This window comes from Tetrahymena thermophila, assembly GCF_000189635.1.
Source record: "Tetrahymena thermophila SB210 genomic scaffold scf_8254435, whole genome shotgun sequence".
Taxonomy (NCBI): Eukaryota; Ciliophora; class Oligohymenophorea; order Hymenostomatida; family Tetrahymenidae; genus Tetrahymena; species Tetrahymena thermophila.
In genome coordinates this window covers 6,530-250,765 of record NW_002476216.1, presented here as the reverse complement: position 1 = coordinate 250,765, position 244,236 = coordinate 6,530, and the positions used below count along the sequence as shown (strand labels likewise).

At 22.3% G+C, this 244,236-nt stretch overlaps 60 protein-coding genes across 60 annotated transcripts in view; 31 read left to right on the top strand and 29 right to left on the bottom strand. All coding sequences in view use genetic code 6, as the record gives it.

Moving 5' to 3' along the window:
• Positions 1–3,672: 3,672 nt before the first annotated feature.
• TTHERM_00655950 (hypothetical protein) lies at positions 3,673–5,949 on the top strand (the record flags this gene model as incomplete). Its single annotated transcript, XM_001032226.1, has 3 exons — positions 3,673–3,726; positions 3,884–4,022; positions 4,214–5,949. The coding sequence occupies 3 exons, from the start codon at positions 3,673–3,675 to the stop codon at positions 5,947–5,949; spliced, it is 1,929 nt and encodes a 642-aa protein (XP_001032226.1).
• Positions 5,950–6,359: 410 nt separating this feature from the next.
• On the bottom strand, positions 6,360–13,479 carry TTHERM_00655940 (tetratricopeptide repeat protein; the record flags this gene model as incomplete). Its single annotated transcript, XM_001032225.2, has 8 exons — positions 12,495–13,479; positions 10,028–12,324; positions 8,723–9,954; positions 8,526–8,669; positions 8,053–8,460; positions 6,936–7,658; positions 6,501–6,780; positions 6,360–6,440 (listed from the first exon to the last, which is right to left on the bottom strand). The coding sequence occupies exons 1-8, from the start codon at positions 13,363–13,365 to the stop codon at positions 6,360–6,362; spliced, it is 6,036 nt and encodes a 2,011-aa protein (XP_001032225.2). The 5' UTR covers positions 13,366–13,479.
• Positions 13,480–15,671: 2,192 nt separating this feature from the next.
• TTHERM_00655930 (kelch motif protein) lies at positions 15,672–19,802 on the top strand (the record flags this gene model as incomplete). The annotated part of the gene is made up of 10 exons (XM_001032224.3): positions 15,672–15,882; positions 16,052–16,181; positions 16,455–16,691; positions 16,886–17,002; positions 17,064–17,418; positions 17,541–17,717; positions 17,807–18,217; positions 18,279–18,602; positions 18,662–18,783; positions 18,950–19,802. The coding sequence occupies 10 exons, from the start codon at positions 15,672–15,674 to the stop codon at positions 19,800–19,802; spliced, it is 2,937 nt and encodes a 978-aa protein (XP_001032224.3).
• Positions 19,803–20,491: 689 nt separating this feature from the next.
• TTHERM_00655920 (hypothetical protein) lies at positions 20,492–23,128 on the bottom strand (the record flags this gene model as incomplete). The annotated part of the gene is made up of 4 exons (XM_001032223.1): positions 20,492–21,515; positions 21,644–21,981; positions 22,101–22,464; positions 22,638–23,128. 4 exons carry the CDS (start codon positions 23,126–23,128, stop codon positions 20,492–20,494), a joined length of 2,217 nt encoding a protein of 738 aa, XP_001032223.1.
• Positions 23,129–24,331: 1,203 nt separating this feature from the next.
• On the bottom strand, positions 24,332–26,670 carry TTHERM_00655910 (hypothetical protein; the record flags this gene model as incomplete). The annotated part of the gene is made up of 2 exons (XM_001032222.2): positions 24,332–24,837; positions 25,095–26,670. 2 exons carry the CDS (start codon positions 26,668–26,670, stop codon positions 24,332–24,334), a joined length of 2,082 nt encoding a protein of 693 aa, XP_001032222.2.
• A 2,100-nt stretch (positions 26,671–28,770) lies between these two features.
• Positions 28,771–29,039, bottom strand: TTHERM_000655909 (hypothetical protein; the record flags this gene model as incomplete). Its single annotated transcript, XM_012799698.1, has 2 exons — positions 28,771–28,860; positions 28,923–29,039. 2 exons carry the CDS (start codon positions 29,037–29,039, stop codon positions 28,771–28,773), a joined length of 207 nt encoding a protein of 68 aa, XP_012655152.1.
• Positions 29,040–31,136: 2,097 nt separating this feature from the next.
• TTHERM_00655890 (transmembrane protein, putative) lies at positions 31,137–32,051 on the bottom strand (the record flags this gene model as incomplete). Its single annotated transcript, XM_001032220.2, has 1 exon — positions 31,137–32,051. The coding sequence occupies one exon, from the start codon at positions 32,049–32,051 to the stop codon at positions 31,137–31,139; it is 915 nt and encodes a 304-aa protein (XP_001032220.2).
• A 6,277-nt stretch (positions 32,052–38,328) lies between these two features.
• TTHERM_00655870 (polypyrimidine tract-binding protein) lies at positions 38,329–40,818 on the top strand (the record flags this gene model as incomplete). Its single annotated transcript, XM_001032218.1, has 1 exon — positions 38,329–40,818. One exon carries the CDS (start codon positions 38,329–38,331, stop codon positions 40,816–40,818), a length of 2,490 nt encoding a protein of 829 aa, XP_001032218.1.
• A 2,003-nt stretch (positions 40,819–42,821) lies between these two features.
• TTHERM_00655860 (bardet-biedl syndrome 7 protein, putative) lies at positions 42,822–45,881 on the top strand (the record flags this gene model as incomplete). The annotated part of the gene is made up of 8 exons (XM_001032217.3): positions 42,822–42,930; positions 43,018–43,292; positions 43,344–43,487; positions 43,612–44,187; positions 44,302–44,785; positions 45,139–45,533; positions 45,585–45,709; positions 45,764–45,881. The coding sequence occupies 8 exons, from the start codon at positions 42,822–42,824 to the stop codon at positions 45,879–45,881; spliced, it is 2,226 nt and encodes a 741-aa protein (XP_001032217.2).
• A 969-nt stretch (positions 45,882–46,850) lies between these two features.
• Positions 46,851–49,007, top strand: TTHERM_000655859 (Ibr domain protein; the record flags this gene model as incomplete). Its single annotated transcript, XM_012799697.1, has 1 exon — positions 46,851–49,007. One exon carries the CDS (start codon positions 46,851–46,853, stop codon positions 49,005–49,007), a length of 2,157 nt encoding a protein of 718 aa, XP_012655151.1.
• Positions 49,008–49,745: 738 nt separating this feature from the next.
• On the bottom strand, positions 49,746–50,950 carry TTHERM_000655858 (transmembrane protein, putative; the record flags this gene model as incomplete). Its single annotated transcript, XM_012799696.1, has 4 exons — positions 49,746–49,751; positions 49,810–50,556; positions 50,749–50,799; positions 50,897–50,950. 4 exons carry the CDS (start codon positions 50,948–50,950, stop codon positions 49,746–49,748), a joined length of 858 nt encoding a protein of 285 aa, XP_012655150.1.
• Positions 50,951–51,732: 782 nt separating this feature from the next.
• Positions 51,733–52,791, top strand: TTHERM_00655840 (cation diffusion facilitator family transporter; the record flags this gene model as incomplete). The annotated part of the gene is made up of 1 exon (XM_001032215.3): positions 51,733–52,791. The coding sequence occupies one exon, from the start codon at positions 51,733–51,735 to the stop codon at positions 52,789–52,791; it is 1,059 nt and encodes a 352-aa protein (XP_001032215.1).
• Positions 52,792–53,361: 570 nt separating this feature from the next.
• On the bottom strand, positions 53,362–53,760 carry TTHERM_000655839 (hypothetical protein; the record flags this gene model as incomplete). The annotated part of the gene is made up of 1 exon (XM_012799695.1): positions 53,362–53,760. The coding sequence occupies one exon, from the start codon at positions 53,758–53,760 to the stop codon at positions 53,362–53,364; it is 399 nt and encodes a 132-aa protein (XP_012655149.1).
• A 4,869-nt stretch (positions 53,761–58,629) lies between these two features.
• Positions 58,630–59,937, top strand: TTHERM_00655820 (translation elongation factor EF-1alpha; the record flags this gene model as incomplete). The annotated part of the gene is made up of 1 exon (XM_001032213.3): positions 58,630–59,937. One exon carries the CDS (start codon positions 58,630–58,632, stop codon positions 59,935–59,937), a length of 1,308 nt encoding a protein of 435 aa, XP_001032213.1.
• A 2,305-nt stretch (positions 59,938–62,242) lies between these two features.
• On the bottom strand, positions 62,243–69,803 carry TTHERM_000655761 (hypothetical protein; the record flags this gene model as incomplete). The annotated part of the gene is made up of 21 exons (XM_012799694.1): positions 62,243–62,339; positions 62,440–62,529; positions 62,788–62,877; positions 63,184–63,273; positions 63,524–63,613; positions 63,907–63,996; positions 64,261–64,350; positions 64,570–64,659; positions 64,944–65,030; positions 65,287–65,403; positions 65,657–65,746; positions 66,025–66,114; positions 66,356–66,445; positions 66,711–66,800; positions 67,041–67,130; positions 67,424–67,513; positions 67,819–67,911; positions 68,208–68,297; positions 69,029–69,118; positions 69,660–69,709; positions 69,765–69,803. 21 exons carry the CDS (start codon positions 69,801–69,803, stop codon positions 62,243–62,245), a joined length of 1,833 nt encoding a protein of 610 aa, XP_012655148.1.
• A 1,094-nt stretch (positions 69,804–70,897) lies between these two features.
• TTHERM_00655760 (hypothetical protein) lies at positions 70,898–75,010 on the top strand (the record flags this gene model as incomplete). Its single annotated transcript, XM_001032211.2, has 6 exons — positions 70,898–72,097; positions 72,396–72,763; positions 72,814–73,041; positions 73,094–73,957; positions 74,007–74,271; positions 74,327–75,010. 6 exons carry the CDS (start codon positions 70,898–70,900, stop codon positions 75,008–75,010), a joined length of 3,609 nt encoding a protein of 1,202 aa, XP_001032211.2.
• A 505-nt stretch (positions 75,011–75,515) lies between these two features.
• Positions 75,516–77,009, top strand: TTHERM_000655759 (hypothetical protein; the record flags this gene model as incomplete). The annotated part of the gene is made up of 6 exons (XM_012799693.1): positions 75,516–75,740; positions 75,807–76,029; positions 76,107–76,220; positions 76,276–76,339; positions 76,397–76,602; positions 76,741–77,009. The coding sequence occupies exons 1-6, from the start codon at positions 75,633–75,635 to the stop codon at positions 77,007–77,009; spliced, it is 984 nt and encodes a 327-aa protein (XP_012655147.1). The 5' UTR covers positions 75,516–75,632.
• Positions 77,010–77,885: 876 nt separating this feature from the next.
• Positions 77,886–79,184, top strand: TTHERM_00655750 (translation elongation factor Tu protein; the record flags this gene model as incomplete). Its single annotated transcript, XM_001032210.1, has 1 exon — positions 77,886–79,184. The coding sequence occupies one exon, from the start codon at positions 77,886–77,888 to the stop codon at positions 79,182–79,184; it is 1,299 nt and encodes a 432-aa protein (XP_001032210.1).
• Positions 79,185–79,387: 203 nt separating this feature from the next.
• Positions 79,388–80,468, bottom strand: TTHERM_00655740 (rRNA-processing protein Fcf1- and Utp23-like PIN domain protein; the record flags this gene model as incomplete). The annotated part of the gene is made up of 4 exons (XM_001032209.1): positions 79,388–79,488; positions 79,595–79,802; positions 79,859–80,118; positions 80,252–80,468. 4 exons carry the CDS (start codon positions 80,466–80,468, stop codon positions 79,388–79,390), a joined length of 786 nt encoding a protein of 261 aa, XP_001032209.1.
• Positions 80,469–81,630: 1,162 nt separating this feature from the next.
• TTHERM_00655730 (hypothetical protein) lies at positions 81,631–84,515 on the top strand (the record flags this gene model as incomplete). Its single annotated transcript, XM_001032208.3, has 3 exons — positions 81,631–82,411; positions 82,498–84,036; positions 84,106–84,515. 3 exons carry the CDS (start codon positions 81,631–81,633, stop codon positions 84,513–84,515), a joined length of 2,730 nt encoding a protein of 909 aa, XP_001032208.3.
• Positions 84,516–85,127: 612 nt separating this feature from the next.
• TTHERM_00655720 (transmembrane protein, putative) lies at positions 85,128–86,253 on the bottom strand (the record flags this gene model as incomplete). The annotated part of the gene is made up of 4 exons (XM_001032207.3): positions 85,128–85,151; positions 85,214–85,324; positions 85,637–85,807; positions 86,086–86,253. The coding sequence occupies 4 exons, from the start codon at positions 86,251–86,253 to the stop codon at positions 85,128–85,130; spliced, it is 474 nt and encodes a 157-aa protein (XP_001032207.1).
• Positions 86,254–86,874: 621 nt separating this feature from the next.
• Positions 86,875–90,647, bottom strand: TTHERM_00655710 (CRAL/TRIO, amine-terminus family protein; the record flags this gene model as incomplete). Its single annotated transcript, XM_001032206.3, has 15 exons — positions 86,875–86,991; positions 87,312–87,528; positions 87,588–87,647; positions 87,710–87,792; positions 88,071–88,182; positions 88,237–88,559; positions 88,627–88,782; positions 88,836–89,099; positions 89,148–89,285; positions 89,359–89,595; positions 89,736–89,792; positions 89,880–90,008; positions 90,089–90,256; positions 90,393–90,443; positions 90,537–90,647. The coding sequence occupies 15 exons, from the start codon at positions 90,645–90,647 to the stop codon at positions 86,875–86,877; spliced, it is 2,223 nt and encodes a 740-aa protein (XP_001032206.3).
• Positions 90,648–91,026: 379 nt separating this feature from the next.
• TTHERM_00655700 (zinc finger, C3HC4 type (RING finger) protein) lies at positions 91,027–91,578 on the bottom strand (the record flags this gene model as incomplete). Its single annotated transcript, XM_001032205.3, has 2 exons — positions 91,027–91,421; positions 91,539–91,578. 2 exons carry the CDS (start codon positions 91,576–91,578, stop codon positions 91,027–91,029), a joined length of 435 nt encoding a protein of 144 aa, XP_001032205.1.
• Positions 91,579–94,941: 3,363 nt separating this feature from the next.
• On the bottom strand, positions 94,942–95,541 carry TTHERM_000655661 (transmembrane protein, putative; the record flags this gene model as incomplete). Its single annotated transcript, XM_012799692.1, has 1 exon — positions 94,942–95,541. The coding sequence occupies one exon, from the start codon at positions 95,539–95,541 to the stop codon at positions 94,942–94,944; it is 600 nt and encodes a 199-aa protein (XP_012655146.1).
• A 161-nt stretch (positions 95,542–95,702) lies between these two features.
• Positions 95,703–98,827, top strand: TTHERM_00655660 (NLI interacting factor-like phosphatase; the record flags this gene model as incomplete). The annotated part of the gene is made up of 6 exons (XM_001032201.3): positions 95,703–95,895; positions 96,040–96,197; positions 96,406–96,559; positions 97,749–97,868; positions 97,922–98,037; positions 98,372–98,827. The coding sequence occupies 6 exons, from the start codon at positions 95,703–95,705 to the stop codon at positions 98,825–98,827; spliced, it is 1,197 nt and encodes a 398-aa protein (XP_001032201.3).
• Positions 98,828–99,924: 1,097 nt separating this feature from the next.
• TTHERM_00655650 (transmembrane protein, putative) lies at positions 99,925–104,402 on the top strand (the record flags this gene model as incomplete). The annotated part of the gene is made up of 4 exons (XM_001032200.2): positions 99,925–101,974; positions 102,031–102,387; positions 102,449–102,692; positions 102,950–104,402. 4 exons carry the CDS (start codon positions 99,925–99,927, stop codon positions 104,400–104,402), a joined length of 4,104 nt encoding a protein of 1,367 aa, XP_001032200.2.
• A 772-nt stretch (positions 104,403–105,174) lies between these two features.
• TTHERM_00655630 (transmembrane protein, putative) lies at positions 105,175–111,582 on the top strand (the record flags this gene model as incomplete). The annotated part of the gene is made up of 10 exons (XM_001032198.2): positions 105,175–106,288; positions 106,608–107,060; positions 107,111–107,360; positions 107,410–108,251; positions 108,310–108,731; positions 108,965–109,805; positions 109,876–110,244; positions 110,294–110,498; positions 110,553–111,123; positions 111,187–111,582. The coding sequence occupies 10 exons, from the start codon at positions 105,175–105,177 to the stop codon at positions 111,580–111,582; spliced, it is 5,463 nt and encodes a 1,820-aa protein (XP_001032198.2).
• A 3,709-nt stretch (positions 111,583–115,291) lies between these two features.
• On the top strand, positions 115,292–116,142 carry TTHERM_00655620 (hypothetical protein; the record flags this gene model as incomplete). The annotated part of the gene is made up of 2 exons (XM_001032197.2): positions 115,292–116,040; positions 116,127–116,142. 2 exons carry the CDS (start codon positions 115,292–115,294, stop codon positions 116,140–116,142), a joined length of 765 nt encoding a protein of 254 aa, XP_001032197.2.
• Positions 116,143–117,097: 955 nt separating this feature from the next.
• Positions 117,098–117,430, top strand: TTHERM_000655619 (hypothetical protein; the record flags this gene model as incomplete). The annotated part of the gene is made up of 1 exon (XM_012799691.1): positions 117,098–117,430. One exon carries the CDS (start codon positions 117,098–117,100, stop codon positions 117,428–117,430), a length of 333 nt encoding a protein of 110 aa, XP_012655145.1.
• A 703-nt stretch (positions 117,431–118,133) lies between these two features.
• TTHERM_00655610 (peroxisomal (Per) like protein) lies at positions 118,134–120,265 on the bottom strand (the record flags this gene model as incomplete). Its single annotated transcript, XM_001032196.3, has 2 exons — positions 118,134–118,753; positions 119,362–120,265. 2 exons carry the CDS (start codon positions 120,263–120,265, stop codon positions 118,134–118,136), a joined length of 1,524 nt encoding a protein of 507 aa, XP_001032196.1.
• Positions 120,266–120,940: 675 nt separating this feature from the next.
• Positions 120,941–122,931, bottom strand: TTHERM_00655600 (hypothetical protein; the record flags this gene model as incomplete). The annotated part of the gene is made up of 7 exons (XM_001032195.2): positions 120,941–121,030; positions 121,108–121,178; positions 121,307–121,610; positions 121,665–121,830; positions 122,020–122,300; positions 122,361–122,496; positions 122,615–122,931. The coding sequence occupies 7 exons, from the start codon at positions 122,929–122,931 to the stop codon at positions 120,941–120,943; spliced, it is 1,365 nt and encodes a 454-aa protein (XP_001032195.2).
• A 2,311-nt stretch (positions 122,932–125,242) lies between these two features.
• TTHERM_00655570 (Serine/Threonine kinase domain protein) lies at positions 125,243–128,325 on the top strand (the record flags this gene model as incomplete). The annotated part of the gene is made up of 11 exons (XM_001032192.3): positions 125,243–125,288; positions 125,499–125,557; positions 125,704–125,768; positions 126,078–126,146; positions 126,293–126,420; positions 127,166–127,267; positions 127,432–127,518; positions 127,576–127,787; positions 127,845–127,976; positions 128,031–128,130; positions 128,180–128,325. The coding sequence occupies 11 exons, from the start codon at positions 125,243–125,245 to the stop codon at positions 128,323–128,325; spliced, it is 1,146 nt and encodes a 381-aa protein (XP_001032192.3).
• Positions 128,326–128,479: 154 nt separating this feature from the next.
• TTHERM_000655569 (hypothetical protein) lies at positions 128,480–129,037 on the top strand (the record flags this gene model as incomplete). The annotated part of the gene is made up of 1 exon (XM_012799690.1): positions 128,480–129,037. One exon carries the CDS (start codon positions 128,480–128,482, stop codon positions 129,035–129,037), a length of 558 nt encoding a protein of 185 aa, XP_012655144.1.
• A 699-nt stretch (positions 129,038–129,736) lies between these two features.
• On the bottom strand, positions 129,737–130,805 carry TTHERM_00655560 (NAD-binding domain of 6-phosphogluconate dehydrogenase family protein; the record flags this gene model as incomplete). Its single annotated transcript, XM_001032191.3, has 2 exons — positions 129,737–129,943; positions 130,107–130,805. The coding sequence occupies 2 exons, from the start codon at positions 130,803–130,805 to the stop codon at positions 129,737–129,739; spliced, it is 906 nt and encodes a 301-aa protein (XP_001032191.1).
• A 1,608-nt stretch (positions 130,806–132,413) lies between these two features.
• Positions 132,414–134,934, bottom strand: TTHERM_00655550 (kelch motif protein; the record flags this gene model as incomplete). Its single annotated transcript, XM_001032190.1, has 4 exons — positions 132,414–133,023; positions 133,074–133,619; positions 133,667–134,025; positions 134,449–134,934. The coding sequence occupies 4 exons, from the start codon at positions 134,932–134,934 to the stop codon at positions 132,414–132,416; spliced, it is 2,001 nt and encodes a 666-aa protein (XP_001032190.1).
• Positions 134,935–135,057: 123 nt separating this feature from the next.
• TTHERM_00655540 (hypothetical protein) lies at positions 135,058–135,540 on the bottom strand (the record flags this gene model as incomplete). Its single annotated transcript, XM_001032189.1, has 1 exon — positions 135,058–135,540. One exon carries the CDS (start codon positions 135,538–135,540, stop codon positions 135,058–135,060), a length of 483 nt encoding a protein of 160 aa, XP_001032189.1.
• A 994-nt stretch (positions 135,541–136,534) lies between these two features.
• On the bottom strand, positions 136,535–137,695 carry TTHERM_00655530 (zinc finger, C2H2 type family protein; the record flags this gene model as incomplete). The annotated part of the gene is made up of 1 exon (XM_001032188.1): positions 136,535–137,695. The coding sequence occupies one exon, from the start codon at positions 137,693–137,695 to the stop codon at positions 136,535–136,537; it is 1,161 nt and encodes a 386-aa protein (XP_001032188.1).
• Positions 137,696–139,214: 1,519 nt separating this feature from the next.
• TTHERM_00655520 (superoxide dismutase [Cu-Zn] protein) lies at positions 139,215–140,043 on the bottom strand (the record flags this gene model as incomplete). The annotated part of the gene is made up of 2 exons (XM_001032187.3): positions 139,215–139,510; positions 139,839–140,043. The coding sequence occupies 2 exons, from the start codon at positions 140,041–140,043 to the stop codon at positions 139,215–139,217; spliced, it is 501 nt and encodes a 166-aa protein (XP_001032187.1).
• A 2,392-nt stretch (positions 140,044–142,435) lies between these two features.
• On the top strand, positions 142,436–144,337 carry TTHERM_00655500 (hypothetical protein; the record flags this gene model as incomplete). Its single annotated transcript, XM_001032185.2, has 6 exons — positions 142,436–142,471; positions 142,527–142,569; positions 142,620–142,932; positions 142,992–143,167; positions 143,346–143,540; positions 143,595–144,337. The coding sequence occupies 6 exons, from the start codon at positions 142,436–142,438 to the stop codon at positions 144,335–144,337; spliced, it is 1,506 nt and encodes a 501-aa protein (XP_001032185.2).
• Positions 144,338–145,433: 1,096 nt separating this feature from the next.
• Positions 145,434–149,680, top strand: TTHERM_00655490 (rab-GTPase-TBC domain protein; the record flags this gene model as incomplete). The annotated part of the gene is made up of 4 exons (XM_001032184.1): positions 145,434–149,073; positions 149,137–149,216; positions 149,274–149,357; positions 149,414–149,680. 4 exons carry the CDS (start codon positions 145,434–145,436, stop codon positions 149,678–149,680), a joined length of 4,071 nt encoding a protein of 1,356 aa, XP_001032184.1.
• A 1,227-nt stretch (positions 149,681–150,907) lies between these two features.
• On the bottom strand, positions 150,908–151,789 carry TTHERM_00655480 (ankyrin repeat protein; the record flags this gene model as incomplete). The annotated part of the gene is made up of 5 exons (XM_001032183.2): positions 150,908–151,023; positions 151,074–151,278; positions 151,331–151,438; positions 151,499–151,618; positions 151,691–151,789. 5 exons carry the CDS (start codon positions 151,787–151,789, stop codon positions 150,908–150,910), a joined length of 648 nt encoding a protein of 215 aa, XP_001032183.2.
• A 777-nt stretch (positions 151,790–152,566) lies between these two features.
• TTHERM_00655470 (hypothetical protein) lies at positions 152,567–154,956 on the top strand (the record flags this gene model as incomplete). The annotated part of the gene is made up of 3 exons (XM_001032182.1): positions 152,567–152,759; positions 153,142–153,790; positions 154,479–154,956. The coding sequence occupies 3 exons, from the start codon at positions 152,567–152,569 to the stop codon at positions 154,954–154,956; spliced, it is 1,320 nt and encodes a 439-aa protein (XP_001032182.1).
• Positions 154,957–156,143: 1,187 nt separating this feature from the next.
• TTHERM_00655460 (hypothetical protein) lies at positions 156,144–159,698 on the top strand (the record flags this gene model as incomplete). Its single annotated transcript, XM_001032181.3, has 7 exons — positions 156,144–156,548; positions 156,663–156,848; positions 157,165–157,296; positions 157,354–157,423; positions 158,151–158,866; positions 158,955–159,211; positions 159,335–159,698. 7 exons carry the CDS (start codon positions 156,144–156,146, stop codon positions 159,696–159,698), a joined length of 2,130 nt encoding a protein of 709 aa, XP_001032181.1.
• A 2,135-nt stretch (positions 159,699–161,833) lies between these two features.
• TTHERM_00655450 (zinc carboxypeptidase family protein) lies at positions 161,834–166,286 on the top strand (the record flags this gene model as incomplete). The annotated part of the gene is made up of 4 exons (XM_001032180.1): positions 161,834–163,583; positions 163,745–164,094; positions 164,157–164,899; positions 165,113–166,286. The coding sequence occupies 4 exons, from the start codon at positions 161,834–161,836 to the stop codon at positions 166,284–166,286; spliced, it is 4,017 nt and encodes a 1,338-aa protein (XP_001032180.1).
• A 1,527-nt stretch (positions 166,287–167,813) lies between these two features.
• On the top strand, positions 167,814–169,135 carry TTHERM_00655440 (starch-binding domain protein; the record flags this gene model as incomplete). Its single annotated transcript, XM_001032179.4, has 5 exons — positions 167,814–168,032; positions 168,124–168,280; positions 168,354–168,479; positions 168,568–168,825; positions 168,978–169,135. The coding sequence occupies exons 1-5, from the start codon at positions 167,889–167,891 to the stop codon at positions 169,133–169,135; spliced, it is 843 nt and encodes a 280-aa protein (XP_001032179.3). The 5' UTR covers positions 167,814–167,888.
• Positions 169,136–169,793: 658 nt separating this feature from the next.
• On the bottom strand, positions 169,794–172,321 carry TTHERM_00655430 (transmembrane protein, putative; the record flags this gene model as incomplete). The annotated part of the gene is made up of 3 exons (XM_001032178.2): positions 169,794–170,511; positions 170,917–171,116; positions 171,365–172,321. The coding sequence occupies 3 exons, from the start codon at positions 172,319–172,321 to the stop codon at positions 169,794–169,796; spliced, it is 1,875 nt and encodes a 624-aa protein (XP_001032178.2).
• A 922-nt stretch (positions 172,322–173,243) lies between these two features.
• On the bottom strand, positions 173,244–174,128 carry TTHERM_00655420 (hypothetical protein; the record flags this gene model as incomplete). The annotated part of the gene is made up of 1 exon (XM_001032177.2): positions 173,244–174,128. One exon carries the CDS (start codon positions 174,126–174,128, stop codon positions 173,244–173,246), a length of 885 nt encoding a protein of 294 aa, XP_001032177.2.
• A 3,381-nt stretch (positions 174,129–177,509) lies between these two features.
• On the top strand, positions 177,510–181,005 carry TTHERM_00655410 (kelch motif protein; the record flags this gene model as incomplete). The annotated part of the gene is made up of 5 exons (XM_001032176.3): positions 177,510–177,652; positions 177,768–178,662; positions 179,359–179,905; positions 179,956–180,439; positions 180,492–181,005. The coding sequence occupies 5 exons, from the start codon at positions 177,510–177,512 to the stop codon at positions 181,003–181,005; spliced, it is 2,583 nt and encodes an 860-aa protein (XP_001032176.3).
• A 1,243-nt stretch (positions 181,006–182,248) lies between these two features.
• Positions 182,249–189,285, bottom strand: TTHERM_00655390 (transmembrane protein, putative; the record flags this gene model as incomplete). Its single annotated transcript, XM_001032174.3, has 9 exons — positions 182,249–182,369; positions 182,424–183,169; positions 184,241–184,344; positions 184,400–184,503; positions 184,557–185,064; positions 185,121–185,154; positions 185,243–186,183; positions 187,279–187,397; positions 187,451–189,285. The coding sequence occupies 9 exons, from the start codon at positions 189,283–189,285 to the stop codon at positions 182,249–182,251; spliced, it is 4,512 nt and encodes a 1,503-aa protein (XP_001032174.3).
• A 2,793-nt stretch (positions 189,286–192,078) lies between these two features.
• TTHERM_00655380 (transmembrane protein, putative) lies at positions 192,079–194,460 on the bottom strand (the record flags this gene model as incomplete). The annotated part of the gene is made up of 3 exons (XM_001032173.2): positions 192,079–192,242; positions 192,298–192,572; positions 192,626–194,460. The coding sequence occupies 3 exons, from the start codon at positions 194,458–194,460 to the stop codon at positions 192,079–192,081; spliced, it is 2,274 nt and encodes a 757-aa protein (XP_001032173.2).
• A 2,865-nt stretch (positions 194,461–197,325) lies between these two features.
• On the bottom strand, positions 197,326–198,182 carry TTHERM_00655370 (hypothetical protein; the record flags this gene model as incomplete). Its single annotated transcript, XM_001032172.2, has 2 exons — positions 197,326–198,035; positions 198,107–198,182. 2 exons carry the CDS (start codon positions 198,180–198,182, stop codon positions 197,326–197,328), a joined length of 786 nt encoding a protein of 261 aa, XP_001032172.2.
• A 2,090-nt stretch (positions 198,183–200,272) lies between these two features.
• On the bottom strand, positions 200,273–203,692 carry TTHERM_00655350 (hypothetical protein; the record flags this gene model as incomplete). The annotated part of the gene is made up of 11 exons (XM_001032170.2): positions 200,273–200,528; positions 200,593–200,766; positions 200,971–201,143; positions 201,202–201,465; positions 201,833–202,153; positions 202,255–202,374; positions 202,425–202,607; positions 202,669–202,725; positions 202,838–203,360; positions 203,440–203,486; positions 203,558–203,692. 11 exons carry the CDS (start codon positions 203,690–203,692, stop codon positions 200,273–200,275), a joined length of 2,253 nt encoding a protein of 750 aa, XP_001032170.2.
• A 1,373-nt stretch (positions 203,693–205,065) lies between these two features.
• Positions 205,066–207,855, top strand: TTHERM_00655340 (hypothetical protein; the record flags this gene model as incomplete). Its single annotated transcript, XM_001032169.2, has 4 exons — positions 205,066–205,446; positions 206,200–206,584; positions 206,850–207,571; positions 207,631–207,855. The coding sequence occupies 4 exons, from the start codon at positions 205,066–205,068 to the stop codon at positions 207,853–207,855; spliced, it is 1,713 nt and encodes a 570-aa protein (XP_001032169.2).
• A 1,267-nt stretch (positions 207,856–209,122) lies between these two features.
• On the top strand, positions 209,123–216,690 carry TTHERM_000655322 (hypothetical protein). The gene is made up of 19 exons (XM_012799689.1): positions 209,123–209,218; positions 209,276–209,325; positions 209,872–209,955; positions 210,025–210,132; positions 210,417–210,506; positions 210,772–210,861; positions 211,175–211,264; positions 211,530–211,619; positions 211,795–211,884; positions 212,181–212,267; positions 212,540–212,632; positions 212,908–212,997; positions 213,270–213,359; positions 213,639–213,728; positions 214,371–214,460; positions 214,728–214,750; positions 215,786–215,852; positions 216,091–216,180; positions 216,414–216,690. Exons 1-19 carry the CDS (start codon positions 209,180–209,182, stop codon positions 216,502–216,504), a joined length of 1,542 nt encoding a protein of 513 aa, XP_012655143.1. The 5' UTR covers positions 209,123–209,179; the 3' UTR covers positions 216,505–216,690.
• Positions 216,691–218,341: 1,651 nt separating this feature from the next.
• On the top strand, positions 218,342–219,709 carry TTHERM_00655320 (kinase domain protein; the record flags this gene model as incomplete). The annotated part of the gene is made up of 3 exons (XM_001032167.2): positions 218,342–218,474; positions 218,662–219,080; positions 219,179–219,709. 3 exons carry the CDS (start codon positions 218,342–218,344, stop codon positions 219,707–219,709), a joined length of 1,083 nt encoding a protein of 360 aa, XP_001032167.2.
• Positions 219,710–221,245: 1,536 nt separating this feature from the next.
• Positions 221,246–223,694, top strand: TTHERM_00655300 (transmembrane protein, putative; the record flags this gene model as incomplete). Its single annotated transcript, XM_001032165.2, has 3 exons — positions 221,246–223,179; positions 223,273–223,499; positions 223,546–223,694. 3 exons carry the CDS (start codon positions 221,246–221,248, stop codon positions 223,692–223,694), a joined length of 2,310 nt encoding a protein of 769 aa, XP_001032165.2.
• Positions 223,695–224,288: 594 nt separating this feature from the next.
• On the bottom strand, positions 224,289–224,619 carry TTHERM_000655292 (hypothetical protein; the record flags this gene model as incomplete). The annotated part of the gene is made up of 2 exons (XM_012799688.1): positions 224,289–224,466; positions 224,519–224,619. The coding sequence occupies 2 exons, from the start codon at positions 224,617–224,619 to the stop codon at positions 224,289–224,291; spliced, it is 279 nt and encodes a 92-aa protein (XP_012655142.1).
• An 823-nt stretch (positions 224,620–225,442) lies between these two features.
• On the bottom strand, positions 225,443–240,634 carry TTHERM_00655290 (EF hand protein; the record flags this gene model as incomplete). Its single annotated transcript, XM_001032164.2, has 27 exons — positions 225,443–225,581; positions 225,668–225,883; positions 225,956–226,245; positions 226,304–226,598; positions 227,004–227,422; positions 227,522–227,861; positions 227,929–228,401; positions 228,586–230,253; positions 230,308–230,725; positions 231,274–231,499; positions 231,560–232,210; positions 232,284–232,509; positions 232,644–232,994; positions 233,061–233,182; positions 233,453–234,503; positions 234,565–234,733; positions 234,789–235,177; positions 235,234–235,360; positions 235,592–235,884; positions 236,019–236,454; positions 236,526–236,709; positions 237,011–237,319; positions 237,509–237,706; positions 237,818–238,225; positions 238,287–238,524; positions 238,861–239,222; positions 239,701–240,634. The coding sequence occupies 27 exons, from the start codon at positions 240,632–240,634 to the stop codon at positions 225,443–225,445; spliced, it is 10,932 nt and encodes a 3,643-aa protein (XP_001032164.2).
• A 1,310-nt stretch (positions 240,635–241,944) lies between these two features.
• TTHERM_00655280 (hypothetical protein) lies at positions 241,945–243,372 on the top strand (the record flags this gene model as incomplete). Its single annotated transcript, XM_001032163.3, has 3 exons — positions 241,945–242,116; positions 242,173–242,673; positions 243,113–243,372. The coding sequence occupies 3 exons, from the start codon at positions 241,945–241,947 to the stop codon at positions 243,370–243,372; spliced, it is 933 nt and encodes a 310-aa protein (XP_001032163.2).
• Positions 243,373–243,915: 543 nt separating this feature from the next.
• Positions 243,916–244,236, top strand: part of TTHERM_00655270 (phosphatidylinositol 3- and 4-kinase) — a gene marked incomplete at both ends in the record, with an annotated part of 6,373 nt that continues 6,052 nt past the window's right edge. Inside the window, one exon of the mRNA XM_001032162.2 lies at positions 243,916–244,236. This exon is cut by the window's right edge and continues 506 nt beyond it. Coding sequence (XP_001032162.2) covers positions 243,916–244,236 — 321 coding nt within the window.

Here is a 244,236-nt window from a genome sequence, read left to right as displayed (position 1 = left end):
GATCTAATGTATTTTAAGTATCGCCTTATTCTAGTTTTAAATCTCCATTAAGTTTCTTAGATTGGTGGAACTTGCTCTTTTAGTAGTTTTTTCCAGCTCCATCAGCAAACTTAGCTAACGGAGTGCTATTCTCACTGTTAGAACGGAAATCATTTTCACTTATAGACAAATTTTCATCTGTAATCGAAAAAGAAGAAGAAAGATTTAAGATTCCAAATTTTTTTACATCTGATTCACTATATTGATTGCCTCTCTTATTGTTATGAGACAAGCCACTGTGTCTTTGTCTGTGTACTCTAGACTAAATCTGTAATAAATTATAATTAAATTAAATCATTTTTGATAAATTATCTTAATTTTTACTAGTTTTTCAATAACCTCAAATCTGTCATAAATATGTTTAAATTACTCACTGAGAACTCGTATGGGAGGGAGTTCTAAGAAATCTATTATGAGATTTATTAACTCAAGGATATAGACTCTCTAAATAATTAAAATATATTAATTATATTGCATTTTTTTGATGTAAAAAAGTTATAAATTAAATATTTTCACAAAATATTTCTTGTTGATGAAATGATTAATTAATTAATTACAATTTATTATTGAAATAACTGTTCTCTTGAAAACATCTTAAGTTGGCCTAGAAGAGAGATCAGCCTCGAATTTGACTTTATTGATAAAAAAGAAATATAAACAGTTAAATTAAACGAAAACGCTCGCTTTACTTGTAGTTTAATTTGAGAGACTCTTCGGATATGCTTTTTGTCTTCTGTTAATGAATAGTCTAAATCCCTCATGCTCTGAAACTTAAAGAATGTTTGTTTGTGATTTTTATTATCTTTCAAACATTTTCTTTTTTCTTTTATGAAATTGTTGATAAAAACTCTCAAAGTTTGTTTGCTTTAAAATAATCCTTTTGAAGTGACACTTCTTTATATTTCATACGAGTTGCTGCGATTAAACTTTTTATTGTTTTTTACTTACTGCTGGCTTTTGTCTGTAAAAGAAAGACTCCTCAGTATTTAGTGAGTCTTACTCATTAGTTGAGGTGGTTTATTCTATAATTGCATGTTAAATTGCTGCCAATCTTCTAAAATTAATTTATTTGATGGTATGTTGAAATTACTTTTATTCTATTAATCACCTTCCACATTGTTAATTGTGTAGCAATCAAGTATGACAGAAGTATTTTTATCAATTTCATCGAGTCTCTCTGAATTGCTTGTCTTCTTTTTTATTTCAGGAGTATTATTTTGACATGCTAGCATTTAATAAGTCCCTCCATTTAGTTGATTTTAATTAAAACCTGTAAATAAATTGCTGGTATTATTATCTAATAGTAGAAGAAACTAACAAAGTCGCAGAGATTTCTCTTCCTGCAACACATCGTCATTAGAATCTGATAAATAACCATACTCATTTACATACTATTTTAAAACTTTCTAATTGATTTAAGGCTATTTGCCAAAATTAAGCAAATTCTCATAGCGTTTCCTCACTTTACTCTCTTTTTAACTACTAATTTCCTCTTCGTTGCTACCATCATCTTCTACTTCTGACTCAGCTTGTCGAGTTTGACGACTTATATTATTTGCTATTTGATTCAAAGGACTTTTAGCATCATTTTGATCATCTTCATTTCCTCCGCCTGCTTCACCAAATTTTACTTCTTTAATTTTTTATAAGTTGCCCATCTTGATCGATGAAAGCATGCTATCTTCTAAATAACTATTCATATTTATTAGTTTTTTATATATAAATACAATAAATAAAAATATATTTATTTCTCCTCCTTTTTAATAGAAAATTTACTGAATGTTAATTTTCTCATCTAAAGACAGTAAAAACCAAAACTTTTGACTATTGTCCTTATACATCTTATAAAGAGTTAAAGTATATTTATTTTTTATAAACACAGCACATCTATGATCAATCAATCAATCCATCTTCAAAAATAACTAAATGCTTTCAGTTAATAGCAAGAACAACTATTACCAAAATATATATAAAAATTAAACTATAAAATCCATCTTGCTAGTAGTACTTATAAAAGCTCTATAAAATTTTAAATCATAAATAAAATACTGAATTTTTTAATTATCAAATCAAAAATATTATCAATCACCTTTTGTACTTTTTTAAATATCTCAACTTATTTTTAAAGTTTTAATAACAAAAAACCATTTTTTTTTGTTTCAATTATACTTAATATATTAATTACCTCATTAAAATTTTCAAATCCTAATTAAAAATTATTAATTTATCTACCAGTTAACATATTTATTTAGCTGTATATTCATTTCTAAAAAAATAAGTTTCAAGTGTTAATTAATTAATTAATTACCATAATCTTTTGAAAGAATCATCTTATTATTGATTTTTTATTTTTTATTCATATGTAAAATAGCATATATATTTTTAAAAATTCACTCCTAAAAAGAAATTAACATATCACAACTAGTTTTTAAAACTAATAATAAGAAGCAAAATTTATTGAATTTATTTAAAAATAAATTTTTTTAGTGCTGGACAGTAATATTTACAATTTATTCTTATTTCTCTTTCTTCTAATATATTTCTATTTTATCTAAATAACTAACAATCATAAATTAAAAATTATTTTATTTCTCAAAAAATAAATTTAACTTTTTTATTTGAACATCTTTTAAATTAATTATCATACTTTTTATTATTCAGCTCATAAAAACAATTAATAAATTAGTTCATTATTCTTTTTGATATTATATGAATATTTTTGAAATAATTATAATGAATTAAAATGAATTTATTCATATTATTAAATGAAATTAAAGCAATCAAAATATTATCTAAATAAAAAAGGAAGAATCAAGAAAATTAATGTCAAAAATATCGAAATTGCATAATTAGGTCATGAAAAACTATCAAAAATAAAAGAGCAAGTGTATTAGTGTATTCATGTATAAAGTATCATTTTATGGATTTCTTGTTGATTAAATAATAATAAAAATTTTAACCCTTAGTTATCTTCTATATATATAATTATAATTCAATTAATTTATAATAGCAGTTTATTTTATTTATATTTATATCCTAAATAGTAAGTAATTTATACAATATCTACTAATATATCTATTGTATAATTCAATGTATGTCTAAATATTTTATATTATTTATTTATTTTTATTTATCTATATTTTTTGTCTTAATTTTTGATAAAAATTTAAGATTTTATCGATTAAATATTTGGCATAAGAGTTCTTTGATATTTTTCTAATAATACCATTAAAATTTATATTTAGAGATATTTAACATGAATATAATCGAGGGTTATATTATTTTATATAGAAATCTATCTAATAAATTCCATAAATATAAAACTTTCACAATAAGTTAGGATTAATCAATGGTTATAAGAGATAGTTAACAGATAAATAGGAAATCACAGAAAAAATCAGAAATATTACTTAACATCTATTTATTTATTTAATTAATTAATTAACAAATAAATATTTATCAAGGTACATTAATAGTTATTAAGAAAACTTGATTCAATAATACTATTAAAAATATTATTTAGTTTAGCTAAATTATTCATCATCAAAATATTTTTTCTCAAAATCCTTTTAAAAAGGATTTAAAACATATATAGGTTGATAATTAAAGCATTAAGCGACTCTTGATTGTAGAATGAATTACAAATCTAATCCTTATGAACTCAATAGCAGTTAATCTTAAAGCGAAGTAAGTAATTATTACTAACAATAAATTCTTTTATTTTTGATAAGTTATCATGATAAAATGCTAAGTTTTGCTTCTAAATTAAGTTTTTTTAATGCATTTGACTATTTCAACAATTTCACTATGCTAAAACGCTTATTCATTATTATTTGATTAACAGGTATTGGTTTTTGGTTAAAATTAAGTTTCTTCAACTAAAAAAGTACTGCATGACATGTAAAACGAGAAAAATTGGAACTACAGCAATAGAGGATTTGCCCCTTCTGCAAATCTTCTTAAATCAACAAAAAATGAACAAGGTAATATTTATCATACGCATAAAAACTGCATTTTAAGAATTAATAATATATAATTTAGCTCTTCAAAATGATTTGAAAGTATGATTTTAAAATTATTTCTGCCAAATTCATTTGACTCAACTTATTAAAATTTTACATTTTTTTGATCTTTAGAAATGAAATAAAGACAATTTAAATTATAAATTATGTAGATAAAGACAAAAAAATGAAGCAAACAAACTAGTTTCACCAGAATTAGAAGAATATTTTAAATAATGGGGTGCTTTTATTCAAAAAACAAATGGATGAAGTCAGTCAATAACAATAATAGCAAACACAAAATAGAGGGAGGAATTTACTCAATTAGAAATAGAATTTGCCTTATTTTAGCAAGAAGTTTTTGTCTTAAAGCATAGATTAAGAAGCGAGTTAAATAAATTCTGCATTAGGGAGCCAAATTCGAAGAATTTATTAAAAAAATAGATGCATAAGCTAACTTTCTTAATACGAATTTGATACAAACAATAGGTTTGTTTTGGGATCTTCAATAGATAGAAATAACTAAAAGCAACTACAAATTTAATAATAGCAGTTAAAAAATGAATTATTTGTCTCTAATAGAGCTTTCAATCCTTAAAGTACTTCATCTCATTATAATAAAAGTTAGAGTCCTAAATTCTAGCAAGCTTATAGAACGAGCAAAGGACTATCTCTCTATTAAAACGAAGAAATGTAGGGGGAGGAAAATAATTTTTTTGGAGATATAAGTGTTGAAATCCCTTCTAAATATTAATAATTAACTTCTAAATCTAATATAAATAATGCAAACAATACAAAATACAGATTTTTAGTACAGTAAAATTAGACACCTTCATAAAATAAATAGCTCACTAAGTTGACTGAACAAGACTCTTCTCAATTTACCCTTGTCTCCATTGAATAATTCTAAAACTCAAATCAAAAAGTTATATAAGATACATCCAATCCATTGAAATTTCATGCTTCTAATCCGTTTGTTTAAAAAAATTCTAAAAATAGTAAAAGATATGATGCAAATATAAATATTAACGAAGGGTTGACTGTTAAATCTTCTCATTCTCAGCATGCTAAAAGCAAGTCCCCTAATTCTTTTTTACATCTTCAAAAGGATCAAAGCTTTTCTCAATCAAAAAATTAAAAGCAAGATTAAGCTTTTACAAAAATGTATGAAAATAGTTAAAATAATCTGATAAAAAGCGAAATTCCAATAGATGATGGGCTTCACTCATTAAAGAACCACCTTCATAACACTTAATTAAAAAATATTAATAATGATTTATACTTACACAAGAGTAAATAAAATAGCCAAATACATGGTTCTATAGAAATTATCGACCTAAAATAAATAACGAACTAAAAAGAAATCAGCAATATTATTAGCAAGTAGCAATTAAATAAACAAAATACGATTTCATTGTATAATAGCTCGAACAAAGCTCTAAGATCTAACTAGTAAGAAAATAATTAAGCCGAGTAATCCACAATCATTTATAGCACTGAAAACCCTCAAAGATAAAAAAACGACTAAAGTCTTTCTGAAAAAAAATATTAAACTTTAGTTTGTAAAATGAAAGAATGTTTTGAAAAATTTTAAACAAATTATAGGCAAATTAATAAGCAGGCAGACAAAAAAGCTTTGAATAAAAAAGAAATCAGCTCATAAAATTTATAAAATTGCAATGAAATAACATCGCTTAGTGAGTATTTAGAAAACTAAGATATGAAACATCTTGGATTGCAGGATTCTAAAGACAAAAAGAAGCCCATTAACAAAAAATTATGCAACATAGGTTTAAATATGATACACCGACTATTCATAAAAAAATACGGATAAAATCTACTTACATAAATGAAAATTTAAAAGTAGATTGATAATTATTCTACCAAACATGTAAAAAACGGATTTTGACAAATAATTTAATTAATAAATTATTTAATTACTATTTATATAAAATTTTAAACAAACAAAAAATTAATTAACAGAAAGAATTTGGGTAATAATCAATTTTTCTAATATAATAATAAATTAACGTATTTATTTTTCGGCCTTTAAGACATATTAATTAACTAGCCAATTAATAAAATAATTCCCATTTACATCTACATTTAATAAATAAAACAAACACAATTTTATTTATTGAAGAAATATAAAAACAATTTATTGTTCAAATATTCAATAAAATTAATTTATTCATTGAGTTATAATTTAATAAGTATTCTTAGTATCTATCTATAATAATTAAATAATACTATCTATAATTATTTAACTAGTTAATGTAATTAATAATCAATCATTGTATTTAATTATTATAAATATATTCATTTTTTCTTACATTGTCTTATTAGCTATCTCAATTCCTCTTTTTCGTTGGCAAAACCTTCTTTTGTACTTATAATGTTCTGTAAAATAAAATAAAATAAATTTTATATTCATATTTTTGAAAAATTAAATAAATTTACTAAAGCTTCTTGATAGTGCTTTTGAGCTTCAAAGTATTTATTTATTGCTTTAAACGATTAAGCTAAAAAGTTATGAATCTTAAACTCATATTCTTGAGACTAATGCAATGTTTAACTTATGCTTAGCGCATCAAAATATGCCATAATTGATTTCTCATGTTATTATAGAATTGAATAAGTACTAGCTAAATTCATATAAACTAAAAATAAATTCTATTGAATCTACTAATCGTCTACTTGTTTTGTACCATTATTTATCTTCAATTACTTCAATATATTACTACATTTTTATTGTAAAATATTATTAATTAAAATCAATAAAATTCTTCCCTCTATTTAATATGCTAAAAAACAAAATATAAAAATAATTATAAAAGCTTTATTTTCCAAGGGAGGTTTTATAATTTTTAAGAAGATAATAGAATGAATGAATACCTTGCAATTAAATATCCTTCTAAAGACTATTGTATGAAATTATGCTATCTTAGAATATTACTCATTTCATTCAGAACTTAAACGCTGTCTAAGCTAAGCTTATTTTCAGTATTTTTTACAATATCAGAAAATACAACTTAAACTTGAGTAGTTGATTGAGTAAAGTTACATGTGAGATAAATTATATTCAGCAAGATACATAAACAATTAAAATGGTCTGATCCAAATATTCCTGAAAACCTTTCAAAAGCTAATTTGTAATTCTTGATTGCTTCATCAATTTTTTAGTCTTTCTTAGCAATTTCTGCAATGGTTAAATAAGAATTAGCACTATATAAATTGAATAAAGAGAGATGCTTATCCAGAATAGATATGCAAGTGCCTAGTCTTTAAATAGCTTTTACACTATTATTTTGCTTATGGTGACTTTTCCCACAAAGAAAATATCCAACTCCTGTTATTTAATGGTATTATCCAAATAAATGAGTTTTTATCTAAAGACTCTATTCAAACCAATCAGACGATTAATCATACTCTTATTTTTCAAAGTATAGGTTAGCTAAATTATCTATGCACTACAATAATAATTCTTCTTTCACTGTTACTGAATTGGTTTCTACTGTTCTTAAAAATTTTATTATTTTTTTTGACTCTTCAATTGCTTCATTTTTCAATTAACTGAGTATTAGCATATCTATTAAAGACATTGATAAATCTATATCTCTATTTAGTATTAAGTATTATAAATATTGTCATTCATTCATTCAAAAAAATTAATTTAAATAATTAATTAAATTAATAATTTTTTGATAAAGATTAAATAAATCTATCTGTATTATCTTCAATTATTTAAATTTTACTCATAACATTTTAATTGTTTTTTTGAATTCAAGCCAAATAATGAATTAAATTATCATACTTAAAAAAAAGCTATTTATTTGGAGAAAAAAAAACTTTTTAAACATTTAATATTTTTTAGAATTTTTCAAGTTGAAGTTAATGAATACTTTAATTGTAATAATGTTTAATTAAAATCTGAAAAATATGTAAATATTTATTAAAATTTTATTTATGGCTTGAAATAAATTTAGATTAAAAAATAAAAGAATCTTCTTACATGGAATTCATTTTTGATTGTATTATTTTGATATACTTACAAGCATTTTAATACTCTTTCAGTTCTTGGCAAACTTTAGCAAGTTCTCTGTAGATATGAAGTCCAAATTTATTGTTTAAATCAGAATAAATTCTAGCTATTTCAATATTTAAATTTGAGAATTCTTTTTCACAAATGTTTAATTATTCTTCCATTTAAGTTAGATAGTATTTTTACTACTAAAATTATTTTATTTTTTTACATTCACATTATGCCAACTACCTAAGAGTAAAAGAATATTTAAATAAATATGAGTCATTGAATAATTCTTCTCTTAAAATTTCTTTTAATCCTCTTTCACAGTATTTAACAGCGGTATTAGATTATTGTAAACCTTATTAAACTCTAGCATTTAAGTAATTTATGTAACTATAATTAAAATTTTCAAGATAAACAAGTACATTTTATTTTTTTTAAAATCTAAGTAATTTTACATTCTTTAAGGATGATTCAGTTCAAATGTTTGATAAATGTAAGATTCTATTTAAGTTAATAAAGATTATGCAAGCTCATATTCCTAATTTTAAATATGCTAAACGCATTACTTTTCAATTTCTTCCAAGTTAAACTAATGAACACTATTTCAAATAAATAAAATAAAATAAAATGAAAGAAAAATATTAAATTTTACTCGCTTTTTGAAGTAACGTTTAAGTTCATTGATTAGGATTTATTATGGCCTGAATGCTTTTTGGGTATATTTCTATAATCATATCCATTGAACTTGTAAGGGTCATAAATAAATCCTTTGCTTTTAGCATAATTTTCAGTAGATTTGTCGAAGGGGGAATTTAAGTGAGAACCAAATTTTATTGGGGAATTTCCAAGAGAATCTAGCTTAATTGGTGATTTTGTAATGCTTTTGATTTAACTTATTGGTGATGTAACATCGCTCATTTACAAATTTACTAGCTAATTATGTTGATATTAGTCTTAGTTAAAGTTAAAGAATGTAGGTTATGCTGGATGAGCAATTTTATATTTACTTTATTAACTATTGCTGTTTTAAAAGCTCATTGAATTTGGCAGATGTTGCTAGCAGGTGTGACATTAATTACATGCATCGTTAGAAGTTTGTTCATATTTATTTGGAGATAAATTCTTTTTAACATTATTATTATCATGGTAAGTTTGTTTATTATTTTTATTTATTTAGCTTTTGATCTAACGATAACTTGAATTAGCATTAGGTTTTTCATTAGATGAAGAGTTTAGGTTATCTATTTCACTCGAAGGAGAGTAGTTTAAATTATTCATTATCATTTCATTTCTTATTTTAGCATCGTTTCTCTAAGAATTACTATTTAAGTAGTTTTTCTATGGAGAATACATGGAATAATTACTGTTATTTTAAACCTGCCTCATGCTGGTATTAGCATTGGAAAAGTCATGAGACTTTTTCATTTATTTGTTATTGTTACTTAGACTTTTTTTAACTTAGTTTTTCATTTATTAGTTGATTTTTCTCAGGTTTATCCCTTTCATAAGTGCATTTGATGGCATGTAAGTATTTTCCTTGGGTTATCGTAGCACAGGGGACTTTTATTTAATATAATTTTATAAAATATTTTATTCTTCAATTTCTAATTCTTCATAATCTCTTTTCTTTTTATCAGACATTTATTAGTATTCCTGAAGTTTTTCAATGAAATCAGGCTTATAATTTGCTATTTTCCTTTAATATTTAGCAATATTGTATTCATTATAAGTATGGTGATCCATTTAGTGTATTTGATCTTACCCTTAATTTTATTTTTCATTTAAGATATTATTCAGCTCAAATTAATCGTTTTCATTCCCTTGCTATCTCCTTAAGTATCTATTTAGTATTGCTTAAGACACTGGCTCTAGTTAAGGGGTTTTCTAATCAAGTTAATTTAAATAATTAATTAATTTTAAAATAGATTTTTTATAATAAATTTTTTTAAAAAATTACATAAGATAATTCACCTGAATTTTCATTATAATTTTGCTCTGATTTTGTCTAATCATTTTCAATGGTTTGCCCTAATTCCTACTCATTTTGTAATTTCTGTTTTCTTTCTATAAAATTATACCTGTATTCATTTTTTTAGGATGGTAAATCTTGGGTTTTTTAAATTTAGCAATTATCTTGGTAGTTATTTTAATTTCTATCCTAATTTTGGTAAGAGTATTCATCGTTGTATTTTTATTTATTTATATGATTTTTATTTTAATTAGTTGGAGTTCTGTGAGATTAATCGTCATCTAAACATTCTTTATAGTTAGAAATACTCTAAAAATTAAAATTATTTTAAAAAGTTATTTAATTTGTATTGTTATCATTATTTATTATAGGAGATCCTTGTTATTACCTTTTTAAAATTTCCTCATAATCACTATTGTTATTGTTGTTATAGTTATTAATCGTTAAATATTATGGTTTATATCTTGGACCTTTATCTATTGGAGATATTTCTGAATAAAAATACTTATTTTACTCATTTGTATTCTGCTTCCATTCCTTTGCTGTTTTAAAAATGTCTTCATCTTTTTCCTTTTTAGTAAAGTCATACTTATTTATTTCTTTTTATGTATTCAGTGGTTGCTATTATTAGGAAACATAACTAAGTGACTTTTGATTTAACTAATCGTATTATTAGTTACCTTATTAGTTAATTTATTATCCGTTTAGAATGTAGTTTTTTTCAAAATTATCTGAAGCATAATGCTGATTATTTTTAATTTCATTGTTATCTTATTACAATGACTAATTCTATTAGATTCCTACCATAGTTGGATCTGTTAACTTCTTGAATAGATCAACTTTCAACCTATTTTTAATAGTTGAATCATAGCAATCCTTAGCTCCTCTGGGCTATGAATCAAACAAATTATTTGTTTAGTTATTTTTATTTGAGCTGTTTGAATACTCAAATAGCTCTTTTGTATTATTTCCGGTAATTGAACTTAGCTACTTTTACCTATTTTCAGGAGTTTATTATGACTGAGTGCTTAATTACTTATTAAATTGCAAATTGTCCTCTAATTTCAAGTTACTTTTTTCGTTTTACTGGTAGTGTGAGCTAGAAGGGTTTTTACTCATAATTAATTGCTTTAATTATCTGTAATCTTCGCTGTTTACCCTTACATCAGTTCTGTGTGATGATGCCATATCTTCTTGTTCTATAATTTCTTCATCCTAAACTAGCATGTTGTACCTTTCAGAGTTAAGCTATTCTTTTTATTCTAAAAGATTAAGCATATATAATTACTTCTAAGCTACTTGAGTTGCACTAGCATTTGATAAAGTGCTTCTTTTAGTCAAATCTAAACTTTCTTTACTCCTATATGTATAATTTTCATCTAAATTACTTGGATTTCTCACTTAAAAGGTCTCATTCGAAACATGATCATCTCTTTTTGACATAGATTAAATCGGTGTTATTTATTAATTATTTTGCAATTCTTTGCTCTTATTTTAAATCTGATTTTAAGCATTATAAATCTAATAAACTTACTATTTTGCTTAATGATTTTCTTTTATAAAGTTATCTTTGTTTTATTCTTATACTTCATCTAAAGGTTATATTTGCTCTTATAACTGCTATTATTGTTATTATTACTGAGAATGATGAGAATATCTTATAGAATTTTAATTTTCATTTTATGAGGATCTGAATGATTCCTTCGAGTTAAGCGAATCACTGTATTAAATTTAATTATTTGAGTATTGCCTTTCTTAATTTGAAATCATAGAATTAGCTTAAGAATTATAAACATTCTCAGAATCTCTGTAGCTGTTTGATTGATTATCATTTTACGGAGATTATTTAATTCTTTCAATCACAATTTAATTCTAAGCCTATTTAGAAGATGCTTAAGATTAATTACTCTAATAAGTTTCTTTTATTTTTTAGCTTTCATCTTGCTTTTATTGCAGAATTATATTAGATTATTGTTTTTTTATACTAGTTGAAAATAATTATTGGCTCATTTAGACTGGTAATTGATACTGCATATCTAAGTTTTTGCTCTACTTCTATTCATTCTACTTTTCTTATTTAAGTGAATTGTAATTCTCAGATCTTTATGAATTAGTAGGTGTTTAGTTTTTACTTTGATTGTTAGATAGACTATCTTTATATAGCAAAACCTGCTACTCTTGATGCATTTCGCTTTATTATTATTAATGTTGTTATTTTTTATCTTCAAGTTCCTTCTATTGTTTTTCTATAATATCATGCCCATCCTCATCCCCATCCTATTTTTCTATCAAAATAATCATTAAAATAATTTCTACATTGAAAATTTGAAAATTAAAATGAAATTTTAGTTTCAAATTCAAACAAAAAACACACAAAACTAAATTAAAATTAAAATTTATTCTTGATTTAAAAATATTCTAGATTTTTTAGAAGTTTAAGCATTAAATAGTGTACCTGTTACTAATGATTCAATGTATTAATTTTATTCATCCTCTTATATATTTTCTTCATCATAGAATTATTCTTCTTATTAGTTTTATTTGCTAGCCATTAACTTATTTGATTCTCTTTGTAAATACTAATTAAGAACATTTCTTCCTAAAGTGTTATTTCCATTTTCATCTAAATCATCCATTTCATATTCCTTTTCATAGTCAACTTCATTTTGATGATAATTCTAATTATATTTCTGATCGTAATGCTCTTAATTTTCATTTTGATCATTTTATGTATGATCTTGATCATAATATTAATCTTCCTGTTCCTCTTCATCTTCTTATTCTTAATAGTCCTTATTCTAATCAAAATTTTCATGCTATTATTCTGCTGAATCTAATTAATTTTATTCTTATTCTTCCCCCACATCTTCTTTATTTTCGCCCATTTAATGTCTTACATAATTCTAAATATTCTAATTTTATTAGTTTTAGACAAATAGCCTTCTTCTTGGGTCGATCTGATTAAATTGATGAATATTTTATTAATTTTAACCTAAGCAATTCTATAAAAATTATTCTAAATGCTACTGCTAATCAAACTACTATAAACCCTAATTCGGATGATTAAATTAATGCTCTTGCTACATTTATTGTTAATTTTTTCTTTAGTATATTTCATATTCATATTTGTAAAATCGTGAGTCACCTCCTGACACAATTTCATTCTAATTTAATGTACTACTACTGTTTTGGGTGTTCTTTAAACTTTGCTTGCTTATTGATTTATTCCCATAAGAATCTTCTTCTAAAGAATCACGATATTTAAGACCAGGCATTCTCTCTACTGAATCCATTTAAGATCCAGAAGATTAACTATTTACTTACATATTAAAAATATAATTTATTAGTATTTCTAAATTAAAGGATATCAAAAAATAAATCTTATTTTAATTATCAAAAGCTGCTGATGATGTTTTTTGAATCAACTTTGATCTAAACTGAATGATAGTAATTGATTTATAATTTTAAAATAATAAATAAATAATCTATATAATTTAGCATTTAATTAACACAGAAAGATAACTCTTTAAACAAATGTTAGTTAATTATTTTAAAATTATGTAAATCAAAAATTATAAATGAAAGCGAAAACTAAAATATCTATTTCATTTCTAATTAATATTTAATTAATAGTCTTTTGTTCCATTAATATCTATTTAATAAGCTTTGAATTTAACTTATTGAAAAAATAAAAGAGGTTTAAATTTTTTTGGATGCTGAAAAGCTAGAATTTTTGCAATTAGATTAATTTAATTTATTATTTTATTTTAATTTTGATAATAAAATCCTTATAATAAATTTTTAGATTTGAATACATAATTTTAAATATTAAATTTAATATTAATAGTAGATTTTTATTTTATAATAAAATGCTTTATATTATAAAATATAAAATAAATTATTAAAAAAACAAATAATTTCCAAATTTTTTTATAAATTATGTAAATTTTACTATTTTTATTTGATTTCAAGTTCAATAAAAATAAATTAAAAATTTTTTTATAATTAATAAAGTTATTATAAAAACTAAATAATGTAATTTAAATTATAAATTTTAATCTCAAAATAAAAAAGCAGGCTTTTATATTTATTTCATTAATATAATTTATAGCTTATCTAGGAATTAAATGCTTGCATCTCAGTGTCTGCAAGAATTTAATTCTTGGAAGTGCTATATTTATATAAAATTTATATTTTTGAATTTTAAAAATATATTTGGATGATAAACTTGGTTTTTAAATTCAATTTAAAATATATTTATTGTAATATAATTCTTATTTATATAAAATATTGTTGAAGATATCTTTTATTTGAAAATTTTGATAAAAAAAATTAAATTAAAATAATATTAATATAGTCTTTTTGAATTATAAAAATTAATTATAAAATATAATAGATTAATTTATCTATGATTATAATTTAAGATTAATAGTAAAAAAATATTGAAGAGAAATATCATAATCATTTAAATAAACATCTTAATCAATAAATATACTTTTACTTAAAATCGAAATATAAGTGTAATAAATAGATAAATATTATTTTCAAAATGAATATTTAGAGTATTTGGCATTTATTTTTCATTCTTATTTTAATTTATGGTTTTTTTAAGAAACAGAAATAAAAAAATTTAAATTGTGAGTAATTAAAAAGTATATACAAAACTTTTAAATTTTGATATATTTTAAATGATAAAAATTAACTTTGAAAAATTTTCAATTAATTAAATATTGAATAGGTAGTTACAATTTAAATAAAACTATTATTTTCAAATTGTTTGTTTGTTAGTTTATTTTTTTTTGGTTTAAATAACAATTTATTAATAATTTTATTAAATGATTAATTCGGATTGATTTTTATACTAGAAAAATATTTTATTGAAGAACTGATTCACTAAGTTATTTAATTCCCTAATTTAAAATTACTTATTACTTGTTAAGCGAAAATACTTAATTTAGTGATTTAAGCAAATAGTAAACTGCAAAATAAATTTAATAAAAAATCTTTAGAGTAGAGGGTTTGCGCTATATAAAACTTCTTAATCAAACAAATGAATATTATTTCAATTTAAATGAAAATTAGTTAAGTTAGACTGGAATTTATTCGTTTTATTATTTATGTATATACGTAGCGAAGAAATTCCAAATAATATTCTAAAAATTAAGCGAATATTTAATAATATATATGTATATATATGAATGTGTATGTGTATGTGTGAGTGTGTTGGTTGATTTTGGTATTTGTATGATCAAATAGTTATTAGGGTTTTTGTTTGCAGCAAGAGCTTATTTTCTAATGTGAGATTCGATATTTAAGAGAAATATTTAATTGATTATGGATTTATCTATCATCTATTTATTTGAGTTCTTATTAGTTTTTTCAATCCATCATTACTACAAAAGTGATTTTTTTTGATAGAGATGTTAATTTTTTGATAAAATACAAACAAAATACAATAAAAAAGTAATAAATTAATAATAAGAAAATCAAATATTAAAAAAATATTAGAAAGATAGATAGAGATTGATCAGTCAAGTTTAATTTGAAAAATTGATAATAATAAACAAAGCAAAGTAGAAAGCAACAAGCTGATTATTTAATAGTTTTAAAGTAGTGATTAAATTAGCAAAATATGTCTTATTAATAAGTGTAATAATTGACATCTTCATCCATCAGTAGTAAAGAGACTTCAAGTGATTCAACTCCCATAAAATCCAGTAACGTTAGCATTTGGAAGGAGGCTTAGTTAAGCCATAAAAACAAAGAAATTCCTTCTGCAAGATGGGGCCATTCATTTGTCAAAGCAAATAATGATTTACTTTACTTATTTGGAGGATATGCAGGTAAATTTAAGTTCCATAAAACTATAATTTAATTTTTAGCAGCACATTATATAGTAACCATTAATTTGCATTAAAAGGCATTGTTTGAATAAATAGATACTAATTTTCCATTATAATCAACATTTAATTATAAAGCTGTTTGAATTTAAAACTTTTTTCTATTTAAAAGAATCAAATTATATGAATGATTAGTGGGTTTTTGATTTGAATAGTTTTTAGTGGATTGCTCTTCCTAATTACGGTAATATACCAGAAAAGAGGTCTAACCATTCAGGATGCTACCTAGAGTAGAAAAATAAGTAATACTCAATTTATTAGTTTCAAACAAAATATTTATACTTCTTAAAATATAAAAAGTAGTGTCATTCATTATTTTTTAAAAAATAAGCTTTTAAAGATTTTTTTTCAATAGCTATTTAAACTTCTACACTTATTGTTTGAGATTAATACATACATACTATATTTAAAAATAGTATGAGACTGATTAAAAAAAACATTTTTTGAATAGCGATTATCTTCAATTAAGATTTACATTTTATAATTAAATATCTTTTAATAATGACATTTTAAAGGATTCTTATATTTGGTGGCGGTGGGAAGGAAAAGAAGCGATTCAACGATGTCCATTTATATGATATAGATAATAGTAATTGGGAATATCTAAAAGTTTAAAATAGTGATTTAATAACTCCTCGTACTTATCACTCCGCAAATCTGTTCTTCGATAAATACCTAGTCGTTTTTGGAGGTGAAGGCGTAGGAGATTTAAATGATCTTTGCGTTCTAAATCTAGAGCAAGAACCATCTTGGTAATTATAATCTATTACTTTTTAATAAAAGAATTTTCATATTTAAATAAAGAAACTTAGAATTAAATTTTAGGTAAAAAATATTGCAAAAAATATTTTACTAACACATATTTAAAGCATTGAAAGAGACTTAATTTTAAAAAGAGAAAGTGAAAAAAAAAGTAAATACTAAGATCAATATTTATAAAATATAGGATATTATTGTAACCATTAGGCAAAGTCCCTCCAAAGAGGAGATTTCATTCCAGTGCGACTGTTTAAAATAAACTATATATTTTAGGAGGTTGCTTTTCAAACTATAGATGTCATGAGTAATCTACAAATTCAAAGCTATTACATAAAAAATAACACTTTCATTCATTTACTTAAAAGCGACATTTGGGAGTTAAATATCGGTGAATATTTATAAGATCCACACAATACATAGTTAGAATGGAGATAAATTATTCATTATAATCACGTATTTTAACCAAGATGGGGCTAATGCTCTCAAGTATATGATGATAAAATTTACATATTTGGAGGAAGGAATTTAAAGGATTTGAATGAAACGATAATATTTGATCCATCAAAATAAGCAGATTGCTTAGTAAAAATAGATTAAACCTCTCCAAACCCAAGAAGAAGAGGAGCTGCTGTTGTTGTTGGATCCACAATCGTAGTGTTTGGCGGATTTGATGGAGTCTACTATAATGACATTCATTATCTCAACATTTCGTAAACTGAGGTACATTTTCTACATTTATATTCTTTATTTTTAAAATTAAAATCAAATAATATTGAGTAGAACTTTTTTTTGATTAAATTCAAACTCTTTAGTGATGACTTTATTTAATAATAATTGAATAGAATGAGCATAATTCCAAAATTGATACAGAATCTCATTTTAAATTCCTTTAAAATATTATGTACAGCTAACAAGGCTACGATTTAGAAATATAAATGAGTTCGTTTAAAGTAGGAATACACAAAGTAATTGTATTAGAGAGAATGAATGACCCTAAAAACAAAGCATTTTTAAACAGAGTAAAATTTTCTTCTCAACAATAAATTAATAGATAATAGTATCAAATAAATTAAACATAAAAATGATTTATTTTTACTAAATTCTGTAGATTGAAATTGCGGATGTATTAAATTTGAGTCATAGAGATTTTGAATAGAGGTTTTTCATAACCACTGTTGTTTAATATTTGTATTCTGGAGTATTTGATTATAGGCAAATAAGAAACCAAAAAGATTTAAATTAATTACAAGAATTCGCTCATGAAATTAAACTCATCACTCTTTTAGAAGCATTGAACCAAAATGAGTAGTGGATTAGGTAAGAAATACAATCCACTCTTGTATAAAGATTTAATAGCTACTATTTTTAAAGGTATTTCCGCTATAAATAACATTATAAAAAATTTCTTAGCTTTGCAAATTCTGATAAAAAACTAAAGTCAGAGCATAATTTAGATAGCAAAGACAAATCTAACAACACTCATTAGTAAATTAAAAACTATGATCCTACTTTTGTTATTGTAATATAATTCTGAATAAATTTACAAAGTTTTCAATTAATAAATTTGCATTTAAAAAAAGGTTAATGATTCAATATGGTTTGAAGACAATGAAGTATTTTATTAATATTCAGATATCACTTTATAATGTGAATTCAAATAAATTCGTGCTAATAAACTCCTTCTAAGTTCCTAATCTTTATATTTTAAAACACTCTTTGAATAAGCCTTTATAGAAAAATCAGAATCTATTCTTTACATAGAAATAGTCTCCTACAGCACTTTAAAAATACTAATGAACTTTTTCTACTACCATAAAATTATCCTTCCTTCATGCTTCGAAATTAGCGACTGGCTAAACTTAATTGAGGCATCTAAGTACTTTTAAATTCCTTAAATCTAAGAAGTAGATTAAAAATATTCTTTAAATAACTTTTATATTAAAATATTTATTTAAATAATTAGATTTGTGAAATAGAACTAATTAAAATGATCAATATTGATAACTTATTTAACTTATACTACTCTTCTATACTTTTTAATTGCCCCAAGCTCCGTAAAAATTGCTCATACCAATATGCTCAAAAGTAATTTATTTATTAAAAAAAACTATCAGGCGGTTTAATAAAAATATTTTTGGAACTTCTAATAGTATTTATTTCTTCAAATTTTTTGCAAATTATTTTTTAATCATATAAATTCAAAAAATTAATTTTAAGAACCCTGCTTATAAATTTTGATATAAACTATTAGGTTGTATTCATAAAGTATATTTATGGAATAAAATCCAAACGAATAAGATGACGATATTTTAATATAAATGGGAATAGAGGCTCAATATATCTACAAAATTTTAAGATTTTAAATCAGCTAAGATAAAGTAATTGAGTAAAATGCAATAAACGAAGCAGAACAGATAGATATAGAATATGATAATCATGGAGATTTAAAAAAAGTTTAAGAATTTCTTTCTAATAATATTAACTGGGAAAGGTAAGAAGATATAATAAATAGATTAAAGCGCTGTAATACAAAACAAAAAAGTTTCAGCCATTATTTTAATAATAACATGATCTAAAACAATACATAAGTGAGTAATGCCTACTAAAGTTGCTATTGTTCTAATAATTGTGAATAAGCCTTTTCATAAAACTTTGACTCAAATACAAATGTACATATTTATGACTCAGGAGACAGCTCTTGCAAACAAATAAATAATTACCATAGTGCTGAAATAGAAAAGTTTAATCATTCGACTTAATCTTCTTCTAAGTGTTTATCCTAGCTCTTTTAATCTTAAGATTTAACTGTATTTTCTAAAAAAAACTACACTACTTCAAATTTATAAAATAATCAAAAAACAAGTAAAAACACCAAATATAAAAACTCTTCTAATTCCACAAATGAATACAGTTTTTGTCTGTCAGGTAGATCACAAGACTCAATTTAATATGGAACAATCTAAAATGGGAATAAGACAAGTTCTGAAAACTGTAATTCTGATTTTAATGCTGATTCTGAAGAATATGATATTTAAAACACTGCCATGATTGAAGAAACACAGACATTCGTTCAGTACTAATCTAATATGGAATACTCTCTTTGAAATAAAATTCTTTATAACTTAAAACCACAGTTTAATTATATAGTCACATAATTACATAAGAAGAATGAATTATCTATCAGTCCAAGAAAATTAAATAAATTATTTATAAAATTTCACTGACATAAATTCTGAAATAATATTTTGAATTTTGAAGTTGGATTTAAATATGACAACAGTTAGAATTTACTAAACAAACTAACAAAATTAAAAAGATTCATCTTTTATACCTATTTATCTACATCATTTTAACTTTATAAATATAATTTAATGTATATTTAACTACTCTAAACTCAAAATCTCATTTTATTTTTAGTACTTCATGTTAAACTAGCTACTTTTAAAAACAATTCTATTTCAATATTATTATTTTTGATAAACTTAATTTATAAATTTATTTATCAAACTTAATATAATGAGAAACTTTTATTATCTATGATGTATTTTCTGCTTAAAAATTAAATAAATTTTTATATCTCTTTTAAAGCTTAATAAACTAATAAAGATAAACATTTGATAGAATATTAAAAATAAAATTGCAATTATTAAGTTATTAAATTATTAGAAAATGCATTATTTGTACTCTAATTTAATGTAATATTTTGCTTATTAGACAAAAAAAATTTATTATTAGTAATATATGAGATTATAATTATTTAATATTAAAATAATTAAATAAATAATAAATAAATTCAGTCTTCTTCTTCCGAAAAGAGACGTTCTCCTTATTAAGGTAAAAAAGAACTTTTATTTTTAAGCAATTTGTATTATGGAACTGGTAAAATAGGACTGATAAGGGAAGCCTTTAGATTTTTAGTATCTATTTTGATGTTCTTTTTTGAAAGAGTGTTTTTAATTTTATTAATTTCGTCTATCTAATCGCTTGTAATTTAATTATCTGTTATAGATTACTTGCTTTTAGTATTAATTTGTCTTCTATTTTCTTAGTACTGTTTAATTTTAGTACTATATTACATTATGGTGTTTTATAAGCGCTCTTTAACAACTTATTCTGTTAGTTCGTTTTAAATATTTTAGCTACTATAGTTATTAGTTATGTTTGTTTAACTTATTTATGGTAACTACTTTTGAGTTAAGTTAATTATTTTTCCTTTAGTCTATATTAGTTAGTTTATTTTATTTCTTTTAATTTCTTGGGTAATCTAATTTTAAGTATTCAAAAAGTTATTTCCTTATTTTGGATTATATAAACTAGAATTCTTTTATTCTAGTATTCCAAACAGATCTATAGTAACAGCTTGCTTTTATGGACTGCTTGCTACTTTTTGAGGAGATTGAAGAGATGTATATTCTTATTTAGACTTTTATTTTGAGTAGAATGTGTCAGATTGTAAATAATTTCTTGTTTTATGCTAACTAGTAGAAATTCTGCTATTAATTTAATTAAATGTCTCCATAGTTGGCATTTAATTATTATTAGGAAAAAATGAAGAGGCTGTTTTAAAATACTAGCTATTTTAATTAGAAAGCAACTATTGATTATAACCCTCTATTTGAGATCTGTTTTTTTGTAATTGAGGAGTTAAGGCTGAAATTTATGGATTAATGCATTCTTAAGAAAGATTATCTTCATTTTCATTATCAAAAACTTCTCTACCTATTGATTTTTGCATTAAAAATGATGGATTCTTTGTTTAATCTTCTTACCCAGTTTAAGCATAACTGTCAAAACTTTCATTCTTGTTGTATTTATAGCTAAAATAATTATTATTTAAAAAGAATTTTAAGAGGAAGTTTTTATTAAATTTCAAAAGTTATTTTTTCAAAATTTTAAATTGAAAAAATCAATCAATTATTTAAAAATATAAAATTATTTTTTTTACCCTGCTATCATAGATTTATCATCTAACAAATCATATTATGATAATATTGAATCTTAGAGATTTTCCTATAATTCTTTTTTTTAGTATTTAAGATCTTCAAATTAATTGCACTAGAACGTTAGTTCATTGCAGGAATTTTTGAATTAAATTAACTGCCTTCTTTCTTTTGCTTACTTTTAAATGAAATTTTTAAGTTATTCTTATTCTTTCTTTTCCTATTCTTTATTTAGCTTCTATTTTAGAACTTAGAGTTTGAATTAAGTTTTTTCATCTAATGTTTTTGATATAAATCTAACCTGCTATTAAAGAGGTATGTGACCATAAGAATGTGCCCTGCTCTATTTAATTATTTAATTAACTAATTAGTTAGGTTTTGAAATATTAAAATACTAATTAATAAATAAATTAGGTTGTTATTATTAAATAAAGAAATTATTTTTTATTTATTATTTATTACACATGGGATGCAGGTTTAGATTTTTCTTTCATATTCTATCACATTTATAGGTTTCAAGTTATTTTAATTATTCACACTTTGAGGGTGATGATGGTCATTATTAGATTACTTTTACTCTACTTGAGTGGATTCATTTGGTTAATTAGAATCATTTTTTGGGCGAGAGTCTTACTAGGACGAAATTTATTGAGGCAATTTTTAAACTTATTATGAAAATGGATTACTTTCTACAGTTTATGGACGTGGTAAAAATTTTTTGAAATAGTCCATCGATTTGATAGTAGGAGTTTTAACATCAACAACTTATTTCTTCTTTCTTTAGAGGATTTCATTGATTTTTTCATTGTTATTTATTTTAGATGCTCTATTAATAAAAAAGACATTTTTAAAAGTTATATAATAATTTATAATGAAAAAGTGATTTTACTCACAAAATCACAGAATTCATTAATTAAAAAAAGTTTATTTAAAGAAATTAATAGTAAAAGCCTTTATTTAATTTGAATAAAATTGAGTGGCCTGTTGTAAAAACCTTACATAGCTAATTCGATGCGGTCCAAAATATCTTAAAAATTTTCAGCTCCTTGTTTTTTCTTCTAACTAGCATGGAATTCTTCACAGAAGATAGCATATATCTCTTCAAACCACTTCTTAACACTATTTAAGTAAGATAGTTGAATATCTCGATGAAACGTTTAACAAATTTCTCTTAGGTGAATACCCAGCTCAATAAAGATTGTATTGAGGGCATTTTAGCATTTAAAGAACTATTTATCTTTGCGATAAGTATCGACTCTGTTGTTCCATTATCTAAGATAACCCACAAGCTCTATAAAAGTTTAGTTGTTTTGCAAAAACTAAGAATTAATTGGATCTAAATCAATTTTGCTCAAGCGATTTGGAGTATTCATCTTGAGAACTCTCTTCAAATCTAACTCACATGATTCCAGTACTTTCTCAATCGTTCTCTCAGGATTTACTTTTAACTTTATTTTTTAATTGAGTTTAGCTAATTTATCTGCATGCATTTTTGAAATAGGAGTAAATATTCAAATTTTTATATCCTTTAAAAGTCTTCTTAAAGAGTGAGTTATTATGTTTACTTCTTAATTTTATGTTTATATTGGCTTTTTGATATAAATTTTATGTAATAAATATATAATAAAAATATATCTATGTGTCTGTGCATGTATGCATGTCTTTTATTAAAATTTAATTAAAAATTCAGTGAATGAATAAATATGCAAAACCTTTTATTAATTAATTCATTGATAATTAGCTCATATCCATTAATTTATATGCTAACTCTAAATATCTAATAAAACTCAATAAAAAGTAATATTTCCAGCTCTATAATCAACTTTAATAAGCTTCAATACATAAATAATTCATTCATTTTTCTATTTATTATTATTTTTTTTTGACTGATTCATTGATTGAGAAAAACTTTACTTGTTTTTAATTTTTTACATAAAAATTAATTATGATTATCTATCTCACTAGCTCGAAAAATAATAAACTACTCTGTGATAATATACTAATCTAGTTAATTATGACTAAAAATTGATTTTTACATAAACCAAAATACTTATATTTCTATATTCATTTTCAAATGTAATTTTGCAATTTACTATTCAAAAATAGTAATCTTTTTATATTTTATTTCATACAAAAGTAAATATTTTTTGGATGGTTTAAAAGTATTATTTATAAATAAGTGTAACAAAATCAAATAGACTTTATAATGTAGGTAGAAAATAGCACAAATAAATTCTAAAGAGAAAATATATTTTTGCTATTTCTTAATATACTAAAATATATTCTATTTCCTCTAAATTCCTTATGAAACAAAAATAGCTTGATAAATTTATATATTAAAAAAATATAGTTTTTATCCAAAAAAGATGGCTTTAAGGGAATCTGAGGCTTTGATTGAAGTTTTAGAGTAATAATACATTTTTAAAATATTTCTTTGTCTTTATTAGCAAGTTAGCAGCAAATAATATAAAATTTTAAAAGTTATTCTGATTGATATTTTCAAAATTTTTGTTAAAAATTTTAATAAAATAAAACATGTTTATAATTGAAGACACTAAAATGATTTTTATAATTTAATTAAAAAGTTTGTTGCTTTATAAAACAATAATTTGTGCTTATTAAAATTTTTATAATTTTAATAAAAGAATGAATATTTAATTTAAACTTAAATTTTTTTTAGCTTTAATAGAATTTCATAAATTTAGTAAATCAATTTTTTTAAATAAGTATCTAGAAACTTTTTCTGAATCACTAATATTGACTCTATCTTTTAAGAGATCTGTTTGTATTGGTTTATATCTATTGTCTTTGGTGAATAAGAAGACAAGTGGAGAAGCACTGGGTGATGGGAATTCTTTACATTCGTTATATATATTGTATCTATACACCTTTATGTTTTTAAGGTTGGCAAAATTATGGAGATTGTATTAATTAATTAAGTTATCGTCATAGTTTTTATATTCCTTCAAACCTTTTTCATATTGATTTATATGTTCCCTAATATTATCTAAATCTTACACAAACTTTTCAAGGGCTTTGTGCATAGCATAACAATTTGGACAACCTGGCTTATAGAAGTAAACTAGACTAATATCATCACTGTTATTTTATAATATTTCTTTATTAAAGTTTGATGCATTTAAATATCTGCTCGAGTATTTTTATGATTAGTGATCAAATTCGTAGTACTACTTTTCGCCTATTTATAATAAAACATGCTATAAAGGAGTTAAAAATTTTATTTATTTTATAATAAAAAAGCTCATCTTTAATTTAAATTCAGTTCTTTTTTTTAATCAAATTTTTAAATCTAAATTGTAAAATTATTTTTTAGTCAATTTTAAAATATTCAGTTTAAATTATTCAATTTATTTTGATGATTTTGAACAAATTTATTTTTAATATTTTTATTTTAGAATATTTTAACAAAAATTATATTGAGAGAATTGAATTTACTTTGCTAAATACTCTGTTTCACGAAATAACTAAGCTTGTTTCTGGTTATTTTTCCTTCATACTTATACCTTAATGCATCTTCTGATTCTTTTTAATAGAATGGAATTTCGTTAGCTATTTATTATTCTTTTGGGACAGGACTTTGGACTGTGTTATTTGGAGAATAGAAAGCGAGAGTTGTCCAATCTGCCAATCTTTTATCTAAGTTTTTACTTTTGGATGAATAGTCTAGAAAACGAACTGTATCTGTATACTTGTCAGGGATAATACGGAAATAGTTTTTAAGCAATAGAGGATTTTTAGTAAAAATAATCTAGAAATCTTGATCTTAGATGTTCTTTTTAACTGAAATAAGCTTTTTTGTAAGCTTTTGCTCATACTCTGCTTCTATAGCTTCTGCAGAATAATATATCAAGAACTTATTAACACCATTTTCATTAGCACTTTAGAGTAAATTGTTTAAATCATGATCAGTGTGAATTGCATTGACATAATTAAAACTGCGTTGATAGAGTTTTTCAATGATTTAATTCTAATTGAGCTAAATGTCTTAGTCATTATTTGGATCCCATTCAATCTTATTGTAAAGATACTCTTAGCCTTGGAAAAACCAATTAGACTCATTATTCATTTACTTTTATGTACGCTTTAGAATGTAGATTTCTCCTATATCATCTTTACCTATTGATAACGACTATGCTATGTCTGGATTTCTTATGATAATAAATTTAGTATTCTTCTCTATGTATTCGTAGGAAATATCTCTAAATCTACTCTCTAATTAACTTATGTTTTTTATTCTACCTTAACGATACAAATCATATGTGCTAAATTTAGGTAAGTTAGCATCATAAACTTTTTCTTCTGGGATATAGCTAATAATTAATCTATCTTCTTCTGTCAATTCATTAATATTTTATATCAATTGTGGGTAGTCTTTTTCACCAACAATTTTTGGAGGATGAAAGAAATTCATAATTCTCTGAAAATATGCTTATTAGCTAATATTTCTGCCAATACAATTCTTCCAGTTGCTAATCTAGGAATTCTAATTCAAAGAAAAGTATCTCAAATCACCAAAACAGTTAATTCCAAAAAACTCTACTCCATTTAATCTCTCTTACAGATCTCTTTCTTTTTCTTATTCACGCTTCTACAAAGAATCATTAAGATGGAACTTTGAAGGTTTAAAAGCATAAAATTTAATTTTTCTATTTTCTCTTTTATTTTGAATTGATTTCAACATAATTTTAATGGACTCTTCTGAGCATCCTGGCAAGAAAACAAGACATTCTGATTGCGTTTTATGGTGAACAATAATATCAGAAAGATCTGAATATTTATTAATTAGCAATATATTATTCTTTTTGAAAAATTCTTCAAGCTCACCATCATCAACTTTATTAGCTTCATTAATATTATTTTACTCAATTTTTTTCACTTCTTCTTCGCAATAAGTAGTAAAATAGTTGTGATAAAATGATTTTACAGCTGTCAAACTTAATCCAACTCCACAAGCTTGATAGAATCTTCTTTACCTAAATAAATTCCCTAATCTAAAGAACGCTCTTTTCATAATTATAACAAGTTTAGTATATCCTTTTGAATTTATTTATTTATTATGAATAAATATAATATTTATTTTAATCCTAATCGAAATTTCTTTTTAGATATTCTTTAAAATCTATCTAAGCCAATATAAAAAATTTGATAAGAATTTAACTAAAGCAAAGACTTCAAAACAAACTACTAAAATCAAATAATCATCACCACTAAAATAATTCAGATTATGCATTTATAATACAAACAAAACAAGCTCTGACAGAAATTAAAAAATAAACTCTTGCTTGTTAATTAAATAGTAAATTTTTGATATTTTATTTGAAATTATTTATTGATTTTTCCTTTCTAAAATAATTTTAAAGTGAATTCCTTATTATCTAGCAATATGTTTTAATTAATGACTTAATTAATAAATTAAAATTTATTGTATTTTTATTAGTTGTATTATGTCAGATGGTAATTAAAATAAAATAATATTTATTATTTAATAAAATTGGCGTATTAAACTAAGTATTAGATGCATAGAGTATAACTACAGAAACTTTATCATACCCTTTGGCCAGATTTGTGCAGAATATATGATATGTTCGTTAAAAAAGTTTTAATTAAACATTTTTATTTAAAAATAAAATTAAGACGTATTTATTTTTTTAAGATTTGATAAAAAAATACATTTTATTATAATTTTATTAATGACATCACTGATTAATAATTTAGGTTTATTATTTATTATAATTTCTAACTCCTTTATTAACTTTCAATCAATTCTTTGTATTTTTTGAAATTTCTGATGTGAATATTGATAAAATTCACTAAACAGTAATTAAATTGCTAAAATATGAAAGATTGATTATCCATTTTTATGAAATGAAATAATGAAGCACTCAAAACTATTTTCATATTTTTATTTCATTTTATTGATTAATGCGGCAGCAAGATTTAGATATTCCCTTTCCTTTCGAAATAATTATAGATTATATAGTTTTCATATTTATGTTCTAATAATACTTATTTTAGTGTTCATCAATTGAATCCAAACGTTATAAATAAACACATAAATGATGGCCTAAAATATAATTAATCCAATTTAATTTTATACAAAATATTTTAGTTAAATTAAATGAATGTTTTTTGAATCGTAGAAAATAAATAATTCTTTTTTCAAAGTAATTTATTTGCTTTTCATCAACATTATTTGGGAATTTTTTACATTTCATCATTATTTTGAAAATATATTTTAAAAGAATGTAAATTATTTTTCAATTTACCAATAAGAAGAATACACAAACATTCAAATAATGAAAGTTCTCTAAAAATATAACAAACTTGACTATCGAAACATAGATTTAAATAAATACATTTTTTTTTAACATGCCTGAAAATTGATGTTATAGATAAATAGAGACCTTTTCAATTATTTTTTTTGAATTTAATTGATAGCTTATAAAAAATCTCTTAAATAATCAAAATTTTTGACAAATTTCTATCAATACTATTAATTTATTCAAATGATATTTCCTTTATGTTTTGTTTTAACTCTAAAAAATTTCTTGATTTACATAAAATTTAAAATATTTTAACGAAAGGCATTTGTGAAAAAACTAAATAAATTTGAATGAATAAAGAATATTATTATTTTCATTAGGTTTCTAGATGACAAATTATGGAAAAATTGATTCTATTAATTAAGAATAATAGCTAAATAGAAAAATCTGATAGAAATTAAATAGAAATAGATAATACTTGAAAATTATAAATATAAATTATTTCTTACAAATGGTGTTTCTAAATACTTTTTGCTTGTATAAATCTACTATAATATAATTGTTGAAAAACTCAATCTTAAACGATACTTGAATTATTTCACTTGTAATTAAAAACATTAAATGGCAAGCTGTCTAACTTTAAAATATTAGACTACATTTTAGCCATGCATATTATGTGGACAGTAGAAGCTGAGTTTAATTTGCATTTAATATAAAATTTAATATTATTCTTATTTTCCTTCTGTATTCTAAAATCTGTTCTTTCATCTCAACCTCAATCAATTAGTCAGTCAGTCAATCAACTAATACAATCAATAAATAGGACCCGAATAAATTTTATTTATTCTTCAAAAGGAGTAGAGAGCAATGGTCTCATAGAGATCATCTAATTTTGAATTTCTCAGCTTCATCATATACTTACTACTAACCATTTAATCCTATTGATTTATATTAGAATTATTTTATAAATATTAAATAGAAAGTAATAACATTTAATAACGTTTGTTTAAAGGTTTGTCACTGAAATTTGGATGGATTTCAGTTAAGAGAAATTTAAGTGGTTTTATGTGTTTGTTTATGTTGTCATCTCTGAAACGCATACAGATAAAATTTACATCTAAAATAGTAATTTTAAAATTCAAATAGAACTAAATTCAAATGTATTTTCTCTCTCCAAAAGACATGGAGATTTTTAGTAAACTTTTTATAAAAATGAAAGGTTTTATTTACAAATATCAAACAACACATGTAAAACATAATGAAAGATCATTAAAACAATATTTAAATGAATTTAAACAAAACCCACTAATACAAAGCATTAATAATGAAATTTATAATTATTGTCTGTCTTGATTAACGAAATAAATTTGAAAATTAAGAGTGTTCAAAAATTTGTATGGTAATTAATAAAAGAATTGTAAACGCATTAAATTTTATAATGGTTTTTACAAAAAAGTTATTATTATCTGAATATAATCAATCTATGATAATTATTAAAAATTTCTTAGCTTGTTTTTATGGATCCGTCCTAATTATTTTGATGAGACCCAATTCCTTTTTATTTTTAGAATGAAAATTCATCTTTCTCCTTTTATAATTCAGCTAATTTTTATTTTTCCCATCTAGTTGTTTGTGTTGTTGGGTTTTATTTATTACCTTTTGATAAAATCAATCTAACTAAACACTTTTTACTGTTGTTAAAATAGTTAATCAATCAATCAATCAATTTTGAGCTGGGAAATAATCTTATTTGGTTTCTTAGCTTATTTGATTTGATTACTTTTTTTACCTGCCATTTATAGTATAAAGATGGTGTATTAGTTTTTAAAGTAGAAGTTGCAAAATATGTTTTTTATGTTTAGTAAACCAAATTAAGGAGAGTTTAACTCTTGCTTGAAAAAGTTCAGCTCAATAATAACCGTGTAATTTGGAATATCATTTTATCAAATTTCTGTTTGCTTAATAAGGAGGGGGACACATATATTTATTTGATAACAATTTATACAATTTACACAAAATAATTCTCTTAGCCTCGCTTCTATTCTTGAATCAATATAAATTTTCAAAATAGTCTTAGTTTCTTCCAATTTTTTAACTGAATTTTATTTAAACTATCATTTTTTATAGCATTAAGTAGAATGAATCATCATATTTTAGTTATTTTCAATACAAATATTATGGTTTCAACTCAATATTTTATTATAAAATACAAAATTTTTTTGTGTACTTCGTTAAAATCAACTTGAACTAAGTTATAACCTATCTATTTATAGTCCATTAAAAGCTAGCTAACCTTTTTGAATAATTTTTTATCAATTCACGAAAAAATGTTCAACAAAATCTGACGAAAAATGAGAGAATGCCTATAAAAAATTAAATAATTAACAGTCAAGTAAAGCTATTTTTTATTTAAAAGGAAATTATGAAAACCATTTTTATTTGAAAGAAATAAAAGCTGAATAAATGTGAATGTGAATGATTGATTATCAATCAACTTAATGAATTGATAGTATAAATAAGTCAATTTATGACATCATAAAACATAGATTGATGGAATCTGATGATGAAATTAATTTGAAATCAATAGAATTATTATTATAATAATTATTATAATTAATATCAGATATTATAAAATTCTCGCTTTGTGGCTAGTAAATAACTAACTAACTAACAAACTAATTTTCTTTTAAGAAAATTTCAATTTTTGATGAGCTGTTCAAATAAATATATTTTTTATAATTAAAGTAAGATTTTTGTCTATTTCATGCGTAATCAGTAATTTAAAATAACCAAAATCATCTGCAACATTTCATCATAATTAATTAATCATAAACTTATTTGTAAATTAAGAAAAAAAAAAACAAAAAAACAAAAAAAACAAAAAAAAAACAAAAAAACAAACAAACAAAAACAAAAAAAACCAAAAAAACAAAAAAAATGTTGTGATTTTTTTTACTTTTCTGGTTTTAACTGGAATTGGGAATACACTATTCGAATACTTTCTTGAAATGTTCGTGACTGCTCATATTTAACTGGCCTCAGATCTACTTGCTAATTTTTGAGAGAAGAGAATTTGCTCAGATACCAATCAGCCAATGCTCTGAAAAGCTTTTTAAAAAAAAAGAAACAAAAAAGAAACAAAAAAAACCCCAAAAAACACAAAAAACACTCAAAGAATAAAATGTTTTTTAGCAAATTTCCCTCCTTCTGAATCTCAAAAATGTTCTCTAAAAAAAAAAAACAAAAAACGAAAAAAGAACCAAAACAAACAAACAAAGAAACAAACAAACAACCTCTAGCTCACAAAGAGATTATCTTACTTCTTTCCTGTGTTTCTGCGGTATCTCGGAAACCTTTTTTGCAAGACTTTCAGTTTCTAGCAAGTCTCTTACTAAAAACTAAAAGGCTTCTCTAAATCAGCTGCTATTTGTTCATTCATTCTAATGGAAATAAGCTCCTTTGTCTTTCCTCTGGGTTTCTGAAGAAGTCTTCCTTCCCTCCCGGATGAGTTCACTTTTGGCAAGCCTGTTTTTGATTTCAGTCTCTTTGCTTCTTAAAAAAAAAACGAAAAAACAAAGAAAAACCAAACAAAAAGAACAAACAAACACACACACATCTTTGAGCAAGTAGATTTTCTTTCTTACATAAATGCATACATATCTTTCTTTCTATCTATCTATCTACCTACCTACATATATCCATATATATCCTTTAGGCTTTTAGGATTATAGTATGCCAGTCTGACTTTCACTTGATAATGGACAGAAGTATTCATGTGCTTTTAATCTAAGAAAAAGGGTACAGCTCTCAATAATATATGAAGTATGAAATAGGAAGCTACTTTTTGGCAGTAAAATCTGTTTTATTTGCTCCAGCTAAATCCATTTCTTAACTTATGACTCTATTACGAATGTAATTTCGTTTCATGTTTATAAGTTGCTCTTATATTTACCTCGCTCTAATTCTCTGGCTTTGCTTATTTTAAGCAGACTGCTTCATCTGCTTTTTTTGCTAAAACGATATTAAATGGCTTGTTTAAACCAGTACTTCTTGGTAGGAAATGCCTATATTTTTTAGCATCAGAATTTTAGCCTTTGCTTGCTACTTCCTTAGATTTCTAGCACACCATTATACAAATTTATACTTTATCATCATAATTATTATTATTTTTATTACTATTATATTTATTTACATACTAAGGTGTATTTTTTCTAATACTTCTCAATTCCTCTATTAAAATAAACCTTCATTTCATTATTAAATTAACCTTCAATAAATTATTAAAATAACATTAATTTAACAATTAAAATAAATATTATTCTAATCCTTGTAAATTTTATTGAACATTGATAAAATTCATAAAAAAAGAATATAATTTTTATACAAATTATATTAAAAATATCTAATAATATATATTTTTTCAAAGTCAATCAACAAAAATATATAGATTTTTTTGTAAATAATAAGCAAAAAATTTCCAAATTCTTTGAGAAAACTCTTGCCAATTGACAAGAAATTGTTTTTTTTATTTTTATAGATCTGTATAATAAATAAATATTATTTTAGAATCTTTTGTTTATTTTTATCTTTATCTCTGTATTTAGCATCATAGTTTCTTGTAAAACCAACTTAAAACATTTACTTTTCAAAGATAGTTTTTCTTTTAATAAATGATTAAATTTTAATGGTTTTATTTAAAATTAAATTAATTATTATTACCTCCATATTTTAGAAGAGAATAATCAATAGTAAGTAACTCAATCCTTGTTAAATAAACAAAATAAATTAAATTTATTATAATAAAATTAGCATCTTTTTACAATATTTTACTTAGTGAAATGAGTTTTCTTTAAAGATTTAAATAATTAATTAGAAACAAACTTATTTAACAATTAATTTTAAATGAATAAAATTAATTTCATAAACAAAAATGTTTACTTAATTATCTCGATATAAAATTAAATGAAAAAAAAAAATTCATAACAGTTTTTAATAAAATAATTTTTAAATATTTTAAAGTTTAAAGTAAAATAAATGGATTGCTTTTATTTATTATATTTAATTTTAGTTGAAGTTTTATCAAATTTATTCTATCTATCTTTAAAAATAAATATATAAATAAATAAAAATAAAATTTTTAGTAGAATTATTTCACTAGATTAGAACTACAAAAATAAATTTAATATAATAAATGATGTTTTTTAGGTGAAATCATTTTTAATTAAATAAAATATTTTTTGCTTTTGCAAGAATGAAATATTCTACCTACCTATAATTACATAATAAATGAAATGTTTATCTCAAAATAATATAAAGATTAAAATTATAGGATAAGCTATTAGTAAAGAATAGATTTTATACCATCTATCTATCTAATAAGCCTCTCTTTGAAATATTAAAATATCAAATATTTCTTTCAATAGCTAAATTTATAACATTTTAATCATTAAAAATTAAAACATTAATTCTTTACTTTTATGTATTTTATATAAAAAAATTGAAATGTTTAAAACAGTATTTTTTATGAGAAAGTTTTTTTTTTGATGTTTTTTTATTAAATTAAAAAATTTATCCATAAATATAAAAATATTTAATACTTAAATACACCTTTTATGATAAATTAATAATAATAATAATGATAAATTAATTTTAAACATTTTTAAGTAAAAAAAAATCAAAATGCATTTTTACAACAAAAAAAAAATTTGTTTGGTTTTTAAAATAAAAAATCTATTATTCACATTTTTAAAGTTTAGATTTTTGCTTTTTTAATTAATAGGGAATTGTTTTAGATCATTCACACATTTATTCTTTGCTTATTTCGTCATAACATGATTATGACTATTACGAAATAATTCATAATCGAGTTGAAAAAGTGAAAATATAATTAAAATTAGAAACAAAGATTTGTTTGTGTGTAGAGAAGTTAGTAAGCAATAGTTACCAAAATAAATAATAATCTCTAAAAGTTTAGTTAGTACTATTGTAATTGTAATATTCAAGAGCACCTTTAATCCTAATTTTATACTTTCTAATATGATATTAATAAAAGTAAAGCCAAATAAAAATAAAATATCCTATTATCATACTTCTTGAAATGGCTATTTCACTCATGACAGTAATCTAAAAGACAATTTACAAAAATACTGTTTTTGTTAGAATCTAATCAATTTTTTTAAGAGAATTAGTTAATAAACTAATAAAAAAAGTAAAAATTTATTTTTAAAGATTTATATAAAACACATTTAAATTACAAAAAAAGAGATTTTAATATGATTTAAGAAGTTGAAAGATAAAAATTTTAGTTGAATTTTATTTTATTAAATTGTTTTATAATTTTATCAGTTTATTTGCTTGCTTGTTTGTTTATTTGTTAAGCTATTTATTATCTTGCATATATAAAATAAGATTGCATTTTAAATAAATATACTATTTAGAATAGGAGCGATGCATTTATACTAGATAATTACTACTAAATTTTATAATCTACTTTTAAAAATAGAATGAAAATTAAATTTTTTATTGTTTAAGGGAGAATTAGTTTGTCAAAATCATCAGTTTTTATGATGATAATGACATTTTTAGATACTTGTAAGTTCCTCTAAAGAGATTAGGATAAATCAGAATTCCCTTTGAATTTAGTTGTATTTTAGTATTTTTCTAGTAAAATTGCTCAAATAAAAGAATTTAAATTTAAATTGTATCCACTTGCTTTCACAGTAGCAAAATTGAATTTCATAAAATTTACAATTGTATTTTTTTCTTGATATTTTTCACCACCTTGCTTGAAAATTAGCTTATGAAAATATTCTCAGAATGTTCTTTATCAATAAAATATTGTTCTAAATTATAAAAACCGGATAAATCATTAAAATTATCTAAATAAAAAACTTTAGCTGTTAATAAAATTTATGCTCAGCAATCAGTGAGCTATTTCAGGGAGATTTTTAATTGATTACAATTAAGAGGATTAGGTCAGTTTTAAATTAATGAATCTATAGCGCAATCAAATCATAATTTAATGTTCAAAATTCATTTAAATAAAAGTAATTTTCTATTTCAAGTATTTAAAAACAATTTTCACTTTTGTCAATAAAATTCTTGTAAGTAAACTATTTAGCAAGAAGAATTTATCAAAATTATAAAATAACCAAACAAATTTGTTTAATTGATTTACCACAAAATTAATTATTATCAGTAAAAATTCTGTGGCAGGGAATTGTTTTTTTTATTAAGTTGTTTATCTATTTGAAGTTGCTTTTTGGATGGTATACTAGTTTAATTATTTTATTTGATGTTGTTTATTTATTTATTTGATAGTTATATATTACTAATCAATTTATTTATAATTTTGTTCATTAAACACGGATGTAACAAAACAATTAATTTGTCTTCTTGTTATGAATATTATGGTATTAAATCCATTAATGAAAGAATAGAAAAAGTTGTGTTCATTCTAAAAAATGTAGAGAAATAAGGAACAAATTTAAAATACAATTCTTATTTAGACATAAAATAAACTATACTTTTTTATAGGCTATTTAATATATAAATTAAAGATATTTTGATAAATAAAGCAGAAAAGATAAGGAAATTACAAAACAAAAAAAAATCTTCTATTTTAAATATTGATTTTTATTTGCAGTTGAAATCAATTCTTTTTTTTTGATTTTTTATGTGGTGTTTTTTGGTATATAAAACTCAATTATGGAAAAACAAACAAAGATCAAAAATTAAATGAAATTAGGAATTTGGTTAAGTGAAGCAGTTCATAGAAAATAATTAAATCTATTCTAATATTGAACTTGAGAAAATTTACATTTGTGAATTTTCTGTACACCTTTCCTTATAATTCACGTGAATAAATGAGCAAAAAATCTAACAGAGTTGAAGTAATTTTAAATTCAATTCCTTCTATTTTAGTCTATATAAAATTAGCATTAAGAAAATTTTCATAGCCTAGTTTAATAAGAAATAATCATTCATTCATTCTTTATTTTTTCAAGTTTTATGGGAATACAAAATGAATTTGCAAATTATTTATTTATTTATATTGCTAGTTGATTTTTTTATTTGACCAGAAAATAAAAGAGAATCCATTCATTCATTTGATAAAGAAAAAATTTAATTGATTAATTTTTATATGAGATATGGTTAATTAGTTAGTAAGTTAGATAAATAGATAAACAGATAGATTTTTGATCAAGTAAATTTGAATAGCAGATATATGCTTTCAAAGCAATAAAGGGATGTTAAGACTATTAAAAGAGCTTACTAAAATCAATATATGAACAGGTGTGCAAGTAAGCAAGCAAGCAAACAAGTAAGCAAGAGAGAAATAAAGAAAGAATAAAATTGAAGAATCTAAGAAATGAATGATATTAAAAAGGATCAAATAGAAAAGATAAGATAAGTACTGAAGAAGGAGAAGAAGAAAAATAAATTCAATCGCAAATTATTGATTGAGCAATTTATTAATTAATTAAGTTTCTTGTTATTTGGCTTTTAATTAGAATGTAGATAGGTAGGTAGGTAGGATTGATTGATTGATTGAAATGCTATTTGACTGAATGATTTTATATTTGAATAATATTCTGTAAGAAAGCAAGCATACCTACATTACTCATACATGCACTGATATATATGCGCCAATTAAAGATAGATAGATTGATAAATAGATTGAGTTTAAGCTTAATATTGATTTGATAAAGATTTCTAAACAAAAAATAGTAAAAAAGAGGAAATAAAGAAAGTAAATCGAAATCAAAGATAGCTTTCACAAAATAAGAAGAAGTGTATAAATAAATTAAGAATTTAGAGTTAATTTGAAAGATCGTCGCCTAAAAAAAGCAAATAAAGTCAAGAAGTAATTAAAAGAGAAAAAAGGAGAAAGTACAAAATTTACATTAATTTATTTTATGTTTTGAGGCTTAACGCTCTCACTATCTATATCAAGCCAACATGCCTAGGGCTGAATTATTTGACCTAGCCTTAAAAATATTTTAATATATATTTTAGAAATAGCAGTTATAAATGTGTACTGCGACACAATAAAAGAGCTATTAATAAATAAATACATTAATTAATTGATTATTTGGATGCAATACAAACGACATTATTTTTTAATTGAAGTAAATACATCTCAAATTATGCTAAGTTAACTAAATACACTGCCTGCTTGCCTCATAAATACCAGTTTAAAAGCTTGAAAGCGATTGGCAAATTTTTTGGAGTGATAAAATTTTACAGCTTCGTAAAGCTGTCTTTTATTTAAGTTTGATAACTCGAAACGTAAATTGCCAAAAAATCCCCCTGAGATAAAGAAAATAAAGAATTTCACAGTAATATTTTAAGGATAAAACAGAGCAAGATTTTAGATAGATTCAATAAATGAAAACAGCTTATTCTATCATTTTATAAAAAGCGTAGTTAGGTAGCTATTCTCAATTTCAGTGAAAGCTCTTTTACTCTGAGTTATTTCATTACTTGAATAGCTATCCTCAGTTTATTCAAAGAGTATTACCAAAAAATTAAAAATTAGCAAAAAAAAATAAATTATTACAAACAAACCAAAAATTATATCAAAACTCATTATCATATTCAAATTTTTATTTTTCAAAAAATTAATTAATTATCAAAACAAACAAATCAATAAATAAATAAATAAATAAATAAGTTCATAAATAAATAAATTAACAAATAAAAGAAAGAAAGAGCATCAGGTGTTTATACCAAGTCACAGTAGTACTAATTTTCCTTACATTATTTATCCTTAAATTATTGAAAAAAAATATGAATATTTTTCTAGTTATTTTTATCTGCATCAAATATCTTAAAATACTATTTTTCTCCTAAAATTTCTACTCCAAATCAAGCTTCTTATTCTAACATCAAGCTAATAATCTCAAGCTTTTGCAAAAGCTATTTTTTTTAGCAGAACCCTCCTTCTTTTTTATAAATAGATGAGAAATAATTAAAAGCTATTTTTGGCAAAAGTCTCCTTAAGCAATTAAGCAATCGAGCAAAAGGAGGTGGTGTTAATTAGAACTAATTTTACAGCCATTTATTAGCTTAAAATTTTAGAATACTTAAAAATTTTCTTTCAACTTAGTTAAGTTGATTATTTTTTAGAATTTTGGATATTTTGACATTCAATTTGAATTTTGATAGGAATTTTATTTAGGCTTAGGCATGTTTGCATGTTTTGACTTTTTGACATATTTAATTTTTTTACTTGCTTGAAATTTTACTTTGTTTATTTATTAATTAATTAATTAAATAAATAATTAACATAAATTTAGATCTTAGATAGACTCAGAACTAATTAAATAATTAACAAATAATTAAATAAACAAACAATAAAATTATTTAGTTTATTTTTGTCTGTATTTAGTAACTTTGAGGCTATGTCTTAGGCAAATAAACTTCAAAAATCGCAGCCTGTTCAAATATAATAGCACTTAAACGGAAATCAAGCCAAGCAATCGTTATCTTCAGTTATGCAGTAGCAGCAATAAAAAATAAGTGCTTAAGAATAGTCTTTGAAAAATGAAGATTAGGCTATGCACAGAACCCACATGAAGGCTAATACAATCGAAAATCTATCACCTGTGTTACTTGTAATTTTCAATACTAACGAAGCTAAGACAAACTAGGATCTCTTTGACATGTTTTCGTCTTATGTGAGAGTGATTCGTGTTTTAATATTTGAAAGAAAAGAAAATAATACAAAGTGCTTTGTCGAAATGATGACATAATCTGAGGCTACTTATGTAAAAAACTAAATTTCCTTCTAGAAGACTAAGAATTTGTTAAAAAATTTACAAGTTTATTATGCTTAAATCTCAACAATCGACTTGTAAAACCATTATTCAGAAGGCTAAGACTTTACTAGCTTCTATGCAACTCATCCTAATTTCACTTGTTAATACATTTAGGAAACTTAATAATACTCTCAGAACCCTATTTTGTAAAACAGCACCATCAACCCCAAATTAAGCAGTCAAGCAGCTTTTTAAAATAGCTTCTTAAACCCAGGCAAAAATAATGTTCAATAATCTATTAACAGTCCTTCAGCTTTTTATAACAATTATAACCCAAATAACTAAAGTTTTGCTGGTCCTGCTAATAATAAAACTGCAGGATTTGGAGCTCCTTACGTTAATTCTTAGCAATTTTTACCTAATCATGTACCAGCTGAAATGGACAATAATTTCGATTAATCACATTTTCTAGATGGATAAATTCGTCCAAGCTCTATTTCTTCTATTGATTATCAAATGCAGTCAAATTTACATTTATCTCAATACAATCATACTTCAATTCACCCTCATTCTCAATACACCACCAATGGCGGTAACAGCGGTAATCTAACAAGCAGACACACCATTCACGGAAATCCTAATATGCAACCTAATAACACTCCATTCGAATCCAAAATTTATTACACAACTCAATAGCCTCAACAATAGCAAAATATTAATTAACGCAACACTATGTCTTAATAGCTTTACAGAGATTTGCAAAAGAAGGAATAAGTTTTATCGCATCACATTAATTAAAATATGTAGCAAAATATGCAAAAATCCGCTCTTCTTCTATCACCTTATTTCAATGTCACTCCTGGCATAAATAAGCCAGAGATGATAAACAATCCACCTCCTATTTCCTTGAACAGTAGCACTAACAGGAGTCCTTCATCCACCTCTTACTCAATAAATAACAACAACTTAAATAATGCTAATCAAATATAATATGACTCTGATGTTGATGAAAATGTCTAAGTCAGTTAACCTTCAGCATTCAGAACTAAGTATCGTGATGTCTAATTTTTCAATGGCAACTCCAGCAACGTAGGCTATTTAGAAGATGTTGATCTTTAGTAATAGCAAATGGGAGCTGACTAAGAGGCTAAAAAAGTTCTATTTGTTAGACATCTTGACTTTCCTGATTTAAAAATATCTATGCTTTATAACCTTTTTAGCAATTATGGAAATATTGTGAAAATTATTTTCATGAAGCAGAAGAGACAAGCTCTGATAGAATTCGAAGAAACTTCATAAGCAACCGCAGCCAAAGAAAATTTAAACAACTTGCCATACTACAATGCTTAAATTAAAATAGATTACTCCAAATATGACCAAATAGACCTCCAAAAGAAGAAACTTCATTCTGGAGAAAATAACGAACAAGAATAAGTCCTGTAAATCCCTCAATAATGCTTCAGATATAAAAATAAAAAGGGAATTCCGCAGTACGCTCCTAAAAGCACTCTCCATGTTTCTAACATCAAAAAAGAATTCTTCGACTACAACCTAATTTAAGATTTCTTTTCTTCTTCAGGTGCAAAAATAAAGATGCTAAAACTCATTCCTAATGAAAAAAAGTAAATGTGTCTAATTCAATTTGAAACCCTTGATGATGCTCTAAGAGTAATATCAACTTTCCACGATACACCTTTCCATGGTAGAAACCTGTGCATTTCATTCACGAAGAGTGCAAACTCAATATAGTAAGCTCCTGGATAATAAAATAATATCAATACTAACTTCTCTAGCTCTAATAACATGAGCAACAATTTAGAATAATAATAGTAAATACTTATGAAATAGCAATAACAAATGCAAAATTAACAATATAATATCAACATTTTGAACTAAAATTAACTTCTTATTTAACAATAGCAATATTAGAATCCCTAATATGGTCAAAACAACACATTCTAAATCAATAACTTTGCCAATAATAACAACAATACTCATGGACTTGCTGCTCAACAGTCAACTTTGTTTGGTTACGATCTTAGTGATAACAATTATCACCAATACTATGATGAATACAATGACAGTGATGAAGATCCTTAAGTGACTAATTCTATTTAGAACTTAGGTATTTGAACATATTTGTTGAAAACAAGCAGAGTTTAATAATAACTTAGCCTCAAAGAAAAATGGATCTAGTTTTATAAATTAATAAATAAATATGCAAATCTAAGACTGAAAAAAATATCAAAATAAATAAATAAATAAATAATTATATCAACCAGATTAATTAATTTAGAAGCTTCTTTTTTAAGTGAATAATGTTTTCAGCATTTTTACTTATTTATCATCAAAGCTACTAACATAAAAAAAATAAATACATTAAGCAAGTAAACAATAAAGTACTAATAAATAGATAAATAAATGATTATTGAACTAAAAAGTAATTGATAATATTTAATTAAAACTAAAAAAAATTATAATAAAAATTTATAAGCTCCAACCAAATTTATAAAATATTCACATTTTACATTTTTAACCACACACAATTCAAGCAATACTCCTCATTCTAAACTTCTTTTCTCCTCTGATTTTCATGCTGCATTTTTAAAATGCTCAAAAATAAAAAAGATAATAAAATAAATAAATAAATATCGATCGATTAATAAATACCAAAATAATTAGCTATAATTACTAGTTAAGTATCTATCATAACTCATCCTTAATTTTCTTATAATTAATTATAAAAATTATAAATCAAATAAAAAATCAATTAATTAATTAATTAACCAATCAATCAATCAATCAATCAACCAATCGATTCATCATAATAAAGCTAAAAATAAAATTTTAGAACAAGGAACTAATAAATTGTTTAATTAAAGCAAAATTACAACCATGCATTAAAAATTTATTAATATTTCATGTTATTTAACTTTACAACCAATAATTGCAAAATTATCTTCTTTTCAGATGATCACACTTACTCATTTACTCACTCACTCACTCATTATTCATTCATTCATTCGTTCATTACTCACCTCTTTTCTCAACTCAAAGAAGCTCGCGCAAAATATTAGTTTCTAAAGTAATTTAATAACTCACTTACCCTACCTTAACGACTTGTACTCCTCAACTATACCAATACATACCTACCTACCTACATATCAAAATAAATTCATAAATATCTACCTACCTCACCTATAATATCTTTCCTTTTCGTTTCTTTCTTTCAAATTTCTAAAATTTATTCATATGAGATACCTCGTCTTTACTTTTTAATACTTACACACTTTATATGCTTGCATACATATCTACGTTCATTTTCTCTTGTATTTTCATACTTGGATACTAATATTCATTATCTTTAAATATTTCTCTTAAATAATTAATTTTTACAAGCGATTTCAAATAAAAATCTGAAGATTATTTGAATAAATCTACAAAGCAAATCAAATCAGCAAACAAATATGTTCAAATAAATTTTTAAAGATGTTATTAAATGAAAAGCAATCATTTATGTTTAGCATTATTGGTATTTGCAATTTTTAAAACAGATAGTTCTATCAAACGAATAAATAAAAAGGATTCTAAATCAGATAGATATAAAATTTCAGCTATTTAGTTCGCTCTTTAATTTCATTAAGCAATTTTATTTTAATAAAAACAAAATTTTTCTTTCATTCATTCATTAATTAATTACTTCCAAGATTTTTTAATTTTTAATCAGATTTTATAAAAATAAATAAATTGATTTTGAAAAAATATTTTGTAAACTATTTTCAAATATTTTTTAATCATATCAAAAAAATACAAAGCTCACAATTTTTAAAATAATTTCTTATTCATATTAATTCAATTTTCTTTTTGAAAAAAAGATGGTTAGTTGATTATTAATTAACAATAAAATTTGCTACTCATAAAAATATTGAAATTATTAAAGTAGGTAATGGCTTTTAAAAAGATATATATATTTCAAATTAAATAAATCATCGCAAACTATTTATTTATTTATTAATTAATTAATTAGTTATTAAATTTTTTAATATTTGTAAGTAAACTTTAAAAATTAAAATACTTAGATAGCTAATACTTATAGATAGTTTATTAGACTGAAACCATTGATTTAAAAAGTAAAGATGAATAGTGTTAACTAATTAATTAGTACATAGTACGTCTCTGTTGGTTCAACAAACAAGAATACTTTAAAGGCATTACCTGCAAAACAAAAATAGAAATTATAAACATGTATCAAAATAAATAATTTAATTTATTGAACTAAAATTAGGATTATTTTTTTATTTATTATATGTTAAAATTTTATTTAAATATTAGTTACAATCGGTGATGATAATGGTTATATTTATATATTTGAGTATTAGAAAAATGAACACGTTCTAGTTTCTAAATCTGCTTAGTCTGGAAAGGAAATTAACCATGTCCAATTAGGATATAGTTAATAGAGTGAAAATGACAGAATATTTTATAGTACGGGAACTTCGATAAAGGCAATGAGTCGCAAAGGAAAAGAAGTATTTAAAGGAGAATCTAAGAGTAGCGATCTCATTACTAAATTTTAAGTTGAAGGCAATAGTATTTGGGGTGCAGGAGTATTTATACTTTATTTAAAACTGACTATTTATAAATATATTTTTTATTAGAAATATTTATTCACTGAATTCGATATACAGTCTGAGAGCTAGATGAGAGATAAATATGATTATTTGAGTAACGAATTAATCAATTGCATGTATTCCAGCAATATAATTGAAGGAAATAAAATTCAGAGTGTTCTTGCATGCGGAGTAAGTTTTAGAATATTTTTTGTTGCTGCCTTTGAATATATTTTTGATTCAATAAGGAAGCAAATTAAAAAAACAGAAATAATATGAATTAGTATTTAAAACTATGATCAAATAATTAATATAGGATAACACTTTGAGAGTCGTTTAAGATGACACTGAAGTCATGAAATACAATTTAACTTCACTGGTCAATCACATGAAACCATATTCTACTTAATACTAATTAATACAATCAAAGACATAAGCACCTAAAACTTATTTATGTGCTACAAACGATGGAGAACTTATTATGCTTGATATGCAATTGACTAAATTTAGAAACTAACCTACTCTTTTATGGCAATTGAAAAATTCTGAAAGCGGTATAAATCTCTTTGATAGCTTCGATTTCTATGGAAAAGGAAACTCTGATTTGCTCGTTTCTTATGAAGACAGCACAATAGAACTTCTTTAATGCAATATTAATGGAGAGCTAGAAGTAGCAGCTAGAAAGACAGTTGAAGAACAAGTGACTTCAGTTGAAGGAGGTTACTTCACTCAGTAAGGTGTTAGTGAGTTCTTGATTAGTACTTTCTCTGGCCGTGTTTTGGGCATATAAGAAACTAATTAAAAATTTGCATCACAAACATAAATAGGCTCATCATCTAAAACCGATTTGAGTACAGTAGAGCAAGACAAAGTTAAAAACAATGCTTTAGCAGTAATTTAGTTTCTTTTTATTTTTATGTTATGTTATGTGCTAAAGTTTAAAGAAGTTTTATTTATTTAGCATTTGCTAAAGAAGTTATTAATCTTTCTTTAAAATTAAATTAAGATACAAAAACTAAAAGATGATATTTAGAATTTAGAGAAGTTAGCAGATGAGCTTTAAAAAAAGTGTGTAAGTGAAGATGGTCATGTTGCTTTAGTAAATGAAGTAAATATCAAAATTGATTACAAGCTAACCATCAATTCAAGTGATGCTTCCTACAATCTTAATCTCAGCTGCCAATATCCCTTCGAGTTAATTGCTCTCTAAAGCAATTTAAAGTTGGAAATTATTGACGTTGATAACAAAGGTGCAATAAAAAGTATTTCTCCTGAAGATCCTTCCAACGAATCACTTTTCTTAGCCACATATCGTATGCCAGAATAAAACATCTAAAAAATAGAATTTAAACTAAGAACTTATGAAGGCAAATCAGGTGATATTAAAGTTCATATCATCACTTCTCCTTATCCCATGAATTGCCAAGTGATAAATGTCCCTATTAAACCCCTTTCCTTGCATGTCAGGACAAATGAAATTCCAAATTCAGGTATTTTTTATAGTTATTAAATTTAATAATTCAAAGGAAAATATTTCTTGTTATTTTTAATTTTCCATATTTATTTAAAATACCAATTAATTTTTTGATAAATTTCAAAAAAATAAGAACAAATTAATCAAATTTAATGTAAAATATTTTTTTTTTTAAAGTGTTTCATTATTTACAAGAAAATGTTTATAAAGTTAATAAATAAACCAATAAATTTATTAAAATTATTTGTTTTGATTATTCAGTATTCTTTATACATAGTTTATTAATTTAAAAAATTTATTTAATTGATCTAGTTTATTATATCAATTTATTTGTAGAAATTTAATATTTAATATATGATTTTAAATTAGAAATGCCAATGAACGATTTGACATTTATAGGAGAGTTTTAAGCTAAAGAAATTCATTATTATGTTCAAGAAATGATACCTGATATTCCTGTTTTAAATCATGATGAAGAAGTAAAATACATATTTAAATCATCTTTAGTGGGTTCGTATTTGGTTTGCACTTATAACAAAGGCAAAGCAGTATTTTAGAGTGACTCTGTTAGTACTATTGCTATTGTAAAAGATTTCATCAATAACTAGTTAAATCAGAGAGGAACTGTTGTAAGTGTAAAGTGGAATATAAATGACAAAAGTATCCCTCACATGATCGAGCTTTTAAAGCCTTTGTTCGAAGACCATAAAAGCTAAACTATAAAATTAAAGATTGTGCCTGCATTGAAAGAATTAAAATTATAAGTAAAACTAGAAATAAATTAAATCAACTAAATTTATTATTTAAATAAAAAGGATGAAGAAATAGATTTTATGACACCAGAAATGAAGCAAATTTTATAAAATTCTGAATAAATTTTAAAAGATTATGGAAATCTGCCATAAAAAATAGAATATTTAAAGGGAATTGTTAGTGATTTGTAATTTTAATCTAAATTTGAAGAATTTTATTATAAAATATTTTCATAAAAAAGGGTGTTTGACAGAGCTACATTAAAAGAACTAGATGACCCTTCCAATAAAATAGATACAATAATTTAATATTTAGAAAAATACGATTATGATCGTGTAATTAAATATATTCTTAGTTGATTTTATTTCACAATATTAAAATTATATTACAGTTTTAAATAAAACAAATTATATTTTTTTTATTTAATACTAAATTTTTACTTATAAAATCTATCTATCTATTTATTTATTTTCATAATTGATGAATTAAAAATTTAAAAATATTTTTTAAGCAATTTTTATTAATTTAGTTTATTAAGTGAGATAAATTTATAAAAAGTGAATTGTAAAAAAATATTTTATTTAATTATATTTAAAATTATATACATTACTGATAGTTAAGATTCTCACATATTATGCCAATTGATTTATTTTTATTGGTTAGCTTAAATGAGATTTAAGTTATTTTAAAAAATTAAAACTGAAAATACACTGTTAAAATAATAAGTTTATTATTTTATCATTTTTTTTGAAGAAATTTTTAATTTTAATTTTTGAGTAAAAAAAAATTAAAAAAATTTTCAAATAACAATTTTTTTTTGCAATTTTTATTATTTATTTTAATGATAAATTCCTATTTTGGCTTTAAAAAATAAATTTTTTGTAATTTATTCAAAGAAATGAATATTACTTGAAAAAATATATGAAAAAAAGCAAATTAATATCTTTTTTTAGAGTTTAGATAATTTATGGAAATTGCCGCAATATCTATCTATCTATCTATCTATCTATCTATCTATTTGTAATTCATTTATTTATTATAGATCTAAAAACTATATTTATTTTGTTATGATCTCTTAAAAAATAAACATATTTAATTTATTTTATCTGATTTATAAAAGAAGAGCAATATATATGAAAAAAATAATTAACTATTTGAGATATTTCCTGAGTTGCTTTATATGATTAATATGAGAGGAAAAAGTGAAGATTAAGTGTTAAATATTCTATCATCTAATGCAAGGTTTTTTTGCATGAAAAAATATTAAGATACAAAGTTAATTAATAAATTAATTGAGAAATTCAATCAAATTTTGAAAAAAAGGTAAAATGATAGCTCAAATATAAAAATTTAGACATTTGTTCCTTAGTATATACAAAGAAGATTAGAGTGAGGCTCTTCTTAAAATAGGTTTTGTAACAGATTTTATCAAGAATAAATTCTAGCAAGTGTCATTCCTTTTCGGCCTTTCATTTTATGCAAGAATAGAATAACTATTTGTTCGCTTTTAAAATGATGAAATTTAAGATATTTTAAACTACTTCAAACAAATTTTAAGCTTGTAAATGATACCTGAGGAATAAAAGTAGATTGAGACAGTTTGCTAATGGCTTCAGAAAATGATCTCTTTTTTGGAAAAATAATAAATGGAAAATTTTGAAAATTATATTTAATTTTACAACTAGGTATTTTACTAAGATGTATTTGAAGAATATGCAAACAGAAAAGATTAAACTCTTGTCGAGGAGAGTCTATCATTCGCAAGCAGTCTTTATATCTAAAAGTGGGCTGTTGGAATGGAAAATATCAACAATGAAATAGTTAAGGAGGGTCTCAAGTACCTTTAAAGTGATTTAGAAGAATATTTAAAACTTAATGATGAAATGAAGATTTATTATCTTGCAGAGGTTTATAGCCTTTCAATCAGATTTTTCTTAGATCTTTAAGATGAAGTATAAGTGTACAATAAGAAAAAGTCATCAATCACTTAAGATTATGAGAGAAATAACGATTTATCACTTAACTTGATTTACAATCCTACTACTGATTCTTTTAGAATCTGCTATGAAGAAAATTATAAAGGCCAATATCAGCAATACTAATACTATTATAAGTACAACAGGTATTTGAACAAAGAGATTAAGAACTGTCAAGACATAATTAATTGTGTCAAAGAAAAGAGCATTAATGAAATTAATGAGAGATTAAAAGATCTATAAAACGAAATATATAAATACGAAAGTTAAATAGAAGAAAGAAAGAAAGAAATAGAAGATGGAATTTCTCAATATAATAATTACTAGGTCCTAGAAAAATAGTTAGAATAAGAAATATAATAACTGAAATAAAATAGAGAACAGCTAAACATGATGCTCATTTAATAATAATATAAGGATGAAGCTGCTCTTAAACAATAGATGGAGAGAGAGAAAATAGAGTAGTAATAGAGGAAAGCCAGGCTTGCCTATGAGTTAGATTGTTAGTAAAGACAAATAAAAGGCTAAAATCTAAATTAATATTATATATCAAATTACGATATAAATACTTCTTTAAGATAACCATAAATGTAAGCTAATTATGAATATGATGATTGTTTAGCAACAACTAATATTGTAAAAAAATTTTACTGTGAAGTATGTACTGTTACATATGAATTAAACAAATAAATTTATTTTAGTTGTTGTGGAAAAAAATATTGTAAGGATTGTGTCATTAGACATTTTGAAAGCACTCAAATAATTCAAGACAAACGAAAATTAGTTTGTTTTTGTGGATAAGAATTAGAAAACATAAACCAATTTCTAGATTTATAAATTATTACAGAAAAAGTCATGAAAATATTTTAGTTAGAGCTCAAGCAGTGTGTTAGCTCTAAATGCAACTATAAATTCTATGTTAAAAATAAAAACGCAGCCACAGTTACATGCCCTGCATGTAAGACAGTACATTGTACTGGCTGTTTCAAGGAGTCCCATTCTAAAGATAGTCTTCTTTGCGGAGAATAAATTAAAAACTTTGAAACTGCTATTGATTTACATATTAATTACATTTAATAATAAATTGATTAATAAAATGCATAGCCAAATGCTAATGACTAGTAAGTCTAAAATAGAATTGTAGAGTTGGAGAAAGAAAAAAGATTTAGAATCTGCCCCTATTGCTATAATCTCTTACTTAAAGATGACCATTGTGAACATATTAAATGCCCTGAGTGTAAAAAAGATCTTTGCTTTACTTGCGCTTGTCTAAGAATTCCTACTATGGCACATGACAACTAATTTCACAGAAGAGAATGTAGCTATGCAGATAAGAGAAATCTTGCAAATATTAAATTTGAATAAAAATGTGAGGAATGTGTTAGAAACTAAAAAGTCTGTGAAGTTCCTAGTGATTTTTAAGACTATTGCTAGGACGTTGTTATAGCAAAACTTGGTTAATAATTCTTTGATAGGTATCCTTAAAATTGGTAAATATAATAATTTTGAAATGTTCATTCAATCTATTATTTATAAAAATCATTATTTTTTTGTATTCGTATAAAATCCTAAAAATGTTTTTTATAATTTATCTACCATTCATTCAATTTAAATTGCTTTAGTAGATTTAAAAATTATTATGAATAAATGTCATTTAAATTTATCAAAATTTATTCGTATTAGAAATTATTTATATATGAAATTACATTGCATTACTTTATTTAATTTTAGTCAATAAACTTTAATAATAAAGATAGACATTAAATAAAATAAATTATTCAAATTTATTTATTTAGTGTTATACTTTTAGATACAAATCTAAAGTAAATAATTATTTTTCCTAAAAATTAATCTTTTGCACATCTTAATTGTGTTTAAACAATTTATGTATTTTTAATTTCATTTATTTATTTGTTTGCTTTTTTAGATTTTATCAATATTTCATTTTATCAAAATTTATTTGTATTAGAAATTTTTAAATATGAAATTAGATTTCATTACTTTAATTAATAAAAGTGAATAAATTAACAATAAAAACATTAAATAAATTATTCTAATTTAGTGTTGTGTTTTTTAGATACAACTCCAAAATAAATAAATATATTTCCTCTAAATTAATCTTTTACAGTTCTTTATTGTGTCTAAACATATTATCATTTAAATTTAATTGTCTTGTTTATTTAGATTTATTAAGAACTACTATTAAAATGAAAATCTAAAAATAAATAAAATAATCACATTGTTAATTCAAATCTATCTATAATTGAAAAAAATTTAACAACTTGAATAAGCAAGCTATCTATCTATCTACTTATGTCAAAACAAAACAGTAAAATTTATGAAGTAAATAACTCACTTACAAATAATTATATTCTTAAAAGAAACTAACAACACAACAAAATTTGTCATTTTATTTGTAATAAACAATTTTTAATAGTAAAATCCAATAAATTTTAATTTATTATTTATTTATTTAGTATTTTTAATAAAATTTAAAGATGTTTTAATTAATATTTTTAATAAAATTTAAACATATTTTAATTGAAACAAATTTATTTAAATAATATTAATTATTCTTTAATTTATTTTACATTTTTTTAATATTTATATTATATTTATGGCATTTATTTTTTAAATAAAGCTTATTAAATATTTTTATTTTTTTTTTTATTTTCCATTTTTTCAATATTGATTTTTTTAAAATACTCGATTTTAATTGTATTTTTGTATTTTAATTTGAAAAAAACTAGTTAATCCAAAGCTAAAGATTTAAATTGAGAAATAGCAAATAAATAAATAAATCAATAAAAATTAGATAAGATTTTTAATTTTAGCTAAGTTTTTTTATTGACTTACTAATTTTGCTTAATATTTTTATTGTATTTATTTATTAATTTACAAAAATTTTTAATAAAATCTGATTTTTGCTTTATTCAATTTAAATTAATTAAACTAAAGAAATGAATAATTTTTTATATATACATAATCTTCCCTATTAAAAACTTAAGACTATAATTTTATTTTTTAAACTTTCAAAATAAAAGTTTTATAAAGTACACTTTTATAGCAAAAATTTTTAATTTTACTTCAAGTTATTTATATTTTATTTAGATTGTTTTTTATAAATAAATATTTTTCATAAAAAATTGTAAATTTTCATGTTATTTTCTCTATAAAAGTTGAATTTATTTAAAAGAATTTATCATTTAAATAAATATATTTTAATGATTAAATAATTTTTAATTAATACCAGTAAAAAAACATTAATTTTAGAAAATTTTAGGTGCCAGTATGTGTCTTTCTTATGAGTAATATTGTTTTAAATATTTTTTCAATATAGCTTTTTTAAATTTACTTATTGGTATAAAATTTTTAAGTAATATTCATTGATTAATCACTTACTCAAATATTTAAAGAATTAGAATAAATAAAATTAATAATTATTTATTCATTCTTTATGTCCTTCTACTTCATTAATTAATTATAATTTTTCTATTAAATAAGTATTCATTCATTTTTTTAATTTCCTCTTGAATTTTTTATCTTTTTTTTGGCTAGTTTGTAATATAGACTAATAAGAATATAATTAATGTAAATAGACTAAGTAAAAGGGATATCTTTTTATTCATTCTAAAAGTATTAGTTTAATATATCTAAAAATGATTAAATACTTATTTAATTAATATGTCTTAAAAGTATTAAAATTACTGTAAAGAAAACCTATTTTTTATTTAATGATTATTGCGAATATTTTACTGTGGAAGTTTAACTTATAAATTCTAATCCCTATTTATTTTTGTGGATATAAATTTAGATTTATTAATTACAAATAAATAAATTAAATTTATTACAAGCAGTTATCTATAACTTCACGTGAAAATATCTTCGATAAAATAGCTTAGATGTAATCTAATCAAAAAAAATTAAAAAAAAATTTCTAGAAGAAAAAAATAAATTAAACTTGAAGTTTTGATTTTGAAAGAGAACATTCATTCAAATATTTCTCTATATTGTTAGATTAATAAATAAATAAATGCAATAATAGAGTACACTCTAAAAAAAGGATTTAATTTTGCATACTCAATTTAAATGTTAACAGTATATATTGTTTTTGTGTAATTTAGACATAATACTAAAAATTAAAAAGTAGGAATAATCTATCTATTAATAGAAATAAACAAACAAAAATTTTAATATTAACAATAAATATACCAAGAGAAAATAATTATTTTATATGGATAAGCATAATAGATTAGGTAGTAGATATGTTGAGTTGGTAGACATAGAGAACCTCCACAAAGCACTGAAGGATGAAGCCGTTTACAAAACTCCTGACCTTCAATCCAATAAGGTAAAGGCCTTAAGAACTCTTAAAATAGTTTGCTGCATTTCAACTTCTTTTATGTGCATTGAATTTGTTGGAGGATATCTATCAAACTCACTAGCCATTATGACTGACGCTGTACATCTTTTATCCGATGTTGTCGGATTTTTAGTAACTATTTTGGCTATTTATATTAGTAGATTAAAAGCTAACTCAACTATGACTTACGGTTATCATAGAGCAGAAATTATTGGTGCAATGATTTCTATTTTGATCATTTGGGTTTTGATTGCATGGATGTTTGTCGAAGGTATTGAGAGATTCTTCAAGCCACCTGAGATTTAAGGAACTACTATGCTTATACTTGCATGTTGTGGCCTGTTCTTCAACTTGGTCTTGATGAAAATTTTAGAAACAAAGTTAGAAACTGTTACTGAAGAAAGCTAGAAAGAAGAATTACTTAGCGAGTTCTCTATCAAGCAAGATGTTGAAAAAGAAAACATGAGTATGAGAGCAGCTCAAATTCACATTTTGGGTGATACTATTTAAAGCGCTGGAGTTATTATAGGTGCTTTGTTTGTCTTTTTTGGTGGTGAAGATTACTTCATTGCAGATCCTATAATCACAATCGTCTTTACAATTGTAGTTACATTTACAACATTGCCTGTAATGAAGGACAGTATTAAAGTGCTCATGGAAGGTTAACCCGATGACATCAAATACGAAACGGTTAAAGAAAAGCTAGAAAAGGTTTCAGGAGTAGTCAATGTTCATGATTTGCATGTTTGGAGCATAAATCCTGGTTTTGTCTCTCTTACTGCTCACATATGTTCTAAAACACCATCGGTTACTCTCTTCGAAGCCACAAAGCTTTGTAAAAAATTAGGAATAGTCCATTCCACAATTTAAGTCGAAAACTTCTTTGAGTAAGACAAATATGACTATAAGAAATGCGAAGAATTGCATTGAAATCCTTAAAACAAACATATAAATAAATAAATATGATTTAAAAATTCTTTAAATCAGACAAACCTAATTGATCAGCACACTTAATTTATTTTAAATTTCCATATAAATATCCTTAATTCTTACTTATATTTATATATTCTTTCATTTATCAAGTATTTTATTACGCCTTTCTTTATTTCTTTCTGTACATTCACATGATATTCTCAGTTGATAAATTTAATTTTGATGTATTAATTCATTAAATTTGCAATATTTTTGAGTTCAAAAGTTAATGTTTAACTCAAATAAATTTATCAATTTTATTAAAATTCAATAATTTTTATGAATTTTTAATTAATATTTAACATTTAATCCTTTTATTGAAATTATATAGAAAATAAATGAAGTAATATACATTAAAATATATTTTAAAATATTAAATTAAAAATGTATTTAAATCTTTTATTGTAGAGAATATTATTTAATAATTACAAGACAAACAAAACATGTTTTAAATAAATACTTATTAAAGTAATTAAGTTAGTTTCTTTGACAATAACTTTTTTAATTTGTTTTTCATCAATCAAGTCTTCATTCTTATTTTCTATTCAATAAATTAAAAAAAATAAATTAAATTGCTTATGAAATAGTTTTCATTATAAATTAATTTAATTAATTTCTTGTGTCAGGAATCCTCTATATCAACATGTATATTATGAAGACCGTCGTCGAGAATTTATGATCATCATCCCAAGAAATGTTTTTTTTTTTTTTATTTCTTTACTTATCTATAGTTATTTTGTAAATAAAAGAACAAAATAATTACCATTATTTATTTTTTATGGGTTTATCCTAAAGTGCAGCTAAAGTATTTTCCTAACAATAATCTAATCTTGTTTTCCAAGCCATAAAATACTCAACTCTCATTTAAAACAAACAATAAATGTGCTTTAGAGAGATTAGTTTGATAAGTGTATTTGTAAATTTCATATCTCATGTTTGAAATTATTTTTGACATCACACAAAGTTAGTTATTCATGTATTTTTTCATTCTTCTTATGCTTTCTAAGCTCTTTTGATTTGAAAAAAAGAAAAATAAGAATTTTGTACTTTTTTTAAATATAAAAATTCGCTTAAATTGGGTTAACAAGACATAACGAATTGAAAAAAAAATATCAAGCTTATTTAATCAGTGTAACTATGACAAAACATCCATGGTAAAACTTGTCATGAAAAAATAAATCATCATTTAAGCTTGTATTAATTGATAAATTTACTGCATATTTTTATGACACGATAAAATTATGCAAAGTAAAAATCACTTTTTTTTTTTTTTTTCATTTGTTATGCAATGTTTTAAACAAATATGTAAACAAATTCTGCTACTTATTGATAAATAGCATAAATATTCACAAATAAAACAATTTAAACCCTTTTATCAGCGAACTGTGTAAAGGAAATTTAAATTATATTGAAGAAAGGCCTACATTTTGAAAGAGACATTTCTAAGATAGTCGTTTTATCCAAGAATTATTGTTAATTCTCAAAGAGTATTTTCATCACCGGTTTTAATTTTGTTCGTAAGAACAAAAAGGATTGTTTCAAGATACCATTTTTTGTGATTTGGATTAACAATAAAGGATTTTTCTACTTTTTTTAGACTTTCTTTATTATATTTTGTTTGAATCAGCTGAATTGTTTTGTGCTTTTATCTAAATAAATGAATTAATTATTTAATTTTTTATTTTCAGAGAAGAAAAAGCCCATATATAAAGTGAATCTTTAAACAATTTTGTTTGTAAATTTATTCGTTTAGAAATTGCTCAAATAGAACATAATTTGATTTTTATAAAGAACTTTATTTCTTAATTAATTGCTCACATTATTAAGAACAAATTGTTTATCTATTTATTTATATCTTTTAATAGGTTTTTTATTTTTTAAAATAAATCTCAATTTTATTTAAATTTATTCATAATCATTATATATATATAACAAACATCAATTATTATTATTAATCTTTTTTATTGCGGCTGATGAAATTAGCAAACAGAACAAATAAATAAATAAAGAAAGAAATAAACAAATAAAAAGCAAACAAAATTTAAGTAATCGCATATTTTTTATAATTATTCTAATTTTGTTGATAAATAAATTGTCTGATGTGAAAAAATAGATAACTAAGTAAATTAGTAAATAAATAAATATAAATTAAAATTTATATGAATTTTTATAATTATTAAAAGCTAATATCTTAACTGTCATTAGCTATTTATTTTCTTTATAGTTTTATTTATTGTCAAGTGCCTTTTATTTTAGCTTTAAGATTTAAATTTACAAGGCTACTTTTGCAGAAAATAATTTAAAAATTGGTAAGATTTTGGATGAAAAAGAAAGATATATATGTGTGTGTTTGCTTTATGAAAGATTTAAAAGTATTTAGACAGTTTTTAAATTTAATTAAAAATTTGTTTATTTGATTGAATAGTTTTTTTCATTGATTGTTTGTTTCAGTGTACAATAATCTTGTTATTAAATTATTTGGTAGAAATTATTGACAACCAATACAAGCAAGCAAATAACAAAGATCTTAATGTCTGAATAAATAAATGAAATAAAACTAAAAAGTTAATTTTATTATCTAGCTTGATAAAATTATACATTTGCCTTTATTTAAGAATTGATTTATTCAAATTAACCAATATACATACATACGCATTAAGATATAAGGGAGAAGGTATTGTCAAAAAACCAAAGAAATTTACCTAATCATTTTGACAATTATTGTGTTTTGCAAATTAAAATAATATACTTGACATTCTTTTTTAGTAAAAATTAGAAATAAGAGTTAAGCTAATTTTAGATTAAAAGAGGGGTCTTCTTCTTTCAATAGCTTTATAGCTAACTAACTAACTATTTTATAGGTTATTCACAATAAATCAAACTGTCCACCTTTCCGCTCTTAATTGTATTTTTTCACACTGTTATCTATATTCTATTCTTAACAACAATCAACATATTTGTAAAGAAACTTCTCTGTCTAGTTAAAAATTTTTATTTTTTTATCACTCATATAATTTATTTAAAGCAAATCTATTTTTTCTACTTGGCCACAAAAACGCTGAAAAATGTTTTCAAATCTATTTGTTTTCAAACCAAATTCATAAAATTCTTTTAAAAAGTATTTTGTTAACTTTAAATTCAAGTTTTCCTCTAACTTTCATTGTGAAAAATCATTTTTCTGAATGTATTTTGTTAAGTTTATTGCCCAAACTAAAAATTGTTAGTAATTTAAAATGTTTAAAGCATGTCTCAAATAAAAGATTTTTAAAGCAAACAAATTTAGTCACAATGGTAAAAAATAGAAATGTATTCTCTAAACAACTTAGATATTGAATTATATTTCATTTTCAATCTTTATTCCTTAAAAATTTATGATTTTTTTTATAAATTTATGAGTTAACATAATTCTGTATATTTTTAGAAGATAAGAGGTAGTAGTTCGTTAAAAAATCTAACAAATATGAAGAACTTTCCTTCTAAATGCTAAACTAAATTATATTTTTTACAAAGTGCATAATTTTCGCTTACAACTACAAAGAAAAGGTTGTGCTACTACACCATTCATACAATAATAAAAAAAATTTTCATTTTGATCATCTCTGTAAATAGCAATATTATATCTTTTTTGGCTAACAAGATAAATTTACTATTTCTTTAAATGTCTAACTTTATTTTTAAAATTTGTCTACATGCTTGAGTTATGGAAGAAAGAAGTACTTAAATTTAATGAGTTCTTTCTTTTTGCTTTTGTTTTTTATTGAATCTACTTTTTTTTTTGAATATCTAAAAGCTATTTTAGTGTTAAAAAGAATAAAATATATTCATTCATATTTATTTTGAATACTTCTTTGGTATCTTTCACTAAATGCACACACAAATCTTTTCAAAATATTTATCAAGTCCATTCATCAAAAAATCAATGAAATAAAATGACTTTTATTAGCTCTTTTAATACAAGCTCTATTTTCTTTAAACTGTCAATGACTATCACTCAATGCTTATTAGCAGCATTTGCATGAAAGCTAAATTGAAAAAAAATAAAAATAATTTTGACATTCTGATTATTATTTTATCCTTAGAATATTTAATAGTCTATTTGTTTTATTTTGGATACAGAAGGAAGGAACTTAGTATCAGCAGTTAAAAATAAGAAAAATGGATATATTGACAATTCATCTTAAGAATATGCTATGGATTTCAATTTCACAGATGAGTAAGATGTCTCTGCTTTTATAAAGATAAAATGAATTTGCTATTTCTATTTTATTTTTTAATGAAACTTTAAACAAGCGAAGTTGCAAAGAAAAAATTTATATTAAAGTATCTCTACGGAAACCAGGGTGAAAAATAAAATTTGAGTGTTTGTTTATTTGTTTGTTTGTTAATCTGATAGATTGATTGAATGACTGACTGACTAAATAGTTATTTAGTTAGATAAAACAAATAAATAATATCTTAGACACTTGGATTTGATTTGATAATATTAATAAGTATAAAAATAGTTTGAAAAACAGCTTCTTAATATTAAATTAATTTAGGATATTCAATGATAAATTTCTTCTTTTTTTATGGTTTTAAATATTTATTAGCTCTTTCTAGTGAAAGGATGGATGAACTATAAAAATGTTATGAAAGCGTATATAAAATCATGTTTAATTTGTAATATTCTATAATATATAGGGTGGGTACAAATTTTTTAATTCGTGTTAATAATGAAAATGGGTGGGTAGAGCAATGCAGACAGTTGTTTTGTATGAATGAAATAGAATTTATAAAAAAGTTTAAGGAATCTAAAAAAGGAGTTTGTACGAAATTGACAATTTTATTATTTCAAAGCAATAATTCAATAAATAAACAGGAGATTTCATGCTATTAGCCATAAGGATTTTATCGTTTTGAATGCAATAATAATAATTCATGAAATTGTTTAATAATTAAGTTTTTTTTAGGAGAGCTTAACTTAATTATCAAAAATTAGTTTGATTGTTTGCTTGTTTATTTATTTTTACATATATAAATAGAGGTGGTACCTCGAATACAATAAGCATTAGATGCATTGATTACTTTATGTTTATTCACTAGTTTCATTCATTTTATTGCTTTGTCAAAAACCTTTTGTTTGTTTTACGCTCTTTTTCTAAAATTTTGTGAAATAATTTAATCATTTTTTCTTTTTTAAGGAGACACTTTTTTATCTTTGTGCCAACTAAACAACTGAATAACTCCTTGATTATTTTTAAGACTAAAAAAAAACAAATTCAGCAACTCTGCTATAACTTCTAATCAAACAACGAAAGATAAACATTTTAACAGAACTGGTGTGGTTTTTTTCATATAAGCGCGTTAGTGATTTGGTGGCGATAAAATATTTTAATCAAGAAAATATAGACATTTATTTTTAGAGTTTTGAATAAATGCATTGAAAATGATAAGGATACAAATTTTGCAATATATTGAAGATAGAAAGAAAGAAGAATAAAAAGAAAGATAGAATAAGTAGTTGTTGTTGGATTTAGGATTTAGAAGAATTATTAATAGGCTAAGAAAAAATTTAAGGCTTTCTTATATTTCTTCTAAGGTGGGGAGAATTAATTAAGGATAAAATTTAATTTTTAAAAAGGGGAAAGATATTTTGATAGAATCCAAATTAAAGAAGAGTCAAAGCTAAATTAAATAAAGAAGCTGCTTCTTTTCAAATAGAGTTTGGATCCAAGTCTGCGAAAAGAAAAGATTAAATTAATTTTAAATTAAAAACAACTTTCTTTAAAAAAAAAAACAAGCAAACATCTATTCAAAATGGCTAGAGGTGATAAGGTTCACATTAACTTGGTCGTTATCGGTCACGTCGATTCTGGTAAATCTACCACTACCGGTCACTTGATCTACAAGTGCGGTGGTATCGATAAGAGAGTCATCGAAAAGTTCGAAAAGGAATCCGCTGAAGCTGGTAAGGGTTCTTTCAAGTACGCTTGGGTTTTGGACAAGCTTAAAGCTGAAAGAGAAAGAGGTATCACCATCGATATTTCCCTCTGGAAGTTCGAAACTGCTAAATATCACTTCACCATCATCGATGCTCCCGGTCACAGAGATTTCATCAAGAATATGATTACTGGTACCTCCCAAGCTGATGTTGCTATTCTTATGATTGCTTCCCCCTAGGGTGAATTCGAAGCTGGTATCTCCAAGGATGGTCAAACCAGAGAACACGCTCTCTTGTCCTTCACTTTGGGTGTCAAGCAAATGATCGTCTGCCTCAACAAGATGGACGAAAAGACCGTCAACTTCTCTGAAGAAAGATACACTGAAATCAAGAAGGAATTGTCTGACTACTTGAAGAAGGTCGGTTACAAGCCCGAAACCATCCCCTTCATCCCCATCTCTGGTTTCAATGGTGACAATATGTTGGAAAGATCCACCAACTGCCCCTGGTACAAGGGACCCATCCTCATCGAAGCTCTCGATGCTCTTGAACCCCCCAAAAGACCCATCGACAAGCCCCTCAGACTTCCCCTCCAAGACGTCTACAAGATCGGTGGTATCGGTACCGTCCCCGTCGGTAGAGTCGAAACTGGTGTCATCAAGCCCGGTATGTCCATCTAATTCGCCCCCAACAAGGTCATCGCTGAATGCAAGTCCGTCGAAATGCATCACGAACAACTCCAAGAAGCCGTCCCCGGTGACAACGTCGGTTTCAACATTAAGGGTGTCTCCGTCAAGGATATCAGAAGAGGTAATGTCGCTTCCGATGCCAAGAACGACCCCGCCAAAGAAGCTGCCACCTTCTACTCCTAAGTTATCATCATGAATCACCCCGGTCAAATCCAAGCTGGTTACACCCCCGTTTTGGATTGCCACACTGCTCACATTGCTTGCAAGTTCGAAACCATCCACGACAAGATCGACAGAAGAACTGGTAAATCTCAAGAAGAAAACCCCAAGTTCATCAAGAACGGTGATGCTGCCTTGGTTACCCTTATCCCCACCAAGCCTCTTTGCGTCGAAGTCTTCCAAGAATATCCCCCTCTTGGTAGATACGCCGTCAGAGATATGAAGCAAACCGTCGCCGTCGGTGTCATCAAGAAGGTTGAAAAGAAGGACAAGTGAGTAACTCACTTTTCTTGAGCAAACTTTAGATGATATTCATTATCCAATAATTGCCATTTAAATAAATATAATTTAAGTATTCTAAAAATGTACGATTCTATGTAAATTATGCATCAAATCTTGCAGTTTTTTTTTTTAAATTTCAAAAAAAAAAAAAATTTCTCTCTCTTTATATTCGTTAAAATTTAACATGATATGATATTTTTAATTCAGTAAAGTAAAAAAAGACAATAAATAATGATAAATAATGTCTATCTGTTTTAAACATTTTTATATTTTAATATACTAAATAAAATCAATCTTAAAAAGAAAGTATTTCACTTAGTAAAATACAAATCAATTAATTATTTTTTTTGTTTATTCTGATATTGAAATAGTATTTTTTGCAATAACTATTCCAATAACGCCCAACAAAACTCCAATTAATACTTTGCTTGAAGAAATTTATTCTAAAATTATCGCAAGCAATTTGTTTATAGAATTTTATAAAATTGCTTTTGAGATATATATTATGAAATTTTTATTTTGGCTTTTTCATTATTTTACACCAAAAAGATAGTTTTGCTTTAATCATAATCAAATAAATAGCTATATTTTGCCTAATAATCAAACAAAATTTGTTTTAAATTAAAGCTGTATCTTTTCAAAAGATATACAAGAATTGTCTGGAAATTTAATTAAAGATTTCAAAAATCAAATATTTCGTTTTAGAATCATTAAAAAAAAAAATCTTAAACTAATTTTACAACTTATTTTATAACACGTAAATTTCTGATATTTAATAAAATATTATAAATTTCCACTTATTTAATGATAAATTTAATATTAAAATTCTATTATTAAAAAAAAAAAAAAAACAAAATAACAAAATCTTTAAATAGAAGAATAATATATGTATTAAATAATATCTTCGTGTGTAAATTTCTATGCAAACTTATTAAGAGAAAAAAAACTAATAGATTCTTTATTTGTATAAATAAAAAAAAATCTGATGAAGGCGAGATTCGAACTCGCGCCCTTTCGGAATAGAGCCTTAATCTACCGCCTTAGACCGCTCGGCCACTTCATCTTAAGTGAAATGCATGATATTATTTCACTGATTTTCTAAAATTAATTTTAGCTACTTCAATTAAAAAAATAAATTTAAATTTAATTCCAATTATGTCAAAAATTTAAAGAAATTCTATTTGATGGATCAAATAATTTTTTTTAAAGATTGATTTTAGTTAGAAAATGAAAAGAAAAAAATCTGATGAAGGCGAGATTCGAACTCGCGCCCTTTCGGAATAGAGCCTTAATCTACCGCCTTAGACCGCTCGGCCACTTCATCTTCAGTGAAATTAACAGTTAAAATGATTAATTTTTGTTTTATCTAATATTTAAGTTTAACTTGAGTTAAACATTAAAAATAAAAAAAATAAAAAATCTGATGAAGGCGAGATTCGAACTCGCGCCCTTTCGGAATAGAGCCTTAATCTACCGCCTTAGACCGCTCGGCCACTTCATCTTCAGCGAAATTATCAGTCATCACTAGCTACTTTTTCTTTCAAATTTTAAATATTTAATTTCTTCTAATTTAACCAATTAGTCAAATTAATTGTATTTATTTCTATACTAAAAAATAAATTTTAATTATTTTAAAAGTCTCATTTTAATTACATTTTGATTGCTAAGAATTAAAAAAAAGGTTGCCATCTAAAAATATTTACTTTTTTATTTATTTTAATTATTCAAAAAAATGACATTGAGGCCAAGTAAAAAAAAAGTTTATTTCAACATTTTTAAATTGAACTTATATTTAATTTGAAATAATTAAAAATTAGCCTGCCTTTTAGAATAATTTTATATTATTTTAATGCTATTTAAAATAATAAAATTTTAATTAATTATTCAAATCAGTTAATATATGTGTTTCTGTTGATTTAATACTACTTTACTATTTAAGAAGCTCTTCAAGAAAAATTTGAGTAGATTTTATAGGAATATCAACAAAGAAAATCTAATTTTAAATTTAAACGCCCAACCAATATGAGTTATTTATTTTTGATGAATTGCAGAAAAATTTATCTTTCTATCTTACAATATTTTTAGTTTAAGGAGGAAAAGGTATGGTCTTTGAAGCCAAAATAAATAGGTAACAATTTTGAAATGTTTTAAAAATTTATATAAAAAAATTATTAAATAAACAATTATTCATAAATTTAAATTAATTTACAATTTATAATATAAAATAACAAACACCTAAAAAAAAAATACAGAGAATAGCTATACAAAAAAAAAATCCACAATTAGCAATACTTGTTTATCACAAAAATATTTTAAAGGCAACTAATCTTTTTGATTTAAGGCATTTGTTTTCTGCTTTGAATTGTAATTTTGATTCATTATACGATTCTTAGTAACTTATATAAAAAATTAAAATAAATTAGAGTTTTATTTTTTTAAATAATTTCATTTTTATTTTAAAAAATATAACAATCCAAAATATTAAACTATTTTTACCGAAGACAAAGTGTCAAATTTGAGAGCTTAGTGCAATTTGCTAAAGCAGAACCTAAGCTAGATGCACCAATTGGGTTAATATAATTGCAACTTTTTAGTTATTAAAGAAAAAATATAATTAATTAATTATTTAGAAAAAAAAAAAATGAAGAAAAAATTCAAAATAATGAAAAATAAATAAATAAATAAATAAATTAATTAATTAATAAATAATAAAAGGAGTTAAATTAAGAAATAAAAAAAGAGACACAAAGAAAAAGAAAAATATATTAAATAAAACCTATTTAACAAATTAAAAATAGTTATAATTAAAATATCACAATTTTAAACCAAATAAACTGTTCATACCCAAGATTAAGTGTCAAATTTTAGAGATTAGTGTATTATGCTAAAGCAAGACCTATACCTAATGCACCTTATTCATGAATTTAATTGTTACTTTTTAAATATTGAAGAAAAAAAATATAATTAATTAATATGTTAGTTAGTTAGTAGGAAAAAAAGAAGAAAGAATACAAAATAATAAGAAATGAATTAATTAACAATAAATCAAAATTAGAAAATATAAAAATGAGTTAAATTTACAAAGAAAAATATATGAAAATAAAAATAGTACAATAAAAAAGAAAAAGAAAAATAAATCAAATAAAACCTAATTAACAAATTAAAAAGGTTTGTTTTATTGTTTTAAATTCCTTTTTATAATTAAAATAACACAATCCAAATCAAATAAACTCTTTTTACCCAAAATCAAGTGACAAATCTGAGAGATTAGTGCATTATGCTAAAGCAGAACATAAGCCTGATGCACCTTATCCATCAATTTAATTTCCACTTTTTAAATATTAAGAAAAAATAGAAAATTAATTTTTTGGTTAGTTAGAAGGAAAAAATGAATAAAAAAATACAAAATAAAAATAAATAAAAAATGCAAAATTAAAAAATAATAAAATGAATTAAATTATGAAATATTAAATAAAAGCACACACACAAATACAGTAAAAAAGGAAAAAGGAATCATATAAAAGGCTTTTTAACAAATTAAAAGAGTAATATTGCTTCAAATCATATAAACTGTTTTTACATAAGTTTAAGTGTCAAATTTGAGAGATTGGTGCAATTTGCTAAACCAGAACCTAATCTGAATACACCATTTGTACCAATTTCACAGCAACTTTTTAAATATTGAAGGAAAAATATATTATTAATTTAATACTTAGAATGAAAAAATATGAAATAATAAGAATTAATTAGGCAATAAATTTAAAGGAAAATTGAAAATAAAAAAAGGAGTTAAATTAAGAAAGATAGAAGGGAAACAAAATAAACAAATATAAAAAAAGAAAAAGAAAAATAAATCAAATAAAAAGCTAACAAAAAAACAAACAAATTAAAAGAGTAAAATCATTTTAAATTCATTTTTATAATTAAAAATATCATAGTCCAAAACAAATAAACTCTATATACGCAATATTTAGTGTCAAATTAGAGAGATTTGTGTTCATTCCTAAACCAGAACTTAAACTTGATGCACCATATTCACCAATTGAATTGCATCTTTTTAAAATATTCAAGATAAAATATTTAACATTATTAATTACTTACTTACTTAGTTAGTTAGTTAGTTAGGTTGAAAATCGAATAAAAAATATAAAATAGTAAGAAATTAATTAATTAATGATAATAAAAGCAAAATAATATAAAAAAATGAGGTAAATCAGAAACATAGATGAAAAAAAAACACAAGTAAAATAAATAAGAAAAAAAAAAATAAATCAAATAAATATCACAATCCAAAATAAGTAAATAAACTGCTTTTACCCAAGATCAAGAGTCAAATTTGAGAGATTAGTGCAATTTTTTAAAGCAAAACCTAATCTGGATGCACCAATTGCATCAATTTAATTTTAGCTTTATAAATATTGAAGAAAAGATAGAAATTAATTAGTTATTTAGAAGGTAAATGAAGAAAAAATATGAAATAATAACAAATGATATTTATAAAAACAAAATTTGAAAATAAAAAATGAATTAAATTAAGAAGCATAGAAGAAAAACTCAATTAAAATAAAAAAAGGAAGAAAAAAAAATCATATCAAAAGCTAATAAACAACAAATAAACTTTTTTACCTAAGATTAAGTGTCAAATTTTAGAGATTAGTGCAATTTACTAAAGCAGAACCTAGGTCTGATGCACCTTTTGCAACAATAAAATTGTGACTTTTTAAATATTATGAATAAGTTAATTGTTAAAAATTTAATTAGAAGAAAGAATGATGAAAAAAATATAAAATAATATGAAAAAAATAAATTAATAATCAAAGCAAAATTCTAAAATATAAAAAGAGTTAAATTAAGAAAGATAAAAAAACATAAGTAAAATAAAATAAATAAATAAATAAATCGAATAAATAGTTAATAGAAAAATTAAAAGAGTTTTTTTGTTTTAAATTTGTTTTTATACAAAAAAATATCATAATCTAAAATAAATAAACTTCTTTTACTAAAGATTAAGATTCAGATTTGTAAGATTCTTGCAATTTGCTAAAGCAGAACCTAAGTCTGATGCACCTTCACGAACTGAAGTGCAACTTTTTAAATATTGAAGAAAAATAAATAATTAATTATTTAGATGGAAAAAATAAAGAAAAAATGAAATAATAAGAAATGAATAAGTTAATAATAAAAGCAAATTTTGAAAATATTAAAATGTTTTAAATTAAGAAAGATAAAAAAAAATAAAAGTAAAATAAAAAAGAAAAATAATTCAAATAAAAATTAATAAATAAATAAATTAAAAGAGCTATCTATATTTTTTTAATTCATTTTATAACAAAAAAATATCACAATCCAAAACAATTAAGCTGCTTTTACCCAAGATAAAGTGTCAAATTTGAGAGATTAGTGCAATTTGCTAAAGCAGAAACTAAGCCTGGTGAACCTTCTTCAGTTAAAGAATTGCCACTTTTTAAATATTTTCGAAAAATATAAAATTAATCGTTATTTCGAAGGAAAAAAAATATGAAATAATAAGAAATTAATTAATTAAAAAATTAATGAGTTAAATTAATAAAGATTAGAAAAACAATAAATAGCACAATAAAAAAAAATAAATTAAAAAAAAAGCTAATAAACAAATTAAAGGTTTTATTTTTTTAAATTCACTAAAATACTAATAAATATCATTTTGCAAAACAAACAAATAAACTATTTTTACCGAAGATTAAGTGTCAAATTTGAGAGATTAGTGCATTTTGCTAAAGCAGAGCCTAAGTTAGATGCAGATATTGCATTAATTTCGTTTTCGCTTTTTAATATTAAAAAAAATATAGAAAGTCAATGAGTTAGTAAAAAGGAAAAAATGATGAAATAATATGAAATAATAAGAAATGAATAAATTAATAATAAAAGAAAATACATAGTTTATAAAAGTAAATAAGCTAAATTAAGAAAGATAAAAAAAACATAAGTACAATAACAATACATCAAATAAAAAGTTAATAAACGAACTAAAGAGTTTTTTTATTTTAAATTCATTTTTATAATTAAAAATATCACAATCAAAAACAAATGAACTATTTTTACTCAAAATCAAGTGTCAAATATGAGAGATTAGTGCAATATGCTAAAGCAAAACCATTGTCTAATCGGTTTTATTCACTTATTTTATTATATCTTTTTAATTATTGTTGAAAAAAATATATAATTAATAGTTATTTAGAAGGAAAAAATAAAGAAAAAAATACAAAATAATATGAAATGAATTAATTAAAAAATAAATTAAATTAAGAAAGATAAAAAAACATAAAAAATGAATTAAATAAAAAGTTGATAAATAAATTAAAAGAGTTTAATATTTTAAATTAATTTTTTTACTAAAAAATATCATAATCCAAAATAAATAAGCTGTTTTTACTTAAGACTAATTATCAAATTTGAGAGATTAGTGCAATTTATTAAACCAGACTCTAAGCCTAATAGACCAAATGTCCTAATTTCATTTTCACTTTTAAATAAAAAGAAAAAATAAAAATTAATTTACTATTTAGAAGAAAAAAATGAAGAAAAAATATGAAATAATAATAAATGACTTAATTAATAATAATAAAACAAAATTTGAAAATAAAAATGATTTAAATTAAGAAAGATAGAACAAAAAAAACAAAAGTATATAAAAAAGAAAAAAATAAATCAAATCAAAATCTAACAATCATGTTTTAAAATTATTATCCAAAAAAATATCACAATCCAAGTCAAATAAACTTTTTTACTTAAGATAAAGTGTTAAATTTGAGAGATTAGTGCAATTTCTTAATCCAGAAACTAAGCCTTATGTACCTTTATCACCAATTTGATTGTTACTTTTTATATATTGAAGAAAAAATAAATAATTAATTAAATAAAAAATAAAGAAAAATAAATAAAATTTGAAAATAAAAAATGAGTGTAATTAAGAAAGATAAAAAAAAAGAAAAACACGATTACAATAAAAAATAAATCAAATAAAAAATTAATAAACAAATTAAAAGAGTTTTATATTGTTTTAAATTCCTTTTTATAACTAAAAATATGACAACTCAAAACAAATAAAACTTTTTTACTTAAGATTAATTGTCAAATTTGAGAGATTAGTGCAATATGCTAAACAAGAACCTAAGGCTAATGCACCTTCTTGACGAATTTTATTATCCCTTTTGAAATATTGAAGAAAAAATATATAATCTAATAGCTTCTTTGAAGGAAAAAATGAAGAAAAAATATGAAATAATAAGAATTGAGTGAATTAAAAATAGTAAAAGATAAAAATAAAAAATGAGTTAAATTAAGAAACATAAAAGAAATAAAACACAAATACAATAAAAAAGAAAAACAAAAATAAATCAAATCAAATTAAAAACTAAAAAGCAAATTAAAAGAATTATATTGTCTCAAGTTCATTAATATATTAAAAAATACCACAATCCAAAACAAATAAACTATTTACTGAAGTTAAAGTGTCAAATTTGAGAGATTAATGCAATTTGCTAAACCATAACCTAAGCCTGATGCACTTTTATCACCAATATAATTATTACTTTTTAAATATTGAAGAAAAAATATATCAATAATTAGTTAGTTAGAAAGAAACTATGAAGAAAAAATTATGAAATAATAAGATATGAATTATTACTTAATAATAATTAATATAAGCAAAATTTTAAAATAAAAAATGAGCTAAATTGAGAAAGATAGAAGAAAAAAAAACACAAGAACAATAAAATATAAAAAGAAAAATAAACCAAATAAAAAGTTAATAAACAAAATAAAAGAGTTATATTTTTATAAATTCATTTTTATAATTAAAAGTATCACAATCAAAAACAAATAAAGTCTTTTTACCAAAGGTTAAGTGTCAAATTTGAGAGATTAGTGCAATTTGCTAAAGCAGAACCTAAGGCTGATGCACCTTCTACACAAAAAAGTTGATTGCAACTTTTTAAATATTATATAAAAAACATTAAAATAATTAGTTATTTAGAAGGAAAAATGAAGAAAAAATATTAAATAATAAGAAATTAGTTAATTAATAATAATAAAAGCAAAATTTGAAAATAAAAAAATGAGTTAAATTTACAAGCATAGTAGAAAAAAAACACAAGTATAAAAAAAAATAAATAGAAAAATAAATCAAATCAAAAATTATCAAAAAATTTAAAAGAGTTATATAGATTTAAATTCATTATTATATTAAAAAATATAGCAATCTAAATCAAATAAACTGTTTTTACACAAATCCGATTGTCAAATTTGAGAGATTAGTGCATTTTGTTAAAGCAAAACCTAAACCTGATAGACCAATTGCATCAATTTCATTGTAACTTTTTAAATATTTAATAAAAAACATTAAAATTATTAGTTATTTAAAGGAAAAATATGAAATAATAAGAAATGAGTTAATTAATAATAATAAAAGCATAAGTTGAAAATAAAAAAGAAGTTAAATTAAGAAAAATAGAAGAAGAAGAAGAAAAAACACAAATACAATAAATAGAAAAAGAAATCAAATAAAAAGCTAAATGAATTAAAAGAGTTATATGTTTTAACCCCCTTGGTTGGGGGACCAAACTCTTTAGGGATATTCTTAGTCTAAATTATTTCAGGTTCGAAACAAACCTGTTTCAAAACCTTTTTTTTATTTACTTTAATTTTTTTTACATTATATTAAATAATGTTTATTATTCTACTAAGTTTATATTTCTAACTCTAGAAATAATTTTCTGAGAATAGCTATAATTAAAAAATAATCTTTTAGGTGTAAGTATTATAAAATTAATGCTTGTGTTATACCATATTATAATTTAAAGAGAAATAATGTAATTTTTCATTTAAATTTACTTTATTTATAGAGATTATTAAAGTTCAATAACTCTAAATATATGAATATAATTCCCCAAAAAATTTATATTTTGTTATTGAAAAAAAAAAGACATAAATCTATTTATAATTGTGATTGTATATTCAAAACTGCTCCTATTGAAAGAGTAATATTTTTTAAATTCATTTTTATAAATAAAAATATCACAATTAAAAACAAATTAATTGTTCTTACCCAAAATTAAGTGCCAAATTTGAGAGATTAGTACAATATTATAAAGCAGAAACTAAGCCTGATACATCTTTATCACTAGTTTTCCTTCCACTTTATAAATATTGAAAAAAAAATATATAATAAAAATGTTAATTAGAAAGAAGGAAAAAATGAAGAAAAATTATGAAATAATAATAATGAATGAATTAATCATAAAATTCAAAATAGAAAATAATAAATGAGTTAAATTAACAAAGAAACAAAGAAAAACAAACACAAGTAGAGTAAAAAAGAAAAATAAATCAAATAAAAAGCTAATAAATAAACAAAAGAGTTTCAATATATTATATTAAATTAATTTTTATAACTAAATATAAAACAATTAAAAGTAAATAAACTGTTTTATAAAGAAAAAGTTCTAGAAGGAAAAAATGAATAAAAATATCAAAGAATAAAAAATGCATTATCAATTTTAAAAATTGGAATTGAAAATCAAGTTAAAATAACTAAAAAAATATTTTTATATATAAAATGAATAAAAATAGGTGAGCATTTTTTTAGAAAAATAAAATTATAAATAATTTAAAAACTAAATATATAGAAAAAATTAATAATAATAGTAATAATTATTATTAATATAAATTAAATATACTTCAGATCTATACTGACAGCCTAATGAGATTAGTGTGAAGAGGTTAAAAACTTTTTATATTTAAAATTAAATTTAAAGTGTAATTATAAAAAAATAAATAATTACTTCTTCTAATTTGTTCTAATAGTTAATATGTTTTATCATTTTTTTTCCTCAAAAATACTGAATAGTTAAAATGGAAATTCAATTGATTGTAAGTGGGTAAAAATAATTAATAAATTAATTGAATTTATAAATTTGTTTTTAGTATATATACCACAAAAAAGTTAATGTAAATTTAATTATTCAATTTTAATATTTCTATTTAAAATGTGTACATAATTCTTAAAAATTCTCTATAAGTTTTCTTAATATAAATTTCATTATTTAATAAGAATACACCGTATACTTAAACACTACTAAATCTGAAATGATTAATTTTTAATATAAATTTTATTTTTTAACTTAACTAGCAAAATATAAAACATCAGTAGATAGTATCGAATATTTATATTATTTTTTATATAAGATATTTTTTTGCTTTTATTATAATTTATAAAAAATATACTTTGTTTTAAATAACTATCTATTTTTGCAGTGAGTTTGATTTTCTTATGATACGAAGGAAATAGGATATTAAATTTAATTTAAGGTTGCATTGGTATAAAATTATTGTGTAAATTTAATAAATATTTTTCAATGTTTAAAAAGTAAATTTATATATTTAGTTTATTTATAATATAAAAAGAAAATAGTCCAGTTTATATATTGAAAACTTACCTAAAAAATAAAAAAAATCTGATGAAGGCGAGATTCGAACTCGCGCCCTTTCGGAATAGAGCCTTAATCTACCGCCTTAGACCGCTCGGCCACTTCATCTTCGATGAATTTTAAGTAATTATTTATTTTATTTTTATAATATTTTAAAATATATTTTTCATTAAATCTTTTTATTATATTTTAACAATTATACCTAAATATAATAAATGCAAATATCCATAATTAGCAGCTATTAAAAAACAAATGTTGCAAAATATTCTAAAGTAATTAGTAAAAAAAATAAATAAGTAAAATTAATTAATTTAAGATTTTTCATTTAAAATAGATGTTTGTTTGATATTTATTTACACATCAATAATTTAGCTTTTAAATGAAATAATAAGTAAGAATCTGATAAAAAATAATATCTTCATCTACTTTATTAAAAAATAGTCGTTGCTTAGAATTTTGAAATTATGAAATCAAGAAATAGTTCGTTAATGTCAAAAGAAGGTTAAGAAGATAATTTAAAAGACAAAAGGGGAAGTTAAGATTATAGCTTCGAATATTAGTAATATGAATAAGCTATATCGAGTGATTCAGATATTGAAGATTATAGCATAAAGTAAAGTTTAGGTAAGCATGCTTAGCCTTATTCTCATCCTTACTAAAGAGAATAATCTATTCCAGTAAATTAATCTAAATCTTCACTTCCTACGCGTTTGAATCTCCACAAAAAACTTATGGAAGAAAATCAGGAGTAAAATTAAATGAATTCATAGAGATTAAATAAAATATTGGAATCAGAATCAGATTTTAACAAATCCCAAAACTTTAACTAATAACGATAAATAACTCAAGCGAGCGATCTTCATCCACTTCAAAAGACATCTCAATTTGGGAATAAAAGTATTGAAAATCAAGAATCTCCTTTGTCATTCATAACATCTACAATTAACTACGATTACACTCATAATACTCCAAATGAAAATTTCTCTCACCAACCTCATACTATATCTAAATCTATGCTCTCTGAAATCATGGACAGAGACAGAATTATAATTGAAAAAAATAAAATTAATTAGGAGCTTTAAGATAAAATAAATGATTATGAATTTTTGCTGTTAAAATCAACAGAAGAGCTTCGCAAAAAGTAAGAAGAGATTGAATTATTCAAGCAGCAAACATATACCAATATTACTCAATCTAATTCACAAAATGATAATAAATCTAATTAAAATAGTTAATTAAATTTACAACAGCAATACATTTTATAACAACAAGGCTTGTAAACCTAAATTAATCTTAATGATAATTAATTCAACTTGTAATATTCATAGAAAGAAATGAATCCTAGTCATTTAACAACCCCATAGCAATTAGATTCAACAAGAAAAAACAGTTTATCTTATTAATAGCAAAATGATAATTTGATATCAGTCATTAACAAGAAATAAGAAATAATAAATAATATAGAGTACGAACTTAAAAAAAAAGATGAAACCATTACAAAAGCCCATGAGGTTATAAAAAAAATAACTGCAGAATTCTCTTAGATTTAACACTTGAATTAAGAGTTAACAAGTACAATTGAAAAAGTCAAAAGAAAAAAATAAGAATACAAAAAGAAATACCAAAAAGCAAAGCAAGAAATTTAAGAATACATCGAAAATGTTCAACAGCTTCAAAATTAAATTTAAGTAAATAACTTTTTTAATTGAAATAGCTTAAATATTTTCAATTTAAAAACTAAATTTCTTCATTTACTTTAAAAGTCTTAAGTTAAATTTTAGTTTGTCCTTTTTGATTTTAAAGTTTTATTTTTTAAAAAGTTTAAATTATAAATTAAATTAAAATATTTGGCATAATTTTTATCAATAATAATTTTGTTTAATTTTAATTCTAGTTAAAATAAAAATTTTATTCAATAATACACAAAATTTAGAAAAGCATTTTAAAATTTTATTTATTTATTTTTATTAAATTTCTTAAAATTAGCAGATTCATGAAGAAAAATAAACTTAAAATGATTAACTTTATGCCTTCAAAGACCAATAAATTAAAAAGAAAGAAACTTAAATAACAACTTTGCAATCTGAAATAAATTTGCTATAAAGCGAATTAAGCAAAAGCTAATTAATACTAAAAGAAAGTTAGTTATTGAGTGAAGAAAATGAGAGACTTAAATAAGAAATCCAAAGCTAGCTAAACGAAATATAAAAACTTAAGGATGAAATCAAATAAAACTTTTTAAGTCATGAATAGCAAGTTAACCAGTTAAAAGGGGAGTTTTAAAAGACTTTAAATTTTTATAAATAAAATATAAAAACAAATGATTAACAAGAGCTATAAAATACTTCTAATAAGTAAATTAATTATATTTAATTTATTTAAATATGTGTATTATTTAAATTAGATATATTGATGATTTTACTTCTACAGAATTTGATAATTGCCAAATTGTTATGACAAGACCTATCAAAACATCAAGTACAAAACCTAAAGCAAGTTAATCTCAGATTAAGTAGATATAATAAACAGATTGCACTATTGATAAAAAAATTTATGATGACTGCTAAAAAATTGAATAGTCTGTTTTAATGGATACATTAAATAAGCTGATTCTGAGAAATAGCTACATAAAGTAAATTATTTAAAAATAGTTAACAAAATATTAAAATGTCATCTGTAAAAAGCTAAATGATGAAAAGAGAGGATTTAGAGTTAAAGGAAAGAACTCAAAATAAGATAACTAAATTGGAAGATTTAGATATTTTAATTGATAAAATAAATCAAGGAATTTAAAAAAAAGATGAAAACATTAATTAATTAAACTAAATTATTGAAAAATTATATCAAAGACTTGCAATTTTCAAGCATATCAATGAAGAAGTTGTCAAAAATTTTAAAGAGCTATAAAAAAGATTTATTAATTCAAATGAAACTGTATCTTAAAATGAGAACCTAATAAATGATATTCAGCAATAGATTTAAGATTATTAACTAAACGAAAGAGAATATTTCTATTAAGTTTTTGATAGCACATAAGATTAGCTAATTTAGCTTTAAAGTTTACAGTAGAGTGTAAATGAAAAAAGAAAAATGGATTCTTATTTGGCTACTTATTTAATTGCTGAATTAGACACTTTAATTGAATAAACTGAAAAATATTTTGAAAGCTCTAACTAAGAAAATTCGAAAAAATCTAATTAAAATCATAATAATGCTTAAAATAACTTAGTTTCAAACTCAAATTTATTACCTACAAATTAAAATTTAAAATATTTGATTGAAATTAAAACAAATTAGCTATAGAAGCTTATTGCATAAATACAACTAAAAAACTAAGAAATATAAGCTGAAAAAGTGTAACTTACTTGCAAAATTTAAGATTTAGAGAGTAAATTGAGTGATCTTGTCTTAGAGAAAAATGAATACTCGTAGTTTTTACAAATTGAGTAGAAGAAAAATTAAGATTTGAGCAATCAAATAGAAGAAATCAAAACTTAATCTAAAGCAACTTTAAATACAGAAAGAAGTGTCTGTGAAAATAGAATTAAGTAAATTCATTAAATTTTAACTTTTAAAGTTATTAAAATAAATATAAAGGTACTTTGAAAACAAGAACTAAGAATTGATTTAGCAGTACAAATAGCAGTTCAAAGAGCTAAAATTCTAGACTAGTAAAAAATAAAGCATGATTGATCAACTTAGCAGTTATATTGATACAAGCCAAAACGAAATTTAAGAAAGTCAGAGATGTTAAATTGTTTAATATGATTAAAAAATGAAAAGGTCACAGAGTGCGAATAGCTTATCCTAAAACTAAGCAAAAATTTGCAAAGATAATAAACAAGATCTTAGTTAATTTAAAGTAAACAACTTTCTTTAATTTAATTCATTATAAAATCATATCAAATTATAAAAAGGAAACTTTAAATACATAGAACACCAATGAGCTTGAAAAAACAATCAAATAGAATTATTAATACAAAGAAAATGTCTGCCTAGATTTATAAAATAAGGAAAATACATAAAAAATATCAAAAAATGAAAACGATTTTGAAGAATCTCTAAAAAAGAACAGTTAAATAAAATCAATAATGAAAGTAAATTATCATTCAAAATTTTAAATAAAATCCTAATTAAAAAATAAAAACAAGGAATACAAGGAAAAAATGAAGTAAAGCTTTTAAAAAAGAGTAAAAGAACTAGAAGCTATATTGAAAATAGTAAAAGAAATTGTGAAGGGCTTTGATTTTTCCAATTTCAAATATAAAATTAACAGCTCAAAAAAAGTGAAAATCTCAGATCTATCTGATGTAGAATCAAAAATATAACTTTACATAAACTACAAAAACTCCTTAGAGAAAAATCCAAATTTAAAAGATTTTATTGATGATATTTCCCAAATAATTAATGAACTTTATGAATAAAATTATTTCTTTTTAACTGGTGAATGGAGTAAAATACCATTAACAATGAATGCCTCCAAAATGATAACTTTAACTTAAGAAGAAATATAAAAACAATTAACACATAAATAAATATAAAATAATTAAGAGTTTTAGCCTATTTTAGGTTCATCTAAATAAAATTTGTTATAAATGTGAATTAATTAATAAAAAATGAATAATAAATAAAATAGTTAAATTTCAATCCTAAATAAACTAATTAAAAAATAAATTATTACTTATTTAATACTGAGAGTAAATAATTGCTAATATATTAATATACTCATTTGTGCATACAATAATTATAATGTTTATAAATAAATTCTATTCTTAAAAAACAAATTTTATCAATTTAGTTTAAAAATAATAAAAATTTTATATTTTTTAAGCTAAGAAAACATTTTTTTTAAAACTTTAGTGAGTTTTTTTTAATTTTTAAAAAACATCATTTATGGCTTAAAATAAATTGTATTGATTTTAAATTAATCAAATTAAAAATTAAAAGTTGCATAGCAACTAATTTGCAATCAAACCTTATCAGAAGGAATTAATTAGCTCATTTTTATTAAATAAAAAACATAAAATATCACTTTATAAAAATTTGTTTAATTTATGAAGCGAATTTTGAAGAATTTTAAATTGCAATATTTTTAATATTTAAAGCCACAAATTAATTATTGTTATTGCTAAAAGAAAGCAAAGAAATTAAAGTTTCAAGCAGCATTATTATTTTAAATACTAAAAAAGGACAGTGCAAATAGTTTTAAAATTATTCAGTTAAATGAGTTAATACCAAAGCAATTATTAATAGTAGAAAATTGAATATGGAACTGAACATATTTATGAAATATTTGACTTTCTATTTCCTGGATCAAATACTGCCAAGCTGGTAGAATTAAATATCATTTGAATGAATCGAAAGTTAGATTAAAACCAAATTTTTTATTTTGATTAGATAAAAGTGCATGATGCTTATGCGAAGAACTTTCCATTTAAAGAAATTTTAGAGAGACTATATTTGGAGAATGGAGCTCCAGTTGTTAATATTATTGGTGGAAAAAGTGGATAAGACAGAAATAAACTTTATGCAGGAATAGCAAGAGCGTGTTTTAATACAGATGCAGTAATTATTGATAATGGCATAACAAGTGGTGTAGAAAAACACTCTATGAGGAAAGGTAATGATTTAAAAATATCTAATATAAATTGTTTTTAGATATCTTAATTTTTTTCTCATTAAATAATTTATAAAAAGGTTTAAAGCTTATTGGAGTTGCTCCTGATGATGAAGTATAATATCCGAAAGTCAATTCAACCTATTAAGATCCATACGAGTTATGTGCAGGACACACTCATTTATTTTTACTAAGTAATAAATAATTTATTAGATATCATAATATTCAATTTTATAAATTATATAATAGATAACAAAGAATAAGATCTTAGATGGACCTAAGAATCCCTTTTTAAAATAACGCTTGCATTGAGGTAAAAAATAAAAAATAATATAACTTAGTCAAAATGATAATAATAATAATTAAATAGAATAGCTGAAGGAGATTATCAATATAGTGGAGTTTATCAAAGAGTTGTTCATGTATTTGTTGGAGATAGCACTAATTATATAGATGAAATTAGACTTGCTGTTAAATTTTAGCAGCCAATTATTGTTGTCCCAGGAAGCGAAGTATGCAACATGATAATATAAGGAGTATAAAGCTAAAATGGAGTCTATAGAGGCTTGGATAGTGGTATTAATTAACTTTCTTTTATTTATTTGACTCATTCAAAAAATATGAAAAAAACATAATTTGATTTTTTAAAAAATACTATATTTATGAATTTATAACCCTTAAACCTATTTTAAAATTAAATTGTTAAATAAACAGAATTGGTAGAATACTTAACAGATTATCCACAATACTTCTTTATGTTACTTGATTCTAGTTCCGATGAAGTTGCTTAATATATTCACTTCTTTTTAACTGTTACTCCTTACATTCAAAGTACACCTATTTTATACTAAAAGAAAAAACAAAATTAATATGAAGAGGAAGATTAAAATGATTATAATCCCGATGATGATGAAAAAAAAGATAAATAAAAATAAAGACAAGATTAAGATTAAGATTAAGACCCGGTAGAGTAAGATCCATGAAAATACACATTTATTGTTAAAGTTTTTGATTTATTTAATTAATATAAAAATTATAATATTTTAAATAAGTTTAATATTGTATTTATTATACTCCAAATAACTTCTTACTATATATTAATATTTACTAATATAAACTTTGATTTATTTGTTTGTCATAGTTTTTTTAAATATTTTTTAATAACCAATTTTGCAAAAATTTTTATTGGTAAAAGTCAGTGAAATAATAATAAATAATTTTTTACAAAAGTGAAACACTTTTATATCTTCTTATTAATATTATACTAATCTTTAAGAATTTAATATACTAACTAAATAATTTAATAATTTAACAATCACAAATACAATTGATAATAATTAAATTTTCAGAAAATTTGGATGGTTTTAATTACTCTAATATATTTTTCTACTTTTTAAACTATCCAAATAAGATAAAATTACAAAATCAATTTCGAGTTGAGTCTTTTAGTTTTGAGAATTTTTGTGAAGAAACTATTTTAATAAATATGTATACCCAATCCTTCTGAAAAAAAGATTTATAATCAGGGATTATCATTGGATTTATAAACTTGACTATAGGCTGGTATCAAAAGTAAAAAATGGATATAGAAAATTATTTTTTACTATTTTAAAACATTAATGTCTTAAAATACCAAAAAAAATTGTAACAAATAATGAATAATCATAATATTTTGATAATTTTGATTGCTTTATCAAAAAATATGTTTATAATCATCAAATTTCTATTAGTATTTAATCAATTTGTTTAGCTTACAAATTAAGAATCTATTTATTTAATATCTTTTGATTCCCATAATTAATTTTTTACATAAAAATAAACTAATAAATAATATACATACTCAATCGATTTTGTATTAAATGTTTAAGAAAAAAGAAATAATCAATATAATTGTTCTTGGATCCACAAATTCAGGAAGATCAACTACAGTTGGTCACTTTCTCTATAAGTTAAGCAAAGAGTGTCCTCAATTGCTATAGTATTTTAATACTACATCTTAGATTACAGAAGAGAAGGATATAGACTTTACAATTCCACTAAAAAATTTGCAATTTGAATTGGAGAGAAACAGTGAATAGGAAGAAAAACATATATGCTTTGAAATGAACAACCATAACTATGAAATAGTTGATATTATTGGTCATAAAAACTTTGTTAAAAATATCATATCAGGTTAATCTAAAGCTCATGTAGTGCTGATAGTTGCAGCCCTTTAACAAGAAAGAGATGAATATGATTTCCAATTTGAGTAAATAAAGCAATAATTGATATTGGCACAAAGTCTTGGAGTAAAGTAGATTATAGTGGCTCTTAACAAAATAGAAATAGTGAATTTTTCTGAAAATGAGTTCACTTTGATGAAAAACTAAATTGACAATTATTTGCATGAAATAAAATTTAATCCTGAAAGTATTTTTTATATTCCAGTTTCTGGTGTTAAAGGCGATAATTTAGTAGAAAAATCAGAAAATATTCTTTGGTATGAAGGATAAACACTTTTATAAGCTTTATTTTTTATGAATAATATTAATGATTTGAAACAAAAACCTTTGAGAATGCCAATTAAAGATATCTATAAGATTGGAGGAGTAGGAACAGTTCCAGTTGGTAGGGTTGAAACAGGTATTCTAAAGCCTGGAATGATGATAAGATTTTCTCCAAGTGGCTTATTAGCAGAATGTTCTTAGTTTGAGATGATGCATCATCCAATGGAAGAAGCTATTCCAGGTGATAATATGGGTTTCAGCATTAAAGGAATTGAGACTTCAGAGATTCAGACAGGAAATGTTGCTTCTGATGCTGAAAGAGATCCAGCGATGAAGGCAATATCTTTTTTAGCTTAAATAGTTTTACTCGAAAGCTCTAAATAGATAGAAGTAGGTTAAATTTCATAGCTTTTTATTCATTATACATAAGTAGAATGTAGAATTAAAAGAATTATACACAAAATTGATAACAGAACAGGCATTATTCTAGAAGAAAACCCAATATCAGTCTCAAAAGGAGGTTCTGCATTAGCTGAAATTGAACCTCTTCAACCATTATGCATCGAAGAATACAGCTAATATCCACCTCTAGGTAGATTCATATTAAAGGATTCTGATTAAACTACAGCTGTAGGAATAGTTTAAAAAGTTGAAAAATAATTTATCAATTGAATATTTGAAATAAAAAACATATTTTGTAAATTAAAAGAAAAAAATAAACTTTAACCAAATGATTATGAATTAAAATATTTATTAATTTGATACAGTTGTTGTTATTTTAATTGATAAAGTAAATATTCGTAATTATATATATACAAATAATACATATTAAAATTTTTTATTTAGAAATATTTCAAAAAACATTTAAAGTTCACTCAGTTTGTTTCATTATTTTTTACTGATTTTTTAGTTCTTAAATGATTTACTCTTTTTCTAATCTTTTTAGTTTTTCTATTTCTAGTTTTGGTTTAGTCTTCTAAAAAGTTAAAAAATATTTTAATTAGTTTTCTCAAAAAATTAAAATAAAATAAATAATATTTTAAAAAGAAAGAAGAAATTAAAATTTAAATAAAAATATTTACTATTTCTTTGGATTATTTTGTCTTTTTTCTTTTAGACAGATAAGGGATTAGGACCTTTAGCTGGCTTTTTCACTCTTATATTCATTTCATTTTTTATTTTATCAATTTTTTAAAAGTATTTCTTTAATTCTTCCTCCTTTTGCTCTTTTTATACTTACTTTATAACAGCTAATTCTTTATCTGAAGGTAGATATTTATTATGTTTTTTCTATAAAAAAATAAAGAGATAAATACCATTATTTACTAACATACTTAAAAATATACCTTTTCTATTTCTTTTTAACACTTTTTATTTGGCTCTTCAATTGTAAATTTAAGGTCTTTGCTTATCCAAAAGAGAGGAATAGGGTAAAATTAATTGAAGTACTCTCTTAATTCTTCGTCTTATGTCATAACCCAGTATCTTTCTGCATTATTTTTTTATACTAAATCTTTGAAACACTCAGTAGGAGTTAATCCATCAATATGATTGCATCTCAACTTTGGTAAAGTCATTCCAAAATCAAATAAATCTTTCAATTAAGCTATCCATTATAAAATTTAAAGAAAAATTAATAATTTTATATAAAATTAAATATCTAATATAAAATAATCTATTTCTTTTTAGTATTTAAATCTATTTTTATAAAGATTCTTTTATATAAATAAATTATTTACGAATAGATCTAAGCTCATTTAAAACGCATGTGGTAATTTAAACCCAACATTATCCATGCATCAGTTTTGTAAGTTTTTCCTTAAATTCAAATTTTCTATCATAACATGCCTTTAAAAATGTTCCGTCTACTAAAAGCTTATAAGGGAAATGGAAATCGTAGTTGATCCTATAAAAATTAATCCACTTTCTTAACTATTTAATTTTTTTGAATTTCATTTTCTTATAATAAATTAAATTATTTGCTAAATATTCTTACTTCTATCAAAAAATATCAATAATTGTTAAAATCTTAAAAAAATAATTGATTCTTACAAAACTATTTGATTCTTTTTATATCTTTTAATTTTATTTGATAATTTGATAATATTTCCATCTCTTTGATTTAGAAAGCTATATTTAATGCCATTTTATAGAATATATTCTACATAAATATTCTACTTTTCTTAAATAAATTTATAAATCACTTTCATATTTAAAAATCATTTTATAAAGTTAGGATAGTTGAATTAAATAAAAACCAGTAAATTCAATTAAATTTTTTAATAAATACAATAAATATCACTTTTAAAAAGAAAATTTATTATTTATTGAGTTTAATCAAGTCTAATATTTATTTGAATGATATTAAAAATATTTTAAGTAAAACAAATAAAAACAATTTAAAACTTAAAATAACCTAAGAAAAAAAATGTATTCAATTTATTTTTTCACAAAAAAAAATACCCAATTTCTCATTTTCGATCAAATGAATAAAAATTATAGAAATTTTTAAGAAATAAAAATAGATTTTTAGATAATATAAAAATTTTATTAATAAAAACAAATTATTAGAGAGGCATTAAAATCTCATTTAAATCAATTTAAATAATTATAAAAATATATGTCTCTTTAAGTTAGTTAGTTAGTTAGTGGAGGCCTCAAATACGTTTTAAAAAAAAATCAAAAATTTTTAGTAAATAAAAAATTAAAATGGACAAATAAATAAAACTTATCTTTGAAGTAGTATTTTGTTAACTATAAATTTCTTTTAATAAAAATTTAATTATTTACAAATAAAATTATTTTTATTTAGATGTGAATAGAAAGATTAGGGAACTTTATGACAATAAAATTGTTGATATAGTTAAAATAATCAATAAATAATATATTAGTATATTAGTAAATTGCTGATATTTTTATTTGATCAAAAGAATTTATTAAATTATATAGAAGAAAGAAATAAGTGTTTTTATATAAGAAAAAATTTTTTATTTGATAAGACTGCTTTAAGCGAAGAATAATAAAAAATAGTTTGCTTTATAAATTTTGAATAGAATAACATCAAAAAAATAGTCAAAGATATTTTTATTCATAAATACACAAAAATAAGGTATTAAAAATGAGTGGATAGCCTATGAATAATGATGTTTTCATTGCAACACTATAGAAGTGTTAAAATCTTTCGGAAGAAAGTAAACGATATATTTAAACAAAGTATAGTCATTTTAGAGAGTTTGAATGGCAATTAGGAGGCATATTAATTGGCATAATTGAGTAAAGCATATACGCTTAAAAAGTAGATATTCTTAATTTTGTTGAGTAATTAAGAAGGAATTAGATGAATAACAAAGTTGTTACCAGAAGTGTGTCTTAGTCTGCATAATAATAATTTTTTTTTTATGTTAAAGACATAATCGATAAAAGTGATTTAAACATGTTAAACCAAAAAATTAAAGATGCATCCTTTTAGAAAATATGCGAGTAAATTTTAATAGAATAAATAAACCAAAATTAGAAATTGAAGCAATATTCTTAATTATCTTAATAATAACTTACAAATAATTCTCAAAATTACATTTAGCCTGAAGTAATTTAGTATTTAACAGAGATTCTTTAATCTAAAATAGTTTTAATTAAATATAACACCTCTTTAAAATAATTCTATTATCAATAATTTAAATCTGTAAAAAGAGATACAGATATAACTATTTACTCTCTACCAAAAAGCTTAATAGTTTGTATTAGAAATAAAACATAAGTTAATAATATGGAAGGAATAGGAGATGGATTTATTAATGTCACAGATATGAAGGTTAGACAACAAAGCAGTTAGTAAGCAAATTATAACAGCAATACTAGCAGCATCAACAGAACAATAATATCATTATAAGATAATAAGAGTAAATATTTCTTTTCTAATAACTTATTGATTATATATATTTTATTTGTAATATTCTAAAATTAAACATTCTTTATAAAATTTTAGGAGAATCTAGCTTCTAACCCTCATAATAATTTGAAAATATGAAATTATGTGACAAATGTAAAAAAGCATTAGATATAATTCTTCTATTCAAAAATTAATAATGTAAACAAGGCCATTATTATTGTTTTAATTGCTTAAGTTAAAAAAATAATTAAAAATTTTGCCTTTAAAACACTTGTAATAGTTAGATGGCTCCCGAATTAGTTAATCAATTCTTACAAAATTATTCAAAATAACTATTGCTATATAAAAAACAATAAGAGCTTAAGTAGTAGTAGTAGTAACAATAATAATAGCAATAGTTATAATAATAACAATATTAACAATAATAACAATAACAGTAAGAAGTTAAACAAAAAGATCAAGTGTAAAATTAGCCAATTATTAAATGTGTCAAATGCAATAATTAAGTTAATAAAGATACTTTTTATTATGGTAATTGTGCACACCCACTATGCTTTGATTGCATTTAAAAAAAATACTTAGAAAGTTTAAAATATACATATTAATATGCTCTTAAGTGTGATGAATGCTTTTAATCGCTCGATATAAATATGATTAAAGACTTTATATAAAGTAAATAAGAATCTAGTCAAAAAAAATGTTTGGAGTGCAATAAAATTTAACCTGTGGAATCATTATTCCTTACTTAATGCAGACATTTATTTTGTTATGATTGTATTTATTAATAATATAATAGTTATAAGCAAGGTAACACATCAATAAAGTGTAAATTATGTTATACAATAATCTAGATTGAGAGTATAGTCAATTTCTTAAATCAAAATAAAAATAGATATTCTGAATCGCCTAGCAAATAAAATAAAGGAAATAATCCAAATAAGGATTAATTGTCTCAATCTATAAATTTTCAAGATAATTAGCAAAACAGTCAAAGAATCCTACCTGGTTAATAGGCATCTCCATTAAAATCTTGTGTTAAATGCAGCAAATTAAATACATTATCAAGTATGTTTATTACTCCATGCAACCATGGATACTGCATTTAATGTCTGTGTGAACTTCAAAGTATTTATAAAAAAGATTTTAAGTGTATTGGATAATACTGCTCAAATTTGATACCAATTTAATCAATTAGCCATTTTATAATCAACTAAAGTAAGAATAAACAAGAAAATCCCCAAAATAATTATTAATTACCGATCAGCTAGTCAATAGATTCAAACAAATATAATTAAAATATCTCAGATGTTCCTAAGTGTTTAATGTGTAGATCTAAGTTTAAGAAAAATGAGTTATTTTATGTTAAAAGCTGCCAGCATAGTTTTTGTTATAAATGCCTTTGTACTAAGTAATTTGAAAGCGATTAAATTAGATGCTTTGAAACTGGATGTAAATCAATAATAAATGTTGATGAAATAGAAGAATTTCATTTCTAACACTAAATGATGAGCTCTTAGCATCTTTAAGGAAAAAATGAGTAAAAATTTGAAGTTGTATGCTCTTATTGTAAAAAATAAGATATCATAAGTTCTACTTAAAAACCAGACTATTTTAAGTGCTCTTCCTGCTAAAAAGGTAATTAACTTTATCTAATATTTTTGTTAATAATAATTAATATTTTATTCTTTGAATTAAAAAAAATAGTTACTTGCTTGGTACATTAAGGCTAAGTTCCTTAATGTAGATGCTACTGTGAAAAGTGTGGAAATTAATGCAAAATCTGTGAAAATACAATAATGTGTCCAAAATGCAACTATTCCTACTGTATGAATTGTAAATAAACTGAAGTAGGAAATAAAATTTGTCAATGTGTATGTGGATATTGTGGAACCTAACTGAAAGTTTCAAAGTAGCTCTGCAAATGTATTGAAAATGTATGTTCTATCTGTCTGAATAGTTTTGAAAATGTGCAACTTAATAGTTTTGATGATAGTCTGCTAAGAAAAAATCAATGTATCCATTTCTACTGTAATATTTGTTACTATAAAAAGGTCACTTTTGAAACTCAAAACAAGCAATTTGGTAATCTTAAATTCTAATGTCTGTTTTGTTGATTTTAGTAACATATTATTTTAATTTAAACCAACAATTAATTTAATTAATTAATTCTAAAATCTTATTAATAGTATATAAATCAAGAAGTATTTATTTTAATTTTTGTTTAAATATTTATGTATTTACTTATTTTTTTTTTTTGGTTTAAATCTTTCTCAAATATGTAGCCATTATTAAAAAGAATATTTTTATGTTTTGTGATATTTTATTTTTTGATAATTGAATCAAAATACTCTAAATATTCATATATTAAGACCTATTATATTAAGGCTGATTTTTACAAAATTTAAATATTTTTAAAGTACTATTTTAGAAATTAATTTTATTTTATTAGGACTTTCAAGAGAATTTATGTAATATAAAAAATTAAGTTTTAAAAATAATAATTTTAAAAATGAAAATTAAAAATGATAATAACAATAAATAAAAATTAATATTTCAAGAATAAATTGCAAGTCAATCTAAAAAAAGATATCATACAAGAGAACATAATTTACAACTTATAAAGTAAATGGTAAACGAATAATCAATTTATTAACACAAAACTGTTGATTTATTTAGGTTTCGTTATAACTTCTTAACAGCAAATTCAAAAATTAATGAAAAAAATTTCAGTGCTTAGATTCTTAGTGTAACTTTTTTATTAAGAGATTTATTTGTTAGATAAATTAAATTAAATTTTGTTATAATTAATTACGCGTTCAGCTTCAACTTTAAACATTTCTTGAATATTTTTAATGAAGATATCTGGCTTAAGAGCTTCTTTGCATTTTTGTTCAACAACCCAGCAGAATACGATAACACCAAGCTAATTTTATTTTAAATATTTTCAATTTAAAATTTTCAGAATTTTTGAAATGAAATAATAAATAGAGAATTAATTATATTTCTCACAAATATTAAAACAATTTTGTAAGTATTTCAAAAATTTTGCATAGTAAAATGTTTCTTGGTGAAATAGGATGCTGTTAGAATAGAAATAAAGTATTTGACGTAGTATTCATTTTTCAGGAAAAAAAATACAAAGATTTTTATTTGCTTTCGCTAATTTTGTTTTGTTTATTTGAAAATATCCTAATTTATATGAAAAAAAAGAGAGAGTTGTTTTGTGAGTAATTACCTTGATAATAAAATTAATAATGCTCAAGATTAAAACAAATGATTAAACTCCCTTAGCCCAACTTTGTTCAAGTTTATCGCTATCCCAGAAGGAACCCCAGTAAATAAGCCAGACGAAGTCAAAGATCCAAGTGAATATGAATAAGTACAAAAGTCTAGTCTTTTAATCGCACTATTTTATTTTATAAAAATAATTAATTAATTATTTTTGTCTGTCTGTCAGTTTGCTTTCAACATTCATATTTTTTAAAATTTAGCTTATTTTATGGTTAAAAAGTTCCTTTTTTATCTTTTAATTAAAAGGATGCTAAAATATTTTAACAAAGCCTTTATTTTATATCAATCAACTTATTTTGTTTGCTCATGCCTTATTCAAAGCAAATTTTATTGGGCTTAGCTAATTAATGATCGTTGCAATATAAATAGATATAATTAAAATTTGAATTATACAGGATTGATTTAATCCCAAAGTAGATAGGAAAAGGCGAAGAGAGGGAGATTGTAGTCAGCTCTTGCATAACAAGTGAAGCAGGAAATAACTGCTATGACCAAAAACGACAACTTCAAATATCTTTTTTTATTTTAGATGTCATCATTGGGGTTGAATTGAGTATTCATCTAGTTAGTATTTATTATTTATTTATTTATCTTACTTGCTTAATAAATATCAATATATTATTTTTGTAAATCTTTTAAAGTTTATTAATTCTTATTTATTCAATTTATTTTCTTATTTCTTCAAACTCTTTCATTCGTAAATTCAATCAATTATCCACACTTTTTTTTTTGATTTTTAATTGTTTGTTGCTTTCTTACTTGCTTGCTTGATAGCTTGCTTGGTTGTTTCTTTATGAATTTGATTGAATTCAATTTCCTTTTATTGAAATTTACTGTCCTCTCAAATATAATTTATATTTTTATTCATTTAAAAAACCATCTAACTTGCATTAATTTAATTTTGAAATATTTTACATATAAATTTTAATGCATTTGTTCATACATACATTAAATATTAATAATTTATCGGCTAATCTTTTCAAAAAAAAAAATTAACTACGTTTCTTGCTTAAAAGATATTTCTTTAAGCTGATTATGAAATGAACAAATATTTTAAAATTAACTTAAAAAGTTTGTTTTTTATAAATTTAATTTTTGATAATCCTATAAACATTTAAATATATATTTTTAATCCAAATTTGTTTTTAAAATTAATCCAAAATATTCAGTTTGAAAATTGATTCAAAATGAGCTAAAAGCTTAATTTTTCCCTCCATATATAGCTGGAATTAAATCATCATCCATGTATTAAAGTAAAGTTGAGTGAATTTCCTCCTGGTCTGAACCAACAATTACTATCTATTTACAAAAAATATATTATTTTTTATATAAGTGGAATTAACATTTTTTATATTAAAAATAGCTCATAATATTTCTTTTAAATAATCTAAATTATTAAATATGCAAAACATCACAAAAATTAGCATAAAACTTCCTTAATTATTTTTCAATCAAAATATTTGCTGTAAAATTCATATCAGAAGTAAGTGTTAAAAATTGCATAATTTAGGGGAAAAAAATTATTTAAAATACAATTATATTGAATAAGCTATTAATTGTTTTTTAATAAAAATAGTTTATATTTTTTTAAAAGTATTGAATATTTTAAAATTTGATACTTTATCTTAGGTACTCTTTTCTAAGAATGGTTTGATGGCTTTCCATAGTATACGACAGTAAAAATCCACATTTACTGCTATTAGTTTGAAAACACCTTCAGGAAAGAAATCTAATACAAGCTTTAATTATCTCCTAGTTAAGCTTAAATCTACATTACTTGATATTAAACCTCCAACATCATTGATCATTATTATTTGATCAACGTGTCCTGTAGCTCTATTTAATATTACAAATTAATAAATTTAAAACTTTATCCAAAGTTATTTTAGTATTACAATTTCCTCATATGTTTCAGATAAACCATATAATATAAGCAATATTCATCATAGTCACACCTTTTTTTTATATTTATTATTTTATGATTAATAATACAACCTTATATAAATCCTGTAAATACGGCAATTATTCTGGAAAAATATATCTGCTTACACCAAACCCAATAGGTCTTCCTTTTGGATCTTTTCCAATATATCTAAAAGCCTGATGTTAATTTTTTAATTTTTAATAAAAATAAATTAGTTTTTAGCAATGTAAAACTTTTTAAAAGTATTTATTTAGCAACCAACATAAAATAATTAAAAAATTAAAATTAAATAAATTTAAAATGTTAAACTTAGTTGAAAAAATTTTAATTAATTTTTTAAGTTAATTTCATTTTATTTTGTTTTTCTTTAAATGAGTAAATAAATAAATATATTGAATTAAAAAAATTTTATTTAATTTTTATGAGTTATGAAAGTTTGAATAGAAGAAATTACTTTTAATCTATGGAGGTGTGGGAAATCATCTATGGTTAAGCTATCAAAATTATTTTATGTCTTCCATTAAACCCAGTTTTCAAGCATTTCTTAAGCATTTTCCTAGTTAAATCTTTATGTAAAAAATATTTGTTTAAGTAAAATTTTGGAATAATTAATTATTAACTTTCTAGCAACTAAGAACTGGATGTACTCATTATCTGTCAATTTTAAAGAAATATTTTTTTATTTGAAACTTTTGAATAGATTTAGCTATTCTTCATTTAATTTTTTTATTCTCAAATGAGTCTCTTCATCCCATGAGGGATCGTCATACTGAAGATTAAGTGGTAGTTTTGTCAAACTTCTTATAGAGTTTAATTATGAAAAGGAATCATTTTCATTCTTATCTATTACTTAGTAGGATTTTATAGGTTAGTAGATATTCTTTTTAAAATCTGATTCATCTCCATTTATTCTTTTTTACCTCTGCTAAACCTTTTCTAATATCTTTTAATTATTGTTTTTATAAAATTTTCAAAAAATCTTTAATTTCTAAAATGTTAAAAAAATTTACTTCATTGAATTCAAACTTAAACACACTAAAATTAACAAATCTCTCCATGAGATATGTTTCGCATATTGGGTATTTTTATAAGAAATTATATGGAACTGCCAAGTACACATAAAATTATATGAACCCTTTCTTTACATATTCTATTTTTATTATTTGCTATTTTATTTTTAAAAATAAATTTAACTAAATTTTTATTTTTATTCATTTACTTGCAGAGTCTTTAGCTGTATGGTTTCTGTTTATTTATTATTTTGATTATTTTCTTAAATTGTTTGTTTAAATTAATAAAATATTTTATTTTTTTAATTTGTATCGAACCAGCTTATCTCTCGATAAACATTTTCAAATTTATATGTTTTTTTATTCGAATAAAACTGCTCTTTTGTTTTATAAATTTAGTAATTTTCTTTAACCTTCAAAAAAAGCTCTTTTTCTTGTAAGTAAAAATCCCAAAAATGGTCATTCAAAGGATCCTTTTATGTAAAATTTCTTATTAAATACTAAAAAGATTAAAAAATTACTGAAAAAATGCTGCTCATAGAGAAAAAATCAATATTTTCTAAATATCCTTGCATTTTATAGCAAACTTAATTTTATTTACTATTCATTTGCCTATAAATTCTTAAATTAGATTCTACCTAAAATAAAGTCCATGCGTTCTATTACGAATAATTTTTACAAAATAAATAATCTAAATTAATAATATTATTAAACTTTTTATTTATTATTTACTTTATTTTCTTAGAGTTTTTTTTCGAAATCTTATTAAATTAATTACAGCTCATTTGGTGTTCCTTGAAGAGTATCACCCAAACCTATTTGCTTCTCATAATCTAATCCATTCGCAGGATGCTCCTAGAAATCATCTGAATCTATATCAGAAATAGTATCATCAGAGTTTTAAATACATTTATCAACTTGCTCCTCCATCTCTAGTTGCTTAAAAAGAGTTTCGTACTCAAGCAAAATCTATTATTGGAAAACATATTTTTATTTAGCTTTTATATAAACTGTATTTATAATAAACAGATAGGTAAAAGCTTTCTTTAACAAATCATTTTTAAACACAAAATACATAATTTAAAATGTCAAAAAACTAAATTTCCTACAATTGCACTCTTTAATGTCTCCATCCATTCTGAAATTTCCTGCATTGAAACTGATCCCTTTTTAAAGATAATTAAAATAGCTTATGGTTATTTGGTCTCCTTGACAATCTAAATAAGATTCTGTAATTTAAAAATTTATTTTACTAACTAAATAAACTGTTCCTCCATATCCTGAACTAGTGATCTGATGGTGATAACAAACAATTCATTTTATTCCCAAACACCATCAACTATGCATCGGTTCAAGTTAACTGAAGCTATTGGCTAAACTCTCTATGTATTTTTTTATATTTAGATAATAATTAATTAGTTTAATTAAATTTTTATAGCTAACATTTTAGTCTTAAAAATACCTAATCATCGTCAAAGACAAGTAGCTCAGTTCCATCTAATACAAAATATTTTGTCTGCCATATGTTGAATACACTATTTACTTACTATTCTAACCACCCGCTTTTTTAAGGGCGAGTTTTTATTTCAATTCTTCCTTCTTGCATTTACTCTACTAAATTATTAATTACCTAATATTTTTTTTATTAAAATACATGCCTACTTTCAACACATGTAATAAATTGTAAAGTAAATAAATCTTGAAAAATTAAAAATATTTAACATATTATTTTTGTGGGTTTAATCTTTTTAAAAGTCTTTAAATACTTTTAGCATTGTGAATCTACGTAGAACTTTTATTCGAATTACAGCTTTAGACTTTTAAAAATGATAGACAATTTATTTTTATTTGTTTTAAAATAACAATACAACATAAAATTAAACAGAAATAACAAAATTATTATATTATACATTTTAACTTGTTTAAGATTAATGTTCTACGTTTAAAATTGCTAAAAAGTAAGCTTAGAAAATACATGTACAAAGCTTGAATACTTATTAATTATCATAAAGATAAGTCATTATAGTTTATATTACAAATTTAGTTTACTCTATATTTATAAACATTAATGTTGTATGTAAATTAAATTAGTAATTAAAATTATTAAATAATCAACACCTCATTAAAAAATTAACATAGTGCAGAACTAACAAAAAGTAAAATTTGTGGATTTTATAAACATAATCAAAAAATAATTCATAGTTTGGATTTGGTAAAAATAAATTAAAAAAACACTAAAAATGAAATTAAAAGCTTATTACTAATAAATAATAAGTTTTTAACTAAAACAATTTATGAAAAATATAATTTTACTTTAAAAATTATTTATTTAATTAATTTTTTTGAAAAAAATGCTGTATAACAATTTTAAATATTTTTTTTATATTTTAATGGTTAATCTCATTTACTTTGATTTTTTATCATATCTTAGACTAGACTTTTTAAAGAAAAATTTGGTACAAGATCTTCTTTTTAACATTACTTTCTGCATAAAGGGCATTCCAATTTTTTTTATAGACACTAATCAATAGTTTCCTTTTAGAATGAGTGACCGCAATTCTTTAATATGTATGGATCTGTCATAGGTACAAAACTTATAGGACAGAATAAATTTTCATTATATTGATCTTAATCTTCAGTTTAATTAGTATTTTTATCATTTTTATTCTTAATTTCTACATTTTATGGTGCTTTTTAGCCATTTCCATTATCAGTCTTTTTATCATCTTTTAATTCTTTATAAAGGAATGCACCTATTGCACCTATCGCAACTCCTGCTAATCCTGCTAATATTCCTATTAATGTAGAAAAATATAAATAATTATATATGGCTACTTTAAATAAATTGTTTCAAAATCTAAACTATTTAAAATGATTGGTTGTTTTTGTTTTTAAATAATTTATATCTTTACCCACTCCTGTTTATGATGATTTTTTCTTACTTTCAGCCATTTATCTAAAAATTTTTAACCTAAAATCTAATTGAATGAGTGTATTTATATTTATATTTTTGTAATATGTTTGATATACAAAAGTTTTTATTAATTTATATTATTAAGAGAGTTTTTCTTTGAATAATTTTTTTTCTATTTGATAAATTTAAAAAGATAAATTTTAAAATAGAAAAAATATGATCAGGCAAATATTAGAATAATAGTTTTTTCTTTAAGTATAAAAAACTATTTTATATACAATCCAGAAACATAATTAATTAGAACTTTATATTCTATTAGAATATATATTTTTTTATTTAATCTATTCCCAATTTAAAAATCTTGCTTTAATAATAAAATCTATAATGCACAAATAATATCAAGGATTTAGAAAGATATAAAAATATGATTCTTAAATAAAGAAAAAATATAAAAAACACACAAATAACTCTGATTTATAAATTAAAAAAAATTTTATTATAAAATAATCTGACTCTAGAGAAATATTAATAAATAAATAATTTATTTATTTAAGTTTGTTGTATATAATGAAAGAATATGATTCTTACATAAATAATAATTATTTTCAAGAGAGATGTATTTTTGCTTGGATTTTAGATTTTTATTAACTCAAACTATTATATTAAATAGTGTTTTAAGGATGGATTACTTTTTTACAATTGATTTTATATTAACTGAAAAATTCAATTTTTGTTTGGGAAATTGTACAAGTCTTATTTCTAAATATTCATTTTGTTAAAAATTCTAATCATTGAAATAGCTTTTATTTATTTATGGTAGGAATTAATCAATGATAGATACGTAGCTATTTTAATATTTTTCAATATTAAGTTTAATTTTTTAATACTAAAATAGAAGCAAGATTGATTGAATGAATTTATTTGCTCCTTTGTTTTAACTTCAATTTGAATATTTTATTTTTTCTACTTTTGTTTTATTGTTTATGAATCTCACGCAAGGGTCAAGCAAAACTGCCTTTTCCTAAAATATAAAATACTATTTCATATAAATCCTTTTATTTTACTTTGCTCTAGATTGATCATTTATTTTTGGTAAGCAACTAACCTAAAAGTTTCTAAAAAATTTGAGGTTTTTTAATACAATCATAATTTTAATGATTTTTAGGGCATTTCTTCAAAATACAGATTAAATCCTTCTTTTGAAAGCAAGTGATGAAATTAATGAAATTAAATATAATATTTACTGTGTATTAAAAGCTTTTTGCTTAATTTTACCATGAGTTTATCATACTATAAAATCTGTTCATATTTAATACATCGTAATAGTTTTTCAAAATTTACTAAAAATAATAGATAACTTTTTGTGTTTGGGAAAGAGATTTATTATGCAAAATGTTGTTATGAATTTGCGGTTTCAATTCATTCATGTTTATAAAAATCATTTTTTTAAAATGATTAAAAAATAAAAAACAGATTAAAGCGTATTCTTTAATTTTCAAAACATTTTACATTTTAGAGTTTTTTAAGTAGACTCTAAAATATGATTAGAGTAATAATTAAAGTTATTACTGAAAATTAATATTTTAAGATATTTATCTAAATATCTCAAGTTAAATATTGTAAATTAATAGGAGAGTATAATTCTTTATGTTAATTTTTAAAGCAAGATATTTTAATTGATTGCTAAAAAACTGCGAAATGATAAAAACATAACATAACATAACATAAGATTGGTTAATATCTAATTAATATTAATTAATATAGATGTCATTATATTAAAACAACGTTAAAGATTGCTTGTTATCCAATAGAAAATCATCAAATTTATTAATTAAATACATAATAGAAACATTGAATCAATAAATACTTTTTTACCAGATTTAATGTTTTCATTATACACTTAAATACTGATTTGAAAAATTTTTCTGGAAAATATTTATCTAAATCAAATTATATTTTTATCAGTCAAGTAAGGAAGCAATATAAAATTATTTGAAACATGTATTTCGATAACGAGATAATATTCTAATTTTTTAGTTCTTCTAACAATCAAATGGATGGTTTCAGTATTTTTATTTATTAATTGATTGATTGTTCAAATCAAATCAAATTCAAGAAATGTAAGAATAATTTAAATTTTACTTGTAGAAGTTTATGGAAATAACTGTTAGATCAATGGTGCTTGGAAAGATGAATTATCAATGAGCGTTTAATTATTTTAAAAATTAGAAAATTACAAGTTTGTGATTTTCATATAAATAATACAGCAATAGGAAATTATAGATAAAAGAATTATAAAATGTGATTTGACACAAATAAATTATGTGTTTGAAAAGATTAATCAGTAATTCTATTGTCACTAAATTTTAAATTAGAGAGGACTGCTTTATAGTAAACAAAGGGAAGCCTATGGAGACGAGCAAATATAGATAAAAAATTATATTTATGGAATGATTGTGTGTGTTTACATGTATTTAAATTTGTTCAGAATTTGTAATTAGTTCGACTTTATTTGATAGGCAATTCTGTTTAGATTTTTACTAATATGATAGCCAATTAATTACTATAGGCAGCATAAAGAATAAAAACAATCCTAGGGATTTAAATTTGATCAATTTCAATGAAAATTTTTATTGCAATCAAAGTGGAGCAAAAATTTAAATATGCTAAAAATCAGACTGTATCTAAATAAAAGTATAAGATAAAACGAGACTGAAACAAAAGTCAATTAATTAATTAAAATAAATTAACGATAATTATTCTTAGCCTCTTAGAATTAATCTGTGTTAGTAAGGAACGATTAGAATATGCAGGAAAGGAGCAATCTATTAAAGAAATCTGATCTTATGGTAACAAATTTTGATTTAAAGCCTCTCTTTCTTTAAATTCCTTTTAGCATTTATATCTTATTGAATGAGCTTTATTTATTTATTGCTTGTTAGGGCTTTAATAAATTATTTATTTCTTTTACTAGGTAAATAATAAAATTTATAGATGAAAATTTCTGAGGCTGAAAGTTAATTTTTTAAAGCAAGGATTATTAGCCACTATCAAATAAGCGAATAGTCTTTAAATATCACTTTTGTTATCAAATTTAATAATCATAATTAAATTATTGAAAATAAAATAAATAGCCAAAAAAGCTAACAAACAAATAAATAAATAAACAAAAGAAGAAAAAGTTCTACTAACTCTCTACTATTCATTCTAAAGTATCTAACACAAAGAAAATATCGCAATCCTCCTCTGCATCTCACCTAATTAGAAGGTAGAAACTACAGTTACCATTCAAAATTAATTTTTATTCATGCGTGCTGATTAAAGCTTCTGCCATCTCTCTTTATTTCTTGCCTGTCTTCTTAAAAACTCTCCTTAACCCCCAAAAACTCTAAAATTTTATTTCAGTAGCCAATGATTAATATAGTAAGAGCAATCGACAAAAAAAACAAACAAACACAAATTATCAGAAGGAAATAGTCGGATTGAGCATTTAAAATATCACTAACTAATATTTTAAGTAAAGGAAAGGTTTTCAAGTAATCCCATAGAATGTTTTTAAGTAAGAGTGAGTTCAAGAGAAAAATAAGAAAATAAATAAAATTTTGCGATAGAAAGAAAATGCAATAAATGATTTTTTATTAATTTTTTAATGAATTATCTTTTCTGCAAATGATTTATTTATTTATTTACTTATTAATTTATTTTTCAGCGAAATCAATAAAAGCTAATTAATTTAATAGAAATAATAAAAGTTTATTAAAAAAGAGACTGGTTATTTGATTGATTAGTTAGTGTATATCAAAAAACTTATTTTAGGAGAACGCTTATTCATTTTAGTTAAGCTAATTAATTAACATATAATACACAAACAAACACTTTTCCTTTAAAATATTGGCAGATTTAATAAAGATCGCAAAATAGAAATAAATAAATAAATTCTGAAGAAAAAGAAATTAAATAATTAATTATATTGATAACAAAATAACATTAATCTAAATCATTTTTTAATTAAAAAAAAGAAAAAGAAAGGCACTAATAAAACAAACACTTTTTTAAATTACCTTCTGACTACTACCTACTACTACTACTATTAATTAATATTAATAACAAATAATCAAACTCTCACATAAATACATATTAACTTCTAGCAAGAAATTACATTATGGATAAAGTATACCACTTCAAAGGAAAAACAACTCAAGGTCACCTAAAACATATGACTGACAACTAAGCTGGATTCTACTCTGAAGAAGAAGCTGAAGACACTCCTCCTTCAATGAAGCCAACTGAAACTAAAAAGAGTTCATTTTAATCTAATTTCGCACTCACTAACAGCGCCAATCTTTCAGATGATTGTAATTATAATCTTCTCAGCACATTCTTAAATAATCAGTCGCATATTCTACTTATCGCTAATTTTAATACCTGCCTGAACTGCGCTGAATTTTATCATATTATTTAAACCTTTATTCAATTAAATAATATTTTTAAACAAATAGAGAGAACTAAATAAAGAGGAGCTAATGAATAAGAAAACAACGACTTTGAGGAGTTCTCCATCAGAAGTCCCTCTCAGACTGTTGGGTACACTAAACCTACTCATTAGCACTCAAACAGCTACTCAAGTAACTTGAAGGTTGGTCCAAATAGTCTAACAGTAATTTAACATTTATGAGTTTGTTAGTTGTTAAAATCATTAAAAAGTTGTTGACTTATGTATTTCAAAGCTAAATTATAATATATAGTCCACTTACATAAAAAAAAATCGTTTAATTTTCAATAATATAAACATAAACGTTGATTTTTCAACCAATTTACGCTTATTGAAATTCTGGTTTACTGATACATTTATTATTAACTAATAGGCTGATATTAAGAGTAGATTCCTCACCAACCACTCTGTATCTACAGTTGATTCCGATGCGGAGGCCAGAAGAATTGCCAAGAAAAACGAAATAATAGATGCTCTCCAATCTCATCCATTCCGTCATCTCATATTCTCAAACAGTGTTACAGAAGGTAAGCATATTAATATTTTATACATAGAAAATATAATAAAAATTTCTAAAAAAATGACTCAAAATATTCATTTTACACCATGTTATTGCCACATTAATTTTTGCGATAGGTGTTATTATGATCAGGCTATTTCAGATCTATTAAAAATAAAAAGATTTTTTATAAGCATTTAAAATGCAGCTAGTGTAAGACTGATTAATCATTATATTAAATGATCAAATAAATTTGATTTTATCATTAATTACTTACAAAAGCTATAGAAGGATAAAAATATCATGTAAGATAAAATACTTTTATAATTCTAAAAATACATATGAAAGTATTTTATTTTTTAATTGCTTATTACAAAATTAAAATTCAAGGAAATCATATTTTCAAAAAAATAATTACTAGAAAAGATTTTAAAATAAACTAAGGAGAGCAAAATGGAAAATATATCTAAGGTTCTATTACAAAAAAATTTTTTATGCCAAAAGTGATTGATAATAAATAATTGAGAAAACAATAAGTTAATTATCATCAACGCTCTTCCCTTAGTAAACTTAAAATTAATATAGACAAAGAACATGATACAATAGATATTTAGACTATAAAAATAAATACACATTCAATTTTTTAATTTTAATTTTTTAGAAAAAAATTAATGTAAGAAGGAAGGATAATAATTAGAAAAAATTTGAAAGCTTGAAAAAGTACAAAGAAAAATAATATTTAAATTTTAGTAATATTTACTTTTAATTTTTCTTTTTAACATTACAACTGCGCGTAGCAACAGCAGTTAATGTTATAATTTTTCTAATGAAAAAATGTCTTTTTACTTTTAATTCTACTCTTTTTTCAATTTTTCGAATTCTGAACAGCCTAAAAGACCTATTTATTTTGTTGAGAAGTTAGTAGATTAGCACACAATAACTCTCTCTAATTTTAAAATTTTAACACATAGTACGCTGTATTTGTTTTAAATACCTTATTTTATGTCCATTAAATTACTTTAATGAACTAATATTTTGAGGTATTTCCTTAATAAAGAATTATACAAATTTTAATTAGAGTTGAGACCTATAATTTTATTTAGTATAATTACATTTTGTAACAACTACTAGTTAACTATTTATCATTTTTGAGTCACTCATTCTTATTACTTTTATCATTTCAATTACTTAATTTTCTATTTAATATTATTATAAAGCAACTTTCAAAAAGCACTTGACATTGACTTATAGGGGTTTAGTATACGCAAGAAAATGCTTAAAAGGACCTTCTGACAAATTCATTAAGAGCAAACAAGTAGCAGTTCCAGATCCAAAATGTAAAACATTCTTTTCGAATAACTAAATCTAATTTTCATCTATCTTTTATTAGACCCTAAGGGAAAAACCCTTTTATTAGACTTGGATGAAACCTTGATTCATAGTTGCAGCTTAAAAGAAAATCCTGATCATATTATCAAGGCTAAGGCAGACAATGATGATAAAGTCGTAAGAAATCAATTAATATTTATTATTATTCTCACATTTAATCTGGATTAAATTAGCTTTATTACAATTAACTATTTTATTGATTATTCTACACAGCTCTAATTTTTAACTCTCAAATATATTTCAACAAACAAAAAAAAACATGGTTTTTGAATATCACAATAGATATTTATTTATCGAATTGATAAAATTCTATTTAAAGCTTATAAAAATAAATTATTAATTTAAAAATTGCTAAAATACGTTAATTGAAAAATAAGTTTATTTTAATCAATCAGAATAATTCTCTAGAATTTCTTCATTTAATTTAATATGATTATTTTTTTAAATAAAGGGCTATCAAATCGGACTCAGAGTTAGACCTTACTGCTTAGAATTTTTATAAAAACTTGCTTAATATTGGGATATATACATTTTTACTGCTTCATCTCCAACTTATGCCAGTGCCATTGTTAAATTCCTTGATCCTGAAGGTAAATACATCAACGGAATTCTTAATAGATCAAATTGTATGGAGACCAAGAATGGATTCTTCATTAAAGATCTTAGAATTGTAAAAGGTAAAGACTTAAAGAAAACAGTCCTTGTTGATAATTTGGCTCACTCGTTTGGTTTCTAAATTGAAAACGGTATTCCAATTTTGGAATGGCACTAAGATAAAAATGATTAAGAACTTAAACATTTAATTGGATACTTGATTGATGCTTCCTAGGCTGAAGATGTCAGAGTATTTAATAGAGAAAGACTTAGATTAATAGAGTTATCTGACTCCAGAGTTGAAGATATCTGAAAAATTTTATCAATTTTTCATCCCTTCATTTTTTGAAAAGCAGCTAATGATATTCAAAAAATGAACGCTCACTGTTCTATACTTTTATAGATAAGTTCTACAATATAACTAAATTCCCTATTATTTATCTTCTTATTTCTTCTCACTCTAATCAACCTATCACTATTAAATACTAACCAATATCAAGGTATTAACCAATCAATAAACGAACTAATGTTCACTAAAAACTATCTATTAATCTATTTTTATTGAGCGTTCTTTTAGGTAACAAAAATGAAAAAAATGATAGTTAGTTACTTCTTATATTCAAATAACTAAAACAATATAACTAACTTTAAAGAGCGTATTAGCAATATAATAAGTTCTATTTTGTATGCTCTCTGCTCGAAAACTAACTAGTTTACAAATAAATAATATAAATTTAACTATCTATCTATTGAATAAATTATTTACCAAAAATATTTACTTGCCAAAAAACATTTTATAATTATATCCATAAAATAAAATATCAGAAACTAAATATTCAATAAGACTCTTTATTCGTATTATATTACTTAAAATCGCATTTATTTGTGTATGTACTTTTGAAATAAAATTATTATTTTTTATAAAAAATTTCCAACATTAAATAAATAAATAAAAAAGCAATCTATAAATTTTTAAAAAATTAAATAGCTACTTCAAAAAATAAATTTTAATAATTATCTAAAATATATTTTGACATAATTCAATAACAAAATATTATAAATTATTATTTTTACATTTTATATTTGCATAAAAACCCTTCAAAAATATTAAAGTTTATTTAAAATTTAAAAATATTATTTTATTTATCAATAATAATACATCATAAAATAACTAAATAAAAATTAAATATTTAGTAAATTAAACAATTTATCAAAACTGTTTAAAATTCAAGTTATTATGTTAAAAACTAATTAAGCTTAGCTTTGGCTAACTAGCAATTATACACTTTTTTTATTAACACTAATTAAATTACTTTTGTGTCGAATTATTCAACTATTTAAGGAATTAATTGAAGAGTTAGCAAAAATTGAAAAATAAATATAAATCCATAATATTAGGTAATATAGGGAATGAATCAAAGATTAAGGCATTAAAGATTTAACATTCACTTTACTCACATTATTTTAGTTATTCTAATTAGTTAAGATATTTGCTATGGATAAAATTTGGATTAATTTTTCCATTAATCTAATAATCTTTAGGAACATAATTATGATGACAGAAACTATTTCAATCTATATTAAACTTATAATAACAAACATTCAAGCAAAATTTAAAGAAAAAGTAGTCTAACTTAAAAATGTTATAAAATAAAAACATTCAGCTTATCAGAAAGTTAAGATAAAGGTGAAAGTTAGGAATGTTTTTTAAACAATAATAATATATTATAGCTACTTAAAGCAAAAGATATAATAATGCTAAATATAAAAAATATGGAAAATTAACTTCTGTTTTAAACTTCCTTATTGGTTAGTATGGCTAAAAATGGTACTTTAAACAGTTTTATAACAGAAAATTATGCTATATTCTATTATAAAAATAGCAGTTAACTAGAATTTTTGTAATTTAATGCTTCTAATAGTAACTAAAGTAGCTTCTAAAAAATTCAATAATAAGTACTAGATTTTTAGCATGGAACATATAAAATAGGAAACTTTCATATTAGGTTAATATTTTTTGAATACTAAAAATATTAGATTAATATAAAAAATAATAATGAAAATTACAGTTAAAAATAGATACTGAGTAGCTGTCGATAGCTATTAATTGAAGAAATTTAGAGAAACTAATTAACTATTTATTAGCTGGACTCTAAACAGTTTACAATAATTTATAATAGTAAGATATAATCAATTTATCAAAACCAATTTATAATACTAGAAACTTATTATTAGTTATATGATATAATTAATTTAAATAATAAAATTAATCAACACATTTCATTATTTAGCTTGGCTTAAATGCGACAAATTGCTTTATTAAACAAAGATCGTTAATAAAATTTAATTAATTTAAAAAATGATGGAAGGCTTTTAGAGAATTTAGTAGATAATTAAGTATGCCATCAGACGGTATTTTTTAGTTATTAAAAGACTTTATAGGACAAAATTAATTTAGTGATTGTGTTTGACAATTATCTCTAGTAGATAAGGCTATTAGAAGAAACATCAAGTCTTTTTTTTGACTCAGTGTACTATGAATTAAATTCAATAAATAAAATATTTCTAAATTAAAATTAAGTTATAATATTAAAAAACAACAATTAGTTTGAGTTTATAGAAATCATAGATTTTAAGTTATTTATGATATAAAATAGAAATAAAACAAGTATTCAATTTAGTGAATCGATAGATTTTAATAAGAATGGTTACTTTTGTTTAAATCTTAAAAAATAATAATAATAATAAACTTAATCAACAATAAATTTTAAGAATTATACTAATCAAATAATAAAATCTACATCATTTATTTATCAAATAATTGAAGTAAATAAATAATCAAATACAGCATGTAGGAATAAATACAGAGTACATAATGTTATAGATAACTAAATTTATGATGTTTGTAATGATTGCATTAAAATTAATTATCCCTTGGATTATTATTAGAAAAATAATTCTTATGGTTGCTTAAAAATGAATTAAGTACAAGCAGAAAATTTCTAAAAAAGTTAACAATTAATAATAGAAAATACAACAGAAAATAGAGTACTTAGGAATAAAAATGAAGAAAATGAATAGAATGATGTAAAAAATTAAAATTAATAATAAATAAATAATTCAAATTATAAAGAATAAAGTAATTTTGAAGTCTATTCTGATTTTGTTAATTCTAATATATTTGTTATAAAGTTAGATAAAAAATTATATTAGGAATTTTAGGGATAAAAAAATAATTAGAACAATAATTTCTTCTAAATCAAATTAAATTAAAATAATTTGAAAGATAGTCAATTAATAGTTTCTGAAACTGATAAAGGAGATATAGAAATTCACATCTTGTTAGATAACTTTGTTTTAAATCCCTTAATAGATATAGAGATAAATTAAAAATATACAAATGGAAGCAATATCTAAGTAGGTTTTACTCTCCCAATTATAGCTCCTCAACAATCAGCATGTAAAACAATTATTTATAAGCTTTTTTCATCATTTTTATTTAAATGTAATAACTAGACTTAGAGTTTTCTGCTGTGATAATCTCATTTTTTACAAAGATACTTTACTTTTTAAATTTTTTAGCAATTTTTATAGGGTAGTTCTCAGGATATTTAATAAACATTGAAATACTTTAATATATATCGCTTTTATCTTATTCTAAATCTCTATAAAACCCTCTTTCTATAAGCATGTCTAAGTATTTATCACTTTTTAACTGTAATTGGAGTTATTAAAATTAATATTAATTAATCAATCTCAATAAAACTGAATCAGTTAAAGTGATTATTTTTGGATTTCAAACAAAGCTTCATTCATCCGACCAATAATTTCTTCTATATAAAGGATACTATTCTTAAAGCTTTTTATATTTAGGTAATATTAAATCTAAAAGATCAATCAAATATATTTTTTAAATTTATTGTTTTATTATCAGGCTACACATCTATAATTTTGCTTGGAATAGTTTTTGCAACATATAAAATTATCAAGTTTATTCGAAGTAGAAGAAATAAAGAAAGACAGGAAATATGTTTTTATAGGATTTTGAGAGTGATATAAATTGAGCTAGAAAGTGATGTGATTGGAAATATCATATAGCTAACTTTTATTCAGCTAATTTTTTCTGCTATATCTCAGATTGCTTCATTTTGTAGATTAATTGATTTCTAATCTAAATTGTAATTATATTCTTTTTTGATTAATATAAAAGTTTTAAGAATATTTTCTATATATAATATGTTTCAATAGAATACTTTCTATTTTTTATTCTTTAAAATGATTTAGCTATAAAAATTCTAAAAATAATTTATTTAATAATATGAATAAAGCAAAAATAAATTAATAAATTGTATTTTTTTTATAAAATTATTTTTCATCTTTAAAAAAAACTTCTACCAATTACACAAATACTAATTATTTCTTAATATTAAAATAGGTAGTAAATTTAGTTTGTCTTGAGTATTTTGATAATAATTTATGCTACAACTGTTATAAAAAATCTTTTTATGATGAGATCACTTATAATTTTAGATATGGATAGATCAGTTAAAAGTGTTTGGAAAACTTTTTTCTAAAATATTAGAGAAACCGATTTTTCAAGGTAAAAACTCACAGCTTATCCAATTATGATTGCTTTTAGAAAAATAGCTCTTGCAATGGTTGCAGTTTTACTGTATGACTATCCTTTTACATAGATTTATATAATATTTGCTATTAGTTTAGTTTGTTCTTTAGTTTCTATTTTTAAGTTACAGGGACCCTTCTAAGAAACTATATTGAATTATTACATGTCTATTCAAGAATTAATTATGCTTATTATTATAGGGTGTCACATAAATTATGTCTTTTGCTATGACGAGCTATTAAACTAATCTTAAAATGAAATTTATAGTAATGATCAATTAGTAAATAAAATTGAAACTACAGTCATTATAGAAGTTATATCTATTTCAGTAATAATGCTTTTGAATTTATTTATTGTTCTTACATTTTTGAAAAAAAATCTACCTTGTTTTAATAAGAAGCAAGAAACAAATACAGCAATAAACTAAGATGACCTTCTCATGATTGGAAATAATGAAAAATACTACTTGCTTTCTTAGGTTGATGCTAAAGCAGAGAATTAAAAAAAATAAGCCAAGTCTCACACTTTGTCAGATGAAGAATCATTAAATCCATAAGAAATGGTTGCTTCTAAGTAACAAATAAATTAGTAATTGCAAGATGGAGGAATAGAATTTAATTAAAATGAATTAAACTTTTATAAAGACAAACCTATCTTTTAACAAGATAAGTAATCTGATGCTTTTACACCTAGAAAATTAAACTAGAGCAACAAAAGCTTTATAAGTAATATGGTAGAATTAGAAGCTAGCAATAATAAAATATTATTTGATGATCATTTACCAAAAACTGCTAAGAACTTTAGTAATACAAACAATAACATAAGTTTGATCTATCTAGGAGAAATTAACTAACCTGATGAGTAAAAAAGTTAAGTAAATTTAGTAGATGATGAAACTTTTATTCGTCCTCCCTAGAACTATGAAATTAATGATGTCAGTTTAAATGAAGGAAATTAAACATTCTTAAACTAAAATGATAAGCTTAAAAGGGTGAAGCAAAAGCTAAGTCTATGCAACACTTCTATTAACTACTTACAAAATCTATTAAATAACTATAATGTTTCAACCCATAACATTTAAGATTAATTGAATGTCTTAAATGATTATGAGGAGCCTGATTCAACAAACAGAAACTAATTAACTACCGATTCATTAACATAAGATTAAATACACGAGGAAGAAAAATTAATAACATTTTGTTATGATAATGGTTAAAATTAATCAATTAATACTAAAGAAGAGTTAGAGTTCATTTAAATTTGAGCTGACTCATTTATATTTTTAATTATATTTTATTATTAGCAATAAATCATATTTAAATAACAAAACATAAAAGTAAATTTTTGTTCTTAATTATGAGATTTTTTATCAGAAATTATGTATTTATTAAATTTAAATTATATCAAATACAAATTAATAAATAAAATAACTCAAACCTTATTGATAGGTTTTAAAATTTAAATATTATTTAGAGATTTTAATAAAGTTTTAATAGAGATAATATTTATTATAAAGCGATCTTTTTAAGTCTGATATAACTACACTATTTAATTTGTAGACATTTATATAAAATCTAATTAAATAATTAAAGATGTTATAAAAAGCTTTGTATTTATTATAAACTTAAGCCTTAAAAATTTTAATAATAAAATAGAGACTGCTTTAATTGATACTTAAATGAATTTCTCTTTAAACAAACGTGCAATTGTAATAAATAATGATTATAAAATTATTTCAGAGTATTATTAGTAATAGAAATATAAATATAAAATAGATTTTTTGTACATTTTAAAATTTTGCTCATATTAAGCATATTATTAGAACAATTTAATACATCTTTTATTAAAAAATTATACCAATTCTTATTATAAATATATAGTAAAATATTATTTTACTTAATATAAATTGATATATCAATAAAATATTTTGAATGAAGATGATTCTATGTTTATTTTATGATTAACTTGATTTTTTATCCTCAACTGTTTATCAATTTAAATTTATTTTAAAATACCTGTTTAAAGATTTATCCAATATGTAAATAGTATTAAAAGTTCAAATTATATTCAAAGCAAAATAGGTAAATCAAGTCGTAATTTAATTAAATAAAAAAGAACATAAAATTTAACAAGGAATGTTAAAAGTATTAATAACTTTGTTACTTATTTCAGTTGCAATAGCTGATATTTGTAAGGTAGAAGACTAGCAATATCAGTTGCCTGATATTGAAAATTGCAGCTATATTTCATATTTTAAATTTGTTTCAACGAGCGAATATATTAGCTATAGTTCAACAAATGGATAATTGAATTTCTACAACTTTATTACATTAACCTTAATTTAGTATCAATAGACAATTCCTTCTGCTCAAGTTATAGAAGTTGTTGATGAATAAAAAAAATTGGTTCTAGTAGTGCTAAGCGATAACACTACTTAAGTAATAGATATGATAAATAATAGTATTTTTATTGACTTGGGGGTTAAGAATGATATACATATTATACCTACAAAAAGAACCACTTAGATCAATGATGTAGTCTATATTTTAAAAAAATAAAATAATATGTATATATTTAATCAGTTAATATTGGATAATAGTGTTAATGTTAAACAAGAAAATCCCCTACTAAATTTTGAAATGAACACTGGATCTTTTAGTTACTGCATTAAATATGAAAATTTTATTTATGCGCTGATTAATGATAGCTCTATGAGCTTTTTGATAGTTTTCAAATAAATCAATAATAGTTATTAGTAGTAAATTAAATCATAAATAAGCCTTCTTAGAAATCCAAATTATATATAATCATTATAGATTGAAAATATTCTTTTAATCAGTGATTTATAAAATTAATAATCACTCCTCTTAGATTTAAATACTTTTCAAGTTTTAAGAATGATAAACTTTTCTTATTATTGCCTATCTAATGATTAATTTATGTTCTTCTGGCAATATCAATATTAAGCAACTAAAACTCCACCAATCTATAAAGTTTCAATTATAACAATCGATAAATCTAACTGGTAAGTAGTTTCCAATTTAGATGCTTTTAGTGCATTATAATAGAATAATCTAATTTAATTATAAATGGCTTTATAGACTCAAGATGAAATACCAATAAATGAGATTTCTCTTTTTTATTTAAAATGTAAAATTATTAATTAACTTTACCTATTAAATTTCATTCATGCTTTTTAAATTATCCGTGATTGTATTTCAATTGTTGATTATCTACTTTAATTAAAATTTCATAAAAATAGTTTTTGAAATTGATTTCTATTAAACAAAAGATTTGCTTAAAAGAAAGAAAGAAAAAATTATTTTTAAAAATTATAAAAAAATTAGTTTAAATAATAAAATGATTTCAACAAATCAACAAAGAATGAATGTTGAAATACATATTTAATTTAATCAAACTATTAAATTATTTAATATCATTTTTTAATACTCATTACATATTTAATTAGGTTATAGTGATCGTACTATATTTAATGGATTTTTCAATTATAAACCTAAATTTTCTGGTTTGATCAAGCCTGTAAATTTAAAGTCTACACAGTAAAATCCTCTTACAATTAATTACTCAAATTCTAACAAATTATTAGTTTATTCATCAACTGAAATTTTTATAGTTGATGCTGATAGTAAATCACTAACAGACTACTTTTAGTTTCCTTCTTTAAATATCACTTATGCTACTTAAATAGATAACTAAACTCTAGCAGCTGGTAATTATGATGGGAGTATATTTATATTTAAGTTATTGTTAAAAGATGGGACAAACTAAAGATATGTGGGTTCTTAAATAACTGTTAAATTTCATTCTTCACCCATTATTTAAATAGAAGTCGATACTAAAAGGTTAACCATCTATTCATATAGTTAATTAGGTCATTACATAACCTGCAATCTTAAGAATGGTAAAATAATTTATTTTATTATACCTTTTAACTAATAAAATCTAAAAAAGGAAAATAAATTGCAATTTAGTCTATCTCATAATTAAACGTTGATACTATATCGGTCATTAAATATATTTCAAATTTTGACATTGTATTTATATTGGGAACTATGAAAGGATAGACTTTATTACAGTTTTATGATGTTTCACTTTAATAGCTATTAAATAGTTTAGCTTAATTTAAATAGCAGAATTACATTCTTAAATCGTTCTAGCTTACTACTTGCAATTTTGTTCCTTGCATATTAATTATGTTTCAGTAAATTTATTTTATTTAATTTAATATTTAAATATTTTTGTTTTATTAGAGTTTAATTAGATGCATAGGTTTACTAGATATTATTAACAAATAACCCATAAATAAGTTAATAGACTACATTAAAAAATTTATACTTTGGTTCAACTTACATTTAATACTATCCCATAAACTTGATTGATAGCACCTCATTCTTACTTGAATAAAAACGTTATATTTATAATTAACTTAATTTTATATACTACTTTAATTCTAAGAGTTAATCATTAGCTCGATATGGACCTATAGATAGTACTTCTTAATCAATTAGTTTGAATGATAAAATGTTTAGTGTAGTTGCTTTAAGTGATTAATATCCAAATATTTTATTTTTCTTAAGCTATTTTGGTATTGTGTAAAGTTATGGAGGATGTGACGAAAAATATTTTAATTCTCTATCAACAAATCTTTAATTTAATTATTCTTATCTGGATCCTACTCCCATAGATTGCTCAAGTAAAATAGCAAATTGTTCTTATTGTTTTTTAAAAACTAGTAAAAATATCCCATTTTGTACTCTTTGTTAAGATGGTTTTGTGTTATTTACTGATTAATCAGGAAATTAATAATGTGTTAAGGATTGTGGTATCGGATATTACGTAGATACTCGCTTGATGTGGTGCTAATAATGTTCTCCAATATGTAAACAATGCTCAGTAACTTCATAAAATTGTACAGCATGTGACAACAATCTTTACGTTTTCAACGGAAATTGCGTTAGTTTTTGTTAGGAAGGGTACTATATAGATAAAAATGTATGCAAATAATGTGACTCTTCTTGTCTTTTCTGTTAGAGATAGAGTGATAATTGTACATAATGTGCTGTAGGTTATTATCTAAATAGTTTAAATCCAGGTAAATAAATTTATTTTATTTTTTCTTTATTAACTAAGTAAATTTAATAAAAAAATAGCAAAAGGTGAATGCATAAAGTGTGATATCTTATGTCAATCTTGCACAGATAGCCCAACAAATTGCAATAAATGCATTTAAGGAGTTTACTTAAGACAGTAAAATTAATGCTCTATTTAACCATGCCCTGATGGTTATTATCCTGATGTTAACTTAGGATCGTGTTAGCAATGCGATTAAAACTGTAATTAATGCGAAAAAAACTCTACTTCATGTACCTCATGCAAAAAAGATTTTTATTTATTCCAAAGTAAATGTTTTTCAAAATGTTTCAATGGTACTTATTAATCAGAAGCACTAAATGAATGTATTGCTTGTACGTAAAAAAATTGTATGAATTGCTCATAGTCAACTTAAAAGTGTGTATAGATAGCACCTTGTAAATAAAATTAATTTTATGATATTCTATCTTAATAGTGTTAGGTAATAATTTGATTTCCTTTAAAAAAATTTTTTGTAATTTGCGAAAATTAAAAATCAAAAAATTATGCTTTTTTATGTTTAGCATATATTTTGGGTCCCTGGTTATTAAGAAAATCCCTTATTAAATAAATATTTAATCTTTTATATATTATAAAGCTCATAACCTTAATTTACTTTAATAATCATGTTTTTTTAATAAAAATAATTTTTAAAAATAAAACTGATAAAAATAGGATTGTGCTTTACCTTGCATGACTTGTAACTAATCAGAAAATTAATGTGAAAGCTGTATTGATTCATTCGTATTTGTAAAAGATTTAAAAACTTGCAATTTGAGGTGTCCGTCGAGATATTATCTTGATTCAAGTAGTAATATTTGCTACTAGTGCCCAGAAGGTTGCTAAGAATGCACTTCTTAATATACTTGTACATCATGTATATAAAATGATTCAGTAATTTATATATAAGTTGGAGTATAGTGCTTAAGTTAATGCCCTATGTCTTTCTATAAAAGTAAATTCTAATGCCTTCCTTGCCATTCAACTTGTCTAAACTGCTCAGATGAATCAAATTTGTCGTGTACAGAATGTGGAAAAAATCTATTTTTATATAAAGGATAATGCTTGAAAGAATGTCCTAATGAATTCATAAAAGATTATTTATCTCATTAGTGTGTTCTTTGTGATCCAACTAGTAGTGGTAGTGAATTTTCTTGCTCAAATATGATTAATTTTAAAATAATTTAAAATAACTACTTTACGAACAGACTTATGCTCTTATTCAGCTAACCTATCTCAAGTAAATCAGCTAATCTACCTGATTATATTGTTTTCTAATTTAGAGACATTGATCCATAATACTATAAGTACAGTCTAATATAAAATGATCCTTAAGCAATAGAGTTAAAGTTTGAAATTGATCAAAGCATACTTTAAAATGTTCTTTTCAACCAAATTTACTAGATTAGAGTAGTTAATTCTACTTTTTTAAAAGGAACTTACACAAATTCTAGCATATTTTAAAATTATAAAACAACTGGATCTATTGGTGTGATACTTTCTAATTCTTTAAACTGTAAATTTTTATTTTGTTTAACTTAATTTTATGTTTTTTTTTAAATTAAATTTATTTAAAATAAATATAGAAAACATTGAGGATTACCAGAAAAAAATATAGATTTTTATATATTTCTCTCTTGGGCTGCTAACATTGTTTTTGCTAATTTTTTCCTAAGTTAAAATTTTGGTTGAGTCGATAGTTCATTTATAATATTTGATTTTAGCTTTATTGTATATTTCTCCTCAAAGTCCATTTATGTACTTGATAGTAAAAGAATTGTTCAAATTTAACTTTTACGGGATCTCAGTTATTATTGTTGAGTAAAGCAATATCTTAGGATAAGAAGTTAAAAAGTATTATGAAACAGGAGACTCATACATTTTCGGAACTTAGGTCTCAACAAATCAATTCTCATCAGAAAATGATTTCTTAACATCAAATTTTATAGCAAATAGTAAATATTTTTTTTTAATATATGAAATAATTGTTTTTTGATTAAAAAGTTTTGAGAATCATAGAATGGTTTGCTATTTTATCAGTTTTATTTATTTTAATTGAGATAGTATCAACTATTACTTCTCTCGATTTATTAAGGTCAAAAGAAAATACTTTTATGAAGGGGTACAATACATTTTGTAAAATTAGCTATATTCCTGTACTATTTTATAGTTTCTTTTAGCTTAAGTATTATGATGACTCTCAATTCATGTAAAATATTTTAATTAATCTAAAATATGGTTTTATAATATATTTAATATAAAGTAATGTAGTAAGCTACTTTGGAAGTCTATTATTAGTAGCATATCTAGGTATAGAAATTTTGAAGAAAGCACTAAGAAATAATATAATAGAAAATATAGTAGAAGAATTTCAAAAATTCAAAATTTTATTGGCTATTATCCTTGTAGTGTTTTTTACAAACCAAAAAAAAGAAATGTTGAGCATTTTGTTTTGTTTAGACTTACTAGATATAATTATTTCTTTAAATAGGATTAGAGGATCTAAAGAAAGCCAAGTTAAATATTGTACTATATCAAAGGTATTTATCAATGGGGTTTCTATGATTATTTACGCATTAGCAATTAGTAATTACTTTTATCAAGATCAAAATAATAATTATATTAACATTTTAGACACATAGATAGGATTAATTTACTTGATTTTTGCTTTCTTGTATTTAATAAATATTTTGGTTCTTTTAATTTTTGTTAGAGCTTATCATAAAAAAGAAAAAGAATTTATCATGTAATTTTATTATTCTGACAATTATAATACCAAAAAACAAAGAGAGATCAAACAAATTTGCTAAGACACAAAAGTTGATGATTTGAGAGTAATTTACCTAATTTATTAATTTTATCAATATTTAACTTTTAATTTAATTTAATTTAAAAAGAGCAATGAAATAAAATTGAACTTTCCAACAACTCAAATGCTGCACAGCACCAATGATATAAATTCAAATGAATATTAAAAAAAGAGGATTGATATACTTGAAGATAAGATTCAAAGAATATCAAAATATTTTGAGTAGAAAAACTCAAATATGAATAACATGCATTTTAATAATGAGCTTTCCCCAATTTTAAATGCAAATTAAGGCGTAGATGACAGTCCTTAAATAAATATAAAAAGAAGATAAGAATCTGTAGAATAAGTCATTCATTTTAGTTAAAGTAATGATTAAGATTATAATTTTAGCAAAGATGAAATAAAGAAAAGCGATGATACATCTAAAAGCCACCAAAATAGATTTTAAGATGAATAAAACGCAGTTATTTAAAATAGTTGAAAGGCAAAGAATTTTATCCTTATTAATATCTAATATAAATATTTTTTATATATCTTAGTTAGTTAAAGATTAATTACATTTAACTTGATAATTTAAATTTAATTAAATTAAAGTAAATAAGCAGATTTTTTATAATAATTGTTAATTAATTTTTTTATAATTAAATTTAATAAATAAATCAAACAATTATCAGAAATTTACAATATTGTGAAAACACAAATAAACAAAAAATCTATTTCCTTGCAGTTATGAAATATATTTTTCTCTTAAATTAAAAAGAAGATTAAAAGTAATTGATAAAAATTAAATGTAGTAATGAATTAATATAAAATTAATTAATTTATTTTTTCTCTAATTATACTTATTTTAATTAAGTCAATATCAATATTTAATAAATAATCGCATGTTTATTTTTTGTAATAATAACTATTTTTTTTAGTAAATATGAGTCAAATTTTTTTAATGTTTTTACACTTTATTTTATTAATTTTTTTTTTGTAAGTAGAAGCAAGAAAGTGTTCTGCTAAAGACTTCTTTTTCATTATAATATCAAGTTTTATTCGAAAAAATAATGATAAAATTTTAGCTAGTTTTTGTTTATTATTCTCATACTTATTTGGAAATATTAATTACAAACCAACAAAGCGTTTGATAGAACAAAGTCAATATTTTAAACAAATTAAAAAGTAAAATAAGTAGAACTTCTTCACAAAGTGTTAAAAAAATGAAAATTAAAAATAAAATATTATTATTAGCATAAGATACTGGATTTTAATTAAGTATTTTGATAGTAACACCATAGATAATCCTCTTAATTATTTCCATATTACTAATTAACTTTAACAGAAACACTATATAAAATTAAGTATTATAGCTTAATGATATCTTATTTAGGAATGAAATTCAATCTGTACTTAAATAAAATAGTGTTATTTTAAATATTTTTTAGTAAAACTTACTTTTAGAAATTTAATCTATAAATTCTATTTTAAGTTTAGCAAATAAAATTGATAAAAGTAATGCAATCATATTATAGAAATATAGAAGTCCAATCTTAAACTTAGAATAAATCTATAATTAATATGGAGATTCTTAACTCTTAAAAATGTATAAAATGAATTCGTTTTAAATATCTAGCTGGTATTAACTTATTATTATATTTAACAAATAGTTTTAAAAGTCATTAACAAATTTAAAAAGTGATAAATTATAGAGATAAAATAATTACCAATATATCATTTAGTCTTATGCTATAAATTCTATAATTCTTAGTTTTTTATTGATAGAAGATTAAAATTAAATAATGTTCAACAACATGTGAAATAAAGTCAAATATTATAAAATAGCATAAAAATCTCAAAAAATATAACTAAAATATCAATCAAACATAATTTGTAATAAATAAAATTAATTAATTTGATAAGATCAAATAAAAAGTTTTATAAATCTATTAAATTTATTTGCATTATTTCCAAAGTTTGACATTTAATTTAATTTTAATATAATTTGAAATATTGTTTAAATATATTTTTATTAAAAGGAATAAATCCTAAATTTATTTTAAAATATTAGGTCTGTAGATGGCTTAACTGATTTGAAATAATTAAATTATACTTAATTGTATTAGATTTAGTTAGGAAGTTATGTAGATTTTTTAAGGAAATCTTTCTAGTTTTAGCATTTACAAAAATCAAAATAAAATTTTTCTTATTTTAAGACTTTGATCTAATCTTATTTTTAAGCATACAACTTAGATGGTATGTTTTATGGACCTGGAACTAATATAACTTATTAAAATATATCAAGCTATGGCACATGCTTAGAAGGTTCGTATTAGATAGATGTTAGATGCTAACCATTTTATATTTAAGTTGCTTCATAAAACTCTACTTCTGCATAATTTTATTCTCCTTCTCTTTTTCTTTATAGCTCAAACAATTAGCCTTATATATCATTTGGTATTTGCAAAAAATAATACTTAAATTATTTTTAAAACATTAATTTTAACCAGCAAGTTAAAAATAATGAATAACAATAATATTTTTAATTAATTTGCAATTCAATTACAATAAAATAAAAGGAAACTTAAAAATAAGTAAAATAAACTAGAATATTATACGATCCTACCACTTAAAGTGTAATTTATCAAAGCAATTACACAATATAAAATAATACATTGCTGACAATTTAATAATCGTATCTAAGCAGATTGTCTGAATATAACAGTAAATACTTTTTAGAATAAATTAACAGTTTTTATAAATCTCAAAAGATCAACTAGTGTTTTAGTAGCAATTTTGATTTCTAAGTGTTTATTTAAACCAATAACAATATTCAATAATAATTTTCATATTATGAAAACGGAAATGAAATGATTGTGATTATGCAGTTTTCATACTTGGTTGATGTTTAAAATGGTTATCAAAACTATTAAAAATATTATTGCTATAACAGTATTTTAATATTATTGACAATATTTTCAAAAAACGAAATATAAGCTCAAGCAAATAATTTATTTTAAAAAATATTTACAGTAGACTTATTTTTCAAAGTTTTAATTTATGTCATTCCTAGTTTATAAATTATTTTAGCAATTAAATATGTTTAGAGTTATTCTAAGATTCTTAATCAATCAATTTAATACATGACAAATATCTTAAAGTGTATTAAAATATAGCAATAAGAAAACAAGATCTAATTTTTAGAAAAAAAATCCTTATTATTACAAAGAAAAGTGGATGACTCTTAAATATTATTCTCAGGAGATATTTTAGAATTATATTAATATGTTCACGATCTTCTTTATACATTCTTTTTTTATACTTTTAATATGATTGGCTAAGACTAGTTTCTATCATTAATTTAATTAACATAGTATATTAGTCATTTCAAAAAATATAATAATTACCAAGCACTTGGAGTATGTTTCAATAATGTTGGATGTATCAATTTTAATAGCGCTAGATATAAGGAAGCCTTTGATTACTTCAGCTTAGCTGTGGTTTGCTCAAAATATGAATTAAAATTATATAAGGAGGATATAAAAAACTTACAACATAGTTAAATTGAAAATATACCTAATACATCCTTTTAAGTCATAGACCAAACTCAATTAAGTAAAACTTAAAAGTCTAAAACTATCGACCATTATAATAAAGAAAATAATTAAAGCAATGATTCCTATAATAAAAACAATTTTTCTTTTTAAAGCAATTAAAATCAGATAAGCTAAATTCAAGATTAAAAGATAGAGAAAAATTAGATGGACTTATTTAGCAAATATACGAATAGAGCTTTGTCAAGTAAGCAAGAGCTTATTGACACTTACTATTTTAGGACAGTAAATTATTTAAAGTCAATGATTTTTTGCTTTTGCCAAAATATGAATATGCTAATAGCTGATTGGGATATAGCTGAAGAAGTTGTTTTTACTTTAAAAAAAATAAATAATTTAAAATTAACTCAACCAATATTATAAACAAGAAATAAATTTGTATTAAACAGATACCACTTGATTATTTTACTTAAAAAAAAAAATATTTAATATTGTGAGAAATTAATTGATGAAAATGAACAAAATTTTATCAAATTCAAAAAATTGCTTAAGCAGTCAAGTAAATAAAAAAAAAAATAATAATAGTTTATATTAGATTCTGAAAAAGAATCTGATGCTTAATTTAGCTAGCTCTAATCGTAAAAATAATCTAATATGTAATTTGAAAATGAATAATTAAATGATGAATCTAAATAGTAAAATAGTCTAAATTAACTCCTTTAAAATAAATCTAATATGTTATAATTGAGTAGTGTTTACCCATGCAATCAAGATTTTATTCAAAGCTAAAACTATAGCTAAAATAACAAAAGCTCTTTTTTCAGAACCAATTAATTTGAAAATGAAATAATTAATTTATAAACTCATGATAAATAAAACATCTCAACATTTACTGATAATAATTTGAATGGAACTTTTTTAAAATAATTAAATAACATAGAAAATTCTTAAATTTATTACACAAATCAAACAAACTAAAAATAATAAAGTTTTCAGTTATTATTCCATCAATCTAATTTTTATAAAAAATTGGAATAAAAAAATAATAATAATGAAAAAAATTCTCTTGTAATTTCAAGGTAATCCATATTATTAAACCAGCCATTTAAAAGCTCTAAAATTGAAAGCAAAAGAAAAAGTAAATCAATAAATCAACTAAAATAAAATAAAACCTCTGGAAAAAATATGTTAAATTTCGATGAAAAAAGTACCTATAGTATGTATTTAGAACAAAAAGCAATTATGAGTTTAGCTAAACAAAATTTTTATACAGCAGCTGACTATTTCACTAAGATATTAGAAGAAAGTAAATTCATCTTTCCATTTATCCTTAACTAATCTATATAAAAGCTTATCTAAATTTTTAGTACCTACAAAATAAATTGTTAAATATTGGATTAAATGTATAGTCAAATGGCAAGTCTTATAAATTATAAAATAAGTTTTGTTTATTTTGATTCTAGAAATTATGATTATTAATTCAATACAGAATAAGATTTTTTTGAATAAAATTTTTCGAGTTTATAATATAAAAGCATAGAAAAAGAAAAAAATTGTGATTTAGACGAAAAAGAATAATTAACTATTAGCTTATTAGAAGATATTCTCAATTAAGTTATTAGCTATAATGATGATTATTTTGGGTTTATTCATTCTAATTTTTAAGAAGCGACTATCCAAGAGCCAATCTAGATGACTAATTTATATTACATTAAAACATATAAAAATCAGCTGCTGAAACAATTAAGGGATTATTATTTTAGCCAGGATAACGATCTGATAGTGAGTCATAGAAATAATTTGAATTAAAATTAAATAGTCTTTGAAGATTTAGTTTCTTCCAAATCACATTAATTAAATAATTATTTTATTTAAAATTAGAAAAAAAAAGAATAAAATTTAAGCATGAAAGTATCTAAATTTGAAGATTCTATACAAATTAATCAAGATAAACTAAAAGTAGAAACACACAAGTCTAATTATGAAAACAATTTGTAATGCAGTGAAAGCAAGCTACTACCAAATAATAATTAATTAAAAATGTTTTATAATTAAAATGATAGAAAATTTTAGAAATAAAAGACTTAAGTTTAGAATAAATATTTTAATTATGATTATTGCTAAGATAGATTGGAAAATAACAAATACTCACCATCAAATTAAGCATAAATAACCAATAAAATTAATAAATAATTGAATAGTTTAAAATTAAATTTTAATAAGACTGAATAGATTAAATTAACACAAAATGATGAAGAAGATTAGAGATATTTTAATAGCTCAATAAATAATAAATAAAAAGAAATTTTTTACTATACAATCAGAAAAGCTCTTCAATAAATTATTAGCTAAAATGAAGGTAAATCAATTTTATTCAATGTTAAATAAATTGAATTTGATAAAATTAATTCTGGTAGTCATATAATTATCCAACACAACCAAAGTTTAAAAAACTCATATATGTAAAATAGTTTGTTCCCAAATACGATGAAAAAAACTGTTTTCAAAAAAATTATTATTGCTGTAATAGAAAACATGAAAATATTTAGTTAAAGTGAAAGGGAATTTTAGTTTATTATAAAGAACCTCTAGTACTATGGAGTAGAATTGTGCATAGTAATCTTGGATGAAACCATATCTATATAAGAGAGCCATTAATATCAAAACATTATCATTGATAATAAATAAGTAGTCTCATTTTTCCATAACTGCAAAAGCCTATTAGTGTACTTAAATAGCAGCAGATATTCTAAATTTCATGATAGCTCACTTTTGTACTGTGAAAATTTTTGAAAATTGGAATGAGTTAAAATAAAATTAAATAATTCTTATCTTTATTATTTTGAGCATATTTAATTAATTTTAATTTATGAAAAGTAGAAAGTATATATTAAATTTAAATTATATTGAAACATTAATAAAAATATGGATATAATAATTTAAAAAATTACTGTTTATTTCGCAAGCATAATAAATGATAATCATTTTTCAATAATTATTATTACACCAACATAAATGATAATCATTTTAAAAAAATTATTTGTTTTTTAACAACATCACAAGGTTTCATTTTCACTTCAGTGTAAATCAATTTAAAGCTTGCAATACCACTCTAATCCATCTCTCTTATTTGTAAATTCTATCTAGCGCTTATACTGTAAATAGTTTCCTCTAAAAAGTGAACATAATTTTCATCCTGCAAGCCTAAAGCGATGGTAAAAACATTTGGATTTAGAGTCACTGATGGTTGTTGCTATATGTAAACTAAAAACTCCTTATTGATTTTTTTTAAATATTAATTATTATTTTTTTAAAACTAAAATTGTTTATTTTGTAAAAATTAACTCTCCCTTTTATTAATAGAGTTAGTTACTTCTTTATAGAAATTAAATAAAGAATTAATAATAGTATAACATTAAAAGAGGTTTATCATACACTTTTTATCAGATTAAATTTATTTACAAACTAGTATATAAGAAATATTTAGAATGAGCTTTCAAAGCTTCATTAAATTTGATATTTTAGCAAGTTTTGGTATTTCTAAGATATTTGATTAACATTCTTCTTGTCTATCTTCGATTTTAACAAATTCTCTGACAGGAGGACCCACATACAATTATCTAGGACGACCAATTTTATTAAGACCTTCTGCCATCATTTCTGACCATTAAGTAATCCATCCAATAGAACGAGCTATTGCAAACATTACAGTAAACATATTAACTGGAATATCTAAAGCTTTATACACTAAACCAGTATAAAAATCAACATTTGGATAGAGCTTTCTATCAATGAAATATGGATCTTAAAGTGCCTTTTACTCCAATTTTATAGCTATGTCTAATAGAGGCATAGTATCTTTTCCTGTTACTTCTAGTACTTTATAACACATTTTTTACATTACTCTTGAACGAGGATCAAAATTTTTGTATACTCTATGACCGAAACCCATTAATCTAAATCCTGATGTTTTGTCTTTAGCCATATTAATACATTTTTCAATATTATCAGGAGATCCTATCTATTCTAACATATAAAGGACAGCCTCATTAGCTCCACCATGCATAGGTCCCCACAAACTAGCTATACCAGCAGCAACACATGCAAAAGGATTAGCTAAAATAATAAAAAATAAATTATGAAGGAAATATTTTTAAAAAAATATTTTAATATATAATTTTGTAATTGTGAAATTTCTGTTCTCATTTTATTTTTATTAAAAGCTTTAGAAAGATTAAATTTCTACAAAGCAGAATTATTTATTTATTTATATTTTATTAAATTAATAATTTAATGATTCCTAATTGCTTAAATTTAAAATTTTTATTAAGCTTCTCGAAAGAAAACAATCTTATCTATCTTTTTATTATTATTTTGTTTGATAATATTTCTTGTGCTATTCTAAAACTAATTTATAACTATGATAATTTCTTTCCTAAATTTTTTAATTCTTTTATATTATTTGTAACTTTTTAAATAAAACCTAAAAACAAACTGCTGTTCTATTTACTATTATTCTTTTTTTCCTATCAATCATTTGTTTGTAAAATAACAGAAATATGTCTGTAAAAGAACAGAAATACCTGCAAAACGACATAGAATTTTAAAATTATTTTATTTTCATGTATTTTTTAGATGAAATTAATAGCTTATCTTTAGAAATATTTGATGAAAATAGCAAATTTCTTAAAAATGGTTAAGTAAGTATATATGATTTTGATTACATAAAGAAGAACCGGCAATTCTGACTGTAGAAGATGAGGCATTTTGCTCGTGATCAGCATGAAGTAAGAAAATCGTATCTATTGCTTCAACGACGACTGGATTAATGTCAAAATCGTCATCCATTGGATTTGCAAGCATCATATACAAGAAATTCTGAATATAGTTATATTTCTTCTTAGGTCTAACAAGAGGAAGACCAGAAGCAGTTCTAAAAGCAAATGCTGCCAAGGTAGGAAACTTAGCAACTAGCTTTATTGCGATATGTTCTCTGTCTCTAGGATCATTCACATCAAATTCTTCATGCATAAAGGCAGATAAGGCACCAATTACACCAACCATAATAGCCATAGGATGTGCATCAGATTAGAAACCTTTGTAGAAGTCAACAATTTTTTCGTGGACCATCATTTCAGAGACGACCAATTCCTCAAATGCATTCAATTCTTTAGCTGAAGGTAGAACACCATAAATCATTAAATAGCAAACTTCGATAAATGTAGAATGCTCAGCTAAGTCTTCGATTTTATATCCTCTATAGAGTAGTTAACCTTTGTCACCATCAATATAAGTTATTGTTGAAGCGCAACTTCCAGTAGCTGTAAACCCAGGATCATAAGTGAACATCCCTGTCTGTTAATTTAGATTACGAATGTCTATCATAGATTAACCAAGTGTGCCTTTGAGAATTGGTAGTTTTGCAGTTTTTCCATCTGGCAGAGTTAATGTAGCGTATTCTTAAGGAGGATTAACTTTGGGGATAGTTTGATCTATTTTTTTCTTCTAAGAAGTGACTGAAATGCTTTTTATAAATTAAACTTAATCGCTTGTTTATTGTTCAGTAATCTTTTTAAAGTGAGAATCTACTACTTGTTGATTACTCAATTCATCGCTTTTCTTCTTCATTTAAACAGAATTTTGTTATTTTCTTTTTACTTTTGATAGATAATAAATCCTTGCTTTAATAATATCTTTATTAAAAATAAATTGTTTATGATCAAATCGAGATTAAAAATTTTTATTTTTAAGTTGGTTGTAGATCTGTTTTTCTAATTACTACTTTTGAGAATAATTTTTTCAAATTAAAAGCCGATTCTGCTATCACTTTTGATGATGATTTAATTAAGAGTTTTGCATCGTCATCCGAAATTTTTAGATGAAATAAAATTAGTGACGTACCTTTTATACAATCAAACCAATTTTAATACAATACCAACAAAAAAAAATCCTTTAAGGAATATCAAATTAAACAAATAATGAATAAAAAAACTTAAAAAATATAAATAAATATTTTGATAAATGATCATTTTTAATTCAAAAAAAGTAATGAAATTAGAGTTTAATTAATAAATTTATATGAATTTAATTTATAAATATAAAATTATTTTCAAATTTAAATCAAAATGTTTATGTGAATTATTAAAATTAATTTGTTAACGAAGTAATTTATTTTAAAATATCCTTTGATTATTTTCAAATTATTTTATCAAATAATACTTTTGGTAAAATAAAAGTTACAATTCAAAAGAGTATTATTTTATTGTATTTTATAATAATAAAATATCCATTTATTAATGAAATTCAGTAAATTTATTTAGTCTAACGTATAAAGAGCAAAGATCTAAGCAATACTTCTGGGTTAGAGCTATTTTCGAAATCCTTCTTTTTTTACTTTTAATTTAAATAAATAAAATTATTTAAAAAATCTTCAAAGTATTTAAAAATAAAATTAAAAGTATATTTTTTACTTCTTAATCCTTTTTTAGCTCTAAAGCTTTTTGTAATTTGCCTTAATTATAGTATTTCATTATCTTATTATCTTTAATGATAAATAAATAAAATTTAATAATTGGCTATTAAATTGAAGATTATTAAAACTAAACGTATGTTAATAATATCAATGCAATATTAATATTATTTTATTTAAAAAAGAAAATAAAAATTTACTATAATAATCGAATATTTTTTATTTATGTATCTTAATTTAATCTTCGAAATCTTAGCTGTAAGGTATTTAGGAAGCGCCGATATTATTAAGATTAATTTATTGCCTAAATTATTCGCTCCTCTGGATTTATATTTAAATTCCTTACTTTGTTTCTTGACCTTCTTCAGTTTCTTTATTATCTTTCTCTTCAGCTGGTGGTGGTTAATTTGCCAATTGCTTGGCCAATTTTTCCTATCTTTTTTACTCTCTGATTAAAGCAGCAACATCTTAGTCTATATTTGATATTTGAGTGCTAGCTTTATTCTGTTTATTTAAAATTTATAATATGTAATCCAATTAAATAGAGATTAATTTTACAATATCTTCTTTAGTGATGTCTTCATTTTTTAAAACCTTATTTATTATACTCATTTAAATCTACTGATGATGCTTTATTTTTATTTTCTCTTCATCTCTTTTTCTAATTTTTTCTTGCGTTTCCTTCAGATTGTACTTGCAAAAAAGCTTGGCCAAAATTTAAGCTCTTTATTTGATAAAATTTATCATTAAATTTTTGAAAATTTTACTTATGTTTTCTCTATTTATAGATTATTATAACCATAAAATTTTTCATATTTCAACTGAAAAAGTAAATAAAATATGATAAAATGCCAAACAAATTTTATTTTCATGATAAATATCGATAGTTTACATTATGTTTTAAAATAATTACCTTTTTTCAATATCTTCTTATGTTGGTGGAATATCTGTATATAAATAATATTCATTAGTTGCTTTCACATTAAACTTTCTTAGTCTCTCCTGTTTTGCTAGAGAATACAGATATTCTTAATCTTATTTAGGCTTTAGCTTCAATAAATGTTTTTGCGTGTAATCAACATTTTTTTATTCTTCTTCAAAGAAGTAATCAAGATTTTCATCAGGTTTATAAATTATATTGTAATAGTTTTGAATTTCATAAGGGATGTTGGGATTGAATTTCATTTTTATAAGCTATATAAAATAATTTAATTTATATTGAGCTATTCTACCAACCATAAATCAAATGAATACATTTTGATCGTTTATGCCTTAAGGTAAGCTAATAACCTTATTACTGAAACCTTATTCTACGTTACATTGCTAAATAAGAAATTCTTCACCTGGAAAAATTAAATCTTCTATCTTAAATGGCTTCATGTTCTTCAAGCTGTATAAAAAAATGAATATAAATTAATAAATAAATAAAGCTTTAAAAATTATTTTATTCATAAATGTGTTAAAATTTTTATTTATGTTTTCTTCAATAATTTCTTAAACTACTACACTTTGCTTCAACCATGCTTTCCTATTATGCCATATTATATAAATTAAATCTATCCTGTTTGAACTGCCTCTCTTCCTTCCTGATTCTTTTTGGCAGCAAATTATAGATTTAATCCATAGTTTCTAGCTGCAAGTAAATCTTTTCTTCTTCCTCCTATTCACTTTCAATCGCATTTTAAGCTTCTTTAGTAAATTTATCAATATTCATCCTACTTGAATTTAATCTTAATTAATAACCTATAAATAAATCAATAAATTAACAAAATTTTATAATCTTTAATTTTTCTTCTTGTAATTATAAATAATTAAATGAACCCATCAATTTAATTCTATTAAGATTAATTCTAAACAAAATCCAAATAAATGATAAACTTTGAAATTTTCATATGAATTTCAGTATTTCTAATTGATTAATGATAATAATAAATTATTTTTATTGATCTTATTATTTTCATAGATTTTATTTTATTTACCTAAAAAGTAAGGTCACATTTTTAATTTAATAAAAATTAAACTTTAAAGATAAAATATTAAAATAAAATATTTTTATTAAATAATAATATTTATAAATTAGATTAATAGTAAATTATTAAATAAAATTTTATACAATTAAAGATAAGTAAATAAATTTCTATTTTTATTAAATATTTCTTCTATTATTATTAAATTAATTAAAAATTTTATCTTATTTTATTAAAGTACAATTTATTCATTAATTTTATCTGATTAACAAAAAATTTTATTGGGAAGAATTTTATTTGCTACCAAATTATTTTTAATTTTAATTTTATTTTTTAAAAAATGCAGCATTCTCCCTTATATCTTATCTAAAATATTCTTTATTTATTGTTCTTTATATTTTTTTATTTTATTTTATTTTTATTTGCTATTTATTTATTTTTTAAGTATTTTATTAATTTTTATTTTTATTTATTTATTTATTTATTTTTTATTTTTATTTTTATTTATTTATTTATTTAATTATTTTTTAGTTTTTATTAATCATTTTTATAGCATGAGATCTGTTTTTAAGGGAAACAAGAGCGAGAGACATGAGCAAGCTGAAGCAATTCTAATTTATCTTTAAGCGCTTTTATTAAAAAATACTTTTTATATATTATGAATGCTAATAGAGAATTTTGCCATAGGGTTGGCTAAAAAGAGATTGTACATTTTGAAATAACAATTTGCATATTAAAATATAGATGCTAAGAATTATTCTTGTGGTTTATTTTAAAAACTATGGTGAGAGGAAATCCTTAAGGATTGGCCAAGTATTTGATGTAGATTTAAAAACTTATGAGAATATTTCTTTGCGTCTATGTTTTATTATGATTTATAGGAAAAATTAGTTTTTCCTTTTTATTTTTTATGAATGTTTTGTAAATTAATTAATTATAAAAAAAATACTTCCTTAATAAAAATTTAAATTTTTTTTACTCCTTTTTCAAATAAATTTTTGATTTTGAGAAATTGATTAATTAACTCTTGGGATATTGATTGATTGATTAATTAATTAATTTTTAGATATTGATTAATTAATTTAGTTATTTTTTGATTTCATAGAAAAAATAAAAATATTTTTATCCAAACTATTTTTAAAAAGTTTTGAAATATATTCATCAATTAACTACAAAAAATAATAAAAATAATTTATTACTGATTTTTTTAATTAAAAAAGAGTTAAAAACTTAAATAAATGGACTATAAATATTTAAAAATTTATTTTTAATAATTTTAATATGTATTTATTTATTTTCTATTGATGGTAAGGTATTTTAATTATTTAAATTTAAAAATGTAATAGAAGATTAAACTAGAACTTGTTGAAATACTTAATATGCATTTTTTTAGTGTAAAAATTAGTTTGATTTTGAGATATTTTCTTTTAAATTTAAAGGAAGCACTATATTGTTACTCTCTATTTTTAGATTTTATTTTATTCATGCTAAATGTATGTTTAGAAGTTTAATACACTTTAGTAGTTAGTATTAGTTCATATGATAATCAGTTATTGAATTCTTATAACATTTCCGATAAATAAGACTGGTTAGTACTTTTTAATTGTATGTAAATTAAATTGTTATTGGAACCTATATATATCATAGAAGATTATTTATTTTACTAATTTGATTAAGGGTTTCGGCCAGATAAAAAATATTAAGAAATATAATTAAGTCTGCATTTAATTGATTTATTTGTTTTTTATTATTATTTTTGGCTGATTGTTAAACAAAAAACTTGTATAGAAGCAAAGAAACAAATGAGAATGATAGAAAAAAATGTATTCATTATCGTTCATTCATTCATTAATTAATTTATTAATTAATATATTTATTTATTTGTTTATTTTTAATTATTTTTCAAAAGAAACATCATATTGATTGTTTTTTTAATAGTTTTCTAAAGGTTTGATTGAAAACAAACAAAAAAAAAGAAAAAAATAAATAAACAAATAAGAAGCAAAGAAATTAAATATTAAAGCAAATTATTAAGCGAGCTCAAAAGTTATAGAGTTTAGAGCATTACTTCAACACCAATATTAAAATTAAGAAAAAAGCAATAAGTAAGAGTCTTAACTAGGCAACGAAAATTAGAAATCCATAGAGAATATTTGAATTTAATTAGTGATGGGAACAACATGTCCAAGACCAGTTGAATAGAATGACGTTTCTAGTAAAAAATATTTTATTTTTAAGTACCATCATGAATAATTTTTTATCTAAAAGCAACAACTCTATTATTGTTTAAATATTTGAAACAAATTGAGTTTATTTTAATTTATATCATTCACTCTCATTGTTTGTTTTAGCTTTATCATTTAGATTGATACCTAAATGTCAATGTTCATTTATTGAAATCATTAAAATATCATTTTAAAACTAGGTCTCTCAGTTTAAAATTTCTATTTCCATTTTGTTATTGGCCGCGGTGGTTTTGGAAAGGTATATAGAGAAATCTATTAAGTTATAAACGCTGCAAACGCAAAAAGAAACAAAGAAAGCTTTTAAATAAAAAGAGTTTTCTTTCTTCATATTTTGTTAATTCAAATCATAGCATATATGTTGAATCTCTTTCTATTTTTTAATAGGTTTGGAAAGTAGAAAGCAAGAAATAAAAGCAGCTATACGCGCTCAAAGAAATGTCAAAATCAAAGTATATTTTCATTTTTCATTAGAACAATTGCAAATTACTTTAAAATTAGAATAAGGCACAAACCAAAAATTAACTTTAGAATAGTTTCCAATAAAAGCAATGTCAATTTTAATATTTCATGGAATTAAATATAGCTGATCATAAAATTTACAATAGTTATTATTTTCTTCTCTTAGTTAAAGAGTTAAGTTATTTTATTCATAGCTTCAGATCAAATAACTCTATCTATTTATTATTTTACTATCTATAATCATAAAATTCATAGTTGAAAATTAAAATCCATTTAAATCTATTCACATTATTAAATAGGATTATTTCTAAACGCAGTGTCCAATCGGTTATGAATGAAAAGCAGCTTCTCTCATCCCTGAGACATGAGTAAATAAATAGCTTAAATTATTTGAGTTAAAAATTATAAGAGCTTTTCTCTGCTGAACGAGCATAAAAGAAAAGCTAGCTTCAGCTACCTTTAAATTTTAAAAATGCCTATCATACTCAATTAAATATAATTTTATTTTAAACAGCTTTCTAATTAATATGATTTATGCCTTTTCAGATCGCTCAAATTTATATTTAGTTATGGATTTGCTTACTGGAGGAGATCTTCGTTTTCACATATCTCGCCATAGAAGATTTACAGAATAGCAAACAAGTAATAAATCAACTATAAAAAACTTCTAGCTAAAAAATAAAAAGTATCTCATCAAAAAAATAAAAACTTCAAATAAAATGAATGCATTTATTGAATTATTTTTAGGTAGACTAATTATTACAAAAACAAAACAAAATACTTCCGATAAAATTTGAAAAAATTATTTGAATTTTATTCAAGTAAATCAATACAAACAAGTAGCTAAATAGGTTTAATAAATAAGATGCTAGCTAATTTACATTCATCTACGGAAGAAATTTTATTGCAGTAATAGACAAAATCAAATCAAAATAGTCAAATTATCTAATCTTCTAATTAGATCTTAGATAAAGCACTGCTGCTGTTAATTCAAAACTTCAAATGAGAATTACAATTAAAAATAAAAACATAAGCTAAACGAAGCATTTTATTTTCTATAATTTCCAATTTATTCTAAAAAGTAAGTAGCGAGCGAAATTACAAATTTGCATTATATAAAATAAATTTTCAAGAGTAAAGATTACATTAAAAATATTTTGGTTTACTTTTCCATAGAAGATTTCTAGATTAAAAAAGCCAGCCTAAATTCACCCACATATTAATTTTAATTTCGAAATAATTTATAATTGACCACAATTTGCGTTAGGGATGAGATAATTAAAGAAATATACCAGATACTTTTTATGTTTTAAGTTAAAAGATATCACTTTTTTTTGTTCTTATTGAACTAAAGATATAATTATTTTATAACTTTATACAAATTTAGAGTTCTTCGCAGCTTGCATTGTAGTAGGTCTAGAGTATTTACACCAAAATGGAATTCTCCACAGAGATATAAAACCAGAAAATTTGGTCTTTGATAATAAAGGTAAATAAAATTTTAATTCTAAATTTTAATTAATTTTGAATAAATCCAGTAAGTACTTCTATTTATTTATTTGTATGATTGTTAATTTATGAAATTCTATCTAAATTCCCACAGATAAAAGATTACTAACTCATGATAAATAACTTATATTAATTAATTTAAAGGCTACCTTAGAATTACTGATTTGGGTATAGCTAGAATATGGAAACCTGAGAATAGCAGTGATACTTCAGGAACACCAGGTTATATGGGTATTTTTTTAGTTATTTTAATTTTTTTCTTTTAAATTAATATTAAAATATCAACAGCGCCAGAAGTAATGTGCAGATAAAATCATGGTGTCGCAGTTGACTACTATGCCTTAGGAATTATTGTTTATGAATGTATGATGGGTAGACGTCCATACTTGGGTAGAACTAGACAAGAAATTAGAGATCAAATATTAGCAAGATAAGTTCAAATAAAAAAAAGTGAAGTACCTGATAAATGGTCGCTCGAAGCTGCTGATTTTTGCAACAGAGTAAGAAAGAATTTACAAGTTTATCAAGATAAATAAAAATATTTCTTTTAAAAATAGCTTATCCAAAGAAAACCTATGAATAGATTAGGATTAAATGGCCCAGAAGAAGTTAAAAACCATCCTTGGTTCAAAGGATTCCCATGGTAAAAACTTATAAATAAAGAAATAGAGCCTCCTTATGTACCAAGTGTAATAAAAAATAATAATTATACTTAAAATAAATGTTTTTTGGCATTAAAACAGCAAACTGAAGAAAATTATCATGCAAATGTTGATAGAAAAGATAGTAACCCTGATATAAATGGATAAAATGAGCTCATGTTGAGAAGAAATTCTGTTTAAAGTAAATTTATTTGGAAATAAAAAATAATTAAAATACTTATTTAAAAAAGGCATGTTTGATGGCTACGAATATGATTGCACAAAACTTAATTTCAATAATTAAAATCCTTTGAATATGATTAATAACTCTACCAATGTGAGTACAAGGTTTAATAGTGCAAGAAACTCAAAGATTGAAATCCAAAATCAATCTTGATTCAAGCAAATATTAAAAATAAAAAAATAAATAAATAAATAAAATAATAATAAATATAAATAAAAATCAAAATACTCTCATAGTAATAGTAATTATAATAAATTAATAATCCTAAAAAAGTAACTTTTATATAATTATATCTTATACTAAATTAATGCCATCTGGAGATATTTGTTTGCTTGCTTCAACCCTAACATACATACTTACTGACTTACTCATTCAATAAATCAATCAATCAATCACTGACTCATTTAACATTTTAAACAGCAGAAATAATTAAATCAAACAGAAAATAACTTAAATAATAGGCAAAGTGTTTAATAGTGCAATGTTTATAAGTCTGTCTAATTATCTATCTATCAAAAAGGAGCAAACTTTCGAAGACTCTAAATTTAATAACTAAGTTATATTCTGGAAAAAGAATTAATAGCATTAGATCAAATAAATCTATGATTAAAAATCTTTTATTTCTCTTAATTTTTGTAATTTTATAATGTAATATAGATCATAAATAATAATATATACATACTTATAAATAAATTCCTATCATTCTACTTGCCTAAAATTAATACAAGGAATTTAATTACAAGTCTACTCAATATTCAATCAAGTAATTAAGTTGTTTACCAACCATTAACCAAATAAATCAGATAGATAGACAGTCAGTCTTTCAATCTCATTTTGTACCATTTACTCTGAATCATTTGATTGAATCAGCATGAGTAACCATTAAATTGTCCCAAATTAGATAGATTGAATTTCCTTTATTATTACTAAACAACCACTATTTTAATTCCTTAAATTTCCTTCAATAATCAATCAATCAGTTTTATAATAAAGCTATTTAAAATAAATAAGTATTCTTGCTTGGTTTTATATTTTATCCATATTCTATCTTTCTACAATAACTCAATCATTCATTATTTTACTCTCATAATAAATGCATAAAATTTTAATTTTCGTAATACAGTTTTTATTTTCAATCATAATATTAAATAAAAGTTTTACAGGGACATTTATATTTTATATACCACAAATTTGAAAAATAAACATCATTGTTGTTAAATATTTAAAAAATATATACTTCATGAATATGGATCTTGCACCTAACAATTTTAATGAGTTCGGGCAATATACTCAATTTTTCAAAAATACCAACTATATTTAAGATCTGTTTATAAATAAATATTAATTCGATGTTCAACAAATATCCCAATTTATATATTTAGTTTAGGAATAGTAATATTTAAAAAAAAAAGAATAATATTTTTTTTAAAAAAGATTCACACAATAGAAATAAATATAAATTTAAAGATAGAAAATTATAATTAATTTGTATTAATAGATTATATTTTTTTCAAAATATATATAAAAAAATATACATACAAATTAATAAAATATTTTATTTTGTTCATTATTTCTTTCCGATTTAAACATTGTTCATTTATTCTAAAACTTTAATGATAGCTTAAGTTCCATTACGAGCACCTCCTTATGCAACTAAGGCATGATAAAATTACTTTACTAAGCCTAATCCAGGGAGACATAAGTTAGCTCTTTTGGCCTCTTCTAAGGCAATATCCATATCCTTAATAAAATGCTCTACATAGAAGCCAGGCTATTATTTAATAAAAATAATTAAACTAAGAAAAACAAAGATTTAAAAAACAAAATTTTTATCATCAAAAAAGATATTTTATAAATTATAGCTTTGTTAAAATATATCTTATTTTTTTTGTATTTTAATAGAATTTTAGAATGTTTATTATTAAAGAATTTACTTCAAAGTCACGCTTAACCATTCTTGAGCCAAGAACGTGCCATGCAGTAGATGAGGCAGCACCAGTCTTAATAAGATTAATTACTTAATCTAAATCTAATCCAGCCTTATGAGCATAGAGTAAGCCTTCAACAACACCTAACATATTGCTAGCTAATAAAATTTAATTAGTCATTTTGGTGTGTTATCCTGCTCCTGCGCCACCTAATAATTAGATATTTGCACCATACTTTTATAAAATAGGAAGAGCAAGATCAAAAGCAGCTTGGGAACCGCCACACATAATTGCTAATCTAGCTTCTCTAGCTCCGATATCACCTCCACTAACTGGGGCATCAATACTTTCGATTCCATACTTTTATGCTTCGGCTGCAATTTCTACAGCAAGAGAAGGAGCGGATGTAGTGTGGTCAATCAATAAGGAACCTTTTTTCATGTGCTTTAAAATTCCTTATTCACCTAATACCATTTATTAGACATCATGAGGATAACCAAGCATCAAAAATACTACATCAGAATTTTTAGCTAAATCTTCAGGAGCTAAAAACTTGGCTCCTTTACTGACTAATTCGTCAGCCTTACTAGCAGTTCTATTGTAAACATTTAGCTAGAAACCAGCGTTTAACAAATGTAAGCACATAGACTTACCCATAACACCAGTTCCAATCCAACCGATAGTTTTAATTGCAGACTAAGCCATTTTGATAATATCTATTTACTTTTACTTAATTTAATTAATTGAAGTTTTTATAATTATATTAATTATCAATTTGATCTCTGATATTATAAATTTTTAAAGTATTTAGTAAAAAGATACGCATAACAACTAAATTATGAGTAAAATACTATATCAAAAAAAATAATAATTTGAAATCTTCTATCAGTATTATTTTATTAATAATTGTAAAAAAGAATATTTGTGGAAAGAATTTTTTACTAATTATATAACTTCATATGAAATGTATGATTTATTTTGTTTATTTAATAGAAATAAGCATAAAGTTCAAGAGGTTAGTTTTATTACCTGGAAAAAATTTGATTGAATAGCATCAATCAGTTTTTACCTTTTAAAAAGAATATCTTCTGAATATGTTTTAATTAAAAAAAAATCTTAATTTACATAAAGTAAACTAAAAAAAAAATTACTTCAAATAATTAGAAAGCATGCTTTAAAGATTTATCAAAATTATTCTAAAAAATTGTTTAATCATGCTCTTTTTTTGATAAACAATTGTCAATTTAATCAAAGAAATAATTTAAACTTTTATAATATTGCTAAATATTTTTTTTTATAAAAAATATAGTTAGTTCAAGGATTTTTTCTTTTCAAACAATTCAATATTTTTTATTAATTTTATAACATCATATATATGATTTTATTTAATAGAAAAAATAATAAAGTTCATGAGTCGCATTAAATCAAAAAATTTGATTGAATAGCATCAATCAATTTTTACCTTTTAAAAAGAATATCTTCTGAATAGATATTTCAATTAAAAAGCAAATCTTAATTTACAAGAAGTAAATTAAAAAATAGATTACTACAAATAATTAGAAAGCATGTATTAAAGATTTATCAAAATTATTCTAAACAATTGTTTAATCACCCTCTTTTTTTGATAAACAATTGTCAATTTAATGAAAGAAATAATTTATTCTTTTATAATATTGTTAAATATTTTTTTCTTTTATATAAAATAGTTCAAAGATTTTTTTCTTTTAAAAAATTCTATTTTTTTTTTAATTATAAAAAATCATATATATGATTTTATTTAATAGAAAAAAGCAGAAAGTTCAAGAGGCCAGTCACAATAAATGGAAAAATTTAATGGAATAGCATCAATCAATTTTTACCTTTTTAAAAAGAATATCTTCTGAATATATATTTTAATTAAAAAACAAATCTTAATTTACATGAACTAAATTAAAAAAAGATTAATACAAATAAAGATTGCATTAAAGATATATCAAAATTTTTCAAAACAATTGTTTAATCTCCCTCTTTTTTTGATAAACAATTGTCAATTTAATGAAAGAAATAATTTATTCTTTTATAGTTTTGTTAAATATTTTTTTCTTTTATAATTAATATAGTTCAAGGATATTTTCTTTTAAAACAATTCAATATTTTAATGTAAACTTTTTTATAGTCTGTCTTTGCTAATCAGCTAAATTTATCAACCTTATTCGCTCTTTATAGTTTTGTCATTTTAACTATAAAAGTGATTAACAAAACTTATTTATTTTTTTCTTGAGTGAATGCCAATTTTAATTTTTTTAGTTAAATTTATATTTAAGTAATAAAAAGTCAAATATCTTGTCCAAAAGAAATGTTGCTAGAAATCTTGCTACTTTCAGACAAATTACTTTTTTAGTCTACTTTTTAAACATTTTATGTGAGTTTTTTATCTTAGAATATTTTTTATATTGAAAGTCTTTTTTAAGATTCATAAGTTAAATTTCCAAACAAAAGAGTATTTCTTTTAGGTACTAATGGTAAAGGTAGAAATGTTTTACACTTTTCAAATTTTGCATGTACTCTATCATTTGTATTTGAGTTTTAATGGTTGTTAATATGATGATTTAAGTTATGCCTACTTTAGATAATAGCCTATTGATGTTCGTGTTCTTTTGTATTTTCATACTATTAATTATTATTGTCAGGAAAATATTCACTCTTAAAATTTAGTTAATTGCGATTTGAGCTAATTTTATTTTTCACTGTTAAGTATTTATTCTGTCTGCATGAAGAAGGTACCTAAAATATATAATTTTCATTAGAAATAATCCCATCAATTGAGAATTAATGTTTCAGCTGCATAGAATTTTTTTAGTTTTTATTATCTATTTCTTGAATTCGCTGGTTGTGCTCCTTTAAGAAGGATTGACATTTTTTCTGATCTAATTCGATTACTAACCTGTTTAGAATATAAATTTTAACTCATTCAATAAAATAAATTTATTATACAAATCTGAGCTGCATATTCCTTGATGAGAAATACCGCCAAATATAATAATTTTGGTATCAATGATAGCTGCAGAGTGAGAACATCTTGCTTAGTATTCACCACCTCTCATGTCAATTTTAATCCACTCAGAAAACTCAAGAGAAAACATATAAATATCCTAAAATATGTTTGAACCTTACTTTGAATAATAAACTTCATTTCTACCACCCACTAAAATTAAAGAATTGAACTCTTTATAGTAGCTTAAAGTGTGACTGAATCTACCTTCAGGCTATTAACCTGTGAATTCGAGATCAATCCATTTCAAAGGTTTTCTGCCTAATTGAAGTACCCTTAAGTTATTTAAAGCATCTCCATTTTCTTGTCTTCCTCCAAACACATAAATACCTTGCAAGTAAGATTAATTGATTCCTTTATTTTATTTTGCTTATGCTTTCTCAAACGGAAGGTATAAATTTTCGATTTTGGTTTCATTTTTGAAAACCGAACAGCATGCACTAAAAGCTATTCCATCTGCATAACCATCGATTTAATCTAGATGTATTCTTATCAATTTAAATTTTTATTATTTATTTTACAATAAAAAATTTACGATTTGCTAGTTTCTAAGTTAACAGAACATACATCATTTAAGTATTTTCCATTAGAATCTACTCCACCGATTATTATTAAAAATTTTCCAACTAAACAAGCCGTGTGGTTTCTCCTACTCTCAAGAAAATCCCCAAATTATCTAACAAGAGTCCATTATCTGGTATTCAAGTTGAAAATTCTACAATCGCTAAAACACTCTCTTATCCTTACATTCTTATTGTATTTTCTCTCTCCCCCGAAAAGAACCAATTAATTCTTATAACAAACTAAAGAATGTCCTTATCTCCCCTCAGATGGTTAATCACCATCTTAATTTAAATCAAACCATTACCAGTTTTCAGTATTGAGAGCACTAACCTAAATATTATTTTTTTTTAATTAATAATTTAGATAATAAAAAGTTATTGAAAAACATTTTCAAAAAATAATAAATTTATTAATAAAAAAGAGTTGAAAAAAATGAAAAAAATAATTATTCTGAATTATTTTCAAATGTAAAAATCTATCTTTAATATTGCTAATTTTTTATACTTTATATTATTAAGGACTAATAGATGGAATTAATATTTTAGATAATTTCAACTATAAACTAAAATTTATAAAAATTAAATAAAAACTGTAATTTGAAATAAATAAATTTTTTGTGTGTAAAAGATAATCTAAATATTTATAATTATTTGGATAACCGTTTTTAATATTTATTGGAATAGCTCTAAATTTTATTTATTGTAATTTAACAATTTATCAATTTATTAATGTACTTAAATAAAATAAGCTTACTTCTTTGTAAATTTCACATCCTATACCTCCATACAAGAATAGAGTACCGTTGTTGTTGACTAAAGTGTGATTTTCTCTAGAATCAGGCTTCCATCTAGAGTCATTCATGATATATGTATAGAATCTTAAATTTCTTAGCTTTTAATTCAAGTTTTTTCTAAGTAATTGCTGCTAATTCTCTTCTTCCTCTTGCAATTAGATATCTATTTCTAGATTTCTCTTTTAAAAATTATTAGGATTAGCTTTAAAATAATTGCTGGGACATTTTTAGAGAGGAGATAAATGATTGGTTTTAAGATTTTTTTAAGTTGGAGATTTATGTAAAACCTATTGTTTTATTAATTAGCTTTATACTCCATTGAATTTTTACATACCACTCTATTATTGTTGAAGAGAACTGTAATCTATTTTTTTTATCTTCAAACCTGGAGCATGCTTTCTCTATATATCATATTAGTGCTCTAATATAAAAGTACTATATGCCATTTTTTATTCTAAATCAATTTGTTTTTAATATTGTAAGCTTTAATTTTTGTTGAAGTCAAGCTGTTCTTTTAAATATTTCTTTTAGTCTGTTTTATTAGTGTAATAAGCCTAGGTGATTGTATTTCATAGTTAATTTGTCTTTTATAGGGAATCAAAAGAAACAAAACAACCACCTTGGCTAGGATATTGAGTTGTAATTGATTAGTTTAAGCCTCCAAAATTTTAACTTGATGTAAGACCACTATTTCGATTATTATGAAAATTAATTGAGGTATCCAAGTCTAGCTTTTGTTTATATATATTCTTTAATTTATTCCTAGGACTTTATAGGATAGTATTCATGTCCAAATGAGTGATGTAAGAGCTGTCTAAAAAGTTGTTTGCATTTGAGGTCATATTCATGCTTTGTCTAAAAGTTTAGTCAGGGCAAAAAAACAATTTAATCAAAGATTCTTTTTAATGATCCTATGGTAAGTCCTCATCATACTGATATTCTGTTAAAACATTTTAATTTTTGGTTGGTTTTTATCCTCTTTCTGTTTCATTAATTTAAGCCTTCGCTTTCACCTATTAGCTCCTTTCAGTTTAAATTTGCTTTGTCTTCATTATATTTGAATAATATAAAACAACTACTTTTCTCCTAATTTAGATTAAAAATCTGAAAAATTATTGCTTAGTTAAAATAAATGTTATTTTTTTAAATTGTAAGTAGAACTATATTTAAACATTTTTATATACATTCATACATGCGAGCATATATATATTCATTCATACATTCGTTATATAGAAACATATTTACAAAATAATTGCTAATTTTTTATTTTTTGCTTAATTGCCTTTTTTTTCAGTTAAGTGCCTTTAAACGGCATACAGTTCAAAGCTTTTTAATAACTAAATACAACTAAATCATTCATTTTTACCTATTTAAAATTTAAGATGCTTATTATAAAATTAATTATTTTATCAGAAATATTTATAAAAACTATACATTTGATTAATTTTTAATATACAGGTTTTTAGGTGAAAGAGGTGAATGGCAAAAATAGGGTGATTCGCCCAAAATTTTATAAGAAGAAAAAGTGTAAAATTAGCTTAAAATCATAAAAATTAAATGAAATATCACTATCTGTACATTACATACCTACATAGTTCGTGATATTTTAATTACAGGATTAGCAATATAATGAATTTAAATTAATTAAAATGAATTATTAAAAAATGAAAAGTATTTGTTGTTTTAATTAATGATAAATATATTAAATTATAAATATGTTAAATAGGTATTTTATTTAACACACATACTCTTTATTTTTTAATTATGATTTTATAAAACATTCAAATTTTCTCTTAGTAATTATTAATTTAGAAGCTTAAATTAAATATAGATAGATAGATATCATCAATAAAATTTAAAAGAACTTGATATTTTTATATAGTAATTATTAAATAAATATTTCCACAAATAATATTTTATTTATTTATTAGCATTTTAATTGAAATTTTTTGATTTTGTTAAAAAATAAAGTAATTTATATAACATAAAATCAAACAAGACAATTTAATTCAAAGAAAGAAAGAAATTAAAAATGAATTTAGAATTTCATTAAAAATCCTCATCATCATTATCTAAAAATTCTCTGCCATTAATTCTCATGAATTAACTAATTAAAGAACTTTCCTATAAAGTTGGAGCAAAGCTTTTTTATGAAATATCATAAATCAATCTAAAGGATGGTACATTAAAAGCTTGATTATTTAAATAGCTGATATTTTATTATAAATCTTATCTATTACATGACTAATCGTCATTTTTAATCTATTGCATAATTTCATTAGGATCGAAGACATATGTGTTTTCTATGTTTTATTTTTCCATTTTATCATCTTCATATTTTACTTCACTATCTTAAACATGGTCTTCAAGTTTTTCATATTATTTTTCATCTTAAATTTGAGGTACTTATTAGAGATTTTATTGATTCTCAGGCTCATTATCATCTTATTTCTATTCTTCATTTTATTATTTATCATCATTTTATTAAATTTCATATTATTAATTTAGTATTTCTTTTATAATTTTAGATGCTCGTTGATTATTAGGATTATTTTATATCTGACTTTTAATAAGATCTCTTTTTTAATCTGGAAGATCATAAAATTTTAAGAGATATTAAGATATAAATATTTGGTAAAGGCCTACTTAATAATCTGGTCTTAGAAGTATTCCCCATGCCTGAAGTATAGAGTCAGTTGTATTACATATTTATTTCACATCTCTTACAGGGAATTATATAATTTTAAAGAGTTTTTACCTGTTTTTTTCATATTCGCTCCAGTTTTGTTACATAATTTCTTCACTTTCAATGAAATCGCTTCTCATTTTATCTTTAAATCCTATGATTAGATTTTGGAAGAGAGGATTTCTGTAAATTTGAATTTTATCCCATGTATTTTAATCTACATCCTTTGGTTTTTAATTTTTTATTTATTCATATTTCTTTATTCCATTATTTTGGCAATCTTACTTTTTAGGTCTTCCTGTAGGTATACCTCTTGGTACGACAAAATCTTATTTATTATTATCATGTTTTATTTTTATGTGATTGAATAGGGATGATTGTAAGCAATAAACTTTGCCACATTTACATTCAAAGTTTTTAAAAATCTCAGCTTTATTGTTTTAATCGCTAGAACTTCTGTCGTCTTGGTCTATTTATGATTCATCCAAAAATTAATCTTCTAAAGGTCTTTTATTGCCCATTTTAAACTTCAAATTTTGTTTTTTGTGCGCTTTTATCTATATTTATCAAATATCTTAATTAATTATTAATTAATAATAAGATATTCGTTATTATTAAAGTATTTTTTAAATTAATTACTTATTAAATAAAATACTTTTTTTTTTAATTTTCCTTCTAAATACATTTTTAATTTTTGTTAAAATAGAAAAATTTATTACACAACATTCTTAAATACCTAACAGAGAATATTTTATTGTATAATAATGAAGCTATCTCTTATATTTATAAGCTAACATAATATATGTACCTTATTGACTAAATTTTCTGCTATTTCTATCTCAAAGTAGTTTTGTTTTCATTAAAATACAAATTTAAAACTTCATCAGGAATCATAAGATTTATCTTTCAAAAAGATGATATGAAACAAATTTTTAATAATTAATTAATAAATAAATAAAATACTTTTTATAAAAATTATACAAGATAGAAAAATCTATCAAAGTATTTTAAAAGTATAAACTTAATCAAATAAATGCTTAATTATTTTCTTTTTCATAACTTATCTTTGATTAGACAATAAAACAGTTTCAAAAATTCAATTAATAAAATGAGTAAATAATTTTTTTCATTTTAATTTATTTTCAAACATTATTTTATTTTAAAGGAGATAAATAAAATATTTATTTTCACTAAAATTAAAATAATTCAAAACAAAATTAATAAAAAATATAAAATATTTTACTTTTAATTAATTTAATTATTTATTTCTGTTATTAGCTTTCACCTTTTTAAAATATTTATAAGTTAGTTATATATGCGTGTTTTATTAATTAAGATTTTTGTTTATATTTCTAAATCTAGAGATATTATATTATCTTAAGCTAATTAATTAATTATTTTCCTAAATAAGAACTTTCATTTTAAATTTTTTCCTTTATTTATAAACATAAAAAAATAATCATGCATAGACAAATAGTCATCTAAAATATGGTATATAATTTGCTTAAAATGCAATACTAAATATATATATATATATATATGAATATGAATTTCAATTTGAATCCTTGGATTATGTCTTTTTGAATATAACTAAATTAAAAATTATGTTTTAAAAAAAAACATAACAAAAAAATGGTATTAAAACTACAATATTCCTATATATTTCTGTCTTTTTATTTGCTTAATAATTTGTTTAATTTTTTTATTATTACTAATTTATTTTGTTATAAAACGTATCTGATATCATTAAATAAATACATTAAAAAAATGAATAAATTTCAAATCAATTTTCTTTTATTTATTTATTTATTTCTTTAAAACAAAGTATAAATATTTTTTTTAATGTAGCATCATCTAATTAATTACAATTAATAATGTATCTAAAGTGATTTTTATTTTTTAGAAAGAATAGCAGATTATATTGAGTGAGAAAGAAATATCTTGATATTTAATAAAAACATAAAGACACAAACAAACTCAACTATTTAAATCTAAAAATGAATATATTTATTTTATTTTTTATATTTCTTTAATTTGATTTCAGAAATTTTCGAAGGGAGCAGCGAGGGCGATGATACCGCAAGCAAGTCTAGCACCAGCATGACCAGTAGTCTTGGAATCTTCAAAGTTACCCTTTCCTAAGTCATCTTCATCAGCGTGGATGACGAAAGATCTTCCAACAATAGTGTTTTCACCAGATAATCTGATTAAATCGCTCTAGAATTCGAAGTTAGTATCTTGACCATCAACAGCGGTAACGTTACCAAGATCACCAACGTGTCTGTTTTCGTCATTTGGGCCACCGTGTTATTTGTTGAAGGGATTGAAGTGAGGACCTATTTTTTTTACATGAATAATTTTAATTATAAATGAAAAAAACAATTTTTGAATAAAAGAATTCTATTAAAAGCTTGATTAGAAATGAATAAAAGTATTCAATCCTATATAATCCTTGTTATTTACTTAAAATAATCTTGCTGCCGAATTATTTAATTCAACTTTAAGGTCATTGTAAGAAAAGCTTCTAAAACAAAAATATTTATTTATGCTTAATAAAGTTTTTGAAAGAATGTAGTTAGTTGATTTATGAGTTATTATTATTTTCTGCTTATATTGATGAGTTCATTAGATGATTAAGTATTGGTTTAATTCAATTATAATTACCTGCAGTAGCACAGCCGTTAGACAAATCACCATATTGATGAACATGGAAACCATGAAGACCAGCAGGTAAACCCTTGAAAGTAGCCTTAAGGTGAGTGACGAATTTGTTGTTTTCGAACTTTTCAACTAATCTAACAACAGCAGAGACGGTGTTAGTTTCGTTCTTCAATAAGCAGATAGCGTATACGGGAGCGTGTTGAGCCATTTGAGGAATGTGCTAATTTATTTAATTTAAACGCTGAATTTTTGATAAATTTTTTTAATTTTTTTTTTTTCAGTTTTTAATAATTATTTAATATCTTTAGAATTTAAAAAGCAATTTATATCTTTAAAATAAGAAAAAAGAAATAATCTAGAAAATAAATTATTCGAATAAGACACTAAATTTTCAAGCAAATAAATATAAGTCAAATAAAACTCCTAAAAGCTAATTGTTGTATTATGTCTAAACTGTTAAATTTGATAAAAATTTATATAATCTAGTGCAAAAAAAGCTATAATAGAGTTTGTTTAAGAGAGAAACAGAAGAATACTTTTATTTAGCCCATTTATTTTATAAAATAAATTGCTTTAGAAAGAAAATTATTAAAGAAAATAGCCATTAGAACAAAGAGTGTATAATCATTTATAAATAGAAATACTAAAATTTCTAAATAAAAAATATAAGCAAAGCAAGCAACATAAAAAGCATTAGCATCAAACAAATATTTATAAATTATCTTAAAAATATTTTAATAAAAATTTTTAATTTTGTCACTTTAAGCAAGATTTTATGGAAAAAAATTCAAGAAGAATTTTGAAATAAACTAAAAAAGAACTAAAAAATGTTTTGCCTTTAAAAATATATCTAAAAATTTGTATGTAAACAGCTAAAATCAGAATAAACTATCTTCATTATTAAAGTTACTTACTTCCAATTATTTTTATATATATTTTATCATGCTCCTCACTATAACTCAAGAAAATAACACAACTTATACAAAAAAAAATTGAGAAATTTAATTAAATTTTGAAGAATTTTCAGAATTTAAAAACAAACAAAGTTTATCAGAAATATTTCTTTCAAAAATAATCTTGATTAGCAAATTTTCTTTCTTGTTTTACTATGCCTATTATTTCTTTTATAAATGTATTAATAATAACTTCTCATTTATTTCCTTATACGAAATTTTATATAAATGATGATATATTTTATGATATGAGCTATAAGTTGACGCAGCACTTATCAAATCTAAAAAAAGTTGTGATTAAATATTCATTTACTCCTTCTATTAAAGATTTATAAAAATAACAAAAAAATCTAATATTCTACGCCTTAAAAGTTAAATAGCTAATTTAAAAAAACTCTATTTACATTTTATAAATAAAATTTTTAGATTTGATCAAATTATTTTCATTTTTGACATTTATTTATGCATAATCAAATTTATAATAGAAATTATAAAACACGAAGAAGTAGTTTTACAATTTTATTTATGTAAATAAATAGATTATATATAAATCTTAAAAATCTAATGGATTATTCCTAATATGATAAATTACTAAGTTCAAAAAAGTTTACTTGCATTGAAAAATATAAAATTTTTAGATCATGTTAAATTATTTTCATTTTGAATTTTGACATAATTTAATTTATTATAAAATTTTATAATCTGATGTAGAATATCAAAATTTTAATTATGTAAATCAAATAAAATAAATTGTTATAAAGTCTTAAAAATGAAATTTGCACCTCCTCAAATTATTAATCTCAAAACTAAAAAATTTTATATTCATTTAATCATACAAATTTTTCATGTCATATTAAATAAATCATTAGCATTTAATATTTATTAATCTAAGTTTTAATATAAATTTTACAATCTGAGGCAATTGAAGAATTAATTTATACAAATAAAATAAATAAATAAATACTTAAATGGTTTAAAAATCTTATTTATCTAAAATTCTGCTAAAATTTAATTTACCTAATATAGAAAAAAAATTTTTAATTTGGAAATAAGAAGAGCTTTATTAATTTAAAATAAGAATTAATTTAATATTTGTAAAGTTAAATTTTAGATCGATAAAGAAACTTATTATACTACTTATGAATTAAATATGATATATATTAAATAAGAAATTGTTTTATTTTGTATAAAATATAGTTTTAATTTTCGGAAGATTATTTTTATTTTAATAAGGAGCTTTTTGATACTTCTTAAAATTATATTTTAATTATTTATAGTAAAAAGATTTAAAGTCTTTATTTAGAAAAAAAAGTTTAGACTGGACAAATAAATAAATAATAAATAATTAATTAAATTATTACTTATTAATTACTACTTTTTTAGTGAATATTGATAGATTAGTAAAAAATATATATGAATTAAATATTTTATAGGAAGAAAGTAATAATTATTTTAATAGAATTTATGGTTGAAGTTGAAATAAAAATTATACTTTATAAATTTTAATTTTAAGAAAGACTAATAATAAAAATTTATCTTTTAAAAATTTTTAGAATAAATTCAGAAATTAATTAAATTAGCAAAAATACTGGCTATTTCATTAAACACTTCATTATATTATTTAATAGATTAAGTTGCTGAAGAATAATGTTTGCAATATGTTTGAGGCCTCAAAAAACTAAAGTAGATAAAATAGATAAATCAAAATATTTTTTTTATTTATCTTTTAATGTATTAGGAGAACGAGAGTGTGATTTAAACCTCTTCTAAAGACCATGCGAGTAAAAAAATTCTACTTTCTATTTAATCACTTTGAGTAATAATAAAAAAGTCAAGGAAGATGAAACGAAGGTTGTGAGTAAGAGCCTGGCAAAAATAGAATAAAAAGAAAATAAATAGGTCTCCATAGCTAAGTAAGAACAAGTGAAATAAGTTACTTTATCTCTTTCTTAGTTGAAGGTTACTAAAGAAGATAATTCAGAAAAATCATAACCAAAATAATCTAAAGAAGATCATTGCGAATTAATCTAGTCTAAGAATGAAGAAAAGATTAAGGATGACTGTAATTTTGATGATCAGAACAACTTGAAAAAAATAATGGACATTAAAATATTTCTGACTAGCGACATATAAGGCAATATGAAGTAATTAATGAATACATACATTTAAGCATTCAAAAATATTTTAATTAATTATATATAAGTTTGAGAGAAATCTACCAAGATAAAGACTTGCTTAATCGAATTATCTTAAAGTAGAGGTTTTTAAAAGATAAAAATCATTTTGATGCAAAGGAGTATTTTGGTGGAAGTGGATTGAAAAAAAATGAGTTAGATTAAATCTTCAAGTAAAATAAATTAACAAACTCTATTAATTCATGTAAAATTATTCTAAATTGTTTAAATTCATTTTAGCTTCATCTTTTATAAATAAAAATCTAAAATAAATAAATAAATAAGTTATAGCAATTTTTCTTACTAATAATAATCAAATAAATTTAAGATTAATTAATTAATTATTTGATTTTTAGTTTTAATTTTATTTTTAAAATGCAAAGTGTTCTCTAAATTATCTTGTTGTTCTTTAGCAAACACTGAAACTGTTAAAACTGAGCATAAACATGAAATAGAAATAACTGATAATGGAATATTGAATAAAAATTTTATAGATAAATAATTTAATCCCTACCCTCAGGTAGACAGCGTTCTTTCATCTTTTTCTTCTTCAGAAAATATCTAAGCTTGTCTAAAACGTAATTAATTAATTAATTTTACTTATTAGCTAAACTAAGAAAAAAATAAAATAGAAAAAGATTCATAAAATCAAATAAACTCAATAAATACGAATGATAGCAGTTAATCTGAGACTGAGAAGCAGTCTTATTAAATGTGTAGTTTAAAGCAAGGGCTGATAAGACCTTAAAGCCACTAAAGAGACAAATTTTACTAAACTGTTGATTTTAAAAAGAGTTAATTTACATAAGAAAAAACTAAACTATCTCTTTTTCATTTAAATAACCAAATGACATGCAAAATATAAAGCACAGATAAACTACAAATTAAATAAAAGAAACACTCTTTCTTACAGGTTGAACAAGTTTAAAAAAATATTAAAATTGAAAAGGCATCATGTGCTCGTAAATACACAGATGGACAAAATCAAATAATTAAATATATTAAAGATTAACTAGGACAAAAAAACCTTAGCAAAGAGCCTAAAGATCAAAAAAGCCATTTAAATTTGAGTGCTACTTAATCTCCTTAGAAAAACCCATTAGAAAGAGGATTAAAATCTGAAAACTAGTGTAAAATTTTTAATGAATCTACATTATCTTAAACAAAAGAGGATTTCGTATAATAAAATAATAATTTTAAGCCATAATCTCCAGTGTAAATTTTTCAAAAGAATTTCAATATTATATAAAATTTAAAAAATATTCATATTTATATTAGCTTAGGTACAAAAAATTCAATAAAATAGTTACAAAGTGTTAGGAAATGCTTATTTTATAGCTAAAACACTAGAACAGATAAAAACTAGCATGCATGATGAAAAATATAATCTTTAAAATTAAAGAAAAGTCATTAATCAAATTATATAAAATATCACAATAAATAATTTGATTGTAGATAATTATATTTAAGATTAATCTAGGTATTTATAGTAAGTACTTATCTTTGTAAAAATAGCCTTTAAAAATTATATCATTTTGTGCTTTAGTCTTTTATTAAACTAAATTTGTAATATGAGATTACTAATATTTATTTGAAATTTAATAATTTTTAAATTAAGGTTATTAATGTTAGAAATTGTAGATATTTTTAATAAGAAAACATTTTTTTATTTAAATAAATTTGTTTGTTAGCATTAGCCAAAAGTCAAGTGATTAAATCTATATTAAATAATTCTTTATTATTAATGTAAAATGAATAAAAAATCATAGAATTTACTTTGAATTCAAACTTGTTGCAATAGAAATAAGAAATAATATGAATTAATTTATAATTAATTTAAAGCCCAACGTTTGTTTGCTAAATTGTCTTATAGATATTTTTATTGTGAAATAGGCTAAGTGGAGATTTGAATATTTTTTGACAAAGAAATTAGATATAAAAATGAAAGAATATATATATATATATATATATCAAATTAGTATAATTATAAATGAAAATTTAAAGATATAAATGAATAAGTAAATAAATAATAATAGTAAATAATTTAATTTTCAAAAGAATACTTTTTCATTCCGCTTACCTTACCTATTTTCTTTTCTTTATTTAAAATGAATGACAACAATAAATAAATAAATGAATGAATATATTTTTTTTCTTTCTTGTGATTTAAAAGGTCTTGCGTAGATTATTTTTTTTTTAACAAAATTCAAAGATAATTGAAATTTCAATTATAACTAACTTGGATCGATTCTGCTAATTAATTTAATATGAAAATTTAATTGATTGTGATAAATATTTGAAATTTTTTATAAAACAACAAATAAACAAACAAACAAATATAATTTTTTAACAAATACTAAGCAAATTCATTGAAAATTATCAAACAAAATTGATTTAACAAACATTAAGCGAAATTCTTTTAACATATTTTAAACAAATTTGATAGTAGAAGAAATACAAATATTATAGCTATGTTTTCAAAAAAAAAGCAGCATTATAGCTCTTTGAATGCAGATTCTGATGTGCATGTTAAAACAATCAATTGCACAGAATCTTCCATTTCCAACTACTTACTAACTGAAAAGAGCTGCCACTAAAATAAATAAAAGCCATAAAGCATATCTTCTCTTTCAAAGAATGCTCCTTTAAATTAAATAGATTAACTGCAAACAAGGATGAAAACTCAGCCTTCATCTTCACTCCACTTCTCAAAAAATATAAATTATACCAATAGCTACTCTGTCATGAGTAAAATAGTCAAATAAAGCAAGGTAAGGAATAGCTTAAGTTCTCAATAAAATGCTTCGAAGCTATCGCAACGAAGCAAAGATTTTAAACCTAAACTCAGTGAAAGATTTTAGACTTAAGCGCATGCTACAAATATAAGTGATGATGATTTCGAAGAAGGTTAAAATGATAGCTTTTTTTGCAGGGAAGACGATGACTTGCATTTGATACCAGGATAAACTGTAGTTAACATGATACCTGTCTCACCCAACAAAAAGTACAAGATAAATAATGAGTTAGAATTTTTTCCTTCAAAGAAAAAGATAATTCACACTTCTCTACCTCATTAAAAGATAAGCATTGATGGCTATAAAAATGCTAATGAATAATCAGGATAAATAATAGGAAATATTCAAAGCAACGTGCTTTCTGATACTTTCTTAACTATGAATACCTGCAGAGGGGAAGAATCCTAAGTTTTTGATTTTAAATGCGAGACTGTCGCAAATTGTGAAGAAAACTAGCAAATCAACAACTAGTAAATAAGCAGAAAAATAATTAACAAATCCTTAAGCAGCGTTAACAATTAAAAAAGTTAGTAATAACAAATTCAGCAAAGTGAATATTTTTTAAACTCAAATTAATAGAATCTTAATATCAATTAAGTGCAAGCTCATAAAGATGAACAACAAATGATTCATCAAAATCAGTAAGATATGTGCAAAAATTATGATAAAGCTAACAAAGTTTAAACATAAATTAATAAAAACGAATGTCTGTCTAATTAAAATGAATTCTAGCCAAAGTAAAATGAATGTCTGTCTAATTAAAATGAATGTCTTTCAAATTAAAATAAATGTCTGCAAAATTAAAATGAATTATTGTAAAATTATAATAAATTTCAGTTTAATTAAAATGAAAAAGCAGAATTAAAATTATAATCAGAGTAATAAATGAATAATTAAGATTAATATTGTCGCCCTTAGCAAAAAATTCAAAACGAACAACTGTAGTCTATATTAGATTAATAATAAGTATATTTAAATTTGCAAAAAATTACACAGAAAGAAGAAGAACAAGTAGAAAATCATCTTGAATAATAGCTTTATTCAAACTCTAAATAGGTCATATCTCCCAGAAATATATATGATCAGACTAGGTATTTCAATTAATAAAATAATATTAGTTCTCTAAATGAAAGACAACACACTCATTTAAGCGATAAATATAAAGAAGATTACTTGTATCATTCATAGTGGGGATATTAAAGTAAAAAACTCAATGGTGTGCATAGTACCTGTATGACTTAGTTTTCTCCCTTGAAGACAGAAGCTGGAGTTCATTAAATCACTGAAGTAAGTTAAGATAATAGAAGAGAATCTAGCCTGTTTAGACTTAGATACAATTGTAATTCTGGCCTAAGTTAAAATAATAAGGATTTATTAAATTACTACGACTAGGTTCTTGCGCCGTAGTTAGCCAACAGTAGCATTAGAAGAATTTCTACAAACAATTATGAGTAAAGTAGCTTATCATAGCAGAATAATCATAACAATCTGAGTGGAAACAATTAAAATTACATTTATAAATAAAACCTATAAGAGTAAATCACTAATGTCTTAGTTTAAAATAACTCTAAAATAAATTGTAATAACTTAAATGTGATTAATAACCAAAATAAAACAATTTCTCATAGTAATTCAAAAGAGAAATAATCTTGTAAAAATTATAATTAAGTACTTAGTTAAAAATAAAATAGCAATATTCTTTCTCACACTAATTCATTAAACTCAACTAAATCGAATATTTATTTAAGCAATGCCAACAAGAACATTAGCATGCACTCTTCGCGAAATAGCACAAACAAAAACTCTGTTTACTAATAAGAAAATCTAATAATTTAAAACAAAAAACACTAAAGTCTATCTCAAGCGAGCAACACAAGCTACTAAAATGGAAAATATTCTAAAAAGAATTTGAATTAAAAAAATTAATCAACCAAAAATAGTATATAAATAACTTCTAAAGATTAAGGAGCTGGATTAAATGTAAAAAATAGTAACAAGGTAGACTTAATCAAAGCATAAAAAAGTATATCTGATGTAAAAAATGACTATAGCAAGTAGCTTAATAATCATGAATCTTTTAACAATTATTAAACCCATCACTAAACAATATAATAATCATATTAACCAGAACAAAATGCATTTAATTGTCTATCCAATTAATTCAAACATGATATTGATACTGTCTTACACTACAATTATTCCTTTAATAAAACCAACAATACAATTCCAAAAAATAGTAAAAATGCTTTATATTAAACTACTCAAAATGAAATAAACATTAATAATGATAAAAAATATTTTCTTTCTCACGCAAACGATACAACAGCAGGTAAAGACTAAAGGCTTTCAATAAATTTGCCAAAATAATTTGAAAAAGAAAATAAATAAACTGAAATACTCCTGCAAAAAAAAGAAGATATTTCTAAATTAGAAAGAATTCCAACTTAGCAATCCGTACCAAACACAATTAGCGAAACTCAAACAAAGACAATTAATGAATTTTAAACTAACACAATATAATTTTAATCCAACAAAATTCAAGATTCAAAATAAAGCTTAAAAGAAAACTAAAATAATATAAAAGCATCTTAAAATGGCTTTATGAAAGATGTTTAAAGTAGCTAAACAGCAGATGCGTAGAATACCAATTAATAGCAAATAAAGAACATAAATGTTGCTCAAGCGATTTAATAATCTGAAGCAAATAACAATAGTAAGGTCAAAGAAAATATTAATTATATGAACGCCATCTAAAATGGTAGCGGATAAAAATCATTGATGGACACAATAAAAACAAACATTATTAATTTAGTTGTAAAGACTTTTAGAGGAGGAGATAAAAGAGATTAATGCAACTGTGATGAAGGATTAGAAGATTACTAAACATGCAGTAGAGCTTAAAAATGGCTTTAATGGAATTACCCTGAAAATTTAGATAGCCTTAAAACCCTCTATAATTAAATAAAAGAAACCAGAAGCAGTGTAGTTGATCCTTCAGTTTTACAGTAAATTAGGAGAGATATTACAAGAACTTATCCTCATTTAAAGTTTTTCTAGCCTTTGAATGATTCCTAGAGTAGTTAAGGTCAGAGTCTTCCTTCTAAAATAGAGAACAATTAAAATAAAATTAGCTCTGGATTAGAGTAACTAGAGAGTATTCTTTATTCATTTGCTGCATATGATCCTTAAATTGGCTATGTTCAAGGAATAAATTTTATAGCCGCACATTTTTTGTATCATTCAGAAGAATATATTGCCTTTTGGCTTCTTGTTAATACATTTGAGAGATTCGAATTGAGAGACATCTATCTTCCAAGTAAAATTATAATCATTAAAATCATAAATTAATTATTAAAATTTTCAAATAAAATAAAAAAAGATTTGCCTGGGTTGAAGAAACACTCCTACATTCTAGAGAAAATTCTTGAAAAGATTGATCCTGAATTATATTCCCATTTAGTAATTAATATAGAAATCATATTTAATATTAATATTTTAAATAAATAATTATATTAGAGTGAAAGTGGAATAAAGCCTGATATGTATATAACTCCTTGGCTATTTTCTTAATTTGGCATGATGATACCTCTTAAATACTTGGTAATATTAAATTTAAATAAATTTTATATTAATAAATAATATATAAATAAAATTAGGATATATTCTATGAGAACATGATCCAAGAAGGTTGGAGTTTCTTCTATAAGTTCGTGATAAGCTATATGATAGAATAAAAATAATTGATACTGGAACAAGATCCGATGGGTTCAATTGAAATTTTAACATAAAAGAACAACTAAATTGCAAACGAACAATATTCTGAAGAAAAAGAATGGAGTGATTTAATATAAGATGCTAAAAAAATACCTATCAACAGTAAAGATATTGAAAGTATGCTAAATACAATTAACTTTCAAGACTGACTAACTGAATAGTTAATTATTTGAATTATTGGTTTGTTGGCTGATTTACTTACTTACTTGCTTATTTACTGGCTGGCTTGACTTATTTTTTCCCTATTTTAGATAAAAATTTACATTAATTATTAAATTTTTCGATTATAAAAAATAAATAAATAAATAAAGAATTTACAATTTTAACTGTAATTTATATAAATTATATTAGCATTTGTATATAGTTTAATTTCAATTTAATTGATAAAAGTAAGCTACTTACTTCTAATGTTATAAATATATCTAATTTGTTTAAAAAATCAATAAACTAAATTTATCTTTTGAGAATTCCAATAATTATTTTACTTTTTCTTTTTCAAAATAACCTTAAATTAATTTGAAATATTTAATTAACTTAAAACTTATTTATTTATCTATCTCTCTATATATTTTACTATCTGTAATACTTAAATTAATTATCTAAATTTTAAACAATTATCTATTTATTTTTTTAGTATTCTTCATAATATACTAAACATACTTTTATATATTTTATAATTTAGTTGCTCGTTTTTGATAGTTTTTTCAAGAACTCTTAAACTTTTCATTAGAAAATTGGATTTATTTATTATAAATAAAAATTTGTTTTACAAATTTGAATAAAATTATCAATAAATTAATTTTGTAAATTTCAAAACAGTTTTTTTTAGATTTTTAACCAAAAAATTTTTTAAATTAATTAAAATTTTTAATAATTTAAGGGATAATTTTATATAAAAAGATTATCTAAAAATAATAATTGTATTTAAAAGTTAGTCTTCAGACAGTTTTAATTTTTAATTTTCCCTGAGAATATTGTTTTAGATTGATTGTATTACTATTAAAAAGTAAGCATGCTTCTATTTAACTAATCAATTAATTTTTCATTTGCATATTTTATTTAATTTTAAAATATATTTATTTCTTTCTTTCTTTCTAAGTAATTAACAACTTTCTATAAATATTTGCAAAATAGATAGAGCTAATTAATTATTTTATAGGTATTAACATTACAATAAAATTATATGATACAATAAAGTATGAAATAAAGATATAAATTTAAATATTTGTTAAACTTTTTTATAATAATAGTACTTCATTTTAATAATTTGTTATTCATTTTTTTAATTTTATAAGTTTTTTTATTTTTAGATAGAGATAATTTGTTTATTTATTTATTTATCAATTTATTTTTCAAGAATTAAAAACTCTCTAAAATCACATGTATTTCATGATGGAAAGCTTTTCGTAAAAATTGAGCTTCTTTATATATTCGTTGTTTTGAGTAGATTGGTTAATACAATAGAGTAAATTTAATCTGCTTTCTCTGGTTTCTATAATAAAAAATTTTTTAAACGATAACATTTTGTAACAATTTAATTACTCATTTCGGCATATTTTTATTTGATGTAGTCAGCTCCATTAAATTTATCTCCAAGTAACTATAGATAATCCATAATAGTTCTACCTAAGTTGTCCTTAACTAAAATATCTGCACCACTTCTAAGAAGTAGATCAAATGCTCCTTAGTTGAATCTACTGTTAGTGCAGATATTTATTACTAAGTTCATTAAAGGTGTACGACCTTACTTTATTTTTTTAAATAAGTATTTATATTTGTTTATTAATTAAAAGATTTACATTATTTTTTGAATTGATTTAACTTAAAAACCCATTCTAAAGAAGGTGTTTAATCATGAAGTATTTGTAATTTATACAGGCATTATGTAGCATAGTATTTAGCTCTGGCTTTAATTATAAATAAATAACTAGTTTAGTTTCTTTTTAAGAAGTTATAAGTTTATTTACATCTTTTTTTTAATATTCAGTTTTGTAATCAAATTCTGGAAATTCACTCTCTAGATTATGCGCAGCTTCAATAAAACTTGATACATTACCTGAGGCTATACTTCTTGACATGTTTCTAAACTAATTTATTATAGTTTAAATGGAACTTCATTTAGTTTACAAAAAAAATCAAAAATATTTATCAAAACATACTTAAACATCTTTGTTGTATTCTTAAACTCTCTCTAAAGTTACGTTCTCATTTATCATCTAGCCAACCTAGATTATTTGTTATCTAAAAATTTTTGACATTTTCAGAGTTTCTTTATTTCAGTGTTTTTTATTTTGTCTGTCTTTGGTCTTTTTAAAATTTGTTTTATTTTTTTGGAATATTATGTTTGTTTATTAATGATTAATAATTCTTCTACTTATAGATAAAAACTTTCCAAAAAATAAATGCTATTTATTTTAAGGTAAATTTGGATATATAAATAAGTATTAACCAGATTAAATAGTTTAATTTAAATAATATTATCTATACCAACTTAATATATAACTAAGTATTAAATATTTTCCTTTCAATTTTCATAAATTGACAGTTTTAATCAGATTGCTTGTTTCCAAGAATGGATTAGAGTAACGTTTTTATAATTAAGTAGACTTTTCTAAATTATTTCAAGATCTAATCATATATAATTTGAATTCATTTGGATTATTGATCAATCAATATTCCAAAGCTTAGATAAGTTATACATATAATATAAAAAATATATATAGAGTAAATTAATTCTTTCTTTAGTTTCTGCTTATTGTAACAAATAATTTAAAAGCGGTGCTAGCTTAAAAAGGACATTAAAGCTAAATTATTTTCAAAATTATCAAATCTGTCAGATAAAAACTTGTAATATACAAAATAAGTGTATACACCAATATAATTTTAAGTAATTACATGCATCATTAATTATTTAAAAAGATATCTTTTCATTTGTATTGTTTAATTATGAGAAAAGATGCATTTCATTTTGAATATTTGAAATTAAACATTTTTTACAACTAAAACGAACAGCGAGATTGGACAAAGATATTTATATGAGTAGAACATTAAGTGAATTAAATCTGTAAGATCAAAAATAAGCTTTTGATATTCTCTAAAGATAAGAACAAAGTTTTAAACACAGCATCACATAAAATCAATTTAGAAGCACATTTACAAAGCTATCTAAATAAAAAAAGAATGATTTGCCTGATATTTATAATCTAAAAAAGGACACACCAGTTGACAGTATATAAAATAAATAATTTTTAAAATGATATTTATTAGATTTGGGCTTTTAAATTTTAAAAAATCAATTCTTTTTGAAGGAAAAACAACTCTTCATTTTGTAAAAAATTTAGATAAAATCTTAATTAATTAAACCAAATTTTGTTAAGAATAAACTTTTAATTAATCATAAATCAAAGATGAAAAGCAAATTAGTTTTAAAAATAACTAAACATAACATAAATAGATAAATTTTATAATATTAAAAAATAATTTTATAAAATTGTGATTAAAAATATAAATTTATTTTTAATTAATTAATAAAAAGAATGAAAAACTAACTCAACCAAAAAAAATTAGCTTTTTGATTGAAATAAAATTAATTTAATTTTAATTTAAATAGTCTTCAAACCAAAAGATGGACAATATTAGAATCTAAATTTTAAGCCTAAAATGAATTTAACAAACAAAGATTTTTATTAGCCTTTGCAATATGTGCTTCGCCCTAGAAAAATAAAAAATGATGATAAGAAGGATGAGGAGTAGATAGTTGTAGGAAAGAAGCCTTCAATGAAAATCTTTGAAAATAAGTAGAATCCAAAACCAGTTAAAAGTATATATAAATTTTAAATAGAAGAGGAAAATTGGGTTGACTCTGTCAAGCCTCCCAGATCTTCAATGAACCCTTTGCATTTAGTTCCGAATCCAACTTAAAATAAAGAAGATTTGGAAGTAAAGAAAGCAAACATTTAAGTAAAAAATATTAAAACTCCATTCAAAAATGAGTTCATTGGAAATTAGATCAATAATAATGAAGAAATAACACAAAAAATAGGAAAAGAACTTGAAGAATAATTTAATAACAATGAAACTTTAAAAAAAGAGTTTTAAGAATTCTTAAAATGGTAAAACTAAACCTAAAAAGGTATGAGCAGGAGTACATCCTAAAATCATTTTTATAAAAATAATTCTAACATAACAAACCAAGATCACATAATCCAAATAGCTAAATGTTTAATCCTAACCCATAACAATTCACCATCGAATTTAAAGTAAAAAAAATTATTTATTTTTCAATCAAACAAAATATTTCCTTTTCTATTAAAAATTATGCAATTAATAAATATTGAGATATAATCTATCTATCTACCATCTATACTTTTAGTTAAAGCTAGTCTTTAAAAAAATTAAATGTTATAAATTCACTTAATCTTTCAAAACAAAATTTAAAATGAAATTAATTCTAATAAATTTAATCCAGCAAAGAAAATTCTTAATATAAATTACAAAAATAATTAGAAACAAAATGTATTAAAATTAATCAAGTAATTTTAGAATTCATTCTGAATAAAAGCAATTTATTTTCAATCAATTTTTTATTAATTAGAAAATTTTTTTTTCTTTGTCAGTAGAAAGAAATTAAAAATTATTTCATTAATTTGTTTGTTCATTCATTTAAAATAAATAATCTTAAATTTATAAATTACAAAATAAATCCTTTTATTAAACTTAAAAAAGAGTAAAAAAATCAGTTTTTAAATTATAAATTGCTAAAATTAATTAATAATTTCATAAAAAATATATGTTTTTTTTCTAATATAGCTAGCTGCAAAGCGCACTTAGGTTTTAGTGTATATTTAAATTGATAGATAATAAATATAATTCATCTAATTTTTTTATTAAAAATATACTCAATTTTGTTGGAGATAAAATTTATATTTATAATAATAATTATAAAAGAAATAAAAGAGTTATCACACTCGGAAGACCAGGAGACGATTTCCTGAGAGTAACTAAATATAAAGATTAGATATATTATGAGAAAAAAATGGAAAGAGATAAAGTAAACTAAAATTGGAATGAGGTTAATGGTAACTTTGATGAACTTCATTATTCGAGTTATATGAAAGGATAATAGAACTTAAAAATATCAAGATTATCTAAAGGAATAGTCGAATAATAGAAACCTGACTTAAAGTGTGTATATCCTCTTAAAATTGTATTCAACAAAAACAAAAGGTTAGATGTAAGTGTCAAAAGGCTAAATAGAAAGAGGGTTGACTATCTAAATTAGATTTATGCTAAACATATGATGGCATACTTATATAATGAAAATAAGCATCACGAATTTAATGATAATAATCCAGATGAATAAAATGAATATGGCTTTGAAGATCTATAAAATGGAATATATGTTACTACCATTCCACCATAATGAAATATCTATTGAACCATCTATATAATTAATTAAAAACTTTAATAAATTATTTTTTTCAATATATTTTTTTAAATTCTATTTCGTTTATTTGGTTGTAATTGATAATTTTTAATAAAACTTCATTTTTTTGTTATAATTTTAAATAAAAATTTTTATTTTCGAATGAAATAATTTTATAATCGCTTTATTACTTTCTAAAATAAAACTTAAAAATTTGATATAATTGTTTTAATAATACAGGATTTTACCAAAATTTATTTCAGGCTGATAAAAAAATATTTATTTATTTATTTATTTATCAAAACAGTAATTCTTAAGTAAAATAGAACATTAATGTCAAATAATGCTATAAAAATAATTCATTGCCTTTTCATCATAACAAATATATTTGGTTATTATTTTATTTAAATAAAAACTTCTTCTTTTTTTAGTTTAAAAAAAAAACTCTACAGCAAACAATATTATTTCTTATTAATTAAAATTAAGAAAGTAGATAGGTAGGTAGGTAAGTAGGAAGAAACAAAGAATTTTCTAATATTATTTGATTCCTTTTTTAAAAACCAGAAGTAGAAAAAAAATTTTAACTTTTGCTGCGTTTAATCTAATTAATTTATTTATTTATTTGAATGACAGAAAATAAATTAGAAAATTTAATATACTTTTTTATTTGTTCTTAACTTTATTTTTATATAAAAAACTGAAGAGTTTAATTAGTAAATTTATAATTTGCAGGGTTATTTCATTAAAAATAAACAAATACTAGTTTGTTTATTTGTATTTTTTATAAGCATCAGAGCAGGAAGGAAGGAAGCTAATGAATGAATTAAGCACGAAGTAATTAAAAATTGGTAATATTATGTCAGTCTCCTTAAAAAAATAAATTTATTAATTAAAAGGTAAGCGAATAAACAAACAAAAAAACACAAGATAATCAAGCAAACAAACAAAAAAACAAACAATCAAGCAAAAATTTTATTAAAAAGAAATAATTTGCCTTTAAAATTATAAAGCATTAATTAATAAAATATAAATATATCAATTTTAAGCAATAATCAATCAAGCAAGCTAGCAAAAAAAAGTGTGTTTTGTTACGGAGACTGTTTTGACATTAAAATTAAACTGAAGCTATCGAAAAAAATCGATATAATAACTGAATAGCATATTATTTTAAATAGAGTTTATAAAAAATGATGTATGGAGACCAAATTTTGAATACGGAGATGATTAATGAAACTCTGAGCAATAGACAGAGTGCAAAGATGATTTATCTTCAAAAAGAAAATGAATAGCTTTTGTAGGAAAACGAGGATCTTAAAGAAGCTTTAAAGCTTAATAAAGAAGCATTAAGAATTTCTTACTAGTCCACATTTTTAAGTGAATCAGCAAGCACTTCTTTTAATTCTATTCCCTCTTAATAATCCAAAATTATTCACTTAACAAGCTCAAATAAGAATTAGCAACATTTGTAGTCTACCTATGCATCCAATCAGAAAACAATTGATGATTTTGTATTGAAGCTAATTCAAGAGAATGAGAGACTGCTAGGAACTATAACTGTAATGGCAAAAGAGCGCAATAAGGCATAAAGCATTGTAATATCTAATTTCTTATCAAAGTTATGCACAATAATCTCAACCATAATTAATTTTTAAAAATAACGCATTTCATAATTTTTTATGGTAAATTTTTTACTTTGCTATTAATAGGCCCTATTGCAAGAACAAATAGCTGAAGAAAACTCTAACTTTTACCAAGAATAGTTAGCTGAACGAGAAGATAAAATTAAAGAATTGAGAATGCTAATCTAGGATAAAGAATTTGTCATTTAAGATTTTGAAAAAGCAAAGGGATATTATGATTACGGGTCAAATGTTTTAGTCAGGATTCGTGATGTAATTTTGATATTTATTTATTTATTAGCATTTCTGGATACATTTCATTTAGCAACTGATGAAAACAATTAACCTGTATATAAATCTATTGCAGCTTTTAAATGCATATTCCAAAGAAAGCAAGCAACTAAATAAGGCTTTTTAAATATGAAAGATAAATATATTAATTGATTGCCCTTATAAATCAACAAAACTTAAACGCGTTGGCGTTGGTAGTTCTGATAAATTTTTTTACAGACAATCTATTTTAAGCACTTTAAACTCAATAAAGAAAAATTAGCTAAATATTTAACTAATTATTTAATTTACTAATTAGATTACAACTCCAAACGAGCAAAGCATCAAACTACATAACGAAATAGAACATTTGAAGGGAATGATTCAAAAGCTATCAGAAGAGAATCAAAAATTAGTCGAAAAAATTTAATAGAAAGAAGAGCATTCAAGGGTATTAATTTAAATTAATTATAATTTGATTTAAAATTAATTTATTTCTTAATATTAGGTATTAAAGCAAGAAATATTAAAGCTGAGGCTCGTCATTTTAAATCCAGTAAATTACTAAAAAATGAAAGGTACTTTTTTCAAATTTAAACTAATTTAAAAGCAGCAAGCATAAACAAAAAGAAATTAGTTTTAAATATGCTTTTGTAAAAATTATCTTAATTAAATGTAGTTCTCGTGGATAAATTATAAAAGAATAAAGCAAAATATTTGATCTTAAGAATAGTAGAAATAAGTATTTTCTAAAAATGTAAACTGTAATTGAATACAATATTAAATGCGATTCAAAAAAAAGATTAAATGTTATTTTTAGCAAACAAGAAAGAAAGAAAATAAGAAAGAGAGAGAGAGAAAAATATATATTCAGATTTATTTGCTTGGAGTATTTTTTAAAATAAATCAAATTAAAAATTTATCAACATCAATTAAATCGAATTTGCAATTCTTTACTTAATAGAATCTATCTATATTCACAATCCACTAAATAATGCATTCAAAATGGAAAATCAATTTTATTCCATAAATAAATTTATCTAATTCATTCTCAAAAATTATCATAAAATTGACTGACAGCATATAAATTAATAAATAAATTCATTAATTCTATGAACAAATACTTAAATTTTATTAGTATCAATTCATATCAATTTTTAATAAATAAATTTCAACTTTAAGAAAATATTTCAAAAAAGTTAAATAATTTCATCAAATTAATTTAAAACGAAGAATCAAAATAAATAATAAATATTTTTCTTAGTGAAAATTTTTGATATTCTAATTTAATTTTTCTATTATTAGGATTTTTGATGCATAACTATGCTGAAAAAGGAGATGAAGATGCTTTTATGTGTGGTGCATTTTATAAATAAGTAGAAAACTAGTAGATGGAAGAATAAAATTAACAACTTATGCAATAACAATAGATGTTATAATAGTAGTATTAAAAAGAACAATATGAGAAATAGCATATACCTCTGCGCCCTTCAAGGAATAATAATCAACCTCAGACTCAAAGATATAATAATTAATACGCATAGAATCTTCAAACAGATAAACTTAATGATAAGATATAGAAATTAGAAGAAAGTTTCAAAAAGATCAACAAATTGTATAGAAGAGAAGTAGAAAATAACAATATTTTGGTATCTAAAATTGAAGAAATAATGAAAGAATGCGAATAATGTTTTTAAAATAATGAATTGCTGATTAATTCTAATATAAATTATCAGCAACAAATAGAAAATTTGCAAAACTAAGTCAAAACATACAAAGAATTCTAATAAAAGTATTTCCACCTACTTAGAAATCACAGAAAACGTAATAAAAGTTGCTTACCAAATCAAAGTATCACAAACCAAATTGACGAAATAATCAAGAAAAAGCTGCACGAAAGAAGAGAATCTGAAAGCACTGCAACTTAAAATTAAAAAACAAACGATAAAGAAGTAAATGTAAGTATTCTTGAAGAAGAGGAAGAATCAAAACCTTCTAAATCCTACAGAAAACAGACAACAGTAACTAATTAATTAAATAAATATAATAAAATATCTTAAATTAACTTAACTTAACTTAAATTAATCTTTCTTTGATTTAATCATAAAGGGAGCAAAGAAATACGAAACGATTAGAGCTGATCTTGCTTAAAAGAATAACTAGAATGAATCTGATACCAATAATATCTTAGGTGACATAAATGAAGAAGTAACAAACTTAACCAGAGACCAAGCTAAGATCTATTTGCTAAATTTAGCTAAAGATTTATATGTCAACACTAATATAAAGAGCTCAGGGTTGACTCGCCAGGTTCTCAAATAAATAGAAATAGGTGGCTATAAAACAGGAATTATTAGTCTTTTTAGGTAAACAAACATTCGTTTCAGTTCTTTTCTTTTCTTAAATTTTTGTTAATTAAAATATTTAATCAATGCTTAAAATAATATTTTATTTTTAAATGAATTTTTTAAAATAATTTATAAATGAAGGGCTAAGAGATCTTTAAGTAACCCTTTGGACTATATATCAGATAATGAGGAGACTAAGTACTCACTTAACTACTAGGTAGATTTTAATGAAATAGTTAAAAAATCTAGATTGCAGTTCAAGAAACACAGTGATGGAAATTAAAATGCTAACAATCATCATTATCAACAAGCAGTTGACGATGATTAAGAAATAGCAGTAAACTTAGATAAAGGTTTAAGTGGTCCATTTAATATTGATATGAGTGTAATTATTGATGGAAAATCTAAATTAGGAAAAGGTTTAAATGTTTCTAAGAAAATTCATAAAATAGCTGTCGATGCAAGTTTCATTTCTAATGACGGTGATATGGAAGATTTTAATTGATCTATTCATAAACAAAACAAAAACGAAAAAAATAATAAAACATTTATTTAGCTTCCTTCTCTTTATTAAAAAAATGTTGGAATGGATGGATCTAGCTAGTTTACTGCAGAGGCCTGCCTACAAAATCAATATTCTTTATTAATAAAATAAGCATATTTTAATTATAAATTTTATATTATCAGAGAAATCAAATTAATAAATTATTTGAAACTATCTGAAATATGTTTGATATATTCTCATGATTAGTTTGAATTCTTTAAGTAAGTTATTATTGTCTTTTAATTCGTTAATTCTTTTCACAATAAGTTAATATTTATAAATAAATATAAATTTATTTTATACTTTACTTTTATTTTTGATGCCTTTGGAAAGCAAGCAACAAACAATAAATGTCTCATATTATTTTATCATTCTTATTAATATTTTAAAATTAGCTTTTATTTATTTATTTATTTTTGTGTTTGAAATTTATGGTAATCATAATTTACCATTTGTTCAAATTTAGGAAATTAGATGTTTATCTACAATAATTTTAAAGTGTTTAGCCTTATTATTACTCACTTATTAAAATTAGTTATTATATTTTTTTAATATTATTTAATATAATTGAATAATTTTATAAAATTTATTTGGTATGTAAGAAGATGAGGAAATGTTTGTTTTATTCATAACTTGGTTTAGGTAAATATATAAATATTTATTAGAACCATAAAATCGAGATATTATGGTAATAAATCATCTCAAAATACTATATAATGCAATAAGAAAAAATAAAATAAAAGTAAAATTTACTTAAATTGATTATTTTTAAATAAAATTTATATTGCCATCTTTAAAAATATGTTTTAATATAATTTCTAAAAAAATAAGTTGTATTTTTATTATGTAGGATTGATAAAATAAATATTTTAGTCTATGATAGTGCATACAAATTTTTTAAATGGTTTATTGTTTTATTTGGTAAAATAATTTTGTTATTTTATGATCTATTTTTAATATGATAAATTATTTTAAGAAAACAACAAAGTCAAATTATAAATTCTTGCTTTTCTTTATTAAATAAAATGAATATTTTTATTAGTTTAGTTTAAAAAAAATAGTTTTATACTCCTTCTTAGTTTAATAAAGAAATAAACATTTCATAAATTTTGATTTTAAATAAATAATGAAAGGCAACAATATATATTCTAAATATGAAGTACATCAACAAAACAATTATTTGATATTGTTGAGTTGATTTGTTTTTATTTAATGTCAATTTAGCTGATTGAAAATTGAAAGAAATATATTTTTATTTTATTTCAATAGAAATATGATTGATTAATGAATAAATAAATATCAAACAAATAGCAAATAAGAAATATTTAGTTAATATGGTTTTTAGTGGTATTAACAATTTTTCAATTTAATTTAAAATAATAATAATAAAATAAATGGCTATATAAATATACAATATGAAATTAATGATTCAGAAAGTTACGGTTAATAGCGAATGTATGAGATTACATTTAGTGCGAATAGATAAAAATCTTAGAACTCTTTAACAATTATAATGAAAAGTAATAGAAATCAAATTTATTTAGTAGTCTGTAAAATAACAAGTGAATGAATGATAAATCTTATTAATATTTAGTGCTTATATAAATGTTATGGTCATTTCAAAATAAAAAAACTTTATCCAATTATTCACCATATAATTTTTGTAAAGAGTGAGCAGCAAGCAGAATCTTTTGGGTTGATAAAAAAAGAAATAATTAATCAATTTTTTTTTTGTTTGTATTAAACGAATTCTTTCTAATTACTTTAAGTATTAGCAGAATAATTAACAAATAATAAATAGAGGGTTTAACTAATTTACTAATATTCCCCTCTAAAATCTAAATTTGTTTGATAAATAGAGAGAGATATTCAGTGCTAGTCTTTGAATTTGAAGAAACTTTAGCAGATTTTGTTTCAATTGTAGAAATTCAGACTGGTTCTTGCTTGATCAAAAGCTTAATTTTTTATCATTTGTTGAAAATTTATTAAATATTTTACATAATCAATTTGCTGATTTATAAAAAAAGAGCTGCTGTTTAATTAATCAATCAATCAATATTTAAATAGATAGATTAGGATACATCGATATATATTAAATGGATTTGTATATTAACAATTTCTTGATTAGCAATTAGAATTAAGATGCAGTTTCTAAGACTGAAATGCAAGAGAAAGAGAGTAGTAATAGCAGCAAAAACAATGAATCTCCAATATTAAATACAGAGACTAATTAACAAAATAAAGATGCATTAAATGAATAATTTAAAAGTGATAATACATTAAAATATGAGGAGGAATTTGCTAAGAACACTGCTTAATAAAGGAAATAAAAGAATAGTGCAAATAGCAGCTTTGCAATGAGGAAAAAAGTGTTGAACTAGTCAGAAGATGTCATTTAGAATGCTAGTTTTAATAGAAATATTTGCAGCTCGAGAGGATAAATAGAATCTCGAAATGATAAGTCAAATCTAACTGTTTTAAATAATACATTTATGATATCGAAGGGTTTTAATTCTGGATAAATTGATAAGGAGCTCTTCAGCAAAGAGGAAGCAAGCGTATTAGCAGTAGACGACTATGATAATGATAGTCTGGATGAAGGAGATGAATTAAGTTATTTTGAATTAAATTATATCTCCTAAACTGGTACTAACTAGCAAGTAAAGAAAATAAAAAGAGTAAAAAAAACATATTTAGATTAATTACCTGAAGCAAATCCAATAGCAAAAAGGGAGTTAAGAGGAATTGAGCAGCTCAAGAGTGTTTATGATTATTCTCTAAAATTCAAGGAATAGCAAATTGTAAATTCATATTTAGAATCATTTCATATGGCTACTGAAAATCCAGAAGAATTTCAAAAATTAGTGTAAAGAAAAGAACCTCTTGGAGTCAGAAATATAAATGCTATCAATACAAACTACATACTAGGAAACAACAACCCTGGAATTTCTGTTAACTCTGATGGCAGTTAGACAAGATAATTTATATACTAAATGTTTACAGAAGAAAACAATATTGTTTACTTGAAAAATCCATTGCTCAATAATTAGGTTCTTTGTACATTATACAAAATGAGTGCAATCAGGAATGGTGAGCCTTATTCAGATTTTAAGTCAAAAGAAGCCTCAGAAATTACTTAACAGGAGAGACTTGAATAAATGATTAAAGAAAATTTAACAAAGAAATAAAAAGTTTTGCATTTCGACAGTAAATTTGAAAGCGGAAATCTATCAATAGTCTCAATGAAATCATCTGATGAATACAATTTGCTTTTGCAAAATGATATAAATACCAAGGGATACACCTAATGGTTCTTTTTTAGTGTAAAGAAAACTCATAGGAATCAATCAGTTAAATTTAATATAGTTAACTTCTATAAAAATGGATCTCTCTTCAATGAAGGCATGAAGATCTCTATTTTTTCTAAAAAGAAGTATGACCTGACGAAAGTTGGTTGGTTTAAAGGAGCCACCGATATCGGTTACGTTAAAAATAACATAGTAAAATAAAATGATAACTACTACTACACGCTTACATTTAAATATACTTTTGAGTATAATGACGATGAGGTTTTCTTTGCTTACAATATACCTTACACTTACACTTAATTAAATTAGTTTCTTCATAAATGCGAAATGGATCCATATAAAAACTAATTTATTTATAAAAAAATATTGTGCAGGACTTTGATAGGGAACAAGTTAGATTTAATCACTATTACAAATCCATGCAAAAATATTCAAGATGAAATGTCCTAAAGGAAAGGAGTTATTATATCTGCTCGTGTACATCCAGGTGAAACAGTTTCAAGCTATATTATGGAGGGAATTATAGAATTTTTACTATGTAATTTATTTTTAAAGAATCTTTTTAAATTAAAAATAAAATGAATATGGAAATTATAATTGATTAAATTGAATTAAATTTTTTTTTTTTCAAATAAATAATGAGAACTCAACAAAAAATTTAATTTGTATTTAAAATAAAATTATTTAATAATTATTTAGAAAATACAAAAGAAGCACATTTTCTTAGAGAAAAGTTTATCTTTAAGATCATTCCTATGATGAACCCTGATGGAGTTATTCATGGAAATTATCGTTGTTCTTTAGCTGGATGCGATCTTAATAGAAGATGGAAAAATCCAAATTAAACTCTGCATCCTGAAATTTACTACACAAAATAAATGATTTTTGATTTTAAACAAAAAAATGATATCGCTATGGTCATTGATCTCCACGGGCACTCTAGAAAAATGAATGTATTCGCCTATGGTTGCCATGACAAAAAAAAACCTTTTGAATGTAGAGAATTTCCATTTATTATTTCTAAGTTAAACTCTTCATTCTCATTTAAAGTAAAAAATATTTTTAAAAAGTTTATTTTTAGTAAAAATAATAAATAATTTAAAATTAAAAGGACTGCAATTTCAAAGTATAAAAAAACAGAGAAGGAACTGCAAGAATTGCTTTGTATAAATCACTGGGAATACCAAATATTTACACTATTGAATCCTCTTTTTGTGGACCTAGCTATTTGAATACACACTTTACAGCTGAACACTTAAAAGAAATGGGACATTCTATTTGCTAATCAATTTTAATGAAGTTTTAAATGGCAAACTTCTAGCAATATTTAAATTAACAAGAAGAATAGCAAGACAATTAGTAGTAGTAGTAATAAAATTTAGAATAAGAAAATAAAACTTAACAGAAAAAAATAGAAATACCATCATTTTTCTCAAAAGTATGTAGTTAATAAAATCTAACATCTAATAAAATATTCCTTGATGAACTATATGAGAATCCTGAAAATATAGACATAGGTATGAAGAATGATAGTGGTTCAGATAGTGAGCCATCAGGAGATAATATGAGTGATGATGAATTGAAAAAAATGTTCACAAGTAAAACAAAAAAATCAAAGAAACTCCTTGACAAAAATACAAAAGAAGTTGCTACTATTTAGCCTCAATCATAAATTAAAGATCCTATGAGTCAAACTTAGACAATTCTAAAAAGAAAAACCCAATCTAACTTCATGACCAAATCGCCTGAAAAAAAAATAAATTCATAGTAAGGTACTTCTTCTAGCGAAGTGAAACCAAAAGCATTCAACTTTGATAAAGCTCCTTCCCCCATACGCTCAAGGACCGTCATAAAGTAAATATCATCTGATAATTTAATATATCTAGAAAAAATAATTGCAATTAAATAAAATTAACTTTACAGGCAATATGAATGAATGAATACAAGCAATATAATTTTAATTAAAAAACCAAATATTTAAATTAAAATTGATTAATCTTTTTATGATTTAAATAATCTTTATGAAATACTTTTACTTTACCTAACAAATGTTTTTTATATAAATAGAAATAGCTTTCATCAAACTGGATACAACTTTGTTAAAGATTAGAAAAATTAAAAAGCTGAAAAAGAGAGCTAAAGCTAAATGAAAAATATGACTGTACTAGAGCCTAAGTTCGTTTACTTTCCTCTGAAAGTTCCAGATGCTTTCCCAAATATTGATAAATATAAAAACAGTTTGAGGGAAACAAAACTGCGCAAATTAAGAGAAAATAGCTAAGTAAGGCAATAAATGGGAAATCCTTAGCAGACGCATAGAGTAATTTAAATGAAATTACGACAAAGTTATAATAACGGAGCTGCTGAAAATCAATCTAAAATAGAGAAGAAACCACAGCTTATCTCTCCTAGAGAATTCAAATTCAACTAAGCTATTCCTTAACCAATAGAAAACACAGTTATAGATTCTTCCTTACCTGTATACAATGGCATCAGAGATTCAATTAATAACACGAATAAATCTTAGCTGGGAAGAATTTTAAGAACAATTATGAATACTCAAACTCCAGACTGGATTTATGGATATTCTGGTAATAACTCTTAGTACGACACCTTAAATAAATCTTTAGTGCAAGAAGGGAGCTAAACATTAACAAGAGGTGGTTCTAAAAACATGAAGCAACAATAACAGCTGTATAATTAATCGCCTCCTTAGTCAAACATAGTAGAAAAGTAGCAGAGATCAAAGTCTAATGATATATCTTAATATGTTTTTAAGATGTAAAAATATGATATATTTAATGGAACATTCACAAATCTCCCAGATTAAAGCGATGTAAATAAGTAATCTAATAGAAGCTTGCATGAGAATTAGTTTTACTAGCCCACCTTTTGTGATTATAAATCTCTTTAAAAAACTAAATTTGATTAAGCTTTCACAGGAGTACCTCCTACTGCTAACTCTACCACCAACAGTCTAAATAATAGTTTTGCTTCAATAAACAATACTTTAAGTAAATAACAAAAAATAATAAAACCACAATCTGCATCTAGAACAGTTCGTAAACAACTAACAACAAATTAACATTTAATGAATGGAATTAAATTGTTTTAAGATTAATCAAAAGGAGATTTCGAAGGAAGCAACATAAATAACAATGGAGGCAATACTGTAGTTGTTGATGAAAAAAATATTAATCAATAAACAGTTTTCCAACCAATTAAAATAGTTTATATTTGAGTTTTAAAATAGTTTATTAAAATTAGAGTGTAAAAAAGATAAATTATTATTATTATATTATACATTTATCAAATATAAATAAAACCATAATTAGTTACTTCTTATTCAAATTTCTATCTATATTAAAATATGGTCAATTTCTTATCATCTTTATTTATCAAATAAACCATTTAAAATTTAACACTCTCCTAAACTAAATTGAATTGAATTGAATTTAAGAAGTTGAATTCAAGCAAAGATTCAAAATAATCTTTGCTTACTAGAATAACATAGTTTCTATTATATAATTATTTATTTTTTCTTAGTCTTTTTCATTTTTAATTTTACTATTTAATTTTTACCTCAGCAATCTGAAAATTAAATGCTCCGAATTGATTTTTCTTCTAAATAACTAAAGTATTTCTAAATTTTTGGTTAAGCAGTTTATATAATTTTTAGATATCATCTTTAATTAGCAAAATATAAATACAAATATTTATTCAAATTAAATACTGTAGAGATTGTAATTTTTTTCCTCACATTTTACATCTTGTTAGAAAATTAATAAATGAATGTGTAAAAAGAATTTTTCACTCTCTGTTTTCATTTTTTACTTTCAAAATTTGAGAAAAGGCATTAAATTTTCAAAATTTAATAAAAATAGGTTTATAAAAAAATTAAAAAATATAAAGTGTAAAATAAGCTTAAAATCATAAAAATTAAATGAAATATCACCATCTGTACCTGCACAGTTCGTGATATTTTAATTACAGGATTAGCAATATTTGTTAATTATGCTTAACAAAATCAAGCTAAGTAATTTAACATTATGCTTTATAATATACCAATAAAAGAATATTTAAATAAATACTTTTTAAATGTCTTATTCAAAAACATCCTCAGTATTTAAAAGTAGATAAGGTTATAAACACACATTCAATTATATTTGTGTTTGCTAATAAACTAAGTCTACTCTATTTTTGAATAAAATAATATGGAATATTTATGCATTACACATTTTATTTAGGAATAGAATAAAATAATTAAATGAGAAAATTTAATATATTCTAATATAATTAAATTTAAATTTAGAATATTTAAATATAAAATATGACTAATTATCAATTTTAATACGTCAATTTTTCAAATTAGAATTTTAATTACTTGTTATCGGGAAATTTATTGAGCATTATATTAACTAAATATTCTAAATATTTAGCTTTATTGAAAAAAGTATTTTATTTAGAGAATGATTTTGTTAATAAAAACTTATTTTTTATTTCAAGATTGAATTGAACTTATTGAAATAAATAAAAAAATCATATTATAATATAAATTTTATTTATTTATTTATATTTTAAGTATTTATTTCAAATTCTAAAAGCATTATTTGCAAAGAATAGACAAAATGATCTTATAAACAAAAATATTAATATTCTAATTTGGTTTTATTCTATTCTTGGTTTCAGCAATTATAATTTGTTTAGATATTCTAATTTGATTTTTATTGTGTGCTTATTTGATTTATATATTAAATATTCAATAAGCAAACGAATTATAAAAATTAATTAAATTAAAAAATAACAAAAAATAAACCTAAAAAAAAACTTTTAAATTGAAAAAATGGATTTCCAAACACCTGAAACTTAAGTTGCATTCTCTGTTCGTTGTCCAACTTATTTTGGTTAAGCTGTCTATATTTCAGGAAACTGCGATTAATTGGGAAACTGGAACACTGAAAAAGCTACTCGTATGAATTGGTCTGAAGTAATAAATAAATAATTTATTCCAATAATATTTTCTAATAATATCTATCCCAGCTTTTGATTTATTCAAATTACAAAATTTTATTTTTTAGGGTAATTTATGGTGGTGTGATATCTCGTTACCTACTGATGTAGAAGTAGAATACAAATACTACGTAGCAGATTATGAAGATATGACTAATGAAGTATGTTGGGAGCAGATTTCTAATAGAGTTTTTAGATCTTAAGAGTGTTAAACTAAAGAAATTTGTAAAATTTATTCTTCCAAATAACTAAATATAAAATTAATGGTCACATATTAATTTTTGAATAAATATAATAGAAGATGTGTTCAATCATAACTTTGCTTAAGGTTTACCTGAAACCCAAAATCAGGTTGAAACGGAAAGATGCGAATAAACTCCATACTAAGAACCAGCTCAATAAATGTCTCATCAGTAATTAAGATGTAAATAAGAATCTTAAAATTTTATACTTTCAAATAAATAAATAAATATAAAATTAATCACATATTAATTTTTGAAAATATATAATAGAAGATGTGTTGGATCAGAACTTTGCTTAAAATCAACCATAAAGCCAAAATTGCGTTGAAACAGAAAGATGTGAATAAACTCCATGCCTAGTACCAGCTCAAGAAACACCTAACCAGTAATTAAGCTGTAAATAATAATCTTCAGAAAGGTTAGAAGATTAGGTGAATGGCTAAGAAAGATCATCAATAATGTCTAGCTCTACTTGTAATAGTGAGAAAAACCTTTCTTCTCCTGAAAAGAGTGAATTACCTTAAAGAGGTAAACGCAATTTTATCGTATTTATACTTTAAGATAATAAACTTATAATTTACATCAAAAATAATTTAAATAATTCTTACAATGTTATACGATTGATTTAAAATTTAAAAAAACACATTTTTTATAAAAATATTTTTTTTATAAATAAATAGTACAACATACTGTTTAACCCACTTAAAATTTATGCAATCCTGGTCCTAGCGTATAAGCTAGTTAATCTTCTTAGAAAATGAGCACATAAAATTGCAAAATGAGTCAAAAGAATACCACTTAATAATAAGTTAGCTAAGTTAGATCTTATAATAAATGAATTTTATATAAAGAAATTCTAATTTACTAAAATTAATTAATTAAATTAACATTAAAATAAAAACATAATTGAAAGTTATAATTGCGACTTATTATATTTATGTTTTATGTGTTGTTCCAATTTTAATTAATTTTTAACTATTTTAAATTTAATGTCATATAAACTTTTAAATTACAATAAATATATGGTAATTATTAAAAACTCCTATTTACTATTATTTTAATTAGGAAATCTTTTTTCTTAAACATATTATCTTATATTTTCATAATAAATTTATTCAATCTAAATTTTTTTTGTTTATTTTTATTATTAGTATAAAAAACAATTTTATTTTTCTTGTTATTTACAGGGTGATAACGATCTTCCTGCTGGAAATATTTTATCTAAAATCTATCCCAATTTGAGTGGATCAACTTACTTATTTAAAATATAATTTCATGGGATAAATCTATCCTTAGATAAAGCAAATAAGGTAAATAAATTTAAACTTTCTAAAAGTAACCATATTCATATTAAACAAGTCAGTATCAAATCAAATTTTTAAATAAATAAGAAATATTTAATTAAAAATTGAATATTAAATCTATTACTGAAATATTTAATTCTAATAAAAATTATTACAACAATTATATGTTATTTTATAAATATATTTATATATTCAATCATCATCCAATTATTTTTGTAAAATCTTAAAAGAAATTTCCTAGTGGTATGGTATTTTTGGTTTAATAGTTTTTTTCACCTATAAATCATCTGTTTTTGCTTCATTTTTATCATATTCTATTTAACATTATTACTACTCCTCTTCTTATTCATCGCAATTGTAAAGAACGCTTTGAAATTTATTCAATTTCTAAAACTATTGTTCTTACATTTCTGAAGAATAATCTAATTTTAATACTTCTTCTCTATATGATTTCTTAGTTGCTTATTTATTGTTAAAAATACTCTTCTTTTTAGCTCTTGTCAGAATAGATATGTTCAAATTTTCGAAATCTTTGTTTTCTGAATGCTTGTTGGGATCTTCAGTTTCTTTAGCAGAGTTTGCATCAAATGAATTGTCAGCAAATAAGTTAATTAGTTTAGTATCTAGCATTCTAATTAGTTTTTCATCTAATTTAGATTTTTTTTACTCATTTATAATGATATTGAAAGCTTTTTAAGCATCATATGCCCTTTCAAGTTAAGTCTTCTCTTCATTATCAAAATAACAAAACTTAACTTCCTCTCTTTTAGTTTACTATATTCTATTTTTAGGATTAAACTCTTTTATTTATTCTTAAATTTCTAATGTTTACTAATTTTCCAAATTATTTTTGATATTTTAGGTTAGGTTTTCTTTTTATTTATCTATTTCATGAATTTTAAGAACAGGCCTAGGCAAATATTCAAAAAGCTTAATTTAATTTTCATTGAGCAACAAATGTTTTAATTTTTCAATTTCTATCATCTTATTAATTAAGTAATGCACATCCAAATAGCTATATAATTTACTTGTTCCAAATTTAATTAGCTTTTACTTTCTTGTCTAACAACATTTAAAGAAGCTTAAATAATAAAGTAGATAATCTTTGATATAAATCTACAATTCAGAAAATTATATATTAAAGAATGATTTTATATAGCAGTTTGCCTCGCTATTTTCTTTAATCAGATTTTTTTAACTGAAAATTGTGTTTAATTGTAGTTAATTTTTTAATTTCTTTTAGCTAATTTATATACTTTTACTGATATTAGAATCACTTTTATAGAGTATTAGATTTCTTTCTTTCTCTTTTTACTCTTCTATAAAAGAAATTTTTTTTTAGTCCATACTTTTTCTTTGGTTAATATTTGTTTGATCTTCTTTATTTTTCCCGTCACTTATGTTGAAAATAGAGTTTAGTAGCTTTCTATTTAACTCTAACTAAGAAATAGGTTTGCAAATTAAAAATCCGATCGTTAATAGAAGATTAAACATACCTCCAATCTAAGAAAATGCCTTTTTATTCATTATTAAAATATTTATTTAATATAATTTTAATAAAAAACATCCTTTAAATAGCAAATATCAATAGAAATAAATACTTTATTATTTTATTTTTATTTAATTTAAATCAAAAAATTATTAGTTTAATAATAATTTTATTACTTTTAATAAACTAAATTGAATAAATAAAAAATTAATAATTGTTATAAAATAAAAATATTGAATTTAATGATAATGATTATTAAAAATATAAAAATTACCTAATCTATTTTAATATATTTTCTATAGTAATTCACTTCTCTATTTTTTTCATAGACTAATAAAAGTCTGAACATTACTGGATTTGTTCTTGGGACTACCTGTTCTTAGTAAGAACTAAATTAAACTATCCTTTAAGTAGACTTTGAAGTACCAAACAAAGAAAAATCAGAGTTAATGTATGCATTCATTAGGTTTAATGTAATGTATTTTTAAAAAGAAGGACCACTAAGCCAGTATAGATTTTTTCCTACAGAATTGTATGGATTGTCCTTATTTTGAATCTATACAATTTTGTTAGAAAAGAACAACCCTAGTGTTGGGTTTGTTAGATATTTTGCCTTCTCTTCAGCTGATGCACAGTAATCTTTATCTACACACTCTATAAAATCAATTTCTATAGCTTTATAGATATTAGCAGAAAATTCACCTTAAATTTTGGCTCTATCTTCATTTACATCGAAACAATACATGACTGGATAAGAAATACCAAGAAAATAACTTTTGATTTCTTAGATTTGAAAGTTATTTTATGAGCATGTTGATATATTCAAAGTTTCGTAAGTCCAAATAGGATCATATTAATTAGAAGTAGAATTAAATACTTTTTGCAGCGTTTATTAAGTCGCTTTAACCTGGTATATTTTTTCATCATAAAACTAGTTGAAATTTTCATCTTAAAGTCCCATCGCTAGGTTAAATGTCTTTGGTGTTATTTCAAAAGGCTCTGGCTCAAATACATAATCATCTGATTATATTACTTAGGGAGAATTATAAGTAAAGATGTTTATTAGAGTTTATATGAGCTAAAATAAAATGATAGCTAATATGGAAATAGTTATTAATCCACCAAAGCGAGTATTATGCCTAGGTAAATGGCTAAATCTTATAGCTATGCTTATTCCAAAAATGTCAACTTTCTCTAAAAAGCTTTAATTTTTACTTGAGTCTTAATACATCTTATTTATTCCAGTAGATATAATTAATTTTTTTATCAAAAATATATATTTATTTTTTGACTTGTGTAATAAATTAATAAATTCTGTTTATTTACAATCTTAAGTTAAAAAATAAATAATTTTTTTTATTAAAAAATACCATCATTATAAATAATAATGATATTACCCATGTATAATATGTCTGTATTATTTCTGACAAATAATAAAGTAACTAACTAACAGTTTTTTTGTCTGAAAAAATTTAAAAATAAATATTAGAATAAAGTAGAAATAATTATACAGTAATATCAAAAATATTTTATTTTTTAAAAATGTCTTCTTGTCTAAAGATAAGTTAACAGTTAAATTTTCTTATTCTTTTGAAATAAATGTTGTTTGTTTAAGGATCAGAAAAATTAAATTAGATAAGTACATTTCTTTTGCTTTTTGATAAATAAATAAATAAATAAAATTCAGGGCTGGTAGAGTAAATTTTTGAGTGGCCGTTAGAATTCTTTTATAAAAATTTACTTTAAATCAATCAATTATTCAACACAATATGTATTTTTTAAGATCAATTATAATAAGACGCTTTATAAATAACAAGTGGTATGGTTATAACTATTTGCTAATCATGCTTTTAATTCTAAAAAGTAAAATTTTAATTAAATAACTACAATGTAAGTAAAATATTACAATAAAATATATCAATATATTATGCAATGAATGTATGATTTGTCAATATATTATAATTTATTTGTAAAGTCATGAGTGGAACAAGTGGGTATATTTTATATTTTTTGATGGCAATCAAAAATTATTTATTTATTGATTTTGTACTCTTAAAATAAAATAATTCAAATTTTCAATTAATTAATATATATTTTATAATCTTTTTAAGATTAAAATTTGTAAATTTATCATTTCATAGACACAAATGTAATCAAAGTTCACTTTCAAGGTTTTTTGGTTCTATTTTATATGATTTTTAAGGCTAAAAAGGGAGACTCCTGTTGATAAAATGATCTTTTTATTATTCTTCTTTATCTTAATTTAATTAAAATAGCTTTTATTTGAATTCTGATTCCTACTAATTATTATTTTGAATATAGGAAGGAGAATATTTGAAATTAAAATTATATTTTGCTATTTAATTTTTGTCTTTTTCAATTTAAAAACTATTTGATAAAGCTAAATTTGTATTATCATCATTAGGTATAATGCACTAAGATAAAACTTCTTTAGATTACCTGCAATCATCTTCTAATTATAATTGCGAGTTTATTTCTTCGCACTTATTAAATAAACTTTTTTTAAAATCTCTATTTGTACTACATTGAACTTAATTTATGTTTTATTGGCTAAAAACTATTTAATTATTTTCTGTTCCATCTTCTACTTATTACTTCTAAAAATCAAAAGTATTTTCTTTAAACAAATTAAATAGCTTAATATCGAGCATCTAAATAATTTTTTCATCTAAAATAGACATCTATTTACCATTTATTATTTCATTGAAAGCTGCTTAAGCATCTTTAGCTTTTTCAATTTAAGTTTTCTCTTCTTATCCGAAATAAGAACACTAAAATTTTTCAAATTTTTATTCACTTTTTAATGTGATTGATGTTTATTAATTATTAGATAATTTGTTTTCATTTTTATCAAGATATTTTTTGTCTTTTTTCTATTTTAATTAAATATTATTTAGCTCGTTGCCATCATTTAAGTTTATTTCGTTCACTTTAAGAACAGGCCTAGGTAAATATTCAAAGATCTTTATTTGATTTTCATTCAAAAGCAGATGCTTTAGTTTTTCAACTTCTATCATCTTGTTAATAATGTAAAAAATATCCAAATAATTATACAATTTATTTGTACCATAGCTTATCAATTTTTATTTTTTTGTTTAGAAACATTTAAAATACCTAAAATAATTAAAAAAGTAGTCTTTGAATTTTATTTAAAGCTATGAAAATTAGGTTTTGAAAAAATTTTTAATGGATTTATTAGCCTCTAGTTAGTTATTTTATGAAAAGGACATTAATTTTATATCTTCAATCGTTTCTTAAACACTTTTACTTTTTAAATTTCCGCTTACATTTTATTAGATTCTTGTATTTTTAATTAAATTATCGTTATTTTGGGCCTAGTTACCTTACTGATAAAGCACCTTTTTAGGAGCAATAATTTCTTTTTAAGTCTAAATACAAGTTTCTGATTTTGCATTTTTATTTTTGTTTTCGTTTTCATTTACTTCATTAGCATCTTCACTTTCTTCTATTTAATCTCCTTAAATGTTAAAAATAGAATTCAATAATTTTCTGTTAAATTCTAATCTAGAAAAAGGAGAGCAAATTATAAAACCAATTGTTAATAGAGCATTAAACATACCTCCAAGTTATGAAAAAGCCTATTTTAAATGTAAAAAAAAGTAAATTTATTTTTAATCGTAAATTTCATATGAAATATTTTTGAAAAGAATTAATAAATTACTTCATCAATCTTCATATATTTTCTGTAATAATTTATATTTTTATTTTTTTCATATACTATATTTAAACTAAACATAACATTATCTACTCTTGGAGTTACTGACTCATACGAAGAGCTAAATTAGACAATCCTTTATTTGTATTCAGACTAACCATACAATCCAAAATCTGAGTTGATGTAACTATTTACTAGATTTAGTGTTATATGTTTCTAAAAAGAAGGACCACTTAGCCAGTAAAGATTTTTTCCAACAGGCATTTGAGGATTACTTTTATTTTTGATTTAAATGAGATTGTTAGAAAAGAATATTCCCAGAGATGTATTATTCAAATATTATGCTTTCCTTTCATCAGATGCGCAGCCATCTCCAACACATTCTAAAAACTCAATCTAGATAGCTCTAAAGATATTAGCTGAGTACTCTCCTTCAATAAAAGCTTTATCCTCATTTATATCAAAACAATACATAGCTGGAAATTAAAGGCCCATAAAATAATCCTGTGTTTCTTTTATTTAGAAATTGCTTTTCTAGCAAGGTTATAACTTCAGCTCTTCATAAGTCCAAATTTGATCATATTAATTAGTGGTTGAATTGAAAACCTTTTATAAGTTTTGTTAAGTTGCTTTAATTTTGTATATACTTTCATCTATGAATTAGCTAAAATTCGTATCCTGTAATCCCATAGCTAAATTGAAAGTTTCTGGCCTTATCTAGAAAGGTTCTGGCTGGAAAACATAATCTTCTGACATAATCACTTAAGGAGTAGTTTAAGAGGTAAGCCTAATTAGAACTTATATTAGTTAGAAAAAAATGATCGCTAAGATAGATAAAGTTATAAATCCACCAAAACGTGTCTTGTGTTTTTAAAGATGATTAAACCTTATAGCAATACTGATACCAAACATATCAATCCTCTCTAAAAACGATTGCTTTACTTATAAAGTACCTTGCTCCATTTAAGTAAAATTAAAGGCTTTATTTTATTGATTGTGTTTATCTTAAAAAGTATTATAATTTTTATTATAGAATCTAGTTAATTGATAGTTCTTAAATTCATTTTGCAACCATATAGAATATAATTAACTGAACTGTAATTGTGTGTGAGCCTGATATAATATATCCTAAATTCTAATCTTAATTAATTAACTATTACAAACCTTGAAAATTTGATCAGTACAATTATCAATTAATCAGAATAAAAATCTTGTAGTACTATAAAAAAATATATTTTAAGGAAAAAATATATATGTTATTAAATTAAAACATTGTTTAGAGCATAAATAAAACTTTTATGATAAAAAATATTTAAATTTATGTTAAATATTTACCTAAAATTTTCTACTAATTCTTTATTTGATTATAAATAATTAATAATTTTAGATGTTTATATTAATGATAGATAGATTATTATCAAAAGTGAAAAATGAACAAGGAAATATATTTTTAAACTATTCTATCATCAAATTCTAAAAATCCGAAACATTCCAAAGCAATTATCATCAAATACTCATATTTCTAAAAAAGTTGTTCAAAAAAAATTATTTATGATAAATGCAATAAAATCTTCTTATTAATCAGCCCTCAGTCCTAAGGATTGAGTTTTTTTGAAATTAAGAGTCTGAACCTTTGAGATATTAAATGAAGAAATCTGAGCTCAATTTAATTAGGTTATAAAATTTAACAGAAAAATAAACAAAAAAGATTCAGTTAAAGAAAGTAATTACTAAATTTATAATAAGTGAGTGAAAATTAAAAAAATCTATAAGTTAAAGAGTGACTTGATTATATAAGTAAAAATAATTACCATAAAACCTTAAAACAATAAACTTGAAGATAATCATTTTTTTGATTTACAATTTACTGTTTATAAATTCTTAATAATTTATTTTTTTAATCTTTTTTATGGGAGAGAAAAATAAATATTATATTTTTTCTCAAGTTTTTCAATTTATTAATATTTTATTAATTTTTAGAAGAAAATTTAGACTTTAATTACAGAATTTAGCAAAAATCAATTACTTGTTTCACTTTTTACCTTTTGGCAAATATTCATCACCAATTTTAATATATAGCTATACTGTAATATCTATCAAGGAAATAAGCTTTGACAAAAAAAATTATTATTTTTAATTAAAGTTAAATATGCTTAACAAAATAATTTTATTTTATTTGTATTAAGGCATATTTTTTACTTGAGCAATAATTAAATTGGAATAATTTGAAATTAAAATGTTTTTAATGATTTTAAAGATTAAATTATTTTATTTTAAATTTATACATACATAGCAAGATATATTTATCACTTTGTAGAAATTAAAAAAAAATAAAGGAACTTGTATTGAAAAAAATAATAAGAATTCAAGACAATATCTGATAACTACTAATTATTTATTAATTACTTTGTTTGGCAAAAGTATACTGGTTATTTTATAAAATAATAGCTATAAAAAGATGAATTTTCATTGATATTATTTTCATTTATAATTTTAAAATTCTAAGTATGTGTTTGTTAGTAAGAGTTAACTTGATTATCATGTATTGATTTTGAAATTATAAAATTTAATTTAAATCCTATTTTTTGAAACAATATAATAAGATTTGCATGATACATCGATAAATAAAAAATATCTTGATTAATAGAAACTAATTAAATTATTAATTGATTTTAAGCTTTTTGAATTAAATAAGGTGAATTAGCCATCAAATTATATTAAAATGAATTAAGACGTTTTATAGAATTTCATTCATTCTTCTTCTAAGCAAAGCAGAAGAGGATAGTTTGAGGGAGCTAAATAGGAGTCAGCTCAATACTCTTTAAGTTCCTTAAACTACCCAAATAACGTAGTATAAAGAAGTGGGTAAAAAGCAGTCATTATTTAATCAAAATCTATGTCTTTTTAAATTAAGATTACAAGATGAATAAAAGTTTAATGCAATTTGAGTCATTATTTTTTTGTTATAAAAATTAAATAGTAGCAGCAATTAAAGACATATTGATGAATTCATCAATTCCCATGCTCAGAATGTAAAGCAATCGTTTAATTCGGCTCTAAATGGTCCAAGTTAAAATAAAGTATTTACAGATTCTCATGATGAATAAGCTGCTTCCAATTTTCAAAATCATCACATTTCTTAAATCAGCAATCCAATGATGGATAATCAATTGCAAGTCAATTAAAGTAGAAACTTGTAAACAAATTAAAATTATTTGAATGTAGATCCTTAGAGCTTTATCCCTACTACTCACATGCCACCAAACTAGAAAGCTTCTGTTTCTGCAAATCCAAATTACTTGAATAATTTCGTTAGTTTGAACCCAAACCTTCAGACATTTAATGGCATGAGTACTTAATAGCAACAGTAGTATAGCTTAAATCAGCAATACTAGTCATGTCCATCTCATCCTAAATACGACATCACCAATATATGTGTTGCAGAGACTTGCATAGAACCTCTTTGTCCTGAATGTGTTAAAATCCATACTTATATGCATAATCAAAAAGACACTCCTACAAATATCGACACAATTTTATGCAAAAGAGAGTAGTGCATTGAGTATGTGAGAGAATTAAGAGAAAACTTTTTCAAAGAGTAAACTGTATTGAATAAAATAGGCGACATCGAGAAGGGAGATATTTTCTAATAATGTTTAGATTAAATTTAAAAAGCTAGGGATTTAGTTTTCTAAAATTTAAATTCATACTTCAATTCTTTTGAGCTCAAAGTTAAACAAAGAATCAACGAAATAAGACAAAATCATCCTCACCTTTTCGGAAGTATTCACTCTAAAATTTAAGCTATGGTCCGTGACGTTTCTGATATGGAAGCAAAGCTAGAATCTTCCTAATATGTGAAATATATTATTCAAGTAGGTGTTTAAATCTATTAATATTTAAGTAAAAGCGAAAGAAATTAGACAAAAAAATAAGTAAATAAATAAATCAAGCAAGCAAAAAATACAATAAGAATGGATGAAACAGCACATATGGCAAAGAAAATAAATAAAAATGAAATATTAAAAAAGCAATTCAAAGTTGTTTGAAAAGAAGAGTTTAGTATGTATTTATAATAAATATTCTCAAAGTTAAAGAAAGTTTAAGGAGTAATTAAGAAAAAGACAGAAAAAATAAATTATTTTTCAATCAAATATTTTAAACACAAAGGAATCATAAAGCATAATTACATAAAATTTTATTTTTTAAAAATGAATAATTATCTCAAAGTATATTGTTAACAAAAGGATATTACCTTAAAATAAAATAATTTAAAAAATAAGAGTAGAAATTTATACAAATAAGTTAATACCAAAGAATTAGAAAGTCAAAATATTATAATTTAAGATATAAGAAGATAATTATTTCTTGAAATATTCTTATTAAAAATAAAACTTAAGAAAGAAACTGTACTTGCTGCTTGAAATAATTTTTTTAAAATGAATTCAATAATTTTAAATAAGTTAATATTTAAATAAAATTCACAGATTGTTTTTTTAATTATTTAAAATTTTTTTTTGTTTGGAGGATAAATAGATAAAAAATAATAATTAATTTTTAAAAATAAATAGATACTTTCAGACGATTTTAACATAGACTTTGAAAGAATACAATAGGATGTAGATTATGGAATAGAGCATTATTTAAGTTAGCTATTTAAAGTGTAGGTTGACACATCAATTTTATCAGAACTTGACGATTTAATGTAAAAATATATCAGAACAGATAAAGTAGATTTGAGTGATTACCAATGGAGAGATGGATAATAGTAAGTAACTCATGAAGTTCTACATAGCAATTTATTTGTTAAAAAGTAAAACTAAAACAATAATGTTTAAGACAAAGAAAATAACATGCAAGATTTATTCGAATCTAACTAAAAAAAACTTGTTCCATAACCAATTGATTACAATACTGTGAGTTTTCCTACTTAGTAAACTCAGTAGGCTAATGCAAATCAGAGTGACGTCTATGACTTAAACGAGATGCCTTATGACAACGGGGTTAGCAAAAATGTTAAAAATCAGCAGTCAAAGAGTAGACCGAAAAGTGAGTATTTAAATCCTTATCAAGCTAATAATATTTAAGAGGTATAAAATGTTAATGTTGGAAGTCGAGGTAAAATTTTTTTTTGACTTAAATTAATATTCAAATGTTAAAAAAAATAGGATTAGATGGTGATTAATCACCTCTCAATGGCAGCTATGCTTCACAGAGAGAAAATGACAGAGGAGCAAATATTAATATTTATGATTACTTTAATCCTGATTGCCTCTTAAATATTGTTCATTTCTTCCAAGATAACAGCAAACTATTCCATTTCTTAGACTTAAGCTAACTTTCTAGAGACCCTGCAACATAAGAGTGGCAGACTGTAGAATTAAATATAGCATTCAAAATACCAATGTTCCACAGAAGTATTATAACTCCAAATGGAAAGGTTTTCTTAGTAGGTGGCATAGATGTTTTACATAAGAACAAATCAATAAATTCAACATATTTCTTAGACATGAATAGAAATGCACTTGAACTATGTGCTAATATGAACTACGAAAGAAACTCTCACTCTTTAGTTGTTGCTTAAGATTCTATTTTTGTCGTTGGTGGCTTAAACAACAATGATGAAGATATATATTTGACTTCATGCGAAAGGTAAAATTAAATTTATTGAAAGTAAATTAACTTTTATTTTAAAATAAATAAGGTTTGATATTGAATCTTAGAAATGGATTTAAATTGCAGATTTGTAAGAAGGAGTTGCTGGAACTTCCCTTTGCAATTTCCATGATAAATATATTTATAGATATGGTGGTAAAACATACTTGAACAACATGACAAATACAATTGAAAGATATAATATTTAAGAAGACTTTTGGGAATACATTCCTTTCCAATTTACAGAAGCAATACCTTCTTATGCAGGATCTGTCTAAATAAATGATAATGAAATGCTGATCTTAGGAGGCTAGATAGGAGAAATAAACTAAAAGTAAGCTATTATAGCCAGAGTTGACGAATCTAATCCTGATGCTTTAGTTTTCTATAAATCTAAAAGTATGCCATCATCTGGTACTTTCTGGTAGAATCCAATTATTGGTGGAAATGTTGTCTTTGCAGTATAAAATATTAAGATGGAAAACTGCTAAATGAATTATTTTAGTAAAAAAACATTATTTGTATTTAATTGCAGAACTTGGAAGGAGCTAGGAATAAAATGAAAGAAACTTGTTGATTATTTTTGTCATCACTATTCTTATAAAAAATAATTAAATTTTTTTGATTTATATAAATTGTATGTCTTTCTTTCGCTTAATTTATATTAATTGTAATATAATAAGCTTTTTTATTGTTACTTTATTAAAACTATATTATTTATTGATATGAAATATGTTCTCATACATTAAATATCATCCATTAATTTATTTTTATTTTGAACAATAAAAAATTTTTTATCCAATAAAAAGTAAATAAAAATATGATAACCAATAATCTTATCGATAAGTCTTTTTATAACCATATATTAAAGACTTTTATTAATATAAAAAAAAATTTCTAATTAATATTATTTTAACTGAATTGTTAATCTTAACTCAAAAATATTTCTCATAATTTGAAGGACCATTGAGTGATGAGAAATAAAACTGTGGAGAGATAAGTAGTTGCAATAAATATGTAAAGAAAGAGTTGTTGAAAAGGTAGAAGAGGATAGAAATTAAGCAAATTTTATTGAATTAGATTTTTTACTTTTTAAGGAGGAAATTTTTAATTGATAAATAATCTTTTGTTTATTTTAATACTTTGCATTCGAAATCATATTTTATTTATAAAATACTTTAAAATCAAAAAATTCTCTTTTTTATTCATTAAATTTTAAGCAACGAGATGAAACAAGAAGTTGCTAACTGTTTATCATGCAAATTAAAGCTCTTAGTTCATATTATTATTAAAATATGTTTTTTGAATTACTTATATTTTTCAATTTAAAAAAATATTGATGGCTACCTTAAAGGTAATTTGAGAAAATGTAAATAAAATATAAATAAATTAAAAATTTTCTTAATTATAAATTAACCATATTTCAAAATAAAACATAAATTCATTAATTAATTAAATTTTTATTTATTGAAGATAAAATTCTTTAATCTACTTTATCTAATACTTTCTGACTGGTACACTTAAGAATGAATTTTTTAATATATTAACAAGACAATTCTGTTGAATCTAAAATATCAAGTTAATTCTCAAAATAATTACCGCTTTTATCTATTATTAAAAGTAGTAAAAATAAAAAATCTTATATTTAAAATATATATAAGAAAACCTTTATTTTGAGTGTCTTTTTTCAGGTAATGATTATATATAAAATTATCTGAGTAACCAACAAGCTTCATTGCTGCTAACGGGTCTTTAGATAATAGAACCATAATTGACTTCTTAATAAATATGATATCTTTTAATAAATCAATGATATTCATACTCCTTAACGCTTATTATTCTATAAATGTTTTTTATTATAAGCTCAGCTTTTTTTGACTTCTTTTTGCATATTTTGAAGATTTTGAGTCTCTTCTAAATTGAAAACCTTGATAAGTTAATAAAGATTATTAAATTTAAAAGATTAATGTTATTTTGATACCAATATCCGAAATTGATTGAGGTAAATTTTTTGAAAACATTTATATCTTAAATAACTTTCAAATTTTTAGTGTAATATTCAATTGTATTCATTTTTATTTTAATTTATTCATTCATTTTATTCTTTTCTACTTTTATTTTAATGGAATCTTCTTATCGGTAAGAGTTGGATTAGCTTTACTAAATTTTTTAAATCTTTTATGAAAAATTTAGATTGATTTCTTGACTTTCTTTAGGATTAACTATTTATACTTTTTGTTTTTAAAAAACATTATTCTCTGCAGGTACACTTTGTACAATATCTCTTTCCTAATTTTAATTAAAATTTTAGAAAGTATTTTATTCGAAAGTCCCTATTTACCTTCTTTATGTACTATTAAAGCTATAAAGATAAGATTATTCATTTGAAATTTTTATATCACTTCGACTGCTTGCTAATAAATTATTTTTATCAAATTTACTGTCTTCATTAATTTACTAATTTTAATTAATCACATTATTTTCAAATTCAAATGAATAACTATTTTTCTATTAATCAGGCTATTACTGCTTTTTATATTCTTCAGATTCGATTACTTCATCTTCTCCATTCTAAAAGGCGTTATTTATTTATATATTCTAGCTTTTTTCAATATATTCTCGAGATTTTGTTATGAAATTTGGAATAGTGAAGCTATTATGGACTCTTCTTTCAGTGAATTCTTATCCAATTATCAGTTTATTTTATTATGTTTCTATTTGAGTGTTCTAAGTGTTTGATTAAAAAAGATTATTTTGCTTCAATACTTCTTCGTAAAGATTTTAATGCATATTTTGTAAAAAAACGCAAAAAAAATCCTACAAAATTGACTTATTTGCAAATTTTTTGCTAAAGAAAATATTTTAAAAAGGCTAAAATTAATTAAAAATTTGATCGAAAAATTATAAAGATTGATATAAATTAAAATTAATTATAAATATTATTAATTAATTAAATTCTATGATAAAATTATTTATTTTTGCATAAATTATATCAAACTCAAGCTAAGCCATTCAAAAAAATAATGATCTAAAATCTCCAAATTTTTGAATGGCATTTGGCTATAATAAAATATAACTAGTGAATTAATTAGAATTAAAGTTAATAAGAGAGGTAGTGAATTATACTTAATATTCATAAAAAGATAAATAAATAAAAAATTGTTGATTCTTTAGAACAATTTCCTAAAAATTAAGTTAGTGAACTTACAGGTGTACACTTATATTTGATTTTAAGATGGAGTAAAGATATTTAACTAAAGAAGTTAAAAAAAGAAGATCACTTACTTCAGAAGACCTCGGAAACATTTTATCCAACTTTTTTAGAAATAAGATAAAAAATCTGGTTTTAATGTATTTTCTACTTACAACAAACAACCTCAAGATAAAAAAGGACTTTTAATCATAGTACTTGAATATGATGATGATTAATTGGATTTAAGCTAATAAAATGATATGATAGATGAATCTGATGAAGAAAAATATTTAGAATTTTACTTAAAATCTGAAATTTTGTAGTGAAACATATTTTTATAATATAAGTTGAATTATAAAAATGTATTAAATTGTATTAAAAAACTTTTTAAAAACAAGCCTATTATTTTTATACTCTAATTATAGTTCATAATATTTAACTAAGTCAACACATTTTAAAGAATTTTTTTTTTATTGCACCTTAATTAGAATACGAAGGTTAAAATAAAAAAAATTTAAAATTTAATAAATTATTAATTCATTATATTTAAAAATATAACATAAATTCATTATAGATAAAATTCTTTGATCTACTTTATCTAATACTTTGCTATTGGCGCACTTAAGAATGAATTTTTTAATATATTAGCAAGACAATTCTGTTGAATCTAAAATGTCAATTTAACTCTCAAAATAATTACCTCTTTTATCTAATATTAAAAGTATTAAAAATAAAAAATTTTATATTTAGAACATAAGAAAAACCTTAATTTTATGTTTTTTATTATAAGCTCAACTATTTTTGTTCCTGTTCTTCGCTCTTTTTTTTGCAGATTTTGAAGAATTTGAGTCTCTTGTATATAGAAAACCTTAATAATTTAATAAAGATTTTTACAATTAATAAAAAACTATATTTTGATACCAATATCCGAAATTGATTGAGGTAAATTTTTTGAAAATGTTTATATCCTAAATAACTTTCAACTTTTTTATGTAATATTCAATTGTATTCATTTTTTTTTTCAGTTGCTCACTCTTATTGTTCTATTCAGTTTTTATTTTAATGGAATCTTATTATTAGCAAGATTTAGATTAGTTTTGTTAAATGTTCTAATTCTATTATGAAAAATTTAGATTGATTTCTTGATTTTCTTTAGGATTAATTTTTTCTATTTTTTGTTTTTAAAAAACAATATTTTCAGCAGGTACATTTTGTACAACATCTCTTTACTAATTTTAATTACAAATTTAGAAAAGATTTTATCTAAAAGTACCTATTTACCCTCTAGAAGAAATATTAAAGTTTTCAAGGTAAGTTTATTCATTTGAATTTCTTATATCACTTCGACTGCTTGCTAATAAATTATTGTTATCAAATTTACTATCTTCATTTATTTACTAATTTTAATTTTGTTTATTTTAATTTATGACTTAATTTTTTTCAAATTTAAATTATTTTATTAATCTGGCCATGACTGTTTTCTACCTTCTTCAATTTCTATAATTTCATCTTTTTCATTCTATGTGGTATTTATTTATAACTATTAGCTTTGTTCAATAAATTCTCGAGATTTTGTTATGAAATTAGGTTAAAAAAGATTATTTTACTTCGATACTTCTTCGTAGAGATTTTAATGCATATTTTACAAGAAGACGCAAATAAAATCCTACAGAATTGACTTATTTGCTAATTTTTTGCAAAGTTATCCAAAAAATATCAAAAAACTAAGCGCTGTTAGCTAATGCTAAAATTTGTGGGAAAGTTGAAAACTAAATTGATGTTTATTAAATGACTTCTTCAATTTGAATACTGACTTAGATATAAGGATTCTATTAATTGATTTTCATAAGACACTCAGATTCAGATTTCATGAGAAAGCTATCTTTCCCTTTTGCTATTTTACTTTATAGATATTATCTATTCAAAATGTATTAATCTGACTAAGGAAACATTTAAAAGTTCTTAAAATTAACTTTATTTTATTTGCTAGTAGTATTGTATTATTAAGTAAATAGCTTTAAACGAAATGAGGTAAACTCATCATTAGCAAAAATGTCAATATCATTTTGGCTAGCACAATTATCTGGAACGAATGTTTTTATGTTGTCTTTTGTTGGGCAAGGATAAAAGAGGATTACTATAACAGAAAAAATATTGTTATTTATGCTTATCATTAAACTGCTATTAGCCAAGGTAGAAAAATCTAAATAATAGTAGCCATAAAGATCAGGATTAGAGCATTTAGAGATATTAAGTAAAGTATAAATGTAACCAGTTTATGATTAAAATGCAAAAGAAGCGATAGGTACAATGTAAGTTTTTTTCATCTCCTATTCCAATTATTCTAGAGTCTAATTAGGATTATGAATGAATCGAGAGGCTACTAAATCTTCATGGAACGGTACATCTATTAGTTCATTAGTGAAGAAGTTTTGTGATCTGAAAATAGGATCTATTTTATTACCGTAAAATAGATAGGCTAAGTAAATAAAATATGCAATTATTGCCCCTATGATTCCCAAAGATAAGAGTAAAACCTGTATTGTTCCTTTTTTAAATTGATTATTATTTAGATTAAAATGAAATGGTTATGAAATAAGATCTAATTTAGCAAGAAAAATCTTAAACGTGCAAATGTTTATTTATTTTTTATTCAAGACTTAACGTTTTTTTTAATTAATAGTTGTTTTGTTTTTATTTCATGGTAAACATTAATTATTAATAAAGTAATAACTAACTTAAATAGTTGATATTATTTATTTATTTCACTGATTTCGATATTTATAATAAATAATAGATGTTAATTTTTATTTCTTTAAATTTTATTTTCATAATAATTTATTAATACATTAGAACCTGATTATGTTGAATATAGATGGTTAAGATATTTTTGTTGAAAATAAAGAGGTGTATAAAATAGAAAAATGGCAAAATAGTGAAAATTTTTTGATTAAATAAAATACCCATATAAAATATAATGTCATAAATTCATCCTTGCTTATAAAATACCATAATTTCAAATTTTTTTCTTTTTTATTTATTAATTTTTAATACAACAAAATTAAAGCAATAAATAATTAATATTAACAATTCATTATTCATTTTAATTTTACTCTATGCTTTTTGGTTTTTTATTTCATATAAATTAAAAATTTGGGTGGCTGCTAAAGGCAATTTGGGAAAACAAAAATTTTTTTAGATAATATAAATAAATTTAAAATTCTAGAAATCACATCACCATCATATGACACACAATAAAATATAAAGTCATTGATTAATTAGATTTTTATTTATTGAAGATAAAATTCTTTGATCTACTTTATCTAATACTTTGCTATTTGCGCACTTATGAATGAATTTTTTAATATATTAGCAAGACAATTCTGTTGAATCTAAAATGTCTAGTTAATTCTCAAAATAAGTACCTCCTTTATCTATTATTAAAAGTATTAAAATAAAAAATTTTTAATTTAGAATATAAGAAAACCATTATTTTGAGAGGCTTTTTTGAGGTAATGGTCTTAGATATAATTCTCTGAGTAACCAACAAGCTTCATCGCTGCTAACTGATCTTTAGTTAATAGAACCATGATTGACTTCTTAATAAATATGATATCTTTTAATAGATCTATGATATTCATACTCCTTAATACTTACTATTCTATAAATGTTTTTTATTATAAGCTTAGCTTTTTTTGTTCCTGTTCTTCACTCTTCTTTTTGCAGATTTTGAAGAATTTGAGTCTCTTCTAAATAGAAAACCTTAATAATTAAATAAAGAATGTAACATTTAATAAAGAAATATATTTTGATACCAATATCCGAAATTGATTGAGGTAAATTTTTTGAAAATGTTTATATCCTAAATAACTTTCAACTTTTTAGTGTAATATTCGATTGTATTCATTTTTTTCTTCTTTTGCTCATTCATCTTGTTCTCTTCAGTTTTTATTTTAATGGAATCTTATTACTAACATGATTAGGATTAGCTTTGTTAAATGTTCTAATTCTATTAAGAAAGATTTAGATTGATTTCTTGAGTTTGGATAGGATTGGTTTTTTCAATTTTTGGTTTTTAAGAAATATTATAATCAGAATGTAAGTTATGTACAACATCTCTTTACTAATTTTAATTACAATTTTAAAAAATACTTAATCTATGAGGACCTGTTTACCTTCTAGATGAATTATTAAAAATTTCACGGTAAGTTTATTCATTTGAATTTCTAATATCACTTCGACTGCTTGCTAATAAATTATTGTTATCAAATTTACTATCTTCATTAATTTAATAATTTTATATTTGTTTATTTTAATTTATTGCTTAATTTTTAAACTGAAATTGTTAATTATTTTTCTATTAATCAGGCTATGACTGCATTCTACCTTCTTCAGATTCGATAATTTCATCTTTTTCATTCTGGGTGGTATTTATTTATAGCTATTAGCTTTGTTCAATATATTCTCGAGATTTTGTTATGAAATTAGGTATAGTAAGGCTGTTAAAGACTTCTCTTTCAGTTAATTCTTATCCAATTATCAATTTATTTTATTATGTCTCTATTTGAGTGTTGTAAGAATTTGATTAAAAAAGATTATTCTGCTTCAATACTTCTTCATAAAGATTTTAATGCATATTTTGCAAGAAGACACAAAAAAAATCCTACAGTATAGACTTATTTGCAAATTTTCTGCAAAAGATTCCTAAAAACATTAAAAGACTAAAAGCGCTGTTAACTAATGCTAAAATTGATGGGAAAGTTGAAAACTAAATTGATGTTTAGTAAATGACTTCTTCAATTTGAATACTGACTTAGATATAAGGATTCTAGTCATTTGGAAAATATTGATTTTCATATGAATACGAAATAGGAGCATTATACTCAGTTTCAGATTAAATGAGAAAACCATCTTTCACTTTTGTTATTTGGTTTTATACATATTACCTATTCAAAATGTATTAGTCTGACTAAGGAAACATTTAAAAATTCTTAAAATTAGCTTAAGTTTATTTGCTTGTTGTATTGTATTATTAAGTAAACATTTTTAAACGTAGTGAAGTAAAGGCACCATCAGCAAAGTTGTCAATATCACTTTAGCTAGCGCAATTATCTGGAGCAAATGTTTTTATGTTGTCTATAGTTGGGCAAGGATAAAAGAGGATTGTTATAACAGAAAAAATATTATTTTTTATGCTATTCAATAAACTGCTATTAGCCAAGGTAGAAAAATCTAAACAATTGTAACCATAAAGGTCAGGATTAGTGCATTCAGTGATGTTAAGGAAAGTTATATTGTAGCCATTTTGTGATTGAAACCCGAAAGTAGCAATAGGTATAATATAGGTCTAATTCATTTTCTTTTAGAATTATTCAAGAGTATATTAAGGGCTTTCGATGAATTTAAAGGCTACTAAATCTTCATGTAAGGGTACTTCTATTAGCTCATTAGTGACAAAATTTTGCGATCTGAAAATAGGGTCTATTTTATTAGCGAAAAATAGATAGGTTAAGTAAATAAAATATGCAAGTATGGCCCCAATTATCCCCAAAGACAAAAGTAAACCCTATATTGTTCCTTTTTTAAATTAATTATTATTTAAATTAAAAAGGAAAGGTTGTGAAAATAGATCAAATTTCGCGAAGAGCATCTTAAAAGTGTGAATTATTATTATTATTATTTTTTTTTTTTCGATACTTAAAGTATTATTTATTTAATATATTGTTTTTATTTGAAGGTTGAATCAACTATTAATAAAGCTATAAATAACCTAAATTGTTGATTTTATTTATTTGTTTCACTGGTTTTATCATTAAGAAGAAATATTAGAGGTTAGAATTTTTTCACTTTAAATTTTATTTTAAGAATGATTTAATAATACATCAAAATTTTTATGTCGCTAATATTTTCTTTCGTCACTCATTTTTACCTCACTAAATCAGCTTTGTTATTATCAAGTCATTTAGCTTTAGTTACTATTTGAAAAATATAAATAGAATTTTCTATCTTTTATAATCAATCAATCATTTCATTCTTAATAAAGTAAAATTATTGTGAAAAAAAAAATTCTTTAAAATGGTTTTACATTTAATATGCATTAAAAACTAAATATAATTGTTTTTTTTTGTTATTGTTGCTAAAGATTTAAATAAATAAACATCTTTTAATTATTTTTATTTTTTGATTTTCTTGAGTTACAATAAATGACTTTAAAACTTTTTAGTAAATACTTTCTTTCTATTTTTATTGCTGTTTTATTATATTTTAGAAATATAAAAAAAATTCCACATAGTAAATTTCGGTAAATTTTCTTTAAATATTATAATTTTAAAAAAATCATACATTTATTTTTTACATTTTTTGGAAATTATAAATAAACTTTTCTTATTATTTGCTTATTTAGCATAAATAGATTGTTTATTTAATTCTAGAAAGATGATTATAAATCATATTTAAAACACAAATAATAATTCTGATTATTTACCTGAATTAATAAATAAGAAAAAGAGGCAAATTAATTAACATCTATCAATACTAAAATATAATAATCCTATTTTATAAGGCGATTCAAGCAAAATAATATAAATAGATTTTTAAGTAAAATTGCATCATAATTTATAAAATTAATTTTGCTTTTTTAGATTAAGTTAATTGTAATTTTAAATATCTAAACTTAAAAATTTTTGAAAACAATGATTTTAGAATTTATTAAGAAAATAAATTTAAAATGGAAGCTTATTTAATATAAATTAATTTTTATTTAAGTTCCTCATGAGCTCATTAATTTATTTTTTATTACAATATAAATATAAAACATCTATGTTAGTTAATACGCAGCCTATTAATAAATTTTTAGTAATTAGATTAATTAAATAGCCAATAAATTTTATCACATTTTGATAATAAGAGAATCAATTAAATTAAAAAATTTATTAATAAAGAATATAATTAGATTTTATACATACACCCACCATTTTTTTTGAAGAAAAACTAAATTCTTAAAGGTTAATTGATGATAAATAAGCTAAAGATCAAGTTATTTTAAAGTGAAAAGAATGTGTTTTCAATAAAAATTAAAAATTATATATCGTTATTTTATTTTTATGCTGAAAAGCTTTATTAAATTAATGTATTTAGACATTAAAATATGATTTAAATAATAATCCTTATCAAGAGTAATTTTAAAAATAAATACTTAGGAGAGAAGTTATTTTTTTGTGATATAATTATTAATTTTAACCACTAATTATGTTAAAAATCCTTCATAAAAAATAAATCAATCTTACTTTTCTTTTGTGAAAATGAGTTAAAGAGAAAAATAAATTAATTTAATTCTTGATGTAAGTTAATAAAAATAAATTAATTAGTATGTTGGAATGATTAAAAAAAACCACGAATTTGTTAATAAATGAATTGGAATTTTGTTTACAAAATTTATTAAAATTAGAATGAAAACTAATCATAAATTTTGAATTAACATTAAAAAGCAAAAAAAGAGTAGATAATAAGTTAGAGGAATTCATACACTTGTTTGTTTTTTATTATATCATTTCAAATTTTATTTATTAAATATTTTGATGAATATAAATATAATTATCTAAGCAAATAATAACATAATCTATGCTTAAATAATTCAAATTTGAAATAGATTTTAATTATCATTATATGTTTATTAAAATAAAGGATTTAAATTATGAAAAAATATGCTGATGTGACTACAAACACAATGGAAACATGACATTTTTTATAAAAATGCGATGCAATAGGAGGTAAAAATAAGGATGTTAGAAACGGTTTTATTCGCATCAAATGGGGATTTAATTATTTTTTATTTTGATAAATGATAATATTTTGATAAAATAAAAAATATTTACAAATTATCTTAATCATAGAAATTATTTTATTTTGACTATTTAAAAATTTTAGGATATAGTTAATCGTGTAAATACAATTATTTTTTCATTTTTTATATTTTCACAATTTAAAAATGTAGTTCATCATATTTTAATACCTGGATTAGCAATATATTTATGGGTTAACATTACCAATATCCATTATATGACTTTCTGTCGAAATAACTTAATTCTTTTTGCATATTATTTTTTGTAACTATCTAAATTTCGATTTTTAGACCTTCTACCAGATTATTTGATCTTAAATCTTATTCCTATCATTCTATTTTGCTATTTTTTTAATTTTCACAGTGTTTTATTTGTTTGTTTGTTTGTCTGTTAATTTTAATTTAATTAATTATAAAAATATAATTTTTTCTTATTTTTTTAAAATTTGCTAATAATTACTTAATGTTATAATGAAAAAAAATTTTGGTATTTGTCGTAAAGGTAATGAATTAATTTAAGATAAAAAAAACATTTTTTTAGTAAATTTAAAATTCAATATATCATCAAATAACACACATTTAAAAATAAAAAAAATAAATTCATCATTTAATTATATTTTTATTTATTGAAGATAAAATTCTTTGATCTACTTTATCTAATACTTTGCTATTGGTGCACTTATGAATGAATTTTTTAATATATTAGCAAGATAATTCTGTTGAATCTAAAATGTCTAGTTAATTCTCAAAGTATGTACCTCTTTTATCTAATATTAAAAGTATTAAAAATAAAACATTTTATATTTAGTATAAAAGAAAAACCTTTATTTTGAGTGTCTTTTTTAAGGTAATGGTCTTAGATATAATTCTCTGAGTAACCAACAAGCTTCATTGCTGCTAACTGATCTTTAGTTAATAGAACCATGATTGACTTCTTAATAAATATGATATCTTTTAATAGATCAATGATACTCATACTCTTTAACACTTACTATTCTATAAAGGTTTTTTATTATAAACTTAGATTTGTTTGATCCTGTTATTCGCTTTATTTTTTGAAGATTTTAAAATTTTTGAGTCTCTTCTAAATAGAAAACCTTAATAATTTAATAAAGATTGTTAAATTTAAAAAAAAAATATATTTAAATACCAATATCCGAAATTTATTGATGTAAATTTTTTAAAAATATTGATATCCTAAATAACTTTCAGCTTTTAAGTGTAATATTCAATTGTATTCATTTTTTTTTTGGCTTAATCACTCATCTTACTTTATTCAGTTTTTATTTTAATGGAATCCTATAAATTGTTAGATTTCGATTAGCTTTGTTAAATGTTTTGACTCTATTATGAAAAATTTAGATTGATTTCTTGAGTTTTTATAGGATTGGTTTTTTCAATTTTTGGTTTTTTAGAAATGTTATTCTAAGAATGTAAATTGTGTAAAACATCTCTTTAGGAATTTTAATTACTATTTTAGAAAAGACTTTATCTATAAGGACCTGTTTACCTTATAGGTAAACTATTAAAGTTTTCAAGATAAGTTTATTCATTTGAATTTCTTATGTCACTTCGATCACTTGATAGAAAATTATTGTTACCAAATTTACTACCTTCATCTATTTACTAATTTTAATTTTTTTTATTTTAATTAATAACGTTATTTTAAAATTCAAATTATTAATTGTTATTATATTAATCAGGCTGTGACTGCATTCTACCTTCTTCAGATTCGATAATTTCGTCTTTTTCATTCCGGGTGGTATTTATTTATAGCTATTAACTTAGTTCAATATATTCTCTAGATTTTGTTATGAAATTTGGTATATTAAGGCTGCTAAGGACTTCCCTTTCAGTGAATTCTTATCCAATTATCAATTTATTTTATTATGTCTCTATTTGAGTATTACAAGCATTTGATTAAAAAAGATTATTTTGTTTCAAAACTTCTTCGTAAAGATTTTAATGCATATTTTGCAAAAAAATGCAAAAAAAATCCTACAAAATTGACTTATTTGCAAATTTTTTACAAAAGATTCCCAAAAATATTAAAAGACTAAAAGCACTGTTAACTAATGCTAAAATCTGTGGGAAAGTTGAAAATTAAATTGATGTTTAGTAAATAACTTCTTCTATTTGAATACTAACTTAGATATAAGGATTCTAGTAATTTGGAAAATATTGATTATCATATGTATAGGAAATAGGAGCATTATATTCAGATTCAGATTAAATGATAAGGCCATCTTTCACTTTTGTTATTTGGTTTTATACATATTACCTATTCAAAATGTATTAATCTGACTAAGGAAACATCTAAAATTACTTAAAATTAGTTTGGGTTTATTTGCTAGTAGTATTGTATTATTAAGTAAACAGCCTTAAACGAAGTGAAGTATAAGCATCATTAGCAAAATTGTCAATATCGCTTTGGCTAGCACAATTATCTGGAACGAATGTCTTTATGTTATCTGTAGTTGGGCAAGGATAAAAGAGGAGTGTTATAACAGAAAAAATATTATTCTTAAAGTTACTAATTAAACTACTATTAGCCAAGGTAGAGAAATCTAAACAATAGTAGCCATTAAGATCAGGATTAGAGCATTTAGAGATATTTAGAAAAGTTTAATTGTAAGCACCTGTTGTTTCAAATGCAAAAGTAGCCATAGGTACAATATATGTTTTATTCATTTTTTGTTCTAACTAATCAAGGGTCTATTAAGGACTATGAACAAATTAAAAAGCTACCAAATCTTCGTGCAAAGGCACTTCTATTAGGTCATTAGAGACAAAATTTTATGATCTGAAAATAGGGTCTATTTTATTTTAGAAAAATTGATAGGTTAAGTAAATAAAATATGCAAGTATTGTCCCTGTGATTCCCAAAGACAAAAGTAAACCCTGTATTGTTCCTTTTTTAAACTGGTTATTATTTAAATTAAAAAGGAAAGGTTGTGAAAATAAATCAAATTTTGAGAGAAGCATCTTAAAATTGTAAATTGTAAATTATTATAATTTTTTAATAATTTTTTTGATACTTAAAGTATTGTTTTTTTAATTAATTTATATATTATTTTTATTTCAAGGTAGCACCAACTATTAATAAGGTTATAACTAACTTAAATTTTAGTTTTTATTTATTTCTTTTACTGGGTTCATCATTAAGAAGAAATTTTAAAGGTTAGAAAATTTTACTTTAAATTTTATTTTAATAAGATTTAATAATACATCAAAATTTTAATGTTGGTAACATTTTCTTTCGTCACTCATTTTTACCTCATTAAATCAGTTTGGTTATTATCAAGTCATTTAACTCTACTAAATATTTTAAAAATATAAATATAATTCTCCATCTTTTAAAATTAACCAATCATTTCATTCATAATAAAGTAAAATTTATGTCAAATCAAAATTACTTTAAAATGGTTTTCTTTCTTTTATTATTTTTATTTTATTATATTTTAGAAATATTATAAAATTCCACACAGCAAATTTCGTAAATTTATAATTTTTTACTCAATTTTATTTAGATATTATAATTTTAAATATAATCATAAATTTATCTTAGACATTTTTTGGAAATATTATAAATAAATTGTATTCTTTCTTAATATTTGCTTACTTAGTATTATAGAGTGTTGTTATTAAATTATGTTAAGATTATTATAAATCACATTTAATATACAAATAATGTTTCTGATTATTTACCTGAATTAAAAAATAAGAAAAAGAGGCAAATTAATTAACACTTATTAATACTAAAATATAATAACCCTATTTTATGTCTATTTAAGCAAAATAATATAAATACATTTTGGACCATAATTTACAAAAATAACTTTGCATTTTTAGAATTAGTTAATTGTATTTTAAATTTCTAAACTTAAAATTTTTTAAAAACAAGTATTTTAAAATTTGTTAAGAAAATAAATTTTAAATTGAAGTATCTTTAATACTAATTTAATTTATATTGAAGTTCATCAAGAGCAAATAATATAAAAAATAAACTAAAATATTTATTTTTTATTATAATATGAATATAAAACATCTATGTAAGTTAATACGCAACCTATTAATATATTTTAGCAATTAAATTTATTAAATAGCCAATAAATTCTATTAAATTTTGATTGTAAGAGAATCATTTAAATTAAAAAATTTATTAATAATGAATAAAATTAATTGTAAGACATCCACCTACCACATTTTTTAGAAGAAAAACTAAATTCATAAAGGTTAATGAATAATAAACAAGCTAAAAAATCAAGCAATTTTAAAGAGAAAAGAATGTGTTTTCAATTTTATATTAAAAAGATATATTGTCATTTTATTTTAATGGGGTGAACGCTATTTTAAATTAATATATTTAGACATTAAAATTTGATTTATATGATATTTCTTACCAAGAGTGATTTTCAAAATAAATACTTACTAGAGAAGTTATTTGTTTATTATAAAATTATTAATTTTAACCACTAACTATTTAAAAATCCTTTATAAAAAATAAATAAATCAATCTTACTTTTCTTTGGAAGACGAGGTAAAGAGATAAATAAATAAATAAATTTAATTATTGATGTAAGTTAATAAAAAGAAATTAATTAGTATGTTTGAATGATTAAATAAAACCACGAATTTGCTAATCAATGAATTTGAATTTTTTTTACAAACAAACTCTACAAAAATTGGATTAATGCTAATCATAAAAATTAAATTAACATGCAAAATATAATTAAAAGGCTCAAAATTAAAAGAGAGTAGATAATAGTTAGAGGAGTTCATACATACACTTGTTTGCTTTTTATTATTTTATTTCAAATTTTATTTATTAAATAGTTAGATAAATAAATATATTTAATTATCTTAGAATGTAATGCAAATCACTGACATAATCTGCATTTAAATATTTCAAATTTGAAATAGATTTTATTATTTATTTATTGTTTATTGATTTATTGATGATTGTCGCCGGTTCATTTTTTTATTATAACCTAACTTAAATAAAATTAACCAGCCATTAAGTAAAAGTGATGATAAAACAAAATCAGCCAGCGCACTAAAGATATTTATTTATTAGTAGAAAAATACATAATACAGAGAGGACGTTAAATTATGATGAGTGATTTAAAATATGGTAAACATATTTTTGAATAAATAAGATTGTATAGTATGTAAGAGATGTGTATATGTATATGAAAGCAAGTTTAATTAAGATTATATTTAATATATAGAGTAATTATATGTGAATTATATAAATGTAGGTTATTTATTATATTGATGATTTTAATTAGTTATTGCAGAAAAAGAGGAAGATAGCAGGCAGGCAATATGCTTAAAATAAATAAATTAGTAAATTATTTAATTAATTGTTTGGTTTAGTATTTTATTTATTTACATGTCTTTTAATACTTCTAAGATAGATTAAATTATTATTATTCTACTTAATAGTATTTAGACTAATTACTTTTTTCTATATCTCCATTTCATCCATCTATTCTCAAAAATTTGTTTCAAAGTGGCTATGACAAAATCTATTTCTTTAATTAAGAACATTCGGATATCATTTATTGCTTAAACATTTTAAGGTTGTAAGGAAAAACCTTTCAGAGATAGCTAAGATGTTGGATTTTTTTTGATGTAGAAAATATATATATATTTATTTATTGAGTTAGCATTATATTTATATTGCTAAGAATGTTAATTTTAAGATTTTTATTTTAAAGATATAATGTAAAGGATTAAGGGAGACAGAGCAGAGACAGACTCAGTTTGATTCCACTCAATCAAATATGAATGAGCTTGATAACTATTTGTTTAAGTTTTATTCCAAAAAAATTATTTCAAAGCTACTCATATGACTACTCTGGTGGCCTAAAAATTCATAGATACTTATGAAAGAGATGATGTTTTTTAAGAAGATATCTTCTTTTAGACTTGAGCTTATTAGAGTTAATCAATATATTCTAAAGTATTTTTCCTATTCTAAGATAACCTGCTTTTATACAAATCGTTATTTAAAAGAGGTCTAATTGTGGGGAATTTATGTTAGTAAGTGATCAAATCAGCTTACTTTTTGAACTCCTCAGGATTTTCAACATGTCCTTCTTTCTTAGGAGCATTATCAGGCTTGGATTTATAGTTTTTAGCTTTACCAGTGACGCAAGAACTTCCCATAATTAATTATCGTAGAATGGGTTTTTGTTAATTTATTTAATTATTGTTTTTTTTGATTTAATTGAATTTTTTGTTATTTATTTATTTTATTACAAATAATTGCTTCTGTTTGAACCTATTTATCTAAAGTGAATGATTATTTTGTTAGATCTTGTTTTTTGCTTATTTGTTTGTTTGTTTCCTTGCTATCAAAAAATTTTGAATTATGTTTTTTATCTTTTTTGTTTGCAATTCGAAGACGGATTCAAAAAAATTTTGTTTTATTTTAAACTAATTCTTATTAAGATTATATACACTATTTTTATTAATTTATTTTCCATACATTTTTAATATCCAATATTTATATGATTTCAGCAGCAGCAGCAGCAGCTAGCTATATATTTTATCTATTTTTAAAGAAATAGTAAATATATATAATTATTTTTATCTTGATAATATTAATCATTAATTAATTTACGTTTTTTTAGGAACTTTACCTATAAATACTTAGATAATTTCATATAACCTCTCAATAGTACAAACCACAAAAACATGATATAAAAGTACACAAAAAAATTGAATATTTGAAAATCATAATTATTTTTAAGACATACCTAGCAATCAATTTTATTTAAAATAGCTAGCAATTAATTAAATAAATCCATTCAAAATTTAAAATTTTAGAGATATCCTTGATAACATCAATTTGTTTAAATTATTTGGCTTGATATTTTATAAATTCTATCATTTATTCCATTAACAAATAATATTTCTTATAATCCAATTTTATATTAAGTTTTTTATGTATATAAAAGTTATAATTAACATTTATGTAAGTCGATAATCTTTAATTTCATTAAAAATAAACAATGCGCCAGATAGAAAAAATTATATCTTGTTATATTATAAACTAATTATTAGGGAGAAAAATTTAGATTATGAGCAAATAAATAATGAAAGCTTTTCGAATATTTTTATAATAAGAAATATATTTTTCAGTTGAGTTCTTTCTTAATTATAAAACAATACAATAATAATTAAGTAAAAAGAAGTATCTGATTTGATTATTAAGTATTTAAATACATTAAAAATTTAAGATATTTTTGCTTTAAAATTAAAGAAGACTTTAGCATAGAATATAATATTTTTCAATTCACAAATAAAGTTCTTAGTAACGCTAAATTCACTGATAAAAAAACGGCAGAAAGAAATACAACAACTTATATTAAGAAATCATCAAATTATTATTAGTAGTAGATTCTATATTTACAATTTCGATGAAATAGTTTTGTTTTGTTTGTTTTATTTCGGATTGCTGGCCAGTGATTAGTTCACTTACAAGTACTATTTTATTCAATATTTTTCTATTTAATTTAATAGCAAAGCTAATTTCTTTTATTTTTTGTCAATTCAAAGAATATAGATTGAAATAGATAAATTTCCATAAAAGTACTGGAATATTATTTATCACATTGTAATTCTAATAGCTACAACACTTTATTTAATTGATTTGCAGTTGAAAATTCTTGCTAACAATAGCTAACAGTTATAATAACCTTCGTTAAAACAAAAAAAACCCATTAAACTTTGAATTGATTATTTTATCTTTACTTTATCAATAAATCTTTCTACAAATAAATTTTTAAATTATTGATTGATTGTCATATCCCCAGTTAAAAATAATATATAAATAAATAAATATTGTTATAAGCTTTCTTTCATTCTTATTAATTCTTAAATTCAATATTAAATGATAATTTAAAATCCAAATATCTGAAATTTGATTAAGAAAAAGGTCTATCAATTAGGTTATTTTTTATGATTAATTTATTTAAATGATTAATATGATTTTAATGAATTATTGATATTATTATTTTAAAGTATTGCATGATATTTCTAAAATAAAATCAAATTTAAAAGAAATTTAATATTTACTCAATATTTGCTATTTGGTTTACCTCACAAATTAATAACAAATAAATATTCACTCCTTTCTTAATTTATTTTGATTTATGTAAAAAGTTAATGAATTCTTACTAAATAAAAAGAAATAAACTAAATCAGAAATTTGATCTATAACATAAAATAAATACATAAATTGTATTTTTAAAACCTGAAAAAATTTAAATCAAGAAAGATTATTTGAAAGATTTTCTCTTTTTATAATTTAAAATTAAACGAATTTTTGATTTTTTCAGTTTAAGATTCTAAAATTGAGTTACTTTCAAATCATTTATTTTTTTATGATGAGTCTAAGTGATTTTTTTTTTTTAGGTCACTAAGAGTTACTTTAATTAAAGATTATACTGCTTTACACAGTAAAAGTAACCTAAAAACTCTATTAAAATTTTTTGTTTTTAAAAGCAAAATTGCTTCTAAAATTGAAAAGATTTAAAAATAAATGTAAGCTGTTTATAGAAGAAAGAAGGAAATTAATTAATTTTTGTATAGATTTGAATATTTAAGATTTGATTAAAGGAAATTTATTTACAAAAAGGAAATATTTTAAGTATAAAATAGAATTTTTATTTAGTATTTAGAAATTATCATTTTATTTATATATTTATTAAATGTATGTTATTTTTTCATGGTTGTCTTAGGATAGTTAGGTTTTTTGTGTGTATTTTTTATGTTTAGCTTTTTATCAACTTACTTCTTAACGAAGAGCAGAGCAAATCTTATCATCTAAGACAATAAGCAAATCTTCGTCAAATTTCATTATTTTATTATCTTGAGGAGTTTTGCTCTTTTTTTTGATAGCAAGAAGCTTGTACAAGAAGCAAACATTAGAATTCTCATCAAATCTGTCTCTTTCTCTGCTATCATTAGCCTCTCTGATCAATTTTTAAATAAGTTAGTTCATATTATCTCTAATTTCTACCTTAAAGTTTGACATTTCCCTTTTCAAATATACAAACAAACATAAATAAATATGTGTTTGGAACCTTTGCTACTAAAAATTACCCTGTATTAATTTCTAATTTTCTTTCAAGACTGGTCAGCTTTTGTAAATTCCTTATCTATTTTAAAAAAACAATCAAATTCTGTTTAATTAAATAGTATGCATCCAGTGATATCTTTAGCGCTGTCCAAGATCTCATTTTCTTCACTTCGTTTACAAATAATATCAGCGAGTTTCTAAAATTATATATTGGTTGAAATATGTAAGAGTTATTTAATTCTAGTAAATAAATAATTTGCATCAACTGTCAAATTAATCATAAGTAATTTTATTTGTTTAACTAACTTTTGTACAGCTTAAAATGTTTAACCAAATTAATTAATTTCGAATTTATATTTTAGTTAACTATCATTTTTTATAATGAAAATAAAAAACTTTACATTTTTTATCTGTTACACGTAGTAAGAACTGTATCAAATACCTAATAACTGAGTTATGCAACCTGCAAACGAATATATTCCATAGCTTTCATTCCTAATTCTGCTAAAAATATGCTATGGTTTCTAAAGTTCGAAGAAATACTTTCAGCTTCATTCTCATCTTTAGTCATTTCCTAATGTATAAAAAGGTCCCAATATTAAATAGAACCAAAAAAAAAAGAATAAACTCACTTTTATTTATCTTTCTTTCTATCTGAGCATAAATTTTATTTTCCAAAGATTCATAGCCAGTATTTTAGACTATCTATTATTATTTTCTTGCATTACATCCATAAACTTGTCTATCATTAATGGTATTTTTCTTTTATCCAAATGACTTTTCTCGTGTCTTAATGCGAAATCCTTCAATGCTTTCCTAATCATCTCAGCTGTTTGCGTTGAATTAAAGTCAAGTTACTTATTCATGTTGTAACTTTGTTCTTTCAATCTGCTATACTATTATAAAAAACCATGAAATTATTATTCAAAAATATGAAAACTTATTTGGCTAGTTTTTGTACGACAATATTCATTTTTTTGCTTTCATTTATGTTTAAAGAATAATTTTTATATGAAGCAATCTAAATCAAATCCCTTGCTTGCAAATTTCTTTTCAAGAATTGCTTTAAAATCATAAAATTTACATTTAATATATTTTTTGATTGGTATATCTATCCAATCATTAAATGACTCTTTAAGCTTTTAATTAATAAGTATTTGCAAAAATAATTTATAAACTCTTTTTATTTTATCACATCAATCAATGCAAAACAACCCAAAAATTTTAAATTTATCATTTTAAAAATAATTTAAATTAATTTACATCAAATTCCTTATTTTTGAGTTCTCTTGCTAGATTTTAAAGCTCTTTTACATAAATTTTGCTGTCATCAAGCAACTTGTTATTTTAAATTTGTAAATCATGAACTTTCTAATTTAGTTCGCTAATTATCTTGGCCTTTTCTTCTTATTCTTTTTGCATAGCTCTCTCAAATTAAATGATCTTTACTTCTTTTTCTTTTTATTCTTAATTTACTCTATTCTTTAAGTGCTCAATTTCAAAGTGATCTTTTTCTTTATCCTCTTCAACCCTTCTTTTTGCTTCAATTACTTCATTCAATTTTTTCCTTATGTTACTGACATCCTATTTATTTTTTTATTTATTTATTTAAATGAAAAATAATTATTTTAATAAACTATAAAAAGTAAGTTTGTTTTAAAACAATTCGTTTATTTATTAATTACATCATCTCTTTACTACATTTACTTTTTGATAGATTCTATGTCGAAATCTTATTTCTTTTGAAATTCTTACATTCTGAATCTAAGCATCTCTTTATCGCTTAATAAATTTTTTACTTCGTCCTAATTTGAAAAATGAAAATCAATTTAAAAAAACAAAATAACCAAGTTACCATCAATTCTATGTTTTTAGTTCCTTGTCTATCAATTCCAATAATCAAATCTGTGTTATTTAATTTTAAATCATTTATAAACTATTCTTAGTCCATGTATAATGTATAAAATTTTCTAAGAGTGTCCTTATATTACAAGAGGTCATTGAAGACCTTATCATACTCTGCCCTCAGAAGATTTACCTAAATAGAATTTATTATATTCATAATCCAGCTAATATCTATTTTAGTATAAATTGCTTACTTCTGACTATATTGTATCTATTAAACTCATTTTGGCTGATATAATGTTATCTTATTCCTAAATAATAAAATATTTAAAAATTAATTCAAAACTTTTAAAATTATAATTTAAATATAAAATAATTTAATCTGAAACTTTTTAAGCTTTAATCAAAAAAATATGTATTTACTCTTGTGAATTCCCTAAGCTTGTTAAGTTGAAATTAATATTGCTCGCATTTCTCTTAGTAGTCTCTAAGACTGTTATTTAAGTACACTATATAATCTTAATTTTCAGTATTTAATGGTGGCTATTAAGGAGGCTTATATGGTGATGGAAGTTATGTCGCTAATTTTGGAGGAGCAGTCGAAGGTACAACAGGAACTGGAGGTCTTTCTATTGAGTAAGATCTTACATGCGTGCTATAAGCAGGCTCTTAAATAAAACCCCTTGGAGGAATTTAGGCTAGAGGAGGAAGAGTAGAATTAGGAATTTACTAATTAAATTTTTACTCAGAAAGATCCTATTCATAAACGTTTACCTCGTTGGGAGAATAAGAATATTAATATGTGTTCAACCTATCTTATGGTTGCTATTACTAGTTGTATTAACTTATTAACTGATTTGATTTTTATTCCTCATTTATCGATGCTGCTGGATTTTCAAAACTTGGTTGAAACTTTTAATTTGAATATAATGTCTTCAAAGCCATACTTTTAAATTAAAGTTATGTATAAACATTTAAAATAAATTTATATCGTGTAAGTTAACTATTAATTTAAATAAATTTACTCGTTATCTATTGGATCATTCATAGTTTATTCCCTTGCTGTCCTATTCTTAATTCAAAATTTTAAATTACAAATGGATCCAAACATCATTTAAAATGCATAATTGAATAACTATTTACAAACATATAGCTTGAAGCATTTGGCAAGGAAGAGAAGTTGTTTTGAATTTATGCACCTGAGTAATTTTAAAAAGGCTACTAAACTCCGAATGTTTGTTAAGGTTGCTATGAAATATCTTATCTTTCCTACTACATTTATTTAACTATCTAAACTCACTTTTATATTATTTAAAATCCAGTAGTAAATATCAATACAATTTTTAATTTCAATTAACACCAAGAAAAGAATTTGAATATTTTTGATATCTTTATTGATTCTAAAATCAGCAGAATAAAAATTAGATAAAAATATTCAAAAACAAATAACAAAATCTACTTTTATTGAATTAAATCTTATTTCTAATAAAATATTTTTAAAATCTATTTTAAAAGAAATTTATTTCTTATTATCAAATTTATTTATTTTATTTTTTTAACAAACAAAATATTTTTTCATTCTAATAATTTTAATAATAAAAATGTGTGTTACAAAAAATATTTTAAGTTTCTTAATTAGATTTTAGCAAAATTAAATATTTTTTTATGCTCAATTAATATTTTTTAGTATTTCTGCTTTAATCAAATTAAAGTAGTTTTAGAAACATGGTAAATAAACAAAAGAAGATTAAAAATGTCATTTCAAAAGAATTGTTAATTAATTAATTAAATTGGGACTTAATACATTTATTCAACAATTTATTAAAGTTATTATTTGAGAAAATAAGACTTTTAATTCCATTTTAGAAATCAATGCACTAACTTACAATTGATTAGATAAATAACTTTAAACTATAATTTCAAATTAGTTTATATAAATAATACAAATGATGATTTTGACGTATCTTGTAAATCAATTTTGAAATATTTTTGGTAATCCACACATTAAAATTCTAAAATATGCGAAAATACATTGTAAATTTACCAAAATTTTTTATAAATAATAAAAATAATAGTTTTTTTTAATTGAATTATTTTTATTTAAATTTATTTTAATTATTTGCATGAATAAGTCTTCAAAATATCAAAATAGACTAATAATTAATTGCATATTATAATGTTTTTTTAAGTAATTTATTTGATAAGGAATAAAGAAAAATTAATGAATAATATTGCAAATAAAATGAATAAAATATAAAACTAAAATGACGCATGAATTGTTAATTAAAAACTTTAGGTTTCTCTCTAATTTATGCAAAAAATTTTATTATTGGTACTTATTTAATATGTTTAGAGGAGTAATTTAAGAAAGTAAAAATTTTTAAGTTGTGGCGAACGTATCTACAACATTTATAATTACTAAGATGCGATTAATTCTTTTAAAGTAATGATAAAAATTTCTTTTATTATTGATTCTTGTTAAATAATTGATTAATTCTTAGTTTATCAATTCAAGAGTTACTCAAATTTTAATAAAGGCATGCACTTAATTTTTACATTTATTTCTTAAATGCGTAAGTAAAAGAACAAAAAGAAAATTATAATATATTTAATTCAACTATATTCATATTAATATTGATATTATCGGTACTATGAGAAAAGTTTTGATTGCATTAGCAATAATCACATTCTGCTCAGCTTTAAATCTCTAAAATGTTCTAACTAAGTTAGGCTATCAAGAAGAAACAAACTATTTTGGTTTTAAGGTACTTACAAAAGAGTTTGAGGATTTTGTCGATACTGTTTTGATTGATGGTTTTAAGACAGTTTTTGAAGATCCCTCACTTTATGCTACTTTTATGAAAACAATCAGCTCATTTACTTTAGAAGATAAAAAAGGCGCTTTCATTTAATGTTCTAAAGGTTCTAAGCCAGGATTTTTCAAATTTTTAGCTGACTAAGATGGTGTTGTTGGTCCTAATGGTTCTGAAACTATTGTGTTGACACCCAAAGAAGGTGACTGTTTTGATTAAGTAAACTAAAAATCCTTTATTTATTTGTTACTATTAATTAATTTCATAAAAATAACTAAAATCATTAATTAAAAAATCTACACGAGGCAATAAATCAAATCTTATTTCAACATAAAATTTTTTTAATAAAAATAAATGATTATATTACTCTTCCTATTCCTAGAATTTAAAAGGAGAAACCATTTATTTTTTTAGTGAAAGTATATTCCATATCTTTTTTCACTCTAATAATGAAAATTAATAAGATAACAATGATATATATTTATTTTTAATCCAAAATATAAAATGCGATCCATTATGATTTAAGTGAGATATTTACTTAAGTTTCATAATTCTTAATGGATTTTTATCAAATTGAGAAAAAAAAAATAAAGAAATCACCAATTTTTATTTAAATTTTAAATGAAATCGAATTTATTCCTTTAAAAGCAAGAAGAGGAATTTAAAAACAAATACTTAAAATTCATATTTTTCTTCAAAAATAAAAATTTTTACATTTCAAAGAAATAAAATAGAAGCATAATAGAAAACAAATTGGTTATTTCAGATTCAATCTTAATGAAAAATTGAATAAAAACTGTATAAAAATAAAAAGTATATTAAATGCAATTAGTATTATAAAAATTTTGCCTTTTATTTATACTTAAAAAGTTATATTTTATTTGCGGAAGTGCTTTATTTTTACTAAATTATTTTTTAATAATTACTTTTTTGTTTTTCAATCTATTAATATGAATTTTCTTTAAATAAAAGGTCACTGTCTAATACACTAAAATAAATGATCAAAGTGTAGAATTAATCTTCACTTCAGGTAACAGAAGAAATGATACTGCTGATAACTGTAAGGAATCTTACGTTATTGGATCTACAATGAATTATTATTCTCTTGCTTTAGGCAAACCCAATAAATCTCATAAATGGACTTTAAAAAATTTGAAGCCTTAAAATATTAAATCTATTGAAGAATTTGGCTTAAGAGTATTTAAAACTTGCGATAAATTCTCCAATATTTTACCTGATGTTTTACTTAGTTTGGGTCTTTCCTTAGGTGGATTAGGTTTAAATCCTGATATTCCCTTTTTCGGATCAAAGCCAAGCTGGTGGATGGAAGTACTTAATCCCTTGTTTATTTAATAGGGTAAATTTTTTAACAATTAATACATATTTTTATTATTTGCAAAAAAATGCCTCTCACATAAATAAAAATATCAATTTAGTTAAAAATTTCTTTTGCTTGTTAGAAAGAGTAAATTTAAAGAGTATAAATTTATTTTATAGGTTGAAAGTTAGATTAATAAGGCAATTCAACAATCAAATTTACATATTAATTATATTATTAATATTAGAATTTTCATATTTATTAGATTTGACTTAAATAAAATTTATTAAATAAAAAAAAATAGCAACTGGTTATTTATGGCTTAGAAGAGAAGACAAATATGTTGATTTAGATGAGACTGAAGTCCATCCTGGTGATTTAATTATTGCTACTAGAATGGATGGATTAGATTAGTTGATTTAATGGGGTACTGGCTCTAGAAGTGGCCACTCTGTAACCTTATTAGAGATTGATGGAGAACTTCGTACTGTAGAATCTCAGGACTCTACTTACTGGCCCAAGCATGGTATATAGAGAAATACTTGGAAAGATTGGAAATAGTGGGCTAAAAATGCTGGATTTAATGTTGCTGTTTTACCATTAAGTGAAGAAAATAGAAAAAAATTCAATAATACAGCTGCTGTTGAATACTTCTTAAATCTTGAAGGAACCCCTTATGGCTACTCTACCTTCTTGTACGGTTGGGTTGATACTGAAAACAAAAGTTTACCTGCTATCCTTGATGTCAACTTTGTTTACTCTGCTTTAACTCTTGTTGAAAAATTCTACCCATCTATACCTAAATCAATCATCAACGAAGGTCTCAACCATAGACTCGGAACTTAAGATTTGAACTTAGTTTAGTTATATGAGGTCATGTACTAAAAAAACCTCACTATTGCTGAAGTTTTTGCTATCCCTGAATAAGACTCTTGGTTATATTCTTATGGTCACTCTTTAGTTTGTTCTGCCTTTGTTGCAGGTGTTTGGAGAGCTGGTGGTCTTTTTGGTGACCTCTAAATAAATGTAACACTTTTAAATCATAAATATATATATTGAATTAAATAAATAAATAAATAAAATAGGTATCTGAATTTACCCCAAGAGATGTTTATTAAATGAAATTCTTCGATAAGAACTTCAAAAAGCCTGAAAAATGTCATAAAGACGGTCTTCCTTACTGTTAAATAATGGGAAAATTCGTTATGGATGTTATAACTGATGGATACAATAGCATAACCCCTTATGAACACATGAATGAACATTGTCCTTCCCAACCTCCTTTTTATTTGCGTACTTAAGGATGTTGATTGATTAATATATATAAAATAAGATAAAAAAACTAATTATATCTTTGTTAAATTGTTTTGTTTCAAAACTGTAAAAATAAATATTAAATAAATTAGAATAATTAATTATGTAATCAATTAAATTTATCTTTTTTTAAATAATTTTTGTAAAGGTGTAATTAGAAAATAATAAAATTCTACCTTTAAAAGTTATAGATTATTCCCTTCAATAATTAAATCCTTATTGATAAGGTATTTTAAAAATTCTGATTTAATATGTTTGTTTTTCTCGCTTGTTAGTTAATGAATATTATGATGAGATTTTCATATAAATTTTTAAATTATTAAAATTGGATGAAAATTATTGTGAAACTATTTCCTTTAAATTAATTTATTAAAATTCAAGGATATTAGCTTAAGATTGATAGAAAATCATCGAGAAAGTGGATTAGGCTGAGAAGTTTATTCTTTAGGTGAGAGGTGAAAAATGATTTTAGAAAGGATGAAAGATCAAGAGTGACTGACAATAAATTAAATTTGAGTAATTTATTGATGGAATGCCATACACTTCAATTGGTATATTGTTGAATTAGTTAATTAGATAATCCTCACACTCTATCACTGCATAGATTAATTTGATGTATTTTTTTAATTTCAATTGTCTTATAGAGTAATAAAAAGTTAATGAGTTTATATTACTTAAGTGAATTAAAACATACAAGTTCATTTTTAAAAATTATTTTTGACTATATTAAAATATAACTCAAATGAAAATTAAAAGCTGTGAATGTTGTGAATATATTTAATTTTCAATATATTCATGTTATAGCCAAATGCCATTCAAAAATTTAGTGAATTGATATCACTATTTTTTTGAATGGCTGATATATTTGAAAAAAATTTATGTAAAAATAAATAATTTTATAATAGAATTTAATTAATAAATAATATTATTGATAATTTTAATATATATCAATCTTTTATTTTTCAATCAAATTTTTAATTAATTTGAAATCAAATATAAAGAAAATAATTAAGATTTAGAAAAAAAATATTCATAATTAATATAAAAATTATTTGAAATATAACAAATCATATATCATGGTTCGTGATATTTCAAATGAAGGAAGGAACAGCTATATATTTTTAAGTAGACACTTTAAATAGAAGTATTAAGATTAAATAATTAATATTACACTAACTTTTTGTGATATCTCTTCCTCAAAACTAATTAAAAAATTAAAATTTGATAATTATTATAATTTATTTGTTCTTTTTATCCATTTATAATTAATTAAATTTCCATAAATTGCTATTCAATATTTTTGAAAAAAGAAATAAATAAATGATATAATAGACTAAATATTACTAAGTTTTAGAAGAAGTAATTATTTATTTTTTTTATGATAATCCTTTAAGTTTATTTTATTAATAAAAAAAGTTTATAGACTCTTCTCTTCAATCTCATTAGGTACTCCATATTAATCTTACGTAAATATAATTTATATATATTATTATTATTATAGTTAACATTTTTTTTATATTTAACTTTGAATTTATTTCTAATATGATTTTTCTCATAGAAATTCTCATATATATATTTTCATTTATTTTAATATATAAAATATTTTTTTTAGCTATTTTAACTTAATTTTAACTTTCCATTTTTAATTCATCATTATTTATTTATTTAATATTATTTGATATCTTTTTCTTCATTTTTTGCTATTAACACTTTTACTTACTTGATAAAAACAGTTTATTTGTATTGTATTGCGATGCTTTTAATTAAATAATTAATTTAAAAATATAAAACTCTTTTAATTTATTTGATATCTTTTTATTTGATTTATTTTTCTTTTTCTTTTTTATTTTTTTTGTTTTTTTCTTCGTCTTTCTTTTTAATTTAACTTATTTTTTTATTTTGAACTTTTTCATTTAAAACTAATTAATTACCTTATTTCTTATTATTTCATATTTTTTCTTCACTTTTCCCTCTAATTAATTAATTATATATATATTTTTCAATCTTAAAAGTGAAAATGAAGTTACTCGCGAATCAGAATTAGCTTTAGCTTTAGCAAATTGCACTAATCTCTCAAATTTAACACTTAATATTGGGTAAAATCAGTCTATTTGATTTGGATTGTAATATTTTAAATCATAAAAAATTAATTAAAAACAATAAAGCTATTTTGACTCATATGATAACTTTTTAAATGGTGCAATAGGTGCATCAACCATAGGTTCTGGTTTAGCAAATTGCACTTAACTCTCAAATTTGAATCTGAAACTTATGTAATAACAGTTTATTTGTTTTAGATAGTGATATTTTTAATATAAAAATTAACTTAAAACAATAAAGCTCTTTTAATTTATTTGATAACTTTTTATTTGATTTATTTTTCTTTTTATTTTGCTTGTATTTTTTTCTTGTCTCTTTGTTAATTTAACTGATTTTATTATTTTTAACTTTTACTTTTATTATTAATTAACTCATTTCTTATTACTTCTTATTTTTCTTCATTTTTTCCTTCTAATTAACTCTTTAATAAAAAATTTCTTCTTCAATACTTAAAAAGGTCAAATTCAATTGGTGCAACTGGTGCATCAGGCTTAGGTTCTGGTTTAGCAAATTGCACTAAACTCTCAAATTTGAATCTTTAACTTTAGTAAAACAGTTTATTTTTTTTAAATAATGATATTTTTAATTATAAAAATTAATTTAAAATAATAAATATTATTTGAATTATTTTTCTTTTTCTTTTTTATTTTGCTTGTATTTTTTTTTCTTCTTTTTTTCTTGGATAATTTAACTGATTTTATTATTTTCAAATTTATTTTGATTTTCTTTTATTTCATAATCTTCTTCATCTTTTCTTTCTAATTAACTAATTAATTAATTAATAATATATTTTTTCTTCAATATTTAAAAAGTGATAATTAAATTGGTGCAATTGGTGCGTCAGTCTTAGGTTTTTCTCTTGCATTTTGTACTAATCTCTCAAATTTGAAACTTGATCTTAGGTAAAATCAGTTTATTTATTTTGAATTGTGATATTTTTAATTATTAAAATTAATTTAAAACATAGGAAACTCTTTTTATTTAATTATTTATTTGATTTTATTTGTTTTTCTATTTATTGTGCTTAAATTTTTTTCTTCTTTCTTTGTTAATTTAAATCATTTTATTATTTTCGATTTTTAATGTTATTATTAATTAACTAACTAACTCTTTTCTTATTATTTCAAATTTTTTCTTCATTTTTTTCTTCTAACTAACTAACTAACTAAATAATTAATTAATTAATTATATATTTTTTCTTCAATATTTAAAAAGATAGAATTAAATTGGTGATAAAGGTGCATAAGGACTAGGTTTTATTTTAGTAAATTGCACTAATCTCTCAAATTTGACACTTAAACTTGAGTAAATTCAGTTTATTTGTTTTGGATTGTGTGTGATATATTTAATAACAAAAATTAATTTAAAACTATAAAGCTCTATCTATTACTTAACTTGATTTATTTTTCTATTTCTTTTTAATGCGCTTGATGCTTTTTCTTCTTGTTTCTTTGTTTATCTAACTCATTTTAATACTTTCAACTTTTAAATTAATATTTATTGACTTATTTCATATTTTTTCTTCTAACTTTTTAATTATTTATTTATTTTTTCTTCAATATTTAAAAAGTAATAACTAAATTGGCGATTAAGGAGTTATAGGCTTAGTTTCTGCTTTAAAAAATTGTATCAATCTCTCAAAATTGAAATTTAGTCTTATGTAAAAACAGTTTATTTGTTTTGGATTGTGTTTTAATTATAAAAATGAATTTAAAACAATAAAGCTCTTTAATTAATTTGTTATTATTTCAGATTTTTTTTCATTTATTGTTTGTTTATTTTTTCCTTTTAATTCACCTATTATTAATTATATATTTTTTTCAATATTTAAAAAGATAAAACTAAATTGGCAATGAAGGTGCTTCAGCATTAGGTTCTGCTATAACAAATTGCACTAAGATCTCAAATTTGAAACTTGATCTTAGGTAAAATCAGTGTATTTGTTTTGGATTGTGATATATTCTTAATTATTAAAATTAATTTAAAACAATGAAACTCTTTTAATATATTTGATAGTTATTTATTTTACTTTTTCTTTTGATTGTGCTTTTTTTCTTCTTAGTTTGTTAATTTAACTCACTCACTTTATTATTTTCTATATTTAATTAAATTATTAATTAATATATTTCTTATTATTTATTAAATCTATCTTTTTTGTTCATTTTTTCCTTCTAACTAACTAATTAATTAATTATATATTTTTTCTTCAATATTTAAAAAGAGTGAATTAAATTGGTGATAAAGGTGCATAAGGACTAAGTTTTATTTTAAATTGCACTAAACTCTCAAATTTGAGACTTAGACTTGCGTAAATATATTTTTAATTATAAAAATTAATTTAAAATTTTAAAGCTCTTTTAATTTATTTGATAACTTTTATTTGATTTATTTTTCATTTTAATGTACTTGATGTTTTTTCTTCTTTTTTCTTTGTTATTTAACTCAATTTATTTATTATTTTCAACTTTTGCTTTCATTATTAATTAACTCATTTCTTATTATTTTATTTTATTTTTTTCATTTTTTCCTTCCTTATTATTAACTAATTAATTAAAAATTTTTTCTTCAATAATTAAAAAGTAATAATTAATAAATTGGATATTAAGGTGTATCAGGCTTAAGTTCTGCTTTAACAAATTGCACTAATCTTTAAATTTTGACACTTGATCTAACGTAAAGCAGTATATTTGTTTAGGGTTGCGATATTTTTAATTATAAATATGAATTTTAAAAACAATAAAGTTGTTTTAATTAGTTTCATAACTTTTTATTTTATTTATTATACTTGTATTTTTTCTTCTTCTTTTTATGTTAATTTAACTCATTTTATTATTTTAAACTTTTGCTTTTATTATTAATTAACTCATTTCTTATTATTTCATACTTTTCTTCATTTTTCCTTCTAAATAACTCATTAATTATATATTTTTTCTTCAATATTTAATAAGGTGGAATTAAATTGGTGATAAAGGTACATTCAGTTTAGGTTCTGCTTTAGCAAATTGTACTAATCTCTCAAATTTGACACTAGATCTTTAGTAAAAACAATTTATTAATTTTGGATTGTGATATTTTTAATTTTAAACACTAATTTAAAATAATAAAGCTCTTTTAATTAATTTTTAGCTTTTTATTTTATTTTTTTTATTTATAAAACTTGTATTTTTTCTTCTTCTTTTTATGTTAATTTAACTCATTTTATTATTAATTAACTCATTTCTTATTATTTCATATTTTTCTTCATTTTTTCCTTCTAATTGACTATTATATTTATATATATATATTTTTTTTTTCTTCAATATTTAAAAAGTGGCAGTTAAATTGGCGATTAAAATGCATCAGTATTAGGTACTAGTTTAGCAAATTGCATTAATCTCTTAAATTTGACACTTAATCTTGGGTAAAAATAGTTTTTTGTTTTGGATTATGATAATTTTAATTATAAAAATGAATTTAAAACAATAAAGCTCTTTTAATTAATTTAATGGCTTTTTATTTAATTTATTTTTATTTTACTTTTTTATTGTGCTTGTTTTTTATTTCTTTTTTCTTTATTAATTTAACTCATTTTTTTTTCAACTTTTGCTTTTATTACTATTTAAGAAGTTTCTTATTATTTCATATTTTTTCCTTCTTAATAAATAATTAATAAAATATTTTTTCTTCAAAATTTTAAAAGTTCAAATTAAATCAGTGCAAATTGTGCATAACGCTTAGTCACTACTTTAGCAAATTGCACTAATCTCTAAAGTTTGGTACTTCATCTTGAGTAAAAGCAGTTTATTTGATTTTAATATTCAAATCAAATATTAAAGCCTTTTTTTAATATTTTTAAAATAAAATTTATAATTTTAAATTAAGTTATTTGTTTTTTATAAATTTTTATTAAGGGGGGGGGGGGTACGAAAAAAAGTTTTTTTTTAGGTAGCATAGCAAAATCAATTTCAAATAAATTAAAAAAAATTCATTATTAATATAAAAATTATTTGAAATCAGCTATATTTTTTCTTCATAATTTAAAAGATAAAATAAAATTTATGATGAAGATGTATCAGGCTTAGGTTCTGCTTTAACATATTATACTAATCTGTCAACTTTAGCACTTTATCTTAAGTAAAAATAGTTTATTTATCTATTTTGGGTTGCTATCATTTAAATTATAAAAATGAATTTAAAATAATAAAGCTCATTTGATTAATTTGATATTATTTGATTTAAATTTATATTTTTTTTATTATTCTTTTATTTTTTTTCTTCTTTCTGTGTTAATTTAACTCATTTTATAATTTTATAGTTCTCAACTTTTGCTTACAATATTAAATAACACATTTCTTATTATTTCATATTTTTTCTTCATTTTTCCTTATTTTTAACTATTTACTTATATATATTTTCTTCAATAATTAAAAAGTTAAAATTAAATTGGTGATTAAGGTGTATCAGGCTTGGTTTTGACTTTAGCAAATTTTACTAATCTCTCAACTTTGACACTTTATCTTAGGTAAAAACAGTTTATTTATTTTGGATAACGATATTTTTAATTATAAAAATGAATTTAAAACAATAAAGCTCTTTTTATTAATTTGAAAGCTTTTTATTTTATTTTTTTTATTCTTGTATTCTTTTTTTGTTTCTTTGTTAATTTAACTCATTTTATTATTTTCAACTTTTGCTTATATTATTAATTAACTTATTTTTTATTAATTCATATTTTTTCTTCATTTTTTCCTAAAATTAATTTTTTATTTTTTTTTCAATAATTAAAAAGTGAAAATTAAATTGGTGATTAATGTGTATATCGCTTGGGTTCTGCTTTAGCAAATTGTACTAATCTCTCAACTTTGTCACTACATCTTCAGTAAAAACAGTTTATTTGTTCTGAGTTGCTATCTTTTTAATTATAAAAATGAATTTAAAACAATAAAGCTCTTTTTATTAATTTGAAAGCTTTTTATTTTATTTTTTTTTTGTTTCTATGTTAATTTAACTCATTTTATTATTTTCAACTTTTGTTTATATTATTAATTAACTTATTTATTATTAATTCATATTTTTTCTTCATTTTTTCCTAAAATTAATTTTTTATTTTTTTTTCAATAATTAAAAAGTGAAAATTAAATTGGTGATTAAGGTGTATATTGCTTGGGTTCTGCTTTAGCAAATTATACTAATCTCTCAAATTTGATACTTTCTCTTAGGTAAAAACAGTTTATTTGTTCTGAGTTGCTATCTTTTTAATTATAGAAATGAATTTAAAACAATAAAGCTCATTTCACTAATTTGAAAGCTTTTTATTTGATTTATTTTTATTTTTTTTAATTCTTGTATTTTTTTTCTTGTTTCTTTGTTAATTTAACTAATTTTATTATTTTCAACTTTTGCTTACATTATTAATTAACTCATTTCTTATTTATTAATTCATATTTTTTCTTTAATAATTAAAAAGCGCAAATTAAATTGGTGATTAAGGTGTATCAGGCTTGGTTTTGGCTTTAGCAAATTTTACTAATCTCTCAACTTTGACACTTTATCTTAAGTAAAAACAGTTTATTTATTTTGGATAACGATATTTTTAATTATAAAAATGAATTTAAAACAATAAAGCTCTTTATATTAATTTGAAAGCTTTTTATTTTATTTTTTTTATTCTTGTATTCTTTTTTTGTTTCTTTGTTAATTTAACTCATTTTATTATTTTCAACTTTTGCTTATATTATTAATTAACTTATTTTTTATTAATTCATATTTTTTCTTCATTTTTTCCTAAAATTAATTTTTTATTTTTTTTTCAATAATTAAAAAGTCATAATTAAATTGGTGATTAAGGTGTATATCGCTTGGGTTCTGCTTTAGCAAATTGTACTAATCTCTCAACTTTGTCACTGTTTCTTAAGTAAAAACAGTTTATTTGTTCTGAGTTGCTATCTTTTTAATTATAAAAATGAATTTAAAACAATAAAGCTCTTTTTATTAATTTGAAAGCTTTTTATTTTATTTTTTTGTTTGTTTCTATGTTAATTTAACTCATTTTATTATTTTCAACTTTTGTTTATATTATTAATTAACTTATTTATTATTAATTCATTTTTTCCTAAAATTAATTTTTTATTTTTTTTTCAATAATTAAAAAGTAATAATTAAATTGGTGATTAAGGTGTATATCGCTTGGGTTCTGCTTTAGCAAATTGTACTAATCTCTCAAATTTGATACTTTGTCTTAGGTAAAAACAGTTTATTTATTTTGGATAACGATATTTTTAATAATAAAAATAAATTTAAAACAGCAAAGCTATTAATTAATTAATTTGATGACTTTTTATTTTATTTATTTATCTTCATCTTTTTATTCTGCTAATATTATTTTTATTTATTTATTAATTTAAAATAAAAACTTTAATTTAAAAATTTATTTTATTTCATTTTATTAATAATTTACTCTAACTTATTATAAAAGTATTAACTAAACATATGAATCAAAAGAGGAAATAAAAAGCAAGTGTCTTAAATTAAAAAGATTAATTGTCTTTAAAATATATTTTTTTTGACGACAAACAAGTGGCGAAAAATGGATGAATAAATATTCAATATGAATAATAGAATATAATATGTTTTATTTTTTAATACTTTGAAATAAGATGTTTTAACCTAAAATATAGAGAGATTTTATTAAATATATTGAATATACTTAAATCCCATAAATTTTTTACAAGCTCAGCCATTAAATGCTTTAGGAATTTTATCAAATTATATAGGTTATAAATAAAAATGATTGATTTGTCCTTTATAAAAGAAGATTTAGATTATATTTATTCATTTTTCTAATAATTATTTTATGTGAATTTATGAAAAATTATTTTTAAGTTTAAAAATAAATTAATATCAAATATCGTGTATTAAAATGATTAAAAAAATTCCTAATTAATTTTATAACCTTATTTACTTACTGTCAATTTTTTTATTAAAAATTCATAAGATTTTTAAATAAATCATCTTTTTTTTTATTATGTAATTTTAAAAATAATTTTCTTTACTTTTTTTAACATTATAATAGATAGATAGATATTTAACTTCAAAAAGAAATATATTTTATAATTAAAAAGAAATAAATACCATAATTTTTAAATATAAGATTTTAAATTTTTATATTAGATTTATAAAATCTAAATAATATAAAATAATAGATAAGGTGAGAAAGAAATGAATAATTAATTAATTTATTAGTTATGTAATAGCTAATGCTTAAATTAATACTGATAGAGGATATTTTCTTCATACGAAAAGTATAAAACATTCCAAATAATCATATTAATTAATTAATTAAATATTGTTAAAATCATTTAGCTTCAGCTAAATAAAAAAATAGTAAGTTACGAAAACGAATGAACTGTTAAATTAATTAGATTATTCAGAAATTAATTATTTGATAATATTTAGTGATAATTATAATACGCATATTTTTCAATAAATGAATTCAGCTATGCTCTATAATAGCCATAAAAAAGATTAAGTTTTACAAAGTAAAATGTTCATATTTTATTTAATGCTTTTATTTAACAAGTATAATTAGATTATGTATTACTGTATTATTGATTTAATTGCCCTCATTTTAAGGTAAAAAGAGCAGAAATATTGAGCCTTTTATAATTTAAAAAATTTTATTGCTGAATTTTGTGAAGATAAAGAGAAAAAAAGAAATTAATTTAATGTTTATTTAATATTTATTGATAAAAAGATAATACATAATTTTTTTACATTGATATTTACTTTAAAAAATTTTAAATAATTTTTTCATATTATTTTAAAACAAATACTAATCTAATTAATGACTATTAAGATTATGCTTTTTATTAATTTTAGGTTTTGATTTTCTTTTCTGTTAAGATATATTTGTTGATCTATTTTTTACAAAATATATAATTTTTTATAGATATTCTTAAATCTCAATATACTATAAAAAGAATGAATGACATTAACAGTATGAGTAGCAAGCAGTGGTTTTATATCCCCTAAATTTAAATACCTAATATTATGTAATTAGGTTTTTTTACATCTGACTCAAACAAGTGCTTGTATTAAATTAAATAAAAAGTTAATTATTTAATTTTGTAACAAATATTTTGTTTGGAAGATGAAGATGAATTCGAGGAAATTCAATCCTTTGGTGGAGACTAAGCTTTAATATCTTCGAAATATAATACATTCATATTTAAAAATAAAATGATAGATTAAATAATACCAAACACAAATATCTATTTATTCAATTATGTTACATAGGATAATCACTTAAAAATAATAAAAGACTTCAGTGAGAGTTTTAGAAATAAATAAGATTTGCCTAAATTTAACTATAATTACTAATATCAGAGTAATTCATATTTTTTGATGAGTTATAAAGATCCAAGCTCAGAAAACAGCTAAAAAGTGTTATACATTTACTAAATTATATTAAATTACAATGATTTTGTAAAGGAATATGCTTAACAAAATAATAATTAAACAATCTATTTATCCAAAAGTAAAGATTATTTAATTGTAACATATGTTGATGAATAAAATAATAACTTTAATTATTAATAATTTTCAACATATTAATTAAATAACCCTTATTTATCTACTAATTTAGCATTAATTAAAATTTAAATATTTTAGTCTATACTATGCCTTTTTTTTACTCTGTTATTTGTTTTTAAAACAAAAAAAAGAGGCTAAAAAAGGCAAGAAGTTTTTAGCTAGACTTGAAGATCTGATATTTAAATAGGCAATCAAAATATCAAAAGAGCAGTTTTAAAAAAAGTATGAAATAGATTTTAGAGATTCTTTAGGTTCTGGTAGCTATGGAGATGTCTATAAAGTCAAAAATAAGCACAAAGAAATAATCAAAAATCAAGATATTTTATCAAATATGCCAGATTATTATGCGTGCAAATAGATTTGTGTTTCTGAATAAATGGATAATATAAGCAGTAGCGCCTTCCATGAGATAGAAGTCTTAGAAAAATTAAAAAAATATGACTATGTTAAAAAACTATAAAATTATATTGTATCAAACAGATCAACTTACCTCATTTTAGACTTAGCTGAATCTAATTTACAAGAATAAATCAATTAAAAACAAGCTGATGTACATACTTAAATTAATTCAAAAATTAAAAAAATTACTGAATTATTTTAGTAAATATTTTTTTGATTTTTATTTTTAATATTCAAACTTAAAAATAGCTTGAATAATTCAATCAAGAAGAAATAGTAAAATTCTTAGTCTAAATAGGTAAAACTTTAGCTTTAATCTACTCAGATGAAGGAATAGTACATAGGGATTTAAAGCCATCAAACATATTAATTAGAGAAGAAAACTATTATCTTTCAGATTTCGGATGTGCTTAAGAATTATATTAATCAGAACAATTTTAAAATAATATAGCTTTTGGAACTCTTAAATGGATGTCTCCCGAGTTGAGAGAAATGAAGAGAGATAAAACAATTAATTTTTTTAAAAGTGACATATTTAGTTTGGGAATGATCTTGTTGTACATGCTCACTCTAGCTGATATCTCATAAGTTAATTGTGATGAAATATTTAAATAAGCAAAAATTAGATTAATGAAGAATATGTATAAAGATACTAAATATAGTTAAATTATTCTTTTAGTAATAAAAATGCTAGAAACCAATCCTGACCATAGACCTGATTCCTCTATTTTAATATAAACTATTGAAGAAATTCAATCATAACATCAAAAAAATTAATGATTGGAACATTTATGTTTGAATTTTGAGGAAAGAATATTTTTTTCGAATCATTTCTAAAATTTATTGTAGGAACTATTAAATTGAAAATCAATTTTTAAATTTAATAACTAAAAAAATAAAAATATATCAATCACATTAATTGATTAATTAGGATTGAAATTTTAGATGAAAAAAATGCTTATAATTAATTATATAAAATTTTTCGATAAATAAAAATAAAAGATTTTGTAAGAAACTATATAGTAATCTTTCCTAAATTATCAAAATATATTTTTTTTAAGAGAATAAACAGCTAATTTTATGGAAAAACTAGAAAATATCCTTTTCCGCTTTACATTATACTCCCTTTCACTAAAAAAGTTTCAATTTGAGGAAATTAAAATCAAATTTAAGAACACTTTCTTTTTGAATATATTACCTACCAGTCATTTGGGGCGCCATCTTTAGGATCAAGAGAGAAGAACTCTAAGAAAGAAAAGGAGAGGCTACTCATTACTACTTTTCAAAAATATCCCTCTATAAATAACTTCTATTTACGAAATCTAAAATTTGGGTTTTAATTTCAATCATCTGCCTAATAAGCAATATGTGGTCGATATTTTTATAAATTTTCGCCCTAATGAGAGTATTCTACCCTCAAAGGAATATTTTACAGACAACCTTAGAATTCCCCTATCATTATATATCAACCTTTCTTTTTATTTTTATAAGATAAAGGGATAAAATTTTAATCTTAAATAAATTCTAAAAGGAAAAAAACCCTTCTATTTCTCCCCCCCAAATTTCATTTTAATGCTTGTGCAAAATAATTAATTAGTAGATTAAGAGATGGATGAAATTTTTATTTTTTGCATTTAAATTTATGTTCAAAAGTATTTGATTGAATGGAATTCTAACATTTTATTTTGCCATTATTGGTTTGTTCGAGTATTTGTTCAAAAATTTGATTGATTGATTAATTGAAAGAAGTATAGATTGCGTTTAGCTATTTTTTCAGTGCTTACTCAAGAGTTGTTTTTTGGTTGATTAATTGAGAGAAGAAATTTTATTTAGCTTTTATTTTTATTTCAGAATTTGTTTGGTTTTCTTCGGCTAATAAAGAGGTTGATTCTACTTTTCCCTAAATTTTTGTTCAATTCAAATTAAAAAAAAGTCAATTGATTTATTAGAAAGAAATTGCACTTAAATTTTATTCTGAGTTTTTTCAAAGGTAATTAGTTGATTGAGAGATGGAGTTTTATGTTCTTTGAAAATTTGTTGGCTGACGAAGAAATTGAATTAGTTTTTACCATTAATACTTCATTTGAGTGTTCTAATAAAATATTTCAATTTAATGAACATGAAAAGTTATTTTACCCTTGTATTTTTATCTTATTGTTTATTCAAATGAAAGTCATTATTGTTAGCTTCAATTAGGTATTGATTGATTGAGAGACAGAATTTTATTTCGCCTTTAAAAGTTGATATATTTTCTTTTAATTAACGAAATAAGCAATGATAAACTGAAGTTTTCTATTTATTTAACACTTTAATTACATGTTCAATAAGCTTTCTAAAAATTTATTCTGGGAAAATTAGTAATATAAATTAATATTCCCAGATAAAATTCTAATTGAATTAATAAAAAAACAATAAATAAAACACACCAATCATCAATCATCTATCTATCTATCTATCTATCTATCTATCTATCTATCTATGCCTACTGAATTTATAAAAAACTTGGATATATTTTCTTAGTCTTTCTAATTCAATTCAGGAAAGTAGTCTTTGAGAAAAAGAACTATTGTAGGCTCTTTTCTATCTATCACAATACTAGGGGCTACAATAGCTTATTTGTTTTATATGTCTTTGCTATACTTTAGCAATTAAATTGATCCAAAATTTAGATCTTAAACATTTGTTAGTAATGATAGATTAGAAATACCACTTGATAATGACATGTACGGCTTTAAGTTTTTTTCTATGAAGAACCTAACAACTTTAGATGAAATTCAAAATAAATAAAATAAAACTTATTTAGTTATAGTTCCTTATTTTGTGTTTAATAATAACTCGTATTAAAGTGAAACTAAATTGGATATAATTAAATGTAAAACCCCTTCTCTTTAAGGCTTTTCATGTCTTGATACTTCAAAACTTGAAAATAAAATGATCACAATTGGAAATAATGAGAGTATGAATTCCTACATTTAATTAAATGCTTATAGATGCTAAGATGTTGATATGAAGAAAAATTTTGTCCCAGATAACTGCGCAAGTCCATAAGAAATAGAAAATTATATAATTGACCAATCGAATGCCATTAAAATAAAACTATTTACATCTCAATATAATATAACTTTAAAGTCTATGCAATCAAATTATAAGCAATAGAATTTTATAATGTCTAATAATTAATTATTAATTGGATAATTCAAAGCAATAAAGTAAATAACATATGTTAAAGATGGTCCTTTGATTTAATTAGAATCAAGTTACAGTTCTCCTATTTCGTACATGCTGTTTACAGAAACTTTGGATTAATAAACTGTGAGTAAGTAAACTGGTTTGAAATATTTTATGTAAATATATATATCCTTAGATGAATAAGTTGAATAAATTAACATTTAATATCCAACTTTTACAGAAGTTTTATCCATTTGCAATAGTACCTTAGCTTTTTTAATGTTTTTTGGAGTTTTTGGAAGATAGCTTGCTTAGAGTTTAATAAGACAGGATTTGTTTATATTAATACTTTAAAATTTATATTCTGGTACTTATTAAAAAATTTTACAGTTGAATAATGTTTTGCTAAATAAAAATAAAAACAATAAGAAAAACGATAACAATAAAAATAATAGCAATGATAGCAATAAAAATAATAATAGCGATAATAATACAAATAGTAACAATCGAAGTGATTAAGATAAAATTAATAGCAGCAAAAAAAGTAATTGTAACACAAATGATAATAATGATTGTAGCCCAGATTAAAATGAATAAGAGAATACAAGTCCTATTTTAATTCCATACCTTTTGACAAAATCTGGAGAAAAAACTTTAAATTAAGTGTATTAATAAAATAACATAGAACGAAAAAATACAAAAGATCATTCTTTAGTAAGTTCTAAAGAGTTATTTAATAATAAACTAATTAAAAATAGTAAATAAATGGATTTAAACTATGAATTAGTTTTGACATCTCCAAGTCCATTAAACATACAATAATCAAATGAGATTAAAAATATAAAGAGGTTAGAAAATTTTTAGAAGGAACAAAGCTAATTAAAGAATTTTTTACCTAATACAAGGCAATAAAAACTCTAAAAAAATTAAAAAAACATAATGAAAAAATAGTTTGTTAATCAAGATTAAAACCAGCAGGAAGTTAGAATTGAAAATAATAAAATTTTTGAAGATCAAAAATTAAAAACTTTAAAGGATAATTTCTTAACCAGAAAAATTAAAGATATCATCTTCAAATTTAAGTAAAAATTAATTAAAAAAAATTTTAGGATTTAGATTAAAATATCATTTTCATTTATTCATTTAAAATATTAATTTTTTATTTCATCTTAAAGATTCTGCAAAAAGAAGGAATATTTACATTCAATAGGATTAAATAATGAAACTAAGTTACAAATAGACTAGTAGGTCGACTATAGTTTAGACTATCAAAAATTGTTTAAAGATATAATCTTCTTGAAAAAGGCTGTTGCGAGTCTTCTAACTAAAGACCAGTTTGCTGCTTTATTTTATGTAGGACTTTCTGATACATTTTGGAAAAAGAAGTTAAACAAAAACATAGGTAAATTTGATAAAATATTAAAATTAAAATAATTAATTAATTAAAGAATAAAAGATGAGTCACTTTGAAGAACTATTTGAAGTTACAATATCTGAATAACAATAGTTTGATTATCTTAAGAATTTTATTAAAAAATGCTATAATCAGGATAATTTAAACGAAATAGATAAAAGAATATTCTCATCTCTAATTTGACTAAGATGATTTTATATTATTTCAAAGATGTTTGTTTAGCAGGTTATTTGTATAAAAACACTTAATTTAGAACTTTTAGGGTAATTTTCTAATGAGCAAAATAATAAATAAAAATTTATATTTAAAAGAATATGTGTTAATTTATTTTTTGAGTTAAAAATGAAAAGTAGAACTTAAAAAATTAATTGAAGTAAATTTCTAGGTTTAATAAAATAATTTAAATTAATAAATAAATTATGAAAGAATTCAATCAATTTATTATTAATTTGTAGTGTTTTTTGGTTTAAAGATTTTGAATTTTCTATTCATATTTTGATAGTTAGTAAAAAATACTTGATAGACTTTTAATGATATTAATTTTTGTTGATAAATTTTATTTGTAAATACAAATCTATATATGAAACAAACCTAAAACAATATAAAATAGTATATTAGTATTCAAGTATAAAAAAAATATTCAATAAAAATAATTAAATTATTTTAAATTATCAAAAATAAGTTTGTAGAATAGTATTCCTTCTTTATATATTTATTTTAATATATGTTTACGATTGTTAAAAAGCTATACATATATTTATAAATTTCAATAATTTATCACCATTTTTAATTGTAAGTTGAAGTATATCTGTAAATATCTTGATTAATATAAGGCATTTCATACTTATCAAGTCTTCTTAAACATAAATCGTTGTTTGCCTTTAAGTTTGTCATTACTGATGCTGTATTTCTTCCTTCAAATAATAACTAATCCTTCAATTTTTATAATCCTGATCTTTTAACATAAGAATATTTCAAATTTATATTAGTTTAAAATCTAATTTTACCTTTAAGACATTGTTAAATACCTATAATCAGATAAAATCTTACCATAGTCAGATTATGGTTAAAGATTAGGAAAATTCTTACATTTTTAATGACAGCTCATTAATTATTCTAATTTCTTTCTTACTAAGAATTTCTTTTTGAATAGTTAAGTAATTGAATGAGTGAATGAATGAATAAATAAATATATAACTGGATTAAATATCTAAAAATATATTTTTCTTGACTGATTTATAAAACTTTAAATAAATTAATGAATATCAATCAAACAATCATCTTATTAAAAATATGATAGAATTTTTAATTTATTTATAAAATAAGATTGGTTCAATTTTAAAGATTATTTTGTATTATAAATTAATAAAAAATAAAATTGCTATTTAATACTTCATTGAAATTAAGAAGCTTCTTCAACTATGACAATAGATTATTTAAAATGAGTAATAAATACTCTAAGTTCTTTAGTTTATTAAATAATTTATTAACAAAATGTAAAATACTCTTTTTATTGATTTAAATATTTTTAAACAGTTTTGCTAACTTAAATCACGAAAAATAACTAAAAAATATAACTGAGAACATTAAATATGAAACTGAACCAAAAGAAAATAAATAATTTACAAATTCTTATAAATAAAAAATGTTTAAAAAATATTTTCTAATCTTGTATGTTTGATTTTAGAGATTTATTATAATTTTTTATAAATTTTTTTTTATTTCTTGACATCTTTATAATAAATAAAATATTTACATATTTAAGAAGCTATAAAAAATTAAAATATTATTATAATAAGTATAAAATTTCAAAAATAGATAGATTTGTTGATTGATTGATTGATTTGTTTATTTGTAAATTTATTTTTTATTGCTTGCAAAATTAATTCAAGTTTTGCTTGTTAGTATGAATGGATCATTTATTATTTTCTTCATTTTCTGGATAAAATAGACTATGAAGACTTTCTTGCTAAAAACTCTTAGAACATGTTGTTATCATCTTCTTGATTATCATCTAATAATTCTTCTATTGTGAAAGGAACAGAGCTCTCTTAAATCTTAAGATTAGATCTAATTAATTTTTGGAAAATAAATATAATTACAAAAATAAATATTTTAATGATTAATAAATTAGATAAATTAATTAATTAATTTACGGTTATCCAATTTTAAGGCCTAGCATAATTCTTAAATCTTCTATACATAAATTAAGCAACCTATTTCTTTCTTGAATTACCATTGGGAAGCAATAAACACTTGCAGTAGGATCATTAGGAGCAAATGCAAATCTATCATAATTAAAAAGCAAATAAAGGTGATTCATAATTTTTTAGAAGGCAATCTTTTGATCTTCTAACTTCTAAATTTTTACTCTATTTATTTCAAAAATAAATAAATAAATAAATAAATATTTAGGTTTTATCAATTAAAAATAAATTTCTTACACTACTTCATTTCTCCAAAAATCTCCAATAAAATTAACAGTGTCAGGGCAGTCAATAACTTTGCTAAATGTCTTAAATATAGGGTCGCAAGCTAAGCTAATATCAATTTCTTTCTTACAAATGCTCCTGAAACCAAAGTATTCTCTGTATATAGTGAAGAAGGGAAGATTAGTTCTTCTCATGACAATCATGTCAGGCATGATTGCTAAATCATTTAGATGATTTTTATTTGTAATATTTGTATTTATGTTGACCTTAATTTGCGATTCTACTTTTTTGAAAGTCTTAATCTATTTATTATGTTTTAATACAAAGTTATTAGAAACTCTTTGATTAAAAATAAATTACCAAAGCCGAAACTCCTGATCTCTTTGCTCTAATATCTTCAGGTCTTATGTTAGCAGGTTTAGTAGGTTCTCCTCCATTAAGTTAAAAAGAATATTCTCCATTTCTGCTAAGACTAGTAAATGGTATAATAACATGAGAAACAGATATCTCCAAATCACATTTAGAATTACTCTTCTTAGGAAGATAGTTCATTACAAGCTCAATACAAATATTTAAGTTAGTGTGCTTATTTTTATCATATCCATTAAAACGAACAAATAGAGTTTAATCTCCAAATTATTATTTTTCAAATTCCCTAAATTAAAATAAAAATATTTATTATCAATTCATAAATTTTTTTCTTTGAAAAATCTAATCAATTTCATTTCATTTCAGAATATATTTTTGAAAGTAAATAAAATATTTTTTTAGCATAGTTTTCTTATAATTTTTTTATTAAATTTGCAAATATTTTATGCTTCATTTATTTAGTCATATTTAAATTAAAAAATTTATTTTTATATTAAAATGGAAATTCTATTTCAGATTGAATCTATTTGTTATGCAAACAATTTTCGACAAGCATAATAATTTATTAATTGGATTTTAAATTTAGTAATTAAAATATTTTTAGGCTTTGCTAAAAAATAAATAAATTTAGCATTTTAAATTAAATAAAAAAAATATTAGAATGATAAGAGAAATAAATAAATGATATTACCATATATCTTCATTATTAGGGTTCCAGAATGATTCTATTCTACATGTATTTCCTAAATATTGTCTATTACCATCATATAGTGACACATAAGCAATTCTCTTAAATATTTGATCACGAGGGAATGCATTTACATCAGGTATCGGTATACCAGTAGCACTCTTAAATGTCAATTCAATTTAGAAGGCAGATTAATTATATTTGTGATCAAGAACTGATAAATTGTTATCAATTATTCCTGGGTTATCATAATGAAGGTCTGAGTAGATTAGAGAAGCTGTTACTTTAGGGCGCAAAGTAGAGCTTGGTAAGTTTTAGCCTCTTTAAAATTGAGTTCTCATAAAAGAAAGTCTATAATTTGATGGCATCTACTTAAAAGTATCAAGTAAATCCTTAATAGAAAATTTTCTACTTGATCTTATCTAAGAAAATAAATAATAAAATTTAAAATTGAATAAACTATTTTAATTCATTAAATCTAATTTTTAGTTTAAAGAATTTTAATCTTATAATAAAAATACATTTAAAATGGCTGTTTAAGCTAGAGTGCTGACTCCATCTGAGTTTCTAGTAATGAATGCAATCAACTCGTCTATATCAACAGTTCTGCTGCCATCAACATCTATTTCTACGAATAATGCACTTAATTCTGAAGGCTTTAATTGAACTCCCATATTACTGAAGACCTAACCTAACTATCCAATATTTAAGCTTCTTGTGTTTTGTAGGTCAACTTTTTTAAATTCCTTCTTCAAGTCATCTATAATAGATTCTGAGGTCATCATTTCATTCTTTATTTTTTCTTCCATGATCATTTTAAATTCTTCAAATCCTAAAGTTCTATCTCCGTTTTTATCATATCTTGAAACAAAATAAAAAAAGTTAGTTAGCTTTATTAAAAGTTAGTTTTCATTAAATAAATAAATACCTTCTTATATATTCCTCTATTTCCTAAGCTGAAGCAAAGCTTCCTATTTTTGAGAAAAGTCTGTTGAGCTCATCAGCATTTATTTGCTAGTCACCATTGACATCTACTACTTTGAACAATTCAAGAATTTCTTATTCCATTTGAGGTGAAATGCTAAGTTTTTTATTGCGCTTTTTTTGAACAACTTCTTAGCTTCCAGCAAAATATAACTCAAATTCATTGTATGTAATTGTTCCTCCTTAATTTGCATCGATTTCATTAAACATCCATTCCAATTCCTTTTCATGAGGTTGTTAAATTTAAGAGCCTGACATAGAGAAAATCTGCTTTGTTATTTGAAGGAATTGCTATAAATCTATCAAAGGGGTACTCATGAAGAATGTTTCACTGAGTTATTGGAAATCGTTTTTATATATATCTAAGAGAGCTAATCTAATTTATTCAACTCTTTATTGTTCATTACTAGTAACAGCCTTTTTTGTTTAATAAATTAATTTAATAAGCTCATGAAGATTTTATTTAATCATTAAATTTTAAAGTTAAAATTAATAAATTTTAAAATAATTTATTGTGAATGTAATAATTTTATTCAAAAATAAATGCTAAAGTTTATTGTAATTTTGTTGTTAAATTAATCATTAATGATTAAAAAATTACTTTTGATCCTTAAGGCAAATCTTGTTTTCTTCCAACACCTAACTACTTATTTATTTCTTGATTATCTATGAATTTTCTATGATCATATTAGCATTTGTTAAATACTGCTTGTAATTATATCATATTAGAGTTGTCAAGAAGACTATCGATGAAAATTTTAAGTTGTGGAGAACTCAACATATCATAGAATTTGACTAGAATTCCTTCAAATATTCCAGGGTTAATAGTGCCTTCTTTTCCTGCTTTATTTATCAATTCAATACCGCCTTTATTATTCAAACTTATAGATAATAGATTAGCCTATTCTTCAATAATCTGCTTATTTTTCATGTTTTGTTCAAATGGTATTTAGCCTTATGAGTTATTTTTAACATCTTGGAATTAGTTTCTTTAATCAAACTAGTTCATACTTCTTCTTGGATCAAATTAGCTATTCTGTCCTCTATTTAGTTCGTTTATATTCTATTAACTTTGTTGTTAACTAAACGGTTAGTTTTGCTATTAATACTATGACTAATTGTATCCTCTTTAGTCAAACTCTTAATCGTACCTTCTCTAGCCTTATCTTTAGTCTTAGGGTCTTCTTTAATCATAACCTTAATCTTAAAATCTTCTTGGGTCATATCCTTAGTCCTATGGTCTTCTTTAGTCATAACCTTAGTCCTATGGTCTTTTTTAATCATAGCCTTGATCGTATGGTCTTCTTTAATCATACTATTATTAACCTTGGTAGTTTTAATCATAAGGTCTTCTTTGATCATATTGATTTTGTTAGTCATATCCTTAAGGCTATTGATCATATCTTTTTTAGGGTTCTTCGTAGAAGTTATTTTATGAAAATTAAACTTGCTTTTAAGGCTATGCAGAGCTGACTACTGTTTCTGTTCTCTAAAACTAGAAATCATTCATACTTTATTGAGGGTTCACATTTAATAAAGAAGGAGATCTTATGTGTGTTTATGTTTAGGTCTATACAAACATTGCATTTTTCTATAGATATTGAGCATCATAAGGGTTAATTTGAGGTGGCATTGCTGACAACCTACTTAAAAGAGCAGGTCTATTTCTATTGTATTCATTAATTGTTGTTTGCACATTGTTAAGTATATTTTCGTAATATTAAACACACTGAATGCTTGAGAGGTTAGATTGAATTCCTAAGAAATCTGCTAATTAGTTTGGATATATACTACTATTACTTTTAGCAATAACATCATAAAGACTATCAATCTCCTTTTCACTAGGAAAAATGTGGAAATTAGAGAACAACAATTTTATTTCTTGCTTTGTCCATCTTTAAGAATTTTAAGGAGCAAAATGTGAGAAGAAATCTTAGAATCCCATCTTATTGCATCTTATAACATTAAGACAAAACTTTCTAAACGTTTCAGGGAAGGCTTCTGCTTCATATATAGGATATTGAATCTTTATTTGGCCTTCAATTTAGTATTACTGAATTATAGAATCAATTTAATTTTTTGTTAAGTTAATATCTAAATCCTCAAAAATCTTTGAAAATTGTCTTGGGTTAATATTGTAAAGGCCTTAACTTTCATAAAGCTAGAACACATCAATCAAAGATATTCTTAGTTAGCTGCACAATAATTTCATTTAGCTTAAAATGCCTGAAGTTGTGAGTACATCGATCTTATTAATGCTATCCATTTTCTATTTTAATATGTAAATTTAAATAAAAATTTTTTTTTATAAATATTTTTTTACTCCATCATATTTCACATTGACTGAAAGGAAAGATGCAATTGTATCATAAATAGTGAATTTCTCTTTATTGTGTTACATAATATTATTGAATAATTCCTAAACTTCTTATGGAGTAGCTGTAGTTATATTTAAGCTGTATTAAATGTATGCTTTTAGAAGATCACCAGAAAATTGCTTTGTCTTATACTAAGTAAACAAATTATTAATAAAAGCTTCTAAAGTAATGCCTTGAACCTTGATTGAGTAAAGCATGCATTATCTCACAAGAGAAACTAAACCTATAATATCTTTCAATATATTTTAATAGGCCAGTAACTTTTTCTCTTTTATAGTAAACCTCTATGATATGTCAATATAATGAGAATTTCTAAGTTTCATGCCTAATCCTTTGCTCATAACTTCTTCTATGTCACTTTCACTATGAATAATTTTAAATTTTTTATTTAATATCAATCATGCTAAAATTCTATATATAATATTTATAAATTCAGCTTACAAAATCTTGAAAAATAAATATATTATTCTATAGATTATTGAAGATAATTCTTTTAATCAAGATATTTATGTGTAAGATATATAAAATCAAACGCATAGCTTCAATTAAAAAGACAATAGAAATATTTCTAATTAATAAGAATAAGAATAAAGTTTTGATTAAGCAAATAATTAGTAGAACTTTTTCATAGATGAAAATTAATTATTTTAATAAAATGTAGAAGATATTTCAATAATGTTACCAAAACTTACTTTTAAAAAGTTTGTTTGACATTTTATTAATAAATTAATTAATTAATTAATAGAAAAATGGTTTATTTCGATATAAAATAAACATTCAAAAATCTTTATTCATTCTAAACATATTTAAATTATTTTTTTACAGCTAAAAAGTATTTTCATTTTAAAAATTAAAATAGGTAAAATAAATTTAAAAAATGAAAATTAGATAACAAATTTAAAATTAATTACTTATCATATCCGCAAATAAACTTTGTATCTATTTAGACGAATAAATAGAAAGGGTTGATATATTTATTCTAACACACTTATTTTATTTAGTCAATAATCTCTTCAACTGAGCAGTCTCCTCTTAAAACAACCTCTTTATTAGCATCTAAAACATTTATTTATGGAGTTTAATTATTTTAATTATTCTAAGGAGCAAAGCCACTATTAGGAATAGCTGGTTGTAACTCTAATATGAATTATAAATTGTTTAATTAATTAATATAATTTACAAATTAAAAATAAATACAATTTTATTGATTCGTAATTAAGATTGAGGGTCTAGGGGGAAGCCCATACTATGTCTAAACAAACTAAGATTGAACCATACTTTAATTATCTACAACATTACCAGTGTTTTATCCATATCCAGCATATCCTAGCATATTTGTAAGGCCCATATTAACTGAGGCGGAAAGCGAATAATCCATTTAATTCATTGGTTGGTAATTCATAGCATTTTAAAGCATATTATTGAATCCAATTGCAGCTTATGGTGCTATTCTGCCCTCAAGCACATCTATGAACTCATTTTTATGAATTTTTCTACTATTATTTAAATCAAATGCTGAAAATGCTTCAAGCATCTCATCTTTAGGAATATTTGCCTCACACTATGCTAACATATTTTAGAAATCTGGGAAATTTAACAAATCGGGAGAACTAGTAAAAAGATCAAAGAAAGAGGCATAGTTTAAGCCTTCTTTATTGATATATTCTTTAATTTTCTTTTTTATTGGTTCAATATCATATTTATTTGAAAGTAAGTCTTATAAAAAGTTATTATACAAAATATAATCGCTTTTTCCATATTTCTTGTATAAAGCATCATATTCAAAAGGTTTAACCTCCACCTTAAATTGTTAAATGCAGTCCTTAAAATCACCAAAACCCACAGTGTCTTTCATTAAAAATAATATTTTTACAAATTAATTCATTTAAAATGAATGAATGCTTAAAAAAATAAGATTTACCTCTTCCAAATGATCTGTTTGAAAGTTCCTTTGCTATATCGCATTTTGCTTTTACAAATTCTCTTCTCATTCTTTTCAGCAACTAGAATAAGCTTACCTCTGCTTTCTCAATAGCATCATAGAACTCGTCATAAGAAATAATACCATCACCATTCTTATCTAAGAAAGAAAACAGCTCATCAAGCTAGTCCATGTTGAAATCAAGTTTTAAAACTTAAAAGAACATCTGATTGATTGATTAAACATAATAAAAATTAGAGTTTTTCAAATAAAACTCATTTATTGAAGAATATTTAATAATATAAATTTAATTTATTAATTAATTAATGCTTTTTTGAAAGTTAATTTTTGTAGAATTACCTAAAGAGAGTGAAGATTAATAGAGCCTTGAGGACCAGCGTATTGGTCATATATTGATTTTAATGTCCTATCCTTTTTATCTTTGTATTCTATGATTTTTTACCTAATTTTTTCGAAATTCATGTGATCATCTAAAATGACATTAATGAAAAGGTCGATAGAAATAGTATCAGTTCCTTGTTCTTTAGTGAAGTGCTAGAATAAACTTTCTATTTCTATGTCAGACATTTTGCCCTTAGTAAAAGATTTTATATATTTTTGGAATTCACTAAATTAAATTTTTCCATCTTCATTTTTATCTATTTTTTAATACTCTCTTCTCAAATCCTCTTCAGTTGAGCCACTAATAAGCTATTTATTTTTAAAATAAATAAATAAATTATTTTTGAGAATATTTTTCTTCTTATAGGATCTTACTGTTTTGAATTGCTTCATGATTGGTTCAATTTAAATATTACTCTATTAAGGGAAGAGAACTTTAGTAAATTAACTTAAGTCAATCTTAAGCTCTTTTTCCTCATCAAAAACATCGAAAATATCTATTTATTTTTCATTAAAATTTTAGTTTATTTTAAATAAAAAAAACTTAAAAAACTAAACCAAAAAATTAATTAAAAAAAATCTGCAAAATAATCTTGGAAAAAAACTAAAAAACAAACAATTTTTTATATTTTAAAACCAAAAGTAAAAGTTAGTTTATTTTCTAATTTAAATTTCAATGGTTAATGAAAGTTTTATTTATTTATTTATTTGAAATTTTCGAACAGTCTTTTAATCCATTTAATAAGAAAAATTAATGATTTATTTACTTTCTACTATTCCATCTATGTGCTCATATTACTCGAAGAATGGACAGAGTTTACTATCTTTTAGAGCATTTTCGAATTCAGAAAATGAAATAAAGTTATCAATATCCTTGTCAAACCTTTTGAAAATATACCTAACACCAACGTTTTTGGATTCAAGATATTTTTTCATGTCTTTCCTGAATTCTTCAATAATTTTATTAAGTTCATCTGATTTCATTTTCTTCTTTTTCTTCTTTTTATCGTCACCACCTTTGGCCTTCCTAGCCTATTCAATAAAAGCTCTAATGTCTCCATCTAGCTTTTAATAATCAAGCATTCTTTTATTATTTGTTACATAGGTTCCAATAATTTCTTAGTCACTGCTAGAAATTTTGACTCTCTTTAATTTCATTTCTTCCCAGAAATCCCTTTCATCAACTAATCCTTCTTTGTACTTATCCAACTTAGCATCTTTAATTACATCAAAAATATTACACTTATTCTAAATCATTTATTCAAGGAAATTTTTTAAAGCATTTTAATAGTCTCTTTTATCATACTATTTTCTTCCTTAATTTCTTCTATTATCATCATCGTCTTCGTCATCATCATTTCTTCTCCTATTTTAATCGTTTCTTTCGTTTCTAAACTTTTAATTTCTGTCCTCATCATCATCTCTTTCGTTTCTTCTTCTTCTATCATCTCTTTCATCATTATCATCTCTAAATCTATTTCTTTTATCATCATTTTGTCTATTTCTATCTTAATCTCTGTTTCTATCTTAATCTCTATCAAAATCTCTGCTTCTATCGAAATCTCTTTGGCTCTTATTTCTATCAAAATCTCTATCCCCTCTTTATCTATCTTCATAATCATCTCTATTTTTTTCTCTTCTATCTCTATCTCTATCGTCATTTCTATCATCACGTTGCTTTCTTTTCACTTTTTCAAGTAAAAATGGGTAATCTATTTCTCCATTTTTAAGAACTGCATTGTACTCTTAGCAATAATCTTCAATATCTTTATCTCTAAATTATTGATCTAACCCAACTTTTTTGATAGCTCTTAAGAACTAATTAATTGAATACAAATTCGATTAGCTAAATGAATTAAAATTTTTATTAACAAATTACCTCATTTATTGTGATAGATTTTTCATGGAATCTCTAAAACTCATTATCACAATCCTTAGCATTATCAGCTAAAAATTTATCTAAAACTTTTGCATAATTATCTTTCGAGCCAAAATTATCTCTGCCCTGTCCTTTACTGCTGCTCTCATTCATATTCTCTCTTAAATCGCTTTAAAGATTATTTATTTTTTATAAATATAACATTTTTCATGATAAATATTTACTTGTAAACTTCTTCAAAAAGCTTAAATTCTAGTTCGTTATTGTACTAATCCTTAAAATAGCTCCAAAAATTGTCAAAAATATCAGAATAGCGTTTAGTGTTTACATTCAGCTTATTGTAAAGCAAGTCGCTGAAATCACTTTTTTGATAATTTTTCCTTCTATTAAACACATCATCAAAATAAAGATTTTGACTTTTAACAGAATTTTTAATAATTTTAACAAATTCGTAAGCATCTTATTTAGCAGAATTTCCACTCATATTGCTGCTCTTAGAGTTTTAGTATTGTTATTCTTTGTAATTATCAACATACTTTTGATATTTCTTTTTAAGTCTCATTCTGTTGAACACAACACCTCCAAAAGTCAGATCTTCCATAACCATTAAAATCTTCATTTAATTATAATTACTTATGAAAAGTCAATCAAATAGCTACAAAAAATTACCTTTTACTTATCATCAAGACGTTATCCTAATCTGCCTAAAATCTTTTCAAACTCTGCAGTAGTCATTTATTTTTCCTTTGTATCTAAGAAGAGATCATCAAATGTTTTTCTGGAATTGTGAATTACTCTTTAAATAAGTTTTAATAAATGAAAAAAAATAAGAATAAATTAAAGATAGATTAATCCATATTAATATTAAAAATACTTTAAAATATAAAATATTTAACATTGAAAATTGGAAATATTTTAAAAATTTAAATAGCTTGATAAAAATTAAGCAAGCTCTTTTCAATAAAAAAATAATCTCAAAATTTAAAATACTTCAAACATTTTAAAGAAAAAATGATAAAATATTTACTGTTAAAGTTCTTGATAGAAAGATTTTAAATTGCTTTCATAATCTTATTAATTTTTAACTGCGTCTCTGCCCATAATATTGTCTCTGAATTCATCTATGGAAATATTTCCACTATTATTTAAATCTAATCTTTCAAAGAGATAATTGAGTTCTTCTTTATTTAAACTTGAGTTTATGACTGGCATCATCTCTATAAACTCATTCTTAGTTATCAACCCATCGCCATTAATGTCCATGTTAGAAAATGCTTAAGAAATTATTTTTTGGTTGGACTTAGTCATTAATCTGATATCCTACATTACATTCAAATAAAAAATATATTTCATTTTGAAACCAAAATAAATCTTGATTTATTGATCTGTTTGTTTGTTGAGTTCATTAATTTTTTAAAGCAAAAAAAATAAAATAAATTAAAAGTATTTTTTACATTCAAAGCCTTTAGAGCCTTTTCTTCTTTTATATAACCCTCTTCAAATTTTGTAAAGGAAATATCACCATTTTTGTGTGAAATAGACTCTAAGAAAATTTGATAATTATCATCTTTTCTCAACCCAAGCTCTCTCTCAATTTTATATGTAAAGTCATCTTAACTTATTCTATCACTGCCAGAAATAAGTCTATTAAATGCATTCAAAGAAATAGATGTGTCTTGCATAGCTTTGTAAATTTTAATGAACCAAACAATAGCGCTTTTATTCTCAATAAGAACCACTTTGTTGCTAGCTATATTTTCAAAGTGATTTACTACATCCACAAACTTTTAAATTTCAACTCTGTCAATTCTACCACCAATTTATTAGAAAATCATATCAAGTTCTCTACCAAAGTCGTCAACCTTGAAATTTAACTCTCTCAGTCTATCCCTATTGGCAATTAAATTAATTTTTTAAAAACTGGTAATTAACTTAATTAATTAATTAATTAATTATTTTACTCTACAAATGATCTTTAAACAATAGATTAGTGAGATGAGAAATGGCTTTTAGCACCTACTCCTCTATCTTTCAATAATCTATTTATTTCAATAAAAACTGGGGAGTATTTTTACACATCATTTATATTAAAACCGCCAACCAACTCAGCAGGCTTGATATCAGCCTCATCATAGGTCTTTATATCTAATTTAAAATTAATAATTTTTTTTTTAGTAATAAATCAATAAATCAATTCAATAAATAAATAATTTTTATTTGAGCTAATTTTTTTTCTTATTTTTTAAAAAGTTCTACTAAAATAATTTCATCTTATAATTATTAAAAAAAATACCCTTTTTAAATCTTCCAAAAAATAAAAATAAATTGATAAAATTTTTTAGTTAAATTCGATATTTATTTTTTAAAAAAGTTCTTATTTTTTTTATTATTTTATTTTATTATTTATTTTATTTTATCTTTTTATTTATTTGAGATAAAAAATTACCTAATAAACTTAAGAATTCAACTGCATCTACTACTTTAACATTATTTATATTTTTGGAAAGCTAATTAAATAAAATAGATATCTCAGATTCTTCCATGCGCTTAAAGAAATCAAGATATTTTTTAAATGTATCGTAATTAAGACTGACATTTTTCTTATCTGATAGTCCATAAAATTTAAGAATATCTTGTCTTTTAAAACTTCTAGCAGCTTCTTTCAAATCAGCTATAATGGCTGAGAAACTGTAATCTTTCTTCTTTCCATAATTACTTTAATTTTCACTGCCTCTTAAATTAGCATCAGAATCCCCTATTAAATAATGTAAATAATTGTTAGAATAAAAAATTATTGTCTGCGTTTAAGGTTGAAATTTAAAGACTTTTTTCAATTTTTTTTTGCTTATATTTTCAAAAATCAATCAATTAATTAATTAATTAATTTATTTTGTACTTCATAAACTAATTTTCTAAATAAAAAAGAAGATTTATTTTAATTTACTTTTTTGCCTAACAGACTCATTTAGAGGTGCATTTGAATCCCCAAATATTTGTTATGCATAGACAATCTTATTCTTTTTTGCAAAGGTTGCTATCTCCTCTTTGAGTTTATTAATATGGAATTCATCCTAAGTATTTGGTTGTATTTTAAAATATTCAAGCATAAAAGAAACATCTTTTCTTTCAATATTGCACCTCACTTTTTTCATATAAAAATATTTAATCAATAAATAGTATAGAAAAAATTGAAATACTAATGCTGAAAATTAAATAAATAAATAAACGCTAATAAGTTAATAAATGTAATTACAAACTTCATAAGATTTCTCTGCAAAAGTAGCTACTTTAATGTAATAAGACTTTGGAAAATAGTTTGAGATGAAACTAGAAAATGATAAATTTTTCTTATCAATTTGATTAGCTAAATCTGTAATAATTGTTAACAAATGAGATTCTATATTTGGTTGGAAAACCTCTTTAATTTATGAGAGATAGATTTATCCAGACACATGTGGATCCAAGAGTTCCTTAAGCTTATTATTCATTTTTTCAGTAATATTGATTCCATCATATGAAAGATAAGTTGTAAAAGCAGCGAAGCTGATATAACTCTGATTATCCTTTGCTTACTTATGAAGAAAATCATCAAAGCTTTTAAAGTTTTTGTATATAGATTAAAATATTATATTTAGCTAGTCCTTTAATTCTTAGTCTCCAACTTTTAGATTAAACATTTTGAATTACTTCTTGAATTCAATTCAATTAAAATATTATTTTACCTGAGAATGATTTTTTCATGGCTTCTAAAAATTTCAAATATTAAATTCTTTCCTTTTTAAACTCAAGATCAAATTTCACTTTTATACTATTGAATTCAGCTTCTCTAAAGATAATACTATTTCTATTCATAACTTTATTAAATTGCTCGAAAGTCAGCCATCCTGTTTACCTACTATCTTCCTCTTTTAGCTAACTTTCTATATTGATATTCTCTCTCTTAATAAAATTGTATGCTTTCTAATTATTTTTACAAAAAATAAAATATTATTTAATTTTCTATTAATTTTCTAACAAATTTATTGCAGAGGTATTTTTAAAAATTTCATCAATAAGCTAATCAAATCAAATCAAATCATCAAAAATGAATGATCAAAAAATAAATTATTATTTCAAAATTTATTTTTAAATTAAAATTTTTGTCATAAATTAAAAATAATTCAATGCAAATAGCTAAAATTATTTAATTTAATTTTTATAATTTATTTCCTATGATTTTTCTAACTTATTTAGTTGATTGCTTATTCTTGTATTGTTATGGGAACTTTAAATAGAACAGCTTTAGCAAAAAATTACCTTTAGAGCACTTTATAGAAGAAGCTCTTCCTCTTCAGATCCAAGCGAAGGTAGGTCGTCTTTCAGCATTTGACTTAACAACATATTCGATTAACTTATAGTACTTGAATCTCTGAAGAATTCCACCATATTATATTTACCAGTGTCATTAGGATCTAAAACTCTATTTATAGACTTGACTTCATAATCAGTTAACCTTATGTCCATAAGCTCGATTAATCTTCTAAACTCGTACTTTGTAATAGTTTTAGTTATTTTATCATATTAATCTGATTTGCTAAAAAAGTCAGGCAAAGTCTATGACCTATTTTCACAATATTATGCACACTTTTATTTGATCTTCTTGACAAATGCATCATCCTCTAATTTTAATAATATAATTTATTTATTTATTAATTTGCTCTTTCTATCTAATTAAATATTTGATTTTATTTTATATTTTCAAATCAACTTTTTATTTATTTTCTTCACTTAAATAAATTTCATTCAGCGTTTTTACCAAATTTTTTTTTTGAAATTTATTTAATTCGTTCTTTCTTAGAATGAAAATTTTACTGACCTAAACAAAAAATAAATAATAAAATTTAATAATTGCTGAATATTTAAAAAAATTTCTGTTTGTAATGGGACTTGCTAAAAATAAATTAATATCTATAGTTGTTTGTTTCCTCCTCTCTTTTAATTTTTGCTTTAAAATAAATTTTATTCTTCTAATTCCTACAATATCTTTTAAGTTTCAAATATAAAAGGCCAGTATTTATTTTGTTTTTTACTTCATATATTGATTGATTGACTCAACAACAACAAAGAAGATTTTAAAAATAAAAGTATTGTTTTTACCTGGAGTTGCTTGTATTATGCCATTATTATCTAAGCTATCAGGACCACCTTTAAATTGCTTATCATCTGATTCTTAAAAATTCCTAAATTCTTTATTTTTAATTGCATCTAAACTTGATCTTCTATCATCATCATAACTAGTCATGGTTGATACTAATTTAAATAGGTCATTACCATATCTTTTTTGGATTGTATCCAAAATTTCTTTTGATTCTTAGGGTGAATAACTCTCGTCATTGAAGCATCTTAGCTATTTTGGAGTCATCAAAGTAGCAGCCTATACGTAGCATAAACCAAGAGAGAAAATATCAGAGGATTCTCTCAACTCAGAAGACATTTTTAATATTGGCTTTTTTTCTTTGAGATATTCTAGGAGTTATGGAGAACGAAAAACGTCGTTCTCTAAAGTAACATTTTAGGAAGGATATCCTCCTTCAGAAAATGAGTAATATCCTTAATTGTTCTGAATCATATTAGAAGGTTTTATATTTAAATGTGATGTATTTTTAAGAATTAACTTGTGAAGCTGCTCAAAAGAATATTCAATCATACCCTTTAATTCAGCTGTAGAGTAGAAATTTCGAGTGCGCTGTCTCTTTTCTATATCTTCTTTGAGAGAACCTTCTCTCTTCTCATAAAACAAATAGAGAATATGCTCATGCTCATCTCTCATTTCCAAGCTTATAGCTTTTGGGAAGATAAATCCCTTTAGATTTAAATTTGATTGCTGCTATATCTATGTTAGACAAACCTATCTCTCAGAAGGAGTAGTAAAAATTATTTTTTTCATCAGATAAACTATGCTTGAATCTGTTTTATTCTTGGCAAAATATGCGCTGATGCTATCATTAATGGGACCATCTATTTCAAAATCCTTTAATTCGACTTATGTTATCTGAATGCCCGATTACTGAAAACTTCGACTGTAATTCATTCTTACAATAACTAAGTATATAATTTAATCAATTTTTCTTTTTTTCTTAATCTTTCAGTTTTAATATAATTGAACGTTGATTAATCCTTGATCTTTTCTTAGTTCCTATGAAATTATCTATCAATCAATCTATGTATCTATTTAACAATTGACAAATAATTTAAAAAATTTTTATAATCTTTTTTATTTATTTTATTTATCAAAATAATATTTCCTAATCCTATATAAAATCATAGAAGTAAGAATCTCCAAATGATTATAAAATAAATAAATAAATAAATCTTTGCAGATCAATTATTAATAGATCTATCTACAGATCTAACTTTTTATTTATACTTCATCAAATAGTTTACTACAATGTCTATCAAAATACTCTTTATAAGTACAAGCAAGATTTAACTCATTTTTTCTTATATAAATTGTTTCCTTCATATGATTAATATCTTCTTTAAACAATAGGCTTTTTTTAAAAAAATATGATTCAATTTAGCAATCTAATCTTTCTTCATTTTTATGAAAAGAATTTATCCAAAATCAAAATTTATTTATTTATTTAAAAATTTTGGTTGAAAATTTCTTTTGCAAATTAATTAATTTTTAGTTCATTTTAATAAATAAAACCTTCTATAATTAATTCCATTTATTTTTAAATTTAAAATTATTAAAAAATTCAGGAGATACTAAAAAGAAAGAGTGGTAAGTTCTTTTTAACTTCAATTTTTTAATAACAAAATAACGAATAGGCCAATATTTTTATTAAATTAGTTCAATAAAAAGAATTTTGTAATAAAAATATCTCTCAAATTACATTTTTGCTAATTCTAAAGCTAAGCTTTATTTAAAATCAATTTTTAGTTTATGATAACATATAGAAAAACTACAAATTTTCGAATACAAAAATATATTTATTGATTTTTAGAAATTAGAAATTTAAATAATACAAGCAATCATATTAAATATTTTGGTTTATCATGAAATATTAAAGTAAGTTTTTAGAATAGATTTTTATAAACATAAAAAATTAACTTACTTTAGCATTAAATTGATAATGAATATTTACAAAAATTTGCAATTATAGATAAAAAATTGAATGTAAAATTTATTTGTTGTGGTTATTACCAGATAATCTAGAAAAAAATATCAATACTTTTTTATATAATTGAAATAAATCAAAAGAAAGTGTGGCTAATATAAGTTTTTATTTATTTATATATTTATTTATTTTTTTTAATCAGCGTTTTTGCAAATAGCTAATTTGATTTTAATAAATCATTTCATCTTATCTCAAAAAATTAAAATTAAATTAGGTAATGAAAAAAACACCTATCCCATAAAGTAAAGCTAAGCCAGATACATCTTAGGGATTTTTTGTTTAAGGCATATCAGCAAAAACTTAAAGTTAAAGCAAATAATAGACCAATGTAGCAGCTTCTTAAGCAAACTAAAATAAATTATTGCAGCAAAATGCATCAACTGTTTCAAGTAAAATTAAAATAGTAAGCTTAAAATCAATTTAGAATATAAATTATACTAAAAAGCTGCTTCGTCTTCAATGCAAAATTCCCAAATCCATAAAAACAATAAACCTTCTAACCCTTAGAAAGGTGTTCCTTTGAAGTCATTAGCTACGAAATAAAATGCAAACTAAAATCTAAATAAAAAGCCAATATAAGTTCAATCAGAAAAAATAAAAATTGATAATTCTCCTCAAAAATAGTAGTTATTGCAAAAACAAAGTGATGAAACACAAAAGAAACAGTAAGCACATGTTGAAGAAAAAAAAACAGAAGTTGTTTAGTAACCCGTAAAGGAATAAGCTCCAAAATAGTAAGAAGAGAAAAAAGTTGAAGTTGAAAAACATGTGCCTGTACCAGGAAAAGTGACTATAAAATACAATCATTACAATAACTAATTTGATATTTTAGATGGAAAGTTAAAATTTTCTGACATAGATGAATAATATTGTTTCTCTTTTGTTTTCAAAGGAAACTATTAACTAGTGTTAAAGCATGCTACCTCAAAAGAAGTCTAAAAATCATGTATTTATTTAACAATTAATATCTATATTAAAAGGCTAATAAATCTAGTTAAGCTAATTATATTCAATCAATAACAAAATATACATAGAAAAAAGCAATAAATAAATAAACCCTTTTAATATAAATTATAGCCAGCTTTTATAAATTATTTCTAATATAAGCATAACTTAATCCACATATCAAAAAAGGTATTTTGAATATGATTAAAAAAACATTTTAAAAGAAATAACATACAATTTTCCATAAATTCAACAAAAATACGATTTAAAAAAAAATCTAATTAAAACATATTATACAAACTAAAAGATTTATTAAATTTCAATTATTTAATAATTAATTTTCACTTAAATATAAAATTAAATTAATTAATTATATTAAGTATTCAATTCATTGATTCAATTTTTACTGTGTAAATTGCAATATTATTTTTGAATAAAAGCCAATAAAATATTTGAGAATCTAATCGATGGATAAGCTTATGTGGTGGAAGTTATTGAGGATGAAGAAGAATCTAAAAAAGAAATTTCTAAACCATACTATGCTTCTTAAAAGGAGGAATCATAAAAGTAAAATAATGGACGTATAAATAATCTAACGAATGAGCTAAAAGGAATGAGTATAGAAGAACTTAAACAGAAAGGTGATAAATATAAAGAATTAATTGAAGCAAGAGATTTAGAAGATATTTTATATAAATGAAAAATATTAATTGATTAGCATCGAAGCCTTTTTCAATTTTTTGTATTTCTATTTCTTTAGTAATTTAAGCTAATAAATAAATTTTTGATATAAAAAGTATTCATAATTTTGTAAATAATTCAAGGCCATCCAAATTTTTATTTTTATGAGATAGCTCTAGTTAAATAAAATTCGATTTATTGTTTAGTAGATTTTGGTATTAACTTTGCTATATAATAAACAAAAATAAAGGCAAATTAATATCTATCGGATTTGTATTCAATATGATCATGTTTTTTTATTTTGTTAAATGATTTTTATTCGTTTGCTTGTTTGGTTTTTTGTTTGTTTGTGTTTTTGGAATTATTTAAGAATTTTAAATTTGATCAAATTTTGAGAATTAATTCGTCAAACATTTGTATGTAAGTATATCTATCCATATCAGTTGTTATTAATTAATTAAAAATATTTGGTACTTACTTAATTATTAACAAAATTTATTTGTTTGTTGAATTTGCAAAGATTAAAGTATAAGTAAGAGTGAAGTCTAATTATTTGTAGGAAATGTAGTAAGGATCTTAGAATTTGTAATCCAGAGATATTTCTTAGGATAAGTATGCAGTTACTTGTAGGATAGAGAAATTTATAATTTGTGTTGATCCAGATAGCAGATAAATATATGGATTAAATCCATAAAATAATGATCTATATATTTTCTTAGATGAAAAACTTAAAAATTAAATAGATTACGATGGAGATCGTGTCTAAGCGGAGGAAATGTAGAATGTTAAATTTTTAGATTCCCTTAGAGAATAATTCTTAGAAGACAACAAAATAGAACTTTCATAATAAGTATCTAAAAATTTAAATAGTATTTCAAATCAT